The following is a 288,358-nucleotide window of genomic DNA, read 5'->3' as shown; positions in this document are numbered from 1 at the left end:
AGTTTTCTTTTGAGATATTAAACCTGAAGAGAATGTGCTATCTCCAAGAAGTAAGATCCAGCAGGCATGAGAAAAACAAGAATGGTGTCAGGGGAGAGGTCCTATTAGTTCTATAGATTCCAAAGAGAGGGTGACCAACGCATGAAAGAAAGGTCCCACAGAGGAAAGAGAGTCAAAGGCTCAGTGTTGTGCCTCAAAGCACTGGGACACAGGTGGGGCATACATACAGAGGCCAAGAGTAGGAAAATGACTTTTCAAGGCCAGCTCAGAGTTCAGGCTATAACTCTAACTGTTGAATTCTTGGTAAGCTTACCACAGGGCTCACGAGTCGTTTAGCAATGAATTGGACATTGGTTCCCCGAAGGGCAACCAATCAAGATGGCACCCTAATTGAAGTCATGTTACGTGAAGAACAGTTAGAAAGAGCCAGAATCATCGAACTTGGGATGAGGAAAATGGGCCTGTGGGAGATGAGAATGGCTGAAAGTAGCCTTTGGAGATTGTAACAGCTTTTACGTGTGGAAAACTGAGCAGGAATATTTGCTGTTGCTCAGAGAATAACCTGGGGAAGTTGTGGCCCCTTTCCCTGGGAACAGACAAGCAGAAATGGAGTGGCCTCTGCCGCGGCTGTGAAGGAGGCTCGTGAACAGAGAGAGAGAGAGAGTTAGATTGTCCCCAGTCGGCTATCCTCTGATCTACAAACAGATAGTCTCCTTTTCTCATTTTGATGAGTGGCAATAAGCTGATCTTCTACTTTATATCACCAAGAAGGTAAAAAGGGACTTTCAGATTTGCTCACCATGACTGGAATCCATGAGAGGTGAGTTCTCGAGAAACTCACAGAAGCGGCTCTATCCCGTCTCCGTCTCTCACAGCTAATAGTGACAAGCACACAGTAGGCATCTGTGTATCATCTAACCCTCTGGAGCAGGGCAAGGGCCCCCCGAATGGCTTCACCTCGAAGTTATGACTAGATGATTCCCTACCACTCTCGATAAAGAACATTTCACTTAACTCTCCCATCTCTAAACTTCAGCAACATCTTCCAAGAGGAAGATGAAAATTTCCAACGAGATTCATTTCTCCTTTGGCCTCTTTCTCGATGTCTTCACGTATTTGATAGAACTCAGCAAAGGCTTTATTATAAGATCCAGATGAAGCCACCTGGGTTTTAGGATATAATTGGAAACTTGGCTGCTGCATGCATGCAAAGGAGAAGAAATAAAATCAACCATAAGAGCACAGACCCTAATATATGAAAAATGTTCAAACTTTATAATTACATTCAGATAGAGGACTGCAGGTTTTCCAAGAATAACAACTGGTGCCTCTAAGAGTTTAGAGTGTCTTTCACAAGTAATCTGTATTCATCTCGAATGTAATGGATGCGAAGGAAAATATATGGTGCATGAATCTTCTCTGCATTTGGTGTGGAGATTGTGTTTTAACCAGCATTTAACAGCTCAGGTACTGGAAGAACCAGACAACCTACATTCAAATCCCAGCTTGGCTACTTACTGACTGTGTGACCTTGCGCTAGTCACTTAACCTCTCTGTGCTCATGTGTAAATTGAGGATAATGTTAGTATCTATTTTATAGGATTGTTGAAAGGATTAAATGAGCTTATACACTTAGAGAGCACATGAACCAGTGTCTCGCGCATCGTTAATGCTCGACAAATGTTTGCAATTTTGCCACTATTGTTTAAAACGGTAGAAAAGAAAAGGGTCTGACCCTTTTACAAGCGTGCGTGGAATGAAAAAAGCCACACTTCTAGTGGGAAGAGCTCAAAATACTTGAGTTAGAAACAAAATGTATGGGGGTGCCTGGGTGGCTCAGTCGGTTAAGCGGCCAACTTTGGCCCAGGTCACGAATTTGCTTTCGTGAGTTCGAGCCCCGCGCCGGGCTCTGTGCTGACAGCTCAGAACCTGGAGCCTGCTTCGGATTCTGTGTCTCCCTCTCTCTCTGCTCCTCCCCTGCTCATGCTCTGTGTGTCTGTCTCTCTCTCTCAAAAATAAATAAAGATTAAAAAAAGTTAAAAAAAAAAAACAAAATGTATGAACTAGGACTTTCTGTACCTACATTTAGAGCAGTTCAAAGCCAACAACACATGGCCTGAGTAGAGGGCAGCTTTTAGGGATATTAGCTTTCAACTAGCATTAATAAGCTGTTTAGCCCATTTTGACTGAGGGGCAGCCTGGAACAGTCAATGTCAGGATGATGGCCTTGTTCTGTACACACAGTAAAATAAATGTTTGGGTAAGTGGAGTTTATACTAGTTAAATGCTAAACACAGTATTTAACTTGTAACTTGGAGTTTATAACTTCCTTTATCCCTTGCTTTGAAGGTTGCTCGTGAAATCTGACAGTGATTTAGTGGACAATTTTCTTAATAAACGCAAGCATTTTTAAAGATGGGGAATAAATGTTGTTTTCAGCATCTATTTCTGTCACTAATCTTTCTACGGTTTCCAATTTACTTAGCCCGATGGCACACAATTTTTAAACCTTCACTTTATCGTGTTCCCAACTGACATTTAGCTAGATTAGTTTTGCAAGAGATAGGAAGCGGGGATTTACGTTTACTATAAAAATACCCATCATTTGTCGAGCACTTTTTATAGTGTCAGGCCCTGCTCTGCATTTTTTGCATATATTGCCTCATTTAATCTTCTAAGAATCTTTCAAGGCAGCTATCTGTGTTAGAGTATTTGACATTAGCCGACTCTGACAAGCCCCCAAACTCAGTGGGGAGACACAGCATAGGTTTATACATTTTCCCACAATGTCTGATGCCGTCATGTGGTTCCCCCAGGCAGCATCTTCTAAGGGATGCCTCAGGGTTTGGGTGCCCTCTACTCTGCAGCTCCAGCACTTTCGCTTCCTGCCAAATGGAGAGAGAAGAGGGGAAAATGTGCCCTAGGTACACCACCGCTAACTACCTGAGCCCCAAATGAACCCTCCCTTAGCCATGCTCACGTCCCATTGGCCAGAAATCAGTCACATGGTCCACCCAACCTCAGAGGCGGCTAGGAAGCGGGAGGAATACTTGACATCACTAAATTTTAAACCTACCTGCCATAATTTACCCTTCTGGTCACTAAATACCTATTTTCTCCCCTCTTTCCTTATATATGAGGAAGAGAACGCAAACACAGAATCCGTGACTCTTCGGATTCCATCTGGTCATTGCACCCAGCTCAAAGTGCAGACTTCCGAGTTATGTGAGGCGCTTGTCAAAAGTCCGGATCTGCCATTTCTCGATCCAGTGGTCTATAAATTCAAAGGAAAGGGATCTCTATCACCTAAAAAGACAAATTAAAAGGAAAGTGATCTCTATCACCCAAAAAGACAGGTTTCCTCCATCAGGCTCACCCTCTCTCTCTCTCTCTCTCTGTCTCTCTCTCTCTCTTTCTCTCTCTCTCTCTCTCACACACACACACACACACACGTGCACACACGCACACACACTCTACAAATGGAGTAATAGTGATGATAGAACTACAACAAAAAATGTCCCTTCAGAGAGATACCCAACAGCCATTGATGCCACATCTCGCCAGGCAGACATAGGAAGAGGTTCAGGCTATGGGCCTAGCTCCCTTTTCTGGGGAGAGCTCCCTTGTCCGTTTTTCTCTGTGGCCATCAGCTCCCCCTTCTGGGAGTCTCCCCTTGCTAACCCCGAGCTGTGTATTGGGGAGCCAGCCCTCCGTACAGCCAACAGTTCACCTGCTGGAGGGAGCGGTTGTTTTTTTCAGTCTTGAAAGATACTCTGAGTACCGGCTTATAGTTATGTCAGCGACAGAAAGTCCTCAAAAAAAATTCGTAGGTTCCTAAAAACCATGAAGTTTAGGTACTGTGTCTCTATTCCCTTTTATTTCTGCGTAGAGTTTAGCCATTTCCTTCCGGGGCTCATCTCATTCTCGAAATACCTTGCAAAATGCAGTCAATAGCAGCCAACACACACGGCGGATGCTTTCCCCCCAGCCTCGCGTCCTAGAGCTGCGGGGTGACTCGCACAGATGGCTGTGCGCGTTATCACAGATGTCGGTTTCACCACACGTGTCTGTTGGGGCAAAACCTGGCACTTTACTCGTCCAGCCTCCGGTATCCATTTCCTTGCCACTCAGCTCCTGACGACCCGGCCAGTGACACCGAGTGTAGGTTTTTATTACGGCAGCACCCTACGTCCATTACCAATTTTGGTATTGATCAGGGAGACAACACTAGCCACTGTGGTCAATTGCAGTGACTCACAATAGGTCCTGCTGAGTGACCCATACGTAGTGAGGTGCTTAGTTAACGGTCATTGAATAAATGCAGCATTATGTGTCTCTATACAATTAGGTTATTTAGCATATTTGTATTTAATCTTTCACAATTAAGCAAACAAATTCCTAAGGAAATTAAGTGCATATTCAAGGTCACAAAACTGGAAAATCATAGATCAAGGTCCGGGACACTACCTGTACTCGTGCCTATAGACATCTCTTCAGTAGTAGCCAGAGCAAAAATAGACTCAACCTTTTTCTCTGCTTTCATAGGAAAGAAAATCTGAAACCTGACCGCTTCCCTGCAGTTGTAGATCCTTTCTGTCTTTGCGCTATTTCAGTCAGAGGTATCATCCTCTGTCTATGGCATAACAGTTCCTTTAGGTGAGTCAAAAAACAGTGGAAAATAATCTATAGTTTTAAAATAACGAGTGAGGTTTCTGTCCTGTAATTTGTTCATGTAAGTTTACATACTTAATTGCATACTTAATAGACTGCACCTGTGTCCATATCTCTATTCTCCACCAAATGGTTTACTTATTTAACTAATGTTTTCTATATTCATCGAGGAGATTTTACTATACAATAACCATTCATTAAGTCTGGCAAGGGCACACATTGTCCTGTTTACTCTCTGCATAAGCTTTGACATATCCCTCCCCAGTGCAAACCCAAATTGTCAAAACTGTCGAATGATGTGAACCCAAATGATACTTTATTCATGCAGCATGTATTTATTGAGGACTTATTATCTCTCGGGAACTGAGCGAGACCTGCTTTAAGATATACTATAGATATTTTTTAAATCATCATTTTCACTTTAAGTTGGCTATAATTTGAAATCACAAATGCTCAGGGTGTGTGTGTGTGTGTGTGTGTGTGCGCGCGCGCGCGTGCGCGCACGGTCGCGTGGGTGTTTCATGGCAGGTGGGGAAGGGTGGTGGCACGAGTTAAATCGGTAACACTGTATGCCACAAGACTTATATCCCGCTGCATGGACACACTCTGAAAAGTAAATATCCCTCCTGGAGTTTATGATTCACATTCAGGATGCAGGTTAAAATAAGCCCGATGCGAATGACGTCATTTTAGGTATGTTCTCCCTTTTATGAAAACATCTCATACACTAATTTTACATTTTCAAGCAGACAAATTAGGGAAGAATTGCGTGGAAATAATTGTGTTAGCAAACCTGACGTCTAAACCTAATTTCACCAGGAGTAACCGTTCTATAAGTTGAGACAGAAACTTCCTATGTGCTTTTATGCATCCAGTGAAGTGATGCCATTTGGTCTCAAGGCACCGCTTGAAAAGGCAAAGCAGCTTCAAGCACCACAGCGAGAAGAGCTACGGATAAAAGAGAGAAACAGAATTGCTCAGATACCTGAAACCTTTGCCTCTCGTTTGCCTCAGTCTGGAGCTTGCGGAAGAAATTCACCCACTCCCACTCCTGCCTAACGAGCGTATATATTAAGCTCTTTGAAATGTGAGTATTATGGGAAGGATCGCAGTTGCTTTAAATTATAGACGTTGGCAAGTGGCGGGGAGGAGCAGGAGGTTGTTTAAACTGAGAAAGACAGTTGCAAAACTTCATGCAACAGCATGAGCTCCAAGCTTCAAACACATTCTCGTGCTCAGAAGAGCACTTTATTTTTCACCGAGTTACTTTTTGTATTGTTTCGAAGCGGCTTCGAATAATATACACATATTCCTGCTTTCAATTTTTTAATGGTTTCTAAATTCATGGGACAACCAAAGCAAGAAAGCCTCATGTCTTGGGGGAAATGTTGATAGCGGCAACGCCTAGAAAAGGTAAGCTCCTATTTTCATTGCACTTTTTCTCTTTTTCCCTCCTGTTTGGCCTTTGTCAAAAATATATACTGGAAGAACTTAAGACAGCTACTTGTAAAGAAGGGGGGAACTTGTAGAAAGTACGTCAACAAATGATAAATCAGAGGTTGGAAAACCTCAGCGATCATGCCTTCTCCTGCCTTCTATTCCGCTTGACCCAAACCTCTGTGAAATAGCTTTGACTATTTGAAAAAATGTCATTTCTCTCAGAAAATGTGCGCAGGTCCTCCGAATTTCCAGCCTGATACACCCCACATTCACTAGTGGGGTGATGGGCTCATTTATTGCCCGGGTCAGAGGATCCGTGTTTTCTTGTCCGGTTGTATGTAAGTCAACTTCCGGAGCTGTGATCTTTCTATTAACTCAGAAACCATTCCCAGGGAAGATTTTAATATCTTTCCAAAAATTCTCTTAAGTGTGGTTACTATGACTTCTTATAAACTTGTTTTGCAGAATATGGTTTTAAAAGTTAAATAAATCACTTGGCTTTTCCTTTGTAACGACGCGAGAGGATGTTACAGCTATTATGTCCTGGGAGAAAAAAAGTCCAATTCCAAGTTTGTGCATTCCGGTTGTCGTTGACTGACAATGCTAGTGTCTGGGTAGGGTGGCTGTGCCTTCTCGACTGTGCCTCAGATACAGGTAGGGAGCAGAGAGACTCAGATATTCCTCGGTTTTCTATTGCATTGGTCCTATGGGAAGTATGCTGTGGTTTGAGGTAGAAAGGTGCAAAAATGTGTTGTGTGTTATTCCTATTTCCCTGGGAAAGTCTCTGTTATCAGATTTCCCATCTTTCTGAGGCAGAATTCCAGGTGCAAAGAACTAGCTATCCACAGAGATCTAACTCCAAATTCTTCCAGCAGGCTGTGATTTGAACAGAGCTGTGCGTTCGTTCCTCCACACACACATATGTACTCACAGGCAGAGGTTACAGAGCCCCGTGGGTTGGACCGAGATGGAGGGGTCTGGGGCCTCTAGGCAAGCTCAGTCTACGCAACCCACTGGTACAGAAGCAGGACGGACATCCCCTCAGGCCTGGGTGAGAAGGCGAGGCTCTGCCCCGGGAAGCGTGCTTGGGTTGGGAAGGGCTCTACCTGCTTTGCCGGACCAGCTGCTGCCCTGTTTCTGGAATATTTTTTTTTTTTTTTACTTCTGTGTCAAATTCTGATTATGTAAAGTGGATTATGGTGGCCTCCCCTACCTTTTGTGGTCTCAGTGAAAAGAAAGAGGTTAAGATCAAAAGAAAGACATTGTGAGCAGAGAGACGGCAGCTAGATCATTGCAAGGTGGTCAAGGGAAACTGCCAGCTCCTTTCTCCATCCCCAGCTGTCAGTGGAGGGAGGGATCCGTGCCTGCCACCCTGCTGTCCTTCTCCCCGTGTCTTCCCGGCTCTCTCTTCCTCCTTCCATTTCTGTCCACACCGGCCATGCAATCTCAAGAGAGGGAGCAGCGGGTTGGACAAACAAGATTATTACCATCTCCTCCTCTCCACCAGTCCCAGGCCAGTTGGGGAAGCCCCCACCCTATTTGGAGGGGGGGGGTCTCCAGGACCCCACCCCATGACCTCATCACAGGCAGCCGGGGAGCTGGGATGGCCAGCAGTTGCATGGCGCCTGAGTGCACCCTGGGGAAGGGTGCGGCCCAGAAATGCGCAGTGTGGCATGACGTGGCTGCTGGGGAGTGGGGCGCGGACTTCCTATCATGGGCTCTCGTGGAGGCTGGCGGCATTTCTGGAAGCCAGGCCCGCCAGGCCCCACCTCTGAGCCTGAGAAGGCCCAAAGAAGACAAAAACAAAAAGGCAATTAGCGTTGCTAATGAAGCCCCAGGCCAGCTGACTCATCTGAGGCACAGCCACTGGGGGGCTTTGTAATGAAACCTGGACAACACCCTGGAAAGGACAGGTCAGGGTTGTCCCCAGAAGGACACTGATGAGAGGCCGAGGTGACCTAATCGTGCTCCTCACCTCGGAGACGCTGGGGAGAGGCAACATCTGCGAGGCACAGAGGGAGGACGGTGTTAACCAGTGAACTGCCAAGCAGCTCAGGAACCATGCTGTCCGAACCCGGGAAGGTTCGGAGCCAGACTCAGCCCAGGTTGGCAGCTACAATCACACCCCCAAGTCTGAAGAGCCCCAGGCTGAGGAATCAACCCCCCAGAGCAGCTGGGAAGATCATGATTCACTAAGCTCTGAGTGTCCACTCTGTGCCAGAAACTTTACCAAGGCTCTTTGAACATGGCCCTAGACAGACAGACCACACTTGGAGAACACAGAAGGGCTTTGCACATCAACCCGCTGACATCAAAGAAAGCTCCTCACAGAGTTGCATTGGAACTAGACCTTGGAGGAGGAGTAAAAGATCAGGAGACAAGGGGGTCAAGCATGCAGGCAGAGGTCAGTGAGCAAAGGTGCAGAAGTGCAAAGTTCGTGGCTCCTCCCGTGAACCAAGTAGCTTGGGAAGGCAAGGCTCTGTTTCCCAAAGTTCATCCCAAGGAACGACACTTTGATGGGATGTTCATAAGAGGATTTCGTGATCAGGCAAATCCAAGGATGTGGAAAGCCGTGCACCACAGTGGACCAGAACTCGGGTGCTGGGGTGACAAAGGTCTGATTCAAATCCCAGCCCTAACTCTTAACTGCCGTGAGAACTTGGACCATTCGAGCATCAGTTTCTTCATCTGTTAAGTGAGGATCATAATTACATCCATTCTTAAAGGGGCTAAGGCATTTGGAAGATTAAGTTAAAGAATTCAAAGGAATTCTCCTCATATAGGAGCTCAGTGAATGTTAGCTACTCTTGTTAGCTGTTAAGAGCTGGTTTCTTTACTGCAGGACTTCACATACATTTCAGTTTCCTACTGCCCCCTCTGTCTTTCCCTGAGCGGGTCATTAGAATCTAATGTTTTCCATAAGAGACTCTTAAGGACTGAGAATAAACTGAGGGTTGATGGGGGGTGGGAGGGAGGGGAAGTGGGTGATGGGCATGGGGGAGGGCACCTGTTGGGATGAGCACTGGGTGTTGTATGGAAACCAATTTGACAATAAATTTCATATTAAAAAAAATAAAAAATAAAAAAATCAAGTTAAAAAAAAAGAATCTAATGTTTTCATTAGAACTGAAAACCATGTCCCCCCACCCCCACCCCGCAAGGCGTATTGCACAAAACATGGAATACGGAATGCCTGCTGGAAAATGGCGAGGCTGAGTTGATCCAGTTGGTTGAGGCCACCGGGCCTTCAAGAGCATGCGTTTCCCGAGATTACTCTACTGGCCTCTTCACACACTGTCTTCCATATTTGTGTGAAACAAAAGCCCCACAACTGGGATTCTCATATCTAAAGAAATCAACTTTTTTTTTTAATATGGTCACCTTTTAGAGGGAAGAGAAAAGGGACAGCCAAGAAAATTGTTGTCATACCCAAATGTTACACCTAAAAGGTCAGCTTTTGCCTGTGGTTTGAGGGTATACCTCACAGGGGGCAATGCACAGGACACAAGCTAACCGAAACATGATCCCACCTTCAAGGAGTTACCGATCCCATGGGGACAATAACACGTGGGTTCCAATATCGAAAATGCAAAAGTATGGGGCGCCTAGGTGGCTCAGTCAGTTAAGCAGCTGACTTTGGCTCCGGTCATGATCTCACAGTTTGTGAGTTTGAGTCCCTAGTCGGGCTCTCTACTGACAGCTCAAAGCCTGGAGCCAGCTTCGGATTCTGTGTGTGTCTCTCTCTCTGCCCCTCTCCCATTCACCTCTGTCCTTCTCTCTCTCTCGAAAATAAATAAACATAAAAAATTTTGTAAACGCAAAACTAGATTTACAAGAAGGACTATGGGAGCTCAAAGGGAGTGGGAGCTCACAGCAAAGGAGCCTTCAGCTCCCTGGAATAATCAAAGTAATGCGTAACATTCTTTGATGTTTACCATGTACAAGTGACTAGGCCTAGTACTCCACAGTATGACCGGCCCATGTGCCCTTCGTAAGGCTTCACGGTGGGTGTGGGCTTGTGCATCTCACAGATGAGAAAACGGAGCCATAGAGAAATTCGGTAGCCTGCCTGAGATGTCCTAGGAAGTAAGGAGCAGAATACACTCTCAAACTCAGCCCCATCGAGGGCTCTGTATCCCTCACCCAGCGAAGACTCCTCAGAGGAGCTGTATGTAATTTGGCCTTGAAGGATGCATAGGGATTGGTAGGAGGGGTATTCCAGGCAGCAAGAATATTAGTAAAAGCATGAAACAGGAAAGCATGGGGAGTAGCAGGAAAGCCACCTTAGCAGAATAAAGTGTATGAATAGAGAGCTGGGGGAGATGAGCTCAAAAAAAGAAAAAAAAGAAAAGAAAAGAAGGGCAAGACTTTGTTGGAACGAGATCATAGAAAGCCTCGAACGCCAAACCACAAAGTTTAGATTTTTTTAATGGAATAATCATTAGAAGTTTGTAAACAAGAAAGTAACTCCCTGGGAGTTCATTCGGATTATGATTTAAGACGATTAATCAGGGTCCAGAAGGGGCAGAGACTAAATCTCCAATTAGGAAGCGGAGATTTGTCCAGACAAGAGATAAGAGCAGCAGGGGGGTCACACGGCAGTTAAAGGGCGGAGATGCTCCTTGGACCCAGTCCCCTTAAACTGTTTACACCACGGCCTTGACCATCCTAGTGGACTTTCTGAATAGCAGCCTCAAGGACTTCTTAAATCCGGATTCAAGCCTGTAAAATGTGAGGGAGTGGACGATGGAAGGGACAAGAGGAGCTGATTGACCTCCGAGGGCCTTCTGATATCTCAAACTCGATGGAGGTAGCCTGCCAAGCACTTTATGAAAACCACTAACTGTATAGTTCCCTATTCAATCACCTTTCCGGACTGCTCTTTCATATCAAGCAGGCACATTTCCAAGAGAACTTGAGGGTGTGCAAAAGTTTGGTGAGTTCACAGCCGTGGCAATTACATAGTAGTGGTGTTGGCACGCAGTGATTGGGGGAGGGTGTATTTCAACGTATCCCTTTGGGAGGAACATTTATCCATCATCCTGGCCGTGTGCCTTCTGCAACATTCAGCTGCCTACCTCCGGTGACCGCGGAGTCCTGCATTTCATACAACGTCAGGACCTTTCGGGGCTCCAAATGGTAGTTACTCCTATAGGTGTCGTGTGACCTCCAGCTCCCAAAGAGGTGGTCAGCTTCCAGACAGTAGGAATTAATTCATCTTTGACTATCTGCTGCCTTACGGCCATGGCAGGTCTGACTCAGTTTACAAACGCAGGTCTCCAAGAAGTGTCACATTTCCTTATTTTCTGATTTTCTTATTTTCAACTTATTATTTCAACTTATTTTCAACTTACTTTCTTATTTTCAACTTGAACCTGATCCCGAGCCCATGCCAGCAGGAACTTCAGTTTCTAAAGTTATCTGGCTCCTGTCCCCACAACCTCCAATACCAGGGTGGGCTTCCTTCACAGCAGTCATGCCCACTCTTATAAATTGCCTGTCTCTTAGATGTCTGTGGATTCTGCTTTCCAACTGGGGATCACCATCCAGTCCAGGGACCTGGTGTCTGAGCAATCCTGGGCCACCCAGAGCGAGCGTTTCCGCTTCTCACACATGCACCCATCCCCGGGCTCCCAGTCTCCAGGTCAGGGTGAGGATCCCGTCTCAAAGGTGCCCCAACTCCCCCTCTCCCAGCATATTCTCTTGGATTTGGACTTTCAGAAAATAAAGGAGCAGGCATTGTTGTCAAGAAATTTCCACCTCCTGCTCTGCACAATCTTGAAACAAGGACACACAAAGGACCAGGCCACATTCTTGGAGTAAGCTGGGGATGGAGAACACAAATAAAGTTATTTTGTCACTCACCCTATAGGTGTTTAACAATCATCAGTGAAATGCACGCCCCAGTAACTGACGAAGTGGTTCCTTCAAAGTTTGTCACCAGAGGAGGTATTATTATGATCCGCTTAAGAGAGCCTTTTTGTGAAGCACCTACCATGCGCCAATGCTTTACATATACTGTGTCCATATCTCCATTTTTCAGATGAGGAGAAGTGAGCAGCTTACCTAAGATCCCACAAGCACACGGAGGTACAGCAGGTATTTAAACTCAATTTGTGCCCGTCTCCAAAACCCATACCCTGTCCACTCAGCCACATGGACTCCTGGAAAGGATTCCTATTTTCTTTCTGGCAGTCTAGAGGCCTGCTCTGGACAGGTGCCTTTTCTCACTAAAATTTGTTTTAAATGAAGATTATTTTTTCACCATGAACATAGTATGACTCCGCTCACTATAGTAATAATCCCATAGAACGATTTACTGCCCCAGCTTGTCATACACCTGTAGGCAGCGTGGAGTCAGACGTACTCCTGTCGGAAAGACGAGACCAGGGTAAGGTGGCTCGTCCAGGACCACAGAGGCAGAAGAAGGGTTAAACCCATGTTCGTCCATCTCTACCTCCAAGTCAAGGAGAGGGAATTAGTCCTAATTAATGAAGGGCTAATTATAAAATAGCATTAAATATTTGCAGTTTAACAGACTTTTCATCTGCCAATAGCCATAGTTTATGCAGCCTCAGAACACATCCTACAGATGTAACCTAATGATATCTGAGAGCCATCAGTAAGACACCAGTTGGTGGCCTTGCCAATCGCTAACATCCTCAAAGCAGCTCATCCTCTGAAGGTGGCAAATAATTTTTTTCAGTTTTTTTTGCACCATTAATCTTATTTTTTTTTAAGAAAAGACTCTTGATGAAGTGATTTTTATCCCATTTCGCTCTAAAATCTAATTGGACATCACTGGAATCTTTGTCAAGGGATCCCTTGAACTTATTACCACCCTTTTATGTCAGGTGAATTTCTATCAGTTTCTCGGATCATTAGCGTCTCCTCTTTTCCTTCACAACAGAGACCATATCCGTCGGGATGGTCTTGGAGAGCCTTTGAAAATTTGTCTTTGGACCACCCTCCTTGTGCACATTCATCCCACCTGCCCCCCATATACCCAAGTTTACCAAATACTACAGACTGGTGGCTTAAACAGCAGGAATTTTTGTCTCACAGAGGCTGGAAGCCTGAGATCAAGGTATCAGTAGGTTTGGTTTTTTCTGAGACCTCTCTGCTTGACTTGCAGAGGGCTGTTTTCTCCCTGTGTCCTCACCTGGTCTTTGTGCGGCCCTGGTATCTCTTTGTGTGCCTAAATTTGCTCCTCTTAGGAGGATACCAGTCGAATTAGATTAGGACCCCCTTCCCGGGCCTCCTTTTACCCTTATCACAGCCTTCATGGCCTTACCTCCGAATACAGTCACATTCTGAGGTACTTCACCATGGAATTTTGGGGAGCCTCCGTTGAACCCAGAGCAACCCAATGCCTGCACAGTGAAGTCCACAGTTTATCAGGCACCCCTTTTCTCTATGTGTCATATAGGTCTAAAGAATCTAGTCCAGGGGCACCTGGGGGGCTCAGTCGGTTGAGCATCTGACTTCGGCTCAGGTCATGGTCTCGCGGTCTGTGAGTTTGAGCCCCGTGTAGGGCTCTGTGCTGACAGCTCAGAGCCTGCAGCCTGCTTCAGATTCTGTGTCTCCCTCGCTTTCTGCCCCTCCCCCACTCACACTCTGTCTGCGTCTTTCTCACAAATAAATAAACAAACGAAGAATCTAGTCCATTCCCTTGCCTTTGTGTGAATTACGCTGAATCCTATAAAATTGCTGACCTTCAACCCTTCCATACCTACCAAAGTGGCACTTTTATATGATTCCAATATAATCTGGAAACTTAACAAAAACTTTCATTTCTTTTTTTTTTTTAATTTTTTTTTAACGTTTTTATTTATTTTTGAGACAGAGAGAGACACAGCATGAACGGGGGAGGGGCAGAGAGAGAGGGAGACACAGAATCGGAAGCAGGCTCCAGGCTCTGAGCCATCAGCCCAGAGCCCGACGCGGGGCTTGAACTCGCGGACGGCGAGATCGTGACCTGAGCTGAAGTCGGACGCTTTAACCGACTGAGCCACCCAGGCGCCCCAAAACTTTCATTTCTTGATGATGGTTTTATGTGCCAGGCCCTTAAAATATCACACCAACTGTTGCTCGTGCCCCTGTTTGTCCCTGAGGCTGAGACAGAATGATATTCAGACTTTGAGAATTTATTCACAATACAGATCTCACCTCCAGCTTCAATGCCACTGGTAACAAAAATCTCACACTTAATAAGGCCGCCCCTTCCAGCAAAACACCATTGGTCAGCAGGAAGTTCTTCTTTTTTCTGCCTAGAATCTGGCCCTTATTAACGTCTCTCCATTAGTCCTTGTTCTGCATTTTAGCAGTAGCAAGGAAACGTCCAGCTCTTTCTCTAGCATTTTAAATACTCAGACGTGTCCCTGTGTGCCTTCCCACCCTCTCCCGGGTCTCCCTGCACTTACAGGGAGGGCTTTCCCCCTGGACACCATGGGGTTCACAGAGGATACCCGTGACCCTCTGGAAACAGACCTCCAGACCTGAACACCAGATTCCAGATAAGTTTCACGTCTTGGGCTAACTCCATGTCAACTTCCTGGGATGCAAGGTGACTACTTGCAGTCCTGCACTGAGAAAGGATCTGAACTCACTCTAGGGTTAGCAGGAAAGACTGTAGAAAGAAATCAGTGAATTCTAAGGGAGAATCAGGGGCTTTCTAGAGTTGGTCCAACTACTACTCTGCATATTGCCTGACGGCCCCAATTGCAGGGAGACTAATTTACGCTCTCTGATTTAAACACTCTGTTTTCCTCAATGCTAAATTTTGCATCAGCTTTGCTAGTGAACCCATCTCATAAAAAGACCATCTAAAACGCTCAGATTATTTTTCACACTTACTTGTCGCAAGGGCTATTTTGACCCGTGTTATGGTCTTGCTTCTCTTCATGGTTAACTAGAAAAAAAAAAAAATGAAGAATCAGGAACTATGATCTCTGTGTGCCATTTTTAGCCCTAACCCTTCCCGGTTGTGCATGTTATTTGAACTCTGAGTCTCTGTTTGTTCATCGTGGAAGATGGGAATAATATATTCCTATCCCACCGGACTCACTGGAAATATTCTAGTGAGATGTTAGAAAAGGTACGCATGCTGGAAGGCAATGCAAATTTTTGTTACTGTTAGGCACCTGGTATTTCTGGCCAGTCATTCAATGTTTCCCTCGTCCTCCTTGTCTTACGGAACTCCTTCTCACCAAACTGACAACTAATAGGGAATTAAAACAAAAGTCCAAGCAAGAGAAACTAATTCACACCCCCAACTCAGTAAATAGACTTGTATGTGAATGAAAGGTGTCAAGGGAAAGGACTTCAGCCGAGACGAAAGTGTTGCCATGACGCTGTCAAAACAGAGTGACAAATAAAATCCAGATTGGCTCTCTTGGGCTTGATGTGACGGGTCGAGGCCTCGGGTGTGTGGCTTGTGATGGTTTGTGCTCACCATTGGCTCACCTGGTTCTACACTGTGGCTCTAACACTTTTGCCTGCGAAAGAGACTACACCCGCTTCTCAGTGTTCTCAGCAATACCTTAGCAGAGCTCGAATCAATACATTAAGCCAAGGGCTACAGCTACCTATTGGACCTCACGGGAAGTGTGCATGACTGAATAAGCGTGTGGCAGAGACCCTGGCGACCTAGGACATCATGCTCCCCCTGAAGTGGGCAGACACCCTCCACTCTAGTGGGCTGTGTCCGTGGGACAACGTGGCCTCACGGTGTCAGATCTTCAGATTTTTCAAAAAAAATCCATACATTTGGATTTATATGTGAGATGTTCCTTTTTGAGAAACACTTGCCGGGGTGCCGGGGTGGCTCGGTCAGTTAAGCATCAGACTTCAGCTCAGATCGTGATCTCACAGTTTGTGAGTTCGAGCCCCGCGTCCGGCTCTGAGCTGTCAGCTCAGAGCCTGGAGCCTGCCTCGGATTCTGTGTCTGCCTCTGTCTCTGCCCTCCCCTGATCACACTCTCTCTCTCTCACTCTCTTTCTCTCAAAAATAAACATTTAAAAAACAAACACACACTTGCTAGGTTTTTGACCCTTAGAAATGGCAATTTCATATGGTGCAACTCACTGTAATCTAGAGACAGAAACAAAGTTCCCATTTTCTTGTTGTGTGGGAAATCTCAAGAGCCTTCGCTATTCCAAGAAATTTCCTAAATAAACATGTACACAGACATGCGCAACACTAACGGCAATACTTAAACGAGGGCACCTGCTGCCCAGAAGGTTCTCGTGTGGTAGGGCTTTCTGGAATCCTTTCCGCATCCCTAATAAGGCTGATACTGCTTACCATTTCTTACAAATGAGACCAAAGCCTCCCCATCGGTTAGCAGTGACACATCCGTACATGAGCATATAATCCCCTGGCCAACAAAGCTTGGACCCTTGTGTCTTTTGGATCAGAAGAGGAAGTGTAAAACACAGGTCACCCCAGAAGTGGGCAGGTTGAGGTGAATGCTAATTCTCCTGGACTGTTGTGGTAACCGCCAATCTCCTACCCCTTGTATTCGTGCACTTGGGCCACTGTAACAGAATGATGCCACAGGCTGGGGATTGGACAACAGAAATCTCTCTTCTCATAGTTCTGGAGGCTGGAAGTCCAAGAGCCAGGTCCCAGCAGGGCTGGTTTCTAGCAAAAACCCTCTTTCTGCCTCACAGACACCAGCTTTCATGCTGCGTCCTCACAAGACAGAGAGAGAGAGAGAGAGAGAGAGAGAGAGAGAGAGAGAGAGATCTCTTATAAGGACACCAGTCCTATTGGGTTAGGCGCCCATCCCCATAACCTTGTTTACCTTAATTACCTCCCTAAAGGTCTTGTCTCCAGGTACAGTCACATTGAAGGTTAGGGCTTCAACATATGAATGGCGGCAGACATCATTAAGGCCCTAACACCCCAAACCCTTTCCATGGACACTCCTCCTCTTCTGCCAGCCCTCATTGCCAGCCCACACCCTCTGACCCCCACCCGCCTGCCTGCCTCACCCGGCCAGCTCCCTTTCCATCACACACTTCTTTCAGACCACACTGTCTCTCTTTTCTCCCTTTCCCAACCTCCTTCCCCTTCCCTGTTCTCTGCCTATTTCTCCCTTCTTCTGCTTTTCTTGCCATCTTTTGCTGCCTTCTTGCCTTCTCTTTCTGCTTTTCTTGCCTTCTCTTTCGCTGCGGCCATCACCTTCTCCAAAATCCCATTCTCACCCCATTTTCTCCTCGCCCTCTTCACACATCCCCTTCAAGCCTACATTCCATGTTTGTGTGTGCGCCCTCCATAACCAGGGTGCCTAGCCCAGTGCCTGCTAAACAACAGAAACCCCATAAATGTCAGTGTACCCCCCACACACACAGGATTTGAGGCACATTCAAAGAGAAGGGCGAATGAAGCAGTTTACGTGGAAATAGAAAATCAAAGCCATGAGAGGAAGGAGGGACAAAATGTGCGAACCACAAGGACTGATCTGGAGACTGTGATTGAGAGTGAAATTTCACTTCCTGGCAGCCGAACCCAATCTTTCCAGACTTCGAGCGACTCGTGCGTTCTCTGGTGTGCTCAGGGTGCGGACTGCAGAAATGGGGGCCACCTCCCTTTCCGTTGCCCTGAGCCCGTCAGGCCTTGGAACAACTGTCTTTCCCCACATGTCAGCTCACTTCTCAGGACTGGCTCTCCACAGCTGTGTTGTGTTAAAATCTCACTCACATCCTATTTAAATGTTGTTTTGTGCTGTAACACATGAAAATCTTATCCTTAAGGCAATGGGTAGTTGAGGTTGCAGCTATGGTGTTGCTGGAGGGAATGTGCAATCTGTGGTGAATCAGAAAGCTTGCCAAGTGCAGGTTCAAAGGACACCTGGGTGGTTTGGGGAGAAAAGCATCAGAGAAAGCGGGGGGGGGGGGGGGGAGAAAGGAGGAGGAAGAAAGAGAAAGGTTTCTCTGAGTCCTTCCAACATTCCCCTGAAAACACTCATTTTCCTCATCTTTCTGATCCTGTGCTCTTTCCTCTCACCGTTACCTTCCCTCTGAGATCCGCAGAGAGACCCTATCTCCACCTCAGGCCGCTCCCTCCCACTGAAAACCTAGTCCTTCATTTCCAACATGTTCTGCGGAACATAGAAAATGAACCATCAGGGGAGCCTGGGTGGCTCAGTCGGTTGAGCGTCCGACTTCGGCTCAGGTCCTGATCTCACATTTTGTGAGTTCGAGCCCCGCGTCGGGCTCTGTGCTGACAACTCAGAGCCTGGAGCCTGCTTCGGATTCTGTGTCTCCCTCTCTCTGCCATTCCCCCACTCATGCTCTCTCTCTCTCTCTGTCAAAAATAAATAAACAAGAAAGAAAGAAAGAAAGAAAGAAAGAAAGAAAGAAAGAAAGAAAGAAAGAAAGAAAGAAAGAAAACGAACCATCATCAATGAACTTTCTGTGTTGTTAGCGGCCCGGCCATTCTCCCAAACGGATTAGTGTCTGAGGCTATCACTGCTCTATTAGATTCTGGACACACGTGTCAACAGGGCCATTGTCAAGCTGAAGAGAGGTGGCTTGGGTGACTGGAAGAGGAGTGTGAAAAACAAAGAACACAGAGAAGGATTGTGGGGTCCCACCGTGCAGAAGGGCAAACCGGCAGGAGACACAAGACTGATTTCAGGTATTTGAATATCTCCCTCAGGAAGGATGTCTGAAGCAGTTCTTCAAGACTGGGCATCAATTACTTAGGATTCTTAATCCATAGAGGATTTGATCCGAGTTAAAATAGCAGCTCTATCATTTTCTAGGCTTGTGTTCTGGGGCAACTAACTCTTCCCGTGGCCATTTCCCTGCTGTAAAAAATGAGGAAAATAGTATCTTTCTCATCAAAGTTTCTGTGAGGATATAATATGGTGCTCAATCGATCAGAGCTAAGATTAATATTCCTGGTATCTCTGTTGAAATGCAATAGAAGAGAAAACATTAGATATACAGGGTTATTAAGTTGTTTGGATCATAAAGTATAAGATTTTCCTCCCTCCCTTCCTTCCTTCCTTCCTCCCTCCCTCTCTCCCTCCCTCCTTTCCTCCTGCCCTCCCTCCCTTTCCTTCCTTCCTTCCTTCCTTCCTTCCTTCCTTCCTTCCTTCCTCCCTCCTTCTCTCCCTCCCTCCTTTCCTCCTGCCCTCCCTCCCTTTCCTTCCTTCCTTCCTTCCTCCCTCCCTCTCTCCCTCCCTCCTTTCCTCCTGCCCTCCCTCCCTCCCTTTCCTTCCTCCCTCCCTCTCTCCCTCCCTCCTTTCCTCCTGCCCTCCCTCCCTTTCCTTCCTTCCTTCCTTCCTTCCTTCCTTCCTTCCTTCCTTCCTTCCTTCTTTCCCCTTTCCTTCCTTCCTTCCTTCCTTGCTTCCTTCCTTCCTTCCCTATCTCTTTCAGAGATAGCTTTCTGACTAACCAAGAATTGCAGGTTTCCTTTAGCAACACTATAGCAACAATTCCAGCTATAAATTGCCTTACTCAAAAGACTGCATTGTAAACAGGATTCGAAAGAGACCCTGAAAGAGACTCAGAGGAAGTGTCTGGCAAGCAGGGGGGAAAGAGAGCTTTGCAATATTATATAAATAAAGGAAAGGGAGAGTGGAAATATAATATTGCAATATTATATAAATAAAGGAAAGGGAGAGGAAAGCTGTGGTTCTCAACCTTACCTGCACCTTAATCATCGACAAGGGAGCTTTGAAAGATCCCGGCGCCCTGACTGGACCCCAAACCATTACTTAAGAACCTCTGGGGCTAAGATCCAGAAGTAAATAATTTTTAAAGCCCCCCTCCCCCCGCTCCAGGGTGATTCTAATGTGCAGCCAAGATTCAGAACCGCTGTGTTAGAGGAAGCGGTGTCCAACAGACGGGGAAGCTGCAGAGTTGACAAGGCTATATGCTGTCCGTGCAGTGTCAGCACACTGGGAACTCTCTAAACTCTGGAGAGACTTTTCAGGAGAACTGCAGAAACAGAAAGCCTGCTGTACACACAAGGAGGAAGAGCCTATTACAGGGGAGGCTCGGTCCTTCAACACATGTGCTGGAACAGAGAAGGGAAGGGTGAGGACCAGAGCTTGAGGAGTTAGCAAAAGCAAAATACTTCCTTTTCGGCACATGGGAGACCCGAACATACTTGAGCCAGAGATGAGCCTACCATATCGTGTGTGCTTGCAATTTAAATTTTGGAACATAGCGGAAAAAAATATGTGCACCGATCCGGTCAATTTCATCTGGAGGATTTCAGGTTCATCGCAGACCAAGTGTGCCCGGCAGCTTTACACCTCACTACGACCTGTTTTGTTTTAACTGTCACTTGTTACATTTTCTGCTGTGGGTCAAACATGTCACTGGAGGCTCACAGCCTCCCTGAAGCCTCACAACCCTGTAGAGTGCTGCCATTTTACCGATGAGGAAATGCCTCAGGTGAGGAAATGAGATCCAGAGAGGGTGGGTGGTTTGCCCAGAGTCGGTGGGTGGCAAAACCAGGCTTCAAACCTGGATCTGTAGGACCCCCCAAGTCCCCTGGGTCTTCTCGCCCTGCTGTGGCACCACCGGATAAAACACAGGTTCAATCCTTGGAGAGCTAGCTGCGTGCTTCCGTCGAAATCCACACAATGGCAACGACGATCTGAAAGGTAACGTCCCGGCACTGGGGCCTCTGAAAGAAAAGAATTTTTTAAGAGTGAAAAACGTACCAGAGGCTGCAGCACCTAGTCTATAGGTTGCGGAGGGCCTGGGCGAGAGAGGGGCGGGGACGAGGTCTGTGGCATCATGGACGTGGGTGCCCAGGGAGGTAGTGGGGGAGCAGCCAGAATGGGGATCGCCCACAACTGACACTGATCTGCAAATGCAGCGTCTTGAGCTCAGGTGCGGCGGCATTCAGACAAAAACAGCCACGCTCAACATGGCTCCTCTCTGCCATCTGCCCAATTCCCCAGACGTGCAGTGCTTGCTGGCCTCTGCCTGCCGGATCATGCGACACATGTCGGCTCACTTGGCTGCCTTCGCTTGCGGAAACTAAATCTCCGCATCCCTCGATTACCCCTGAAAACTGACTAGTGTGTATTTGCAAGCAGTACTTTCCTTCAGTACGTCCAGGTGTATGTGGTCCAGAGGGCTGCTTTGATTTCCGGAATATTAGCATAGAGGAGAATGAAATCTAATAACATATATAAAATTATCTCCAAATAGCTGCGTAATCTGTGTCAAAGAGATGATTTCCACTTGGGCCAGCATCTGTACATATTATTATTAGCTATCCCTTGCGCCCCGACAGAGGACTGAGCAAGACATTGCTTTCCCTTCCAATCAAAAAGCCTGGAAACTGCTGATGCAGTGTCTGCATGAAAGAGCCAGTGACATTTTGTGTTGCCTTTTTAAAAAATGTTTTAATATAACCGTATTTTAAGAGAAACTGGCCAGCAAGTTCATTCCAGGACAAGTTTTGGATTCTTTGCGAATCAAGTTGGGTAAGACCATAACAGAGACTGTTTGGTTTGGACAGAAAAACTGCCAACATGCCCATAAAAGGGAGAACTGGCTGGGCATTTTTCTTTCGGCTCTCATTTTCAGATTTTCTTCAAAAGTGAGTCTAAGAAAAATTTGGGAGAAGCCGTGTGATATACCCATAAAACACAAAACACCTCAAATAGAGCTTGTGTCTCAGACCGAACCAGTTTAGGGATTTTGTGGTGATTGAGAACAACATTCCTGTCTCTGATATCCCTAACTGATTATAGAAGTCATCAGAATAAAGGAAAGATGGGCATTGGCTGAGTGCCCACTGTGTGTCTGATATGTGCCCTATGTCCTAACTGTTAGACAAGCATGATCTCATTCAGTCTTCCCGGTCAGCTCCTCAGTATTATTTCCATTTACCAAGAAGAAAAAGAAGCTGAGTTATGAGCTCCAGAATGAAACTACTATTTGTCCAAAATGTGTTTGAACCAACAAATGTATGAATCTTAGAAGATGAATATATATGTATATATTCATCTTCTAAGATTCATACATTCATTGGTATATGAATCTCTTAGAAGATTCATATATATATAGTGAATATATATGGTGTATATATATGTATATATGGTGACTTTATATATATATGTGTGTGTGTATATATATATATATATAGAGAGAGAGAGAGAGAGAGAATACACACACATATTATATAATGAATCTATAGGTCCTGTATCAATTCTAATCCTTGGAAATAAGAAGTTCATGTTTTGTGTGTCTAAAGCTTCAGTCGAGGTACATCCCAGTATTTGTGGATCTCCTTGAAGAAGCACCACGAGCCCCTCCACCTCCACAGCTGTTTTCTGGAAGGCTAGTTGTGTGCACTTAACCCTCATTAAAACCCACTTTCCAACTGGGGAAAATGAGGCTCAGAAGTCCCAAACTGCAAAGGAGAGAAGCCTGGACAGGGTCTTGAAGGAATGATGGGACCCACGTGTCCAGTGGAAAAACGGCAGAAAAGGCTTGCATATGGAATCCATGGGGAAGGCCAAGGAGCCCTACACAGATCAGAGAAAAAATGTTCTGGAAAGAAAAGTAGTGAGATAAAAGTTGGATAAGATTTGGACGGGATCAAACCAGGAAAAACTCAGTACAGGAGAGTTAATGCTGACTTTGTTCTCAACGAACTGGGGAACCCATCGGAGGCTTTTGAGTGAGGGGGGCATGTGGGATGCAGAATTTTAGGATTAGCCTGGCCCTGGTGTGAAGAGGGACGGAAAGTGGAGAGGCCAGAGGGAGAACTTTCCTCAGAAGGATTCCATGACACTCTCAAGGCCAAGGGTCTGAATAGCATTTGGGCTCTGATGTGTCCTATTCCGGATGAAGAAGACATCCTTATGGACTCCTGTCCAATGGGCTCAACCCTGTGGCCTTTGATATGGCAATGCCATCCTGACAGTGCAGGAATTCCAGGAACTCTTCCAGCCCCACCCGCTAATGGAGGAGGCCCCATACACTCATGTTGACCTTAGAAAGCGGGAAGACAAGATAAGCTTGTCTCCTAAAGAATTTGGGGGGGGGGGGTGGAAATGTGGTTGTCTCCTAAAGAATTTTTCCCAACGCTCTAGAACCCAAATTTAAAGTATGGGCCCCAAAGCAAAAATGTCAGAATGCGAAGAGCTCACTTGAACTTTGTTAATACTTAGAGGACTGTGTCCCAGAGAGACACTGCTTCCTCACTCCACCCCAGCTCACGTATGCAGGCACGACACCGCTAGATTCTTGCTTTTGTCGGAGCAATGTCCAGAGACTGATGCATTAGGAATATCCAGGCGAGGCCTCGCTTTGGGGCAGGTGATGGGACCATGCTGTTTACAGGTTGTAAAAATTCAGGAAGACTGAGTGGGGAAAGGGGCTGGAAAGCTAGGATTGAACATCTAGTCCGCTTTGCCAGAAGACCTTGGGCAAATTCATTCAGCTGCAGAATAGCAATAAACACATGAGGATGAGATTAAGGAATGTAAGTGACGGCATCATAGCAGAAGGAAGGAGCTAACACAGCAGTGAGCCGGGTCCTAAATAAACACCTGTGGGGCCAGGCAGATCGAATGAACGTTGCAACCCTGTGAATACCTGAGAAACTAGAATCTACTGCCCCACCCAAAGAAGGCAGCCCTGGGGACCACTCGATTTACTTTCTGATTTTGAAATAATAGCAGCTGATTCACATCATCAGTTAAACCCCAGACAAAACAGCAGATTGGGGAGCCTGGGTGGCTTAGTCGGTTGAGCGTCTTACTTAGGCTCAGGTCATGATCTCCCAGTTCATGAGTTCAAGCCCCGCATTGGGCTCTCGCTGCTGTCAGCCCAGAGCCTGCTTAGGATCCTCTGTCCCTCTCTCTCTGCCTCTTGCCCCCCACTCTCAAAATAAATAAAGAAACACTTAAAAAAATAATCCATCAGTCTTTTAAAACACATACAGTCGAGGGGTGCCTGGATGGCTCAGTCAGTTAAGCATCCAACTCTTGGTTTCAGTTCAGGTCATGACCTTACGGTTTGTGGGTTCAAGCCCCACATTGGGCTCTTCATGGTCAGTGCAGAGCCTGCTTGGGATTCTCTCTCTCTCCCTCTCTCTGCCCCTCCCTCATTCACGCTGTCTCTGTGTCTCTCAAAATAAATATAAACTTTAAAAAAAAAAGTCAAAATAAAACACATACAGTCAATTATTGCAATTTGCAGTAGTTACGTTCTATGCAAAGTCATTCCAAAGACTGAATTAGCAAGTCCTGAACCCCTGCTCCTGGGGAAAACACAGGGGTAGGGTCTTGCCAGCTTCTAGTCACAGTGTTTTCAGCAGTAGATCAATATACAACTTTGTTTTACATGTGTTTCTGTTTAAAGGCACTTTATTTAATGCATATTGTTGGTTCATTAACGTTGAACCCATGGCCAGCAGCACCGTAACTCATGACTGAATGAAGCTTATCTTACTTTCTCCATAAGGCATCTCACAGCCCTCTTGTGCTGAGGAACATGAGAAGGAACTTTTATGTTTGGGGCCCATTTGAACAGCAAAATCACCACCAAAAAAAAAAAAAACAAAAACAAAAAAAACAGAAAAACCTAAAAGTGTCCAAAATGTGGCACTAAACAGACAGCTGAAAGGATACTTGTTTATAGCCTGAGGGACTAAAAGAGGAAGGTAATACATCGCCTTGTTTGACCCCAGCTGGAAACACGCCCACCAAGGCACTCAAATCTTTGCTGCTCTGTGCATATCTGCAAATGACCATGAAAGCATCGTTGAGTATTGATTTGCAGTCACCAATAAATTTCAGCAAGTAGGCGAATTTACCAACACAAAGCCTGAGACCGTATCTAAAACTCGATTCATACACATACGATACGTAACATTTACACTTCAAGTTAGCCTATCAGAGCTCTGGTCAATTCCTACCAACTCAGTGTATATCTAAGACCCACAAGAATGTAGCCCAGAGGACATGATGGTTGTCCAAAAACAAAAAGTTCCATTGTGAAGTCGGATTTTTTTTTTTTCTGGAAAGGGCAGAGGCCCAAAATGGAATTATGCCTGAGACAGCTTTCCAAGATACTACAACAGCCTCTTGCACATTTTAGCATTAAATGATAGAAAATCTTCTTCCTATTGAATCAGACTCTCTTTCTGGAATTTTTCTGAATTGATGCTAGTTCTGTCATTGGGAACTGCTCAGAATAAGGCCAGTCCTCCTTCCACGCGGTGGTCTCTCAAATATTTGAAGACTCTACCAGTTCCGTCTTCCAAGACAGCGATTTCCCATGTTAGACACCCTCATCCTTCATAATTTCCTCATTTCCGCTGTCTTTGTGATTTTCTTGCTCTAATCTGTCAGCAATAAACTGCTATCACCCACTTACTTAGGCGCTAGAATAAAATGAGTAGCCTCGAATTCTGCCTAAAGGACAGTTAACTTCAGCAACCTTACTGGGGGGTAATTTGGCGATGTGTACCGAATTCCTTAAAATAAGCATATCCTTCTATGTCTTAAAATTCATTCTAAGGAAATACTGAGATTTACTCATGAGGATGTTTATTACAGGTGATTTACAATCCCACCATGTGGAAACAATCTAAACACCCAAGAATAAAACAACATTAAAGAAATTAGGGTACATCCATATAGCCACTAAATACTACGTAGCCATGAAGGAGACACTGAGCAAATCTACATAGACTCACACAGGTATTTATATAATCGTAATAGTAAAAAAGATTATAAAAGAGTGGGCATGGTTTGATTACATTTTTATTAAAGCATTCATCTACATTCCCAGGGGTAAAGAAAAACACTCCCTAGAGGTTAACACAGGCTCTTGAAGGTTTAATTTCAAGTGTTTCCCTCCTTCCTTATCTATTTTTTCTACAATAAGCTACGGCATTCATAATAAAGGAAAGCAGCTCTGATTAGTGTATAAAAAGATTAAAATTAAAACAACTCTGGTGTTCCCTATTGCTTTCAGGAGAAAGTCCGACCACCCTGGCTTGCGACATGGGGCCTTTTATGATCTCAACTCTTGGGGTTCATCCCCTAACAAGCCGCACACACAACATATTCCACTTTGGCCAATATGAACCATCTAAAATTCACCCAATTTGTTAAGACTCTTTTCCACCTTACACCTTCTGTTCGAGACATCCTCTAGGTTTCAAAACTGGTTTGGGGAGATTGTCCAAAATTATACTACTCATGAATGGCAAAACCAGTCCAGGCTGCCTGCCTCTGGAACCCATGGTGTCTCCCCATGATCCAAATGAAAAACTGGGACAAGTCAAGGTGATATTTTTCTAACTATCTCTGTGCCATATTTAACGTCAGCATAGGCAAACGCTTAACACCGTTTATGACCTTATCTGAGGGAGAGGAAAAAGCCATGAAATCTAGTTCTTTCCATTGTCATATAGACAGAAAGTCAAAATGATTCCAGAAATGTGTTTTTACCTTCTGAGAAGAATGATCCAGGGTATTTGGAGCAATATTTTAGCCAGACATTAAAGCCCAGTTTGCAAACATATGCCCTATGTAGTCAGATTTCACTAATATGGTCTACTTTGACTTCTTTGTCTGTTTCATTATAAGAATTTAATATTGAGTTTCAAAATCCAAATGGCATAAATAAATTCCAGATGTCTTCCCAAATCCCTAAATCTCGCACTAGAATGAGGAGAGACACAGCTACATATGAGTAGGTGGCTCCATTTTAATTCACTGAAAAAATGAAGAGAGCAGTTGGTCAGAGTTTCTTTCATGAAAAAACACATGAACTCTTTTGAGTTTCTTGAGGAGCTGAGCCTTCAAGATTTACAGCCCAGCTGTTTGACATATGTTCTGCCTTATTTCTCCCCGTCGACGGGTGAAACAGCATCATCGCAACCTAGGGCTCCAGGACCGGGCTGTCTCAATTCCAATCCAACTGGGTGACTTTGAGCGACTCATGTAACCACTGTATTCCTAAGTGTACTCGTCTGCAAAATGGGGATAACCACGGTACCTACCTTGTAGGCTTGTTGTGAAGACGAGTGAGTTTATAATCGGGCATGTTTAGCACAGCGCCAGCCATACAGCAAAACGTTGGCACTCACTGTCCCCTAACAGGTGTGTGTATGAGAAGCTGAGTGACGTCTTCAGTGGCTAGAAAATTCCTTTCTCTTCTTCCCGTCTTGACAAATAGGGCTAAGTCTCCTGAACCTCGGGTTAGGAAGACTCCCATCTTTTCCTCTGTGAGTGACCACCAAGCAAACTTCAGATCCCAGACCCCTCCCTGAAGCCTGGCCCCGGGCCCACACGTGCACTACCTGAGTCCACGTTCCCGATCTCAGTGCCCAGGTCATACCATCCCACCAATTTTGCATCCGGGCAACTCACTCACAAAAACGTAAAAGCTCTGACCTCAGAGGATTTGTGGAGGGAAATTCACGCACGTCTCCAGTGAATTAAAGGTCATATGTGTAAAACACTGAAGGATCATAATTAGTGCTCCAAAATGCTAGTTTTCTTCCCTCATTTTCCCTCCGCCATTAATGATTGGTACTGATGTGTGCAAGAAACAATCACACCCATAAAAGACCTTCACCGCTAACCTTCAAGAGACCGTTTACAGTCCGTATATCCCTCGGCATCTCCGTTTCCACACTTGCCATATCTTTTCACCTCTCAATAGCGACGAAAGCCTGTGTGACATTTTGATGTTTACAGGTCCCATACGTACGTCACCTCACTTACTCCTCCTATCAACTCTCTAAGTAGGTTGTATTATTACTGTTGTTGCTATTGCTGCTGCTGTTGTCATAATTCTGCATGCTGGGGAACGAAAGCCTCAGCAAACGGAAAGACTTGCCCCAAATTATGCAACTGATCAGTGACTCCATAAGGATTTGAACCTGGATTCTCTGCCCTACCATTCTGCGCTTTTTTTCCTACCAAACTCCACTGCTAGAGTTACAGGATTCAAGAGTGAAAACCTCATTAATTCTGTGCTATATCTCTTCCACTGGATGTCCTTTATTTAGGGGACGCTTTTGATTTTTCTGTTTTCTCTGATGTTGCTATGGCTTGGCAAGCTCGATCTCGGCAGTCTCGTGGCTAGGTCGGAGTTGTTTCTGCAGGCTATCATGGCTGTGTGCTAGATGGTTGGTTTAAAAAAACAAAAAGACATGTTTAATTGGTGTTTTCTTTCGGGCAGCACTGTGTTATACTGTGGCCAAACAATGCCTCATCTAGAAAGAAAAAATGAATGATTCCAGAAAGTTTGTTCAGAAAGAAGCCAAATCTTTTGCAACAACGAGGCATTATACACAAATCTGAAAGTATTTCAGATTGAGAAGATGATGGAAATGTGGTGTAGAGCTGTATCAGTTAGGGAATGTGCTTGACGTCATGCAACAGAAACCCAGCTTCTGTGACCCGGCCCAACGGGGGTTATGTCTCTCATCTACAATGAAGTTAGTTTGGAGCTACGCAGTCAAGGGTTTGTATGATGGCTTCAATGTCATCAGACCCAGGTTCCTTTCTGCTCTTATGTTCTGATATGTGACTGTGTTTGCCATGATCACAAGATGTCTATATTAATGTCATGACTGCATTCTTGGTGAATGGCAAAATACAAAAAACAAGAACTGAACAGGTGACACCTGTCTTTCTCCTTCAAGAGGCTTTCCCAGCAACCTCTTCCATCAATCTCTGCTCACATATTCTGGCCCCGACTGGGGGTGCCACATGGCCTTCCCTAGCCACAGAGAGTCTGGGAAGGGGGGCATTACGTGGTCACATTGCCTCCTCAAACAAAAAATCTGTTAGTACAAACAAAGGGCAAGATCGACATTCGGAAGCAACTAACAGAGACTTTCAAGACAACTACCATTCACTGAAGGCCTGCAGTGTGTCAGGCACAAACTAAGACAAAGCTAAGAAAGAAATAACCCTAGGCGAGCCTGGGTGGCTCAGCCAGTTAAGCGTCCGACCTCAGGTCAGGTCATGATCTCACAGATCATGAGTTCGAGCCCCATTTCAGGCTCTGTGCTGACAGCTCAGAGCCTGGAGCCTGCTTTGGATTCTGTGCCTCCCTCTCTCTGCCCTTCCCCTGCTCACACTCTCTATCTCTCTCTCAAAAATAAAGAAACATTAAAAAAAATTTAAAAAGAAAGAAAGAAAGAACACTATCCTTGGGGTACCTGGATGGCTCAGTCGGTTAAGCATCCAACTTCGACTCACATCATGACCTCATGGTTCATGGATTCTAGCCCCGCATCGCTGGAGCCTGCTTCAGGTTCTGTGTCTCCCTCTCTCTCTGCCCCTCCCTCTCTCTCTCTCTCCCTCTCTCTCTTTCTCAAAAATGAATAAACATTAAACAGTTTTTTAAAAACAAATAACACTATCCTTGCCTTAGACATACAGAAAATGATATCCACAGAGATATAAAATGTGAAATGAGAGGCACTGTTCTCAGAAGATTGCTATGTGAATTTTTCTCATGTAACAATGCCTGGCACTGAGTAGACACTCAAAAATGGTTTCAAATGTTTCGCTTCTCTCTGTCCTCTCTCTCCGTTGAAATTAGAGATGCAGTGCCAGCTTTCACTTGGAATGCCTTTATATTTGCATTGTCTAATTAATCTTATTATGATCTAACTATGGCTACCGTTCTGGCCTATGCACCCATATACCCCAACCTTTGGCAAACATAGCATTGCTGACTCTATTAGATCACGTCAAATCTTTCCTACTTGATATGTTCTCTCTTTTTGATTGACTCTCCAGAACTGTGATGACACTGTTTTTACTTGTCATTTCATCAGCTAAGGCATAAACAGTCTTTGGCTTGGTGCCTTATCAGTCTCTTCGTGTAGGGACTCAGTGATATCCATTGAATGAATGAATCTAGGCTTCATCAATTACCAGTTGCATGGTCTTGGGCGTGTTTCATAACCTGCCATGAGCGAGAAAAAAAAAAAATCAATGTTTTTTGTTGTTACAAACCACTGAGATTTGGGAGTAGTATTATAGCTGCAATAATTGATTATTAGATTCCTCTACAGGGGGAAGGGAATTCGTGGAAAAGAAATGATCAGTAGATAATACCAACGGGATTTACTACAGAATAGTATCCACACGGTAAGAAGACACATTGTTTTTCTAGCATTCATTACAATCAATGGGCAGTCTTGAATGATAATAATTTCACACATAATAAAGGCTAAAAAAAATGACACACAAACTTCCCCAAATCATACTGAGGTTTTTAGAGCATATATAGATTACCAACGGGGAAAAGAAATGTTTTCTGGGCAAGCACCATTCTGCTGCCTCACTGGGCAAGCACATGAGATGCCAGAGATTAAGAAAACACTCTGAATGCTTATCTCGCTGACACAGCCGCGTTTTCAGGGTGTTAGGTTTGAGTTACGGGAAACAAATTAAACAATCTCTCTGTACAGAGTAGAACGGGTAAAGGATTTCTCTTTCATAGAGGCAAAAATTGCATCTCTTGATTGTCAGTGAAAACCAAAGCTGGAGTAAATTTGGAAATCTGACATATGATCGCCTGGAGCTTTATCCCTGCTAAAATGTAAATACACACCAGGGTACAATGGGGTTTTCCATCTCATTTGGCATTCTCCTGTATTTGACTTCTTTTCATGAAACAGCCAGTGACACAGGGATTTGGGGAGCAATAAGCAGGTGTTTGGCACCATATATAAGTTCATACGTAGGGTGTGAGTCACAATTCAGTACTTTTCAAGGCATTTGTCAAATAGCAAAGGATAGCTCTCAAGAGATTGCTTTTTATTTTTCAAGAAGCATGAAGAACTGGAAATGTATTTGTGTACCTTGGAATCAAACCGACCTGGATCTGATTTCCAGGTCTCCTATCTAATAAATGTACAACATTAGGCACACTACTTATCACCACTGAGGTGTTTTTTTTTTTCCTCATCTGTAAAATGGGGGAAATAATACTTAGTTGACGCAAGTGATCCTGCCATATTTGCAGTCAACAGAAGTGGAATGTTAGCAGTTTCATACGGGTCTACTGTCTCACGGGACTGAGTTCAGAAAAGAAGACCAAGCCCATATATGTCTGCTAGTCACAACTCCTTTGTTTCATGTGACAGACACCCTACTCAAGATAGCTTAAGAAAAAAGGGAATACATTAGCTTATGTATTTGGTCAGTTTAGGAATGGTGTTGGCTTCATGCATGGCACAATCCAGGGGTTCAGATGATGTTTTGGATCCCTTTATCTCTCTCTCTCTCTCTCTCTCTCTCTCTCTCCCTTTCTCTCCCTCTCTCCCTCTTCTTCTCTCTCTCCTTCTCTTCCTCTCTCCTTCTTTCTCTCCCATCCCACTTTCTGCTGTGTCTGTTGACTTTGTTATACACAGTGGACAGGATGGCCAGTGATAGTCTTTAGGAGAAGCAAAAGGGACTTCTCTCTCCCAAGGGCTGTCTCTCTTCAGTTACACTCTCACCTCTACCAGTCATTGTTTTCAGATGTTTCAGGTGGCTTGCCATGCTTGACCCAGCCTAGTTAACTTTTTCACTCCAAGGGAGGTAGTGCTAGCCCAATTAGAACCACATAAGATAAGGAAGGAGTTAACCAAAGAATATTGGGGCACCAGGTAGGCAGGGAAAAAGAGATATCCATTACATTGTGTGCAACACTTAACAGATGCACCGAAACTAGCTAAAGCATTTTCTACACAATATCCAAAGGACATGAGAGGTAATATTTACCCAAAGATGAGGTTTCACCCAAAGACACAGTGACCAACTTTTTTCAATTTGCCCAGGACTTTTCTGGTTTAACACTGTAAGCCTCATCCCCTGGAAAACTCCTTGCCCCCAAGCAAACCATCTTAGTTTGTCTGGACTATCAGGTTTTACACTGAAAGTCCCACATCTGGGGAACCCCCTAAGTCCCAGGCAAACCAAGATAGCTGGTCACCCTGTCCAAACATGGCACTTGTAAGTGTAAATGTTAGCTGCATTTGAACTCTTAGTAAGTGAGCTTATAAGGTGCTGCATCTGTAGAAGAATGATGTAGTATAGTACATCCAAAACAGCAGCTGGTCTTATTGGAAAAATGCTTATCATGCCTGTTTGATCTAGAGTTGTAGGCTCTGCCCCTTTGCTTTTCTTCCCCCTCTGCCTTCTTTGTTTTCCTTTCATTGTGTCTTTCTTTCTCCCTTTTTTTCTACCCCCCACCCCCCCACCTTTCTTTCCTTCCTTCTTGCCTTCCTACTGACCTTCCTTCCTTCCCTCTCTTATTTTCCTCTTTCTCTTTTACTTTCTTTTCTGGTGACATAATTGACCTTTCAAATTGCATATGGCTTAGATTATGTTTCAAATCTTCAAAGGAGCTCTTATGCGTTGTTTGACTGAGATAAACTGACCACCGTACATTCATTTATCCCAGATAATGCCCCAAATAAGTGGAAAGATCATTGCTGATTAAGATGAGCAGCATATGGGTGATTACTAGGAGTTTGCTGAGAAAGCACAGTCACGATGTTGAGCATGAAAAATGAAATAATTAGGATGGGGAGCAGAAAAGACAGTGATGGTTGTGAAATGAGGAAGTGGGAGACTGGAAGAATTTGAGATTGAGTTCCTTCAAGGGACATTTTGGTTTAAGTGTTTAAGTAGAGGTTACATCTACTACCAATGGAAATTGCTAAGATTTGGGAGCTCTTTCTTCCTTTGAATCAATATTATCATTAATTAAGCAATGTAAACCAGGAAATCCTTCCTGGTTACAAACTATGCTTTGAAGCCAGCCTTGCATTTGAGTGTTTTCAATCAAAATCTTAGAATAAAATTGGAAAGAAAGCAATTTCTCATCTTCAAAGGAGAGCTATCCGTGGGGAAAACAGTCTTCTGAATTATACTTCAGAGAATGATGAGAATTTTGTTGCCCTTATTGAAGTGCTGTAGTTCTAAAGAAATAACTACACTTTGGAGACAAATCCAAATGCTCGCTTATAGCAAGGTTCCACCCACAAGTCAAGGTCATTGACTTAGGACTTCCACGAAATGTGGGTTTTTCACATATTAGTACTCACATTATTTTCATAATTTTTGTCATTGCATGGTACCACCTGTGCCATTTATTTACCTAACATCTTGCTGCAAATATATTTTTTAATTAGATAGACTAAGCCAATGCACCCAATGCAGCCAATGCAGCTTATTAGGGCTCATTAATACCCTTTGTGGGAAGAATAGTATTGTCACTCAGAAGAAAAGCAGTATACTATGGATGCATTGAGTAAAGGCTGGGAGACTCACCACCTGGTTCTCAGCTTGGTTCTACCTTCTGGTAGCCTTGAAACTTGGGATTAATTTCAATTTTCTACTCATATAGTTGTAAGGATTAATTGGTTGTAAAAATTGAGGAACAATGTTAGCACATAACAAATGTTAGCTAAGATTCTCTTCTTAGTCCATTAGTGAAGAGAGAGATTTGCATAGTCCTGTAGTGCAGAAGAGACACTTTTGGGAGGAAATGTGTCATAGCTAGGAAGGGACAAAGGACACATCATCATCTTTGTTTCTAAACTGGTTTCCCCCAGACCAGGTTTTTATCACTTGTGGCTTGAATAATCAAGAAGGGAAAACAAGATTTTGTGAATCTGTCCACACAAGTTGCGCCTATTAAGGGCCCAAGTGAGAAAAAAAGCCCAGAGTTAGGGAGAGGATAGGATGCCCTTCCTCTAAAGAAAAACCAACATCATTTTGCTGTTAACAAGGATTTTAGCTGATTTTTTTTAACATTCTATCCTCTGATTATTTTTAGTGTTTAGGTTATTTTTCATGTGTTTATTTTTTGTCTGGCAACCATATTGAATGTATATTCTTTCTAATAGGCTTTTAAAATTTGCATGCATTGTTTGGGTGTGCAACTGTGGTATCTTTCAATAATGATACATTTGCTTCTTCTAATCCAATTCCTGTACCTCTTATTTTTTGTTTCTTGTCTTATCACATATAAATTATTTTACCACTATTTAGGAATGATTAAACTAGTATTGCATTCTTGGATACACTATGGTAAGGATGATCTTGAGAATGTAACAACTAAAGCCCAAGAAATAGCTAAAAATATGTTGCAATAATTTGAATGTATTGTGACAATGCCATGGACAAAGACAATGGGTAAAAGAGCATACAGGAAAAAAAATCACTGAGTCATATGTTAATTGAATAAATGAATGAACATAATGGAATGTAAGAATCAAAGCCTGACTGTAAGGCTTCAAGTGTGTAATGACACCAGAAGATTAGCATTCATATCAGTCAGGAATCAGAAAAATAAAAATCACTCTAGGTAGGGATTGAACATGAGAAATCAAAGCCTTAAACAACCATCAAAAGAACTGTAGAGAATCTACACATAAGATTAAATTGCACTGAAATTTACAACATACAAATGAACCCATGCAAACCTGGTGAAATCTGAATATGTTCTACAATCTACTTAATAGTGTTGTACTGATGCCAACTTCTAGTTTTGATATATTACAGTGATAAAAGATGTCATTATTGAGGGGAGCTAGTTTTTGTATTATTTGGTTTTTATGCAACTTTTTTTTTTGCAACCTCCTAAGAGTATGCCATTATTTCTAAATTTAAAAAAAAGGCTGTGGAACCAATATTTGAAGAAGAGACCATGATGTTTTTCTGGAAACTCAGAAGTGCAGGGTTGCTGGAAAACCACACTAGATTATGTGATTCCGGGATCTCACCCAGAAGCTCCTACAAACTTTGCATCATTTGAGTGTCCTCACTCTGACTGCGACTGCCACCAAAGGGTGTCCCCTCATTCATTTCTGCCTTTGACATCCCTGTGGTGCCCTCATTGGCTGGTTCTAAGCAGGGAAACTGACTGAAAAAGTTTTGAGGAAATTTAGTTTCAGGTGTCGAGTCCCTGAAATATAAGAGAGAGTAGAAAGATCCAGGGATAATGCTGAGTTAAAAACCTGTATCCCAGCTCACTGACGTTTAATAAATACTAGAAATTTATAATCTAGTCTTTGAAAGGGGGATTTGAAGAAGGAAATTAGTTAAATTTTTCAGTTTGTGAATGAAGAAAATTCATAAATAATTTCATTTCCCAGCATAGTTTCTCGGTCTCTCTGCCAAGCTATCTTCATCCAAAAGAATTTCTAATAAGCAAATTTTTATAACATTTTTACAGTTTATAAAACAATTTCACATGGACTCTGTCATTGGCCCACCAAACACAGATGAGAAACAGATAATAATGAAAACACTTAATACCTATCTGGAACTTTCACTAATGTTACCACATTTCCTTGCAACACACTGACAAAAGCGTCTTCCTTGTAATTCTCTAACACAGCACGTTGTCTTTCCATATCTTTGCACATGTGGCTTCTGTCACTGAGAATGTCTTTCCTGGTACAAACTCCTGCTTGGCAAGTCCTATACCGCCTCATGCCTTGTTGCATCGGGATCTCTCTTTCGTCTCTTTCCTGAAAGAGACCAAGGCTAGAGGAGTATGAATAGGCAGCCCCCACCGTGCAGAGGGCCAGGCTGTGCTGCCCTTACAGGAATCTGAGGGTTGACCAGAAGGCTGGCAGGTGTGACCCAAGGTCCACTCCTCAGCTATTGTTTCCTATTCCTCACTCTTGATGAGCCAAATCTAGTTTCCTTGTGCAAAACAGCAAGGAGAAAAATTAATTTGGTGAAAACAGCGGGCTTAACATTAGTGGTCTAATGGTTGGAGATATTTCAGTGAACCAGACATCCCTGCCCACAGTGAAACTTACAAACCAGTGAGGAAGACAAGCATTATGCAATTATCTTAAAAATATACAGCTCCTCAACTACTATAGCTATGAAGTAACATTTGTAAAGGTGTACAAAAAGGAAACAATAATGAAGGGGAAGGATAGGAGAGTATAAGGGAGAGCTAGAGCAGGCACAGGGCAAGTCAAAGAAAGCTTCCCTGAGGTAAGGACACTGGTTGAGTTCAAACTGATGAGAAGGATTTATCAACACAGAGGAGTCTGGGAGGAAAGCAGGAAGAGAAAAAGAACGTTCTGGGCAGACTCCCGACAGCTGTCATCCTAAATTCAGTGGGGAGTCCCTAAAGAAAACCACAGAGTTCCCCTTCACCCCCTCCCCTTCTCACCGGGTAACACCTCCCTGACGTGAGGCAGCTGAGCTCAGTGTTAGCAGGAAAGAAACGTAGAGCTTGATGGCTCAGAGCCCAGGAGAAAAGAGGGGATGGAGGTAGATTGTGTCATGAAAAGAACACGGTGCTGGTCATCACAATTTACATGTGGACACTGCCACTTACTAGATTTGTGACCTTGGAAAAGTCACTACCAGCCTCTGAAAATTGTTATGAGGATTCAATGAGAAAAGAAACAAGTGGGGCCTTATACCCAGTGAGTGCTCCGTAATATTAGCTTAATGTTCTCACTTTCTCCAGGTCTGCTCTGGACTCAACTGTGTCCCTTCAAAGTTCGTAGGTTGAAGCCCTGACATATAGGGTAATGAGACTATATCTGCAGATAAGAGTCTTTAGGAGGTAATTGAGGTTAAATAAGCTATAGGGTCGGGGCCCTGCTCCACATGGACCATGGCCTTATAAGAAGAGGGAGAGAGGAAGAGAGGGAGAGAGGGAGAGAGGGAGAGAGGGAGAGATGGAGGGAGGGAGGGAGGGAGGGAGGGAGAGCCTTCCCACTCTCCATCATGTGGGGATACAGTGAGAGGCAGCTGTCCACAAGCCAGGGAAAGGGCTCTCACCAGAACCCGACCATGCTGACACCTCATCTCAGACTTCCAGCCTCCAAAACCATGAGAAAGTTAATTTCTGTTGCTTAAGCCCCCTGTCTATGGTGGTTCGTTATGGCGGCCCAAAAACTGCTCTTAGAGATGATGGAGTGCAAATCTTAACTGCAATGACATTCGAAGAATGAATTTATGAAAGGGCAAAGGAAGGGAATGGGATAACTAAACAGGACTGGGGGTTTGAGCATTTTCATCAGTGAGGCTGGTCTCGATCCATTTGCTGTCTGGCCGTGAATACTTGGATGTACAAGTACATCCTGTGTCCAGGATGCACACAGCCTCGCATGTGTCAAAACTCTACAAATGGTTTTCTGTGTGGTTGAGGAAAACATTTTCTCCTTCTTTTCATTCTTACTGTTGCATGAGAGATGGAAGGACACATAAACTCTAAGAAAGAAAGAAGATCAGTAGTGGCCAGACCGGGGATAAAGGGGCCAAGAGATGGCATAATAAGGAAAGAAAGGCAAAGTATACTCCTTAAAAGGAGAAGGGAACAAGTCCAAGAACCCAGGATAGAAGACGTGGCACCATCCCATCAACAGAGCTTTCTGTGTGAGATGCTATTCGGGATGCTGGAAAATACTTCCTCACAATTTCAAAGCCTGCAAGTGTTGATAAGCACGACCTCCATGCAGAATGCATTTGATCTTCCCACCGCAAAATGAGGCAAGCCCGGCAGGACAGGGATTATGTCTCCAGGGAGGAAATTGTGGTTTGTAATGCTTCAATGAAGTTCCCTTGGCTGATGAGTGTTAGAGGCAGTAGCCAAGCCTTGATTTTCTGATTCCAGACCCAGTGTCCTTTCTGTGGCAAATGTCCAAACATGCTCTACCTTTGCATCTGATCTTGACCTGGTTTTCCAAGGTCAAAAGTTTTCTCCATGTCCTGTCTTCTTCCTTGACCCAAGGAAATTCTCTGCCCCAACAAGTCAGATGGCTTGTTGGATGGCTTCTTCCAGAACAGAAAATAACCCTGAATGGACTATGAGAACAGAAAGGGACAAGAGAAGCATGTAGATTGGGCCCTACTGACAAAATCCCATCGTGGGGTATAATTGGTCTCCGCCTTGATGAAGTTCTCCCTCAGCGATCCCGATACTGTGAGACCACACAAACACAGCCGTTATTCTGACTCCCACTTTGCAGCCCTGAGAACTGAGATTTATGACACGCCTTCTAAAGATCAAGAGCCAGATGCCAAATCTTTGTCTCGACCTCCCTATAGGGGACGGAGCTCTGGTGTGACAGTCAGGAGGCTCTTGGGATCCAGTCCTTCCACTCATACCCCGTGTGCTCCTGGTCAAGGCTTGTAAACCCTGGGTTTCATTTCCTTCCACTGTGAAATGAAGGGACCGGAGGGCACGGTCTCTGAGAACGTTCTCTGAAGTGGCTGGTAAGAAAGCAATCACAAATATTGAAACAAAATATGGTCCAGATTCTTCATGCTGGTTCCCAGATATGATTCAGGGAGGGAGCCAACAGATAGAGGAGGCTACTTATTTTTGCTGGTGAGGTCAACAGATACTTCTTTCGAGCTCGATCAAACAAGAGGTCTGTGCAGGCCACAGCGTCATTGCACGTCATGGGGCTTGCGTGCTCCCTCTCTCCCAGCCACTGCTCGAAGCCCGGGAGAACGCTTTTGAAACCAATCAGGAAATTACTTATCAATCTGCAGCCCCGCAGAGCTATCAGGCTCCTCGCTGCCAAAGAGAAGGGGATTTCGAGTTAAAGCTCCACATCTGCGTGCACTAGAATTCAAAGACTCCAGCTGTTGGAAGGTCTTGCGAGCAACGTAAGTAAACAGCCCTCTCTCCCGATCGAAGTGAACTTCTTCAGGCTTTTCTTCTCCCACAGATGAGTCTTTTGGCTCGCGCTGGTGTTGAGCTGTTCTCTCTCTGTCCATCTATGAGGTTTGGGGGTGTTTACTGACTGGGGCTTACTCAATGAACCGTCTCCTCTGGGGGTTGCTTCTGCTGAACAGAGGAGAGAAAGCGAAAGTCGTCAGAATCGGCTTGGCTTGGGAAGGGTTAGTTCTGAAAAGAGCCTTTGACTTGGCAGTTACGCTCCTTAGTGGCTATAGATCCATAGTCAAGAGGAGCAAGAGGCTGACACTTGCGGGAGCCTCACCCGGAAACACGGAATTTTCATCGAGTGCCTACATCTGTCATCCGTGCCTACATAATTCAAATTGAAGGGCTTTCCTTCATTCTGATACACCGCAGGAGTTTGCTCGAGGAAAGGGAAACATACAAGCTAATAGTGTCTGGTGGAGATTTCCCTGTAGTAGTATAAACCTTGTGCTAGATGTCGTTTGGGTTGAGGGTGCTGATTTATTTACTGTTTATTTTATTAAACAAATGTGCTCGACATTTTACATTGCTGTGGGGAGGATAAGGCGTTCGTTGCAATACACGAGCGCGAACTGTGTTGGTAAAACCATGGGCTTGCGTTAAGAGTAATTATGAGACGGGATTGCCTAGTGTCGTACATAACACACTGTACTAGAGCATATTTCTTTCAAAGCTTTTTTGAAATGTTTATTTTTGAGAGAGGGAGAGAGCGCTGGGGAGGGGCAGAGAGAGAGGAGGACAGAGGATCCAAAGTGGGCTCTGCACCGACAGCAGACAGCCTGATGCAGGGCTCAAACTCATGAACCGTGAGATCGTGAGATCACTATTAGGAGATCATGACCTGAGCCGAAGTTAGACGCTTAACCGACTGAGCCACCCAGGCGCCCCTCTTTTAAAGATTTTTTAAATCAGATTGTGGTTAAGGACTGGGAAGTAATTACTAGAGGACAGCTCATGTAAAGGAAATAGCTCTGTTTTGATCAACATTCGCTCTCTGACACCCTGCAGCTTCCCCAGGACCTTGTCCTTTTCCAGGGTCTCTCATCAAGAACCCTACGGCTGCAGGGAACTCGCGTCCCAAGGTCTCGGACTCTGTCCCCCCATCAGACTACACATCTCTCAATATGTCTTGATTCCTACTTTGCATAATAAAGCCTGGCATCGCATCTTGGTTCTCCCACTCCCTGGAAAGCTCTCCTAAGCACAAGAACAACTGGCCTTAACTCTCCTCGATATCTGACTCGCTTTCTTTCCCTTTGAATACCTTTGCTTCACAGTTTGATGTCCTGTAAGGACGAGACCGGCTTGTTCCTCATATGCTAATGTTCCTCATATGCTAATTAACTCCTCTGTGCCTTGATGGCAGTGCATGCGTAAGGCATGTCAGAGGGCCAGGAGGCTCCAGATGGAAAGGGATGTATAACAGCCTATTTCCTGTGTAGACACCCCCTGGAGCAACTTTTAGTCTGAGGTGATCTCTAACCTTTCACTTTTACTTAGTACATATTACGTGCTTGATGTGCTAAAAGCAATAAAAACAAAAGCTGAGACGATGCTCCCCTTCTAGAACGAATGTGTTTGTAGTCTGTGGAGCCCAAGCCAGCTTTTGTTTTCATGGCAATAATTAAATAAATCTGGGCACTAGCTGTTGGACATGTGGGGTGCAATGGATCATAAAATGGAGGGATACGTGTTTGGAATGTGAAAGGAAATTATCCAAATATTGGGAAACATTTACTGGGCATTTGCCATGCATTTGGCCCTCTGCTCACCGTGTCGCGTGATGTCTTTGGAGCAGGCAACTCGCTGGTTAGGAGTAGCGGCTCTGCAACCACAGCACCCAGGGACACGTCCCAGAGTGGTCTCTGCGTGGTCACTTCACTCCTCTGTGCCTCAGTTTCCTGAGTACGAAATATGGGTAAAAACCTTGGGAGCTCATGGGAGGGTTGAGAGTTAATGTAAGCAAAGCGTTATTTGGGTTTCTCTGTAGGAGAAACTGAGGCTAAGGCTAGCTAAGTAACTCGCCCATGGCGGTGATGGCCGGCAGGGTTGGAATTTGGAGGTAAATGATCTGGCTGCATCGTAGTGGAGAAAGTCCACGTTTAGAACCAGCATCTGCTTTCCTTGCTTCCCTCATGCTGTTGGGTTCTTTGGGGTGTCTCCTTGCCAGGCCCTCACAATGCCTCCTGGGGGCATGTGACTGACCACCGCCCGCGAAGATTTCAGACCAGGAAACAAGCTCAAGATGCGAGACAACTCGCCCCTAGGTCACGCACTGAGAAATTACCAGAGCTAGGAGCTAAGCACGGTCTTTCAAATCCCCACTCCCACTTTCAAATCCCCTCTCCCACTCTTTTCAGGACCCCACACTCTTGATGAGGCCAAGTCCATACTGCCCCCTGCAGGGGAGAGAGAGCTAGTGGAAGAAGCCAGTGCTGCATGCATATCAGTGAAGGCCTTGTGGGTAACTGGCCCGCGGGCCTCATTAATTAAGGGCCCCTTGGTCAGTAACTCTCCAGAGGATTTGGATGTGCATCAGAGTCAGACAATCACATTCCTCAGCCTGTTTTGTAATCTGGGAAAGAATGCATATTGCCATATCCACCTGAAGAAGGTGAAAACTTGTGCTAAGTACAAGAGATTGGGCCTTTTCCCCATTCAAATTTTTTGGATTACCCTGTGGTCAGAATCAACCTTATTCCACAGTTAGTTACTGTCTTGTTTATATCCCGGTGCTTTCTTCAACTTCTGGCACGCGTCACCTGCTTCCAAGCCCTGTGACCACCTGAACTTGTTGTCATCAACACTTTTGGTTGCATCAGCAGAGGGGCAGTTTTCCTTCCTTTGTAGGCCTTTTATTATAAATCCGTACAGCTCCGTGGAATTCATCACCACTTAGTACAAAGTGAGCTGCTGTCTGTATAGCATGAGAAATTTGCTCAATAAACTTAACACAGAGAAATCAGCGACTTGGAGCATTTACTGTGCTGAATAAAATACAATGAGATCGATTTCTCTGAAGACTACTTCAGCACAGATAAATGCAAGCCAAACGTGTTCTCAAAACATGTGCTAGGATCTTTAGCTGCCTCAGAAAGAGGTCACAGAGGGCGTGGTGGAACAGGAACCACTGATGCTGGGAATAATTTCTGGTGGTGGCAAATGTCAGAATTGGAAGGGAAACGGCCGTGGTTTTGAACTCTGGCTTGATCACCTTCTAACTGCAAGACTCCAAGTATGTCACTTACCTCTCAGGTGTATGTAACAGACATAACCAAGCCCGCATGGCACCTAGCATAATAGGTGCCCGACCAACAGGGGTGTTCCTTTTCTCCTTAGCTCTGGTCCATTCAGTCTCCAGATATTTACTGAGCACCTACAATGTGCTATGCACTATTCTAGATATACCTGTGAAGCGAGAGCCAAAGTCTGTACCTTCCTACCTCTAGAGGGGGCAAAAATAGAATCATAAACCAGAATGTAACTTCAGAGACCGGAAAATGCTATGGAGAGAAAAGAAAGTACAGTAATGAGATAGTGTGACTAGCAGTAAATCCATGGAGCTTCTTTTAGGCCTGAAAATCTGTTTTGTCATTTCCTTTCCTCATCGTAACATCATATGCCGTGAGTAATTGCATGAAAAGAAGGAGAGAAAAATCTCTGAACCAAACTATACTACATTCATTCTTTCATTCCATCTTCTGCACTTTTTTTCAAACTGCTCTTTGTCATCAATGATAAATGAGTAGGTCTTAAGTGAATGAAGATTAATTAATTATTCTTCTTAAAAAGTTCAAATCATCACAATTCCTAGGGATTACATTGTTGGAGAGGAGAAGAACCACCGCATGGCAGATTTTAGGGATGATTTGTGCCTCTTCACCATGACTTCATGTGTGGCTGCGAGTCTGAAATTGTACATATGTTAGTGCAGCCAACATGCAGAGCTGCCAGACGTCGGCCGATCCAACGTTCTATTAGCCAAGAGTCATGTGTATGGCTTTGAAAAACAATCCACGGTCTGAAATGTTTCCTTTCTTAAAATGGTGCAGCAAACCTCACTTGGGTCTGAGACAGCGTCTCTCCATAGCGAAGGTCACAGTGTAGATAACTTGTACCGGAGGAGTCTTTGTCTTTCAATCAGCCAACTATTTGTGGCCAGAGTATACTTGGCCGTAACAATCTGGATGATTGTCTCATTACTCCATTATGCCTTTATCACCATCGTGTAAACCCCAATTAAGGGTCCACAACTTAGAACGAAAATCTTGTGTTCATGGCAACACAAACCGTGCAGGCCAAGGTTTCCGATTTTCAAATATAGCACTGATATTTTTTTTTTTTTGCTTAATTTATAGAAATGTGATCTCTCCAAATTGCAAACACATTTTTAGCAATTGTTTTGGGAAAACCAGGTCCAAAGTTAAAATCCAAGGACTGAAAACTAAGAGCGAAGAAGAAGGGACTAGGACATTGACAAGTTAATTAACCGGTCATGGGGAGTGTTGTGGGGATGCTTCTCAGGACTCCAAAGCAATCTCACCCAGAGAGTGGTGGTGAGCTGCTGTCCAGAGGCAAGAGTAGGAGAAAGAGGCTACTGTTACATGTGCACTTTTATGACAGATACCATTTTCAGCTTTTTATGTATATTAACTCCTCATCAAGACCCTAGTGTGGCTACTATTTGCTTATTCTACAGATGGGGGGCTGAAGCTTGGTGCAGTTAAGTAACAAGAAAGTTCAGCACCAGCTAGGAAATGGCAGGACAACCTTAATCCAGGACTGCCCAGCCGCACACCCCACTCTACCGCCCTGCTGGAGAGAGATAAAGTGTTCTCCCATCCCATGCGATACACAGTCTATGTAAGTAAAGGAAGGATGTACTGCACGTTTTTAAATGTTGAAATGGCCTTCTGAGGGAAGAGGCTGAGGAATCGTCTCTTCTTTGGAGGTCTATTAAACCCAGATTGCTTATCATACACGTCTGGTAGGACTTCAGTGTGGTCCTTTCCCAAGGTGAAAAGAAAGACAAAATGATTGCTCAAGGTCCTTTCTAGTTTTCCTGACCAAAGGCCAAGTCTACACCCATGCAAGGCAAAATGGTGGTGACATGTCAAGCCTGGTCACCCCGCTCTCCCTGCCCGACTCCATGCCGAGTGCTTTGGCTGAAGTGATGTCCAGGCTTCCTGGAAAAACCACAGTCAGTCAGATCACAGGCTCTGCTGGCCATTTTCCCACAACCAGGGAGGAGACCCAACGCTGTTCCAGTTCGTGCCCAACCAAAGGAACACCATTCCAGGGAATCTATTATCTGATTTGGTGGTTGTACTTCCAGTGTTTCGGAAATGCAAATTGGGACCAAACCGGCATAAAAATGGAACACAGTTAGAAAATAGGAATGTCTTCTAAAATTCTGGTTACCAAGTGCATCAGTTTGGATTGCATGTATCTGTGAGCATCAGAAAATCTGGGTCCTTTCACATGTAAGGGCTTTATTTTTCTCACATAACAAGAAGCCGAAAGGTAGATGATCCAAGGACGATGTGGCTATTTAAAGGTGCCATCAGGAAGCCACATTCCTTCTGTCTCCCTGCTTCACTAGTGTTGGTTAGCAAATGGTTTTCATCCTCATGGTGGCAAGACAGCTGCTGTACCGCTAGGTATTGAGTTCATATTCTGGGCAGGAAGGGAAAAACCTTCTTGTCAAACTTTGCCCCTTTAATTGGAAAAGGAAACCCTCTTCCAGGACTTCCCATGTACTTGTGCACCCCTCACAGCGAGACGATCTGGAAATTTGTGTATTGTTTGTGTATTCTGTCTTTCATGTAGAAAAAGTCGGGGGGAAACGGATTGGGGTGGGTTTTGCGAGAGTCAAACCTATAGTATTTGTCAAAATATTCCACAAATTCCTGTTTATGAAAGCCATGAATTTGGAATTTGATACATAAATAAGAACTATATTACATAAACATTTGCTAGTTGCATCTATTTTGATACTTAATTGTGAACATAAAAGTATTTTTAAAACAAGGGGCAGGTAGAGACAGGATAAGGGGGCAGGTAGGGACAGGATTCTATCCAAAGTACCACAGAGGAGGAGGAAGAGATGGGTTTGGGTGTCAGATCAAGGTCTGCATTCTGCCTCATACCTAACTAGGTGTGGGATATCTGCAGGCCGTCATTTATTTATATTTAAACTAGGGGTAATAGTAACTACCCACAGAATTACTTTAGGATTTAATAAGATATATAAGTTTATAAAGAATATACCTTATAAAGAGTCTGGCACATAATAAGCATTCAAGAAATGATAGTTCTAAGGGTGCCCGGGTGGCTCAGTTGGTTAAGCGTCCGACTTTGACTCAGGTCACGATCTCACAGTCCCTGAGTTCGAGTCCCACGTCGGGCTCTGTGCTGACAGCTCAGAGCCTGGAGTCTGCTTCAGGTTCTATGTCTCCCTCATTCTCTGCCCCTCCCCCGCTCATGTTCTGTCTCTCTCTGTCTCTCTGTCTGTCTCTCTCTCTTTCTGTCTCTCAAAACTTAAAAAAAAAAGATAAAACGTCTAGAAATGATAGTTTTCTCTTGCTTTGCACCTTTTATTCAGCAAGCGCGTAAACTTTCATGAGCTGCCAGTTGAAAAATCAACTCTTTGATTGCAAGAAACGAGGACAAATCCACCGAATGGTGTGTAGCCTTGTTCTATCCGTACACGCCAAGATTCTTTCATTTTGGGTTTCATCACATTATCTTAGCAAACCAGACAAAAATGTCCAAGTGATTGTGTTTTCTAAACTGCATCATACACTTCAAAGTGCCATCTGCTTGTAACTTGTTACAAAACAGAGTCAACAGAGCCATTTGTTGACATCTGAAAAAGTGACCAGTGTTTGTTATCAAGGGACATCATTCCTAGAATTTGTGCAATTTGTTCTGTGGTGTTGGGATGTGAAGGAAAGCCTGCACAGAAACTCTCAGCTGTTTCAATACATTTTCCTCATTTTAATCCACGGACCCAGGTCTTAAATCGTGTTGCTTTCCGTTTTAATTATCTCTCCATGTCACTCCAAACTTTGCAGTCAAAGGTGGAGATTTAAGGCTTATCACCTCACAGTCGTCATTGCAAAATTAAAAAGAGGAAATGAAACAAACCAAAAAATGTCCACAGCTTTGCCAAGTTTAAATCTATCCATCAGCCAAAATCTCATTTCTGCACTACGATCAGGTTAAAAAAAAAAAAAAAATGATAGAAAGCAATTCAAAGTCATTGGCTCCTGTTCACACATGAGCGGACCATTTAAAGTGACCTTTAGCAAGCCATTTATTGTCTCTGTCCTTACCCAGAAAAGTTAATGAACATACCCGTCCCTCCCATCCCACTCGTTTGCTATGAAGACCACTGAGCTAATACATTAGCAGTGGCATTCAAAATAAAATGATGCACTCAAGCCCGTTTTGGTGTTTTCTGTCCCTTGCATCACCGTTTGTAGCACACTGTCGTGCGTGAATTGCATGACCTTCTCGGGCTCTCCTCTGATTTCTCACCATATTTTTGCAGCCACGCCCTCTTAACAAAAGGCCACTGCTCCTCTGTCATTCTCTCTTCCATACCTAAGTCTGAATTTAGCCAATTCAACCCTTTTTCCTGACCCGAAGGAAGCCAAATTCATTTCATGCTCCTTGAATGTATACTTATTTATTGGACCGAAAGTGATCCAAACAGGCAAAAATCCCTGCCCTCCTTGAGATTGCATTTCCGTCCTCTGGCCTCACCAGCCTAGATATACTGATAAGGACACCTCAGAGTCAACCATCCAATGTCATGCTCTCTCCTCTCGCTGAGATCCTTCCCCAAGTTGTTTCTACGCTGTGCTCACATGTGCTCATGAATTTCTGTGCAGCAGTCACCATAAATCATGGTCCAAATCATAGTCCTCTATGCAAATCACAGTCTTTAATGGGGTCCATCTTGAGAATGGCAACATTCAAATGATAGATGCAATCTCTTGTTTTCCCAAAGTTGATGATCCTCATGCAGCCAGAGCGTTGCTAAGTTCTGGGCAGAGATGGAGAGAAAGCCTCTTTCCCATAGTGAGTCACCTGGCTCCAAAATAGTTTTGCTTGTACCCAAAGACTCAAGTTTTTACTGGAAATGTCTTCCTGAAAAGTTTCCCTGGAAACATTTCTTTCAACATCTGACATTAACAACTCTCTCCATAAAGCCTTAAAACTAGTCACTGGGCAGGGCAGAGAAACAATTTATACTCTCTACTGTCTGTATCTATCCCCCACCATTCAGATACGCGTGCATACACATCCCCACACCTCTCACCCTTAATGGCCAATATCTAACTTCTAGTCGGCCTTAGGTAGAATACTTTAAAAACCAATGAAATCTAGGCAGTCTAACTAAACAGTTGCCCCTTCAAATGAGTATAGTTTGGAAATAGTTATTCCCAACTGCTATGAAGCACAGAATGGCCAGGCATGCCTGAATGCCTTCAGATAGTGGCTTGTGAAGCACCCTTGGAAAAAGCTGATTTGCTTTCTTCACTCTTTATTGGTCCTGTAAGTTGCCTTTAACCTACCACCTCTACTTTCCTTGGAAGAACAGAGAAGTAGAGTGGTTAGAAATAGAGCTAAGTTCAAATTATTTCAGGGTGAGAAAGACGAACGTTTGTACAGACTGAGAGCAGTCGGCCAGTGGTGAAGTCGAAGATACCGGAAAATGACAGAAGGTTACTGAGCCAGGTAATCTAGGAGAGACAAGAGGTAGGTTGAAACAGTCCCCAGGGGGAGGGCTTGGTTTTGAATAAGCATGGGTCCTGCCTCACACCAGTGTCCATTAAGACCAGCAGGAAGCTGGCTGGCTCAGTCAGGTAAGCGTCCGATTTCAGCCCAAGCCATGATCTCGCGGTTTGTGAGTTCGAGCCCCACGTTGGGCTCTGTGCTGACAGCTCAGAGACTGGAGCCTGCTTCAGATTCTGTGTCTCCCTCTTTCTCTGCCCCTCCCCCACTTGCACTCTGTTTCTCTCTCTCTCACACAAATAAATACACACACACACACACACACACACACACACACAAAAAGACCATCGGGAAGCAAATGAGAATGGATGGGAATGTGGATAAATTAGGTATGGTAGAAACATTGAGAGGATCCAGATCATGCTCTCTGTTTTTCGCTAGGATGTTGGAAATAAGATCATTGCTTAAGATAAAGACAGCAAACTGATTAAATGTGTACTGCAAGTACCCAGCCCAGTTCTTGTCATGGGGAAGCACTAGAAACAAATTATATTTACTTCTTTCCCCCTTGACAGATTGAAATCTATAGCAAATGTTTATCTCCAAAAGACATCATATAAAAATAGCCACCATGACACCAGTCATATATTTTGCATTTTAACTGAAACACATGAGCCTTCCTGAAACTTTTATTTTAAACTCTGAACTATAATGACCTCTCTAAACTCATCTCAGCTTTGAAAATAACTTGGCTCAAGTGCAGACTGTCAGAGAAGGCCTCTGACCACACATATTCTCTTTCTGTGACCCATGAGCCTGGAGAATGTTCTGGAACCTTGCCAGCAAAGAGGTGTGTGGAGGAAGAAAGCTGAACTCTTGGAGCTTTTGATTTCAGTGCTGTAAAAATGGTTCCAGACATGACAAATGAGAGGGAGATAATCTAAAACATGGACCATTTTCATGTTTGCCCTTTGAAGATTTTAATAAGCATCAGCTTTCTTGGGGCAAATCGGGTTCTCAGCTTCCAAATGTTTCAGATTTAGACTGTCTTCCTTTGATTACTTGAAATCCTAAGGGTCATTTTGGGGAGGTTTCATGCTCAGACTCTAGGGCAGCTGGCAGACAGACACACAGGTAGTGGCCTCTCAGAGGAGAAGATGTTCTTCTTCCCCTCGATACCACCCTCGCCGGCAATGGGGTGGGGAGAAGCATGGATGTGGATGGACCAGGTCCAGATTTAGCCAGGTTTCAAGGTTCCCAAGGGAAGAACTCTCTTATGAGAACAAGGGCTAGGAGTTTGAGATTTCTAGAACACTGGTTTTCTCAATCTCTCTCTCTCTCTCTCTTTCTCTCCTCTCTTGTAAGTAAGTACGGGTTTCTTTGGCTTGTCCATTAAGAATCCTTGTTACCTACAAGACTGGTAGAGTCATAGGGAGCCAGGATTAAGTATCCACAGAGTGTCTGGAACTATTCTAGACACTCAGGGCAGGGCTGCTATCAAAACAAATGAACTCTCTCCTCTAGGTCTTACAGGCCACTTGAGGAGTATACAGACAAAAACAACAAAAGATGTGAAAACAATGAAGAGGGAAGTGGCTAAGAGAGAGATGTGCTGCTTTAGAAAGGTGGGTCAGGCAATAGCCAAAATAGGGAAAGAGCCCAAATGTCCATCGACAGATGAATGGATAAAGAAGATGTGGTGTGTGTGTGTGTGTGTGTGTATGTGTGTGTGTAATGGAATATTACTCAGTGATCAAGAATGAAATCTTTGAGCACTGGGTGTTGTATGGAAACCAATTTGACAGTAAATTTCACATATTAAAAAATAAATTAAAAAAAAAAGAATGAAATCTTGCCATTTGCAACAATGTGCATGGAAGTATAATGTACCATGCTAAGCGAAATTAGTCAGAGAAAGACAAATATCATACGACTTCACTCATGTAGAATTTAAGATACAAAACAGATGAATATAAGGGAAAGGAAGCAAAAAAAAAATGGAGGGGGGGACATAAGAGACTCTTAAATATAGAGACAAACTGAGGGTTGCTGGAGGCATTGTAGGTAGGAGGATGCACTAAATGGGAGAGGTTCATTAAGGAAGACACTTGTTGGGATGAACACTGGGGGTTAGGTGTCAGGGACGAATCACTGGAATCTACTCCTGAAATCATTATTGCACTATATGCTAATGGCTTGGATGTAAATTAAAAATAAATAATAAATAAATAAATAAATAAATAAAATGAACCTGCAGAAAGAAAGAAAGAAAGAAAGAAAGAAAGAAAGAAAGGTGGGTCGGGAAAGGCTGGGGCCACAGAAAGCCAACATTTGAGCAGAGACTGGAAGGTAGCAGAATGAGCCACGCCAGCATCTGGGTGACGATCATTGTGAGCTGAGGAGTAACAAGTTGGAGGGAAAGTATGATTGATGGTGCTTGGTTCCTTCCAGACATAGGAGGATGCCAGGTAGCTGGAATGAAGTGCATGAGGAGGGATGTGAGGTCAGAAGGGAATGAGGATCGAGCCCATCTAAGACCTCGCAAGGGCCTTGAGATTTACCTCCAGGGATGCAGGAAGCTATGGCAGGGCTTTGAGCACGAGAGTGACTGACAGGCTCTGATTTAAGTTCTAAGACCAATCTAAGGCTGCTGCTTGGAAAATGGACCGTTGGGTAGATCGTAGCATCCCTGCTCCAGCTCTCAGCAGCCTCGCCAGGCTTATTGTTATTTCAACAATAGCAGGCTCACTTGATAAAGAATTCACAGACCAAAATAAAACAGACGTGCATGAAAAGCCTGACAACGGTCCACCTCACAGCTTCTATTTTACGTTGCCTTGTTCTGTTTGAGGGTAGACCAACCCCATCAAAGCACAGTAAAACAATGCAATTAATTTGATTAAGGACATTTCTATTTGTGACATTTTACTTTACCAGCCAGAAAGCTCAAATGCCAGACTGCTTTGTTCAAAACTAGACCCAAAAGCCAAATAAAAACTGTCTGTTGCCTTTGTTTTCCCTGGACCTGTCTTCCCTGGCAATCAGAGTGATATCTCCCAGAACGCAAGAAGGATGTTTGCATCCCAGCCCCGCTCACCAGGGTCCTGGGGTCCTACTTGAGCACGTGTGACCAAAGCTCTAGCTGTAACCAGATGTTCCTTTGATGGGCCTTATCTCTTGTGCACAGGACTTTTTAGGGGGCTGGGAGTGGGGGACCGGGCTGATACAGAAACTAGCTAATTGAAGACTTAGATATGAGGAGACATGGATCCCAATCAAATACTGTTTATCATCATTCGTGGCCTTTATTTCATTGTCTCATCAAAAATTCATGTCCCTAATATGCAGCAGCTGCTGTTCCAGATGCTCAGGGCTCAGCGACAAAAGGACAAACAAGAATACCTGCCTTCGTGGAGCTTACATTTCATGGGGGTAGATAGATGATACCAAAATAAATCAAAAGCATGGTATGTTCTAGAATAATACATGCAATGGGCTTTAAAAAGAACACACAAAGAAGAGGGTATGGAATGGCTGGATTTGTAGTTTTGAGAAGAGCGGTCGGAGAGGCCTCAGTGGGAAAATGAAATGTGAGTATAGCCCTGAAGTGGTGATACAGCAAGATGATGACAGATACAGATACAGGTACAGATACAGGTGTAGTTATAGGTATAAATAGACGCAGGTGTAGGTGTAGATATCATACATGTGTACATACACAGATACACAAACACATGTAGATGTACATTACCTACACATATACAGACACCTAGGTGTTGAGGATATAGAAACAGGTATAGATATGGACAAACCTCTGAGGGAAAGTTTTCTGGGTGGGAAGAACAGTGCGTGCAAATATTTTACCTTGCGTTGTTCTGTCTGGGGGCAGACTCACCCCATCAATGCACAGTGGCAGGAATATGTTGAGGAGCAGCTCAGAGACAGTGTGGCTGGAGCAAAGGAGAGAAAGGTAGACTATAAGGTCACACGGTGGGGAGGGGCAGGCCATCAAAGGCTTGTGACTTATTCTAAGCCTTTACTTTTTAGTCTGACTAAGAAGGGAAGCCATGAGAGGGGTTGCACGGGAGTGCTCTGCCTGTTGAGCGCCTTCTCCAAGGGCGGGAGCAAAAGACCGGGTGGAAATGGTTGCAATGACTCAGGCAGGAGATAATGGTGAAAAAGGGACAAGAGTGACAGCAGTGGAGACGGTGAGGAAGGGTGAGATGCTTGAGACAGCGCTCAAGGAGAAGCACAATGAGTTGTCTCTAATGTCGGATTCATGGAAAAGAGGAGCATCAAGGGGAATCCAAGGTATTTGGTCCGAGGATCAAAAAAAAGAAAAAAATTGTTACTGATTGGAGCTCGAGGCTGGCGATACTGGGTTCATGTTTCTCTGAGACACCATGTGTAGATGTCTAGTCAGTGAGTCTGGAGTTCAGGAGGAAGGTCTGAGCTGCAAGTAGATGTTTCAAGCCATGTGATTGGATTGGATAACTAAGGGGAAGAGGATCAGTACAGATAAAAAAGGGATCCGAGGATTGAGCCTGGGCTTCCAACATTTACAGATTAGGAAGAGGATAGGAATCCAGGAAAGGAGGCAGTGAAAAGGAAAAGGAATAAGAGGGGAACCAAGAGACAGTGGTTTCTCGTGGACACGCGAAGGGAAGAAGTAGGAGTGATAGTTCAGGTACTGAGAGGACTAGGAAGTGACCGCCACCGTAGACTCGTGGGAGTGGTTGATGGCTTTGAACAGGTTACTTGCACTGGAGGAGTGGGAAGGAAGATGGAAGCCGGGTGGGGCATGTTTGAGAGACAGTGTTGGGGGCTGGGGATGAAACTCTAGGGAGGGAGTAGAGAGACTTCATTCAAGGACTTTGCTATAAAAGGGAGCAGCAAGGTGCATAGGGGCACTTGTACCCCAATGTTTATAGCAGCACTCTCAACAATAGCCAAATTATGGAAAGAGCCTAAATGTCCATCAACTGATGAATGGATACAGAAATTGTGGTTTATATACGCAATGGAATACTACGCGGCAATGAGAAAGAATGAAATGTGGCCCTTTGTAGCAACGTGGATGGAACTGGAGAGTGTTATTCTTTTTTTTTTTTTTTTTTTTTAATTTTTATTTTTGGGACAGAGAGAGACAGAGCATGAACGGGGGAGGGGCAGAGAGAGAGGGAGACACAGAATCGGAAACAGGCTCCAGGCTCCGAGCCATCAGCCCAGAGCCTGACGCGGGGCTCGAACTCACGGACCGCGAGATCGTGACCTGGCTGAAGTCGGACGCTTAACCGACTGCGCCACCCAGGCGCCCCTGGAGAGTGTTATTCTAAGTGAAATAAGTCATACAGAGAAAGACAGATACCATATGTTTTCACTCTTATGTGGATCCTGAGAAACTTAACAGAAGTCCATGGGGGAGGGGAAGAAAAAAAAAAGGTTAGAGAGAGAGAGAGAGCCAAAGCATAAGAGACTCTTAAAAACTGAGAACAAGCTGAGGGTCGATGGGGGGTGGGAGGGAGGGGAGGGTGGGTGAGGGGTATTGAGGAGGGCACCTTTTGGGATGAGCACTGGGTGTTGTATGGAAACCAATGTGACAATAAATTTCATATTAAAAAATAAATAAATAAATAAATAAATAAATAAATAAATAAAAGGGAGCAGCGAAATGAGGCACTGTCTTGAGAGAGAAGCGTTTGGAAAATGTAACATATTAGTGCTGTATATAGTATATGTAGCAATACAGATCAGTACCCAAACATAATTTACTTTATATGCATTGTTTCTATACATTATTTCATTACTATATATGTATATGCAGCTACATATATAACTTCTACATTTACATATATAATATGTATATATGTAATCTCTAGATATACATTATTACACAACTAGAGAGAGAGAGAGTGAGTGATAGATAGAAGGGAAGAAATGACCTTCAGAGTGTGCAGGACACAGAAGAGACTTGCTGGGGTGATGTCATTGAGAAGACAAGAGGGGGAAGGGAGAATGGATGAGATCCAAGGCACAGGAGGTAGGTTGACCTGGGATAGAGGCACAAACAACAATAAGGGAGTGGCAGAGCATACCCGCTTGATACAATACAAAAGGGGGTATCAGTGTGGTGGTGGGAACTTCTAGGTCTTCTCCTCTATTTTCTGAATAAAATGGGAAATAAGGTCATTCATTGAGGATAACCACAGAGGAAGAGGTGTCAAAGATTTAAAAAGAGAAGACAGGTATGAAATAGTTATAAAGGAGAGTGGGATGGTTAATGAAATGAGAAAATTGAGTATCACTGATGGGCAGCATTAATCAAGGATGCTTCTGAGGTGAGCAATCACATTTGGAGACTCAGGGCAGTCAGCCTGGTGGTGCGTTTTTCTCTAGTGCTTCTAGCCAAAGTGGTGGTTTAGCTAAATAAGGTTCAATAAAGCAAAAGAGAGGCCAAGGAGTCAAAGGTTTATTGCTGAGAGTAATTGTCATAGAATCTAAACAGGGTAAGGAAGGAGGTGAGGACTTGAATAGGGTAAAGAATAAAAATGGCAGCATCCAAGTAAAATTAAGCAGTGGTTGAATTTGGGATACTGACTGGAGTCCCAGAAAAGAAGCGTCAGTAGGACAATGGGAAGCATGAAGCTTGGTTTATGAAGATTCCGCAGTTATAGGTAGTTACAAGCTCTCCATACCAGCATGTCAGTAAGAGGCTGAGATTGGGTGGGAGACGAGACCACTGGAAGGAAAGAAGTCAAGGAACTGTTAACCAGAGTATGTGGCAGGTTTTCTAAGGAAACACTGAAATCACCTAGAATCAGGACAATAGTGTCAAAGAGAGTGACGGACAGAGGCCAGGAACTGAGACCTCCCAGATATGATGGCAGTGAAGTGAATTAGGAGATGATGTCAACCCGGAAGACCGGTGAACGTCATGGACTGATGACGTGAGACTCAACCCTGGAGGGACAGAAGGATGCAGGGAGATGAACCATCTAGAAATGGCAAGAAGGAACAGGTAGGTCCTATGCACATCAAGATCCAGCAGAATGACAACGGAGGGGTAAAGAACAGCCACTGCCTGAGTGTGCTACAGGGACAGAGATGTCTCTCAGGGGACAGCCAAGCTGCAGTCAGAACAAGAAGATGCGATAACATTCAGAAAGGAGGGTGAGGATACAGAGCACTTCACTGATGAGCAACCTTGCGTTCTGAGAGGCACCAGGGAAGGGAAGGAAGGGGTGGGAGATGGGTCAGGAAGGGGTATATGGTGATGAGAACCCACAAGATGAGTGATGGCCTGGGGGTCCAGAAGGACATGAACTGGGATAAAGGGGGTGATAAGACTCCCCTGTGTCTCAAGGCAGAGAGTGGTGATCAGTCTGTAAGTGGCAGGGAGGACCAAGGTGGGGTCTACAGGAACCATGACAGGTTTATGGAGCTTTGAAGATGGGAGAGTGAGGAGCCTTGTCTGAAGCACCCAGAAAGCTCTGGTGTGTTTTCCCTGCTCCCCGTAGAGATTTTCATGAACTCTCTTGTGGAGCCCGGGTGCATTGTTAATCCCGGATTCTAAAAAGTGAGAAGGTGGGAGGCCAGAAATGAGGTTGAGGTGGTCAGCGGGGACAGGTTATGGAGCACTGTGCACCATTTTAAAGACTTGGGCCTTTATCCAGCAGACCAGGGTTCTTAATCTTTGTGATGTGAAAGGAGCTCCTTGGAACTCTAAAGACTGTGGTCTTACCTCCACTCCTACATAGCCCTGCACACCCACTCTGCCTACCATTTCAGGGAGTTAAAGATTTGTCACTTGTGTATGTCAGTGTTCAACCAGAGAACCAGAACCAGGAGGAGATAATATATAAAAATTGATGTATGGGAAGCAACTGGATTATGCAATTGTGAAGATTATCTGGAGAGTCTGAAATCTGCAGGGGAGACCTCTAGTTAGGACACAATAGGACTTTTAGGCATGAGCAGATGCTGTAGTGTGTAGGTAGAATGTCTTCTTTATCAGGGAAGCCTCAAAGACCTTTTAATTAACTAAATCATGCCCACCAGATTACTTAGAAAAATCTCCTTTACTTAAAGTCAACTGGTAATGGATTTTAATCACCTCTACAAGATACTTTCACACCAAAACCCAGATGAATGTTTAATGAAGAACTGGGGACTGAAGCCTAGCCAAGTTGATGCATAGAACTGACCATGACTTTAGTGTATTCCCTAAAATCTACAGATCCATGGCTGGGGGCTCCTTTTGTGAGCAATCAGGAATCTGTGAAGCAAGAGGAAGAAGGTGGTCCACCTTGCAGTTCAGAAAGATCAGATCTCTGTGCTTAAGCGGTAAAAATTCTTAGTAAAGAATTTGAGTAAACAGTACTAAAAATAAAATATGACTTTCTCCAGTGCAAATCCATGTGAACTACAGTTGGTCTCAGTGGGAAATCAAGCAAGTTGGAAACAACCCCAAAGAAAAGTTATTTCAAATTTCCCTGGATATCTCAAGAAAGGGAGTAAATGAGTCCAGTATGCAAGGATTTTTAAGTAATCGTTCAAAATTCTTAATAACTACCCCATCCTCCACTGAATTTGTGCTTAATGAATCAATAAATATTTATGGGAACCTAATCAGTGCCCAGCATTCCAATGAAAAAGGAAAAAAATAATTAGTCACAGTCCCCCTTTCCCCCTGCCAAGAAGTGGTCTACTTGGGGGGGGGGGGGCGGTCTGTCAGTTAATACCCTTTCAACTGAAACTGACAGAACACCCAACTCAAGACACCTCGAAGCAAGAAATAGGGAGGGGATTTCTTAATGCATAGAACTAAAATCTGGAGTAGATTTTCTGGCTTCAGGTTCTGTTAGATCCAGTTACTCTAAGGAGATGCCCTGAACTCTGCCCACATCTCTTGGTTCTGCTTTTCCCCAAGTTGACTTCACGGTTGATCAAGTCTCTCCTTGCCATGGTAGATGGGGTCACCAACAGCTATAGGCCTCTATCCTTGTAGCTCAGCAATCCCAGCAGAACAGTCCCAACATTGAATGGATGGATGAATGGTTGTGACCAGACTAACATCACACCCTGGAGAGGCTGGAGCATTGGGTAGGAAGAACTCATGTGAGCCACAAGTTCTGAGGTGAGGAGTGGAAAAAAAAAAAAAAGTCCTCAGATGAAAATCAAGAGTCTATTCCTGAAGATATAAGAGATGTTAGATAAACAACCAAGTCAAGGGCCTCTACAGGAACATCATCACAACTCAAGATCCAGAAACCAGTGCAAGTCAGAACAGAGCTGAGAATTCCGACGGGCTCGCTGTCCTAACCACGAGGCTGTTTCCTTATCTCTAAAAGGCAGCTAATAACAATGCACGTACTATGTGAGACAAATACAAGCGTTATTAAAAGCCAAATGAGATATGTGCAAATACGCCTCATAAATAATAAACATCATACATTTAAAAAGACATGATGAGAGCTTGACTGCTGAGGTGAGGCTTGGTTTGTGCTGAAAAGGGGAAGCAGGAAGAAAGAGAACAAGCAAAAAGAAGTACCACTCTTGGGGCAAAGTTACTCACAGGTAAAGAGATTTGTTCTGTTTTGCTGATGTATAGTTAGTCGACGTAGTTAACATAGTCTTAGTTTGTATTCAGAAGTCCCATCTGCGAGAATGATGTAAAATAATAGTAGTGAAAGATACGGACTTGTTCCTTACTGGCTATGTGACTTTGGAAAAGTTTTTTAACTTCTCACTGTTTCCTGATTTGTAAAATGGCATAATAACAGTACCTACCTCCTAGGATAATTGTGAGGATTACATGTGTTAATATTGGTAAAGTGTTGGGTGTAGACTAAGTGTTCTACAAATATTAACTCTTGTTACTGGTCCTCAGAACCACCTGGATTGCTAGGGTATTCGTATCCCCATTTTTCTAAGTTAAAAAACTGATGCATAAAGGGCGCCTGCGTGGCTCAGTCGGTTGAGCATCGGACTTCGGCTCAGGTCATGATCTCGCAGTCTGTGAGTTCGAGCCCCGCATCGGGATCTGTGCTGATAGCTCGGAGCCTGGAGCCTGCTTCGGATTCTGTGTCTCCCTCTCTCTCTGCCCCTCCCCTGCTCATGCTCTGTTTCTCTCTCTGTCAAAAGTAAACATTTTAAAAAATTAAAAAAAAAAAAACTGATGCATAAAACAATTCAGTAGATAAGGTAAGATCTGAACCCAGGTCTGACTGACTCTGAATTTCGTGCTCTTCCTGTTGCAACAAAGACTTCAGTCGTGGAGAAACACGACTACATGTCCTGCCAGGGGGCTGAGATGGCGCATTCATCCACCTCGTGGTCCACACCTGTGCCCATCTATAACGCTCTCCCACACAGTGGCAGAGTGGACACAGCCATCATCACAGCCCCGCCGTACAGACAAGGAGAGACTGGCAGAGACATTTGCGAAGCAAACCTCAATCCAAGCGCTCTGCTCCTTCAGCTCCGTACCTGGCATCTTTCCAGGGAAAGCGGCCCCCGCCCCAAGGCCTTGGCCCTGCTCCCCCTGCACAGCCCCGAGGCACAGCCTGGTCCATCCACGGCCTCTCCGGGAAACCCAGTCTCAGCCCTTCCTCAGATGACAGTGTTGAGTGATGCCAGAAGGTTCCCAGGAGCCTGCAGGCAGAGCACAGGGTTTACGGAAAGAGGCTTTAGAGCCAGAAATTCCTTGGGGGTCCTCTTTGCTCTCTGTGGGCTTATTTCCTTCCCCCATCACCTAACAGTAAACAGCATAATTACCATCTAAAAAGAGCACCAACAGGTTTTGCAAGAGGGATTTGAGTGATAGGTAAGTGTAGGAGCGAGAATAATCAGGAAAAGAGGTGCATGCCTAAACCTGGGAGTTTGGTATCCTCCCCTCCTCCCCCAAGAAGGAAGTAATCGTGACAATTGCAATAGAAGCCCAGAGAGAGACTGTGAGTTTGCCTGGAAAACACAGTCCCCTGACTGAAAAACATCCGACACTCATCCCTCAGGGCGGTCTGCACAACCCTTCCTTGCGGTCAGAACCTAAGGTGCCTGGGCTGCGGGAGCTTAGAGAGCAGGCAGGAGCAGACCCTCCAGGGAGGCAAAAACACATTCTAGGACAGTGGCTCCCAGCCCTGGTCTTTCTCAGAACTGCCTAAGAGCAGGTTAGATTCCCTGGAAATTTTGGGTTTCAAAGCCACCACTCCAGGGGCACCTGGGTGTCTCAGTCACTTAAGCATCCTACTTCAGCTTAGGTCATGACCTCGCGGTCTGTGAGTTCAAGCCCTGAGTAGGGCCCTACGCTGACAGCTCAGAGCCTGGAGCCTGCTTCAGAATCTGTGACTCCCTCTCGCTCTGCCCTTCCTCTCTCCTGCTCATTCTCTGTCTCTCTCTGTCTCTTAAAATATAAATAAATGTTTTTTAAAAATTAAAAAAAAAAACAAAAGCCACCACTCCAGTTAACTTCCTTGCTGTGTGATTTGGGCCAAGAGAGTTTACCTCCTGGAGCCTGTTTCCCTCCTCTTCCAGATGGTGGCTATGAACAGCCAGGCAATGTGAGAGCACTGGCAACCCTCAGGGCTGTTCACAGTAAACACACACCTGTTGAGGACATGCTCCGTCCTAAACATGGGGGACACAGTGAATGAACAACACAGAAACTCAGTATGCACTTGGACCTTCCAAACAATAAACCAAAACCACTCACTATCTCAAAGAATGACACAGCACTCAGGGAGAAAATAGAGCAGGGGTGGGGGCACAGGGCCACAGTGGGGAGAGTTATATAGTGGGTAAGGAAAGGTCAGATGTGTGATGTTTGAGCAGGGCCCTGAAGGAGGTGAGGGCACGAGCCTAAGAAAGTCTAAAATATAAGCATTCCAGGCAGACAAACAGTCCTATGCAAAGGCCCCAGAGTCAGAATATGTTCGGAATATTTGAGGAACAGTGAGGTACGTAAGACAGTGTGGCTGAGGAAGAGGTAATGACAGGAACTGAGATCAGAGAGAAACCCAAGGATAGATAGCAGAGGGCCTCACCAGTGGCTGTAGTGAGCTCTCTAGAAATAGCAGTTAAGTCAGCACAAAATTAAAGACAGCCTAGATGTACATCAAGAGGAAAAGGCCTAAGTAAGTCATAGTCTACTCATACTACAGAACTCTGGCCGGAGGTGGGCATTCACCAAATATTGTTGAGTGAGGAAGCATGTTGCAGAAAAGAGATCTATTTGCATCTCATTTTTGAAAGAAATTTACCTCGATAGGTGTACCTGTCCACGCAGAATAAAGCAAGTGTGGAAAATGTGCACACAAATCGTTAGTAGGCATCTTTGAGGGTCAGGATTGAAAGATTTATGGAGAGGGACCCTCACATTTACCTTCATATCCTTCCATATCATGTTCATTTTTTTGCAAAAAATATATTTATTTTATAATTTTCAAAAAATATGCAATATGTATCTGATCCAAATGGAATTGGCATCGACCCTTCATATTTCAGGGCTCACAGGTGAGATAGTGAGGAGTCTTATAGGTCGTGAGCCAAAAGCCTTGGCTCTGGCACTTTCTTACCCAAGGAACCAGACATCTGTCCCCAAGGGATTCTAATTACTAACAACAATTTGAACACTTCATTTGTTTCCCAAAAGGATTTGAGCAGGACTACCTCAAAATGCACCTGTGGGATTTTAACCCAGGGAGGTGACTGATAACACGGAGAGGCTGAGACAGTGCAGGATCTTTATTACTTCCATTTCCTGAAAGGAGAGGTGTACCGGGACACCCCAGACCACAGGGGGAATCACCTAGCTTGGTTATAAGACAGAGCGAGAGAAAGAAAACCCTACACCCGAATCTAGGTTGTGTTTTCTACAAGAAAAGTAAGGCAGGTCAGGGTACACAAGATTGGCTAGTTTGAATAATTCCGGCAGGCTCTGGGGCATAGGAACTCTCCCCAGCTGTCAGAAAGCTAGCCCTGGGGTGATTTAGGGCAGGAGAAATATAGGCTTGGTATGTGAGAGTTTGATAAAGGATTTGTTTTGGGGGTCTGGGCTCTGGACTGGATTTTGCTTATAAAAGTCACACCCTCCCCCCAAGTGAGCCTTTTGCCATCTCTAAAAATTGGCTAGCCCTAGAAGGAAGCAGTCTCTCCCCGGGCAGTGAGGCCATAAGTGTCAGAGCATCGTGAATATCGAATTTAAGACAGCTAGTGAATTTATTACTTGGTCCTGTTATGAATTAATGTCAAATAGATTCACAATCTAAGAAAACACAGAACAATGACCCACTGAAAAGAGGCCGGTGTCCTGGAACATAACTCAAGACATTCTCTGCCAGGAGGCATAGCTGGCTGTGGGTTGAGGGGGCCAAGTTAGGGGGAGGCAGGGCCAAGACTGGGGAATCAAGAGCAGGGCTAATAATTTAAATGACACTGAAAAGAGCAGCAGAAAATCCTAGAGCCTCCAATGTGCCGAGCAAATACACAGCACTCTTAATATATTACCTCTCATAACCCTTTGAAACAGGTGTGACTAGGGGTGCCTGGGTGGCTCAGTCGGTTAAGCGGCCGACTTCGGCTCAGGTCACGATCTCACAGTCTGTGAGTTCGAGCCCCACATCGGGCTCTGTGCTGACAGCTCAGAGCCCGGAGCCCGTTTAAGATTCTGTGTCTCCCTCTCTCTCTGACCCTCCCCTGTTCATGCTCTGTCTCTCTCTGTCTCAAAAATAAATAAACGTTAAAAAAAAAAAAATTAAAAAAAAAAAAAAGAAACAGGTGTGACTATCACATTTTACAGACAAGAAAACCAAGGCTCAGAGAGGCTAAGCGTCTCCCCCAAAGTCATCTGGCCAGTAAGTGGTAGAGGTGGGATTTCCTCCTCAGTCCATATGATTCCAGATTTAAAGCCTGATTCCTCATGAATTTGGGCCTAAACCTGGGTAGATGCTGACCTTTAAGGAGATGAACTCTGGTGAGCCAGGAGGAAGGAGGAAGCAATGGCGGCTGTCAACGCTAGTGTTCCCCAGTCAGGGCGCGGCCGCAGGACAATTCCAAGAAGAGCTGCCAAGCAAGAAATTTAGCATAACCGAAACTTTCACAAGGATCCCAGGGCAGATGTCATTCCGAGCGCAGCCAGGCGGCAGGAAAGGGTGTGGACGACCGCTTGAGGGCACCTGGCTGTGAAGACTCGGCCGCCTGTCCCTCGTCCTGGGCCCTCTTAGTCCAGATCCCCACAGAGGTGGCCTGAGCCAGTGCCAGTCAGGTTTGACAATAAGACTGGACAGAGGGACCGACTGTGGATGGGAGGGGAGCAGTGCCTCTAAGTGGGAGGGCCAGGGGGCAGACAGTGACTGGCACAGAGGACCATGCATGCAGCAAGGCAGGAGAGGTCCCATCCAAGGTCAAGTGAATCAACACAGGTGCAACTGATGCTTCTGCGAGCTTCCCATGTTGTGATCTGGGAAGAGTTGAGCACATCTCTCTCTTTTTTTTAATGTGTATTACTTTTATTTTTGAGAGAAAGAGAGAGAGAGAGTGCACAGGCCAAAGTGGGGGAAGGCCAGAAAGAGAGGGGCACAGAAGCAGGTTCCAGGCTCCAAGCTGTCAGCACAGAGCCCTGTGCAGGGCTGGAACTCACAAACCGTGAGATCACGACCCAAGCTGAAGTCAGACGCTTAATCTACTGAGCCACCCGGGCACCCCTGAGCAGATCTCTTATACTGAATCTGTATTTACGGAGCGCCAACCATGTGTGTGACACGGGGAATCATACTTGGTTTTCCCAAAAGTGAACCCTAAGACAAAGACTTGGGGGCAGGTTGGGTTTTTTTGTGCATAAAGCAAAAAAGTGGAAGAAGGAAGAAAAGCGACAGTAAAGCAAAAAGGAGGGGTATTATCGAAAGGATCAGCGCTGGAGGCAGCTGCAACTCCGTCCCTCTGGGGATCCCGAGGAGCTGTGTAAAACACACTTCACCTTCATCTCATCAAAGATAGGGAAGCTGAGCTTTTATCCACCAACCCACGTCCCTCACGGGTTGAGGGTCACCCCTGGGGCTTTCCATCTCCAGCACTTCCTGGCAGGTCACAGGCTCCAGTAGCTCCAGAGAAATCCCCCAGACTGGGAAGCAAAGGGCCAGGAGAGGCAGCTGTCCGCGTGGATGGGGACTTCCCACCGCAGATGCATGCAAGCAGGCTCAGAGGTGAGTCGAGGCCACGGAGCAGGATCACAACAGTTTCTGATCCCGCAGAGCCCTCACAGACTCTGTACTTCCATCCTGAACTGTGTGCCGTAACAGCCACCCCAGCTCGGCAGCCATCCAGGCCTATGCTCAGGAATCCTCCATCTGATTGGGAACCCCCGAACCAAGCTCCCGAGCTGAAGGCAGACATTCCTTTCCCCAAACGTCCTTTGTGAGCCTCCCTCCCTAGGCGACGATCGGCTTCTTCTGGCAGCTGAGTATCACCAGCAGATCCGTAGACAGTGGTTAAGCTCACGCGCTCCGACTCACACTGGGCTTGAAGACAGTAAGTCATGGCCCTTATCTTCAAGGGGCTCGCGGTTCAAAGCCCAAGAACATCGCAAAATCTTCTAGGCTGTAAACGCTCCCGAGTCTTTAAGGCTTCACTTAGAAACGTGCTTTCTGAGAAATGAAAACAAGCAATGTTCTTTGGAATCAGCCTCACTCTAGCTCCTAAATTAAACAGACGACACCTAATATCCCACCTAAGACTGCCCCACCCACAGCCATGGAAATCCCCCTCCTGGTGCTGATAACTACTGAGTTCTACTTCCAAGAATCCCCAAACCATCCAAACGCTTTTGAAGGTGCCAGACACACAGTGGGGTAACCACCCCACCCCAGCTCCTACCCCCATGCAGAACACATCCTCAACCAACACAGGAGCTCTTCTACAAATCTGGTCTTTATTGCTTTTTTCCTCCACCTTGGCTACTGTCAGTAATCTACGTATTCATTCGTTAATTCACCCACTCAGCCAACAATTTCTTGGGTACCAGTCATGGGTCAGATGCTATATTCTGTTCCAGCAATGCCAATAAAAATGAGGCATGGCCATAGGTAACAAGGAGCTTAATAGACCATAAAGAGGATAACTATTTTACACTTCCTTACCCAGCTGAAAACTTAGAGCACTTGGGGTACCCAAGAGTTCTAATGAACCCCAGCTAGAATCCATTTCCCAAAACCTACCAGCAAAGCCAGTGATATTAGACTTGTGCTCAACATCCAGTACTGGTCTGCCGTCAGGGGCCCAGCTCTTTCATTTGACGTCTAAATATCTTGATCAGATCCAAGCCTGTCCTCCGATACTGACCCACACAGCTCTGGGCTTCTAACGCTTGCCCAGGCTCAGGTTTCCTCTGAGTGGTCACCCCCTCCTCAGGCTTCAGGGCTGAGCTCAGGCACCCTTTTCTCCAAAGGCCTTCCATGACCATCCATCCTGAGGTAGCTGTCTGCTTCCAGTGCCCATCTCCTGAGGCGCTGGAGGCGATGGTTAAACACGTGCACCTGAGGTCACACTGCCTTCAGTGTCTGCTCAAACTCTGCTGCTCGGTGACGTGGGCCTATTCCTTCATACCTCTGTGCCTCAGTTTCCTTGTCTCTAGAGTGGGGATAGTGATGCGGCTATATCTAGAGCTGATGCACAGATTTCATGAGACGGACCATGTACGGCCGTAGCCTTGTGCCTGAGCACATGGTGAGCACTCGGTGCTAGCTACTGTAATCTCAGAATACACGCAACATCTGATTTTAGTCGTTACCTTAATTTGACTGTCACCTCCTGATGTATGTCTCGCGTAACAGCAAGCAACTGTGTATGCGTTAAGTACATGAATAAACGCACCGATAGGCCACTTGCAAAATTAGCAAAGTACTTTCGAGTAAGAGGTACTGAGTGCCCACTGGGGACCAGGCACTGCTCCAGGGGTTTTCCCGCACATGAGCTCATCAGCTCTCCCAGTATTCCTGTGGGATTAAAAAATCCACTGCTATTATAGCATTTTTGCCGATGAGAAAATAAGCTCAGAAATTGGATGCCATTTCTCTGGGGCCATGCCATTAAAGAATGACCAGGCCGGGATGTAAGCCTGGATGGTCTGGTTCTGGAGAAGAGACGTCACTATAGAACTAATGTGCAGGCAACAGACAAAACCAGAGCCAAGATATCTTCAGTTGTCTCTTGGTCCCAGTGGTAATTCAGAGATGCAAGGTTTTATTTTTCGGAAATATCTAGGGTTGTACGTACATCTTTTAATTACAGAGAGAACAAATAACTTGATCGAAAAAAAAAAGAGAGAGAAACATTTACAGATTATAAATTGCAAACAGACCTGAAGGCAGCAGCTCCCGTGGTTCTCTGGCTCTTTAGGGGATACACGGTCAGTATAACCAATCAGAAATCAACCCGGTTTGTTCAGAGGTAGTAATTGAGGCTGTTAACAGCAATACGTCTGGGCAAAAGAAGGTGTAGAAAAGGAAGCAAAGAGAAACAAAGCCAAACAAGGTTAGGGTCCACTGTTGCATTTCCCCGTGAAGGCAAGCAATCTGAAACCTTCTGCAATAAGAGGCCTTAACTTCGCAGATTCTACAAAATTTCCCCTCCAACGTACAAGGAAGTCATTGAAGCTAGCCAGTGCCCTGGACAGGTGATGGATGGTCTGCTCTGATGTACACCTTGCAGCCTGCCCTCTCCCCACCTCCTCAATGCCCAGGCTCCCTAATGGTTGATACAGAAACTGTTGGCTTTTCTTGTCCTGTATTGGTCAAAGACCATGCGGGAGAAACAAAAAAATCCCAAACTTCAGTGACTTAAAACAGCAAAAGCTTCTGTATTCTCTATTGTTATTTTTGCCCCCTACTGTTGCTGCTACAACACGGTTATTGCCACATGCTCAATGTGAGATAACCGGGTAGGCACTTAGAGAACTCACCAACCTTACGGTCTTCCTATATCACTATCATGGCACAGAGCTTCACAGTCCATCTTGGAAAGGGAAGAAAGAAGGTAGGTGGTTCATGTTACTTCCACTCGCATTTTGCTGTTCAAGCAATTCATCTGGCCACGACTAGCTTTGAGGGATGATGAAGGGTACATCTCAAAAGAGGATAGAACTAGAAATTCTGGTGGGCATCAGTGCTGTGCACCTCACACAGGGTAAGTCAGAATAGCCCTACAAATATCTACCTTCACATTGCTGATAGCTAGAGGGAAGGGAGTGGCAAATAAATGAGGAGGAAGCAGGAAGGCCCACCATGTTTATTGTCTAGGATGCCTCTGGTTGGGAGAGCCTGCTTGGAATCAAATGGGATGAATTGGACTGGGTGGGACAACTCTGGAGTCACAACGTTCCCTGCTTCCTAAGCCACACTGATCCCCTGGTGACCAGTCTGAGGGACACATTTCACTGAAGCACTTTGAATAGGAAGGCAGAGACCACAAAGTAATTTGGTTAACCACACCCCCAGACCCCCTCCACACTGTGTTGTTGATCAACATTTGCATGCACCTACTCATGTTTGAGTGATACCAAGAAAGACACCAGGCAGCAAGGACCCCAGTATGAGTATCGCAAGAGGGGGAAAAATAGGAAGAAAAAACTAAATGCTGAAGGCAGATTTAAAAAATACACAGCATAAATGATCTATGCCAGAGAACAGAAACATTAGTTCTCTTCAGTATTAAATGACTCTCAACATAGTTTTTCAAAGAAAAAAAAAAGTTCAAAGAAGGACTAGAAGTCATCAAAAAAGAAATAAGAAGAAAACCAGTTGCAAAGTGACCCGGCAGCACTCAGGAAATAAATGGAAGCTAAAAATAAAGCAATTATAGAGATGAAAGTCAACTTAGAAGAAACCGAAAATAGATAAATACCGTGGAAAGCATAGGCCATGCTTAAGAAATCACATGAAATGAAATAGAAAGGAACAGAGATCAAAATGATTGCAGACAAGACCATTCAAATTGAAGAAAAAGCCAGGCTCTCATCCTCAAACTGGTATTCTGAACAGAAAAAAAGCAAGGGAACAGAAAAAAAAAAAAAAAAACTTAAAGACAATTCAGAAAAGCTTCTTGAAGTTAAATAAAGCTAGGCATCTCTAGATTTAAAGGACATACCGTATCCCAGGAAAAATAAGCAAAATTAGAAGCATCAGGACAGTAGTGTGAGATACTGAAATTTAGGGGACGTGCAGAGAACAGAATCACGTGATTCCTTCCAACAGCCACTGCCAACATGCAACAGGGAAACATCAACAAGTTCGAAGGGACAAAAGGGGGACCCGAGAGTTTTCTACTCAGCCAAACAATGCCGTTACTATAAAAGAAACCAACGTTCCCAAACATGCAAGAATTCAAGGACTACAGTAACAAAGCATTTCCTAAAAAATATTTGAGGATGGGGGCATCCGGGTGGCTCAGTCGGTTAAGCATCTGAGTTTACTTCAGGTCACGATCCCATGGTTCGTGAGTTCGAGCCCAGCATCGAGCTCCATGCTGACAGCTGGAAGCCTGGAACCTACTTTGGATTCTGTGTCTCCCTCTCTCTTTGCCCCTCCCCCGCTCATGCTCTATCTCTCTCAAAAATAAAAAATAAACGTTAAAAAAATTTTTTTTAAATATTTAATGATGAAATCCAGCATCCAAAGGCCCGAATCAAAATTAAACACCCAGCAATGGAGAAGCCACCCTAAAGCACAACAGTGAGCTCCAGATGGATTTAAATACAGAACCAAAGCTAAGCAACCCTAGGAGTGAGCTGACAGAACAGAACACAAATGTTGCAATTCCAGGCAATCCAAAAATAATAATGTAACTAACAAAAATCAGGGAGGCCAGGGGTGGAAAGGAAAAGGAAGTGCATAAAATCCCCTTTTCATGGCACAAAGTAATGACCTATCATGTAAAGTTGATAGAAACTTTCAGTTTTTAGAAAGTGAAATCATGCCAAACTCTTCATACCTTTTTAAAATAATTGTCTCTTAACCTTAGAAATGTCTTTTAGGAGTTAATATCTCCTGTTATGAACAAATATTTATGGGGAGTTCAACAATTCCTTCAGTTTGATTCTACTTTATTTTCCTCCTGGTAAATTCCAGTGGACTCAGGTTTAATCTTTTTTTATAAAAATAGCATGCGTAGTATGAATCTACTTTTGTAAAACTGTATCTACCAAGGCTTCTGGCTAAATATGTGCCTAGAGAGAAGTTCGGGACAATGTTTGATAATGTTGGCAAAATGGTTTCTAAGAGGTGTAAGTTTTGCTTCACTCTTTTTTTCTTCGTCTTTTCTCTAAATCTTAGATTTGTGTGTGTGTGTGTGTGTGTGTGTGTGTGTGTTTTAAGTTAACGTATATATTTTTGAGAAAGAGGGAGAGTGGGAGAGAGAATCCCAAGTAGGCTCTGCCCTCTCAACACACAGCCCGACACAGAGCTCGAGCCCCTGAACCATGAGATCGTGACCTGAGCCGAAACCAAGAGTCGGACGCTTAACCAACTGAGTCACCCGGGTGCCCCGGAAATTCTTAGATTATTTGTAATAAGCAGCCACACGTCCACAAACAGTACCACTGTCTCAGGCAAGTAAGTGGCCCTGCCACCTCCCTGGATGGTCGCTGAGCACCGTGCTTCCCCCCTGCCCCCCCAGACCCTGCACAAGCCCAGCCAAGCCGGGTGCTCTCTCTGCCCAGGGAGAATGTGTCTGGCCTGCGTAGCTCTTCTGTCCCCACCGTCATAGGCAATGCATGTAGCCTGTGCTTCTCATTCAGACACCGAGTGTTAGTCTCATCCTGTCCCATCCTCTTACCCTAGTGCTGTGCTGGTTTCCTAGATCGCATAACAAGTGACCACAGATGTGGTGCTTAAAGCAACAGAAATGGATTCTCTCTCTGTTCTGGAGGCCGGAAGTGCAAAATCAAGGTTTGGGCTTGATTTGGTTCCTCTTGGAGACCCTGAGGTAGAATCCCTTCTATGCTTCTGTCCCACCTGCTGGTGGCTGCCCCGACCTCTGGGCTCTGTGGCTTGCAGACGCATCGCGGCAGCCTCTGCCTTCACGTCAGCTTTGCTGTGTCTTCTCCCCTAGTCTCCTCTTCTAAGGACATGTTAGATTTCGGGCCCACCCTAATCCAGACAATCTCATCCCCTCAAAATCCTTAACTTAATTACATCTGCAAAAAAATATATATTTTTTCCAAATAAAGTCACCCTCACAGATTTTGGGTGAACCTGTCTTTTGGGGGTCAGCATTCAATCTTCTGTTAATGCTTTCCGACTGGTGTTAAAACCAAAACTGTGTGTTTCCTCCCCCGGGTGGTTCAGGGAAGCCACCAGCGGCCCTCTAGACAGGGCCCAAGGATCCCTAGAAATCACAGGTTTTAGAACCAGGTAAATATCCAAGAACAAGTTCTTTTTGTCCATTTACTGAGCTTTAGGACTTTGGGGAAATGACTTGACTTTTCTGGGGCTTGATTTTCATCAGGAAAATCATGTGTAGTCTGCAAAGCCTGGTGAAGATTAATTTTGGATTAGAGATCATTTTTTATAAAATGCTTCATAATATGCCTAGAGTAGAGTAGACGCTTATCATGCTCCTGTTATAAATTAATGGTATTTTAAAAGGATTATGCCAGGGAGACCACACCCCTCAGTAATTTCATCAGGGAACAGGAATGTCTCAAACTCAGAGGCGTTTGCATGCATCAGTGACCAGCATCACTGAAATAGCTTGCTTCCTGATCTCAGATGTGCACTTAGGACTTTAAAATGTCAGTCAGATGGGGCGCCTGGGTGGCTCAGTCGGTTAAGCGTCCGGTCACGATCTCGCGGTCGGTCGGTGAGTTCCAGCCCCGCGTCGGGCTCTGTGCTGACTGCTCAGAGCCTGGAGCCTGTTTCAGATTCTGTGTCTCCCTCTCTCTCTGCCCCTCCCCCGTTCATGCTCTGTCTCTCTCTGTCTCAAAAATAAATAAACGTTAAAAAAAAAAAAATTAAAATGGCAGTCAGAACCAGACTGGCTGGAGTAAGGGTGTCGTGTGACCCTTAATGAGGACTAAATAGTCTGAGAGAGAAAGAAAGCCTCCAGCGTGGCTCCTCTCTCAGGTAAAGGATGTCTGCACAGCACGGTAGAAAGCGTCTTTACATCACGTCGCAATTTATTTATTTTTTTTTTTTTTCGTTTTTTTTTTTTTTTTTTTTTTTTTATTTTTAGGACAGAGAGAGACAGAGCATGAACGGGGGAGGGGCAGAGAGAGAGGGAGACACAGAATCGGAAACAGGCTCCAGGCTCCGAGCCATCAGCCCAGAGCCTGACGCGGGGCTCGAACTCACGGACCGCGAGATCGTGACCTGGCTGAAGTCGGACGCTTAACCGACTGCGCCATCCAGGCGCCCCAATCACGTCGCAATTTAATAGCACGTCTGTAACGTCGAGATCATGAGCTTGAATCCAAAGCACAAGTTTCCCAAGTTAGGTTTGGCGATTGTTTCAATTTTAACACACCATGACTTATTCAAAACTTTAACGATTTGCGTAAGATTCTGTGGAATTACTAATGCAGTTGGTTTTACTTTGCCAAGGTGATAAATGTATCAGTTAGGAAGGCTTTGGCTACAATCAACAGGATACCTAAGGAACAGCAGCTTCAACGGGTGGGGGAGTTTCCTCTTTCCCATAAACAAAAAAGTCAGGGGGTTGCTGGCATTCGTGGTTTAGCCGCTCATTCAAGCCGTCAGAGACCCAGGCTGTTTCTCTCTTCCCACCTTGTCCTCCTTAACGTGTTATCTTTCCTTCTCATGCTTGTCGTCAAATGAGAACAAGATGGCTCTGTGCTTGAGACATCACCTCTGTTCTAGTCACGGGCAGAGGAGGAGGTGGGGATGTGCCAATTGCGTCGTCTCGTGGGGAAAGCAGAAGCCTTTCCAGAATTCTCCAGGCAGTGTTTTCTTATACCTGATTGGCTAGAATTGTGTCATATGCTTCCCAAGGCTACCTGCAAAGGAGGCTGGGAGGGAGCCCTATATTGGCACCTGACAAAAATCAGAATTCTGGTAGCAAAGATAGAGGGGGTTGCATTTTGGATGTACCTTATTTGATAATTTTTAAAAAGTATTTCCATTTAAGGTATCTGTTTGCAGGTCAGAAAATGAGAAAATGTAATTGTGTAATGCTCTGAAATATTTCTTAAAAAGCTATAAATAAAATCGACTAAATAAAAAGATAGAGGGGGAATGGATATCGATTTTTTTTAAATTATAATTACTGAAGTAGAGTTGACATGCAATCTTACATTAGTTTCAGGTGCACAGCATAGTGATCCCACAAATCCTGGATATTGATTTAATAACAGAATCTGCCACAAGGAGAAACCTGGAAGGCTCAGGCAATGAAAACTCAGAAAACCATGTTCCTTCCTCCTGGCCAATATCTGTTCAGGAGTCATCACTCTCCCTCCTGAGCGTTTATCATCTGGATAAAAATTGTGGTTTAGGATAAAATTTGAGCCGAGTGATCTTTTTAAAATGAAAACCAGGGACACCCGGGTGGCTCAGTCAGTTAAGTGTCTGACTCTTTTTTTGTTGTTGTTAATTTTTTTTTTTTAACATTTATTTATTTTTGAGACAGAGAGAGACAGAGCGTGAACGGGGGAGGGTCAGAGAGAGGGAGACACAGAATCTGAAACAGGTTCCAGGCTCTGAGCTGTCAGCACAGAGCCCGACATGGGGCTCAAACTCACAGACTGCGAGATCATGACCTGAGCTGAAGTCGGCCGCTTAACCGACTGAGCCACCCAGGCGCCCCAAGTGTCTGACTCTTAATTTCAGCTCAGGTCATGATCTCATGGTTTGTGAGTTCGAGCCCCACGTAGGGCTCTGCACTGATGATGCAGAGCCTGCTTGGGATTCTCTCTCTCTCTCTCTCTCTCTCTCGCGCGCGCGCGCGTGCTCTCTGCCCCTCCCTCACTCAGCCTCTCTCTCAAAATAAATAAATAAACTTAAAAAAATAAAATTCTAAAGAAAAAAAAAAGAAAACCAGATCATGCTCCTCTCCCACTGCCTTCAAATAAACTGAACATCAAATAAAATTTAACCTCCTCCCCATGGCCTCTAAGACCAGCAGTGTAGGCTCTGTCCTGCCCCTCAGGGCTTGTCTCCCAAGCCCTCACCCTCTGTGTCTCCTCCTGTCCTGGGAACAGCCCGATTGTTCCTGCGCTGGCCTCCTTAGCGTGGCTACTCCCCTACGAGGGGCTGCTGGTCCCCTGCCCCAGTCACAGGCCACACCTTTGCCCCATCCAGATCTCTGCCCATGAGTGGTTTCCCCAGAGAAACTTCCTCTGAGCCCCTCCCAGAGACTCCCCATCCTCCTACCTGCTTTCTTGTCCTCCTACCAGGCATGGCTATTTGAAACCACCCCTGCCTGTGTTCCCTGGCCTGAGGTCTGCCTACCCCTCTCCAATGCTGCTCCCCGAGGGCACGGCCACTTTCTGTCTCATTTGCCCTCTTTCCCAGCTGCTGGATCAACACTTGGCACATCGGAAGGTCTCAGTCGGTCTCTCTTGAATCAGCGAGGATATGGACCAGAGTTAAGAACACAAACATCAAATATCCAAGCACAACAAGCAATGGCGAAGCAAGTTCGGGGTAAAGGGCTGAGAGTAGAAATGCACGGAGGGCTACAGGGCTATATACTGGAGAGGAGGGAAGGAAGAGAGCATACGCTCACTGCCCTCAAAGGAGCACACAGTCTCTCCCAGGAACCCACGCATGCCCAGACAGTGCACCCACGTGCACGGACAGTACCCACAGATGCCCAGATGGTAACCACGCGTGCCCAGACCGTACCCACACGTGCACAGCAGGGCACATGCGTGCACAGACAGTACAGGGGAATCCGCAAAGGGAAGTAAGAGAAAAAGAGGGTGTGGACCCTGTGTGACAGCTGCCAGCTTCAGACTTCCAAATTGGAGAATGGTGCACACAGATTTTGCTAGAGGGATGTGTATAATTGCAATGTTATTGGCAAAAGCAGAAATTGAAACCACTAAGCCATTCAACAATAGGGAATTAGTTAAGACAGTTTCAATACATCCATATAATGCAGTTTAAAAATTACAATCCAGAATTAGATTTTATAATATGGAAATGTGAGTACATATAGAGTACATGACAATATGATTCCAAAGAAATTAATGTATAGAATGGTTTTAGAAAGAAGAGAGGAAGAGAATGTGTATCTTTCCAGATGCAGATCCCAAAATGATAACAAGGTTATTTCTGGGTGGTCTGATGATTACAGCTGATTTCTATTTTCTTCCTTTTGTTTATCCATATAACCTAATTTTTCTATGATTAACGTGTACTAATTATGTAATCTTTTTCCACTTTGGAACAACTGAATTAGGAATCATGTTTTAAATCCCATCTCAACAGTACGATCAAAACATTAGATATCAGATGGGTTTTTTTTTTCTTGAGCAGGGGAATAGGCTGTTGTTAAATATTATTCCAGGCACACGGAAATGTTTGAGAGGTTCAGCAGGGCATGGGGACAAGCCCCTGGATGGCCACACCAATGGTACACCATGAGGAGGCATAGGTGTCTTTTAACTTGACAGCCAGTGACACCATATGAACCCAGGGAAGGGCCACCACCGGCAGAATGCCTCTTATGGTTGTGCCTCACCAAACTCACTTTAACTTCAGAACGTGCAAACTAGGCATTACTCTCCCATTTTACAGATGAGGATCCTGAAGTTCAAGGAGGCTCAGTGAACCGTCCAATATCCTCCAAAGAGCAAAAGTTAGACCCACTTGGCCTGTCCCCAAAGACCGTGTTTGTTTCCTTACATCACAGTCAATCCTCATACGTACTGTCAGCCTCAAGTCATACAAGTGGAAGACAACTAGCCAGCAGTTAACCCGGTGGACAGCAAACATTTCTTTCTGTTGTTATTCAAGAACCATTGATTTGAATAAAATTTTAATCAGAGGCAGAATCAGATAGGACACTAAATGCAACATGGTGTCTTGGATTGGATCCTGGAAAAGACAAAGAGCATTATGGGAAAAGCTGGCGAAATCTAAACAGTCTGGAGTTTAATCCTGAAAAGATAGATAGATAGATAGATAGATAGATAGATAGATAGACAGATAGATAGATATTAGATAGATAAATAGATAGATAGATGTCAGATTGATTGATAGATGTTAGATAGATAGATGTCAGATAGATAGATAGATAGATAGATAGATAGATAGATAGATAGATGTCAGATAGATAGATACATGTCAGATAGATGTTAGATAGAAGATAGATAGATAGATACATAGATACATAGATAGATGATAGATAGATAGATAGATAGATAGATAGATAGATAGATGTCAGATAGATAGATACATGTCAGATAGATGTTAGAAGATAGATAGATACATAGATACATAGATAGATAGATGTTAGATAGATAGACAGATAGATAGATGTCAGATAGATACATGTCAGATAGATGTTAGATAGAAGATAGATAGATAGATAGATAGATGACAGATAGATGTCAGATAGATAGATAGATAGATAGATAGATAGATAGATAAGAGAGAGTTGCTCTTACTGAATAATGAGCTGTGGCAGGTAGGGGAGGGCTAGCCTACTGAGATAGAAACCTGCCTACTCAGTCCTCCACCTCAGCCCCAAAGAATGCTCTAGGTTTCCCGGGGGAGACTTTGGATACCCTTGAGCTGGTCCAATCAGCTTACCTTATAGATGAATAAATTAAAGGCTGACAATCATAATAACTTGACAAGACCTTTCAGCTCGACATGGCAGAGCAGACTAGACCCAAAGTTATAGACTAAACGTTGTATCCCCACTAAAATCCACCTGTTGAAGCTTTTACCTGCCAATATGAAGGTATTAGAGGTGGGTCTTTTGGAGGTAAGAAGGTTGAGATGAGGTCATGAGAGTGAGGCTCCCATGATGGGACTAGTGTCATTATAAGGAGAGGAAGAGAGACCGGAGCTCTCTCCCCATCATGTGAAGTTGTGACAAGAAGTGGCCGTCTGTAAGCCAGGAAGAGGTTCTCACCAGGAACTGAACTGGCCTGCACCTCGGTCTTGGACTTTCCTGCCTCCAGAATGTGAAAAATAAAAGTCTGTAAAACCAAGAAAAGTTGCACCTGTTTTCTCAAACACCTATATTCCCGCGAGGCTGTATGAACTGAAATAGTTGACATATGCAGCGTGAATTTGCTATTTTTTATTGAATTGTATAACTGTATCACTGGAGCAGTGGTCCTCGGCCCCAGACCCTGCATCCAAATTATCTGGGATGCTTGTTAAAAGTCCAGCCTCTGGGGCAAACTTAGGAGATTCTAGATCATCAAAACTTGAGAATGGGTCCCCAAGACCTATGTTTATTAGTGTTCTCCCTTTACAATGGTCTTCTCAAGGAAGACAAACTGGGGAATGACAGGTGGATATAGAAGACTTATTTTCACTGTATATGCTTTTTATTATATGGACTTTTCAAACACCGTGGTGTCCTGCCTATTTAAAACTAAACTACACTTAACAACTCCCCGTGCACAGCCATGGTAGGGAGTGATTAATCTAGGGAGAGACACTGTTGGGTCCCTGAAAAACAGAGCATTATACCAAATCAGCTGGAGGGTCTCTGGGCAGCCTCGTAAGCTAGCGTCCTGTCTGAGGTAACGAGTTGTGGCACCCGACAGCCCAAAGTCTGAACCTGCTTCTGCCCCAACCAATTAGCGTTCACTTTTCTGAGCATCTTTTCTGTTAAGTCCCTACAATCGAACCTACTTCACAGACACGTGAGGATGAATGGAGACGATAAACTTAAAGCACCCAGCACAGAGCCTGGCACATAGCAGGCCTCTGTAAATGATAGATTTTCTTTCTTTTCTCCAGAGCCCCTGAGCTGGAATGGAGGTTACTTATCTAATCAGAACTGAATTGTTTTGGAGAGCAAAACTTTTCTTTGTTTCCTGAAACCCAATCAGCCGACTTAGAGCAAGAAAGCTGATGTGTTAGAATGGTCTCCGCATGCCCTGCTAAGTGCTAATAGCCAAGATTTCTCACCACGGGGTTCCTGCAATCAGCCCTAATCTAGGAAATGAGAACCCCTTGTGCATTTTCATTTGACTTGAAAATGTGTGCATTCATGATTTTCTTGCACATCTTCCACGCTGTCGTGAAGCTCTGGTTTATTGCTTTATGGTTTTTTAGCTAATTTTTTTCCTTAAATATGTAAATAGCTATATTACTAAATGTTTGGAAAATAGGAGAAAAAAGTTCACAATTCCATTGCGTGAACACAAGAGATGTTGGCGTTTTGTTATATTTTCTGCTAGGCTATTGATGTGTGAGTTAGAATCATCATAAGCATTTTATTACACCAAACACCATTTTGTCTCAATTTTTCTCCTATCAGTACATTGCAGATATTTTCCCTATAATGACAAGGTCATTATAGCCACACTTTCAACTAGCTACAAAATATTCCACTGAGTGACTAGACCACAATATATTTAACAGTCCCCCTATTGTCTAACATTTCCATTTATTCCATTTTTTTGCCGTTTTTAATAATGCTGCAATGAGAATTTTTGTATGTAGATATTTCTACTGAATTAAAAACTATTTCCTTAAGCTAAATTCACATAAGTGGTAAGTCTTCTGTTTTTCAGATATGAAATCACTTAGAGAACAGTATTATCCTAACTGGATAAACTCAGAAAAATAACGATTTCATGTGAACAAACTCCTTCTCTGGTCTTCAGAATTATCAGGGGAGTGACTTTTTTGCATAGCAGAAACAAGCAGCCCGTGATCTACCAGAGACGAACAGAAATGCAAAAAGTTCACAGGGCCACATTTTATTTGGCTGTTACAGATGCAACATGAATTTTGAATTTCAAGCAGGAAACAACACAGAGCTTTGAGGAGCATAAGTGCTGTCACCCCATTTGAATCTCACTGTCCGCATGTGAGCAGAAAGGGAAAGAAACTGCCCTTGGCCTCACTGAAAAAAAAAAAAAAGGCCGTGGAAATGAACACATACACTAACTAAAACAATCCTTGGACACTGCTCAACAGCTATCTGGTGAGCTGCTACCAACACCTGGATGCCAGCGCTCTAATCATTCTCCACTATTCCGGAAAAACAGGAATTCATTTCAGTAAGAACTTGCTTCTATTAATAACAACTTCTATTTATTGAGCACTTACCACGGGCCAATGTACTAATTATATCCATAATGTATGTTAGCTTTCATCCCATTTTATAGAAGGCGCACTGAGGCACAGAGACTGGAGTTTTCTCAAGATCACAGTTAGATGGTGGAGTGGGCTGCAAGCCTAGGTATGCTGGTTTTAGAAATCATTATGTTGAGCAGTCCCAGAGATCCCTACTCTCATGTTCCCTGGGGCTCAGGCAGGGTCTCCCGGTTTCACCTGTATTTGTTTCCTAGTGCTACTCAGATGACCACAAATTTGGTGGCTTTAATCAGCATAGTTCTTACCCTACAGCTCTGGAGATGAGAAGTCTGAAAGGGTTCACAGGGGGGTGCCTTGGTGGCTCAGTCTGTTAAGCATCTGACTTTGGCTCAGGTCATGATCTCGTAGTTCATGGGTTCAAGCCCCACGTCAGGCTCTGTGCTGAGAGCTCAGAGCCTGGAGCCTGCTTCGGATTCTGTGTCTTCCTCTGTCTCCCTGCCCCACCCCCACTCGTTCTCTCTTGCTCTCTCTCTCTCTCTCTCTCTCAAAAATAACTAAAAAAATTTTTTTTAATTTTAATTAAAAATAAAATAAAAGGGTTCACTGGGCTGTGTTCCTCTCAGAGGCTCTAGGGGAGAAGCGGTTCCCTTGCCTTTTCTTTTCTAGAGGCTATGTTCCTTGTTGATTTCCCCACCTTCAGAGCCATCAGATGGCAGCTCTTTCTCTCACTGTTTCCCTCCAGTTCCATCCTTACATCACCTTCTCTCTATAACACCGACCCTCCTGCTTCCCTCTAGTAAGGACCCTTGGTTTGTCGTCAGGGGTTGCACCCGGATAATGCAGGATGCTCTCCCTCTCGCAAGACTCATAACTTCATCACATCTGCGAGGCCCCTTTGCCAAGTAACGTAGCATATTAACAGGTGCTGGGGGTTAGGATGTGGACATCTTTGGGTGGCCATTACTCAGTTTACCACACCTGAGAAGTGACTAAAGCTAAAAGACAGCTCGGAAAACCACAAGTGTACCTGCAGAGCTATTTTCTTGGAGACGATACAAGAAGGAAAAGCTGCCAGGCTTAGAATCCCAGGGATCCTGGCAGAACCGGCCATCAAGATGGAGACAGCATTAAAAGAATGTGTGTCAACCCTTCTGTTTCTGAGCAGCTGATATGATCCACATCCTTCACTTAATCCATTTCATCATCATAACACAACTGACAGGGAGTTTCTTTGTCCCCAACACAGAGCTGAGGGGCTCAGATTAGTTATGTAACCATCCCAACGTCACACAGCTAGCAACACTGGTGGGCACCAGGCTTATGGTTAGGACCCAGGTGACTGTGACGCCAAAGCCCAGGTGTACCCACCCTGCCCAGGCAACTGGTGACAACACTTATCAAAACGAACCACACCAGCCATGTGCACAGAACCCCTCCACTACCACCCCCTGAATAGCATTCAGCACTGATTTCCTTATTCATTTGCTTGTCCACATGTTTGTTATCTATCTGTCCTCATAGGTAAGAATCCTGCCTGTTGCTGACTGGGGTCACCCCAGCTCTGAGAACAGGCCAGGCACATAGTAGACACTAAATAACTGTTTATGTAACAAATGAATAACACTTTTTTGACCTGGAGATAACCAATGTGAGCAAACTCAACCACTTGCAACGAGGATGAGATACTGAGAAGTAACAAACACCCCAAAAAGTCTTTGGAACAGCCAAAGCAAACATCTCTGAAGTCCAAGTTAATACACTATCTCTTTAGAAAACCCCTTGAGACCCAATCCGAAGCCCGTGTTCTCTTTCTGGAAAGTGATTTCTACCTAATTTGTTGAGCTCTTTATTACTCTACTTCCTGCTAAAAAGGATATGCTTCAGTGACTGTTAAAATTAAAAAGGAAGATGGTCCATCTAAAGTATATGGTCCGAGGGGGCAAGGTAACCACACATTAATATGATAGAGTTCAAGAGCCACATCAGTGAAGTTACAACCTCTGCTGGTGGAGACAAGGATTCAGAGGAACAGATTCATGCCATTTCCCAAAATGACCAGTTGCAAAGCTCCAATCCCAACACTGCTATGCCCCTCTGTCAGCCCCTCTGTCTAAATATACATAACTAAACGGAACAACCTAGACAGAGAGAGATCACGTTCTTTCATGCAGACAGGACCCTGACATTATGGTCATACGCACTTAATCATTTTTAAATTTTGATCCTGCGTGTAAATATAATACCATTACTTTTTTGATTCACACTTTGGCCTCAAATATACCTCCTTCATGGCAACGGTTCACCTCTTAACTAGTTCTCTCTCTTCCTCAGAGTGCTATAAGCTTCTTTGTGGCAGATAATTGGCTAAATAATCTTTGAATCTCTAACCTTGGTGATTGGCACCTGCATGTTGGATGAATGAGTCTTTTATCATAAAAATATTTCATGATCATTAAGAATTTCAGAAAATAGAGAAGGGTGGAGAACAACCAACATAGTCCATGATTGTGAAAAAGCAGGAAACATTTTGTGATATTTTTCTGTTTCTTTTTTAATGTAGACTGGTTTTTCTTTATTTATATTTTTCTCTTTACAAAATCCTATACATGCTTTTCTAAGTTGGGACTTTTTCACTGAACATTACAACATAAGCATTGCCCAGTGCCATCTCAAAGTTCTGAAGCTTGATGAAAGATATAGAATGCTCTAACACAGCTCTTGAGGGCACTAATTTTATGCCATTGGGCACATTATCAACTTCAACTCTGGTGTAATACAAAGAGAATTCATCCCATGTCACAGCTACTATAATTCAGGCTTCATTTCCCCAACTCAACCAGAAACTCCTTTTGTTACCTTTTACCATCTGTGACCTAAATGGAGGTGCACCCATTTCTTCCCAGCTTGGTAAGCATCAACAGCCATCTGAATCTATCCCTAAAACCATCCAGCAGGAGCCTTTTGGCAAAACCCGGTGTAGGGCACTCTCGTTCTAGTCCCGTTCTATTGGGATTTTTTCTATTAAAATAAATGTTTTCATGAACTCACAAATGTGTTAGTCATAACCATCACAGAGTTCCAGTTGATGATTAAAAAACAAACTAGGTTTGGGAAAAAATTCAAGATGCCTTCCATACTCCAAATTTGTTCCCAGTCAACAGAGAACAGGGGCCAATGCCTTGAAACCAACACATTTTTATGAAACCAAACATCATAAAACATGAGTGAGCGTACCCTTACATCACTCAGACCACTAAGATTAATAGACACGCTGAAAGCATTTGCTTCACACTTGCTCAACTGAACAAATACATCTTCTCACAAAACCAATCCAAAATCTTGGCCATTCCCAGATGTCTAAAATCCAAGACGCTTTGCTCTCAAATTCCTCAATGAGAAAGTGTAGAAGAAGAGAATTTGGGACTTTAATCAAATGTTTAAATCTAGCACCAGGAAGAGAAGGAACTAAAATTGTACATTGAAGAAGGAAGGGAAAGGGAAGGGAAGGGAAGGGAAGGGAAGGGAAGGGAAGGGAAGGGAAGGGAAGGGAAGGGAAGGGAAAGGAAGGGAAGGGAAGGGAAGGAAACAAAAGGAAAGGAAAGGAAAGAAGAAAGGAGGGAGGGAGGGAGAGGGAAAATAGAGGAGGAAAAGAAAACACACTGAGATAAATATCCACAAATAATCTCTTACGTTATCAATGTTTTATTTCTATGAGAGAAAAGACATTTCTTCTATCTGTACATGATCCTGTCCATTGGGTGGGTAGACTCAGTTTGTTTTGTTTTGATGTAGCATTCATTTGTTCACTTTTTAAAACCAGAAGGGATATGCTTATTGGCTCTCATGGAAATGTGGAAACCACAACAGGAATGAAAGTTGAAACTAGAAATCACTCATAACCCCTCCACAAAGCAATAAAGCCACATTAGCATTTTGGTATTGAGGCTTCTCATCTTCGTGATACATATGTTATTTTTTTTTAACTTTTTTTTTAACGTTTATTTATTTTTGAGACAGAGAGAGACGGAGCATGAACGGGGGAGGGGCAGAGAGAGAGGGAGACACAGAATCAGAAGCAGGCTCCAGGCTCTGAGCCATCAGCCCAGAGCCCGACGCGGGGCTCGAACTCACGAACCGCGAAATCGTGTCCTGGGCCGAAGTCGGACGTCTAACCGACTGAGCCACCCAGGCTCCCCCATATGTTATTTTTTTAAGCCAAAATGAATGTTCCAACACTGGAAACACTATTTGGCAGACTATTTTTTCCCGTTAATTAACATATAATAAATATTTGCCTTTGTCATTAAATGTTCCTGTAGAACATACATTTTAGTGGCTGAAAAATCGTCCTTTTGTTGATGTCCCATTGACTTAACTAATCTATAACTGTAGAAGAAATAATTTATAACCAAAAAAGACCATCATTATACATATAGCTTTGCCTACATTCTTAAAATTTTCTTCAAATTAAACCATAAAAGTGTCGAGACAAAGGGTGGCGTAATTTTCAGACTCTTCGTATGTATTTGTCAATATGAATTTGCAGCCCTAAAAGGTTGTACCACTTTGTATTTGTACAGCCTAAGAACATGCCTGCCCCCGAGCTGGTTTGAATTCTGTGCATCTTTGCCAAACCATCTGGCCATTAAAAATTATTTTGTTTTGCTACCATTTGTTTATTTATTAAACAAGTGCTTATCCAGCAACTTCTATGTACAGGCTCTGTTCTTGGGTGGGAGGCATTGCAATGAACACAGGCTCTGGCACAGACAGGGTTGGAATTCCAGCTGTCTCGTTCCCTCTGTGACCTTGGGCAGGTTCCTCACCTGAGCCTCCATTTTCTCAGCTACAAAATGGAGGCAAACACAACCCATCCAAGTGGTGATTCTAGAAGTTAGACACATGGACATGTGCACAGTGGTGCAGCCCAGGCGGAGTCCTGGGGCCTCTCAGTAAGTATTAATGCTTGGACTCCATCGCCCTGCAAGCCTGTGCAGCTACTCTGTTAATGCACCCACTTTTCCCAAGACATTTGATGGAGCCTCCACTGGGAAGCTCCAGCCCTCCACCCACTGTGCTCTTGTGTCTCAGACAACTTCTCCATCTGAGGGAAGAGAGACTAATTATGGGAAGCTGATACTTGTAGTTTGTCAGATCTCACACTGACATCGCATTCATTTTAAGATGGGAACTGTGGCCACACACACACGGCATCTGAATCTAATGACCTTGAAGTCTCTCCTTTTATGTTAAAGTCAGAGGCTTTAGTGGATGGAGAATTAGGCTGAAACTTGGCCAACTCTGCCTTCATGCTGAGCTACGACACTCTGATTTGCCTTAGCTCCCCTTCTCTATATGGAAGCATTCCACCATTAATACAAATAATGCTAGGGTTTTACATTTCAGATCTTTTATAAGGAAATAAAAAATGTATTTATCTTTACAGAAAATAAAAAGTTGTACGTTTAGCTAAGGCTCCATTCTGACCCTTTCCTTACTCTTCAGTTAACCACTAGCCTGGAGCTAGTACATTGCATTTCTATGCATTATTTTTTATGGAGGTGAAACAACCCGGTATAAAATTCACCATCTTAAAGTAAACAATTCATGGCATTCAGCGCATTACACTAACACAGCCACCAGCTCTAGCAAGCTCCAAAACGTTTTCTTCTTGCCAAAAGAAAGCCCCTGTAACCGTTAAGCAGTCACTTTCCATTTCTTACGCCCCCACCTCCAACCCTTGGCAACTACCAATCTGTTCCTGTCACTACAGACTTACCTATTCTAGATCTTTCATACAAAGGGACACATATAAAACGTGGCTTTTTGTGTCTGGTTTCCCTCACTTAGAATAATGTTGTCAAGGTTCTTCCATGTTGTGACACATACCCATACTTCATTCCTTTTTCGTAGCTCAACAATATTCTGTTGTATGTCTACACTGTCTAAGCCGGGTTGAGTTCCATGTACACCTACTTTCTGCCTGCTGCATTGGGCCAGCATTTCTTCCTTGGTGATGATCCGAGCAAGAGCCCCGCTTCCCTAATGTGTAAGCCTGGTGGATGGTGTGGGCAGGAAGGCCGCTGGGTGATCTTGCGCATGGTCTTTGGCACCAAAAAACGTGGATTCAAGCCACGCTTTAACGCATCATAGTTACGTGAGTGTGATAAAGGCAACCGGCCCTTCATGCCTTTGTTTCCTCTTCTATAAAATGGGGGTGAAATATTAACCACTTCATTTGGGGTTGCTGAGTGTAGCACACGAAACAGTGCACAGTGACTCTGTGCGGTGCCTGGCACACAGGGAAGTGACCAATTCAACACATTTTCAAATCATTTATCAAGTACCTGCCATGTGGCAGGTACCGTTCTAAGTGGTAGGAGTGCAACAGTGGACACAACAATGAACAATAGGTAACTCGCCGTCCAGAGAAAGCAGACAAGATAAAGTGAAAACCATCACCAGTGTGATAACAGGCTGGGGGGCTATAGGCCAGAGAGAGGGTGCTCCAGAGCTAGCTAGTGTTGACAAGGTCAGAGGGGCTCCCACAGGACACGATGTCTGATCCATCAAGACTTAAACAAAAGTACGTTTAAAATTTCTCCCTTCCTCGGGGGGGCGCCTGGGTGGCGCAGTCGGTTAAGCGTCCGACTTCAGCCAGGTCACGATCTCGCGGTCCGTGAGTTCGAGCCCCGCGTCAGGCTCTGGGCTGATGGCTCGGAGCCTGGAGCCTGTTTCCGATTCTGTGTCTCCCTCTCTCTCTGCCCCTCCCCCGTTCATGCTCTGTCTCTCTCTGTCCCAAAAATAAATTTAAAAAAACGTTGAAAAAAAAATTTTTTTTTTAAATTTCTCCCTTCCTCTCTGTATCCCCTGCCCCCACGGTGCCCAACTGGCTGCATCAGTCTCCCGGTTGGTCATTCATCTCCCCTCCCTAGCCCTCTCTCATCCACTGCCCACACCACAGCCAGAGAATCATTATAAGAATAAGAAAGATGATAGTTTCCCCCACTCGGGGGCTCCTATGATACAATCTAAACTCTTCAAGCCCTGAAGTCATTTGATCTCATCTATTTCTCTGACTGCCTCTGTTATAGGCCACTTTGCCCTTTTTAAGCCCCAACCCACTCTCCTTTCATTGCTAGAATTCCCAATGCCCTCTCCTGCCTCAGAACCTTCACGTAGGCTTTTCTCCCTTCCTGGAGGACTCCACTCCTGTCTTCACCAAGCTAAGTCATCCTCAGGAATCTCTTTAAATGTCCCGTCCTTAGTGTGGCCTTCCTTGACCCCTAGAACTAAAGTAGTCTCTGAAGCCCTCAAGACCTGGCCAGACCAGGGGCAACTCTGGTGTCCTGATAGAGCTGTCCTCTCAGGGGGACAACAAGATGACTTCAACCCAGGCATTGTGTCTCATCACCTATATCCCATCTGCCAAGGTCGGCTGAGCACCCACTATGCACCCAGCATGGCTCTAGTTCTGTGACATTACAAATGACCAGGGCTTAACCCCTGGCAGGAGCTGTGTAGGGAATTTGGGACCACCCAGCCCAGAGACAGTACAATTGTCAATACCACTGAGGAACAAGGTTCAATGTCCTCTCCACAAAACATACTGCTATGATCAAGCATCAGTAGAGGTCAGCTTTGCTGGCCTTTAAAGTTACTTCCAAATCAAAGATTCTGTGACCCTGTCTGTGTTCCAGGGACTGAGGATGCCTAACTGTTGGGGAGTTCACATTCCCCTAGATTTTGTTTTCATACAGGAATAGGGTAGTGTAAATTCACACAACCTTTTGGAAAGCAGTTTGGCAGCATGTACCAAGAGAGACATAAAACATCCAAATCTTTTGACCCAGTAATTCCATTTCTGGGAATCTATCCCAAGGAAATAATCCTAAATAGGGGTAAAGGCTTATGCACAAAAGTTTTCAATGTAATCTCATTTATAACAGGAAAAAATGGAAATAGCTTAATTGTCCAATCACAAGGGGAAAGAGATTAAATAAATTATGGTACAACTACTTGATGAATATTGTTTGGCCATTAATGGTTCCAAAGAATAACAGAGGAGAAATGCTTATTATATAATATTAGGTTAAAGAAAAAGTAAGCTGGTGATCTAGCAAGCCCACTTCTGGGTATATACCCAAAGGAAAAGAAAACAGGATGTAGAAGAGATTTCTGCACTACACTATTTATTGCTATATTATTCACCATAACCATGATATGGAAACTGCCTAAGTGCCCAATACCAGTTGAATGGATAAAGATGTGGTATATATCATAGAATATTATTCAGCCATGAGAAAGAAGGAAATCCTGTCATTTGTGACATTATAGTAAGTGAGATAAGTCAGGCAGAGAAAAACAAATACTATATGTTATCACTTATATGTAGGTTCTTAAAAAGCTAACTATGGCTACAATGGCAATCATATTATAATACAAACATATTTCAAATCAACGTGTTTTACACCTCAAATTTGCACAATGTTGGATGCCAGATATATTTCAATTACAAAGAAAGAAAGAAAAAGCAAGTAGCAACAGTGACAGATATTACACATCTCTGCACAAAAGATCTATGCACATGCACGCACACACACACACAGAACAAAAGATAACAGAAGAATAAACTAAAATGGTAACAGTGGTTATTTGAAAAATAGAACTGAAGTTTCATTACTTTTATTTTTCCACCTTTTCCTCTTCTACAAGTTTTTTTTAAGTTTTTAAGTTTTTTATTTATTTATTTATTTATTTATTTATTTATTTATTTTTGAGAGAGAAAGAGACAGAGTGCAAATGGGGGAGGGGGTAGAGAGAGAGAGAGAGGGAGACACAGAATCCGAAGCAGGCTCCAAGCTCTGAGCTGTCAGCACAGAGCCCGATGCAGGGCTCGAACTCACAAACCGCGAGATCATGACCTGAGCTGAAGTCGGACGCTTAACCGACTGAGCCACCCAGGAGCCCCTACAAGTTTTCTTTAATGAGCACATATGTAAAATAAAATATGAGTAATTCTGCATGACAGTTACACTCAGCATCCAGGACATAGAAAATAAATTCTGAGGTTAAATAGAGTACATGTATTTTGATGAAAACTTTCCAAATTATGAATAGGAAAACCTATTAGAAGGAAATCACACACACACGCAAACACACACTCACACGGCCAAACAAAAAATGAAAAAACCAAGCCTGTCACCGGTTCTATTACAAGCATGATCTGTCGTTGGATGGTTTTCTTACCTTTTTCCTTGCTCAAGGGTGCTGTCTACCATAGCCCTTCATTCTTGCTTTCCTCAATCCTTCTTGACATGGCAGTCCAAGAGACCTTTTCTTCTTTAAATGTTTATTTTTGAGGGAGGGGGGGCGGTAGTAGAGAGAGGGAGGGGCAGAGAGAGGGAGACAGAGAATCTCAAGCAGGCTTCATGCTGGCAGTGCAGAACCCGTCACAGGGCTTGAACTGATGAACTATGAGATCATGACCTGAGCCAAAGTCTGACGCTTAACTGACTTAGGCTCCCAGGCGCCCCTAAGAGACCTTTGTAAACTGTATGTATGGTCCTGTCACTCCCAATCCTACTCCTCACTAGATCCACAATGGCCTTTCCATTCCTGTGATCAGCCTCTGCTCCCTCTCCACCTGTATTTCTCACCGGTGTCTTTTCACACTCTTCTGCTCCCCGCCAACTTTCTCCTAGTTTCTCCAAGGTATCCTGTCCTGTCCCGATGCCAGGCTTTTCCTCAAGCTGTTAGCTCTGCTTTGAAAGCTTACTCTACCCCAGCTCACACCTATTTTTCCAGATACCTGACATCAGCTTTCGAGTCTTAAGAAATTGCTTAGAAGTTATTTCTTTGGGCAGTTTTTCTAACCACATACATGAGGTTATTCCAAAAACACAGATCTAGAGCCCAGAAGGGGTGCCACCAAAGAAATGCATTTCCCAGCACCAGCAAGAAGGTAAATTCTAAATATTTTAAAAGAATATTGAAAAAATATTTTTTAAAAAAATTTTAAAAAAAGAAGGAAGGTCTCTGACTTAAAATTGCTTCTCCTTTCATCAACAGAAACCAACATTTATTGCGTAGCACGAATGCCCGTCAATGAGATGCATTACTTCATTAATCTTAACGAGCATCCCTGGTTTGAGCAGTTTTCGATTTTTAATTTATGGAAGAGAAAAGTAAGGTTTAGACAGGTGATGCAGATTGCCCAAGGGCACATGGTGGGGCAAAGAAGACTTTAACTTTCAAAGCCAGTGGTCTTACTCTGCCTGCTGCCACAAGGAAATGTCAGTGGGAAGAGAAAAGATGGGGAGAGTCCTGCTAATTTAGACTGTGGTAACATTCCATTTATTTTGTCTTTTCCTTGCCAAAACCACTCTCCTCAGCTTTCTTCCCAAGCACACTATGAGTCACTATTGGATTTCCATCCACTGGGATGGAGTCAGTGAGAATGTTGTTTTGGCTGGCAGGGTCTGTATTTGCAAGTGTTACCACCTGCTGCTAAATCTTTGTCTCTGTTGGGTCTATTGTCACTCTGGACTCTGAGACTGGCTCATGTCCACTGGTCTCCTCCAAGAATGCCCCAAATGTTTTCAGCAAGAAGAAAAGCAGAGAACAAGGGTCTTCCTTATCTGGGTAGACATTTAGTGACACCCGGGAGTTGGAATACAACTGAGATGCCCCAAAAGAAGCGAGTTTAGGGGTTTTCAATAAATGTGAGCTATTGTATTATTATCACCACCATCATCACTCTTTTTCTGCCTAGATAATGTCACACAGAGACTCTCAATGGCCTCAGGATAGAGAGGCTTCATCAGTAAATGGCCATGTTGCCTCTGGCCTCCCTGCAACCAACATGGGCCTTTGGATGCTTTTCAGGTGCAAACAAAGTGGACACAGAGAACAGAGGACAGATAGTTCATCAAAGAACACAGCCCAAGCTGCAAGAGTCAGAGCAGTGGGGCTAATGCCAGCAATATTAACAAATGTCCATTGTTTGGGTTCACTTTTGTAGCACGCAAGAGCTTGGACGTGAAGGCACAAAACTGCAAGGCCAGAGAGAGCAGGTCAGAGACTGTTGCAAGAGTCAGGGGAGAGACAGGGAACAGGAGAGCTACTCACATGGCTGTTGAAACATACTGGTCAGTGGTTACCTCCAGAAGCCAATCAGCATTGAATACTCTGACATCTAATTAGCATTAGTCATTAACCCATCAGTATATGCTGCACCTCTACATTCTAGCCCTTGGCTGCGTGGGGGTAGCGCAGAGATGAGTAAGACAGGGCTCTTGCCCCATATGAGCACATTGTAAGGTGTGTATTCTTATACTTGAGTCTGTATCAGTCATAACTCATGTACAGAAGCCTGAATTCCCCTCGGAGATTGCAAACCCGTTAAAAGGAGGCATTGGCTTCTCACATTTACTGGAGTCCCTCTTCCCTTCCAGAACTCCAGACAAATTGAGAAATAAAGCAAAAGATGATGGGCATCCACATTGTGGAAATTAGTGAAGATTAACCAGATGAGAGCAAGGAAAGACTATGTACTCTGAACTTGCTATAGCAAGGGAGTCGGCCACCATCATTTGCTTTTTGGCAGAGATTCAAAGAAAGGCAGAGGGGCAGGAAAGCTTTCTAGTAGAAAAAAATGGGAGGCTTCAGGCATTGCCTGACTGGAGGCTGTCGGTGTAGGGGACAGGAGGGTTTTGGAGTCCAGCTCTGCCCCTTACCAGCAAGGCTAGTGAGCCATGGCCATCGCCACGGCTGCAAAGACAATCTTCCCCTAACCTCGGTCCCCTTGTCCACCATGAGGAAGTCCAAGCAGCTACCTCACTGGCTCGTGGTAAAGAATAAACAAGAAGTAAATGTAAAGTGCTTAGGACAGTGCCTCACCATGATAAACACTTGATGAATGGTAACTATTTTTTTATTTTTCATCATTCAAAGATGCGGCATCTCAGAAACAACCTTAAGTGTCCATCGATGGACGAATGGATAGAGAAAATGTGGTATGTATATACAATGGAAAATTATTCAGCCATAAAAAAGAAGGAAATCCTGCCCTTTGCCACAACATGGATGGGCATGATGTCAAGTGAAATAAGTCAGACGGAGAGAGACAAGTGCCGTATGATCTCACTTACATGTGGAATCTAAAATCAAAAACAAAACCTGGGGCACCCAGTGGCTCAGTTGGTGGAGCTGGACTTCGGCTCAGGTCATGATCTTGCTGTTGGTGAGTTCGAGCCCTACATCAGGCTCTGTGCTGTCAGCCTATCCGCACAGAGCCCGCTTTGGATCTTCTGTCCCCTCTCGCTGCCCCTCCCTCACTTCTGCTCTTCCAAAATTAAATAAATATTAAAAAAAAAAAAAAAAAAACAACTCCTACTGTAGACATCAGATTGGTGGTTTCCCAGGCTGGGAGTAGGGTTGGGTGGGTGGCATGGGTGTAGGAGGCCGAGGGGTGCAAACTTTCAGTTATAAAATAAATAAGTCCCAGGGGTGTCATGTACAGCATGGTGACTAGAGCGCACACTGTCTCGCAGACCTGAAAGTTGCGAAGAGAATAAATCTTTTAGCTCTCAGCACGCGAAAAAAATCATTTGTAACTAAGGGTGGTAAGGGATGCCAACTAGACTGCGTGACCACTTCACAATACGTACATCTACTGAATCACTATGCTATGCACCTGAAACTAACATAATGTCATACGTGGACCATATCTCTATGTTGTTTTTAAAAAGAACACACACACACATACACACACACAAAGATACAGCGTCTCTCACATGCCTGATAGGTCTCAAGAAAGTGTGCAAATGGAAGTCCACCTAGCCCAGAGGCATAGAGGTAGTGAAGCAAACACACTGAGATGGGCTGTCCACCTGGAGGTCATGCCCAAGTTCCCCCCTGGCCCCTCTGGTCCGACTGCCCCACGGTGGGGATAGAAGCCACTGTGCCCAGCCTTGCAGAGAACTGCTCCAGGGCAGACACACCCCATTCTACGCCGGTCGGTTGACTCTTAAGTCTCCAAAGCAACTCATCACCCCGTTGGCCTTCACATTCCAACATTCTTAGATTACCTTTTAAAAACAGCACCGGCTCTCTAGTGTCTCTTCAACAATCTCAGGACGGTTTGACAGGTTGTGTTAGTGACAGCCGAACACTGGAGCACCCAGCACCAGCACCACTCATCCTGGACGTGCTGTGTGTGGTCTTCCGTCCCAGGGTTCCCCACCCCCCAACCATCATAGGGTCAGGCCTTCCATGAACCCGCCTCTTCTTGGAATTTTTGTAACAAGTCATGGGAGAGCTTCCCGTGCACTTTGAAAACTTCGCTGAAGAAGCTTGACAGCCCCATAAAATTATATTTCAGAACTTCAGGGCACAATATGGCAGTCTGTGAGTAAAGTGCTTTCCAGACATTTTTGACTTATCTAAAGTATGCTCGTTTTTTGCTTAAAGAGGCCTCAAGGGATGATGGAGCTGCAGGGTGTCAATCGCTCTGTCACTTATTATCCAAGATGATAAAAATTGCTAGGTTTTCTGAACTAGTTATGGAATAAATGATATGATGGGTGGAGTTTGCTTCACAACACACAAAATGCAGGGAATGGGGGAGAGGGGGAAGGGACCTTAAGTGAACGGGGGCACGGGGGACACAATATTATTCCCCTTGCGTAACTTGCTGCCAGATGCTGGGTGCAGGGGACCTCATTGTATATGAAATTTTCTGCAATTTTTAAACATTTTCTTATGATTTACAATACAAGAAGTGATATTTTGAACATAAGGGGGGATCAAGTATTATAGCCTGGGATAGTACTGTTTGTTAATTCTCAATTTATCCACAATGACAGATATTTATATATATAAAGAATTTTGCAGTGTCTCCTCCATGTGAAGTCAGGAATGAGGGCTTGATGACAGGCCATGCTGTGTGAGGAGTGACTCCTGGAAGTGATACAGGAATGCAAGTTCTAACATCGTGTGTTATTGTGACCTTTGGGCAAGTCACTTCTCCCTGCATCTGTTTTCTGGTCTATAAAATGGGAAAATCAGGCTGTTGCCCTCTGGGGGTTCTTCCTTCCCTGATGGCATGAAATTCTTGCTGGAATGTGAGCTCCGTGCACATCAGGATCCTGTCTTCCTCTTTCAACTCCTATCCCCCCGGGGCCAGGGACACCACCTGGCACACAGAAGGAGTCAATAACATTTGTTCGTTCAATGAGTGAGTGAATTGCCTTATTTTTAAACATGCAAACTACTTTTCTCACAAGAGCACATTTCTTTCCCTACAGCGAAAGCAGACTGAGTTCATAAATCACACTGAACTGGCAGTTGGGTGGCTCAGTCGGTTGAGCATCTGACTTGATTTCGGCTCAGGCCATGATCTTACAGTTTGTGAGTTCAAGCCCTGCATCAGGCTCTGCGCTGACAATGTGGAGCCTGCTTGGGATTCTCTCTCTCTCTCTCTCTCTCTCTCTCTTTCTCTCTCTCAATAAATAAATAAATAAATAAGCTTTAAAAAAAGAAAAGAAAGAAAGAAACTACACTGAGTCTTTATGGCTTGTTGAACTCACCTTGAAAAGCCCAGAAAGTGCCAATAGGCATCTCCTTAATGTATACCATCCCCATTGTTCTAACCTATCAGGGCTAAAGGAAAGTTGACAGCCTGACCCAGAAAACCTTGCCCATAGTCCTTCAAGGGTTCCTACCACTCCCCAGGACAAAGCCCAGAACCTTCCATGGGCAGCAGAGCCATCCCCCTTCTAGGTTCATGCTCTCCTTTGTTCTTTCTCAGTGGCCTTCTTCTACCCCAGGACCTTTGCACATGGCAACCCCTGCACATGGAAGTGTTTTCTCACCCCTCTTCCTGGCTATTGTCTGCTCCTGTTTCATATTTCAGGTCAGATGCCCTCCCTGATCCGTACTCTCGGCTATGTCTCCTGCTAAACACACCCGTAACACCCTTCACCTTTCCTTCAGAATGGTTTCCAGAGTTTACTGAACTTATCAAATTACCTCATCTGTCCTTAATATGATATAATTCCAAAACAACTTCATACTTCTCCCATCACTTCTTCCAATCAAATGTGTTTGGATCTTTCTTCCCCGTCCTTTCATGTCACTGCAGGCAAATTCATTAACTTTCTGGTCACTTTCAGTTACATGACCCAGTTTCATTATTTAATTGTGACTCATTTTCAGATATTAAAAAGACCAATCTAAAGAATAACTTTCATCTCACATCCAAAACACAGTTTGTTCCCTTTCTGTAATTCAGGATATACTACGGGTTTTCCGCTTTTCCTCCATCTCCTACCCCTACTTCTGCTTCACACATGCCTAGAGTCAGACCACAGGGTAAGAGAATTAGAAAAACATGATCAAAGTATTTTGAGATATCACCTCATGCCAGTCAGTCTGCCTAAAATGAACAAATAGGAAACTATAGATGCTGGCAGGGATGTGGAGAAACGGGAACGCTTTTGCACTGTTGGTGGGAATGCAAACTGGTGCAGCCGTTCTGTAAAACAGTGTGGAGGTTCCTCAAAAAACTAAAAATAGATCTCCCCCATGACCCAGCAATAGCACTGCTAAGAATTTACCCAAGGGATACAGGAGTGCTGATGCAGAGGGGCACTTGTACTCCAATGTTTATAGCAGCACTTTCAACAATAGCCAAACTATGGAAAGAGCCTAAATGTCCATCAGCTGATGAATGGATAAAGAAATTGTGGTTTATATTCACAATAGAATACTACTTGGCAATGAGAAAGAATGAAGTATGGCCTTTTGTAGCAACATGGATGGAACTGGAGAGTGTTATGCTAAGTGAAATAAGTCATATAGAGAAAGACAGATACCATATGTTTTCACTCTTATGTGGATCCTGAGAAACTTAACAGAAGACCATGGGGAGGGGAAGGGAAAAAAAAGTTAGAGAAGCGGGGAGCCAAAGCATAAGAGACTCTTAAAAACTGAGAACAAACTGAGGGTTGTTGGGGGGTGGGAGGGAGGGGAGGGTGGGTGATGGGTATTGAGCAGGGCACTTGTTGGGATGAGCACTGGGTGTTGTGTAGAAACCAATTTGACAATAAATTTCATATTTAAAAAAAAAACAAAGTATTTTTACTCAATACGTGCTATTTGCATGGTTCTCTCCTCGCACACATGGCCGTACCCCAAGTCTTCAAATGCCAGCTCTCTCTAGTTGAACATATTCCCAGGGCCGGTAGAAGCTTTCTGAAAGACCTCCATAGTATAGAGTTCCCTGAATGGATGAGTCACTCCTTGGTTGGTATTTTGCATTGCCCTGAGCCAGCCTCAGGTTCTGTATGTAGCTGCTGGCTTCTTACTGGCTTCCTCACCCTAGGAGGACTCTATCCGGGCTTAAGGTCCCATCTAATGGCCAACCCCACCTGCATCCTCCACACCATCTGCCTCTTGAGAAGGCAAGGAGAGGCTCTTTGCCTCTCCAATGGCTACCCCTCTACTGGCTCTCTTCTCTGATGGCCTTCTGCCTTTACAGAACTAGAATTCTCTGGTTTCTATGATCACATAAGACATCAAGCTCCAGGGGTGGGTCAAACTCCCCCACAACTTGTTTATCACATGTCTCTGATCCCACGAAAGCTGCAAAGCTTTCAGTTTCACAGTTTAGCTAAACATCCAACTGGAGAATAAATAGCTTCTTTCTTGCAGGCACCTTTCACATTATCAGTGATCCTTTGGGATCCTCGCCACTTGGTTGGAAAGTTGGTGTCACTCTTCTCTTACCTCCCTTATCGGAATGGAGGGGAGAGCTCCTCAGCACTTCCTTATCAGCTATTATCTCCCTACCTTGAAGCCTCTCTTCAACCATTAATCATTTTTGAACTTCTAGTTTTCTCTTATGTGCACTGAAAGTGGATGCTGGTCCAGCTATTTTTGGCAAGTCTTAAGTGGATGTGTGGGAACCGATTGCCCATTTATTCCCTACTTTGGGTCCTCATCTGAAACTCCAAGATGATAAGTCATCTTGTTAAACATAGTTCTGTGAGTATTTGATGAATGTCTGTCTTTTCCAGGAGACTTTTCCTCTATAAGGGCTCTGTGTTTACTCTCCCTTGAATACCAAGACCAAGCATTCAATGTCTAGCATATAGTAACAGCTCAATAAATATGTGATGAGGTAATCAGGGGCACCTGGGTGGCTCAGTCGGTTGAGCATCCGACCTTAGCTGAGGTCATGATCTCACTGTTTGTGAGTTTGAGCTCTGTGTTGGGCTCTGTGCTGACAGCTCAGAGCCTGGAGCCTGCTTCGGATTCTGTACCTCCCTCTCTCTCTCTGCCCCTCCCTCACTCATTCTGTGTCTCTCTTTCTGCCTCTCAAAAATAAACGTTTTAAAAAAAATTTTAAATAAATATGTGATGAGGTAATGAATAGAAAAACAATATGAAAGAGGGAGAAGACCAGATTTGTATCATTAAAACACCCTGGTTTAGAAGAACTAACAGACAGAGCATCATTCGAACAATAGAAGATCAGGCAAAGATTCCCAAAACCTGGCTATCCATCAGAATTACTCATGGAGCTGCTGAAAAATATAAATGCTTAGATCTGATCTGCTGGTATGCTGATTCAATAGATCTCATTGAGAATCCATGAGCTAAGATGCATAAGAGAGATCTAAATACTGTGCCAGGAGAGCTCCCGGGAAGGAGAAGCTGTACCTGATGGGGAGAATCAGGGAAACTTTCTGGACAAAGCAATGCATAAGGATGAAAAATGTGAGCAGGTAAAGAAAGAGGCATGGGGGGGCGCCTGGGTGGCGCAGTCGGTTAAGCGTCCGACTTCAGCCAGGTCACGATCTCGCGGTCCGTGAGTTCGAGCCCCGCATCAGGCTCTGGGCTGATGGCTCGGAGCCTGGAGCCTGTTTCCGATTCTGTGTCTCCCTCTCTCTCTGCCCCTCCCCCGTTCATGCTCTGTCTCTGTCTGTCCCAAAAATAAATAAAAAACATTAAAAAAAAATTTTTTTTTAAAAAGAAAGAGGCATGGGGAAGACATGGTTATCAGGAACTTGTAAGCCAGAGAAGATGAAGTAAGCAAGGCACTGTGACTAGAAAGAGATTAGATTCTGGACAGAATCTAGTGCTTTGGGGAGGAGGAGTCAGATGGGCATTCCACCTGACTGAAAGCTCTTTGGATGCAGAAACCTGACCTAAAGTTAGCAACACCCAGGGAGGTATATGGTGTAATGTGGTTGGGTGAGCCAACTGTGGATTAGACTGCCTATATTCTTCATCTATAAAAGGAGGAGGATTAAATTATTCACCTCAAGAGGTTATCATGAAGATTAAAAGAAGTATTGATGTAATGTCTTAGTCTGTGAGTGCTTGTTATATATCAGCTAGAACTTTTTTTTTAATAATTCTAGTACCTAACAAAATAGCCAGTTCTGCAAATACCTTCCCAACGTTGCATTTAGTCAAGGTCAGGTTGGTGGCTTGAAATAAGCCATGATGGGAAGTTTGTTTTGCTGTTGTTGTTGTTGTTGTTGTTGTTGTTGTTGTTGTTTTAAATCATTAATCATTAAGGAAATGCAAATCAAAACCATAATGAGATACCACCTTGTACCTGTCAGAATGGCTAACATCAAAAAGACAGGAAGTAACCAGTGTTGGCAAGGATTTGGAGAAAAAGGAACGCTCGTTCGTTGTTGGTAAAAATGTGAATTGGTTCAGCCACTGTGGAAAACAGTATGGAGGTTCTTAAAAAAATTAAAAATACCACATGATCCCATCATTCCACCACTGGGTATCTAACCAAAGAATATGAAAATGCTAATTCAGAAAAATATATGCACCCTCACCGTGGGAGTGTTTATACACCGAGGAAATTGGCAAAACTACAAACTTGAACCCTTTCTTTGAGATCTGAACCAACGCATTGTTAGATGCTCTGTGGATATTGATTGAATTGATCTAGATTGAACAGACTTCAGTTGAAAAGTGAGTCAAGGATACAGGAAAACAAAAGCACAAGCTGAGAGGAAAAACTTCTCTGCATAGGCAAGGCAGAGGAAGACCTTGGCCTTGGAATGACTGACAGGAAAAAACAGAATATGATTTTTTTACTCTAAGCTAATGAAATAAGCTTCAGCATATTATTTTACCCATCACTTTCACCATTGTCTCTAAAATAAGCATCAGAAAAGCTGAGTGAAATAGTCACTAACAAGCTGTAGCCCCATCAGAGCTCTGAATGCTCTAGGAGAAAATTTCAAAGGCTAGTTCTCTCTGGAAAGAAGATGTCCGAGAAGATACAGTTAATAAGGAGTTATCTGAGATGAAAAATAATTTTAAAAATCTAATATTGCAAAACAGAAAAATGCATGATACCTCAATAATACAAGAAACTTTATCATCAAATATTAAAGAGAAATTAAGGAAGTTGCAAATGACACAGGAAAGAGAATATAAATGCCCGTAAATTGTATCAACACTTGGCCAAGGGAAGGCAGTAACACAAAAATACATCTGTCTGTTTTGGAAGTCAACAAACCACTTCTAAGTTCTTTAATAGAGATTGTGCTATTTCATAGAATGAGTGAGAAAAGCCCTTTAAGAAGTCATTACTTTATATAAATAAATTAACACATCAAACGGCTAAAACACCTGAAATTAAGCTTGTAAGGACTGATATTCTAGTTCAGCTTCTTACAACACTTCAGTGTCAGAAGTGGGGAGATTCCTTCAAGTCAGATAGTCAAGGCCATCTTACACATGAAAGTGTTATGGTGTGACATTATATTGGTACTGAGCTAATGGAAGCATTTAGCCCCAGGGACCTGCTTTGCCTGTTCACGTTCAATACAGTCGTGCGGTTTTTCAATACGGTCATACGGTTTTATTTCAATGAATTGCTAGGATCCCATTTACTTTTATTAGCACATGGACTACTCAAGACCTAAATACTCCCCTCCATGAACAACCCAAGAATTCTAGGGGCTTGCTTGCTTCAAAAGTGGTCATCCCAACTTCCAACCTACTTCCAAGGAAGATGTACAAAACAAAACCTTTAATTGTCCGCCCCATCCCCCCACCGTTGATTTAGCTGTCACCAATTTGTGACATTGTTGAACCCTAGTCACGCACATTCCAGTAGATGCTTGTCCGTTTGTGGGAGATACTGTTGCTGACCCCAATAGTACCCCCTTCCTAAGTTTCAGTGTAATGATCCTTTTAATTCGCCACTATGTGTTTAACCACTATCCCCCAAATGATATCTGCTCTGACAGAATGACTGAAAGCAGACCAATTCGCAGCCTCATTCATACACTGTACCAAACCCGCCACCCCAAAATCCTTTAGACCTTTTGGCCCAGATTCCCACTTACCTCCTGGTCAATTCCATTCTGTAATCCACCGTGTCCTTTCTTGGGGTGTCCTTTCTGGATGACAGGATTTGGACCAGGCCAACCCTGTAGTCCATGACTAACTTCCCTGAAGTTGCATCATGGAGAGGAATTGGACCCTTGGTTCTTTCCTTCCAGAAGACCATGGATGCTTTAAGCAAATAATCTCAACACCTCTCCAGCCAAAAATTCCTAAGAGGAAAAAGCCTTCATCAAGCTACTATCAAGTACCTCCTTGTATGCACAGCACTAAAAGAGTCACTTGAGTGACTTCTGTCAGTAACTGTCTCCTTAACTGTACTTGTATCTCTACCCATATGTATAGAAGTGGCATTTTTTTATAAATTCCATCTCATCAGCCACAACACATTGTTAGGGGATATTAAGAACTGTGAGAAAGCTTAGAAATAATGAAGGATGCCATTTTATTTTGAGGAAGAGAAGACAAACCCAGGGACTCCATCTGATTAAGACCATACTCGATAAAATGATGGTAATCAGGGAAGGAAGGGGATAAAATCTGATGGTGTTAAGGGCACTAACTTGTAACGAGTGGTTAATAAACCTTAGAGCGCTAAGGCACAATTTGATGAATATAGATAATATTATTGTACTATAATTATATAATTTGATAACAACCACATTACAATATTTAAGTATACCAAAGAACACCATACACCTTAAACTTACACAATGCTGTATGTAAAATTGACCAATTTTTAAAAACCCTACTCTAACTAGGCAGAAAATAACTGTCTCACTTCTGTGCCCAAAGCATGGTTTTTACTACCCTATGATAGCATTCATATTTTGGACAGCCAACAAATCCAAAAGACCATTTTCCTCCAGATGGGAGGGTGGACAGCTAGGGTAAAATGAAGATCATCAAGATGGGGATCCCATCCATCTTCTTGGTCAAACTTAGCATCAGTGTTCACTTCGATAACTTTGAAAATACTTCTTCCAATTAGCGTTCTCAATGGCTTGAGAGGAATGGTGGGGAAAGCAGGATAAAAACAAGATTTTTCAGACACTGAATTTCCATAAATGACATCATGAATTATATATTGCTGTTGCTAAGGAGATGTAAGAAGTATGTATCAGAAGGAAACAAAGAAACTGATTACACCAAAGATGAGCAGTCACAGGCTTTGGAGAACCATTCTGCTTTTTGAGTTGTTATGATCAATTCTCTATAGTAACAAAGACATATCAGTCTTCTAAAAATACCCAATCATTTATCCATTCAGCAGAAAACAAAGAAAAGATCAGTGCAGTACTCATAACCCTCTTCCATTTCGGAGCACATAGGATGCGGGGCCCTTTTCCTGCCATGTTGACCAAGAATATTTACCACCTCTCCCTGTTTAGTCCACGAGACACCACCCAATTTCCAGAATTTGAAGATTCTACCTTGAAAATTCTCAACTAGGAAATGACTCTCTTCTCTAAGTTAACAACTAATTTCCAGTCAGTGAGTAATTTTTTTTCCTGAAACTTCCACTCAGTGGAAAACAAATTAAGAGGGAAAAACTTAAGTAAACAAATCTGCAAAAGAGGCCACGACATACAGAGGTGGAGACACCTCTAAACTCACCAGTCAAAGAAAGCAGGAGCTTCAGGTTTATCTCAAACAAAACCGTAATTTTGACCAGCCCCTGATTGAGCCTCACCCCATGAATGACTTCCAGGACCTCTGGCTTTTTGGGACTAAAGGAGAAAATTATTTTTAGCACAACTATTTGGAAACCTCTGAGAACTTGGATCTCTTTTTCTGTCTGGTACCAAAGCAAGTTTTTCGCTGAAGCTCTCATGAAAGATCCTCAGTCTCTTGTGGATTTAGAATCCTGGAGCAAGCCACCAACCCAGAGAAAGGTATGGTGTTTCCTTTTTTTTTTTTTTTTTAGAACTTTGGCAAATGTAGATGCAGTGGCCCATTTCATGATGGTAGCTTTGGAGTTTATTAAACAGACAGCTCTGTAAGAAAAATCCATGAAACTGAAGACCTGAGTTCAAATCTCTGGTCTGACAGTAGTTTTGTGGCCATAGACAAGTTACCTGACTTCTTGAGACATCAGTTCCCTGTCCAATCGACCACAGGGGGTCCTTTGGAAAGATGATACGGACTTAACGTTGCTCTGTAGGCTACAAAATCTTTGCCAGCTCTCAGAATATTTTACTCTTATGCCATCATAGCACTTTACATAAAGCAGTCAAAGCTTTATCAGTCATGAGCTGTTGATATAACTAAATGTTGAGGAATACATGCTTTCTTCATTCAGCCTTCACTGAGCCTCTCCAGTCTTGGTCCTAAATGTTAGCGATACAGAGTTTATATTTCGGTGGAGAAAAAGCAAGGAGATAGACAGTCCTAACACAGCGTAGTTGTGAGGTGCTGCACGCCACGTAGTGATGGGAGAAGGGAAGGTTTTCCATGGCTAACAGGAGAGGCACTTCTGAGGAGGAAAACTGGAGCCCCAAAGACAGAGATGAGGAACCAACCAGAAGCTTCTGGTATATGAACACCTAAGTTCTCTACCCTGTCTTGCTCACTCCTAGGGTCACTCCTAGGGCAGCTAGGGAAGGATAAAACCTACTATTGTGAAATGTCTTCCTTTGGGGGCCAAGGATATGTCACGTTTTGGCCACGCCTGGTTACCTATCTTTTCCCTAATGATTTCCAGGCAAAAGACATTCTCAAGTCAAACTAGTAATCGAGTCAGCCCTTTGTCATGAAGTGATGTGACAGTTTCCCTCCCATGATATGGGGGAAAACTCAAGTGTCTGGAGACAGGAAGAGCTCAGTTCAAATCCTGCCTGTGCCATTTTTATGGCTGTGTGGACTTGGGCCCTAAGAGTCTCAATTATCTTGTTTGTAAAATCGAGATAATATCACCTACTGCATACGAGTGGTTTAGGGATGAAGTAAATGCTGTTTTAAAACACCCAGCACAGGGGGCCTGGGTGGCTCGGTTGATCAAGTGTCTGACTCTTGATTTTGGCTCGAGTCATGATCTCACAGTTCATGAGCTCAAGCCCCACGTCAGGCTTTGCACTAATGGCATGGAGCCTGCTTGGGTTCTCTCTCTCCTTTCTCTCTGCCCCTCTCCTCTTCATGCTCTCTTTCTCTCTCTCTCTCAAAATAAAAAATTAAAAAAAACATAAATAAATAAATAAATAAATAAATAAAGCACAGTAATAAAAATGCTAGTATGTTCCCTGCATTCCAACTCATCTGGTTTGTTTTTTTTTTCACTTAGTGTTTTTTCTGTTATGGTAAAATATACATAACATAAAACTTACAATTTTTAAGTATTCAGCTCTGTGGCAGCAAGGATACTTACACTGTTGTACAACCATCACACCATCATCTATCTCCAGAACTTTTTGAGACTTTGAACTCATTAAATATTAACCCCCACCCCACTCTCCAGCTGCTGGCAAGCACCATTTGAACTTCCATGTCTACAATTTTGACTATTCCAGATACATCATGTAGGTAAAATCATGCAATGTTTGTCCTTTTGTGACTGGCTTATTTCACTTAACATAAAGTTTTCAAGATTCCTCCATGTTGTAGAATGGGTCAAAATTCCCTTTTAATGGTCGAATAAGATTCCATTGTATGTAGGTACTATACTGTGTCTATCCATTCATCCGCTAATTCACCTTTTTGCTGTTATGAATAATGCTATGATGAGAATGGGTGTGCAAATATCTGAGTCTCTGCTTTCAGTGCCTTTACGTATATACCCAGAAGTGGAATTGCTGGATCATATGATAATTCTAGGTTAAGTTTTTTGAGGAATTAACTTACCATTTTGCACAGCTGTTGCACCATTTTATATTCTACCAAGTATGTTTTTTCCAGGTTTACTGAGATATAATTGACATATAACATTGTGTAAGTTTAAGGTATGCAATGTAAAAGTTTGATACATATATGTATTGTGAAATGATTATGGCAATAAGTTAGTTAACACATCCATCACCATACATAATTATTATTTTTCGTGTGCACTAAGAACATGCAGTAACATCTCTTCTCTTAGCGACTTTCAAGCATGCAAGAGAGTATTAATTACAGACACCATGCTGCACATTAGATCCCCAAAACTTATTCAGCTTGTAACTGAAAGTTTGTATTTTTTGACCACCATCTCCCCATTTTCCCCACCCTCCAGCCCTGGGCAACCACCATTCCACTCTCTGTTTCTATGAGTTCAGTGTTTTAGATTCCACATATAAGTTAGATCGTACAGTGTTTGTCTTTCTCTGACTTCTTTCACCTAGTATATTGCTTTCAAAGTTCATCCGTGATGTCACAAGTGACAGGATTTCCTTCTCTTTATGGCTGAATAATATTTCATTGTATATATACCACATTTTCTTTATCATTCATTTGCCAGTGGATATTTAGGTTGCTTCCATGTCTGGATTATTGTGAATAATGCTGCAATGAGCGTGGGAATATAGATAGCTCTTTGATATCCTGTTTTCTTTTCTTTTGGATATATACGCAGGGGTGGGAGACCACTGCCAAGGATCTTTTTCTCTGTGTTCTCTTCTAGAGGTTTTCCAGTTTCAAGTCTTATATTTAAATTTTTAATCCATTTTTAGTTGATTTTTTGAGTGGTATAAACTAGTGATCCAATTTCATTCTTCTGCATACAAATATACAGCTGCCCAACACCATTTTATTGAAGAGACTATTATTTCCCCAGAAAGTATTCTTGGCTTCCTTTTCAAATATTAGTTGACTGTATATACATGGGTTTTTTTAATAAGTAAAAACATGCTATTTACAAAGAGATCTCAACCAGTGGACACATTTTCTAAAAGTTCAATTTTTGCAGTGATTTATTCAGTATTTCTCCAAGTACTTTCATGATGAGTTTAGCAAGAACAAAGGGTTCTATCACTAAAAATCTTAGAAAACACTACATGCTACATTCCTGCCTTACACATTCAAAACACATTTTTGACATAAAGAGTGTGAAATCTATAGTACCATAAAGTAAATATAAGTTTCAAAAACTGAAAACCTGTTACTTTATAATCCCTACAGAAAAATAGGATACATTAGCATCCCAAGACAGATCTGCACAAGATTAACAATATTTCCAGAGCTTTGATTTTCTCACTCCAAAGGAGCGTGATGTGGGAAAAAATACATTTTAGCACATATTCTACATAAATTTGCATATTCAATGTAATTCTTCAAAATACTTTGTATGAGGCATGACTGCAAATGTGTATGAGGTTTCTTTTTGTAGTTTTGAAAATGATCTAAAATTGGAGTATAGTATACATTGAGTTGTGTACTTTAAATTGGTCCAATTTATGGTGTGTAAATTAAATCTCAATAAATCTGTTAAAACATATTATAATGTTTATAAAACCATGACCCACATAGTGCAGTCCCAGCCAGAATAACCAAATCCACTGCAACCCAGTGGGACAGTGGGCAAAAGATAGATTATTCAATATAAGGTGCTGAAAATATACAGCTGGATCCCTACCTCACACTTTTTATCAGAAACATTCTAATGGGTCAAAGATTAAATGTGAGCAAATGAAACAACAAAGAAACTGAAAGTGGGAGATTTTTTTTTTAGTATCGTGGAGTGAGGAAAGCCCTTTAAATGGAATAAATTGAACTTCAAAAATGTTTTTATAATAAATTTTTTTTAAAATTCATGAACAAAATACAAAGGCAAACTGGGGGAAGCTATTTTCTGCTCATATCATAAACTATGTATACACACACACACACACACACACACACACACAAAGCGGCTTATTGTACTGTTGCTTATACAAGAATGAAAATATCCCAAATATCCATCAGTAGGAGACAGGTTAAATGTAACACAACCATATAGTGGATATTCTATAGTCACTAAAAAAAGGATGAGGCAACTCTACCTACTGATAACAGAAAATCTCTTAGGTACCTGAAAAAGCAAGATACAGAAAGTTGCATATTTTTTGCCAAAGTGGAGAAGAAGACACACAAGAAACTAGCAACAGTGATTGCCTCTAGAGAGGAGGACTGCATGTCTGGAAGACTGGGAGGAAGGGAGAGATTTACTTCTCATTGCATACCCTTTTTTAATTTTATAAATGTGCATGTTCTATCTGTACCAAAAAAAGGTAATTATTTAAAATATTTCTAAATACTTAGACTATGCAAAATTGAAACAACTGAAGTCTTTTGTTTGTATTTTTAAACACTGTGAGAGGGACCCACAGACCCCTTGAATATTTAAGTTCTTTTTTCTCTTTCCCTTATAATATTCTCATATTCCATTCTCCCATGTTTTTCATTTAGTTTTTCATAAAACACATACCTCACCCTGCCAAAAAAAACCCAAAAAAACAAAACAAAAAAACTTCTCTGTCCACAGCGTGAGTTTTTTATGCCAAACACTGTTCTAGATGGCTGTAGAAATCAATGACTAAGACAAAGATCCCTGCTGTATGCCCTCATCCCTTACGTTCCATCAGATGGAGATATACCATATTTTTAAATCATAATAAAGGTAATAATAATATAGTGAGTTAGAAGATGGTGGGTACAAAGAATAGAAAACAATAGAGCAGAAGGAGGGGGTGAAGGTATGAGATGGCAGATGGCAGATGGCAATGTTAAATACAGTGTAAGAATTGGCTTCAGGGAGAGGTTGGCATTTGAGCAAAGATTCAAAGAGGGAGATGAGTGAGTGAGACATGTAGACAACTTGGGGAAGAGAAGACAGAGGGAAGAGACAGCATGAAGGCCCTAAGGCAGAACATTCCTGGTGTCTTTGGGAGACACCAAGGCATCCTGAGAGACTGGAGCTGAAGAGAGGGAGAGAGAGTAGCGGAGGATGAAGTTAGGGAAGTAAGGAGGGTGGGTGCCCAATCCAGTAGACCCTTGAACCATGTACCATGAGACTTTTGGCTTTTAAGTAAAGTGAGGAAACATGGCAGGGTGATGCCACTGTAGTTTTCTATTATAACCCACACTCCTTTGTCATCCTAATAAACTGAGTCCTGAGACTCAAGTGGCCAGTTACCACCACTCTGTCATTATGTGTCAGGCAGCACAACACATTGTTCCTCGATTCTGATGAGGACTCTTAATGGATAATCATTTTGAGAGCCTTTCAAAACTTCTAATTGGGGATGCTTCCAGTATTTAGACTACCATACAGACAATATTCTAATGCATTTGTCAATGAAAGGCAAACCATTTGTTCAATGAATGCATCTGTTTCTTTCTTTTTTTTTTTTTTTTGGCTCTTTCATTATTTTCTTTTTTTTTTTCAATATATGAAATTTATTGTAAAATTGGTTTCCATACAACATGAATGCATCTGTTTCAATTGTATTAAGTTTTTACCTCCTTTGAGCACCTTTTTGCCTGGCTATTGGAAATATTAATATCCTTTCTTCCAAGCACATGTTTAGAATTTCTGCTTTTTCTATTCACCATAACCTGGAGCCTTACCCCAAGCTTCTTTGTAGACTGATCCCTGACTATTGGCGTGTTTGTGTTTTCAGCTTCTCCATCATAATGTCTGAGAAGCCACTGCCCACAGCACCTTCTCTCCAAGTAATTCCAAGTTCATCTTAGAATCAAGTCCCGGTCTCAGCTATAGGATGCCATCCCATGTCTCTTTAAACATTTAAACATTTAAACTTTTATGAGTATCTCCTATGAACATGTTCTATTCTTTCAAATTCTTTCTCAAAGCCTCCTCTCATCCATTTTTTACACAAAAAAAGCTAGCAATTTCATCATCACAGTTTTGTTTTAACTGTGGCAGGGGTATGGATAGAATGTTCTTTCATTTTCTATCATCTGGGACACCTTTGAAAAGGCTGGTATCTTTATCAGATCCCCCGGGCTTTTCAGAAAGTGCCTTCATCCCAGTTGAGCAATGGAATCAGTAATGTTGAATTTGTGCTCTATTATAAGCAGACAGTGCACAGCAAAAATGTTCTCCTGGATGTGGGGGAGGGAGAACGGTGGGGAGAGACACTGGTGATGTGGAGATTTGGTGAAGGATACAGGGCCTATATCTGGGTAAGTTGCTTCAGTTTCTCACTAATAAGATTTCTAGGAATAGACTTATTTTGAATCACATGTGCACACTGTGTTTTTCTCAATTTGTCATTCCTATGCTCTGGCAAATTTCTAGGTCTAATTCCAAGATGTTGCAATTTCCCCATGGGTATCATAAAACTGGTACAGCGCGCCTGGTTAATTTTCTGATGTGGCTGTAAGAAAGCAAGGAAGCCCCATCCGATTGCTCTTTTTACATTTCATGATTATTTCCTTTGGGCGGGTACATGCCAGGCATATACATCAAGCGATGTTGAGATTTCTTATTAAAGCACAGGTCCAACTACCCCAAAACTATTCATTTGCACTGCCCTAAAACCACGTGCATACATTCTCCCATCCAAGAAGCTGCTAATTCTAGGGACCATTTAGCCTAGAAAGTCAGGTGTCCCAGCCCATATGGCCCACCGATCAGTTTATATGCCAAACGTCATGCTAATAAACGATCCGTCATTCTCAGGATCCTGTTTGTGGAGGGAAAAACCAAGTCCTATTAGAGCACAACTAAAGAGACCTGTTGTCTGCCTCCCTAGGCACATGTGACACCATGCATGGTTTAATTTCACTCAGCTCTTTAATTGAGCCCTGGTGCTAACAGCTTAATGGTTCACTAGGGCATTGTATTCTGTGGATTTTAAATTAAAGTTTGAGCCCCCCCCCCTCCTTAGGACATACACAGTACTCAAATTAACACTAATTGGTTTTACACATGATTATCAAGTGAAAAACATGGTTTTCCTGAAAATGCCACTTCTTTTCTCCTGCTTAAAAAAACCCACAAATTCTAAGAAAATGACCATGGATGCATGCCAAGACTAGATATAAGGATGCCTAGCATAGTGTTTATATTGGCAGAAAACTGGAAGGAAATATCTACAATGGAGAATTGTTTACACAAAGAATAGTACAGAAAATGCAACATTTTTTTAATGTTAAGAATAATTTTTGACATGGGAGGATGTTCATGATGTATTGTAAAGGGAAAAAAAAGTTGGAGACATACAGGAGGGGCATAATATCATTTTCCTCCACAGCATAGACAGAAAGACCGGAAGGATGTCTGTATCAAAATGTAAAGAATAATTATTTCTAGTGGTGGGAATATTGTTGATGTTTACCTCATTCGTTTGCATTTCTAATTTTCTAAAAATAATGCATTATTTCTGCAAGAAGAAACCATCATTTTTCAAAGTCCATCATCGAGCCTACAGGAAAAAAAAATGCAACAAGTGGCTTTATTTTGAATTTTTTTTAACCCTTCATCTCCACCAACCCTTGTGTGGGACACTGAGAACCCTCTATCAGTAATGTGTTAATAGTTTGCAATGGAATTACGGGACGTAACTGAGGTTTTATACATGCGTGGAGACGCGAGCGCTGAAGTACGCGGTTGCCAATGCCCGCCCTCATGTTCATTTATGCCAAAACTACCACCTGAGAGGGTGGATTTATGTCCCTGTGTTTCTTTTCCAGAGCCAAAGATGTTTATCTTGCTCTATGTTACAAGTTTTGCCATTTGTGCCAGTGGACAGCCTCGGGGTAATCAGTTCAAAGGAGAGAGCTACTCCCCAAGATATATCTGTAGCATCCCTGGCTTACCTGGACCTCCGGGACCCCCTGGAGCGAATGGTTCCCCGGGGCCCCATGGTCGGATCGGCCTTCCAGGACGAGATGGTAGAGACGGCAGGAAAGGAGAGAAAGGTGAAAAGGGGGCTGCAGGTAATGAACGATGAAGTGCCATGAAACACCCCTCGTTCACCCACCCACCCTCCCCTGCCTTAAACCGCTTCCTTTCTCTGTTGCCTTTTCTAATGGGAATTGCTCCTGAAATCCCTTCTCTATTTCACCTTCCTTAATCATAACAATGTGTTGAGCCCTTACTATGCTTTAGATACCGCTCTGAACTCTTTACCTACACCTTATTTGATGGCAATGACAACTCTTTTGGTTATCCCATTTTACAGATGAGAACACAGAGCAATAACATGGTTAAATTAATTACTGAAGACGGAAGTTCACTGCTAGTGACCGGCAGAGCTGGACTCAAACACTGATGCCCGTGGCCACGGGGCTGTTATAGCTAGCAGGCAATGGCTGGATGTGCGAGGGCATGGATGGATAGACAGACAGATGGACAAGGAAGAGAAATGGACAGACGAAGCAGAGGCAGGAATTAGGAGCCAAAAACACAGATGCCATCCTGACCTGTACTAAATATCCTGAGCAAAGCTGCATAAAGGACTTCTAGGTTTTATTTTTCACAGATGAAATGGCAATAGCACTGTTTAGCCCACCTTTCGTAGCTCATCTCTTTCCCTCCTGTCTTGTCCCAGCTAGAAAAGTACATTCGTATCACCCTTAACAGCAACACAATTGCTCCCTACTACTTCAGGAATGTTTACTTCCCCCCCCCCAAATAAATTGGCCCAGGAAGATTGCCAGACTCTGCAATCCTTCAGAGTAAACCGAATTGAAATTCTAGAGAAGCTGGGTTAACTCTAAAAGAGGAAGCGATTTGGCATCAATCTTTAAAAACAAGTTTCCGAGTGTAAAGGCTAAGACAAAAGACAGGAAGAGAAAAGTCAATTAGCCTAAGAAACATGTCTCTATCTAGTCATTGCCCCTGATTTACTGGTGTTACGTGAAATAGCAGCATAATATACATGCAAGTTACTGGATAATAATTCATTTCTGAATTTGTCCTGCAGAAAATACTTGGAAAATCAGTAGCTACCGAATGTGTGAATATTGTTCAATATTAGATTAAAAACCTTTAGGTAAAGGTTCAACATCAGATAAAGAACCTTTAATTTGGAGCTTACATCTTAATCTATGGTCACACCTATGACTACAACTTACCGCTGTGTCATGATCACGAATAGCCTTGAAATCCTGTAATAATAACAGGACCGTCGCTACATATGACCAACCCTTTTAGTTTCTTTACTGTGTCTGGAAGCAATAATGTAGTGCTTCCACAAGCATGTATTGGAGTCAGTCTGATTGAGGCTTAGATCTCGGCTCCTTCAATTACTAACTTAGTATCCTTGGACCAATAACCGCTTGAAGCCTCAGTTTCCTCATTTGTAGATTGGGAGTAGTAAGGGTGATTGTGACAGTTAATAATACATTAATACACGGAAAACACTCAGTAGGGTAACTGCCATCTGGTAAACACTCAGTAAATGTTAGTTCTTATTACATATCACACAGTGATCTGCAAACATGAGTCATAGCTAACTTGCTGAATATCCAAACTCATGTAATAAACTCGAAATGGGCGCTCAGTTTCATTAAGTAGCTCTGATATCATTTAAAAATACACATGTGGAGAGGTGCCTGGCTGGCTCACTTGGTGGAGCGTGAGACTCTTGATCTCAGGGTTGTGAGTTTGAGCCCCACATTGGGTGTAAAGATTACTTAAAAAATAAAATCTTTAAAAATATAAGTATGTAGAGGGGCGCCTGGGTGGCTCAGTCAGTTGGGCATCCGACTTCGGCTCAGGTCATGATATCACGGTTCGTGAGTTTGAGCCCCGAGTCGGGCTCGGTGCTGACCACTCAGAGCCTGGAGTCTGCTTCCGATTCTGTGTCTCCTTCTCTCTCTGACCCTCCCCCACTTGTGCTCTGTCTCTCAAAAATAAATAAATGTAAAAAAACATTTTTTAAATATAAAAGTATGTGGATATGCATTCAGATTAAATTGAATGTTCATAATTATTACAAGGTTAACCATATGAGGTCAGCTACACCTCCATATTCATGGGTACACCCAGGCATTGTCCTTCAACAAGCTTCTTGTGTACCTGTTGTTATCCAGTATTATTCCAGACCAGTGTTTTTCAACCTCTATCCTAATGATATTTCAGGCCAAATAATTATTTACTGTGGGATGGATACCCTATGCATTAGAGGACATTTAGCAGCATCCGACTAGCTGCCAGTGGCACCCCCACCAACTATGACAACAAAAATGTCTCCAGACATTGCCAATTATTCCTTGGTGGGCAGTGTAAAATTGTCCCTGGTTGATATTACTGTTCTAGACAAGAAGAACACAAACATGAATAAGACATTGCCTTGATAAACATTTGGGTGTGGAAGGCCAATATAGAAACATATAATTACAATATTCATCATCATCATCATCATCATCATTATCATAGCCATTTATTAAGAACTTACTACATCGGGAATTTTACATTTAATACTTAATGTTTATCATAAGCCTATTAGAAAACATTATAATCAGCAATAATTGTGTTACAATGGAAAAATTGAGATTTGGAAATAAAATGACTTTGCGAACCTGAGATTATTTAAGTCCAATATGCACACATACACACATAAGGATTTAGAACATCTAAGAAAGGTAGGAATGCCTTTGTGATCAATGAAGAAAAACACACCTTATTTACAAACAACAGTAACAGAGCCCTGGTGTTTTGGGGATAAGCTGTTAATGCATCTGAAACTGGGCACAACATGGCTAGTAGTCTTTGATTCTTCTTTCCCCTTTAATGACACCACAAATGTCTTCTCCTTCATGTGCCCTTGGTAAACATCCCCACCACATCCATCCCAACCAAGCACAAGCAGAATCAAGCATATTTTTGCTCAACTTCCCTATCTTAAATTACAAATACAGAGCTTATCATACTGAATTAGAAACTTTCTATTAAAAATATGTCTCCTTCACTGGTCTGTCATAATTACTGTTGTAGCAGAATAGTACCATTTAATTTAATCTGAATGCACATCCATATAAATATCTTCAGATAGCACTGGAATCACCTCATGAAACCAATCACTCTAGTTTCTTATATGGCTTTGGATATTCATGAACTTAGCTATGACCCATATTTGCAGATCACAGTGTAATATGTAGTAACAGCTAACTTGAGGGTGAAATAGGTGTCATTCATATCAATGTCCCACTCAGTCCCTAGCATAGTGCCTAGCATGTAGTAGATGATCAATCAATATTACACAGTTTAGATGTATGTATGCATGCACACACAAACCCTGGGATGGATGGATGGATGGATGGATGGATGGATGGGAGAAAAAAATAACACTGAAGAAGAAATCTTTGTAAGCCTATTTCATGGAGAACTAAGAAATCCTTTCTCTCCAAGTGTTAGTACCTAAACATAGACTAACCAGTACTCCATAATTCTCCCTCTACGTAATCATATGTCTAACTAAATAGGAAGAGGGAGAGTGATTTATCCCTTCTTTCCATTATTCATTAATTGGCCATTAGCACAGGTGAAAACCCTTCATGCAAATAGGAAGAATTACTTCAAGTTACTACAGCTCATCTCTGATTATCTAATTCAATAACTGTAGAAACCCAAACACTGAGATGGTAAAGATCTTTCCATGGCTAGCATTGTAAATTGCATTTGTGGTTTTGTCTCAAAGAATTTTCAATAGGATGAGGCCTTAAGCAACCTAGTCCAACACCTTCATTTCAAGGACTGAGAAACAAGTCAGAGAGATGAAGCCCCTTCTTCAAATTCACATAATGAATCCATGGATGAACTAAAGTTTGCCGGTCTGCTGAGCCACTGTTGACTGCTTTTCTCACTAGGTTTGGAGTGGATTTAAATCCAGTTCTTCATATTGAAGCATTTGAAACACAGACAAGTGACTTGCCCAAAGTCATAGAGACAGGAGGATTGGAGTACATAATGAAATTTAATAGTCAAAATTGTTGCTGATGCCAAAAAGTTTTTCTATTATACATCCAAGGTCACTCATGACCTTCATCCATGAAGACAGCAAAAGTTAAGCTCCTATTGAAGATAAAAATAACAATTTAGAATTTGTGGTCCTTGATTCAAAAGTAAATTTAACATAAAATTGTATTCATATTTTATTTCTACCAGAAAGAAGCAAACATTGAAAGATCACACTATTATGGCCTTATTTCAAGAAATCAATACCAGAGTATATTCTGGCCGGGACCAGGGGAATTTCAACTTCACAACAAAAGCCATCCAGAGCTTTAGGACAGTTCTGTGATCAGTAACGATACTGATCCCAGTCACCAAAAAAAGGGGTTTCGTTCATTATTAAAATCTTTGGTGCATCATAAATTGTTAAACAACCTCTTTCCAAAACTATTAAAACAAAATACTGGATGTTTTAAGAGTAAAGCATTCATTCTAAAATTTTCATTATCCAGAACATTTTGTGCCTAAATTTGCCAAACTGAAAATTAATTAAACTCATATACTGGTGTGCATGTAATTTTCAAATAAAAGGTACCAAAGCACTATCAAGATAAAAATGTTCAACTTAATAAAGTTCCTGAAAGCAAATACATAGTTAAGAGTGAAAGTACACAGTATATCCATAATATATTTTCCCTGACTACAAAAGTCCTTCATGAATTTCCTATAATTTGGATATTTTTGAGGGTGTATCATTATACAAGCACTATCTATGGAATGGATTTGACCATAAAAATTAAAGGACATTTTTATGCTATTAAGTCACTGTTATTATATATATGGTTTAAAAATTAAATAGATGTTGCTTATCCCTTTCAACCGACGATCACAAGTTCTCTGCATTTAGCCTTTGGTTGATCTGTAGATGTAAAGATTTGGACAAACAGAAAATATTTCACTGTGGTGATTTTGAATTTGTTGAAATCCTTTCACAGATATTATGTCTTTTCTATATATAAGGAGACCCAGAGAAATTAAGGGACTTGCCTAAAATGATACAACCATTTAGCTGCAGAGCCAAACAGAATTTAGGATTCTTGATTCCAGCCCCAAAGGTAAGAGGCACTTTGATGGAGGGGAAGCATCATTACACTAAGACTTGGATTCCAGTCCTAGCTTGCTACAGAAGCCAGTTTCTCCACCTCTCTGGGATTCGATTTTCTCCTCCAAAAAAGAGCTACTGCATAGCGGTGGCATCACTATTTTTCAGTTATTGTAGCATATTGAACCCTCACTATGTGGCAGGTGCTCTTTATACTCGAGCTGCTGCCCTGGGGAGATGCTCAGGCTCCAGAGTCAGGCAGGCATGAGTTCAGATCACAGATCCATCACGTACTAGCTTTGTTCCCTTGAGCAAACCAACTTCTCTGTAGCTCAGTCTCCCCATCTGCAATGGAAGTAATAATTCCTAACTCATAAAGTTGTTGCAAGTCCTAAAGAAGCCAATGCCTGTCAATAAAATGCTGTCCCTGGTACATAGTAAATGTTGAATAAATATGAGCTCATCTAATTTTGATTAATTATTTTATTATTAAAACTAATAGAAGTAGGGTGGGACATGAGACTAAATAACCTCTAAGGATTCATCTGGCTCTGTCTGCTCCCATGACCCCACTCTGGAAAATATCATTATGCTCAATTGAATTTCTCCTGTGGTGACAAATACTGTATGTGACTGATTTAGTTGCAGATGATCCATCACCAAAATAGCACTTAAATGATTTTTCATATACTCAGGAAAATTCACCTGAAATTCTGATGAAAATCTTCTATTTGTATTTTAATGCATCAGTGATGGTTTTTAAGAGATGCATCAGTATTTAGTAGTGTCCCATTGAAAGTTGGCTGGAGAGACAAATTTAGGGTGTGCTGGCACTGTGTGGACATGCTGTTTGTGACTGTATATCTAGAGGAACTATTAAATAAACTGTAAACTCTTTTTAAAGGTTTGAGAGGTAAGACTGGACCACTGGGCCTTGCTGGAGAGAAGGGGGACCAAGGAGAGACTGGGAAGAAAGGACCCATTGGACCAGAGGGAGAAAAAGGAGAAGTAGGTCCAGCTGGGCCTCCTGGAGCAAAGGGGGACAGAGGAGAGCAAGGGGATCCAGGGTTGCCTGGAGTTTGCAGATGTGGAAGCATCGTGCTCAAATCCGCCTTTTCTGTTGGCATCACAACCAGCTACCCAGAAGAAAGGCTACCGATTATATTTAACAAGGTCCTCTTCAATGAGGGAGAGCACTACAATCCTGCAACAGGCAAGTTCATCTGTGCCTTCCCAGGGATCTATTACTTTTCTTATGATATCACATTGGCAAATAAGCATCTGGCAATCGGGCTGGTGCACAACGGGCAGTACCGGATAAAGACCTTTGACGCCAACACTGGGAACCATGATGTGGCTTCGGGGTCCACGGTCATCTATCTGCAGCCAGAAGATGAAGTCTGGCTGGAGATCTTCTTCACCGACCAGAACGGCCTCTTCTCAGACCCGGGTTGGGCAGACAGCTTGTTCTCCGGATTTCTCCTGTATGTTGACACAGATTATCTAGATTCCATATCAGAAGACGACGAGCTGTGATCAGGACTGCCGTCCTGAATGTTCCAAGATTTTTGTGGCAGACACTTTGACTTAATCTGGGGCCTTGGAAGGTGGAGGAAGCAGCAATGAGATCCAAAGAGACTCCCACTCAGATTCCAAAGCATTTACAGAAAATTCTAGCAGAATCTATTAAAACAAGATGAACCACCAAATGGTTGAAACCACACACCAAGATGAATTATATGAAACAATAACCCCAGATAAGAATCCTCCTGAAAGCAATGTTCATAAATATTTAAGCAAATTAAAGACAATGTTAACAAATTTTCTGTTAAACTCCCTGAGTGATAAAATCAGCTGGCAATGATATTGTCTCATTAAATCTTCATAAAATTACACTTTTGCTTGTTATTTAAGAGAATCATCACACCCCAGAGTCTTTAACAGTTCTCAAAAGTCAAAAACTAAAGGTAAGAGATACTAAGTGATTGATTGCAAGTAAGCGAAAGTGATAACTTTCCTTTTTTTGTTGTTATGCGTTCCTTCGTGCTCGTATCTGTATTCACTCAACAGCTCTTAAATACGCCTGTGTGAGCCAGACACTGAGGTGCCAGGTCAGATCTGATCATGAGTTTGGACAAAAGCTGTGCCTTCATACGGCTGGTGTGTGAGGAACATGCTGTCACAATTCAGGGAGATGAGCACCTGACCAACAGACTGACTCCAAGCTGGACATACATGGGAGCCGCTCTTCCTGGGAACGGGGGCCAGAGAAGGTTTCACACGTGGAAAAACACTAACCATGCTAAGTTGTGTGTGTTTAAGGAAGTGGGAGGGATACAAAGGAAACAAGGAATTCTGCAGCTGCATTTACCCCATCCCATCCTCGAAACACCACTGGTATTCGCAATCAGAAAAGGGTGGAAAACCCAGAGATAAAGGGGACCTGGGAAGGGTAATGGAAATGAAGAGAAACAAGTTACTGAGATCAGCCAAGAGGTCATTCTCCTAAATTTGTTTAGCTTGATGGTTTCCAAGACAATTATTATTCCTCTTAGCTTGCACACGAATGAGGACACTACCTTACATTGGTGGGAAGCATTATTTCTCATGGATTTCCGAGGTATTGAATCCAAATAAAAGTGAAGCGTATGTGCACTGATTTATAGTGAAATGGTGGCAGTGAACAGGAGGAAGAGGGAAAGAGACCAGACGTCTGAGAAGATAACTGTCGCTTCCAAGCCTCATGGCCCCTGCAGTCCCGCTGTCCCTGGGGGACATGATTCCACATGATTTTTCATGATTTGTACTGACAGTGATAGGATTCCCTTACTCTCTTTTTGGTGGCTTCTTTTTTTAATGTTTATTTATTTATTTTTGAGAGAGAGCAAGGGGGGAGGGGCAGAGAGAGAGGGAGAGAGAGAATCCCAAGCAGACTCTGTGCTATCAGCACAGAGTCTGACGAGGGATTCAAACCCACAAACCATGAGATCTTGACCTGAGCCAAAATCAAGAGCCAATGCTTAACTGACTGAGTCACCCAGGCTTTTTGGTGGCTTCTAATTTTTCTTCCATGCTTTCTCTCTTTGCTCACTCACTTAGTAAACGTTTGTAATGCCTCCTATGTGTGAGTCACTGAACTGGGTTCTGTGAAGGTAGAGGAATACCAAGGTAAATATGTCACAGCCCCCTGCCACTACATGTCTAAGGATACAAGAAAGGAAATGACATGTGTACACATACACAAAATACCAAGAATTCTAGAAACGAACAGGCTAAAATATGCTAAGTTCTAAACTGGACATAGAGACCAATGGTCTGAAAGAAAAACTGAGGGGGGCAGGTGTAAAATTGAGCGGTGAGAGAGGAGGCTTGGGGAAAATCTCCTCCACCCTCTGGTCCTTCAGTGGTAGGTGGGACTTGGAATAGCCAAAGTGGGGACAGCGGTGACAATGGGGACAAAGCACGAAAGTGAGAACAGAGACCCAGAAGAGCCTCAAATGCCAGTGTGACGATTGGGGACTTCATTTATGAGGAACCCTGGAGCCCCTGTGTGCCCCAGAGCCGGGCGCTGCCCTTATCAGCAAGGACATTTGCCGTGATCAAGCAGCTGTGCACAAGGAAATGCTCGCTTCTGTCATCTCCAGACCTATCTCCCATCATCCTCTTCCGCCTGCCTTGCTCTGCCCACTTGTTGGTCTCCGAGTCAGGACACAGGTCTGGAAGGCTAAGGGCAATGAAAGTATACAAAGAAGAGAAAGCAAAGGTCGTTTGAGATAGTCACCTGCCTCTAGATAACAGCTTAACCTGGAAGGCCAGGCTACAGAGGGTAAACACAGCCAAGAGCAGAAGCTGATCTGGGGATCATGAAACTACGGGCCCTTTGAAGACAGTGGGATGTGCTGGAAAAACTGGCGATGGAGGAGTTATTGCAGACAGTCGTGAGCTACAAGGTTGTTGTGTAATTGAGAACTTTTTCTGATCGTGATCCATTAATGCATTCATTTTTTTTCTGGACGTTGTTTACTTATCTTTTAAATGTTTCTTTCATTACAAAGCCTATTTTGAGTAGCTTTCTTAAACGCATGTTTCTTCAGCTGGTTCTAGGCCCAGAGATGAACTTTATTTTGAAATATCTGGTGGGATGGTGATGGGGATCAGAGAGCTTAAGTAGGAAGCCAAAGGGTATTTTGGTTTTAAAAGGAAAAACTCCTTAAGCAAACATGGCTGTCTTCTATTCCGTTAAAAAAAAAAAAAAAAAACGACAGATACAACATATCCACATTTGTGGGTATTTGTCTAAAGAAAATAGAAGACAGATTTTGGTTTAAAAACTTCTGATTTTTTAGATTCCAATCATTCTTCGTAAGGGCTGACTTGTGATGAATTTGTGTTAAGAGAGATTTATTGACTATATAACATCTTGTTTCAGAAGGATTTAGAGTCACTTGCAAAGATGGATACAACACAGAAAGAATGCATTAGTCAGAATCAGGTGAGAGGAAAGGAGCAAAACAAACAAACAAACAAACAAAAAAAACGAAAACAGCAACAACAAGTGAGACCTACACAAACGTGCGTAGTGAGCTTGAGTGTGCCTGTGTAACACGCTTTCGGGACACGTGTGTTTCTTTGTACCTGTGCCTGCTAAAGGGCATTCCCAGGTCACTTATCATTGTGAATGATGTTGTTTGTGGTGAAAAACGAAAGATTCTATAAACTCTAAATATACTTCTTCCCTGCCACTCTGTGAAAAAAAGATCATGGACATAAAAATATTTCGGAAACTGCCTAACATGTTGTTTCATACCTTCTTCCCTCTTGCCTTCTGTACCTCCATTTCCAGCCAGTGACATCCATACCCACCCTGTCACCAGTGTCACACCGAAGGACATTCCAGATGTCATTCTTCCCCACCCCCCCACTGAATTTTTTCAGTATGAAATTCTTGATGGTTCTAACTCTTACATGTACATTTCTGAATCCTTGAATCTTTCCATCTCCAAAGCCAAGGTTTCCTTCATATGCTATCATGACTTCCCTAGACTAGTAAAAAAAAAATTTCTAACTGACCCTTTGCCTCCAGCCGCAACCCTTCAATCCATTCTCCACAAATACAAATATGGTCACGTCAATCCACAGCTTACAGACCAACAATGGCCCTCCAATCCCCGCAGTATGAAAGGGGCCTTGAACTTTTGGAGGCTTTGCTATCTGGTACACATTCCATACCACTTTTCTGACATTCATACATAATTTCCTTCTGAAGGACCATCCTTTACATGCTAAGTCTTTGAGCTTCTAAATGGAATTGACTCCTGCACCATGTTAAATCACTGGTCTGATCAATCAGAGCATAGCATTCCACTCACCAAAATAATTGGCCCTGGTGACTCAATCAGAGACTATGAGACTTTTCTGGGACTTCTTTCCTGTTGGACTTGAGTCTGTGAGCCTCTATGAGCCATCTTACCATTACAGAGTATAATACCATTTGAGACAGAATCACCCACAGATGAAGTCGAGTTGGAGATAAAAGGAGTCACCATTGAAATACTAGGCATGCCTATAGCCCATCTTCTTTTGGACTTTTCAGTTATGGTAGCCATTAAATGCCATTTTTACCAAGCACTTTTGAGGTGGGTACTTAATCACTTGCAAAAGGTATCTTACCTAATATTAATACAAACACCCTTTAGCAAGGCACATTAGACCCTTTGGGATTCAGCCTCTGCTTGCTTTTGTGGTCACATCGCCAAAAGTCACCACATGCAACCTATAATCCAAGCAAATACAAGATACCTGCCGTTCTAGGACACCTTGTTCTTATGTGCCTCAGGGCCTTTACACACACTGTTTCATTTGCTCATAATGCCATTGCTGTCCTTGTCTGCCTGCTTAGCTCACCTTTCAAGACTCAGCTAGAAAAGTTGCTTCCTTTTCTCTAGTATGCCTCTTCCCCTATGCCCAAGGGGAATCATCGTGGACCTCACACATCTTCCTTATGATCTGGGAACTAGTGCAGAGTTACGATAGCCACAGTGAACGTTTAGCACTATTCAAATGCTTTACATATATCAGCTCACTTGCTCCTCACAGCAGTTATTCTCTCATTTTACAGATGAGGAAACTGAGAGGCAGAAAAGATAAGAAATGTGTTAAGTAAATAGCATCACAGTAGACCCAGGCAGTGGAGCACCAGAATCCACTCTTAATCACCATGCTGGATCCTTCTCCTATTACACGCTCATTCCGTAATCATGCCATCATTGCACTGCCCATATTTTTCTACATTTGGCTATCTCTCCTATTCATCTTTATACTCAAGGACGGCACACAATGCTGGCCTTAATATGTACTCGATTAAAAAAAATGTGATGGACTGATCAGTGCCAAGTTCTTTTTAGCCTCAATTTCTACATAGATCATTGCACTGGGGGAGGAGTGACCCGTTCCTCCCCCCTCTCTCATTGATGCTTGTAAACATCACCTTCCTCCTATTTCAGCTGGAAACTAAGCCCATCATAGTCAAGACTGGCTCCCCCATGATCAAAATATGCAGTGTGGCTAGAGCAGACAGCTCTGCAAACTCTAGGGAGACAAAGCTATTCTAACTTCCTTTGTTCTGCACAAGGAGCAAAGATGGACCCCAGGACAGGTGCCGAGTCAGTGGGTCTGGTTTAGTTCTCCCAAGGAGAACTGAGGCAATCTTTTCCAACACCATGTTCATTGTTAAGCTTACAAAAGTCAGGCAGCCTGAACTCCTCTCGGTTTTCCTCACAAGACAGTCCTCATAGTAAACGCACACACACACACACACACACACACACACAAAGATTAATCCTCACAGAAGCCAGGAACAAGCAAGCAAGACTACACTTTGCACACACCTCATGTGCCCCTCAATACAGTTTGTACTCAAGACTGAGACATGCCAGATACATTGGGAAACTGACGAGTCCTTTGGAGAAAAACATTTAGCCCACACACAATTTTCAATGAGGAGTGTTTCAGTGCTATACCAGGGTTTCCAGAGATACACTGATAGTTCCTTCTCCTTTCGTTCTACAACAGGATTTCTAGCCTTAGCAATAGTGACATCTAGAACCAGATCATTCTTTGTTCCACAGGTCTTTCTTGTGCATAGTAGGACACATAGCAGCATCCTCGGCCTCTACCCAGTAGGTGCCAATAGCACGCCCTCCAGTCACGGCAACCAATGGTTTCTACAGACACTACCAGATGCTCCCTAAGTGGCAAAACTGTCCCCAGCTGCGAACCACTTCTGTACAATCTGGTCACGGTGACAGATTCTCCTCGGTCCCCACAATCCACCTGTTTGCCAACAGCCATTTTCCAGTTGATCCTTTCTTTTTACAGACACAAAACCACATGGCCAGTTGTCAAGTAAGATATTTTTTTCCTTTCCAAGGGATCTACCAGTTGAAGAGTACCCTGTCCTCAAAGGCACACAAAAAGCAGCAAGAAACTATGCCCTCATCCCAGTTCCATCTTGCTGTGACCAGAATATTTCTTTTGTGTTTTGTCTAAGATACAAAAATCACAAAGTCTCCAATTTCCGGGAATATATCCCAAGAAAATAATTAATAATGAGTGCAAGGGTCTAATTACAGAGAAAGCCTTACAGCAAAGTTTATAACACAGAAAACCGGGAAATAGCCTAAGTGATAATAGAATATTAATACATCGATCCAACAGAATATATAAAGTGCAATTAAAAGTGATGAGAATGGAATTTCATCAGCACCAGATTCTTGAAATATAAACAGAACGAAGAGATTACTGACAAGTATTTCGGTGCTTATCCTACTTTTAAAATGTTTTTGTATATATGCATAGAAAAACTGGATAAAAATAAGTAATTAATGGGGATTTTTTAATTTCTATCCTTTGATCTTTATTTTTCCCTTTTATAATAAACATATTTTACTTATTTTACATAAAACATTTTAAAACTACTTTTTTCATTAATTTATTTTGAGAAATAGAGAGTGCGTGGGGGAGGGGGGAGGGAGAGAGAGAGAGAGAGAGAGAGAGAGAGAATCCCAAGCAGGCTTCACGCTGTCATTGCAGAGCCCAACATGGGGCTCAGTCTCACGAACTGTGAGGTCATGACCCAAGCCAAAACCAAGAGCTGGATGTTTAACTGACTGAGCCACCCAGGCGCCCTACATTTTTATGTAATTTCTAAGATAGGGTAGTTGCACACTATTATGCTCCCAAAGGATTGCAGAGAAAAGTCTAAGGAGAGAGAGAATAAATAAATAACCCTAAAACTGTAGGTGAAGTTTGAAACAAATTCACCCTTTAAGTTTTCTGGTTGCATACCTGGATGTCTATTCCAGAGGATTCTTTAAAGCAGGAATAAAACTAAATAATCCTAGTTTATATATTTTTTTAAATGATCCCACCCTAACTTGAACAGGGAAGGAAATGAGTCTTGAATTGACATCATTTTATTGAGTTTTTATTAGTCCGGAACTGTAAACCCAATGGATTAGCCACAGCATGAAGTCATTCCGAATCAATGCGTCTGTCGGATGGCAAAGGCATTTATGAGCAGCAAGATGAAGAAGACCAAGCCCATGGCTTCACTCCGGTGCCATCATGGAGGTGGCAGAACGTATTGACATTTTTATCGCCTTGCCCGATCTAGTCAAAATTCCAAGAAATGATCTCAAAGCACTGGAAGTAGAAAAAATCATAAACTCTACGGGGTTGCATGGATGCCCTTACATTACAAAAGTGCTATTTTTTACAAGATTGTTTGTGAGATGCTGCCTTGGCTAAAATAAGCAACAGGAAGAAGCAGCCTCTGTAATCTATCCCTACCACAGCTTCAGATAACATTCCTGGCACTGCACCGCATCCCTGTTGTTACTGAAATGACTCCAGAACAATGAAAGGGAGTTGCAAGGATTTTCTACAGAAAACACCCAGGTCTCACTATATTCACGACGAAAAATCAAAGCACAGTTGCCTGAGGTGTTCCAGGTGGTCAGCCTATTGGCAAAAAATAATTAGATAGTTGATAGGTGAGATGGTCAGGATCCAGAATACATATTCATCGCTATACCAAGATACATAAACACACATACACACACGCGCGCACAAAGTCCTTACCCACTTGACTCCCCCTAGGCATAAGATTAAATTTAAGATGTCCAATCAAATTTGAATTTCAGGTAACCCAACAAATCATTATAGAGTGTAAAGATGTCCCCAATATTTAACTGGGTGCCTTGTATTTTTATTTGCTAAGTCTGGCAACTCTATTCCCCTAGAATTCACCTGCAAAGGCATAATGTGAATCCAAATGACCTTCAGAAGAGCTCTGTACATAGTTTTTGATAATAAGAAGAAGCAGCTTTTCTTATGAGGAGGGATTCTTAGCTTCTCAAAAGGGCCTCAAAACTAAATGTGGCTGAATCAGAAAGATACAAGAAGAGCTAGCCGGAAAGTCAGAAGATGTAAGTTCTAGCCCTAGCAATAATGGTAAGCAGCCTTGTGTGACTTCTACCTAAATCCAATAAGTTTATTTCCACATTAGATCCACGGTGTACAATATGTGGCTGCCTTTCTTTCTCTGAACTCATGCAGACATTGCTAATCGATCTCAGCATTCCTTCCCACTGTGCACATGGGCAGCCTCAGGACCCTCCTCAACCAAATCTGCCAGCAGCCATCATTCATCATCCACTGACTAGAGTCTACCCTTGAGGTGAAATTGCTCGTCTTTCTGAACTAAGTGAGCCTTAGGTTTCCCTTCCGGCTCTAATGAAAGTTGAGAATTCTCTGCAATTCCAATTCAACGCTAAAAAGCAAGACCCTACCTAGTTTCACGCCCTCAATTAAAAGCAAAACATGACAATTGTTGTTTTTGAAGTAGAATTCTTTCAAGTTCAGAGTGGGAGTAATGGACACAGGAGTCCTGCTTTGATTGGACCTTAGGGGAGCTGGATGGCTCCAATGGTCCTTCAGAAGCTCAGTGGAAGACATGGCAGGTCCTGACTCCCACCTTCAGTAATGCCTTTGATGCCTCTTCACGTTTTCATATCTTTCTGCACACCACGGGCTTTTCATACTGCTCACTGGCTTCCTCTCCCTGTATATATCTTTTCTACCTCGTGAGTTCTGCCTTCTCACAATTCCAACCTCTCCTAGCCTCTTGTAGTACCATGCTAGTTCATGACATTTTTTTTTTGTTTCAGCTCCAATAGCTCAATCTGCCTGATTCTCTCTTACTTGCCCCAGACTGCGGGTCTCAAGGCTTAGCTGGTTCCTGTCTGCCAAGGGGCCAGTCTAGAGATTGGCTGCTAGCGCAGTCAGCACCCATTATTCCTGTCAGCTAGGACTGTAAATACCTGTTATAAAACATGGTTGCCTGGGTGAAAGTTCATCAGCAGGGGATGTTGGGGGGTCAGGGAGTTTGTTCCGTTATTTTTTTTTCAAAAGGCGGTGATGGGTACCAAGATGTCTAGTTCATAATTTTACAGGGTCTTTTCAAGGACCAAATATGATACTGTATGTGAAAAGTGACTGTTTTAGCTGGTTTCCCCCCAAAGCAGAACCTGAGGCAAAAATTGGAGTGTAAGTAGCTCATTTCAGAGGTGCAGGAAACACCGACAGGAAGGTGGGGACACAGAAGCAAGTGATGTGTGTGTTACTAAGCCAACTGCCACAGTAGTTGTCTGAAGCTTATCTCAAGGGGACGCTGGGGGAAATGGGATAAAACACACATCCCAGAGTGAGCTCATCCTAAAAGTGAAGAAGCTCGAGCATTTAAAGACCAACTCCCAAGAGTTGTTGGTTGAGGACTACTCCCCAGCACTTGGGGCATGCACTGGTGCTTCAGCAGAGTGACTTTCCAGCGTTCTGGAAAAGGGCTTCCAGCACAGACATGCAGGTAAGACATTCAGAAATCTACCAGAGCATCCTGAATCTGCTAAAGTCCAAGGAATATGGGAGAGGCATGGACATCCATTTGCTATAGCACTTTGTCAACTCTCAAATAAATGTCAACTCTATGAGGGCAGGGATATAGTGCCTGGCACATAGCAGATGCTCAAATTTGTGGGATAAATGAGTAAATGGATGAATAAATGAATGGTAGAAAGTTCTATAGAAATGAATGGGGTTTTTTAATGTTTAGTTATATTGGAGAGAGCGAAAGAGAGAGAGAGTCTCTGTGTGTGCATGAGCGGGAGAGGCAGAGAGCGACTGCGACAGAATCAGAGCAGGCTCCAGGCTCTGAGCTGTCAGCACAGAGCCTGACACAGGGCTCGAACCCATGGGCCATGAGATCATGACCTAAGCCAAAGTCTGACGTTCAACCGACTGAGCCACCCAGGCACCCCAAATGGAGTTACCAAAGTCCGACGTTCAACCAACTGAGCTACCCAGGCATCCCAAGTGGAATTATTATTACTGGGGTAATGTCACAGATCTTTCGTATTTGTTTTTTTCTTTATGCCAGTGAAGTGGAGATATAATGGGGAAAGACAAAGAGGAGCAGTTAGTGGGACAAAGGACCACTAGCTAGGACCAAACAAAGCCTGGGTTTTAATAACAACTTTTTTTGTACCACCACCATGACTTGAACAAAGCAGAAGAAACATTTTTCTCTGACATACTCCTCAATTGTACCTTAAGGACTTCTACTATTTGTCCTTGTACTCATGTTAGTTTGCTTTCAGCTTTATGAAACGACGATGAATGGAAGAGGACTATATTTGTCTTCTTTCCCTACTCCTATGTCCCCAAGAACAACCCTGAGCCCTGCTCTTGCTTAAACCCCACAACAGCCACTTCACAAACAAGACAGCCATAATACGCATTGTGAGGAGACAATACAAACCCACCTCCATTGATAGGACTTGAAACCAGCATCTGTTCAATCCTGCTTTTCTGTGACAGAGCTGAACCAACCAAGAGACACTCTCAAAAGCCACAAAAGAACCAAAACACTGGTTTTCCTACCAATAGCATAAAACCAAAGAGTACAATTTGGATATGAGGCTGAAACAAACTTCCCAATGGTTGCCTCTAGGTCGAGACATTGGGGACCATTTGCTCTGAAGATCAGAAACTTATCCATTCAGCTTCAGTGAGGACCAAGGTCTACCTTGCTCCAAGTCAAGTTCATAGAACCCCAGATGGGCCACACCTGCAAGTGGCCCTTTGCACACAGTCTGCTTCGAGGAGTCCCACAAAGGCCAGTGAGTTCTAGACTCTTGCCATCTCCACTCAGAGAAACTACCCCTCTTCCCTCCCTCCATGGGAAGGAGTCATTGAAAGATAGAGATAAGTCGCTGGCAGTTCTAAGCCAATAAGTGAGTAGAAGTTCCTATTTTTCAGGGTGGCAGAAACTCAGGAAGAGGAAAACAATGATGCCTCCCCATGCCACATCTAAGAGAGAAGAGCTGATCTGAAAACCTATTTCCCTTTCAATTCTCAGTGACCAAACAGGACCAAGCCCACCATTGGACAAGCTGAGGGGCCTGCTCTACAGAAGAATCACTTTCAATTATTCTTTCATTCTATCACACAAATAGCAATGCCTTTGGGTCTGTGCAGAAACCATGCTTCAGTAACTAGAGCTGTACTTTCTGTTCATCTCAACTCTCACTCTGAGATTGTTAGTAAACTCAGCGGTGAGTACTTAGCAAAAGGAGTCAAGACCGCGGCTCCAATATGTCAAAAGGAAAACTGCTTCTTTGGGGATATTTCTTCCTTCTCAAAGCAAGGTAAGAAAATAGTAATTTTGCTTCTCCTTCGAGGTTTACTTTGATGGCTGAATGGAATGAGGCCAGTTTGCTTTTTAACGTACTGACCTCTAGTGGCCAGAAATGATAACTACGCTGCTAGAGAACAAACTAAGATTTGACAAAGCCAACTGTGAGCATGGAGGGGCTTTGAAGATCATCTTTCTCTGCCCACTTCATGTTATGGAAGAGGAAACAGAGATCCACAAGAGATGAAGAACTTGTCAGTGGTCACTAAGATGGAACTGAAGCCAACGTCTGTCTCATTCTGTTCATCTCTTCCCACTGCTTCGCACACCTTTCAAAGCTACTCTTCCACATGTGCTGCACTTAACAAATAGAGTGACAGTGACAAGACTTCAGTTCCAGACACTCCTCTGTGACTGACCACAAGCCTGGCTAGATGCCTGTGTATGGAGGCTTCAACCCCCACAAGATGGCAAACACCTAGAAGGTAAGGATTTTTCCCTAATCATTTTTGAATGTCCAGCCCGTTTCACTACACCTGCCACATGGCAAATACGTAATAAATGTCGGATGGATGGATGGATGGATGGACAGGTGGAAAGACACATGTTAACTTGAAATTGTGAATCAACTAATACCATAAGCTACTGTCCTTTTATCCTATTAGCAAATGGCAGACCCAAAGTTTGAGGCCAAAAGTTCAGTCTGACGCTAAAAGCCACCGTCTCAACCACTTGCCCCAAGGACCCCTGCCACTAATAATGATGGCCTTCCTGAATTTCACATAAGCAGCCTTACTGGCTCTTGAGTCAAGACAGTGGATTCAAGATGAGATGGTGTTTTTCAGACTCTCAGTCATACGTTTTTGTCCTCAAATAATGACCCAGGGAAAACTTCCTTTCATGTGTTAGTTTGTTCCTAAGATCGTTCAGCATATATTTATTGAGTGTCTCCTGTGTCCTGAGAATTTCCTTGACTAATGAGATCCCAGTAGGAAAGAGAAGCACTATGCTAGTGGTAAGATTTGGGAGGACAAAGAAAGACGGAAGGCTTGTAAATGATAGCAAATCCTTCTCCAGTGTCAGTGGAGATGTGAGTTAGGAGACAGGACTGAAGAATTCTAGCCTATAGCAGTACCTCAAAGAATGTGTAAGTAAACCTCAGGATCCTTCTGTACAATAACTCAGTCAGTAGTGAAGGGTAGAATATTCATACAGTAAGTGGCAAACCCAAGACTCCCTCCCCCAACTGTTGTTCCTAAAATTTACTCGCCTTTTGAGGATTCTAGGATTCTCCACTGATACCATCCTTCGGGCTCCCACAATTCTTCTTCCTTTCCCTACCCTTCTGTCCCAAGCATGGATATAAACCCTTTCTGTAAAGTCCCACAGCATAGATGAGACTATGTTGGAACATATAAAAGATTTTAATAGTCTCACTGTCGCGACCGGCGCGACAAACACCGAGGTCAGGGTCCTGAGGGTAGGGGAATGCAAGAAAAAAGAGAGAAGAGAAAGTTTGGGAACAGGAGGGTCCCCTGGGCTGATGGCCCAAGTGACGGCTTTATTGTTGCTGTACACAATCTTTTATAACCAGAGTCTTATGGGTTAGGGCATTCTAAGAATAAACAGGTTTCACATAATCGCTGCCCACCAAAACATTTAGTTCTGTGTTTCTTGTGCATTTTCTAGACGGGTCACAAGACCTTGTTGATAAGATTGCTAGCAAAACACAATTCCCATGTTTGTTTCTATCTGACTCGGGGTAGAAAAAGGGAGGTAGCATTACTGCCAACACCTGCAGACCACAGGCTTCAGGAATTACCTTTCTCAGCCTTGACAAGGTTTTCGTATGCCCTTGAGAGTGGGGGAATGGGAGGGGGAACCACCGGGTTGGCTTGAGTCAACAGGGAACATTGCTCGACCCAGTCTCAGCCTGGCACTGGGGCCCGGCCCCCCACATCTCCCCAAAAGAGAGAGGAGTTATAGCAGAGTTACTGAAAGCTGGCAACTAGATATGATGGCACTTGGGACCCTGAGGCCACCCTCATGAGGCTGGCCAGGCTCCCATTGGATCGCTCCACTGTCCAGCCCTGTTGGGAGACATATGGCAGTGTCCATCTTTCCCAGCTGCCTTGTAAAATTCCTCAAGTATGTCAAAGCTCCTTAGAGGCCAAGCCCAAGAGAGCGGAATGGTGCCCAGTGACAAGTGTTCTTTTGCCCTGAGCTCCAAATTCCATCCTTCTAATAGTGAGAACACAGGCAGCTACCAATTTACAGATGGCTCTTACTCCAGAAATCTATTTGCTAGACAGTTATTTGGAATCTGCCATGCATTTCCCACAGCATCAACAGTGATCAAAATCAGAGGCAAGTACAAGAAAATTCTATTTATACCCTGGTCCATTTAAGGATGTTAGAAACAAAGCTTCCCAGTTTGACAGAAGTGAGGAAGTGAGTTTAGATGCTCCTGGATACCCATTATATCAGTGTATCATCTGCACCAGCGCAAGAACTCAAATCCTCCCCCTGTCCCCGGCCCTCAAGAAATCTGCACCAAAGGGGAGAGCACAGTTGTCTATACAGAGAGCTATGGCTGCAGACAGCAAAAACATGAAAATTCTTGACCTAGAATCAATAGAAATGTCATTCCTAAATTAAGTCTAGCAAACTGTCTACGCTTCCTAAGTATATTTAGCATTTGGTGCATTTGAAGGAAATACATTGCAATTTGTGGCATCACAGGACATGAGAAAATAATAGATGGATGGGTGCCCAGAGAATATTTTTATTGAGATATTGTCAGCAGTTCCTCTGTCTAGTGAGCCCAGAAGGTGTCCTTGGATAAGATCTCGTTGCAGTGAAGGGTCTTCGAAGCAACTCTTCTGGATTTTGCAAATGTAAGACACTACCCCCTGGGAAATGGGGGTACAACGGGATTTTCTACTACCTGAAGGACTCTTCCCTTTCTCAATGCCCCTTGTAGTCCTTGAACAAATTTGCAAAGCGGCAAGGAACTCCACGGGGACAAAAGGGATTTAGGCACTCGACTCTTTCCTTCTGAATTTCAACAGCATGAAAACCTTTCTGATCAACGTGGATGGTCCTAATTGAGTTGATCAGTTAGAAGGGATACTTGGCACCCTGGAGGGCAATTCAACAAGAAGAAAAGGGGTTTGGGGAGTGAAGACAGTGGTTCAAATCAGAACTCAGGTGACTGGGGGGAGGGGAGGAAGGAGTGCGTGTAATTGCTGGTTTAGGCTTGTGACTGAGGTCTTAAACCTCTCGAGATGCTGGGAACAGTGGAAAGTTAATTGATATAACCATATTGGAGAAACCAGGGTCCTATTGGCGTTTGGGGCCAATGTTTTTATGGAGAAGGGGGCTGTCCTGTGCTTTGAAAGATGCTTAGCAAGATCCCTGGCCTCTACCCACTAGATGCTGGAGGTAGGTTCCCTATATTGTGACAACCAAACATGTCCCCAAACTTTGCCAAATGTCCCCTAGAAGGACAAATTCAACAGTGGTTGAAAAGCAATGGTATAAACTAAAAAGTAAAACCATGAACTCTTTTTTAAATTTTTTTTTAATGTTTTTATTTATTTTTGAGACAGAGACAGAATATGAATGGGGGAGGGTCAGAGAGAGAGGGAGACACAGAATCTGAAACAGGACCAGACTCTGAGCTGTCGGCACAGAGTCTGACGCTGGGCTCGAACTCACAGACTATGAGATCATGACCGGAGCTGAAGTCGGATGCCTAACCGACTGAGCCACCCAGGCGCCCCGTAAAACCATGAACTCTTAAATGTAAGGAATCTGGCATGACTATTTGGACTAGTGGACACATCAATGCATCTGAGGGCAAAAGCGTTCAGCCCTCTTGGAGCCATTTACTGCAATAACCAGCTGGACTCCTTTATTTTCTCTCCTTTGGCATTTGGATACAGGACTACCCCTTGAATGGAGTAAGCCATTGTTCAAGATTTATGAACACTTCTAAGTGAAAATGAGGCTTCCAGGGGAGGCACTAGTCTTTGAGCAACTAGTTGGAAAATGAAAGCATTGTGATAATATTTATACCCTAAGCTGGTGAAGCAGGTTGTAGCAGTGAGATGCTTTTAAAGGAAGTAGCTGAAGAGAAGAGAATATAAAAATTGTAACAAAATAACCTTTTCAACAAGAAAAACATCAGAATATGAGAATTCACAATTCCTACTAAGAGTAGCAGTTTCCTCTGATATGTAAGAGAGTATCCAATTATTTCAAATTATGACATGAGTCTCCAGATAAAATGAATCTTCTAGCATTTTATTCTTGATAGCTTAGACAGCTCTCTTAGGAAGGGAGAATGTTTTGGAAAGAAGCAAATGAGAAGAAAACCATTGCAATTCGAAACAGGCTGAAAATCATAGCCCTGGAGGAAGAAAATTAAATGCTTTAATATCTACAATATAAAAATAAGCTACAGAACCAATATATCTGAGTCAATAAGTGTTTCTCTCCACTTACTATAGAAACAAGAGGTTCAGATTTGCTGGAGTTTAAGCCATATTTCAAGGGGAGATGTATATAATTCAGTGAATTGGAAAATATAAATCAAATGTTGAAGAGCATGGTTTTGTGTAATTTATGATTCAAAGGTGATTCTTCAGCTTCCAAGTTGAGCTTTGTTTTAGCAATGTGTTTTCCCTTGTGACAGATTTTTTTTTTTCCTGGAGAAAGTATCAACTACAATCAAAAATATTGTAAAATTCCCAGAACCGAGTAAGAATGACTCATTCATCTAAAGGCTGAACTTGTGTTCCACCTGTTCAGGTCTGAAAAGCACAGTTTAACCCTTACTGACCTAAATAATGGGCCATGGCAGCTCTCCTCCAGAAAGAATATAGCATGATAGTCTCATCTCAGGTTCTATGACTTTTCCATTTTGATTTTAGTGTCCTAATCTCCCAAAGAGGGTTCCAATGCGCCATGCTTTAGTGGTATACCCTTTCAGGCATTGAATACATTTGCTTATTATTTGTGTTTTAGGTATATAAGTAAAAATTATACGCCTCAGAGTCCTAAGTAAAAAAAATAATGACCATATTTCATTTGTTCATTCATTCATTTCTTCATCTATTTAAAGATGTGGCTGCTACAATTACTTGTGCTGCATAACAAATGACCCCAACTGCAGTGGCTTAAAACAATCATTTTATTATGCACGTGGATTCTGAAGGTCAGCACTTTGAACAGAGCACAGGTGATTGATTCATTGATCTCTAATCTGCTGCCTCCACTGAAAAAAAGCCGAACCCTAGAGGTGACTTGATGTCTAGGGGTTGGAAACATCCAAAGGCTTGTGACACACATGTCTGGGGCCTTGGCCAGGCTGATGCAAAGACTAAAACTTCCAAATAGAGTGTGTACCTTTCCATGTGGCCTGGCTCCCTCACAGTGTGGCGGCTTCAGGGTAGTCAAACTTATATGGCAGCTCAAGGCCAGAAGCATGAAAGGTCTAGCAAGCAACATAGAAACCTCATTGTTTCTGTGACTCAGCCTCAGGAATCAGCCAGCAAGTCAGTATCACCTCCATAATACTTGATCGTCAATGAGGTTATAAGTCCGCTCAGATACAAAGGAAAGGAAAATAAACTTCATCTCTCAATGGGAAGAATGTCAAAGAATTTGAAGGTTTTGTTTTATTTTTTTTTTTAAGGTTTATTCGTTTTTCTGACACAGAGACAGAGCATGAGGTGGGAGGGGCAGAGAGAGAGGGAGACACAGAATCCGAAGCAGGCTCCAGGCTCCGAGCTGTCAGCACAGAGCCCTACAAGGGGCTTGAACTCACGAACTTCGAGATCATGACCTGAGCTTAAGTTGGATGCTTAACTGACTGAGCCACCCAGGCACCCCTTGGAAGTGTTGTTTTAAAACAACCAGGAAGAGGTGCCTGGGTGACTCAGTCGGTTAAGTGTCCAACTTCGGCTCAGGTGGTGATCTCACAGTTCATGGGTTTGAACGCTGAGTCAGGCTCTGTGCTGACAGCTCAGAGGCCGGAGACTACTTTGGATTCTGTGTCTCCCTTTCTCTCTGCCCCTCCCCCACTTGAGCTCTGTGCCCCTCTCTCTCTCTCAAAAATAAACATTAAAAACAATTTTTTAAACAACCACAAGGGCATACCAACATAGAGCATGGGGTTTTTATTATTCAAAATAATTTTTAAAAAGATACAACTACAGATAAGTCACAGCTTAAAAATAATTAGGAATATTTTGAAAATCCTTATGCTAATCAATTTAAAAACAAAGAAAAGCGGGGCGCCTGGGTGGTTCCCTCGGTTAAGCGTCCGACTTTGGCTCAGGTCATGATCTCACGGTTCGTGAGTTCGAGCCCCGCATCGGGCTCTGTGCTGAAAGCTTGGAGCCTGAAGCCTGCTTCAGATTCTGTGACTCCCTCTCTCTACCCCTCCCCCGGTCGCACTGTCTCTGTCTCTCTCAAAAATAAATAAAACGTTAAAAAAAATTAAAAAAAGAAAAGAACAATTTCCTAAAAGTATACAGTTCTAAAACTGAAAGAAGAAGAAATTTAAAGCTTGAATAGGCTTATAAGCAACAAAGAAGTAGAATCAGCAGTCACAAACTGAGCTACAACCACCCCCTACCCTCCACAAATAACGTTATTCTCCAAAGAAGATCCATGATTAGCCAACAAACCCGATGGATTACAGAGCTCAACATCACTACTCATAGGGAAATGCAAATTAAAACCACAGTAGGATGCCACTTCATACCTACTGGAATGACTGTCAATCAAAAACGTGGAAGATGACAAGTGTTGGCAAGGATGTGCAGAAATTAGAACCCTTGCACATGAGTGGTGGAATGCAAAATGGCTCAGCCACTGCGGAAAACAGTGGCAGTCCCTTAAAAAGGTAAACCTAGAATTACCCAACAATTCCACTCCTAGGAATCTACCTAAAAGAATTGAAAGCAGCAGACACTTGTATGTGACTGTTCGTTGCAACATTATGCACTCTCATGGAAAGATGGAAACAACCCAAGTGCCCATCAGCAGATGAATGCAGAAGTTAACCGCGAGTAGCTCTGCAAAGGAATATTAATTCAGCTTGAAAAAGAAACCATGTGCTGGCACATGCTATGACACGAATAAACCTCGAAATCCTTACGCTAAGTGAAGTGAGCCAAACACAAAAGGACAATTGTTGTATGATTCCATTCATATGAAATAACTAGACTAGGCAAATTTATCAAGACAGAGAGTGGAGATTATACATTACCAGGGGCTAGGTTAGGTCTCGAGAGGGAGAAATACAGAGTTATTGTTTAATGGTTACAGAGTTTCTATTTTGGGGTGGTGAAAATATTTTGGAAACAGATAACGGTGGGTGACGGGACGGTTGCACTATGCTGTGAATATAATACACTAATTGTACTATATTAATTGTACATATTACTATATGTACTATATTAATTGTACACTAAAATATGTATTTGAAAGTTACTAAGAGAGTAGATCGTAAAAGTTCTCATTGCAAGAGGAGGCTCTTGGGTGGCTCAGTTGGTTGAGCATTGGACTCCTGATTTCGGCTCAGGTCATGAACCCAGGGTCGTGGGATCGAGCCCAGCATGGGCTCTGCCCTGAGTGTGGAACCTGCTTAGGATTCTCTCTCTCTCCTTCTGCCCTTCCCCCGTTCTCTCTCACACTCTCTCTCTCTCAAAAAAAAAATTCTCATTGCGGGGTGGGGGGGTGGGGGGAATTGTAACTATGTGAGGTGATGGATGGTAACTAGATTTATTATGATCATTTTGCAATATATACAGTATCGAATTATTATGTTGCACATCTAAAACTAATACAATGTCATATGTGAAATATATCTGAACAAAACTGGGGGAAATGGTTAGAACCACAAATTTGATGTTGTATGTATTTTAACACAACAAAAAAATCTCATCAGATCCAAACAGTTTTAGAGTCAAGTTTACAACAGATCATGTGTGCATGTGTGCGTGTGTGTGTGTGTGTGTGTGTGTGTGTGTGAGAGAGAGAGAGAGAGAGAGAGAGAGAGAGAGAGAGAGAGAGGGAGAGAAACAGAGACAGAGAGGCAGAGGGAGAGAGAGAGAGAGAGGGACACAGAGATTAGTTTGCTTTTTTGAGATTCATATATCCCTTTATCTAAATTAAAGCAAGGACAATACAAGAAAGGAAAAACAGAAGTACAATTTCACTGATGAGCCCAAAGGCAAAAATAAAATCCCAATAGTGGTAACTAAATCCAAGAATTAATTTTTCAACACAAAGGCAAAAATAAGACCCAAATAAGCGGTAACTAAATCCAAGAATTAATTTTTTAATTATCTTGGCCCAGTTTTGCGTATCCCAGAAATGCAAGAAAAACTTGGCATTAAAAAGCTTGTTAATGAGGGGCGCCTAAGTGGCTTAGTCGGTTGGGCATCCAACTTTGGCTCCGGTCATGAGCTCACAGCTCATAAGTTCGAGCCCCATGTTGGGTTCTGGGCTGACAGCTCAGAGCCTGCAGCCTGCTTCAGATTCTGTGTCCTCCTCTCTCTCTGCCCCTCCCCTGCTTGTTTGCTCTCTCCCTCTTGCTCCCTCAGAAATAAACATTAAAAAATTTTTCTTCAGAAAAAAGAAGCCTGTTAATGTAATTCACATCAAAAAAAGGAAAGAAGAAAAATCATATTTGATTACCTCAAAAGTTGCAGGAATAAAAGCTTATGATATGTGATTCAACATTTGTTCTTGATTAAAAACTCTAGCTAGCTCAGAACACTTTACCTAAAAGAGATTTTTGCATTTTGATTTAAAACAAATTGCTATATGCATTTATTTTGCTTCTATAAGAAACTTTGTAAAAAATGATGTTTTTGAATTATGCTTTTTAATAATTTCAGCACATCCTGACATATATAATTCTTATGCACTGGTTTAGTTTAGTCAAATATTAAAATATCAGAGAAGTCACAATCAGAAGGTAAATTGGCTCAGGGGTGGTGAACAGATCCTATCTCTTATCATAGTTGATCACTTCAAATAGATGATCTCGTACAATAAACATCTCGTACAATAAACATGGACTGAACTGTGTCTGCCCCCAGATCTCACATGTTGGTGCCCTAATCCTTGATGTGACAGTATTTGGAGATAGGGATTTGAGGAGGTCACTGGGGTTAAATGAGGTCATAAAGATGGGGTCCTAATCTAGTAGGATCAGTGGTCTTACAAGAAGAGGAAGAGAGTTATCTCTCTCTCAATCTGAATGCACCAAGGAAAAGCCATGTGAAGATACAGATACATGGTGCGCATCGACAAGCCAGGAAGAGAGCTCTCACCAGAAATTAATCCACTGGCACTTTGGTCTTGGGTTTCCCAGATTATAGACTGAGAAAATAAGTCTCTGTTGTGTCAGTCATCCAGTCTATGGTGTTTTGTGAAAACAGTCAGCCTGAGCTAATTAAAACAACATTCACATTTTTTCTGTGTGTTTAGTAAGATGTACAGAATTTACTATATGCCAAGATTTGACAAATAGTAACTTATTAAAGCCTCATAACAACCCTCCGGAGTGGTTACTATCATTAACCTCATTTTACAGAGGAGGAAACTGAAACCTAGAAAAGTTAAAGAAATTGACCAAGATCCCTCTTTTCAGATCCAGCACTTACCTCTGTCCTCCCTGCTTTCCCCCGGGGCTTGCGGGACACGGGGGCCTCTTCAGTGCCCCTCCGTGTCTCCCAACTACTCTTTTAATTTCCATCTCGCATGCCACATTTTAATTTTCTAAATCTCTCTTTTACACCATTAATTCTGTTTCCAGCTCTGTCACAGTTAGTTTGACCCATCCTTTGCTTTAAAAAAAAAAAAAAATCATGACTTTCAGGGCACCTGGGTGGCTCAGGTGGTTAAGTGTCCAACTTCGGCCCAGGTCATGATCTCACGGTTCGTGAGTTCGAGCCCGTCCAGCTCTGTGCTGACAGCTCAGAGCCTGGAGCCTGCTTCGGATTGTGTCTCCCTCTCTCTCTGAACCTCCCCTGCTTGCACTCTCTGTCTCTCTCTGTCTCTCAAAAATAAATATTAAAAAATAATATTAAAAATAAATAAATAAAATGAGGGGCACCTGGGTGGCTCAGTTGGTTGAGCATCCGACTTCAGCTCAGGTCATGATCTCACTGTTTGTGAGTTTGAGCCCCACATCTGGCTCTCTGCTGACAGCCCAGAGCCTGGAGCCTGCTTCAGATTCTGTGTCTCCCTCACTCTCTCTGTTCCTCCCCTGCTCATGCTCTGTCTCTCTCTCACAAATAAATAAACATTAAAAAAATTAAAATTGGGGCGTCTGGGTGGCCCAGTCGGTTAAGCGTCCGACTTCAGCTCAGGTCATGATCTCGCGGTTTGTGAGTTTGAGTCCTGCGTTGGGCTCTGTGCTGACAGCTCAGAGCCTGGAGACTGTTTCAGATTCTGTGTCTCCCTCTCTCTCTGCCCCTCCCTTGCTCACGTTCTGACTCTCTCTGTCTTTCAATTATAAATAAGCATTAAAAAAATGTTTTAATTAAAATAAATAATAAATACATAAAACGAAATTAAAAAATCATGACTTTATCAATCATTTCTAAAAGCTCTAGCTGATTCTTTTTCACATTTGCCTCATCTGTTTGATAGTATCTCACTCTTCTTTCATAATTTCAAAGCATCCCTATAAATTCTTCTATGATCATTGCTTTTTTAATATTCTCCATCTGATTATTGTATGATCAGAAGCTCTTGCATATCTAATTGTGCCCTCTGATTGTCTTCAGACTTGTGATTATTTCCTGTTGTGTTGGCTAACTTCGGATTGTGAGCTCATCTTCAACAAGGTTTATCCACAGCTTTCCTGAACTAAGTACTTGAAGATATAATCCTCCAGGAAAGTTCTGTATCTGCCTTTGTCCAGCACCCCATGGGATACAGTAGCTTGAGATTACCTTTTAAAATTTGTGGCTTAGGGGGTGCCTAGGTGGCTCAGTAGATTAAGCGTCCAACTCTCGGTTTCAGCTCAGGTCATGCTCTGCAGTGTCATCAGTTTGAGCCCCACGTCAGGTTCTGTGCTCACGGTACAGAGCCTACTTGGGGTTCTTTCTCTTCTCCCTCTCTTTCTGTCTCTCCCTGACTCATGCTGTCTCTGTCTCTCTCTAAACAAATAAATCAACTTAAAAAATTCTTTTAAAATTTTTCACCTAGGAGACTCCTAAACAATATAGATAGCACAAATAAATCAAACGGTATAGTACAAGCCAATAGTTATGAATTCTCTGAAGAATATTTTTCCCACCACAACTGAAGCACAAACTGAGGAGTTTTGTTGTCTCCTTGTGTCATTATTAGATACTAAATAGTATATTTTAACCTAAAGATTTACTCTTTCACCTCTGAGACTTTTTCTTATATTATTTCTTTGTTAACTCTATCTTCTCATTTTCTCGGTTCTCTCTTTCTATGACTACAAGTGTGTTATTTCTTAACCTCAGATCCCCTCATTTTCTCCATAATGCTTTTTGGCAAGGGCAATATGCTAGTTTTTCACTGGAGGACCCAGAAATGTCAGTATCTGGGGTCTGTTCTTTGTGACCAGAAAATAATTTTCTATGTTCTCTAGATTGGTGCTGCTGGAGGTGACACAAGGAGAGCCAAAGGTTACTTCAGTTCTGTGAGAAGGAAAGGACCTTGCCTCCTCTCCATTTCCTGCCCAGTTTTCAGCCCTGAGACACACCCACCTTCTGCTGTACCTGGGAACTTGTGGCCAGAGTGTCTCTGGCTCAACTTCCCTTGAGGAGTAGCTTCCAATCCCCTTTGGAGGTGGGGGGGGGGGGGGGGGGAGGGGGAAACAGAAAAGGGGGAGTAAGGAGGATGAGCATATTTCCAGGCTGCCAGGAGTAAGGGAGGGTCCTGAGGATCTAACTCCTCTATGCATAGCTGTTCACATCTTCGTGAATTTTCAGCCCCACTTGCCTTGGTATCTGACTAGACTCGTTTGCAGGGGAGGCCATAACAAAGTACCACATACACGGTGAGAAATGCATTGTCTCACTATTGTGGAGACTAGAGGTAAGAAATCAGGTGTTACAAAATAAACAGGGGTGCCCGGGTGGCTCACTTGGCTGAGCATCTGACTCTTGGTTTTGGCTCAGGTTGTGATCTCACGATTCATAACATCGAGCCCCATGGCACCCTCAGCACCCTGACAGTGTGGTGCCTGCTTGGAATTCTCTCTGTCCCTCACTCTGCCCTTCTCCCACTCATGTTTGCTCTTTCTCTCTCTCAAAGAAGTAAATCAACAAAAATAAATAAATAAGTAAATGTTAAAAAAATAAACAAAATAATATAATATAAAATATAAAGGAAATCAGGTATTGGCAGGATCTGTTTCTTCTGAGGGCTGTGAGGGAGAGTCTGTTCCGGTCCTCTCTCCCAGCTTCTGGGGGCTGCAGTCCTCCCTTAGCTTGTAGATGTTGCTCTCCCTGGGTCTTCACATCATCTTTCCCGTGTGCATGTCTGTCTCTGTCCCCAAATATCCCCTTTTTATAAGGACACAGTCATATTGGATTAGGGCCCACCCTAATGACCTCTTTTTAAATTGATTGCGTCTGTAAGGACCTCTCTCCAAATAAGGTCACATTCAGAGGCCCTGGGGGCTAGGGCTCCAACATACCTTCTTTTGTAGGGACAGGATTCAACCCCCACCCTCCTGAACCTAGTCCTGACCCTCTCTGGAATTCTGTAGAATGGATGGCTCATTTCTCCTCCCCCCACACACAGATACACATGCAAAGACACACACACACACACACACACACACACACACACACACAGGGTACACAGATGGATACATTTATACACACACACACACCAGAAAGGTTGGAGTGTGGCTTTTCTTGGTCTATCCATTCCATTTCTCTTCCATGTGCTTTGCCACTTCTCCCATGACCTTTGCTTTTTTTTAAGCCAATACCATTTATATCCTCTTTGAGCAATCTCAGTGGGATTCCGAAAATACGCAGATTAATCCTGGACATCCAGCCTCCACATTTAACTAGAAAACACTCACCGCTGCCCAGCAGCACCGCCCAGAACCTTGGCTGCAAATAAGTCAGGTGCACCGCCCACTCATGGTGACCTTTCGTGATTCTAAACCTCCCGCATCTGAGCATCGCCTGTCTCTTGCCAGAAATGCCCAGTGACCCTGATGACATAAGGGAGGGCGTGCTTCCTAAAGCCCCCCCACCTGACTTCTGATCAGCTGCCCCCAGCTGGTTCCTGTCTGTGCTGGGCTCCTCTGTTCCCCCAGCATGCTCCGCTACTGGAAGTCACCTGTCACTTTAAAAGAAAAAAAAAAAAAAAAAGCCGGAGTGACCTCCCTTAGGAACGTGTTGCTAAGCGGGTGTTTTTGCTCCCAGAGCTTCAGCCTCCCAGGGAGCAGCCCTGGGTCCGCCCCAACGTTCAGCCTTTCCCTTTGGACTCTTTCAGAAGATTCGACAGCAAGACTCCGTCTCTCCCCACTTTCCTTTCATCCCAGGAAGCGGAATCTGCAAAGCGCTTTGTAAAGTTGCTTAAGGTAACCAGTTCTTTCCGGGGAGCAGGGCTGCAGCAAGGGCGTCCTGCCCTCGTGACCCCGGCTTGGAGCTCAACCCCTCAGTCCCCCCTTAGCCGATTTCATGAATTGTGAGTGTAGGGGTTCTCACCACTAAGATTTACGTTTTACTTTCTGGAATTGAAATCATAGAGCGTCAGTTGGGCTGCTTTGATTTGAGCGGCTGTCTGATGTCTGGCTCTCAGGGCCGCTGGGTGGAATCCCTCCCACAGGGTTGCTCGGCTTCCGTCTTGGGACTTTCCTGCCATCCTGTCGCATTCCTGTCTCCCAGAAACATTTGCTGCGGGTTGCGTCTCTGAGTGTCTCAGTTCACGTTGGTCCAAGGGGCAAAGTGCAACTCATTTCAGGCTTCGTTTTTCTTGGCATTAGGCAGAGGAAGAGTCATTACAGACAAAGGGATGAGGATCACTGCTCCAAGAGACCACAAGAAAATCTGCGGGCTGGTATTTACACTTACAGTTTGCCTCCATTGCAAAGAGGTGCTATGGAAAGCTAACAAGGTCTCGTGGGAAGTGCACGCCTGTTATTGGATTTTCATATAACCTCTTCTGCAAATAAATTCGGCTCCAGAATGAAATCTGTCTCTTAGAGCTCGTGTAGAGTCATTCGCTCACACGTTTATCGAGCATGAACAAGGTGCCAAGCAACGGGCTGAAGTTCAGAGCAAGCAGAAATGCATTAGACCAGCTCAGTAGCTCAGAGTCTGTGCAGAAGACAGCCCTATAAACGGAGGCTAGCAGTACAAGGAGCTAAGTACCGTAAGATATTTGTAAAAGTGTCGAGCGTGCTTGAAACACAACAGATGACTCCCAGAAAGGGCCTGGGATCACTTAGTTCATCACGTGAAAGCACTGGGCATATACCACAGAGCGCAGCTCAAGAGTGGCATTTATATGCACTCTGCCAGGGTGACATGTGTTACATCGAGCCGATTGAATGATTCCATAAAGCTATCTGTCACCAACCTCAGACAAAGGGAAGCTGTGGCTGGAATGCTTTGTAGACTCAGATAATGAATTTAGAAGCAGTGTGTGGCACCTGCCAGGGGTCCAGTCTCCAACCCTAATAGGGTAGGGCAGAAAAAGCTAAGCACCATACACAGGGAGGAAATACCCATGGGCGTGAGGGCAGGGGAGGGCTTCAGAAGCACCACAAATGGAAACAGAAAGGAAACTCCCCTGGGCCCAGCTGGGGGAAGGGAAAGAGGGGACCTTGGGTTTTGGAGCCAGGAGGTTGAAGGTGGGAACCACAAATGGTAATGGGGGACTTGAATGTCACCTCAGGTCTTTCTTGTGATTCCCCCTCTGTCCCCTAAGCTCTTTTTCCATCCCTACTCCTTTTTCTACTTTCCTTCTCTAACATCACCTTTTCTTAAAAACCATACCGATATAGGGGCGCCTGGGTGGCTCAGTCGGTTAAGCGGCCGACTTCGGCTCATGTCACGATCTCGCGGTCCATGAGTTCGAGCCCGGCGTTGGGCTCTGTGCTGACAGCACAGAGCCTGGAGCCTGTTTCGGATTCTGTGTCTCCCTCTCTCTGACCCTCCCCCGTTCATGCTCTGTCTCTCTCTGTCTCAAAAATAAATAAACATTTAAAAAAAAAATTTTAATAAATAAATAAATAAAACCATACCAATATTGAGAGCCTGGTCCATGCTAGGCATTTTACCATATAGTCTATCATTTAGCCCTTATACGATAATCTTGGAGGTAGGAATTTTGCAAATTTACAGGCGAAGAAATGTATCTCAGAGAGGCGAAGGCATTTGCCCAAGATCACACAGCTGAGAAGTAGAGCTGGAATTGGGACCCAGGTTCATTTAATTTTTCACAAAGGTCTCACTATTTCTATACACCCGTGTTTGCACTGTTTTGGAATAGGACATTCACATTGTGTTAATTTTTTTTAAGCAGCCCAAGGTCAGATGCAGTGCATCTCTTATAACACACCTTCATCCTTTTGCCTATATCCTGTAGAACTTGTCACAGGGTCCTCTGGGTAGGGCTCTGATGCACTCAGCACCCTCAGAGACAGTCCATTTGTTTGGACAAAGGTCTCAGCAGTACCTTCCTAGAAAACTGTCTTTGGCTTTCTGCACGAAGTTAAATACATCATTGACCTCAAGTAACCACAGCCCTTTCTCACTGGGGCAATACTCCACAGCTTTCAATTGTACATATTTCCAGAAGACTGAACTAGCATAGATTGGTTCCTGATATGATCACAAAACAGGGATCAATGGCGAGACAGAGAGGTAGAGGGGCATGGGGAAGACTGTGGAATCACCAAGTCTTGGGGTCAAATTCTGAATGTGACATTTAATAACTATAACCTTGGACAAATCGTGTATCCTACCGGAGGTTAACCTCAGAGGAATTGGTCCCTCAGAGGTGAATTGAGGCATGAGGAACTGAACTAGAAGTCTTGTTGTAAGGTCTGGTGGTACCTTGCATCTAGACATAGCACAAAATAAGTCTGCAGTAAATTATGGCTCTTATTTGGATGTTGCCAATAGGAATATATTAACAAGTGCTCAATGCATTTGGTGATGACAAGCTACATATTAAAGTCGAACAGTATTGATTTATCTTCTCTTAGGAACTATGCTCATGAAAAAATAAATTTTGATGTCATTTGATTTCCTTAGAAACTCATTCAAAGGTAATGATCAGGAAAGAATGAGGAGAAAAAAAATCAACTCTGTTACATTTTTCATTCTTACTTCTATTTACTTCATATATGACTTTTTTTTTTTTTACTTATTGAGGAAGAATCTTTCTTTCCTAAAATACATCAGTTCTTTTTTTTTTTTTCCCAGCTCATAATTACTGGGGTTGTTTACTAGAGAGTTTTTGTGTCCTTGGGCATTTCATTCTTATTCTCTGCCCCTCATTCCTTCTAGATCACCTCCTCGTCCTTTTATTTTCTGAACTGCTGACATCAGTTTCCTTCCTCCATTTCTAGTAGCCTGTGAGGAGGTCTGGAGAGGAGACAACAGATTTCCAGATGCTTTGTTTCCCTTTAATATGCTAATTACCCATCAGGGTCACTGCAACCTTGAACACCTCAGATGAGCTGCTTAAATGACAAGGCCTAGCTGAGATTCAGATTCCAGGATATTAGGAAGGGCTTACAACTTGTCAGCCCTGGTGTTTCTCCCCACACCCTCTCTCCTTTGATCTTCTCAGCAGCCCAGAGAGGACAATGAAGATTTAAAGGGCTCCAGAATGGGGACATGGAAGACACAGCCAATAAGTAGTGATTTAGTCATTCATTTAAAACACATTTTTTGAATGTCTCCTAGGCTCTGGAGGTAAACAATGAGCAAATGTCCCTGCCCTCTTATAGCTTATATTCTAACAGGGATGGGCAGACAATAGCAAATAAGTATATATGTTGGCTGGTGACAAGTACTATGGAAAAAAGAAATCATCATGAGATAGTTAGAGAATTCCAGGAAGGTGAGGGAAGCAGATTACCATTGTATTATGAGTGTTCTGGGAAGACTTCTCTGAAGGGTCTCTGTAGGGCCTTCAAGGAATTAAAAGAAGCAGAGAGCCTTGCAGTTATCTTGGGCAAGAGAAGTCCCGGCAGAGGGAACAGCAAGTGCAAAGGCCCTGAGGCCAGAGGATTTAAGTGCAGATCATGGAGCGCCTTGTAAGCAATGGAAAGGGTTTTGGATTTTACTCTGTTGGGAAAAAGAAGTCATTGGATTTTGAGTGCAGAAATGACATGACTGCACTTAAATTTTAAACAATTCACTCTCTTCAGTGTAAAGAACAACCTGTGGGTGAGCAAGGTGAGAAGCAGAGAAGTTAGGAGGGTCTTGCAAGAAGCCATGCGAGAGACAATGGTGCCTGACCAGGTGATAACAGTGGAGGTGGATAGAGGAGGTTGGATTCTCCATATAATTTGAAGGCAAAGCCGGCAGGATTTCCATGGATTGCACGTCGTGTGTCATTTGAAAGTCAGAGCGGAGTCAGGAATGACACAATATGGCGTATGTCTGAGGTTTCTGGCCTCAGACAAATGAGTTCTGTTTATTGCCACAAGGAAGGTTGCAGGACAAGCAGATGAGGGGGCGATGACAAGGAGCTTCATCTGGGGCATGTTAAGCCAAGTGAAGGTATCCATCAAGCACCTGGATATTTGAGTCTGGAGCTCTGGGGAGGTGTGCAGGCACTGAGGGCAAGTCTGGGGGGCACCAGTAGACGGATGGCATTTAAAGGCAAGAGACGGGGTAAGACCACCGATGGGATGGGTACGGGTAATGCAGACCCCACCGTGTGGTGATTAAGAAGGTGGAGACAGACCAGCTTAGGAGTCTGAGAGGGGGTAGAAATGATAAACCAAGAAAGAACATATCACAGAAGCCGAGTGAAGAAACCGTTTCAGGAAAAATCAGGTGATGGGTCACTTTCCTTACTGACCCACTGAGAGTCAAATAAGATGAGCACTGAAGAATGATCATTCGATGTGGTGACGCAGAGTCACTGGGACCCTGACAGGAGCAGGTTCAGGGGCTGCTGGGCCCAGCAAACCTATCCAGGAAGAGAAGGTGTGAGGAACTTTCCTGTAGAAGGTTGAAAAATTGAACACTAGCTAGAAAGAGAAGTGGAGTCCAGAGACAGCCCTTTTAAAGAAGGGGCCAATCACAGCACTTTGTTCATGGAAGGAAATGAGCCAATAGAGCAGGAAGAAGTGATTATCCAGGGGAAAGGGGAAATTGTCAGGCCAAGGTCGTGGAGGAGGAATGTGCTGGGGCCTAGTGCACAGGCTGAGGTCCCAGCCTAGATGGGAGCAGAGGCAGGTAGGGTACAAGTGGAGGCAGAAGATGTAACCTGACTCCGCGGGTGGGGGAGGGGCAGGGGATGGACCTCCCCCCCTCCCCGCCCCCGTCATCTCTCTGTTCAGTGAAATGAGAACCAAGGCCAAGGGGAGAGAGTGAGGAGGGGGTGGGAAGGTGGAGGTTTGAAGGGAGAGGAGAGGCTATGAACTGGACTCCTCTGACTCCGAGGGCAGAATTTCCTCACTCCCACCCGCTGCCCAGTGGCACCAGGTTCATTGCTGGGCTCATTGCCAGGCCCACGGGGCCAGAAGGGTCTGGCATCCTTCCTTTTCCTCTGGGGCTCATTTCCACCAATCTGGGTCTGCAAGCACATATTCCTTGGGAATGGACCGTCTGCTCTAACACGGAGGTCAGCCTCATAGACATCAGTAGTAAGAACGATGTTTCACTGATTTTCAAAGGCCTGACTTCTTTGTTTTGTTTTGTTTTGATTCCCTGTCCAGGAGCAGACACTGCAGCCAAAATGAATCCCAAGGAAGAAAAAGTGAAAATAATCACAGAGGTAAGCGGTTGCTTAGATGTCCCCTGAAGGTGTGGCTGTGTGTGCATTGCACACGTCTTTGTGAGGGAGGAAGTTAGGCCAGCAACAGGCCTTTATTGCACGCCTACTGAATGCAGAGAGCACTATGTCAGGCACGCGGTGGAGACGGGGCCTGATGGCGTAAGAAACGCGTCCCTGAAGACATTCCAGGGGCTCACCTCTACACGAATGCTCTGAAGCTGCCCGGTCACCATTTCGTGACACACAGCTGTTCGGAGTGACCACCTGCTACTGAGTCAGCTCTGCGGCAGCACATTGATTTGTAGAAAACTTTAGGCTGAAGGAACCAGTTGTAGATTATAACCACCAGTAAAATCCTGTCTCGTGGAGTCCTGCCATTTCTAACTCATCGTGTACAAACCATCATTAAACACTATCTACACCAGAGAAGGGAGCTCGTCTCCTACTTGGAGACCGCAGACCTCAGTACGGAGGAGAAAGTCTCTCAACCCCAGCTTCTCTCCTGTCTGCAGGGCCCGCTGACTTGAGACCATAGAGGCCGAAACAGAGAAGACACGCTGTTTTCTAAAGCCTAAAGGAACCACATTACCCAGCTACAACCACACAGGTTAACTTTAAGCAAGATATCAAGTACCTTCAAACCACATAAATCTACATCCTCTTATTCACGCAATGAATATTTATTGTGTCGCTGGTCCCTGGGCATACCGCAGCAAAACAAAAACCCTGTGCCCTCAGGGAGTTTCCGTTCTAATTTGAGGTCCTACTGGACAGTTTTCCACTGATAGAGAATCAAAACATTATTGGAAAGCAAAATAAACTAAAACAAAATAAAGCAATTAAAAAGGCCTAGATTTCCTCACAAATCCATTCTAGCCAGTGAGAACTTAGACATGAACTAAGGACCACACTTGCACACCTCAATGTTAGCAACATTTTATAATCTAAGTTGGTGAACCCCTAAGCTAAGAATACTCCCTACCTGGGGACCCTGATTCAGGAAGCCCAGTGAGGATGGGGCTTTCACCCAGAGGATGAATCAGAGATCTCAGGTCCCTTGGACAAAAGACAAGCCCAAGCTATGCCCATTGGCCGGTCAGGACGTGGGTTCCCTCCACCAACCAAAGTTCTCATCTTCTCTAACCTCCACGGCCAAGGGCAGGATGTGCAGTTGGAGGCTGACTCAGCAACCTGCTTGACATTTCTTTGAAATCTTAAATCTTATCATTAAAATCCACCCTTTGTGTTCCAAGTTTACTTCAGTATTAAAAAAAAGTCCCATTTTCACTTTGAACACCTTTCTAATGAACTCGGTGTAACAGGGAGAGGTTCCAGGTTTACCTTGCAATTCTTCTACGCCCAGAGGTGGTGCCCCAGTTTGCAGAGGTCTAGGACCAGAGAAGTTTGCAGCTTGAACACTTCAGAGCAGTCAGCTCTAACATCTTCTCAGTAAAACTTTAGAAAGCGTCATGAGGAAAAAGAAAAAGAAAAAGTTTGCACTGTGAAAGAATTTCCGTTTTCAAGAAAACCCACGAACTTTGTCTTTGAATTGAGACTTCGTGACGATTTAACATATATCCTTATTATTCTGTACCTGAGACTGAGGCTGGGGGCAGAGGAACCCGGCCCTTGAAACCCCTGGTTTGATTCCCATGTCATCCTGTGCTGGGGTCCTCTGTCTGGCCAGACCAGCTGTCCTGGCAGGGTCCCTTGTTTTTGGCCTTCGTTAGATTGTGAGTTTTGAGGGCAGCAAGAATCTGTGTGTCCCCAGGGCCAGAAGCACTGCGGATGTTGTAGGGGTGAACGATGGAGGCTCCAAGATCATCTCATGTTTCCATTTGGATACAACTTTTCAAGACCATGTCTGCTTTGAGAAGAGTAAAGGCTGGTAGCTGCTTAGACCATGTCAACTGTCCCTTCGCCCATACTCAACTTTAGGGGTGGGGGCAGGATGGTGATTTTAATTTTAATATGTAAAATGCACCCCTCTTCCTCTCTTACCGCCATTCCCCAACTTACACACAGACTCAGTGACCACTCTTCCATTTACATTTTTACAAAGGAGTTCGATGAAAATGATGAGGATACAGGTGTGGGAAGCCAGAAGAAGACCTCAAAGATGGCAAGACAGAAAAGGAAGAAACGGGTATGTGGTGCTGGGGGCCCTGTGTCTGCCTGTGCGATCGGCCTGCCAATTGACAAGGTGTGGGCACCCTCAGGGGACCACACATCCTCCCCGGGGCACCCTGGAAAAGACAAGCGTGCAGGGGGAAGGTGCAGGGTGTGGGACCTGTGTGGGGCCTTAAGGGTGACCCTCACAGGGACGCTGTGGTCAGTACCCCGGGCATTTTCCCTCTGAGGTTTCTCCCATCTCCTGAGAGAAGCCCAGAGAAGAGGGACGGAGGCTTTTTACTGTTGTCCTCAAAGGCCATGAACTGAGGCCGGCGATAGATGGCAGTGCAGGATTACTAATCATGGGGCGCTCCCCCTTTCTCCAATTCCAAGCCCGAGCTCAGCTTCGGTCTAAACCAGAGCGCCCGCCCCCCCCCACCCCCCTCCAGCTCTCCTCAGAAGTGACCCTCCTCGGCTGAGAGCATCCCCCTACAAGGCCAGCCTTCTCAAGGTAAATAACGCCCCCCCCCCCCACCAGCCAGGAGCCCCTGTCCTCTGAGGAGGGGAGGCAGGGAAGATCTCTTTGGAGGGGCAACTTGCTTGGAAGCATCGAGATGCCAGCAGGGGAGGGAAGGAAGGGAGCGCCATTTTGAGCCAGCACCCACGTGATGGGGCTGCCTGGAGAGGGTGGCTGGGACGTGAGGAGGTGTGGACGCGGGGAAGGCACCGAGGTAGCCGCAGTCGGGGGACAAGCCCCCTCTCTGTGCCCCCACCACACTCCGGTGGGGCCAGCTGGGCCGAGGGGTGGCCTCTGCTTGCACAGCTCGGGTGGAGCAGCCGGGGGAGGAGGGGGGCGGCCAGCCACGTGGCCAGTCTCTCTGGCCACTCGGGGAGGTTTGACCCCTTCCTGCAGGGTCCCCCAGAGGCTCTGCAGCCAGGGCAGGCGACCCAGAGTACCGCCGGGACGGGTGCACGTCCTTAGCTACTGGGCCACAGGCACAGGAGAGAGAGGCAGGGACGGGGAGGGGGGAGCATGGTACCTGGCACTGCCCTCCTAGGCACCGGCTCCTGGGCGTAACCCGTGCAGGAGCCCAGACTGCAGACCTCGGAGCAGGAGAGGTTTGGGGGGTGTTGGAAGAAATCCAGAGTACCGTAGCTTAACCCCAGCGGCACCTCAGAATGGAATTTGGGAGATTTTTTTTTTTTTCCAGTCGGTGCCTGGGGTCCACCCCAGGCCATGTATTTGAATCACAATGCCCCGTGCTTTGCACCGTGGCCGATACAAAGTAGCATCTCGGTGCACCGGCTGTCTTCAACTCCCTTGTTCTACAGATGAAGAAGGAAGGAAGCGAGGAAGTTGAATAACTTGCCCCGAGTCCCTCAGTTCATCTGAGTTCAGAGGCAAGCCTTTGTCTGGCCCCAAAGGCCATCGCTCAGCCTTGGCCTCCACTGTCATCTCTGCTCACCGGCCTCTCCTCCGACAGCCTGGGGAAGGAGCCACATGCTGTCCTTTGCCCTGAATTCCCCGAGGACGCTTTGGCAGCTGTTTCCAAAAGATTTGGAGTTGGGATCACATAGTTCTGGCCGTGGCTTTCCTGCTTCCCCTTTCCACCCAATTTCTGCAAAGGTCTGCACATTATTCATAGAAATAGTGGAAGTATTTATTTTATTTGGGGATGCCTCAGTAATTTAACGAGAACCCTCTTAGACGAACTCAAGGTTGGCACCCCTTTTCTGACAGGTGACAGCACCACGGTTATCTAGATATGAATAGTACTAAGGCCTGTCCCCTCACTGAGTGACCCACCTCATCCCCAGATGAGATCTGTGTCAACCCAAGCCCTGGGGGTAACAACCTCTGCCCCTCTGCCCACAGCTGCCCGCCGCTGGCCCCGAGGAAATGGTGTCTGAAAATCCCCACCTAGGCAACCAGCCGGAGCCCCTGCAGGAAGATTCTGACACTCGCCCTCTGAGCATGACCACCCGTCGAGGCCCCCGGAGTAAGTGTCCCCCGGTTCAGTTCAGCCAGTGTTTATTGCCTATTGTAATCAGCACAGAGCAATATGGGATTTTTAATGGGTAATGTTTTTCATACATGGCTACCACCCCTCCCCCACTGCACCCCAACTCAGTGGGTACTCTTCTAGGTTAGCATCTGTCTAGGAGACAGGACACATAGTTTCAGGACGTACTTCTCTAAGCATATATGTTTGGAAGTGTTACTTGAAATAAAAATGGCACAGGTGAGGGCACCTCGGTGGCTCAGTCGGTTAAGCGCCGGCTCTTGATTTCGGCTCAGGTCATGATCTCGCTTGTGGTTCATGAGATCGAGCCCCGCATCGGGCTCTGTGCTGATAGCAGGGAAGCTGCTTGGGATTCTCTCTCTCCCTCTCTCTACCTGTCCCCTGCATTTTCTCTCTTTCTTTCTCTCTCTCTCAAAATCAATAAAGAAACATTTTTAAAAAATAGTACAGGTGATCAAATTCGTAGAAATCCAAGGTAGGGTGAAATGGTTAGGAAGCCATCCAAATCCAAAAAGTGTGGCTTGAATTCCCCCTTCCAAGAACCTCCACTATCATGGTCAATCATTAGTTATCTGCTCATTGTAGGAAAAAGGATCACCCTTTACTTGTTGCTTTTCAGGAAAAGTGGATTAGACAAGAGAAAAAGGTATGTTACACTTTTCAGTTGTTAAGCAATCATTACACAATTGTCACCCCGTTTCCCTACAGCAGGGCTGGGGCATAAAGTAACTATTGGAAACCAGAAGGCTTTGGAAGCAAGCTCATCCCAAGTCCAACCTTAAGAAAAATGTGGTTCCCATCGAAGAGCGATGATATCATAGGACTGTTACAAATTAGTAAAACAGAACCAAACTTTACCCCATATAGTTACTTCTTTATGTGACTGCTCAAAAGTACTCTTTATGAAAGATTACAACTTGTCTTAGCTCTGGCTGCCATAACAAAATACCATAGACCGGGCGGTTCAAACAAGAGACATCCATGTTCTCATAATTCTGGAAGCTGGAAGTTGAAGATCAAGGTGACAGAGCCGTGGGTTTCCAGTGAGACCTCTCTGCCTGACTGATAGGTGGCTGCCATCTCCCTGTGTGCTCACTCGGGTGTCCCTGCTTGTAAGGATGTCAATCCTATCATATCAGGGTCCCACTGTGTGACTTTGTCTAACTTTTATTACCTCCTCAGAGGCCCTCTCCCCAAATAGTCACAGTGGGCGTTAGGGCTTCAACATACGAATTGTGTGGAGACACAGTTCAGTCCATAGCACAACTATTGAATATTTAAATAGTTATTTTTTTAAGATTATGTATTTATTTGGGGAGAGAAAGAGAGAAAGAGAGCACACACGGTCAAGTGGGAGAGGGGCAGAGAGACAGAGAGAGAGAGAGAGAATCCCAAGCAGGCTTGGGGCTGTCATGGCAGAGCCTGACATGGGCTCAGTCCCCTGAACTGTGAGGTCATGGCCTGACCAAAATCAAGAGTCAGAAGCATAACCGACTGAGCCACTCAAGTCCCCCTTAAATAGTTATTTTTAAATCAAGGGAAAAAGTGTCAGAGGGGTTGGCCAATAATAAGACTCTAACCAAAAAGTCAATTCTTTCCTTATTCCTAAAATGAGGAAAATAGTATGTACTGTTATAGATATTCAAATAGTAGGCACTAGTACATTACATAGATAAACACACAGTGACGAAGGGGTTTTTTACAAGGCGAGAAAAGACTTTGGGAGTTTGCACTGGTCCAAAGTGAAATATAAACAAAACCCAGGATTTCTGATTTGGAGAAGAGGAGAACAACAGAACAATAGAAAGCTAGGATCCACCTGCCTCAACGAGGTCATGGCTAGCGGGTAGCTGGATGTCCCTGGATAGAGCTACAACTATTGCTAAGTTCGCAGCACTGGTGGGCCAAGGGGCAAAGGAAACACCCCTAGGACTGAGGTGGGGGCACCTGGTGGATAAGAAGCCTGTGGGGCCAGGCATCAGTCAGAAATGAGAGGTCAAGACCAGCAGAAAGCTAGCCATGTGGTCAAGAGAGCCGAATGGATTTCATCCATGATGCCGATGCACAGTAGGGTGAAAGATGAGGGACAGGGGAAGACGAAGAGCTCTGAGAAACACGGCAAGGGGTCTAGGCTGAGACAGAGCAATGGAGGAGCTCAGGCTAAAGGCTTGTGTGGGAGTCTTGAGGTAGCACTGCTGAAAGACGATTCCGGACAGACGGCTTGGAAACCCATAAATGTGGGCAGAAAACGGTGTGTCCTGAGCAAGGTGGAGGCAGCCGTGCCTGGGAAGTTGCACACCTTTGCCATTTGTTAGAAGTATGGCCCTAGGGGCTGCCTGGGAGGCTCAGTTGGTTAAGTGTCCAACTCCTGATTCTGGCTCAGGTCATGATCTCACAGTGCTAGGGTTCGTGGGTTCAAGCCCCGTGTCGGGCTCTGTGCTGACAGTGCAAAGCCTGCTTAGGATTCTCTCTCTCTCCTTTTCCCTCTACCCTTCCTCTGCTCACACACTCTCTCTCCCTCTCTCCCTCAAAATAAATACACATTTAAAAAAAAAAAAAACTTCTGTTTATCACTATCCCACTCAGAAATCTGTGATAAGCATCGCATAAAATCCACACTCTTTCTTTGTTCTGGGTTCCAAGACCCTATGCACTCTGGCCCCTTCCCGTTGTTTCTCCTTTTCTCCCATCTCCCCACCTGGGTGACTGCTTACTGACCCCTGAAAGCCTCGTGACCACCTGAGCACTCCCAGGCTCTGGTGCCCACCCGAGGAAAACTCCCCAACCATGTCTTCAACAAGCTTGTGGCAGAGAGGCAGGAGACTTGTCACCATAAAGACCATGGTCTTAGGGGCGCCCAGGTGGCTCAGTCGGTTAAGCGTCTGTCTCTTGGTTTCAGCTCAGGTCAGGATCTTATAGTTCATGAGTTCGAGCCCCACTGACAACGTGGAGCCTCCTTAGGATTCTGTCTCTCTCCCTCTCTCTCTGCTCCTCCTCTGCTTGTTCTCTTTCTCAAAATAACTAAATAAACTTTAAACAAACAAAAAGCCCATGTTCTTTGGGGTCAGACGAGTGTGGGTACCAGTCTCTCTACCTGTCCCTTTCCTACCCTCTTGGGCAATTTCCTCCATCTCCCTAAACTTCAGTTTCTTTATTTGCAAAACGGGAACAAGAAGAGAATGCCTTAATACCTCCCCAGAGTTTATATTCCAGTTGGGGGTGAAAGGGAAAAGGAGAAAATGAAATAGACATGATGGATATGCAGTATGGCCAGGGGTGGGGGTGCTACAAAGATAAAGAATAAGCTGGATGGGACGCCTCAGGCATGAGAGGGAGGGTTGCTATTTTATCATCATGGGAAGGCCTCTCCAGCAAGACCATCTTTGAGCCTGGAGCAAATGGGAGACCCCTGAGAAAAGTGCTCTTAATGCAAGAGTGTGTTCGGTATGTTTTAGGACCAGCAAGGAGGCCAGAGTGGCTGACAGAGTGAGCAGGGAGGACAAATGGGAAATGAGAGGAGAAGGGAGGTGCCTCGGGGCCCCTACACTTTCAGTCTGAGTGAAATGAGGGCCAGGGGAGGGTGTGCTCAGACTTAAGGGTGCAGGCTGCTGTACTAAGGAATTGAGTCTGGAAGGTGCAAGAACAGAACAGAGAACCAGGTGAAGAGCAAAGAAGCAAAGACAACATCCAAGTGGGCAGTGGGGGGGTACTGGGACCAAGTAGTGGAAGAGGTGGAAACAAAGTGGGACTTGGGGCATCTGGAGGGTAGAGACATTGGGGTTTATGGCTGGACTGAACAGGAGTTTTGAAAGCAGGAAGGACGATGTCAGCTTTTTAACTTGAGCAAGTGGGAAAATGCAGTTGCCATTTTCAGAGAGAGGAAGATGGCAGAAAGAATGGGTTTGAGGTAAAATGAGGAAAAGACAGAGTTTGCCGGATGTCCAGGTGGATGGAGGTGGATGTAGGGGTCTGGAGGTCAGGGGAGGCTTGGGGGCAGGAGAGGCCTTTGCTGACCATCTGTCTAAAAGACCACTTTCCTGAGGCCCCGGGGGGCTCAGACGGTTGAGTATCCGACTGTTGGTATCGGCTCAGGTCATGATCTCACAGTTCATGGGTTCGAGCCCCACGTCTGGCTCTGAGCTGGCATCGTGAAGCCTGCTTGGGATTCTCTCTCTCTCCCTCTCTCCCTCTCTCCCTGCCACTCTCCTGCTCGAGCTGTCTCTGTCTTTCTCTAAATAGATAGATGATAGATAGATAGATAGATAGATAGATAGATAGATAGATAGACAGATAGATAAAACTTTAAAAAAATTTTTTTTAAAAAGAGCACTTTCTGGGGTACCTGGGTGGCTCAGTCAGTTAAGCATCCGACTTCAGCTCAGGTCATGATCTCACGGTTTATGGGTTCAAGCCCTGCGTTGGGCTTTGTGCTGACAGCTCAAAGCCTGGAGCCTGCTTCAGATTCTGTGTCTCCATCTCTCTATCCCTCCCCGCCTCAAAAAATAAATAAAACATTAAAAATTGAAAAAAAATAGCACTTTCTCACCTCGTCACCTATTCTGTCCTTCCCAGGGTTCTGTTTTCCCCTAGAGCACGCACCCGCCCCCAGCATGTTCCAAGCAACTGTTTGCAAACTGCCCCTGAGAGCAGGACTTCGTCTTCTTCATTCACGACTGAACCCAACCCCAGTGCCCAGAGCGATACCTGGGGCAGGGTTGGGGCCCGGTGACATTTATGGAACAACTGTGCCCAGCAGCGTAAGAACGAGCACCTCAGACAGGGTCCTACCCTCTCAGGTGTTGTCGGCTTGTGGGAGAACTAGCTGATTAAGGACATGAGAGTAAAACTACAGAGGCCTGATGGTAAGAGAGCACCTTCCCCACCACCCCGTCGTCCTTGCTGGGCGAGGCTGGAGGCACAGGGATGGGGTGCTCTCGGCTCTACAGTGAGACCGGGTAGGCCGACTGCTCTTTGGAGACAGGAGTGTTTATCACCCAGGCACATTTCTTCCTTGACCCCTTTTATGATTTTTTTCCCAGCAAAGCACGAAGTACAAATGTATTCCCTCTGCTCACAACTCTTTAGCCCATCTATTCGGGCTTTATGTGTCTGGTTATCAAAATAGCTTTTTGATATTCTCAAGGTAAATCAAATATCACCAAGGCAAGCGCCACATCTTTAAGATCCTAAACATAATACCCTTGGGGGCCTGTATTTTTCATTAGGAAAATTCAAATGTGCACAGAATTAAATAACATTCAGTGAAATAGGGGGCCTGGCTGGTTCAGAGGAGCATGTGACTCCAGATCTCCGGGTTGAGTCTGAGCCCCACGTTGGATGTACAGCTTACTTAAAAATAATAATAATAATAATAATAATAATCATCCAGTGAACCTCATATGCCCAGCACCATATTCAAGAATTAACAAGATTTTGCCACATTTAAGGATCCTTTAAGGATCCTTAAATAATCCTTTTTCTTGTTTTGTTTTGGGTTTTTTTGCCCTTGAGATATCTATATGTGTGTGTGTGTGTGTGTGTGTGTGTGTGTGTGTGTGTGTGTGTGTGTTTAATTGTGGCAAAAATACACATAACACAAAATTTGCCATCTTAATCATTTTTTTAATGTTTATTCATTTTTTTTTTTGAGAGAAGGAGCGGGAGCAGGGGAGGGGCAGAAAGAGAGGGAGACACAGAATCTGAAGCAGGCTCCAGGCTCTGAGCAGTCAGCACAGAGACCCACGCAGGGCTCGAACCCATGAACCGCGAGATCATGACCTGAGACGAAGTCTGACGTTCAGCGGACTGAACCACCCAGGCACCCACCATCTTAATCATTTTTAAATGCACACTTCAGTAGAGCTAACTGTATTCACATAGCTGTGCAACAGATCCCTGGAACTATTTCATCTTGCAAAACTGAACCTCTGCGCCTAATTTTTTAAAGTTTATTTTTTTATTTTGAGTAGGGGCGCAGAGGGAGGACAGAGAGAATCCCAAGCAGGCTCTGCGCTTCGGGGCTTGAACTCATGAACCATGAAATGATTGGCTGAGCTGAAGTCAAGAGTTGGATGCTTAACCAACTGAGGCACCCAGGGCCCCCAAAGCTCTTTACCTATTAAACAGTAACTCCCCACTTCCCCTGCCTTCGTCCCTTGGCACCCTCCATTCTTCTTTCTATTACAATGAATTTGATGATTTTAGGTTACCTCAGATCAGTAAAATCATACAGTATTTGTGTTTGTGACTGGCTTATTTCACTTAGCGTTTATGTCTTTAAGGTCCATCCATAGTATAGCATGTGACAGGAATTTGTTCCTTTTTAAGGCTGAATAATATCTCAGTGCATGTATATGTTGCATTTTGCTGATACATTCATCCTTCATGGACATTTGGATTGCTTCTACCTCTTCTTGGCTGTTGTGAATAATGTTGCTGTCAACACGAATGTGCAACTATATCTTCAAGATTCTGCTTTCAATTCTTTTGAAAGAAGCACGAAGCACGAAGTGAAAATGCCACTTCAGATGGTAGGTCTATGCTTAATTTTTGAGGAACAGGCATACGTTTCGCGTAGCGGGTGCATCATTTTATATTCCCACCCACACTGCACAGAGTTTCCAGTTTCTCCACATCCTTGTCAACATTCATTATCTGCCGCTTGCATTGTTTCTACACTGGCCATCTTCATGGATGGGAGCTGACACCTCACTGTGATTGTGATTTGCATTATTCTGATGATTAGTGACGTTGAGCATCTTTTCATGTGCTTGTTGACCATGTGTATATCATGCTTGGAGAAATGTCTATCCTTTTCCACTTTCAAATCAAGTTGTTTTGGGTGCTGTTGAGTTATGGGTGTTCTTCACGTATTCTGTATAATAAACCCTTTATTGGATACACGGTTTGCCAATATTTTCTCCCATTGATTGTGACCTTTGACACACAAGAGTTTTTCAGTGTGAGGTAGTCCTATTTTTCTGCTTTTGCCTTTATTGGTTGTGCTTTTAGTGACATATCTAACAAATGAACGCCAAATTCAATGTCATGAATTATTTCTTCTATGTTTTCTTCTAGGAGTTTTAGAATTCTGGGTCTTATAATGTAGGTCTTTAATCCATTGGATTGCGTTTTTATATGATGTAAGGTAAGGGTCCAAGTTCATTCTTTTGCCTATGAATTGCCAGTTTCCCAACACCATTTGTTGAAGAGACTATTCTTTCCCTATTAAGTGACTTCCACACCCCTGTTGAAGACCATATGCGGAAAGGTTTATTTCTGGGTTCTCTATCTATTCCATTGGTCTGTATGTCTTGTTTATGCAACACCATGCTGTTTTGATCATTGTAGCTTTGCGATATGTTTTGAAATCAGGAAGTGTGAGAATGCCAACTCTTTTTCAAAATCATTTTGGGCATTTCAGGGTCCTTTAATATTCCATACGCATTAAGGATGAATTTCTCTCTTTCTGTGAAAAATGCCAGTCAGATTTTGATAGGGATTGCATTAAATCTCTAGATCACCTTGGGTGGTACTGACATTTTAACAGTGTTAAGTTTTCCAATACATGAACGTGAGATGTCTTTCCACTTATTTGTGTCTTTAATTTCTTTCAGCAATGTTTGGCAGCTCTCGGTGCACAAGTCTTTTGCCTACTTGGTGAAGCTTCTTCCTAAATATTTTATTCTTTGTCATGGTATTCTAAATGGAATTGTTCTCTTAATTTCCTTTTTAAATTTTTTTGTTGTTAGTGGATGGAAACACAGTTGAGTTTTTCATGTCGATTTTATATCCTGCAACTTGGCTGAACAGTTCTTTTGTGTATAATCTGTAGAGTTTTCTGAGTGTAAGACCACGTCATCTGCAAACGCAGATAGTTTTCTATTTTCCTTTCCAATTTAGGATGGCTTTGTAGCTTTTTTCTTGCACTATTAATGTGTCTGGGCTGCCGTAACAGATGCCACAGACTGGGTGGCTCATAAAGAACAGAAATTTATTTCCCACAGTTCTGGAGGCTGAGAAGTTCAAGATCAATGACCTGGCAGATTTAGTACGTGGTAAGGAGGGCCCACTTCCTGATTCACAGATGGCTGTCCTCTTGCCCTGAGGAATGGTAGAAGGCACAAGGGAGCTCTCTGGGATCTCTTTTGTAAGGGCACTAATCCCATTCATGAGAGTGGAACCCTCATGACCTAATTGCCTCCCAAAGGCCCCAATTCCAAATGTCATCGCACTGGGGATTAAGTTATAATATCAGAATTTGGGGAGGACACAAACGTTCAGTCTGTGGCACTTGCCTTACTGCTCTGGCTGGGGCTTCTACATTGAATCAGAGCAGTGAAAGGAGGCATCCTTGTCTCGCTCCCGATCTTAGAGGAAAAGTTTTCAGTTGTTCACCACTGAGCACGATGTTAGTTGTGGGCTTTCATATATGCCCTTTACTATGTTGAAGTAGTTCCCTTCTATCTCTATTCTGTTGAATGTTTTTATCATAAAATGATGTTGAATTTTGTCAAATGCTTTTTCTGCATCAGTTGAGAGGATCATGTGTTTTTTTGTCCGTGGTTCTGTTACCAAGGTGTATCCCATTGACTGATTTTTATATGTCGAAACATCCTGGCAACACCCCCAAACTGGGCTGGGCTAATACTCTGTGTAAATGGATCATCAAAGCTATCTCTCATGACCCATTTATAAATACTGTTTACATTTCCCTAGGTGAAACCTCAGATTCAGTGGGTTCCCTAGCCCCAACAGGGCAGTTTATGTTAGCACTATGGGACTTTTCAAGCTCACATGATTCCATTTTACTTTCTTCCCTTAGCACTTAGTGGTTTACCTGAGGCATCCCCACACCAAGATAGATAGGTAGGTGATAGGAAGGTAGGTAGGTAAGTAGGTAGGTAGATAGACAGATAGATAGGCAGGCAGACAGATGATACATTTGACAGTCTTGAACTCTGAGAGCTTAAGCTCATGTTCTGAGCCACTTAGCAAGCTTTCTGATAAGATTTCTACCAAGATTCCTCATTCTTCTTCCTTACCCACATCCCAGTATGTCGCCAAGATATTAAGAGAGATAAATGTTTCCATTCAGCACACCTTCCTTGAAACCTACAGGAGCTGAAATCAGACTCACTACTACTCATCACGACTTTCAACCACGGGACCTTGAGTGATAACCTCATCTTCCCAAACCAAGGGAACCTCATTTATAAAGTGGGGATAATCAAAGTCTTGACATTATGCAGCAGTTACAACAGTGAAATCAAGTGATTTCACTATGGAGGGTCTGGTGCACACGTAGTTGTCTCCTCCAGCTGAAAGAAGAACTCGTTGCCAAATAACTAACAAAAATAATTACCTTTCTTGAGTGTGAGGACAGGGCAGGCACGGTGGCATTATTTCTCAGAACAGCACTACCATCAGACATTGTTTTATTGGCGAGGAAACTGAGTTCGGAGAGAAGCACCAGCTAGAGGGTAAGAGGAGCCAGGACTTCAAGTCCAGTCCATAGACTTGTGTGCTCTTCGTGGCCACACTACAGCATCACTTGACAACCCAAATCCCAAGCCTGACTGGTCTTTAAGGCTAAGGGTTTCCAGCTGCCCACGGAAGGTGCAGTAGCAATCCTGCAATCGGCACTGTCAGCCGTGGCCCCCAGGCCCCCAGGGGACTCTTCATACGGGGCATAGAGCCAGCATGGAGCCTTCACAACACTGCCACTCTGGCTGTGCCTCTCCACCCCCCCCCCCCCCCCACCAAAGAGTGTCATTCGGGTGAATCACCTACATTACTCTCCCTACCTAAACTAACCCCTTCTCTCTTCGGGGTTTTTGTTTCTTTGTTTCTCTTACCCTGGCTGCTTACCTTTCAAAACTCAATATACACACCGCCTCCTTTAGAAAGTTTCCCCTACGCCCCAGTGTGGGCTGAGTAGAGCTTCTCTGTACTTCATGGCTCCTGCCCCCATGTGAGTGTCTGAGGTCATCTTTCTTTTGTTTGTTTGTTTTTTAACATTTATTTATCTATTTTGAGGGAGAGGGAGAGAGCACTGGGAAGGGGCAGAGAGAGAGAATCCCAAGCAGGCTCTGCCCTGTCAGCACAGAGCCCGACGTGGAGCTCGATCTCACAAACCATGGAATCATGACCTGAACTGAAGTCAGGAGTCAGATGCTTACCCGACCGAGCCATCCGGGTGCGCCTGAGGTCATCTTTTTATTACTTCCCCTCTCCACTGGACTAGAAATTCTTGAAGGTAGGGACTGACTTTCAGCTCTGCTTAGCACAAGGCCCGTATCCAGATGGCACTCAACAATGCTTACTGAGTGAACAGATGTCTCAACCTGGCCTGTCTGCTTTTTGCTCAAGGCCATGCTCGGGGCTCACGCGTGCTGACTTACCACCCCTGCCACGCCCACCACATCCTCCGTAACCAGGTCTGCTCTCCTGGATCCAGATCTTTGACTCCTTTGGCCATTTACTTCCCAAACCTCTCTTGGGTCTGGCCTCCCCCTTGGTGGTAGCAGCCCAGCTCCTCACCTTGAACGGCAACCCTCTCTACACTATAGCACTCCTACAGGGCTCCAGGTATTGCGAAAGTCAGACTGTATTCGGATACTCAGATACCAGCCCACGGATTATATGGCCTCTCCAGGGCACCAAGCACATGCTCAGAGGTGCCCCTGATTAACAGCAGTATAAATCATGCAGTGAAAGCTTTGGCTCCTAATCTGCTATTCAAACATACATATAGTCATGACATTCCAAATAAAGAAAGCATTTCACTGAGCAGGCACTAGTTCCAAATCAAATAAACATCTAGAAAAAAAGGACACACATTTCCCCCAAGATTCCAACTTATACCATCTCTTAAGGGACTAACTATCAAATGTTAAGTAGTGTCTTACGAACATAAATTTCTTCATTACTGACATCTGTTTTCCATTCATTCGTGTTAGTTTCTCTGATTAAAGCATCATTTCGGAGCCAACTTCTCAGTACTGGTTGAAAAGAAAGTAGGGAATCTGGCGAAATCTGATGCAAACTTAAGGAAATAGATCATTCATTTTAGGCATACTTTTTAAAAGCCATCCAGTCCTGGAGAGACTGACCCAGGAAAGAAATGTTACAAAGTACAGTATGGGGCACAGAGGAGACCCGCCCAAAAGATCTGGGTCTTGGCAGCTACCTTGGAGTCTAGCAGCTGGAGAAGCAAAAGAACATTCTACTCAGAGCAGGCACGCTGGGGAATGTTCCGGCCGAAAGGTTCACCAACGCTGGCATTTGCTACCTCACCCAGTACGGAGGGGACTAAACTAACATATTAAAACAAGAATGAATAAATAATACATTGTTTCCATAATTTTTTCCTGGATATTATGATGTATGAGATCTTTAAAAAAAAACTTTCTGGGTTGAGGAGACTGTAGCCAATTCTTAGAGGTGGCAAAGGGCTCAGAGTGGAGTGTGCCTTTGATGTGTTCACTAACCAACCCAGAGCCCACCATTTTCTGGTGGGTACAACCCCAGGAAGCAATATTCCTCTGCCTGCATCATCCCAGGGCCAGGCACCGGGCAACTAACTAGAGATAGTAGCTGAGAGCCCCCCAGAATAATTCAATCTAGCCAGCTCTAAACTGCTAACACCACCTTGCCTTTTTCCCTCAGAAATTCCAGTAAAGACCGTAGCCTAAGGTCTCGCATTGCTCCTGTCTTCACCTCCTGACCACCCTGCTGTCATTCCATGTGGCCCTGCATGGAGTGCCATGCCTCCTGATTCTAGAACTCGGGGGGTGTGATGAACTTTGTTTCCTGAGCCTCTCCTCGGTCTCCCGTGGCCACACCTCACTGACCATCTCAAGGAAGAGTACAACAGATACCAAAAAAAACCCACACAGAATCATCACTATTAGCTGTCAGGAAAGGCATTTTCCAAAAGACTCCTTGAGAGCGACACTGCTCCAAAGTCATCTACCCCTATTTTTGTCTCCAGTCTTGAACCTACTCCAATCTGACTCACATCCCCACTCGCCACCGGCATTGCTCTTGTTGAGGTGGCCAGTGAATTGCCCATTTGCCCAATTCACTGGTCAGTTCCCAGTCTTCATCTTCCTGACCTTCAGCGGCATTCGGTGGAGTTCACTGCTGCCTCCTCCTTTTGCTCTTTGCTGCCAGCAACCTGCTCTTCTGATCTTACTTCTCCCTCACCGGCTCTACCTCTCGTCTCCTTGCTGGTTCTTCCACCCCCAACCTCTAAATGTTGGAGCACCCAGGCTCAGTGCCTGGCCCTTTTTCCTGCATCAACACTCATCCTCTTGTTCACCTCAAGACTTCAAATTCTAACATATACATATCACGTGTGTAACTGACCACTCCCAAATGTATATCCCCAGCCTAGGGCTCTTTCAGACTACATGGGCAGACTTCTACCCAATGTCCACGTGCACCTGTCCAATGAGACAACTCACATTTCTAATAGCTTTATTGAATTTTAATGTGCATATCGTCACATTTACCCGCTGTCAGGATACCATTCAATGATTTTCAGGAAATGTATAGATTTGGACAACCATCACCACATCCAGTTTTAGAATGTATCATCACCCCAGGAAGTTCCTGTGTGCCTATTTACAGTTAATCCTGACTCCCACCCCAGCCCTAGGCAAACACTGGTTTGTTTTATCTCCCTATAAATACGGCTTTTCCAGACATTTCCTGTAAACAGAATCATACAGTTTGCAGTGTTTTGTGTCTGGCGTCTTTCACTTAGCACAATGTTTTTTGAGATTCATAAATGTTGTAGCATCTATCCATGTTTCATCCCTTTTTCATGCTGAGTTCTATTCCATCACACAGATACACCACATTTTACTTACTCAACCACCTGTTGGTGGACGTTTGGATTATTTCCAGTTTGGGGCTCTTATGAATAATGTTGCTAAGAACATTTGCAACATGTCTTTGCATGGATGGATGTTTTCATTCCTTTTGATAAGTAGTAGAATTTCTGGGTCATATGATACATTTCTATTTAACTTTTAAGAAACTACCAATCTGTTTTACAAAACGGCTTTGTCAATTTACTCTCCCACCGACAGTTTATGAGAGTTGCCAACACATGGTATCATCAGTCTTTAATTATAGTCTTTATAAGGTGTATAAAGGCATTGCATTGTGCTTTTAACTTGTATTTCCGCAGTGATTAATGATAGTATTTTTTCATTAGTAGCCATTTTTGTATCATCTTAGTAAAATGTTTATTTAAATTTTTGCTCATTATTAACCAGATTCTTTGTCTCACTGTAAAGTTGTAAGAGTTCTCTGTATATTCTGGGATACAAGTACTTTATCAATACATAATCCACAGATATTTTCTCCAAGTAACTATCTTATCTTTTTATTTTTATTTTCTTCTTTTTTTGAGAGAGACAGAGAGAGCATGCCTAGCAGAGGAGAAGGGCAGAGGGAGGGAGAGAATCTTAAGCAGGCCCCATGCTCAGCATGGAGCCAGATGCAGGGCTCGATCCCACAACCCTGGGATCACGACCTGAGCCAAAATCAAGAGTCGGACACTCAACCGACAGAGCCACCCAAGCACCTCTCTTTTCATTTTCTTCATCATGTCTTTCGAAGTCAAGTGTATCACTTTTTTTCTCTCATGGATTGTGCATTGGGGATTATATCTAAAAGTTCTTTGCCTAACCCAAGTTCATGACATTTTTCCTCCTATATTTTCTTCTAGAAGTTTTATGCTTTTAGCTCTTACCTTTAGCGAGGTCTGTGATCTCTCCCGAGACAACTCAGATTTTACTCCACTGAAGCTGAGCTCCTAATCTCCTCCTCCAAACCCTTTGTCCTATGGTCTTCCCCATCTCACTAAACACACATTTCATTCTTCCATGGCTTGGGTCACCCTTAACCCCTGTCTTCATCTGCCCCCATCGATATGTCCCCATGAGTCCTGTTTCCTCTACCTTCAGAATAGACCAAAAACACCTAAAGTACGCCTATTTCCCACCATATCCACCACTCCAATGCGGATCCAGGCCGCCTCCAACTCCCAATTGGAGTATCGCACGGCATCTCAGCCGACGCCCTGGCTTCTGTTCTCACCCCAGCAGCCAGAATGGTCTTGGGAAAATAAGGTCATGCCACTCCTCTGCTCCAGCCCCCCAGTGGTTCTTACCTGACTCAGAGTTTAAGCCAAAGTTTGTAGGATGACCTATAGAGTTTGTTTCCACCTTATCTCTACGACCTGATACCCTGGGATTCCATCTTCCCCCCTTACGTTTCCCCTTTCGGCTCTGGTCCTACATCAGGCATGGCCCTGTCTCAGAGTGTTTGTACCAGATATGACTTATAACTAAAATGCCCATCCCCCCGGTCATCCACGTGACTTGATCCCTCATCTTTACCTGCTCCAATGTCACCGTGAAGCCCGTTAGGGGCACCTGGGTGGCTCAGTCAGTTAAGAAGCCCTTGCTCGGCCACTCCACTTAAAACTGCACTACACCCCTCCCTTCTAGCCCTCTTTCGCCCTGATCAGTTTTACTTGTTTTCATACCACCTATTACCATCAGACATACTAGATATACGGCCTGTTTGTGGTCTCCCTTCCCTGCCAGAAAATTCACTCCATGAAGATGAGGATTTGTTTGTTCTCTTCACCGTTCTATCCTTCATGTCCCATACACATAATAGGTGCCCAGTGCATATTTGTCAGCTGAATGCTTGAAAACTGGAGGAGATTCTCCAGTCTAGCGTGTCCAAAATTGGGTTTTGTAGAATACTAGTATCCTGACAGAGATTAATGCCTGCAAAAATATGCCAAGTTCAGAAGCTTTACATGTTATTTTCCCTCTTGGAAGTTCACAAAGCTTGTTCTGAGGCCACTCAGTTGCCCTGGCACCTCTCACACAGTCCCTGACCCCCCTGAATGAGGTTTACATTTTTTCTGCTCTGCCCAAGGCAATGTGGAAGTCTCATCCGTAGGCAGAATTTTCATGGCAAACCATATCTATGAAGTCACGTTTCAGAATCTCAGCCCTGTCTGAAGCCCCCTTGCCTTATCCCACCACCATGATGATGTTGGAGCACAGGGACAGAAGGCAGGGCTGGCCAGGCTCAGTCCTGCCCACGCTGATGATCCCCGTCTCAGTCAGCTCCAGCTGCTCTAATGAAATAGCACAGACTGGTGACTCAACCAACAGACATTTATTTCTCACAGTTCTGGAGGCTGGGAAGCCCAAGATCAAAGCTCAGGATCATTCAGTTCCTGGTAAGAGCTCCCTTCCTGGCTAGCAGATGGCCGTCTTCTCACTGTGTCCTCACATGGTGGAGACACAGAGAGCCATAGTTCTGGGCTTTCTTTTCTTAGAAGGACACTAATCCCATCTTGGGAGACCTACCCTCATGACCTCACCTAATCCTAATTACCGCCCACAGGCTTCACCTCCGGATACCATCACATGGGGGTGAGGGCTTCAACATAGGAATTCTGGGGAGACAAAAGCATTCAGTCCAAAACAATCCCCAAGCCTGGGAAGTGTGCTGACACACAGAGATGTGGGAGGGAGCAAGGGGCAGAGCCGCAATCCTGGGGTCCCCGCACCCCAGAGTCAGAAGGAGACATACACCAGGATAAAGGCCCCACGTTTTCAGTTAACATGAAACGGAAATGTTAAGGAGGCTGTGAAATAAAGAAGCAGAAAAGAAGAAAGTGACTGCAGAAATCCCTCCAGACCCCTCAGCCAATGTGAACTATCAGCAGCGCTGAGGCTCAAAACACAGGGCACAGCCCGCTGTTCTCAGCCTGTTTTGACTTTCATTGTATGTAGTTAAATTTTCACAACCGGTACTCCTTTGTTTGATAAAAATTAGAAAATCGGGAGAAGGAAATAGAAGAAAATAATCGCCCACATTCTTTCACCCTAGTGACAACCACCATTAACCTGAGGCCCTTTCTTTGTGCTGGGTTTCTTCTGTGTGACAGCTGAAGACACACTATGTTCACAGAGGGCTGACAGTGGCTGGAAAGACACTCCATTTTCCTACATCCATATGAAGGTGGTTAGAGTTGATGACAGTCCAAATGATTGTCCAACTCATCACGTTTTTTCCTCTCAAGCCTTGGGGATATTACCTCTGCTCCCCTCCAATTTTTCCTGCCAAGGTCAGCTGGCTTCTGTGCCGATGCTCTCCCAACCCCCCAGCTCCATATTTACATTCTATCCAGGAATAGTATAACAGCGGGGGGAGATTATTTGGGGGAGAGGTAAGGCAGGCCAGTGGCGCGTCGGTGGCTCAGTTGGTTAAGCGTCTGATCTCGGCTCAGGTCATGATCTCGGGGTTCATGAGTTCTAGCCCCGGTTCAGGCTCTGTGCTGACAGCTCAGAGCCTGGACCCTGATTCAGATTCTGTGTCTTCGCCTCTCTCTGACCCTCCCCCCCTTGCTCTCTCTTTCTCTCCCTCTCAAAAATAAATGAACATTAAAAAAAAAAAAAAAAGGGCAGGGCAGGCCATGTTTTCCCAACCCTTTTGTCCACTGTCCCAATAAAAATTATGCTATATGTAAGTTGTCATTAAAAAGAATTCTGTCATATTTTAAATACTTTATTGATGACACAGATATATAAATAGTAATAAAATATAAATATAATAATATAAATATTAATGTCTTAAAATAAAAATGTTATATCACTGTTAAAGAATCTATATGGCACAGTGATTTGATGACCACTGTAATCTCCTTCAAAAACCAAAAACAAGCCCTGAACAGTTGGAAATCTGACACCATTCCCCTTTCTTCTTAAGCTCCTTCATTCCAACCCCCCCCCCAAGAATTTTAAGTAACCTATTTCTATACTGAATTTTTTTAAATTTTTTAATGCTTATTCATTTTTGAGAGAGACAGAGACAGAGCACAAGTGGGAGAGAGCCAGAGAGAGAGGGAGACACAGAATCTGAAGCAGGCTCCAGGCTCTGAGCTGTCAGCACAGAGCCTGATGCGGGGCTCGAACCCACAAGCTGTGAGATCACCTGAGCCTAAGTCAGACGCTCCACCAACTGAGCCACCCAGGCGCCCCCTAACAAACTGAATTTTTTATTGTGCTATTATTACAATTATCAATGGTACACAACTGACGAAAGCATAAAAATACTATAAGATTTGATAAATCTTTATTAATCATAACAAGTGAAACAAATCAATAAAAACCTTTAGAAAGCATATTCTTTAACTAGAGAGGGAAGTTGGAAGAGGGAGGTCACAAAACAGGCATCATCACCATGCTCACATATTCTACATAATCCATGTGAGTCCAGATAATAGCAATTCAAATCCAAACCAAAAACACCCCATTTCTGATTTTATGTCCTCAGAAAGTCCTGGGGTACCCCATGGTAGAGAGTTCAGGTGTCAGCAGTGAGATTCACAGAGCAATGTTTTGCAAGAAGTATGGGAATCTCTCAGCACAAGTAGGGGGAAATGGAGAAGACTTCAGGTGGTGGAGAAGGAGCTATAGAAACTTCTCCGTAAAGACAAGATCACATCAACCTGGGACAGAAGATGACAAGACTAGAACACTACTTCAAAATGAAGTGCTTATCTTCTTACAAAGTAGTTGTTTCCCGAGGGGTCAGGTTTATAGAAGTGGTTAAGAGAAAAGTGGAAAGTGTCCACCATTTCGCAAAGCCTATCCAGAGAGAGAAATGGGTATAGTGAGTATGGCGATAGGACAAAGGAGACGGAGCAGAGAAGATCTGGAAGCATCTGCAGACGGGAAGCTGATGAAGCCTCCAGATGAACAGGTGTCCTGGGAAGCTAGAGCAGCCTTGTGAGGACATCATCCTGCTGCTTCTGCGAGAAATAACACCTTGTTGGCTCAGTTGGTTAAGAGTCCGACTTCGGCTCAGGTCATGATCTCACAGTTCATGAGTTCAAGCCCCGCGTTGGGCTCTGTGCTGACAGCTAAGAGTCTGGATCCTGCTTTGGATTCTCTGTATCCCTCCCTCTCTGCCCCTCCCCATTTGTGCTCTCTCTCTCTCTCTCTCTCTCTCTCTCTCAAAAATAAACATTAAAGAAAAAAAGAAAGAAATAGCACCTTATAGAGGAAATCTGTATTTCACACTCATTGACATTATGTGTAGAGGTTTAACAGGATGCTTATTCTCATTATTCGTGAGCTCTTGCCTCCAAATCAAGTCTTTAATGATTTTTTAAAACTTATTTTCATCATCCTCTTCTTATTCCATGCCATGGAGACTTTATTTACGCCAGGTTTGCTCGTCTGTGTCAAAGAGCCTCTGTACGTATGTGTGAGATCACACCCTTCCTCAGCCTTGGCAAGTCTGTTCTTCTCCCCCGGGCAGGAAAAATAGACACTTGGGACCACGTAGCAGATCAGTAATGTAGTGGAGTAACTGACAATAAATTAGGGGGAAAAAAATGTCTTACGAGGGTTATTGGACTTCTAGTTGCTTAAAGAAACACTGCTTCATTCTACCACGATGAAAATGAAAGCACCAAATCGCTACCAGTTCTTAAGTCAAAGGGGGTGGATGAGTCCACATGGTTTTCCATGCATATCACATTCTTCGTGTTATCTGGAACAAACGGTTATCACATCAGGTTTCATCCAAATGAGGATTACGTTCATTTTGTTTGTATAATCTCCCTCATGCCCCCGTGCTTCCTTTATATGTTTTTCCTCACTGATTTAGTGCTGCACGGTGCGGGTACAAAGGTCCTCAACTCCATCCTTGCCCTCAAGTGGGGCACATTCTAGCTGGGAAAAAGACACCTCCCCAGCTAGTTGTGCAGATCAGACTCGAGAATCTCTATACCCTTGAAATGTCTTTCACTCTCGCGAACTTTAAAATATCCAGCAAGAACTGCTTTTTACCATTTTAAAATCTTTCACAGTTTTTGAAAGTAATCGTAGAGGGGTGCCTGAGTGGCTCAGTCGGTTAAGCCTCTGGCTCTTGATTTTTGGCTCAGGTCATGATCTAGAGGTTTGTGAGTTCGAGCTGCACATCAGGCTCCACGCTGACAATGGGTGGAATCTGCTTGGGATTCTCTCTCTCTCTCAAAATAAAGAAATAAACTTAAAAAATTATTTAAAAAAGGTAATCCTAGAGAAGCCATTTCATTTGTTTTATTCAGATGAGATAATGTTTAATAAAATATATTGTCTCTCTTTTAAACACTAATTCATAAAATTATTCTAGTGAATTAGGTGGTAGCTATTTTAAGTAAACTTGAAAAACTGGATTTTTTTAAGGAGGGGAAGTAAATAAATAAGGTGCGTTTTCATGCTTTTCTTTAAATTTTTTTTAACGTTTATTTTTGACAGAGAGAGAGATTGAGAGAGAGAGAGAAAGAGCATGAACGGGGGAGGGTCAGAGAGAGAGAGGGAGACACAGAATCCAAAGCAGGCTCCAAGCTCTGAGCTGTCAGCACAGAGCCCGACCTGAGGCTCAAACTCACAGACTGCGAGATCATGATCTGAGCCGAAGTCAGACGCTCAACCGACTGAGCCACCCAAGCGCCCCCATTTTCATGTTTAAAAACACTTATTATTGACTATTAAAGGACTTCTCTCTGGAGCAGAAGCCAGGTGGGTGGCCAGGCAGAGAACAGGACTGGCAAGAGCCAGTCAGGAAGCCCGCCTTTGTCCCATCAGGGAACCACACACACACTCTGTGACACGTGCCATGTGCCTGCCCTGCGTGGCTGGGGACCATGGAACCTGAGGAGGAAACGGGTATTAACCAAATAATCACACAAATGTGTAAGTTCACAGTGTGGCCAATGCCATACAGGAAAAGTCTTGGAACCCTCAGTACATGTAACAGTGCATGTGATCTGCCATGGTTACGTGACCTTCAACATGGAAAATAGTGGCTTGATGATTTTTTAAGCGAGTGAAAAAAGAACGTCAAGGGCCATCTCTTTTTTTAGTATCATTATTTTTAAATTTTTATTTATTTTTGAGAGACAGAGAGACAGAGTGAGAGGTGGGGAGGAGCAGAGAGAGAGGGAGACACAGACTCTGAAGCAGGCCCCAGGCTCTGAGCTGTCTGTCAGCACAGAGTCCGACGCGGGGCTTGAACCCAGGAACCGCGAGACCATGACCTGAGCCAAAGTCAGACACTTAACGGACTGAATCACCCAGGTGCCCCTACATATATCTAATAATATGTTTGAAATACATGCTGTGTCTATGATTTAGCCTAGGGCCATGGCTTGGGTCTCTAGAAGGGTTTCTCCGATTGAAGTGATCAGCGCTGTTGGAAAGCTGAACCCCGAACTCATTGGCCATCCATTCACCTACGAGCCTGTTTCTCATTCAACAGATTGGAAAGGCTCTTCCCAATGGTAACTGAATTGGTGTGCCTGTGCCTGGAATAGTTGAGTGTCATTCCTTTTATTCTTAGTTAAGTCGATGTGGCATTGCTGGCAGGACCAAGGTTTTCCATCTCAGTCACAAAGAAGCCAAGACATGTACTTATTACGTCAAATGGACGGCTGTCAGCATTATCTCATCTTTGCTTATGTGAAGTTCTAAATGTGCAAAATAAAATTACATTCTCCTGTTATTTTTTTAATCTAATCTTCCCGTTGGAAAAAAAAGGAAAAAAAAATGTTGTTTAAAGTAATTTTTCTGTATTTTTTTAGGCTTACCTCCAATTCCTTCAGCTTCCAGAACGGGCTTTGCAGAATTTTCCATGAGGGAACGCATGAGGGAGAAATTGCAGGCTGCCAGGGTGAGAAAAACCACATGAATATTTTGTTCCGTGCTGATTGCCGTTCTCCAGGTCTTGTCTAGAATGCTGCGTTTGCTCAAAACTGCGTGCGTTTGAATGCCGTTAAATTTGTTTTTCATGTTTTAAATATTAATGTAGTAGTTAACATTGGCACAGGTGGAAAATTATGCTTAAGAAGAATTTAATGTCCTTTTTCTTAACCCTTTCATTCGCTCCTATCTCTTAAAGAAGCGCAGCGTGTAGTTTTTAGTGACTGTCTGCCATCGAGATGGCGTCGGTGACACCACGCAGCAGTAATTTTCTGTCTGCCTTTTTAGTCCAAAGCAGAAAGCACGCTGCTGCAGGAAATCCCCACCCCTCGGCCCAGGCGCTTCCAGAGTGCCGGTGAAAAAGAACTGGAGACCGAATTTGGCGCGGAGGTGAGAAACGGGACTTCTCTACTTTGTGATCAAAGACAGTGAGGCGGAGGATGACATTGCCAGCAAAAGTTTCTAGAACAGAGCTATGCACAGAGGAGGCATTCAGTGCTGATTAGTAGTCATCGTAGCTACTGTTTGTAGAGTCCTACTCAATGCCAAGTGTTTTGCCAGGTCTTTTTCTCATGTTACCATGTCATGATCCCAGCTCCCCTAGGGGAGTGGGTTCTGTTCTCTTCATTCACATGTGACCGATGAGCGCACTGAGGTTCGAAGCACCTGCCATCCCCAGGTAGCAGGGCAGACGTGTGGAGGAGTCGGGATTGGATTCCGGTTCTTTCTCATTCCCAGGCTGTCTCGTGGGTCAGCATTGCTGGATCTGGGGATTTTCTGGGAAGCAGAGAGAGATGGGGGGGCAGGAGGAAAGTAGGGTGGATTGGTGGCGGCCTTGAATGCCACACTGAAGAGCTTCGATCGTTTTCTACAAGCCATGGCAAGCAGTCGGCCATAGGATGGGGAGGTGGTTTGAATGCACAGGAGTGATTTTTGTTTGAATCTGAGGGGCTGAGGGGCATCTCCATGTGTGCTCCTGTGATGTCTAGATACATCTAGAGATACATACAGAGGAAAGGACCGGGCCTGGAGAAACAGGTTTAGGACACATTTCTACTGCAGTGAGTTTTGAAGTTTGGAGAGGCCTTTGTTTCCTGACAGAAGACTGAATGAGGGGGGTTTTGACCTTTGGCCCATGAGGAGGACAGAAAGCAGTACAAGATAGAAAGTCTTGTCAGAAGGAGATAAAGGATTGGGGCGCCTGGGTGGCTCAGTCGGTTGGGCCTCTGACTTCAGCTCAGGCCATGATCTTGCAGTTCGTGGGTTCGAGCCTCGTGTCAGGCTCTGTGCTGACAGCTCAGAGCCTGGAGCCCGCTTCAGAGTCTTCTTTTGTCTCTGCCCCTCCCCTGCTTGCATTCTGTCTCTCTCTCTCTCTCTCTTCTCTCAAAAATAAATAAACATAAAAAAATAAAAGAAAAGAAGTAGATGAAAGAAAGGCCTGTAAGAGGGTGGAAGAAGGAAGGAAAGAGCAGAGCCAATGGCTCAGTGAAGTGTTTGCAGATCTAGTCCAACTGTTTGTTGTTGATGATGACGATTTGGGTTGTTTTTCACTATTGAGACAACGCAGGCATGAAGGAATGAATTTCTGTGGAAAGGTCACTGATTGCTTAGAGGATGGCTTCTCTTTTTCTGTAATGAGATGCAATAAAATTTTGTCACATTCATCCCAAACAAGCCAAAGATCGCATGACTACAAGGAAAGTTACAGCTGTGCACATGCGACGTGGCCCATGGTTCCTCAGTGGGAATACTCCGTGGGTCCGATGAAATGGCTTTATGATAGTTTATTACTCCACTCTGCTGAGAAGACATTTATTTTTCTTTGATTCCAATTATTTTCTTCATTGTAAGAGCCATAATTCTGAAATATTGGAAAATAAAGAAAAACTACCTAAAATCCCATCAGCTTGACACAAGCACTTTAGTTATGTGGGTAGGTGTGTGGATCCCAGCGTCTGGTCAGATGGGCTAAATGATAGCAGGGTCTGGTCTCTTATATCTGAGCTTACCTACACTTCCTGATTGATAGTCATTTCACAAAATCATGGCAGTTCTCACTTGTGCATGGGCCATGAATATGATATCCCAAATAAAGCTTCAAGTTGTAGAAGTAAAAATATACTCCCTTGGCTTATAGAGTATTTATTGCTTTTTGTGAGCAGGACCTTGACTTATATCCATTATATTCTATATCCCCTAAGAGCCACTGTATGGATTTGAGGTGTTGGAAGAGGTCATCAAAAAGACGTGACCGCTGGTTGACCCGCGAGCTGGACCCAGGCAATTGGAGGCTTCTCATTCCCTCCCCAGTCATGGAAATGTGTGTTCCACCTGCCTTCCCCACTCCCAGAAGCTGTCCCCGGGGTACAGCCTTGAGACAGAAATGTGGTGTTGGCCATCTGTCTGGTATACTTGACTGAATCCAGTTAGGACCTCTGTACAGACTTCTAAGATTTGGCAGGCAGGCGTGGGGGTCTCCTTCTCTTGCAGGCATGCCTCATAATTTCCCTTGCTGATTAAAACTGCCACCTACCAATCTAGAATGGTTTGCTCCTGTCTTTAGTCTCTCCCTCTGCCCACATGGCCAATTTGCAAAGCAACATACAAGGCAAATATCAACTGCCTTCTCTTTTAATTTTTTTTTTCAGAAAAGTTATCTTTTTAAAACATTTTAAGAAGTAAATATTTCTGAAATGGAAATGATAGGCAAGGAAAGGAGAAATTGAGCAGGAAAGAGAAAAGATGTTGTAACTTCAGGGGCGCCTGGGAGGCTCAGTCAGTTGGGCATCCGACTTCAGCTCAGGTCATGATCTCATGGTCCATGGGTTCAAGCTCCATGTCGGGCTCTGTGCTGACAGCTCAGAGCTTGGAGCCTGCTTCGGATTCTGTGTCTCCCTCGCTCTCTGCCCCTCCCCCGCTCACGCTCTGTCTCTCCCTCAAAAATAAATAAACATTAAAAAAAAAAAAAGATGTTGTAACTTCAGACACAACGTGGCCTTGAGGGCCTAGAGGTCACTTCCAAGAGTGGGACAGGGTTAACCCTCTTAGTCTTCACTTAGCTGATCCAGGGGCTCCCAGATCTTGGCTGTAACTCATCTTCCAGTCCATTGGCTTTAAAAAAAAAAAAAAATACCTCCCTTTGTTTTTTCCTCCTTGATGATCCCGAGTTGTCAAAGTGAATTTGGGTGAATGAGGTGGAAATGGCATGTAAAATTGCTTTTAGCACAGCCCTGGAACCTTAACGATACTGGATGATTTTAGCGCTCCACAAAAAAAAAAAAAAAAAAAAAAGTCTTGGTAAAGAAAAATCAGTTCTCAGGCACATTGAATGAGATAAACACGCATGTTTACCTTAGCCAACTACAAAGAAGAAGGAAAGGCATCAGCTTTGTAAATTTTGGCCTAGAAAATGAAATCGCTTCAATATTCAGTTTCATTTTTACATTTCTTTAGATTCAGGTTACTCACGATGGTGCCTTTTGAAAGTCTGATTCGGCCAGCAGAGACGGTATAACTTTCCAAAGAGAAGAGTAAGCCTAGGTGGGCAGTAACTGGGGGTGGGTACAGGGTTCAGCTCATGGCTCAGAGACCTCCACGCATGGCAGCTCTCCCTGATGGGACCTGCTGACCTGGCAGGAAGGAGTAACTCCTTTTCCTGTGAAACTGCGACACACAGGCCGGACTCCACAGTTTTTTGGGTTGTTGTTTTTTTTTTTTCTGACTCTTCCAATGTTGGACTTCAATACCATGGATGAGGGTTCGAAACAGCCAAGTTACATTAACAGTTGATTCAGCGGCCTTTTTTTCAGACCTGATCTCAGGTTTTTAACAGAACATCTCTCAGGCATATTTCTTGATGTGTATGTACCTCAACCCAGAAGGAATATCCAAAAGTGGTCCATTTATATCCTATTGAGCAAAGGAGAGAGCCCAGATGCTGGACCTTAGCTGCCCAGCATTAAAATGTTGGCAACCTCACTCACCAGCTGTGTGACCTTGGACATGTAATTTACTTACCCTCTGGACCCCACTTCCCACCTCTGTAAAAGGTGATACTACTAGAACCTAACTCTTGGTATTGTTTTGAGAATTCAATGGACTCAGGCATGTTAACGCTGTTTTCAACACTGTCTGGCACATGGGGAGCCTTTTCTATGTAAGAGTTACCTATCGTTAGAGACTGTAGAGTAAGAGGGAAAAGGAGAAAACGGTTGGGAATACTTTGGTCGGTAATCCGAATTCACCAACACCAACCTCTGTTTATTCTCTTTAGCGTTTCTTTTTATTTTGTATGAGAACAAAGCAAAACACAAATGTCTAAAAACACGTGAATACTAAAGTGAAAATAGCAGAACATTTGAATATTTGGCCTCCGCTAGAGATGACCAGAATTATTCCTTCATTTGTGGGCCTGGTTCACTGTCCCAAGACCTGTTTCTTTGATGTAGTCTATGTGTTGCCCAGCCAGCATCTACAACAGACGCCTTCCCGGCCGGTGTCCAATTGGCTCTGACAACACAACGTTACCATGGATGGCAATAGCCCAACCTAGAAGAGCCCAGTGGGGATCGCAGACATTAACGGACAATGTGGAGACAAGGTGGTTAAATTCCGTGCTGGAAAACATTTGGAGCCCACAGAAAGGGCACTTAACTCCAGCCATGAGGTTAGGTTATATAAAATTTGAGTTATCTCAATTTAAGCAGTGGTTTCTTACCCATGACTCCAAAAGCACCTGCAGCAAAAGAATAAATAGACACACTGGGCTTCACCAAAATTAAAAACATTTGTGCTTCAAAGGGCATCATCAAGAAAGAGAAAAGACAACACAGAGTGGGAGAAATTATTTGCAAATCAGGTATCGCGTTTAGTATCTTGACTAGTATGAAGCATATACAAAAATTTCAGGTGTCTACAAGACAATACAGATTAGGATGTCTCTTAGGGAATCAAAAATGTTGAATGGTAGTTTAGAAGAGAAGATTAGGGCTTGAACTACTATATTTTGTATTTGTGCTATGGTAAAAGTAATGGGACTTAAGATTGTCGTGTTCAAATTACAAGAGGCCTATAGAGCCTTCGTAGAGGACACAATAAATCCAAAGGTGACAAAAAATGCCAGCTGGATGCATGGACTATGTAGTGATCGGCACTCAGTATTTGCTGCCTTGAAGTTGAATGTACTTTAGTACTTTAAGATTATACAAATGTGTTATAGGTAACAGTTCTTTAAAATTTAATTCCACCCACTCAGTCATTTTAAGTACATTTAATGACCTTAAATGTACTAATAGAATTTTTTATTTTTTTACCGTACCAATATAAATATCATTTTAGATTTGATAAAAGTTACATAACAGACTTTTATATCAAGTGTATATACACTGTGATAAAACCACCACTCTGGCAAATGAAGCACGCCAATGAAATTATATTGTGTGAATGTAATATCCTCTGAGCCAGGAAAGTACAGGAAGAGATGGGAAGGAACAAAACGCATAAAACACTAAACTGTCGGTATGCACATATTGGGCTACCTGGAATTTAACCTACTGATTTTATTTTCTAAACTACCAGTGTTAGACTTTCTGTCGGGTCTCATGTTTTATTCACACCATTTCTCACAGATCTCTGAAAGCTAAGGCTTGCCTGTTCAGAACCAATCTGCCCCCTCTCCCAGCGGTTGACCTCTTGGCTTATTTTCCATGTTTTCAAACCCACCAGTCTGTCCCATGAGCTGTAGAAGGTGGCAGATTCTGAGGCAGACAGGGGCAGAAAGGCATCTTCAACAGCACATGAGAAAGGCTTAGCCCCATTTCGGGAGAGGATCAGACTTGACAGAGCTTTGGCAATCCCCCTGACCAAGCCCCGGAATCGGCTCTTTATTCTACCCTAATATTTTAAAATCATTTGTCCTTACACTGAATAACATTCATCTGCTTCTTTCCTCATCAAAACAACATTTCAAATTCTGGAATTTACCAAGACCAACAACTCCATACTTTGCATTGCACCGTGGGATTTACTCTCCAGTGCAGCTTCAACTTTTATATGGTTGAGTTGGTACATAACTATTGAATCTAACTTAATACTGCGAAATGAGAAAACAAAGGAAAAACGTAGAATTTTACACAAATGGGAATGGCATATATTCTCTTGATACTATGGTAAATTATACCCAACTGATATCTCGTTGTTTTTTTAAAGCTTTTTATTTTTTTAATTATTTTTTTAATGTTTGTTTATTTTGGGGAGAGGCAGAGATAGAAGGAGACACAGGATCCCAAGCAGGCTCCAGGCTCTGCGCTGTCAGCACAGAGGCCAACACGGGGCTCGAACCCACGAACAGCGAGATCATGGCCTGAGCCAAAGTCAGACGCTCAACCAACTGAGCCACCCAGGTGCCCCGACCGACACCTCGTTTTTACTCTGGTCATGCTGGACATCTAGCTGTACCTGGGTGAAATTTCATAGCACCCTGTTTTATTGCACTCAAGGATCTCAAGCTCTCACCGGCCTGTGGAGACCCGCCCAGCCACTCTGAGACTTTCACAACAACTGGAAGGGCCAGGAGCCTGGGGCAACTCTTGCACACTGGGAACAGAAGCCATGAGACAAGGATCCACTCTTCCATGTCCTAGGCAGGCAATTCTGAGAAGCACTGTCCTCAGCGGAGCTCCAGTGGGATAGAGCCCTGGTCGCCACCGCATTAGCCAGCTCAGTAACATTCGCCAGAATTGGCTTTTCCTCCTGCTTCATTCTCCCCAGTTCCCAACTCCTGTTCTTTGGTACCACTTTTCAAAATAAGCCACAAAAATCAGGCACAAAAGACCCTTGCATCAGGCTCTAATTTCTGGAAGACTAAAATAAAACTTTTATAGCCACACGATGTACATACAAGCTAGGAAGATAAAAGACATGTAAGAAGAAAATTAAGAATGTAGGGGCGCCTGGGTGGCTTGGTCGGTTAAGCGTCCGACTTCGGCTCAGGTCATGATCTCACAGTCCGTGAGTTCGAGCCCCGCGTCGGGCTCTGTGCTGACAGCTCAGAGCCTGGAGCCTGTTTCAGATTCTGTGTCTCCCTCTCTCTCTGCTCCTCACCTGTTCATGCTCTGTCTCTCTCTGTCTCAAAAATAAATAAACGTTAAAAAAAATTAAAAAAAAAAAAAAAAAAAAAAGAATGTGACACTAAGACCCACCGTTATTGAGCCGTAACTAGGGGCATATTTTAGGTGCATGGCCTTATTTGATGCTCAAAGCAGGTGGCCTAAGCTGTTAAGTGATGGAGTTGGGATTCAGGGCTAGGCAGTCAGACTCCAGAGTCCATGGTTTGATTACTAAGCTATACAAAGCAGCACCTGATGTGCCTCAGACAATAAGATTCTAGAAAAGAGTAGTCTGAGAAAGGAAGTAGCTTTGCATGGTCTGGAAAAACAGGCAGGACTTGAGAAGCATAGGTGGAGGGGCCCCAGTATGGGTGTACTATATTCCGCTCGCCCTAACTAAAGTCATTCCAGGCTGTGACACAAGTCTCAGCACAGATAATAATCTGCACGTAGAATAAGTGTGTCCCTTCTTACTATGAATGTCTAGATATGCTACTAGAATGGCTTAGAGTCGTTCCAAAGGAAGGGTTGGCATTTGGATTGTGCTGGGTGGGAAAGAAGGAATCCTCAGGTTCTAGGAGGAGTGGATTAGAAGCAGAAATGAGGACAAAGTGAGGACAGCCCCTGGTGGATTGGCCTGATCAGAGGACAAAGGGAGCCCCCATAATGAGAATTAGCACATTGAGCTATCAGAGGCAGAACTCGTTTCCAGTGGGAAGGGCCCCTCCAGGGGTTTGCAAGGACAGGCCTCGTGTCCTGGAGGCTGTTGGTCAGATACAGTCACTTTCAGACATTATTGATGCTTTCCGTCATAGACTGTTTGGAAATGGTCCTCTATGAACTACGTTATCTATTGATCTGCAGAAGAAATAGCATTTGTCATGTTAAGGCCTAGTGAGTATAAAATTCTATCTTTGTCGAGTCTTGAGAGAGACAGAAGTAAGAAAATATTCAGCAACCTTAACCTTCAAATATATTTGACATTTGTAAGCATTTCATACCTTGGGAATGGTGGTCTACACCAATGGTCTGAGGTTTCCCCTTTGAGAGTTCATGTTTATTTTAGAACATGTTTAGTTTCTTGATTTAAGTGTTCTGTCTATCCTATTTTCCACTCCTATAGCCAGGGGAGGAGGCACAAAAGACTGAACAAGAAGATGATTCCCAAAGTCGCTCGAGAGTAAAGTTCCGTGATTCTGTACGAAAAATCAAGACTAAACCCCCGGTGAGAAAGCCTGTCTTTTTAAATCATGCCTGCTTTAAATCATGTGTTTTGTTGGCCTGTTTGTGTTTTTCAAATATATCCAGTGAGAGATGCCCATATATATAGCCCGACTCTTATTGCCGTGGAGTATGCAAGAGAAAAGCATGAGAACTGATTCTTACTTTTAAAATGCTTAAATCTAGGGGCGCTTGGGGGGCTCAGTCAGTGAAGCATCTGACTCCTGATCTTGGCTCAGGCCATGATCTCACGGTTCGTGAGTTCAAGCCCCAAGTCGGGCTCTGTGCTGACACCGCAGAGCCGGCTTGGGATTTCTCTCTCTCTCTCTCTCTCTCTCCCCCTCTCTCTGCCCCTCCCCTGCTCACATGCATATTCTCTCTCTCTCTCTCTCTCTCTCAAAAACAAATAAACTGTAAAAAATAATAAAAAATAAATAAATAAATAAATGCTTGAATCTACTAGGAGAGATTAGAATACTGTCTGACTGGATGAAGAGGAGTACAGGGCAGGGCAGGAAATGTTAGCAGGAAGATTATTTGTTCAGCTCTGCAGTTGTACCAGCTTTCACTATGGGGAAAAAACGGGGTAGGAACTCAGGAGGAATCAAAACCGAAAAAGCACATTAAAAAAAAAAAAAAAAGTTAACAAACCCCTGAATTGCTCCTAATTAAACAAAACTATCTCAACAGTGGCCTATAAAATAATGAATCTACTTTTTTCTTTTTTTTTCTTTTTTTTGGCATCTTAATCATCTTTTCAAAAGCTTTTCCTGCTGTACATAAGATATTGATATGCTTATTAGAATGTTGGCTAGTTTGTTAAAGAAAAGTAACTCGTGAAAGTATTAGAGGAAGCCCCCAACTGCCTGCTGCACTTTGTTAAAGTTTGTGATGGGTCATCTCGGACCTTCGACAAAGGTAACACGTGTGGGATGCCTCCAATGTGCCCGGTACCATTAGCACCCGGCACTCACCTCAGCTTACGCAACCTGAAGTTCTATTACTCGCTGTTTCTCCGTAGGTCCCACCTGGCTTCCCTTCTGCCGAAGAAGCCTATAACTTCTTCACTTTCAACTTTGATCCTGAACCGGAGGAATCAGAGGAAAAACCGAAAGCAAAAAATAGAGATGGAACTACCCAAGAGGAGGAGGAAGGAGAGGAAGAAGAGCCACCTGTGCAGGGAATCCACAAAACGGTATTTAATATTACGACGGTTATGAGGAGAGGGATGATGATGATGTTACTGACCACAATGGTGACACTGGTGATGGTGATGACATCTTCGCCAGGGAGTGGCTGAGGACAGACTTGTCACCACCACGCAGCTCCTCCATGTCTTCATTGAAAGCAATGGGGATACGACATTGCCATTACTTTCTGTAGCCGCTGATTTTACCCCATGGTTTGGGTAATAAGGACCTTGATTAAATCTGTCCATTTCTCTCTGGTGGAAAAAGAGAAAAGCTCAACGATGTGGCTTGCAGGTTCTTGTTGCTAGACCCACACAGTGTTAGCATTCATTTCATGTGCAAATTGTTCACCTCTCCAAGGCACATGACGCCTGCTCTCTCTTCCCACAACCTTACAGGTGATCAGTTTTTTATGCCCCGTTCCACACCCGAGCTACAACTCAGACTCTATCATCGTGGGAGGTATATGTGAGGCGAAAGAAAACACACCATTAAAAAAAAAATGGACAAAGGACTTGAATAGACATCTCTCCAAAGAAGATCTACAGATGGGCAATAAGTACATGAAAATATGTTTAACGTCACTAATCATTAGAGAACTGCAAATATAAACCACAATGAGATACCATTTTACACAAATTAGAATGGCTATTATTTTTAAAAAATGAAAAGAACAAGTGTGGACAAGGATTTTAAGAAACTAGACCCTTGTGCATTGCTGATGGTGACGTGAAATGGAGGAGCTGCTGTGAAAACAGCCTGGTTATTCCTCAAAAATTTAAACATGGGGGGCACCTGGGTGGCGCAGTCGGTTAAGCGTCCGACTTCAGCCAGGTCACGATCTCGCGGTCCGTGAGTTCGAGCCCCGCGTCAGGCTCTGGGCTGATGGCTCAGAGCCTGGAGCCTGTTTCCGCTTCTGTGTCTCCCTCTCTCTCTGCCCCTCCCCCGTTCATGCTCTGTCTCTCTCTGTCCCAAAAATAAAAAATAAAAAACGTTGAAAAAAAAATTAAAAAAAAAAAAAATTTAAACATGGAATTATTATGGTCCCACAGTTCCACTTCTGGGTTTAGACCCAAAAGAATAGGAAGCAGGCACTCAAACAGATACTTGGACACTTATGCTGATAGAAGCATTGTTCACAATAGCCAAAAGGTGAAGGCAACCCAAGTGTCCATCAGCAGATGAATGGATGAACAAACTGGTGTAGACATACGATGGAAAAGTATTCAGCATTAAAAGGGAAAGAAATTCAGGATACCTGGTTGGCTCAGTCAGTAGAATGTGTGACTCTTAATCTCACAGTCGTGAGTTTGAGCATCATGTTGGACATAAGGAAGGAAGGAAGGAAGGAAGGAAGGAAGGAAGGAAGGAAGGAAGGAAGGAAGAAAAGGGAGGGAGGGAGGGAAGAAGGAAGGAAGGAAGCAGGGAAGGAAGGGAAGGAAGGAAGGAAGGAAGGAAGGAAGGAAGGAAGGAAGGAAAGGGAGAAAGAAAGAAAGAAAGAAAGAAAGAAAGAAAGAAAGAAAGAAAGAAAGAAAGAAAGAGAAAGAAAGAAAGAAAGAAAAGGAAGAAAAGAAAGAGGAAGGAAGGAAGGAAGGAAGGAAGGAAGGAAGGAAGGAAGGAAGGAAGGAAGGAAGGAAGGAAGAAAAAGATTTGGAGGCACCGGGGTGGCTTCATGATTTAAGTGTTTGACTTCAGCCCAGGTCATGATCTCACAGTTCATGAGTTTGAGCCCCGCGTTGGGCTCTGTGCTAACAAAGCAGAGCCTGCTTCAGATCCTCTGTCTCCCTCGCTCTCTGCTCCTCCCTGCCCCCTCTCATAAATAAACATTTAAAAAAAAGATTTATTTTTTTAACAAAAAGATTTGGATATGCCAATTATATCTCAATAAAACTAAAAACAGGGGCGCCTGGGTGGCGCAGTCGGTTGAGCGTCCGACTTCAGCCAGGTCACGATCTCGCGGTCCGTGAGTTCGAGCCCCGCGTCAGGCTCTGGGCTGATGGCTCGGAGCCTGGAGCCTGTTTCCGATTCTGTGTCTCCCTCTCTCTCTGCCCCTCCCCCGTTCATGCTCTGTCTCTCTCTGTCCCAAAAATAAATTAAAAATGTTGAAAAAAAAAAAAAAAAAAAAACTAAAAACAAATTTTTAATATGAAATTTATTGCTAAATTGGTTTCCATACAACACCCAGTGCTAATCCCAACAAGTGCCCTCCTCAATACCCCTCACCCACCCTCCCGTCCCTCCCATCCCCCATCAACCCTCAGTTTGTTCTCAGTTTTTAAGAGTCTCTTATGGTTTGGCTCACTCCCTCTCTAACCTCTTTTTTTCTTTTCCTTCCCCTCCCTCATGGTCTTCTGTTAAGTTTCTCAGGATCCACATAAGACAGAAAACGTATCTGTCTTTCTCTGTATGACTTATTTCACTTAGCATAACACTCTCCAGTTCCATCCACGTTGCTACAAAAAGCCATATTTCATTCTTTCTCATTGCCACGTAGTATTCCATTGTGTATATAAACCACAATCTCTTTATCCATTCATCAGCTGATGGACACTTAGACTCTTTCCATAATTTGCCTATTGTTGAAAGTGTTGCTATAAACATTGGAGTACAAGTGCCCCTATGCATCAGCACTCCTGTATCCCTTGGGTAAATTCCTAGCAGTGCTATCGCTGGGTCATAGGGTAGATCTATTTTTAATTTTTTGAGGCACCTCCACACTGTTTTCCAGAGTGGCTGCACCAGTTTGCATTCCCACCAACAGTGCAAGAGGGTTCCCGTTTCTCCACATCCCCGCCAGCATCTATAGTCTCCTGATTTGTTCATTTTAGCCACTCTGACTGGCATGAGGTGATATCTCACTGTGGTTTTGATTTGTATTTCCCTGATGAGGAGCGACGTTGAGCATCTTTTCATGTTCCTGTTGGCCATCTGGATGTCTTCTTTGGGCAAGTGTCTATTCATGTTTTCTGCCCGTTTCTTCACTGGATTATTTGTTTTTTGGTTGTGGAGTTTGGTGAGCTCTTTATAGATTTTGGATACTAGCCCTTTGTCTGATATGTCTTTTGCAAATATCTTTTCCCATTCCGTTGGTTGCCTTTTAGTTTTGTTTTAAAAAGGAAATTCTAGTTTTAAAAAGGAAATCCTAATAGATACAGAAAAAAACATTTGACAAAACTCCAATTTTTTTTGGGTGGGGAGGGGAGACATTATAAAGCCTTTTTTAATAAATAAATAAATAAATACATACATACATACATACATACATACACACATACATACATACATAAAAAGTTTTAAAAAGGAAATCCTAACAGATACAGGAAAAACATTTGACAAAATTCCTTTGGGGTAGGGGGACATTCTAAAACCTTTATTTAGCATCAGGTAGATTATTTCATTATAACACTTGTTAACTTCAAGACAGCAATTAAAATAATTTAGTGGCAGCTATCTAAAGCCCCTTGGAGCAAGATGTCTGCCTACCGTTGGGTGGAGAAGTACCGTAAGATTAACATCCTCCAATAAAGCAGCAAAGCCATACAGTAAGTCTCCATACACATTTTAAGTACATGGGTGCCTTGCAAACTTGAAATGCACATATAGTTTGGTACTTATATCTGATACATGAGTGCAACTTAATGTCTCTGGTGGCATTTGCTGCAAAAGTTGAAGCGTTTAGAAATGTTTGTCATTATGTAATGATGGTGATTAGAATCTATTTCTAGGGCATTTTGATGAATTGCTAGATTTTATACAAATTTTTAATTCAAACACCTTTTAATTCTAAGGACCTTGATTACAGAAAATTGTAAGAGCAAATTTAGAGCATGAAGGTACCTTTTCCAGTTGAATTATTTGGAATTTCCAAATCAGGAGCACCTATTCTGATTATTCTGGTGTGTTTTTTGTTTTTGTTTTTGTTTCTTTTTGGAAGTGGGAAGGAGTAAAATTGAGAGGATTAATATGAAGGAAAGCTGTCTTTTTTTTTTTTGGAGGCAAATAGCTTTTATTTAGAATAATTTTGTATTTCCAAAAGAATTACAGAAATGTTACTCAGTTTCCATACACCCTTCACCCAGCTTCCCCAAATATAAACAAATTACTGTCATAAACTATTAAAACCAGGAGATTAATATTGATAAAAATACCTTAATCTACAAACCTGATTCAAATTTTGACAATTGTCTTTTTGTGGTCCAGGATCCTATGTTGCTTTGAGGCTTCATATCTCCTTGGTCTCCACCCATCTGGGAAAGTTCCTCAGTCTGTCTTTATCCTTCTTGACGTTGACAAGTTTCAAGAATACTAGCTAGTTATTTTAAATAAGTCTCTCAACTTGAGTTTGTCTGATATTTTCTCATGATTTAGATTCAAATTACACGTTAAGAAAAATATTTATTTATTTATTTATTTATTTATTTATTTATTTATTATTTTATTTACTTTTATTTTTTAGATTTACATCCAAATTAGTTAGCATATAGTGCAGCAATGATTTCAGGAGTAGATTCCTTACTACCCCTTACCCATTTAGCCCATCCCCCCTCCCACAACCCCTCCAGTAACCCTTAGCTTGTTCTCCATATTTATGAATCTTTTCTGTTTTGTCCCCCTCCCTGTTTTTATATTATTTTTGTTTCCCTTCCCTTATGTTCATCTGCTTTGTCTCTTAAAGTCCTCATATAATTTTTGTCTTTCTCTGACTAATTTCACTTAGCATAATACCCTCCAATTCCATCCACGTAGTTGCAAATGGCAAGATTTCATTCTTATTGATTGCTGAGTAATACTCCGTTGTATATATATACCACATCTTCTTTATCCATTCATCCATCGATGGACAGTTGGGCTCTAGGAAAGCTGTCTTTTTAACATAGTCTTTGCAAAATGGCATAATCCTCTCTACATTTGAGTGCATAAACATTGTATAGAAGAGGTCTAAACACTTCAAAGTTACATCTAAAACATTCATGATAAAAACTCATAAATTAGGCATAGAAGGAATGTACCTCAATGTAATAAAGGCCATCTATGACAAGCCCACAGCTAACATCATACTCAATGGTGAAAAGTTGAAAGCTTTTCCTCTAAGATCAGGAGCAAGATGATGCTGCCCACGCTTACCTTTCCTATTCGACATAGTACTAGAAGGCTAGCTAGAGCCATCAGGCAAGAAAAAGAAATAAAAAGTATCCAAATTGGAAAAAAAAAAAGTAAAATTGTCTCTACTTGCAGATGCTATGATTTTTTTTCTTAATTTTTTTAATGTTTATTTATTTTTGAAGAAAAGAGAGATAGAGCATGAGCAGGGGAGGGGCAGACAGAGAGAGGGAGACACAGAATCCAAAATGGGCTCCAGGCTCTGAGCTGTCAGCACAAAGCCCAATGTGGGGCTTGAACTCACGAACCGCAAGATCATGACCTGAACTGAAGTTGGAAGCTTAACCGACTGAGCCACCCAGGTGCCCTACAGACGTAATCCTGACGACTCAACTAAAAAATTGGGAGACCTAATCAATGAATTTAGTAAAGTTGCAACATACAAAGTTAACATACAAAAATCGGTAGTGTTTCTTTACAGTAGCCATAAGTTTCCTGAAAAAGAAATAAAGAAATTGATCCCATTTACAATAGTATCAAGAACACTAAAATACTCAGGAATAAATTTAACTAAGCAAATGAAAGACCTGTACTCTGAAAAGTATGACAGTAATGAAAGGAATCAAAGATACAAACAAATGTAAAGCTATCACATGTTCATGGATTGGGAGAGTTAATATTATTAAAATGTGACTACTTGGGGCGCCTGGGTGGCGCAGTCGGTTAAGCGGCCGACTTCAGCCAGGTCACGATCTCGCGTCTGTGAGTTCGAGCCCCGCGTCGGGCTCTGTGCTGACAGCTCGGAGCCTGGAGCCTGTTTCCAATTCTGTGTCTCCCTCTCTCTCTGCCCCTCCCCTGTTCATGCTCTGTGTCTCTCTGTCCCAAAAATAAATAAAAAACATTGAAAAAAAAAAAAAATTTAAAAAATGTGACTACTACCAAAAGCCATCTGTAGATTCAATACAATCTCTATAAAGGTTTCAATGACACTTGCTACAGAAGTAGAAAAAAACACTCCTAAAATTTATGTGGAACCACAAAAGATGCAAAAAGCCAAAGTAATCCTGAGAAAGAAGAACAAAACAGGAGGCATCACTCTTTGATTTCAAGCCATATTATAAAGCTTATAGTCATCAAAACAGCATGGTACTGGCATTAAAAACAGACAAATAGGTCAATGGAATAGAATGGGCAGTCCAGAAATAAACCCAAGCATATATGGTCAACTAATATTTGACAAGGGAGGGACGCCTGGGTGGCTCAGTCTGTTGAGCATCAGACTTTAAGCCAGGTCATGATCTCACAGTTTGTGGGATCGAGCCCCATGTCAGGCTGTGTGCTGACAGCTCGAAGCCTGGAGCCTGCTTTAGATTCTGTGACTCCCTCTTTCTCTCCCTTCCCCCGCTCATGCTGTCTTTCTCTCTCTCAAAAATAAACAAACATTCAAAACAAACTTTTTTTTAATTTGACAAGGGAGCCAAGAATACTCAGTGAAGAAAAGACAGTCTCTTCAATAAATGGTGCTAGGATAATTAGATATTCACATGTAAAAGAATGAAAGTGGACCCATATCTCAAAATGGATTAAAGGCTTAAATGTAAGACCCGAAACCACGAAACTCCTAGGAAAAAAAAAAAATACAAAAAAAGCCCCTTGACATGGGGGCTGGTAGTGAGTTTTTGGAGATGATACCAAAACACAAGCAACAGAATCAAAATGGAATTTTTTACCTAGGCTTACAGAAGCTTGTTCCATACTAATTGGTTTACAAATCAGTATTCAGCTTGTTCTGACTCTGGATGTCTCTGGAGGTTGCAGACGAGGCCAAGAACGCAATCATTTGGAAACTTGACTAAGCAGGAGGGTTTGCTCCCAAGGTGGTTTATTCTTCTGCCCGGCGAGAGCTGCTGGCGGGAAGCCTCAGTTCAGAGGCTCCCCACAAAGCTGCTTGAGTGTCCTCATGACATGACAGCGGATTTCCCCCAAAGCACGTATCCGGGAGGAAACAAGGAGGAAGCCACGGTGCCCTTTCCTGACCTAGAGCCAGAAGCTACATACCTGTACTCGTAATCCTGCTCTTGGAAGGAATTCATTGAGTGCAGCGCCCCCAGAACGGGAGGAGAACCAGGGTCCGCTTCTGGAAGCAGGACTGGCAACAGATTTGTAGGCTTCTGAAATCATGACACTTGTCTCCAAAAGCCACCTCTCCTCTCTTTTGCGTGTTTCTCCCCTGGAAGCGACGTGTTCCTAAAACTGCCCTTTGAAATCGTGTGCAAGGTGAGGCCCCGTCCTCGTACTCCATGCGCGCTCTTGTCTGCTCAGACCCTTCCTCAGTATTTTTATGCTCAAGGTGGATTTAGTCTTTCTGGCAGAGGTTGTGGATTATTTGTAGCTCTTCTTTTCTGTCTTCTCTGCCGTATTTCTCAGTCTGTCTCTGCTCACCGCGAAGCAGAAGAGGGGCACAAGCGAGAAACGTCACACACTGAAATTAGGGCACTTTTTTCTTTTTTTTACTTTTTTGACGATTTTGGAATTCTCTGTCTTCAAGTTGCGCTGAGAGCTTGGTCACCACGTAGATTCACTTCCCCTTCTCATTGTTGTGTATATTTGGGAAGAAATATTAAGAGGCAGGTAACCAGGCAACCACCTGTGCAAATCTCCACGGGATTTTAAAAGATGTTGCTTAGGGGGCGCCTGGGTGGCTCAGTCAGTTAAGCATCTGACTTCAGCTCAGGTCATGATCTCACGGCTTGGGGGTTCAAGCCCCATGTCGGGCTCTGTGCTGACAGTTGGAACCTGCTTTAGATTCTGTGTCTCCCTCTCTGTCTGCCTCTCTGCCCCTCCCTTGCATTATCTTTAAATTATTTATCTTTAAATAAACATTTTTAAAGATATTGTTCATTAATGGGCACCGGGCTTCAATTTAAAAAAAGAAAAGTGGGGGAGGAGAAAGAGAAGAAGGAGAAAAGTAAGGTGGAGAAAGAGAGGAGGAAGAAAGAAAAGGAGAAAAAATTTGGAAACTACACAAACAAAATTAATATGCTTCAGCGAACATTTGTGATTACAGACCCAGTACTTAGAATTTTTACGAATTCTAAGTCCGATAATTCTCACAAAACCCTATGAGGTAAGCTCTGTTAAATATCGCCATCTGATGGGTGAGAAAAACAAGGATTAGAACAGTAGATAAGGTCGGGTGTCTGAGTGGCTCAGTCGGTTAAGCTTCAGCTCAGGCCATGATCTCATGGTTCATGGGTTCGAGCCCCGCGTGGGGCTCTGTGCTGACAGCCCAGAGCCTGGAGCCTGCTTTGGATTCTGTGTCTCTGTCTTTCCCTGCCCCTCCCCCACTCGTGCTCTGTCTCTCTTTTTTTGTCCCTCTCTCTCTCTAAAATAAATAAACATTAAAAAAATTTTTTAAAAAAAGAACGATAGGTAAGCTCCCCGAAGGCAGGCAGGCAATGCAGGGAGCTGGGAGGCAAGACCCAGTAGCCTGAGCAGAGTGTGGACACAGCTGTCCATGTTGTGTCCTGGGGTCCGTGCCGGTTGGAAGGTTAACATACTACATAACTTCTGGGCCCAAGTACTTAAGTAAATGTGGAAGAATGCATGCCATCAGAGGAGGCCAGAATTGTTGAGACTTCAGTAGCTTTGCCCAGCACACGCCTTCTGTCTTCAGCCCGTTCTGATTTTGACATTTCCCAAGTACGTGGAGTAGTGAAAGACAAAAAACCCACCTGTTAAATATGAAAGGCCAGACAGCTTTAGGCCTTCATTTAAAAAAAAAGATAAACAGGGCGCCTGGGTGGCTCAGTGGATTGAGCGTCCGACCTCAGCTCAGGTCATGATCTCACAGTTCTTGGGTTCAAGCCCCACATCGGACTCTGTGCTGTCAGTGCAGAGCCTGCTTCAGATCCTCTGTTCCCCTCTCTCTGCCTCTCCCCAACTCACGCGTGCTGTCTCTCTCTCTCTCAAAAATAAATTAACATTTAAAAAACAAATTTTAAAAAAGGTACACAAAAAAATTTCTTAATTTAAAAAAGATAAACGGGGGTGCCTGGGTGGCTCAGTCGGTTGAGCATCCGACTTCGGGTCAGGTCATGATCTCGCAGTTCATGAGTTCAAGCCCTGTGTCAGACTCTGTGCTGACAGCTCAGAGCCTGGAGCCTACTTCCGATTCTGTGTCTTCCTCCCTCTCTGCTCCTCCCCCTTGCTTGTGCTCGTTCTCTCCCTCGCTCTCTGTCTCTCAAAAATAAATAAATAGACATTTAAAAAGATAAACAAAAGGATGGGGCCCCTGAGTGGCTCCGTCGTTTAGGCAGCTGAATTTGGCTCAGGTCATGATCTCACGGTTGGTGAGTTCGAGCCCTGCATAGGGCTCTGTGCTGACAACTTGGAGCCTAGACCCTGTTTTGGAATCTGTGACTCCCCCTCCCTCTCTGTCCCCTCCCCAGCTCATTCTCTGTCTCTGTCTCTCAAAAAATAAATAAACGTTAAAAAATTTTTTTTTTACAGATAAACAAAAGGAAAAGGTAACTTTATTATAAGATACATTGTTTGATGAGTTTAATGTCATTATTATTTTTCTAAGTAAACTAGTAATCAGCGGATCTTTTTCCATCTGTTTAATCCGCTGCAGGATGAACAATTGCTGATTAGTGCTACAGAGGCCGAGGCTTTTCTGTGGGGCTTAGATCACACAGCTGCGGATTTTGTGGCAGTCAGACCTGCAGATTATGAAAGTGCCCACGTCCGACTACAGATGGAAAAAGAACTCCTGTTCGTGCCCAGCAGGCTGACAGGTACCTGCCTTTTTTTGCCTTCTTGCTCAGCGTGGACATCTTCGTTTTCCTTCAGATGAAATATGGCTGGTGTCTGAGGATGCCCAATTTCTAATCTGAGTTAGTAATCAAGAAATACCTTTTTGGGCCCCTGGGTGGCTTGGTCAGTTAAGCATCCGACCCTTGGTTTCGGCTCAGGTCATGATCTCACAGTTTCGTAGCTTGGAGCCCCACATTGGGCTCCAAGCTGACAGCACAGAGCCTGCCTGGGATTCTCTGTCTCCCTCTCTCTCTTCCTCTCTCTCTCCCTCTCTCTCTCTCTCTCTGCCCCTCCCCCACTTGCACTGTCTCTGTCTCTCTCAAAATAAAAAAATAAACTTTAAAAACAAAAAGAAGAAATGCCTTCAGGTGAAACTAAAATAAAGAACATGAGAAAATGCCCAGTATGTTGTGGGGGTCCCCGCATCAAATCAGCAACCTGTGCTGGGGACGGAGAACATGTGAGACTCCGAGATTCTGAGATTCGGGCTGTGAGAAGGAAACCCTCTCTGCTTCGTCCTCTACCCACTCAACCTTTCTAGAACACTTCTGTGACCAGACATGTATGGGTTTCTTCCCACACCGACCAACTCTCCAACACCAGCCAGATATCCTATAGCTTACTACCTGCCTGGGGCTAACGCAGACCCCACAAATAAGGGCTTGGCCCCACAAGACTACTGTCTACCTCAGACACCAGCCTCAAGTAGTGGGTCCCCACGTTACCCACACTTGTGCTCGATTTTGCCACAAACTGGGGGCTCCGTGACCCCCTCCTCAGCTTTGATCATTTGCTGTAACAGGTGCATAGTAGTCAGAGAAATACTTCTACTTGCTGGTTGATCATGTAAGAAAGGATATGAGAGAGCACACACGTGAAGAGATTCACAGGGCAAGGCACAAGGTGGGGGACACGGAGCTTCCATGCACCTCCGCACATTCGCCAACCAGGCAGCTCTTCAGACCCCTTCACTTAGGACGTCTATGGAGGCTTCTTACATAGACACGATCATTGTAGACCAAATCACTGCCATTAATGAAATCTGTAGTCCCTCTCCTCTCCCAGAGGTGGGATGGAGGGCACGGCTGTTGAAAGTCCCAACCTTCTACTCACAAGCCTGCCCGCCAGACCAGCCTGAGACTCTCCAGGAGCCCCCAGCCACCAGGCATGTCACTGTCATGCAAAAGGATGTTATCACGTGAGCGTTCTGAGGGAGCTGCAAAGCAGGTTGGCTGAGGTTCCTCACCTCAGGGAGGTGGAGGTCGGGAATGGTTAAGGGTATTGGAGCCAGGACCACTGGATTAACTCCTAGTGACTGCCCCTTGCTGAGTTTCTGGCCTGGGCTTCCCTTTGCTCTTTTCTCACCTGGAATTTTATTTCCTCCTGAGAGTGCCTGAGGGACCTCCCCAGTTACTTAACTGGTAGTTCACACTTAAAATGGCAGGGCGGGGGTGCCTAGGTGGCGCAGTCATTTGAGCGTCCCACTGCGGTTCAGATCATGATTTCGCAGTTCGTGAGTTCAAGCCTCACATCGGGCTCTGTGCTGACAGCTCGGAGCCTGAAACCTGCTTCGGATTCTGTCTGTCTGTCTGTCTGTCTGTCTCTCTCTCTCTCTGCCCCTCCACTGCTTGTGCTTTCCCCCTCTCTCACAAAAATAAGTAAATAAATATTTTTTAAAAATTAAAATGGCATGGCACAAAAACAGACACTCAGATCAATGGAACAGAATAAAGAACCCAGAAATGGACCCACAAACATATGACCAACTAATCTTTGACAAAGCAGGAAAGAATATCCAATGGAATAAAGACAGTCTCTTTAGCAAGTGATGCTGGGAAAACTGGACAGTGACATGCAGAAGAATGAACTGGGACCACTTTTTTACACCTTACACAAAAATAAACTCAAAATTGATAAAAGACCTCAATGTAAGACAGGAAGCCATCAAAATCCTCGAGAAGAAAGCAGGAAAAAAACCTCTTTGACCTGGGCCACAGCAACTCTTTACTCACTCAACACGTCTCCAGAGGCAAGGGGAAAAAAAGTAAAAATGAACTACAGGGATCTCATCCCCAAAATAAAAGGCTTCTACACAGCAAAGGAAACAATCAGCAAAACTAAAAGGCAACTGACAGAATGGGAGAATATATTTGCAAATGACGTATCAGATAAAGGATTAGTATCCAAAATCTACAAAGAACTTATCAAACTCATCACCCAGAAAACAATCCAGTGAAGAAATGGGCAAAAGACATGAATAGACACTTCTCCCAAGAAGACATCCAGATGGCCAACCAACACATGAAAAAATGCTCAACATCACTCATCATCAGGGAAATACAAATCAAAACCACAATGAGATACCACCTCATACCTGTCAGAATGGCTAACATTAACAACTCAGGCAACAATAGATGTTGGTGAGGATGCGGAGAAAGAGGATCTCTTTTGCATTGTTGGTGGGAACGCAAGCTAGTGTAGCCAGTCTGGAAAACAGTAGGGAGGTTCCTCAAAAAACTAAAAATAGAACTACCCTATGACCCAGCAATAGCACTACTAGGCATTTGTGCAAGGGATACTGGTGTGCTGTTTCGAAGGGGCACGTGCACCCCCATGTTTATAGCAGCACTATCGACAGTAGCCAAAGTATGGAAAGAGCCCAAATGTCCATCAATGGATGAGTGGATAAAGAAGATGTGGTATATATGTACAATGGAGTATTACTCAGCAATCAAAAAGGATGAAATCTTGCCATTTGCAACTACATGGATGGAACTGGAGGGTATTATGTTAAGCGAAATTAGTCAGAGAAAGACAAATATATGACTTCACTCATATGATGACTTTAAGAGACAAAACAGATGAACATAAGGGAAGGGAAGCAAAAATATAAAAACAGAGAGGGGGACAAAACAGAATAGACTCATAAATATGGAGAACAAACAGAGGGTTACTAGAGGGTTGTGGGAGGAGGAATGGGCTAAATGGGTAAGAGGCATTAAGGAATCTACTCCTGAAAACGTTGTTGCACTATATGCTAACTAACTTGGATGTAAATTTTAAAAATAAAAAATTAATTTAATTTAATTTAATTTAAATAAAATAAAATAAATTAATTAAAATAAAGAAAAGAAAAGAGAAAAGAAAAGGCCGGGTGGTTTGAGAACCTCTTGAGACTGAAAAGGGGGTCCTGCCCTTACCTTACCTGGAAGCTAGATTTCTTTTCAGTTGTCATGTCCTGAGTTCTAATCAAAAGCCCAGCCGAAGATAAATTGTTGTTTAATTTTGATAGTTAATTTTGAATCACGTGTGTTCAATGTATTTGTTGGACATGGCGCAGGGTGGGGGTGGGGGGGTGTGCTGCCTGGGTGGCTCAGTCAGTTAAGCCATCGACTTTGGCTTGGGTCATGATCTCACGGTTCGTGAGTTTGAGCCTGGTGTCTAGCTCTGTGCTGACAGCTTAGAGCCTGGATCCTGCTTCGGGTTCTGTGTCTCTGTCTCTGTCTGTTCCTCCTCTGCCTGCACTGTCTCTCTCGCACTGTCTCTCTCTCTCTCTCTCTCTCTCTCTCTCTCTCTCAAATAAAGATTTAAAAAAATAATAATAATAAGCAGCTGGGAAACATGCCCAAAGCTGACACCTTTGCCATAATAGTAACAGTGAACGCATCCTGTGCTCTCCCGCCAACAGGCACCTTTCTAAGCACTTGCTATGTTTCCACAAATCTGCTCTCACACCAGGGCTAGAGAAGTCGTCTCTTTCATTTTACAGATGAAAAAGCAGAAGCCCAGAGAAGTTAGGGAACTAGTCCAAGACCTTGAATCTAGTGACGTGAGGGAGGCACGTTTCTGAGCGGGGTGGCCAGCTGCAGAGGCCACACGTCTGGCACAATGCATCCTGATGCCCTTTGGGGGAGTGGAGAAACGCATTTGCAGCAACCTCAGCCAAGGAGGAACTTCCTCACCTGCGTCTGTGTGCAGAGGACTCTCACTTCCAGGCCTGTCGCTGGAGCCCCCTGGGTTGGGAGTGGAGGTTTCACCCCAGGGGCCCGCTCAGACAAGGGGTGGGGGGGGGGGGGTTGCTCGTGGAAGAGGCCTAAACTGTCCCGGCTGCACGGGGGTCCTGCTCTGAGCGGGGATCCAATCACAGATCCTTCTCCCACTCGCACTGGCCCACGGGGGGGCCCTGTGAGGAGGTGACCCTGGCCTAGCCGACAGGAGTCGGGGAGCCACACAGCCCCAGCTCCTCCTCCGCAAGGTATGACCTTGAGCGAGCTCCTCTATTCCGGGGTGCCTCGCCTGAAGTCAGCAGGAAATGAGACGCTCCTATGACGTGACCCTGGACGTTTAGTTTTCCTTTGAGCACTGAGGAAATGACATGAGTGAATTACCTGTGCTGTGACCAGCACATAGCAGGAGATCAGAAATAATAGTAATTTCTGTTACTGGTGCTGTCGTTCTTGTCACTGTTTGGAGAACGGTTGCCAAAGTCGAGTGTGTTAGCCAATGTCAAGGCTTCTACTTACACGTATTTTTAATCTCTTCCTTCCCTGATCTAATTCTGTAAGTATGATCATGCGTACACAACGTATAGGCATATGCAGGGTGGGCGAGTGCTCAAAAACGTTCCCTTGAAAAGAGTTGAAGACCCCTGGGATTAGTGATGGGCCCCCGTCTAGCCATGCGAGGGGTGGGGAACAGAAAAAAAGGTTACAACAGTGGTTTGTCCCAGGTTTTCTAAGAACTCCAAGGTAGGTTCTTCCAGAACTACTGGCATTGGTTGCTTTTTTGCGGGGGAGTTTGGGAAGCAGAGTATCCAAATGGCCACACACAGGAGAATTGGCAGATTCGAGGATTTGGCGAGGTTTAGAGTGAGGTAATTATAAGCAAAAGTGATTCTCCACCTTTCCTCTTAGCTCCCAAATTGGCTCCGGGCCCTCACAAATGCACCATCTTTTCTCACTTCTCCTCTGGCCTACTCTGCCCAAGCAGGCCCGGGGATCTTTCCAGAACTGAGAATCTGCTCGGTCACTCCCCAGGTAGAGCCTTCGGTGACCCACCCCCCTGGCCAGAACCCACTGCTGCTGGTGGCCTGAGAGGCCCTCCCTCCACCCTACTGCCCGGCACTGCTCACCACCCACTCAGTGTCCGCCCTGTGTTCCTCCCCCTCCCCTGTTCCCTGGGACACTCACACTCCCAGGTCCCCATCCCCAGCTCCTTCCTTCTCAACCCTCAAGTGCAAATGCATCGCCTCCGGAGAAAATCCTCCCTTGCTGCTCTGTTTCAAGTTTGTCTCCTTTTTTAAACTTCTTAACTTACAAAGCATTTTCTCATACTTTAGCTCATTTCATTCTCCCAAGAACCTTGTGAGTAGATACTCTCATCCCTTTTGTACGGAAGGAAAGAGTTCAAAGGAGGGCCCGGCCCTGGTTCTCTCCACCAGTGAGCCATGAAGGAGGTCCTCTGATTTGAACACTGCCGTCCCGTGCTTTGCCACACTGGTGAGTTAGGTGTGGACTTATTTCATGATTCTGCAACATGATATTACGGGTGAACACATTCCTCTTTTCCCTGGTTCTGCTTCTAGAAGTTAACATGGAGCATTTGAGGCTTCCAAGAATCTAAATGAAATCTCCAGTGGTTGTTTGAAGTCACCAAATTGCAGCTGCAAATGTTTAGGCTGGCACTAATGTTGCTTTTATTTGCTTCTGACCTATCTAGTGCCTACGTATAAAAAGCTTCCCGAGAACGTACAGCCCAGATATCTGGAAGACGAAGGCCTGTACATCGGCACAAGACCAGACGTGCCTCGCACCTGTCAGAACATCATGGAGAACCGGTTGCTGACACAGGAACCTGTAAGCACGCAGCCAGTGTCCCCCCATCCCCCCGTCCTCCCTGTCCCCCAGCCGGCAACTCTTGGAGCTGCTTCTTCCTGTGGGGACAGTCACATCATGCTCATTTCCTCCTGCCTGTAGACAGTGGTTCAATATTTTTATTTGTCTCTCAGTACGTTTGGTGATCCTCAAACCGCACAACCTCTCCCCCCCCTTAAAACCCATCTTCCGTTGGCTGGGCTTGGGATTCTCCTGCTGAGTCAGATGTCCACAACCTTCATGCAATTCACAGAAATGTTTAATCATCCACGGATAGAAGGTTCTCCATTATTTTGCTCCTATGGTTTTTTTCCTTCAATTTTTCATGCATAGAAAATACATTTTTTCTGAAGCACCCCTGTAAGCTTTTTGTTAATGCTTTTTTGGAAGGGAGTGAGGACTATATCTTAATTGTGGGGGGTGTTAGTGACGACTCAGTTGCTAATGGAAATGAGGCTTTTATTTTTTTTTATTTAAAATTTTTTTTATGTTTATTTTTGAGAGAGACAGAGAAAGAGAGAGTGTGTGAGCAGGGGAGGGGCAGAGAGAGAGGAAGACACAGAATCCGAAGCAGGCTCCAGGCTCTGAGGTGTCAGCACAGAATCTGACGCAGGGCTTGAACCCACGAACCACAGGATCGTGACCTGAGCCAAAGCTGACACTGAACCAACTGAGCCACCCAGGTGCCCCAGAAACGAGGCTTTTAAAGATCTATTGGGACAGGGGAAAGTGCATGAAATGTGTGTGTCGACCCAGAATTTTCTTGCAAGTGTTGTTTCTTTTGTAAACCATTTTCTGTCCAGTTAGAAGAAGACGTTGGGACGTCTGGGTGGCTCAGTCAGGTAGGCATCTGACTTTGGCTCAGGTCATGATCTCACAGTCCGTGGGTTTGAGCCCCGTGTTGGGTTCTGTGCTGACAGCTCAGAGCCTGGAACCTGCTTCGGATTCTGTGTCCCCCTCTCTCTGCCCCTCCTCCGTTCTCTCTTTCTCTTTCTCTCTCAAAAATAAATTAACATTTTTTTAAAAATTAAAAAAAAAAAAAGAAGAAAATGTTGTCCATCCCTCTGCTTGACCTGCAGGGAAGAAGGTGGTTCGGAGACGATGGGCGAATCGTAGCACTGCCAAACCCCATCAAGCCATTTCCTTCAAGACCACCGGTATTGACACAGGAGCAAGACTTCAGGGCAGAACTTGAAACATTGTATAAAAAGGTAAGCCCACCTTCCCTTTTTTAAAAAAGTTTATTTGGAGAGAGAGAGAGAGGGCAAGCCCACGCGGGGGAGGGGCAAAGAGAGGGAGAGACAGAACCCCAAGCAGGCTCCGCACTGTCAGCTCAGAGCCCAACGCGGGACTCGATCTCACGAATCCGTGAGATCACAACCTGAGTCGAGATAAGACTCGGACTCTTAACCGACTGAGCCACCCAGGTGCCTCCACCTCCCCATTTTTAATGCATGAATGTGCCTGAAAGTGCTTTGTTCTTTGGATATCCTGGAGTGCTAAGTTCATAACATTGTACTTTGGTTGTTTAAGTTTCTCTACGTCACACATAAAGAACAAACAGCAAGCGTGTTATATAAGAACAAGCCTACTATGCTCACCTACTTGCTTCTCAAACAAGGAATGAGCTCCCAGGTAGGAATGGCTAAGTCAGTGACTTTATCTGCGTATCCAGGTTAGCTGGCTTTATTTTTCTTCCTTTTTCTCTGCCATCTCACATATGCTGCAGGATTATTTCCCATTCATTGTCTCTTTATTATATAACTGGAGATTTTCTATCCTTGCAAATCCTTTCTACTGTGTTTTCTTAAGGCCAGGTAGCAAACAGCTTGACTTGAGTCCTGGCACTGACATTCACAGGGCAAACTTGGCCCTTAATTTCTCTGGGTCACAATCTCTTCATCTGTAGGATGGACATAATAATAGTATCTGCCTCTATGATGATTGTGCAGATTCGTTGAGACAGTACATTCGAGTGCTTAGATCAGAGTTCAGTAAGTGCTGGCTAGTGTTAAACAGACAGAGTTGCCTGCCTACATGTTTAATTATATTACTCTTGCTTTCCTGAACTGCTGAGCAAAGATCACCACCCTCAGAAACCCATGTAGTTTTGGGGCACCTGGTGGCTCGGTTGGTTGGGCGTCCGACTTTGGCTCGGGTCATGATCTCGCAGTCCATGAGTTCAAGCCCCACATCAGGCCCTGCACTGACAGTTCAGAGCCCGGAGCCTGCTTCAGAGTCTGTCTCCCTCTTTCTCTGCCCCTCCCCTGCTCGCACTCTGTCTCTCTCTCAAAATAAAATAAAAACATAAAAAAATTAAAAAAAAAAAAGAAACCCATGTAATTTTATGTTTGTAATATTTCACCATGGATACAGTGAAACAGAATGAGGAGATTTAATGATCATTCCGTAAAGCAAAGACATGGATGCAAGTCAGGGCATCTGAACTGCCCTACTAACAACTACTTCATGACTTTGGGAGGGTCCCATTTCCTTAATTAAAAAATAGGAACAATAATAGTCCTCTCTACCTCAGAGGATCATTGTGAGTGTTAAGATAATGTAACTGTATGCCGTTTTAAAATTTTTTTAACATTTATTTATTTTTGAGAGAGCATGAGTGGGGGAAGGGCAGAGAGGGAGACACAGAATCTGAAGCAGGCTCCAGGTTCTGACCTGTCAGCAAAGAGCCCAATGCAGGGCTCAAACCCACAAACTACAGGATCATAACTTGCCCCGAAGTCGGACGCTCAACAGACTGAGCCATCCAGGCACCCCTGCCCTTTATTTAAAATTACGAATTTCTGGGGCACCTGGGTGGCTCATTCAGTTAAGCGTCTGACTTTTGATTTTGGCTCAGGTCATGATCTCAGTTTGTGAGTTTGAGCCCTGCGTTGAGCTCTGCACCGACAGCTCTGAGCCTGCTTGGGATTCTCTCTCTCCCGCTTTCTCTGCCCCGCTCCTCCTCTCTCTCTCGCTAAAAAAATAAATAAATCAACATTTTCTAAAAACAAAAACAAAATGTGAACTTCTATAAAATATTGTTGTTATTACAGACAAGTTTTAATGAGTGGCTACTTCGTGCACAAATGTGATCATGGGAGTAGATTTGCAAAACAAGCACAAACCCAAGTCACTGTCCATGAGGGATTTGTCATCTGTTTGTTTCCACGCCAGATCTTTGACCTAATTAGTGATCGAGATAGTCTTCCCCTTGGGCACATATCCAGCAATATGTCAGTCTCCCTTCACTGTTCCATCCATTTCAGCAGGGCACACTGATATAATGAGACTCTATGGGTTACAATGAGAAAATAGAAGAGTAAATACGGAGGGTGGGGTATTAGGGGAGCCAATTAATCTTACCTGTCTGCTTTAGAAATTGTCAGCTAGCTGGGAAGCTGGGAATGGCACAGGGTCAGAGAGGGATGCAGGCATCAGTCGCACTATGGGAACAACCGGACAGCAGAATGCCACGGGAACCCAAGACAGGACGGGCTTCCTGTTCCGTCTCCCATGAATTAAGTCCTCGCCTGGACACAAGCCTGGTGAGTTCACCATGGGGACCGCTGAGGAGAACACGTGAGGCCAGTAAGCAGGCTTTCAGAAAAGAGCTAAGAAGGGGCAGCAGAGAACCCAGACCAATGGCTCTTGAGCTCCAGCTGGCTCTCTAGTCACATTCTTCCTTCTCTCTGGGGAAGAAGCCATGAGGATGGACAGTGGGGAGAAGCAAGGTGGCTTCTTCCCAATGCCTGTGAGACGGGAGATCTTCCCATCTTGCGTGCAGAAATGGGGAAGTCGGGAAAGAGAATAGTTCCACTAAGAAGGGGTTGATCATCCAGCATCACAGGAGCCAAAGAAGTTAGAGAAGGGAGAGATCCAAAGGGACTGGAGGTTCCCAAGGTCATTTCTTAGAGGGTCAGTCTCCCTTTACTGTTCCATCCATTTCAGCAAAGTTACATGGCAAAGTATGAAGGATATGTTGGAGTGTGTGAGAAGGTGGCAGAAGGCTTTAAATTAGAGGGAGGAGATATTATACCCCCTCTCTGATCCCCCATTACACGTTACCTGCTAAGTTCGCTGTTGAATTGTATACCTCGTTCTTTTTTTGGAGTGTCATTGTGGAAACTTCCAGTGATTCAAAACATCATGCATTTCTTTCTGGATTGGTACTTTCACAATTTTATTTACTTCCTAACTTTTGCCTTTTCCTACATTTATTCAGATCTGTCCAATGCCAAAACCCGTTCTTCCACTGTTCCATGTCACAGGGTTGCCTTTAAGAACAAACGTTAAATGCGTATGGTCTATATTTTTAGCCCTCTATCCAAACATACCTTCCATCTGGGAGTTTTGACATGATGCGCGAGCAGAGAAGGAGATGAACGGGCAGAAATGGCTTCATTGACAGGTTATTAATGCATCTTCTCTCTCCTTCCCCCACTCCCCTGAAAGTGACTCAAGGGCAAAGACGGGGTTTTCTTCTTCTCTTAACCCTAGCACTGAGCAGGAGGCTGGCACGCAAGGACACCCCAATCAAAGTACAAATTGAATATTATTAAAATTATTCAGCTGAGCTGAATGTGTCTAGAAGAGACCCCCCTCCTTATTCCTCTCCTCAGCTGTCTCTCCTGCAGAACAGTGGCTTTCCTGGGGTCTGGCTTAACCCTGGCATCCAAGTGATGGAAAACCAAGTCAGTGTGCCAACTGGGAATTGGCAATTCTTGGGGCCATTAATGGAGCCTTGGTGAATTTATGCCTCAGAGCTCTTAGGCTCGATGCTGACCCAGAAGGACTGACCAAATTCATCCCCCATTAGTATTTGGTAAAAATGTAATATTCTACTGTTCCTAATTTAAGACCTCTGTTAGAGACCATTAAATATAGATTAATACTAGTGGTGCCTGAGTGGCTCAGTCTGTTGAGCATCTGACCCTGGATTTCAGCTCAGGTCAGGAGCTCACAGTTTGTGAGATTGAGCCCTGTGTCAGGCTGTGCGCTGACAATGTGGAGCCTGCCTGGGATTCTCTCCTCTCTCTCCCCCTCCCCTGCTTGCGTGCACTTGTGTGTGCAAGTTCGGACTCTCTCCCCCTTTCTCTCAAAATAAATAAGTAAATGTAAAAAATAGATTAATAATAAATAAATAAAATAGAGAAATACAAAAAGAGATCCGATATTGTGCAAAGAACAAAATTAAACTTCAAATGAGAAAGAATGCAATCGAATACCTCTTAAGAAGGAACTGTTCCAAAACTTCAAAAATAAAAATGCCAAGAGTGCATTGCACATATGGCATAAACAATATAAAATGCAGTTTGCCTAATCCTGATAGCAAAGTAGGGTTCGTGTTGTTGAAAGCATCCCAACAGCCTCCCTCCTTCCTCCCTCCTTCCTCCCTCCTTCCTCCCTCCTTCCTCCCTTCCTCACTTCCTCCCTCCCTCCCTTCCTCCCTTCCATCTTTGCTTCCTTCCCTCCTACCTTCCCTCTTTTATTTTTAATATTTCCATCCTTAAGTGAAAGTGCACTATATTCTCAGTTGTCCTAAAGTCAGGGAGTACAGAGGTAGCAACATTCAAACAAGGCCTTAGCGAGACCGCCCCTAGCATGGGGTATGGGTAAACAGAAATGTCACGTGTTAGAGATTCTGTGAGGGGTGCCTGGCTGGCTCAGTTGGAGGAGTATGCGACTCTTGACCTCAGGGTTGTGAGTTTGAGCCCCGTGTTGGCCACAGAGTTTACTTAAAAAAAATAAATAAGTACAAGGTTCTGGGATTTGAAGTTGGCATGACATTCCTGAGGGACATTTGTGTAGGAGCCTCCCCTTTGCAAAACTGCTTACCATTTTGAGGCCTTCACCGTGATTCCAACCTCCTTGTTAATTACCACTTGAGAAGATTAGCACTTTCCCCTCTACCATACTCTCCAATGTTTCCCAGAGCATTGGTCACCTACTAGGCTCTAAACTCTGCATTCACCAGCACTCTTTGGTTGCAAATGACAGAAGCTAATGCAAAACTAACTTAAGCAAAGGGAGAGCTTGGTGGCCCACATAACTGGGAAGGATCTGGAGATAAATCAGAAAATGAAAGGAGGGGATTTAGGAACCAGGACCTCAGGGGCTGAGACCAGGGGCTCCATGATGGCAGTCTCACTCTCCACCTCTCTTTTCTCTGGTTCTCCCTGAATGTTGACTGGTTTCACTCCCTCCTATTGTAGGCAGGCCAGAATTCTCCATGTGTTAGGAGGCATGACCCTTGATGATCTAAGCGTAACAACTCTAAGGGAAAGGATCTTATCTTTTCTCCAAGATTCATATTATCAATACTAAGGACAAACTGGTCAGTTGTAAGTGGGACCTGTGACCCCCACCTCATGCCCAGAAGATGGGGATGAGAAAGCTTTCCAGGAAGACCAGAACAATGGCTACAGAATCTCCTGCAGGCTCTGGGCTGGATTCAGACTCTGTTCCTATTATTTCTCAGGGCAAATATAGAAACTTGTATGTTAATCCCACCAATGATTATTGTTTTTCCATACAACTTCTAAATTTCTTTCTCTGTTGGCATTTGTCTCCGCACACACTGAGAACATTGGCAGATAATCCATTTGCATCACCTTGATAGTTTTGGTTTTTGGTTTTCAAATGAAAAGGAAAGAATCAAATCAATTTCAAAATTAAAATACTATGCCCTACAAATATTGTTTATTCTTAGAAGAAATTGTTTCTGCTGTTTTCAGATAGTTCTCAGTATGTGGGAAAAGAAAAATATAGCAAAAAGGAAGACGTGGAACCAGGAGTCTTTCCCCTTAATAGGAAGAGAGTTGGGGTCTTTTGAGCAGTTAGCTCAGTGACTACCAGTAGTCTTAGAAGTTTGTTTTTTTTTTTTTTTTTTTTTATGTGGTTGAGCTGAGCCTAAGGTAGAGACCATCAGCAATCATTTGAACACGGGCTAATGGAGATTTGGGGAAGGACAAATGAAGTACAATAACTTAGGTCACACTTCAAGCAATGCTACCCACATACCAAGAAAAGTACAAGATGGAACCTGAAAGCCACACCTGAGTGATCTCATAACTCTGGAACCCTTTGGCAAGGGGAAAGACAAAACAAGAACCAGCAAGAGCAAAGCAATTAGAGATGAATTTTCTATTAGGTCTGTGGAATGATGTTTACTTGTACATGTCTTTGTGAAACAGAATTTTTTTTAATTAATCCCGGTGATCATAAGACACATATTGGCCACATGCAGATTAAAAACTTCTAAGACAAATGCAAGTTATAATTGAATACTTTCACCTGAACGAAAGAGAAAAGAATTATGCCTCTATTGGTGCAGTCTAAAGTGTAAGGACATTAATGATCAGAACCAGGGCTTTTATAAGGCACAAAATATGAACCCAACAGGCATGGTCTCCCCTCCCTATAAACCCAAATGGAGACTCAACTCAGCATATTCTGGAAGGTACTGAGATATAGTCAATCCATTCCTACTTACGCCTACCATTTGTAAACACATCCTAATTTTATAAGAACATTTTTTTAAGTAAACTTCACTCCCAGTTTGGAGCCCAACATGGGGTTTGAACTCATGACCCTGAGATCAAGAGCTTAACCACCCAAGTGGCCCAAAAGGACACTTTTTTTTAAGCAAAAAAAAAAATCTGTCGATCTTCTCATCAGAGACAGACTAAATGTTATTTTATAGGAGAAAACTTGTTGTTTTATTAAAATAAATAAGGATACAAAACATGAGTAGTCTACTAATCTGGGGAGGGGTGGGAAATATGAAATTGAATGGCTGAAAAGAAACAAACTCATATATTCTTATTTGTGGATCTTGGTACACCTGTTGTCCCACTGCACATCACAGCATCATTATCCAATAAGTGCTTTAACTGTGGTCCCCCCACACTCTGCTCTCTTTGACAGGCGGTAAAATATGTCCACAGAAGTCAGCACATGATTGGGTCTGGAGACTCCCCGGGAAATTTCCAACTGGACATTGATATTTCAGGGTTAATCTTCACTCATCATCCCTGTTTCAGCCGCGAGCATGTTTTGGCAGCCAAGCTGGCCCAGTTATATGACCAGTACCTGGCAAGACACCAGAGAAACAAGGCAAAATTTCTTACTGACAAGGTACACTCTTCCATTCTTACTGTCGAATTGGTTCTTCTGATGAGCCCAAGCAACAAAGACACTTTCCTGCAGCAAACTTTCTTGCACCTCTTTCACATGCTCCCTTGGCCTAGGATGTATGATAGAATGTTCTACCTACAGGCAAAAGGAGGGATTTGGCAATGTACATTTAATGTGTGAAAATTCGGTGGCACACAGTTGGCTTAAAGAGAAAAGTTTGTGCAAACAGTGCAAGTAACCTGACCTCCCAGGAGCGGGCATTAAATGGAAGATATGTGGCTGTGTCTTGCTTGTGTGACCTCAGATGCTGAGACCGTTCATGGCTTGGGCACCTCTCTGTCCTTAGAGACATTCTCATTTTCACATGTACTTTCCCATAACATGGTACCCAAACACAAGTCAGTTGTTTCAAATGATGCTCGAAGATATGGATCTCTGGCATTGACATGGGCTTTTCTGGCTTAATTTTGACCATGGGCAACTTTCCTCCCATGCCTTGGCTTCAAACCTACTGCCCAAATAAGAGGTAACTCCACCATACCTCCTTTTATGAGTCTATGATTTTATGATCGGTTCACAAAAATATCACTGTATGTCCAGGACCCAGAAAGGTCCACTTTTAGCCTTGAAAGAAACCTTATTTTTGAGACACACACATAAAAGTGACACTTGTCATGAGCAATTTGATTATCTGGGCTACAGAACAGGGATGGACATACACTGTTCTTTATTATTCCTTTTCTTTTTTAAGAATAGAAGAAATAGGGGCACCTGGGTGGCTCAGTTGGTTGAACATCTGACTTCGGCTCAGGTCATGATCTCACCGTTAGTGGGTTCAAGCCCCACATCGGGTTCTTTGCTGACAGCTCAGAGCCTGGAGCTTGCTTCGGATTCTGTGTCTCCGTCTCTCTCTGCCCCTCTGTTCACGCACTGTCTCTGTCTCTCTCAAATATAAATAAATATTAAAAATTTTTTAAAAAGAATAGAATAAATAGCTCTCTGTCAGAGTTCATTTTGGTGAAAGTGTGGGAACAGCTGGATGCCTGAACACCCATTCACAGACTTGTTGGCATCATTTTGCCCTGGAGAAGTGGGTGTTTGGGGCATGTAATTTGCAGTAGGCAATAGAGTTTCTAACTCAAAACTTTTATCCATTTTTTTAAGCTCCAAGCTCTAAGAAATGCTGTTCAGACAGGACTTAACCCAGAAAAAACTCATAAGTCTCTTGATACGACCCAAAAAACTATCAATGAGTATAAGTCTGAAATTCGGTGAGTATAAGTCTGTCGTTATAACTTCTACTTTTTCTTCCCTTGTTAGATGTATACTTGTTGAAAGCTTTTTTTTTTTCGATTTTTCTGAATGCACTGAATACATGAGACATTGAGCCAAATGAAATAATGAGATATATCCGTCATATTAACACCAAATTTGAAATCCAGTAAAAGAATGAGGATGTGGATATTGTGACTCACACACTCCACTGATGTAAATGAACATTGTTACAGCCACCACTTTAGAGAGGAGCCCAACCACACGCTAGCAAAGTGTGGAAAGTGTCCACAAGCTGGGATGCAGAAATTCGGGATTTCATAGCATCATTTACAAAAGTAAGGAACTAAGAATAACCCTATCCCAGAACGAACACGTCTGGTATAGTCTTACACTGAACATCTACACCACAGTTAAACTGACTTAGATCTCTGTGTACCAATATGGATAAAACAACGTTGAATGAAAACATCCAGGTGTTAAGAGGAGACTCGCCGTGTGATATGGCTCATGAACCCTAAAGAATACCCAACACAACGCTCGTCTGTTGTAGGCACACCCGTGTGTGGTACACTCGGACAGAAAAGACACAGGTGCCGGCTGCTTCCTCTAGGGAGGGAGAGAAGGGAATGAAACTCAAGAGCTCTTCACCTGTAACTATGACATTTTGGCCAAAAACAAATGGCCCTGAGTAAATATATCAAAATGTGAACAAGTGTCCCAATTATATATGACATATATTTTTCTATTTGGGGGCATTTTTCATAATTAAAATTCAAAAATTAAAGCCTGATTGTTGCCAAACAAGAAGGAAATACAGAATGTAGCAGGTGACTATCTTTTGGAGTCCCATCCCTCGGGGAAAATCACAATAACAGATTCCTGCTAGTTCTTCCACCTGTACATACACGTGTATATACTCACGCACACATACACAGATGTGTTTATGTGTTTGTATTTTGTTTAAGGAACCATTGCATTTACCATCTCACAACTTGTTTTCTATGCGAAATGCATCTCAGACCTTTTCTTATTGCAGGACATCTAGGTCCGTATCATTACTTAAAGGCTGACATTATATAGATGCTATGTCCCCTATTGAGAGGCATTTGTACTGGTCCTATTTTTTATGCTGAAACTGTGCTCTAATTGACATTCCTGTGTGTATATATATTTATGTACCTGTACATTTCCACAGGATAAATTCTTAGGACAGGAATTAATAAATCCTGGACTTTAAATGCATACTTTTCTTTTTACAACCGAGCCTTCAGTTAGTTCTTCCAGCAAAGTGGAAATTAGTGACATTGAGATATTGTCATTGTAAATGCATGAAGAGTATATTTTAAAATAAAAATTCTTGGGGCACCTGGGTGGCTCGGTCAGTTAAGCATTCGACTCTTGATTTCAGCTCAGCTCAGGTCATGATTTCACGGTTAATGAGTTCTGCTTTGTCAGAGCCTACTTGAGATTCTCTCTCTCTCTCTCTCTCTCTCTCTCTGCCCCTCCCCTGCTCGCACTCTCTCTCCCTCTCAAAGTAAATAAACTTTAAAAAAATAAAATGAAATGAAAATTCTTATTTATGCTAAAACAAAAAAAACCCAGCTGGCAGCCTCTTTGTGAAGATAATTTTTGTTTTCGCATACATTGGGTAAGAAAGGGACAAAAAGCTGTTCTGAACACAGAAGTGGTTTTCTATCGACTTGTATTTATTAATCAGCATTTGGAAGCTGGCAGAACGGTGTGTAAGGTGCACAGACCGTGCCGGGGGCCCGTGGGTGGCAGAGCCAGTGTGGTCTTTCTGCTGCCCGTGGGGATGAACAGCTCTGCGGCTCAGCATTTCTGGCCCCGTGAAAGAGTGGGTTTTAGTCTTTTACTGATGTTTAACTATTGCTGAAACCAGTTCAAAGCAGACGGCCTGTTCCCACATGTCCCCTCAAGTGGGCCCGTGTGCGGCTGCTGACCTGACCAGAGGCCGGGTGAGCCCCCGCCGGGCATCGGCCGAGTCAACAGCCAGCACAGCTCCACAGCGAGCATTTTCCATCATTTTCCATCTTCTTTTCTGTAAATGGCATCACAACCGCGTTGCTGGCCCTCTGAGCTGCAACCAGCTGGACAAGGAAGGAAGCACCTTGTGGGTGCAAGACAGGGAGACATTGTATTTCACTCTCCCTACTGGCTCTTAACCCTCAGACCTACTCAGACTTGAACATGTAAAAATCCTGCCACCCTAGAGCCCCATCTGGCTACGGCTTTCTCTCTGTGTTTCCCTTCACAGCCAAACTTGTGGCAAACATGAACCAATCTTTCTGCTCGGCTCCCTCCCATCCCGTTCACTGGAACCCATCCTCATTCACCCACCCGCTTTTCCTCTGAAGTGATCTGGCCACGGTCCCTAGGGACCTCCGTCTTGCCAAGCCCCTCCTGCTACCTGGCCTCTTGACAGCGAGGGGCCTTGTCACCAGAGGGGACTTTTGTGATGTATTTCTTCCCCTCCCCTCCCTAGGCCACCCTCTCTTGGATGTCCACACCCCTCTCCTTCTACCTGTCCTTCCCACCATCCTGCCTCTATCATCCTTCTCTGCCCAGCTTCTAAATGTTCTAAGTCCCTCACAGGGTTTTTCTTTTTCTTTTCTTTATTAATCTGCATTTCCTCCTGAGAGGAATCCAGTCCCATGGTTGGAAAGATATCCAGAGAGGCCAGTGAACTCCCAGAGTTTCACCTCAGGGCTGACACCCTCATCCACACTCCGGACCCCATCTGCACCAAGTTTCAGAAAAGTGTTACCTGACTCCCCGGGCAAAACTGCCTTTGCCTTTTTCTCCAGAGCCCTGACCACAACTGGCCGTTAAATATTCTTTTGTGATGCTTTGCTTCTGTAGCTCAGATGTCAAATTTTTTTTGCTAAGAGTTCATTTTTAGCATTTCTGAGAAACTATTTTGTCAGGTACTAAAAAAGGAAATAGGAAATATGTCAGAAAGCCTCAACGTGTCCTAGAATTCAGTAAGATAATTTTATACTGCAGTTTTTAAAAAGGAGGCCGGGGAGGTAGCAGCTAAGGGCACAAGAACACAGACCACTTGATAGTGACAGGTAACACTTGGCGGACCACTTACCAGATGTCGGGCACAGTTCTAGCATTAACACTCCTCTCAACAACCCTGTGAAGTAGATTCTGTGAGCACCCCTAGCTTACAGATGAGGCAGGGAGAAGTTAAGTTGTTTGCTAGGCCAGCTCACAGATGAGAGACCCAGGGTCTCAACCTACAGAGTCAGGTTCCAACATCTGTGCCCTTAACCACATGCTTCACTGCTTCCCAAGAAGAATGTTTCTTAGTTCATTGCTTTCTTGTTTCTGTGAGGTCTTCAGAGAATCCCGAATCTTGGCCACCCAACCACTAATTGGCTGTCGTCTTCCGCCATCTTCTTTTTCCGGAGCCAGCAGTTGAATGACTGGGAACCTAGACCTCTGTGCTTCTCTGTACCATCTCCACAGACTGGGTCATCACAAGTGCAACCTCCAGACTCAGGTTTCCTTCTGGAGGTCAGGAGGTGCTAATTCATGGGGCCCTGCCTCCGTGGTTTTCTACGGCACTATCTTAGGCGAATCTCACCTTGTATATTGTAGTCATTTATCTATGTATCTGATTCCTGAGCTAAGTTGTAAATTCCTTGAGGACAGAGACACTTCCAGTCTTAGACATTCTGAATCACCTGGAATGACACCTGCTACTTGCTCAAGAAAAGAAAAATTGTCTAGTTAACTAATTGATTAATAGCATAATAGAGTACATTTGGGTTCTGGATTTGACTATCATTCATAGAGAGGGCTTAAAGTAAGGGATTGAATAATTCCCAAGCACTTTAAATAATGGGAATAAAAATGAAAACATTTCCAACTGATGCCTCTTCAAATCAAGCTAAAAATATTTTTAATCTAGTTAGCACTGAAAACTCACCAAGGCAGGCAGCGAGCAACATTAGAACTTGTGATTTGTGTTAACAAAGACAGATTTTAATGTTTGTTGTTAACGGGGACAGTAACATTTTCCTATGTCTACAATAATTTAGTCCATGAGAACTGAGTTTACTGGGCCTCTTATTTTTATAACTTCAAAGGTGGCTGTTTGTTTAAGGGAACATAGTATTATTAATAACAAGTTCAGAAGGTGATTTAGTTTAACTGACTTCAAGTTCACCTAGAGAAAACAAAATCAAATAACCTCTTGAAACAGATTGGCATCCTATGGTCTTCAAATTTCCACTCATATTTTTGGATTTCTAGTACTTAAGAAGTATTATAGGTATCAGATTAAATATCCAGTCCCTACAGCATTATTAATTTCCTTTTTAATTTACACACCTACCTGAATAACTTTTTAACATATATCAACATGTTCAATCTTCTAGGCAAACAAGAAAACTGCGTGACGCTGAACAAGAAAAAGATCGAATGTTGCTTAAAACCATCATAAAAGTTTGGAAGGAGATGAAATCCCTTCGAGAATTTCAGAGGTTTACAAATACACCCTTGAAACTTGTTTTGAGAAAGTAAGCTTTTTTCAAAGATTGTTTTATTGAGAAAATGTGTAAAACATGGGTACAGTTTGAAAAATAATTACAAATAGGAACGCCTGGGTGGCTCAGTCAGTGGAGTGTCCAACTCTTAATTTCAGCTCAGGTCATGGTCTCACCATCATGGGATCGAGCCCCGCGTTGGACTCTGTGCTGAGCGCTGTGGAGCCTGCTTAAGATTCTCTTTCTCCCTCTCCTTCTGCCCCTCTGCTGCTCACACCCTCATGCTCTCTCTCTTAAAAAAATTTTTTTGAATAAGAAATGACAAGTAAATAACAATATGACCACTCCCCAGGGAAAGAAATAGGACATTACATGCACCTGAGCAGCCCCTATGTTCTTAACCCCGCCTCCTTCCCCCTTCATCCCAGAAGTTACCATTTTCCAGACTTTTATGATTTCCTTGTTTTTATTTCTAGGTTTTCCATCTACCTGTAATTCCTAAAAATATGTAGTTTAATATCACCTGTATTTGATGTATCCACAAATGAGATTAGGTTGTATGTACTCTTTGTAATGTGTTCTTTAATACTGCATGAGATTCAGCTACTTTATAGCTATAGTTGATTTACTATATGTATTCATTATATGAATACAACAGAACTTGTTCACTTTGCTGTTGATGGACATTTGAGTTGATTCCGTTTCTCGTCTATTACAAGACAGCACTTCTATAAGTACTTTATATGTGTCTTTTAAGGTACACGTGCCTAAGCTCTCCTGAAACATACCCAGAAGTGAAATTGTTGAGTCTTAGGAGATGCGCCTCTCTAATACTCACGTGCTGATTACACTTTTCCAGAGTGGTTGTGCCGATTTGTACTTTGAGCCGTGTTCCTGTAGGTCCATATCACTCGTGCCATCGAGGTCACCTGGTTTATTGATCACGAGGTCCGATAGCATGGTTTAATTTCTAACTTCCCATTCATAAATTGTCCACTTTGATTTCCTCTGTCTGTTCAAGGCTTTTGTAGATTTTTGAACTGAACTGTTTGCCTTTGTATCTTTTTCATAATTGGTAGGAGTTTGGCATCTATCCTGGACATGGGCCCTTTGTTGATGTGCATTGCAGATCCCCTCTCCTACTCTGTACTTGTCTCCTTATTCCCTTCTGCTGCTTTTTCATGATAGAAATTCCTCATTTTACACAGATACAATACGTTCATCTTTTCTTTCATGATTGGTGCTTTTTGTATGCTGCTTTAGAAATTGTTCCCCTGAGTCAAGTAGATGTTCTATTATATGGTCTCTATAATCTTTGTAGTTTTATGTTTCTCATTCATCTTTAGTCCGTTTGGAATAGATCTTTGTATATGGTGCGGAGAAAGTATGCTTTGATATCAGGTATGCTACCTAATCCACTAGACTTTGATACATGATTAAAAGTAGAGTCATCGCAACAAAACCATATTCTGTATATTAATTAAAGAGTGTCTCTGCTGCTGGTTTTGGTCCCTTCCTGACTGTTTGTTGAAAGTAAGTGTTGTGCTATACATCGACATGAAAAGTAAAAAATATGGGCAATTATCTGATACTTTACTTTGAAGAGAGTCATGCTTTAGCCAAAGATAGCTGCAAATTGTGATTTTTAGGGTTTCATAAATTTTATAAATTTCATAATTTTCATCAGACTCAGAAACCATCCTACAGTTCCTGGGACAAAGACAAGACCGTGCTTCATGAGGGCAGGGATCTGGTCGCCATTGGGTATCTGGTGCCAAACAGAGAAGCTGCCACTTGGTATTTGCTGAGTTAATATTAGCTGATGAAAGACAGATCCAAGTAGTCTGTCCCATAGAAACCACGGATGTCTCCCAGAAATTCCAGAGTTTCAGCTTCCGAATTCCATCTTCCAGGCTGCCCCTCCCACCCAGAAGCAGAACATATTTACCTAATTGTTTTCTCCTTCTTTCCTTCAGTTTAAGATAAACTAAAATTTGTCAGAAATTTACCCTTAAGGTCCCCTCTAGGTGACACTTTTTGTGATACCTAACACCCCTTCCTCCTATAAGTAGCTGCCTCCTAAACTTTTTTGGAGTGCCCCTTTTTACACCCTTGATTCACCTAGCCACCTTATGATACGGCATAATTTTTTTTCCTGCAAAAGTCATTGGATTTCAGCTAGTTTATTTATGCCTCTACAGAACAGAGAGCAAGGCAAATGGTTCTCTATATGCCAGAGATGGAACATAATTTATGAGCCAGATTTTCTCCGATGTTTATAAATTTCCAGTGCCATTGTGTTTCCTGAGTGACTTCTTCAGCAGGATCCTAGAGCTTTAAGAACCTGTGCCTTAGGGGACTGCTAATTGCTAACCCACCAGGCCCCACGTGTAAGTAAGCAAGCACGTGTACATAAGCAAACCTGAGTCAGCCTTAGGCACCTGAGTAAGTTTATCTGAAAAGGACAGGATCTTTAGGAGTAGAACCCACAGGCCAGACTGCATTGATCGCTAAGCCTAGGCAATTTGCTGCAACAAGTCCAAAGTGCTGGGCGGGAGTGTTTGGGTGACATGTCTATCACCTCCTTCCGGGACAATCACACTGCTCGGTAACATACCACACTTGTTTAATCCCAGGTTGACTCAGCCACAGCGCCTTTTTGGCAGGGGATCTCACAGAACTAATGTTACACCAAGCACACTATGGGGAACGCTGCTTTGGGCTGGGCAGAGCTCCTGATAAAGTATCAGCAGAATCGTCAAAGAAAAACTCAAATTGTCAATCTAAAATCAGAACAGCAGTTTTGGGGGCTCGGCAGTAACATAATGAAATGGTTTCTCAGAGATTTGAAGCATGAATAAAATAAGTACAATGAAACTCTACCATTACCGGTCGGGAGTCTACAGGCACTGACTGTGTCATATTGCTATCTGGATCACTTAGCTCAGAGTGGCATTGTTGCTTGGCGGCAAATAGATTGGGCCCATATTCCAGCTCTTCCACTCACCAAATGTGTGTTCTTGGGCACGTTACTTAATCTCTCCGTGCCTCAGTCTCCTTGTGGGTAAAATGCAAATGATAGTAGTATCGGCCTCGCAGGGTGGTGAGCTAACATGCACAAAGCTTTCAGAGGAGGATCTGCCCCCCATATGGGTATTTGCTGTTATTATTACTCTCTTACTGAATTTCAAGAAATAACCAAGGTCCTGTAAATTATTTTAAAGGGAAAAGGTTGACCAGAAAGCAGACGAAGAAGCATACGAAGCAGAAATTCAAGCCGAAATAAGCGAGTTGTTGGAAGAACACATGGAAGAGCATGAGCAGAAGATGGAAGCGTACAGAGCCGCGTACCAGCAGTGGAAAGCCTGGAAGAAAGCCCAGGTTTGTCGAGTCACTTAGCCTTGAGCAGGGCTGACCTTGGGGACTGGAGGCGTCTGGGAGGCCACCACTTGAGGCCCGAGGAGGGAAACTGGACAGGAAGACTGGGGTCCCTTCTGGCTCTACCCATTGAATGTAGGGCAGTGATGCTTCTAGGCTTCCCCGGAAAATCATATAACTTTGCACACATAATCCTGCAACGTTGAAGCCAAGGCAGCAAGTTATAGATCAGGTGAATTGCAATGCCGGCCCACAAGACTTACTTTAATTTCCAGATGTGTTCTTGGCCTTTAGCCCCAATATTAATGATCCCATGAATAGCTAACGTTTTTCAGCTCTTTCTGGGTCCCAGGCCCTGTGCTAAGTGCTTTCCAAGCATTACCTCATTTCAGAAGCCCTGGAAAGAGTTTCCTATGATTGTCCCCATTTTGGAGATGAGAAAACTGAGACACAGAGAGGTCAAGAGGTTTAGTAACCTGCCTGAGTGCCCACCACTGCTTGAGGTGGGGCTAGGTTTGCAGCCAAGTCTATCTATCTGGTTCTGAAGACTGTGGTCTTGAGTGAAATTCCAAAATTACTATTTGACATTAGATTGCCTTTTGCCCAACAGAGGGCCAAGAAGAAGAAAAAGAAGCAAGCAGTCGAAGAGCATCCTGAAGAGGAGATGGGGGAGCCGTATCCTGAGGAGGATCCGGTGAAACCGGTCCCGCCGGAGCCCACCGATCGGGCCCTGATGGAGCACCAGGTGAGGGAGAGGGCAGCCCGGAGCAGGAGAAGGCCTGGGGAGCCGCTGCTGGTCCCGGAGCTGAGCCTGGCAGGGAGCGTCACGCCCAACGAGCAGTGTCCCAGGTGAGCAGACGCTCAGTGTGTAAGTGGGGGTGACCTGTGATAGGCGCTCGTGGGTGGGCAGGCATGCGCTACATGGAGGGTATATCTCCTGACTTACACATTTTGATCAGGAGAGCCGTGAACTCTGTAAGCAAGTATCATATAGATTGAACTCTATGAAACTGAAGATGTGTGTCCGTATTTTGGTGATGTCAAATGGTTCCCCTACGTCAGGTATCCCCACTGGTCACTCAGGAGTACACCAAGAGAGGCTGCCTGTAGGAGGCACACTTCATAGCCACTGCCTTTGTGGCTTTTGATGTAGAGCCTTTATGTGTAACAGCAATGGGCCCTCTGTCCACTGACCTGGCACAGACACGCAGGTCTGTCACTGACCCTCGTTTTCACCTGCCCCAGAGGCCAGCTTCTCTCTTAGAAGGCCCCAGAAAGCCTCCCAGAGGAATTGTGGGTATCCCCTGTAGCCATCTGATGCCTGTTCTCCAGATTTACATAGAAATACATTTCTAGTCATTCATATGATGCCCAAGAGGGAACCAGTCAGAAGCCCCACTTTCTGCACATACATCTATACATACAATAAATTCAGTCACCCTCAGACATAATTAGGATGTAGGGATTCATTAGGATGTCCGTTTAAGACTTTCTGCAGCCTCCTTAGTTTCAAACTTCTGTTAACATACCAATAATGTCTTTTTTTAATTGTGGCTTTTTTCCTCCCAATTTCATAGCATTCAGATACTACATATAAATAAACTATTCCCCAGCAATGAATTTGCTATTTTCAAGCCACAAATTGTATAACATATAATTTTATAATAAACATCCAAAATATGTGATTCCATGGGGTTTTTTTATTACATGTTTTTAAGAAAACATGTAATCGTGTTTGGGGGAAATTGGGGCTTGATTTGGCAATCTTTTGTCATGAGTCTCATTTTGACTGAGAATATACACCTCTGTCTTGAATTTCTCTGTTTTCACTGGGATTTGGGACTGTGACCCAAGTTACCCCAAGCCAATGACTATGATTGACCTTCTCTCATCAGGCCTTCACATGAGGGTGGCCATGCAGAAGAAGGTGCCTTAGGTCTGCTCGTAGCAGGAGGTTACTGGAATAAGCCATAAAACAACTCTGAGTAAAGTCTTTGGGTGTCTTGAATACTTCCTGAAATTTGGTGTTAAATTCCTTTATAGAAAAAACAACAACAACAACATTGAAGTCATTTGAACAATTCCATATCTGGGATGGGCCTAAATTACAGAGATGTAAAAAGTTAAAACTACCACCCTCCAGTTGAATGGATACAGGATTTCTATTTGGGATGCTGAAATGTTCTGGAGAAGGATCATGCCAATGGTTGCACGTCAGGAATATATTTAATGCCACTGAGCTGATCACTCAAAAATAGTTAAAATGATAAGTGTTATGTTGTGTATGTCTCACTGAAATTATTTTTTAAGTTTATTTATTTGGGGAGAGAGAGAGCACAAGAGGGTGAGGGGCAGAGAGAAGGAGAGACAGAATCCCAAGCAGACTCCGCACCATCAATGCAGAGCCTGATGCGGGGATCTAACCCGCAAACTGCGAGATCATGACCTGAGCCGAGATCCAGAGTCAGAGGCTTAACTGACCACGTCACCCAGGCACCCCTCACTGCAATTTAAAAAAAGACTTTACCACCCAAAAACCCCTGAGTGCATTTCGATTTTATTTTATTTTTCTAAGCTTTCCCTGTTCTTACCAAACTTGAGTAGCTATTGACTTAACCAATAACTGGAGCTGTGGGTGGGCATCTCTACAAATATGCACAGTAAAATTAAAGACTGTTCTTGGAGGTTTTGACTTGTTTTTTAACTTCCTGGCTATAAAGATGATATGCTTGCCGGGATACCTTTTTTTTGGGAATTCAAAAAGCCTTTTTAAAAAAGGAACAGTTCTTAATTCCCTACATCCAGTGAGTACTCACTGTCAGAAAGTGTTAAGAAAAGCATGAATCCGGGAGAAGCGGATTTCACCTGTTACAATATGCTATTACATGTTTGTTTGTTTTTTTACTCTGAGTCAGTCTTTATTTTATTTTTTATTGTTTATTTTTTTACTTGATCCAGCAATATAACTTTATTTTCGTTTTTATTTAAATTCTAGTTAGTTAATATATAGTATAATATTGGTTTCAGGAGTAGAATTCAGTGATTCGTCACTTATATATAACACCCAGTGCTCATCACAACAAGTGCCCTCCTTAGTGCCCATCACCCATTTGGCCCATCCCCCCACCTCCGGTCATCAACCCTCAGTTTGTTCTCTATCGCTAAGAATCTCTTATGGCTTGTTTCCTTCTTTTTGTTTTCCTTCCCATATGTTCATCTGTTTTTTTCTTAAATTTCACATACGAATGAGATCATATGGTATTTGCCTTTCTCTGACTGATTTATTTTGCTTAGCATAATACACTCCAGCTCCATCCACGTCATTGCAGATGGCAAGACTTCATTTTTTTTTTTATTTTTTTAATGTTTATTTTTAAGAGAGAGAGAGAAAGAGACAGAGTGAGAATGGGGGAGGGGCAGAGAGAGAATGGGAGACACACGATCTGAATCAGGCTCCAGGCTCTGAGCTGTCAGCACAGAGCCCCATACGGGGCTGAAACTCACAAACCGTGAGATCATGACCTGAGCCTAAGTCGGCCGCTTAACCGACTGAGCTACCCAGGCACCCCAAGATTTCATTTTTTTGATGGCTGGGCTGAGTAATATTCCATGGTATATATATGTACCACATCTACTTTATCCGTTCATCAGTCAATGGACATATGGGCTTTTTCCATAATTTGGCTATTATTGAAAAAGCTGCTATAAACATTGGGGTGCATGTACCCCTTTGAATCTGTATTTTTGTATCCTTTGAATAAACAACTAGTAATGCAATTGCTGGGTCATAGAGTAGTTCTATTTTTAACTTTTTTAGGAATTTCCACACTGTTTTCCACAGTGGCTGCACCAGTTTGCATTCCCACCAATAGCGTAAGAGGGTTCCCCTTTCTCCACATCGCGCCAACATCTGTTGTTTCCTGTGTTGTTGATTTTTATGCTATTACATTTTTAGGATAAAACATCCCGCCCAAATATAAATCACTACTATTCCTTATGGATTGAATTCACTCCAACTGAAAGGACTATGTTTCTGTTTAGTTAAAACTTCGGGGTGCAGGGGCGCCTGGGTGGCTCAGTCAGTTGAGTGTCCAACTTCGGCTCAGGTCATGATCTCACGGTTCATGAGTTCGAGCCCCGCCTCAGGCTCTGTGCTGACAGCTCGGAGCCTGGAGCCTGCTTTGGATTCTGTGTCTCCCATTCTCTCTCTGCCCCTCCCCCACACGTGCTCTGTCTCTCTCTCTGCCTCTCAAAAAATAAAGAAAACTAATAAAAAAAAATTAAAAACTAAAACAAAAACTTTGGGGTGCAAACATAGGGCTTCTTTGAAAACAATTAAAGACACTGTAATATGGTGGATGATGCTTGGACCACCGTTCTTCTGTACCCTGTGGCCTTTTGAGTGCCCGTTTCTTAGTCCGTATCAAATTTGTTATATGATGCTCCTTGAGACTTGTGGCTGATTTGGTGCAACGAGAGGTAACATGAGCGGCAGGGTCACCTCCAGGTGTCTTGTTCTGTTCAGTGCCCATTTGTCAGACACTCCAGTTTCCCCTGGTCAATGACTAACCCATCTGCGATCGGTCTCCTCTGGCAGGGTGGAGGTCTTGCGAAGGGAGGACGTCAAGAGACGCTCAATATATCTAAAGGTGATCTTCAACGACAAAGAAGTGTCCAGGACCGACAGTCGGCCCCTCGGGGCAGACTTCCGAGTTCACTTTGGACAGATTTTCAATTTGCAAATATTCAACTGGCCGGAGAGTTTGACACTGCAGGTATGCATTTTAATTACAGGCACTGTCCCAAGCATTTTTTTGGTGATCACAGGTACCAGATGGTTTTAAATCATCCATGGGCTACACTGGTGTCCTGATAGATTTTCAAGGTGAACAGAAGGTCAGCCTCCCCTGGGGCGCGTCTGTCCTTCCGTCTGGGCAGAAGGAGATCTGTTTCCCTGCTCACCTCCTGAAAATGCTGGCCACGGTGCCTCAGTGTGTACCTCAAGATGGAGAAGGGGGATGAGAGGTAGGGGCTCCCTGGCTTTTTCATCAGAGTACTTTAGTATCACTGTCTGCCTGGGTCCTAGCATGATATACCTCAGAAATCAATATTGCCATAATCAGGGGCGCCTGGGTGGCTCAGTCGGTTAAGCGGCCGACTTCGGCTCAGGTCATGATCTCGCAGTCTGTGAGTTCGAGCCCCGTGTTGGGCTCTGTGCTGACAGCTCAGATCCTGGAGCCTGTTTCAGATTCTGTGTCTCCCTCTCTCTGACCCTCCCCCGTTCATGCTTTGTCTCTCTCTGTCTCAAAAATAAATAAACGTTAAAAAAAATATATTGCCATAATCACAGGTGGCTATAGGCTGTAAGATCCCCCCAAAATAAATTGCACCGCTAGCCTAAAACCCCACCATTAGCAATGTATTTATTTGGGTCTGTTTTACTTTCCTAGGGCTGCCCCACCTAAGCCACATAAACTTGGTGGCTTAAAACAACAGACGCTTATTTTTTCACAGCTCTGGAGGCCCTGAGATCTGAAATCTAGGCTTCAGTAGGACCATGCTCCCCGCAAAAGTTCTAAAGGTGAATCCTTCCTTGCCTCTTCCACTTCTGGTGGCCCTTGGAGTCCCTTGGTTTGTGGTAGCGTCACTACAGTCTCCATCTTCACGTGGTCATCTCATTGTCTCAACCTGTCCTTTTTTTTTTTTTGTCTCTTACAAGGACATTCTCATTGGATTTAGGGCCAACGATAATCCAGTATGAGCTCATCTAGATGTTTAACTAATTAATTATATCTGTAAGAACCCTATTTCCAAATAAGGTCACATTCTGTGGTTCCAGGTAGACAGCCGTTTTTAGAGGACACTATTTAATCCACTGCAGTGTCCAAACTTGCTATTCTCATGGTGAATCCTTTCCTGTGATGCTAACAGAATTCTCTTTTATGACAGTAATAAGCCTGTGAACTACAGTTGCAAATATGTGGCACACGTGCCTTTGCTTGCCATCCGCCACCCACACAGAAATCACTAGTCCTCACCCGCCATTTATGCAGAAATTTCTCATTCCCATCCACCACCCTGGCAAGAAATAACTACATGACCGGGTCCTTTTCCCCCACTGAGCCTGGATATAACTCCAGAATCCTTCTCAACACTGTACTCCAGGCAGTTACTACCTATTGGTTGTAATTGACATTGTCTATAATTACAATTATAGCTGTATCATTATTAAAATATTTAAATACTTCTGTACTGGATTCCCAAAATGCCACCCTGGCCACCTAGACCCTACTTCTAAGATCCCCTGGACCTTGCCACAGCAGACTAATTAAAGGGTGTGTGAATGAGGCTAATGCCTCCGGGACCTTGTTCTCCTGGATGGCTGACATCTCTTCTGATTGGTTAACACTTGGCCATGAATATTCTTTGGGATTTGGAATATCAACCACTAGCAGATCTCAGTCATTAAAAACCTATTAAAACTGGCAGAGGAAGGGGAACCTGGGTGATTCAGTCGGTGGAGTGCACAACTTCAGCTCAGGTTGTGGTCTTACGGTTCGTGAGGTTGAGCTCCACATCTGTCTTTGTGCCGACGGTGAGAGCCTGCTTGGGATTCTCTCTCCCTCTCTCTCTGCCCCTTCCCCACTCACACTCTGTCTCTCAAAAAATAAATAAATGTTAAAAAAATTTTAAAAAAAAGAATAAAACTTGATGGAGAAAGTAAATAAACACAATCTCCAGAAGCCAACTTGATGCTTTGTGGTCACCTGCCTTCAGTAATGAAGGGATGCCAGAGGCCCCTATGTGAGTCCACAGAATAGGAAAAAGTTCATTTATTCAGAGTTTGCCTGCTCAGTTGAGATCCATGTGACTCATCCCCTACCCCTTCCTCCCTGCAGAGGAAAAGCTGACATGAGGAAGACCAAGATTAACGGGAGAAAGCAGATAGAGGGGCAGAGTGAAGCAAGGGAGGGCAGCATATGATAACGTGGCCAGTAGGAAGGAGAGGGAGCCCTGGAAGGGGACACCCCTCTTGAAAAGAGCACAGAAGACAGAGAGAAGGCCCTCCCCTTCCTGCAGGTGCCCATGAGAGATCAGATCCCCCACCTCTGCCCTGGCAGCCTATGGAGGCTTTTCTGCTGGGCAGTCCTCCATTTTCAGAATTACCCTAGAAGGAAAGACCCTTTCCTTCTTCCACCTCCATGAGTACCAGTGTCTCATTTCACATATATTCTGAAATGGGAGGGAAGCTTTCTATCCTCTCTCCTCTTTGCCATCTTAGGACATTAGCTGGCTCGGATGTTGCAATCAAAACAATTTTTTTCAAGTACTGTGAAAAAAGTAATTCTCTAAAATGTTATGAAATGGATTTTCTATGTAAACAAGCAAAATTTTATCCTGGGGACACCAAGAATATATTCATAGGCAGTTAGCTTGGCCCTAAGAGCTGAATCGTGTAATCTTTAAAAAATCACAAATTGGGGCCCTGGGTGGCTCAGTTGGTTAAGCGACTGACTTCGGTTCAGGTCATGATCTCACTGCTTGTGAGTCTGAGACCCACGTTGGACTCTGTGTTGACAGCTCAGAGCCTGGAGACTGCTTCGGATTCTGTGTCTCCCTCTCTCTCTGCCCCTCCCCCGCTCATGCTCTGTCTCTCAGTCTCTCAGAAATAAGTAAACGTTAAAAAAAATCACAAATTAAAAAAACTTTGGCTAAATTCCTAAGCTATCCTCAGAGATTTGATAACTGATCAAATCACATATCATAATGGCTCAATGGCATGATTTTTATGATTGAGTAGTGGTTCCAGATGAAATGAATCTAAGGACTATTGTATTTCAACTCTCTAGGAATAGAACAATGCCATTTGGAAATTTTCCACATAATTGCTATAAGTTTGAGATTAGAGAAGGTTCATGAATTACTGGCGGTTTTAAGAGGGTGAGAAAAAATTGCCTTGAATACATCTGTTTATGCCAGTGTTCTCAAATCCCTGACTTGAGAGCCCAACGTATTTCAGAAAGAGTTCCGAGATTCTCAAAACTTTAATGCATTCGTTGGTGACCCAACAAACAAGCCATAAATGTTCCCTGCTTGAGTGAGAGTCAACTGAGTGTCTAATCCCACGCCAAGAGTGTGGTACAGAACTCGAAGCCCTGGGCCGGAGGGGTGCCCATGGAGCTGCCTTAGGGAGCTTTATTATTTTTTTTTAATGTTCATTTATTTTTGAGAGAGAGACAGAGACAGAGCACGAGCTGGGGGCCGGGTGGGGGAAGGCAGAGAGAGAGAGGGAGACACAGAATCCGAAGCAGGCTCCAGGCTCTGAGCTGTCAGCACAGAGCCCCAAGTGGGGCTCGAACTCACTAGCTGTGAGATCATGACCTGAGCTAAAGTCAGATGCCCAACTGACTGAGCCACCCAGGTGTCCCAAGGGGAGCTTTAAATCCAGCTGGGAGATGGAGGGAGAGAGCTACAGAGAAACAGGACCGGTTTAGTGCCCGTGTCAAGGACGCTTGGCAGGATTTGATTGCAGGGTTTGATTTCGGGGAAGGAATTAATTAGAGCAACACAGCTGGACCTGGGACAGTACAAAGGAGTCGAGCCACAGCTGTCCCCAAGGGGTGGGTGAGGCTGGACTTCTCAGGACAGGGGAGAAGGCCCAGAGTCCCTCCAGAAAGGTCCTAAAAATCTCCGCAACTGAGATCTTTCCACAACAAATGTTTGGCCTTCCAAAAACATGAAATCCAATTTCAAAATAAAATAGTTTTGCAACGATCACCTTCATTTCTTTATCATTCACATCTGTATCTGTCGCTGTCCCCCCACCTGCCCAAACCAACAACTATCATGTGGTTCTGCTGGGTGATGCTTACGTCTTTTAGCATTATTATTTTTCCTTATGAATCAATCCTCTCGAGCTTTCATATTCTTGGCATGTGGACTGATTCAGGGGATTTTCCCTTTTAACTGAGCTGGCAGTTACTTGAGTTCCTTCCTACGTCCACTCCTGATTTCCGTGGCCCGTCCACAGAACCGCACTATCCGAGTGGGGAACACAGTCCTATTTGGAGAAGTGTCTTCGTTAGCCCTTAGCCAGCTCACTTCTGTGGTTGTTATTGGTCCTTTGTAGACGTAAGTCCAAAACAGATATTTTTTTTTTTACGCACACATATTTATCTACTCAATTACATGGAGCCAGGCCGCCGAGAGCAGGTAGAAAGGACAGTGACGTCTGTGGTGGGACAGCGTGCATGGGGCAAGCAAGATAAGGTCATCTACATGTAAGAGGATGTGGGTTTGGATGGGACAGGGGCCCGCAAACATGGAGAAGATCTCTGGGAAATAACACCTACTGATTATCTACCCCAAGACCAGCTTCTTCACATACGCCATCTGATGTTACCCGAAAGAAAACCACAGGTACTATTATTCTCCCCATGAGCTCCCGAGATCCTGAGTAACTACATCACCAAGCAGGTCAGGAGGCAGAAGAGAATTCAAACCCGGGACTGTTTGACTCTAAATTGTACTCTCATTTCACCATTTTAATTGGGGATAATGGTAACAAAGAGCCAAGTCTCAAATCTGACCTATCTCCGCGCTCTGAGAGCCACTTCCGGGGGGAGAAGTCTCAGAAAACAGCCTCAGGCATCACTGCATATTGAGTTGTGTGGATATTTAGTAATATCTAGTATAATGGTTACTGAGCAATTACAATATGCCAGGCACCTTCTGTGTCTAGACTCAGTCCTCACGACAGTCGCACAGGAGCTGTATCATTGTCCCCGCCATCCCGAAATGCGGAGAACTTAAGTATACCTGCTCTAAGGTCACGCAGCCAGAAAGCGGCAGGGCCCGGGCCCAGTGCCCAGACCCGCTCTCATGTCGACCTCAGCAGGCCGCACGCACCAGCAGCTTGTACGTTCCATCCACCAAGCGTCTTGTTGCAGAGACATTGCACGAGGCTTGGCGGAAAACAGGAGTCCCTGGTCCCTGGCACGGCAATTAGACTGCAGTGGGGAAATGGCAAGAGGAGCTGGTGACTAAGGTCCAGTGGGGCAGGAGGAGAAAAAAATGAAGTTACCAAAAGAGGGCTTCCCTCCCAGAGGCTTGGCAGAGAAGGGGAGGAGGGAAACGAATCAGGGATTGGAGAGGGATGGTGGTTTACTTTAGGGTGTAGTCGGTTTCAGCATGTTTGTTAGTCGTGAGAAAAGCAACCAGTGCGGAAAAGACTGGTGACTTTGAAAATAAAAAAGAAAGTGGTGGGGAGGGGGACCAGACCTGAATCTGGGTCAAGACTTGACAGGAAGTTCTTTTGGGGTGGGCATGATGACACAGGGGAGGTGGGTGGGGGGCAGAGCTGTGAAGGGGCCCACGTCAGATGCCCCCAACCTTTTCAGCGAAGGAAGGGAGTCTGTGGGCACAAGACTAGGAAGGGTTTGATGCGACCCTGAGGGAAATGGGGACATCGACCATGAGGTGACTAACACGTGAACATCACAAGCAGCCAAGCTTGAAAGGCAGCCACTTGTACCAGATCCAGCACTACCAAGTGCAAGATGGGAAGCTGCTCTGCTTTGTTCTGTTCTGTTTTAAAAGCAGAGAATCATGATTTAAAATCATGCAATATAAATGGAATGTTGGGGGTTTTTTTATCTATATGAATGTCCCTACATTTGTAAGGTTCATCTTCTCTGTACAATTCTAAATACCATTAGCAGGTAAATCTTCCCCAGATTGTTGAGTTAAAGCAAACAGTATTCCAAATAGAAGTAATAATAATTGCATACATCATCCCGAGTTGGACAAACATATGAACAAAACAAAACAGAGAGAACAGAAACAAACCCTTAAATACAGAGAACAAAATGGTGGTTTCCAGAAGGGAGAAGAATGAGGAGATAGAAGAAATAGGCGGAGGGCATTAACATGTATAAACCTCCAGGGGCGCCTGGGTGGCTCAATTGGTTAAGCATCTGACTTCAGCTCAGGTCATGATCTCACAGTTTCATGAGTTCAGGCTCTGCATCAGGCTCTATGCTGACAGCGTAGTGCCTGCTTGGGATAATCTCTCTCCCTCCCTCTCTCTGCCCCCTCCTCACTCATACACTCTTTCTCTCTCTCTCTCTCTCTCAAAAATAAATAATAAATAAATTAAAAAAAAAAAAGAATTGCAAGGAAAAATACTTTAAAAAATGTACAAACCTCATTTATAAAATAAATAAGTCATGGGAATGAAAAATACAACATAGTCAATAATATTGTAATAACATTGTGTGATGGCAGATGGTGACTCCTGCTACCACGGTGAGCATTATGTAATGTATAGAATTGTCAGATCACTGGGAATGCAAACTGGTGCAGCCACTCTGGAAAACAGTGTGGAGGTTCCTCAAAAAACTAAAAATAGAACTACCCTACGACCCAGCAATTGCACTACTAGGCATTTATCCAAGGGATACAGGTGTGCTATTTTGAAGGGGCACATGCACCCCAATGTTTATAGCAGCACTTTCAACAATAGCCAAAGTATGGAAAGAGCCCAAATGTCCATCGACAGGTGAATAGATAAAGAAGATGTGGTATATATATATACAATGGAGTATTCCTTGCCAATCAAAAAGAATGAAATCTTGCCATTTGCAACTACGTGGATGGAACTGGAGGGTATTATGCTAAGTGAAACTAATCAGTCAGAGAAAGACAAAAATCATATGACTTCACTCATATGAGGACTTTAAGAGACAAAACAGATGAACATAAGGGAAGGGAAGCAAAAATATAAAAACAGGAGGGGGACAAAACAGAAGAGACTCTTAAATATGGAGAACAAACAGAGTTACTGAAGGGGTTGTGGGAGGGGGGCTGGGCTATATGGGTATATGGGTAAGGGGCATTAAGGAATCTACTCCTGAAAACATTGTTGCACTACATGCTAACTTGGATGTAAATTTTTTTAAAAATTAATTTAAAAAAAAGAATTGTCAGATCACTAGGTTATATACCCACCTGCAGCTAATATAGCATTGTATGTTAATTAAAGTTCAGTAATACATTTTTTAAAGTTTATTTATCTTAAGAGAGAGAGAGGGGCGCCTGGGTGGCTCAGTCGGTTGAGTGTCCGACTTCAGATCAGGTCATGATCTCACAGCCCATGATTTTGAGCCCCACGTCAGGCTCTGTGCTGACAGCTCAGAGCCTAGAGCCTGCTTCAGATTCTGTGTCTCCTTCTCTCTCTGCCCCTAACCTACTCGCATTCTGTCTCTGTCTCTCTCAAAAATAAATAAACATTAAAAAAAAAATTTTAAGAGAGAGAGAGAGAGAGCATGTGTGAATGGGGGAGGGGCAGAGAGTGAAGGAGAGAGAGAGAATCCCAAGCAGGCTCTGGGCGGACAGCACATTAGCGGGGCTCAATCTGACAACCCTGGGATCATGACCTGAGCGGGAATCAAGAGTTGGACATGTAACCAACTGAGCCACCCCCAATAATACATTTTTTAAAAAACATAATCTTGAGTTGGTAGCCGTGGATGTAATTGCTATTTTGAATTCATTGCTGCCCTGCATTAGACAACAGAAAAATTTTTGAACACTTGAATGTAAGTCAATTATATTTCCTGTCATGTTTTCCATAACATTCCACTTTCAGACACACACACACAAGCACTCATTTTGCTCATAGCAGTGTTTGTCAAACAGAGGTGACTTTGGCACCCCAGGGACACGTGGCCGTGTCTGGAGACATTTTAATTCTACCAAGCGGGGAGCTGGTGGCACCTCTAACGGGAGGAGGCCAGGGATTCTGGGGAACATCCCACACTGTACGGGACAGCTCACCACAGTGAGGAATTGTCAGCAATGCCGAGGTTGGCACCCTGACTTAGGAAAAAACAACCAGGGTGCCCATTTTCTGATTTTTTGAAAATAGCATTGCACCCGAGCATTAAGTATAACTGATGCCATCTGGAAAGAGCAGGGTGAAAAGTGTGGAAAGATTGTGGGTGTTTTTTTGGCTTGGTCAGATGGAATCCATTTTTCCTTATTTAAAAAAAAAGAGGGGGGGGCCCCTGGGTGGCTCATTCAGTTGAGCGTCCAGCTTCAGCTCAGGTCATGATCTCACGGTTTGTGAGTTCGAGCCCTGCATCGGGCTCTGTGCTAACAGCTCAGAGCCTGGAGCCTGTTTCAGATTCTGTGTCTCCCTCTCTCTCTGCTCCTCCCCTGCTCGTGCTCTGTCTCTCTCTCAAAAATAAATAAAACATTAGGGGCGCCTGGGTGGCTCAGTCGGTTGAGCAGCCGACTTCGGCTAGGGTCATGATCTCGCGGTCCGTGAGTTCGAGCCCTGCGTCGGGCTCTGTGCTGACGGCTTAGAGCCTGGAGCCTGTTTCAGATTCTGTGTCTCCCTCTCTCTGACCCTCTCCCGTTCATGCTCTGTCTCTCTCTGTCTCAAAAATAAATAAACGTTAAAAAAAAAATTAAAAAATAAATAAATAAATAAATAAATAAATAAATAAATAAATAAATAAAACATTTTAAAAAATTAAAAAAAAAAAAAAAAAAACGTTCAGGGGCACCTGGGTGGCTCAGTCAGTTAAGTGCCTGTTGATTTTGGCTCAAGTCATGATCTCACGGTTCATGAGTTCGAGCCCCACATCAGGCTCCACTCTGACGGTGCAGAGTCTAGTTGGAATTCTCTGTCTCCCTCCCTCCCTGCCCCTCCCTCTTTTGTGTGCATGCATGTGAGCACTCTCTCTCAAAATAAACAAATTTTTTTTAAAAGTTGATAATTACATTCTGAAACGGTAGTCCTGGGTAGCAAAGCCTCTATTTCCCCTAGAGTTCATAATTGCCTCTGTCCTACAGACTCAACACCAAGAGTCCCCATTTACTTCCTGTCCTGACATTAAACAGGAAAGTGTTTCCAGAGACCGGGAATAAGGACGCTTCTGCTGTCATCCACAGAAATGCCCTTTCTACAATAACTGCATGTTTTATGGGTCATTACGAAACAGGGTGGCCAGCACAGGGCACACCCACAAGGGATAAAAACCAAAACAACTCTTGTGGTCCTTCCATAATAAACTATTTGATGAATTATGAAAGTCTTACAGGGATGTTTTTGTAAAGCCATTGGAGCCACATAATATAGAAACTTTCCCTTAGCTGTGCCAGCAAATCACACACTTACTTAACTGCACTGAGTGTTGGAGCATTTGGAATTCTGAAGAAGTGGAAAGTAAGAGAGTCGCAAGGTCAGAGACACAGGTTGAATCAAATATTAAACTAAATACTGCTGTCCTGTCACTTTCTGAAGCGTTTTACTGTCGTAAATGGTATTTTCTGACTACTGGTATCCTTTCTACCCCCTCAACTTGGAGTAATATCAGGACTTCGTTAACTCCTGATTTTTTAAAAACATTTTAGCCTTAATGTATTTCACTTTTCACCTCCTTGCCTTTGGGGATATAGATGATTTCATTACAAATATGGAATATGCCATAAAATTCCTATAAATCCCCAGCAACTGATTGTCTCCTTTGAAAAACATTAAAGTATCTTGAAGAGACAGATCTTACCAGTTTAAGTTTAAGTAAGAAATTCTTATGTCATAAACTTTACTAAAATCAGTTGACCAGCGAGATTTAACAAGATGCTTGAGAAGTGTAATTATGTTTCTGAAAGAGCTTTGTAAACCATGAAGTACTATAAAAATTCAGGTGCTCATTGTCAATCGTATGCCCAGAGGAAGAAGAATAAATACTCATTGAGCTCATAAGTAGGGAAGAGACTTTTCATCCGTGTCAGCTAAACTTCAGCACCGCCTTTCTAGGGAGGCTTAAATAACATCTTTGTTTTACAATGAAAGCAAAAAGCGGGGAAGGCCATGCTCAAGGTCAGGAAGCTACTGTCAATGTCAGGATTCAGACCCAGATCTGTTGGAACACAACGCTACCCTGTCCTGTCTACCACACTGCCCTCTGCAGGCTGCGAGAGGAGTGACAGTCAGGTGTGGAGTAAATTAAGACTGAGAAAATCTGAGAGCCATACTACACCCAGGTCTACCAGCTGTTCAGAGAAGAAAACCATTTCATTCCATGGATTTATCATGTCATGCTTTGTTTCTGGGGGCTCCTGGCTGGCTCCATCAGGGAAGCATGCAACTCTTGATCTCGAGGTCCTGAGTTTGAACCCCACATTGGGCAGAGAGTTTACTTAATAATAATAATAACAATAACAATAATAATAAGGGCACCTGGATGGCTCAGTCGGTTTAGCGTCCGACTTTAGCTTGGTCATGATCTCATGGTTCATGAGTTTGGGCCCTGGATCAGGCTCTGTGCTGACAGCTCAGAGCCTGTAGCCTGCTTTGGATTCTGTGTCTCCCTCTCTCTGCCCCTCTCCCACTCATGCTCTGTCTCTCTCTGTCTCTCAAAAATAAATGAAATGTTAAAATAATAATAATAATAATGCCTTACTTCTATTTAGAGTTAGCATGCTCCCTTCTAAATACATTAACTCCCAAATGGAAAGTACTGGACATTCCAAGAGAAATCAGGCAAGACCCCTATCCTCAGGAATCTCCACATCCAGTAAGACATATAATGCCTAAACAAGGAATTTCAATAGAGTGGATAAGTGTTTCTGTAGGCAAAACACAGGGTAGGGCGGCGGCACATAAGTGGGTATCAGTGGGCCGGTGGCCACTCCCCACATGTCTCACTTGGTGCCCAGTACACATGGGCAACTTACAGAGAGTTAAAGCACCCGCACTGAAGTGAGCGGGGCATACCTTTCTTGCGGAGACAGCCAACCTCTTGAGAGTTCCGAGCAACCAAGAATTCTGAGACAGGAATAGTTCAGTCTTGTGATCACAGTTGCACACGCTGAGGTGATGCTTTAAGCTCTGATTATAGACATTGTTTTTATGATACTTCATTTTGTGTTTGATTTTTTTCATTCAGATTTAAGATTTTTTTTTTAATATTTATTCATTTTTGAGAGAGAGAGAGAGAGAGAAACAAAGTACAAGTGGGGAAGGGTATGAGAGACAGGGAGAACACCAAAGCAGGCCCAGTCTCTGAGCTGTCAGCACAGAGCCCGACGCGGGGCTCGAACCCACAGACCATGAGATCATGACCTGAGCCAAAGCCGGACGCTCACCCGACTAAGCCACCCAGGCATCCCCTCATTCAGATTTTAAATACTCTTTCAATCATTGTTTCTCACCAATTTGTCTAAACTTTAATATATATAACATATTTTATATAATTATAATATATAATAAATATATATAAATATATACAATTATAATAATATAATATTATATATCATATAATATATATAATAATATATTAATATAATAATATATATATTAATATATATAATATAAACTTTAATATAGTTTCTGGTTCATCGTTTTGGCTGTAAAAGAATTCTTAATTACTTGATCACCTTTCTGACTGTCCCTGGCCCATAAGGAAGATATAGCAAAACAAGGTATGAGTTTTGCAGTGAAACAGTTGTGGATTCAAATTCCAGCTTTTTGAATTACTACATGAGTGGCTAGGGGAGTTTCTCCTCTTGGAGCTTCAAATCCATCATCCAGAATTGTTGGGTCTGTTGGCTTGCTTAATCTTCACCACAAACCGTCCTTCATAGGAATGTGCTAAAGATTGAAGAAAATACCAGGTCCAAAGTCCATACCGGGCTTCGTACAAACAGATGTCTCAAAGTTTTGGCAAAGAACAAAAAATTTCTAAAAGGAAAGAAAACCTAACATTTTCTCAAGCTGAAACTTTATTCTAGTGAGTCCATAATTTAATAGGTCAACCAAGGTCTCCTGTGCAAGAAAAAACAATCTGTTCGAGGGTCTTTGAGCTCTGTAAGATTACAAATCCACAGGCTCTTATGCAAGGTTGAGACAAGCAATAAATGGCACCCCTTTTCCCATTAGACCTCTAAGCCAATAAAAATACAGAGAAAAAGTGGTTTTTTGGAATGTATAAAAAGGGAGAAGGGTCATCTATAAGTTAATAGAGCCTTGAGGGACTTATCACTCAGTTGCACTGTATAGAATATATTTTGATCCTGATTCAAATGAAGTTTTACAGTAATTTTTGGAAACTCTGAAGGAAATTTGAAACTTACTGATATTTGACATTACTAAGAAACTATTGTGATAATAGTATTATAACTATGCTTTTTAATATCATTATCTTTTAGAGACACATTGAAATATTTACAGATGAAATGATGTCTGGGTTCCAAATATTGGTGGAGACGGAAGGCATGAGAGTATAGATGAAACCAGATTAGTCAGTCATAAGCTAATGGTATTTGAAGCCAGGTGATGGTTTCGGTTCATGGTATATTATTCCTCTGGGTTTTATGTTTGACATTTTCCATAAAAGATTTTTTTTTATTTTTTTATGTTTATTTATTTTTGAGAGAGACAGACAGAATGTGATCAGGGGAGGGGGAGAGAGAGAGGGAGACACAGGACCCAAAGCAGGCTCCAGGCTCTGAGCTATCAGCACAGAGCCCGATGCAGGGCTCAAATGCGAAATCATGACCTGAGCCGAAGTCAGACACCCAAGCGACTGACCCACCCAGGCGCCCCTATAAAAGATATTTTTAAAAGAGACCAAAACGTCATCTTTTTACTAATAAAGATGAATTTGGAGAATGTGGCTTACTCATGGGCTTCCTGCTTGCCCTGAATTAGGTGAACTTGGCCACTCCACACAGGTAAGTTCTGACTATCACAGGTCTCTTAGGGCACCCAGCCTGCTAGAAGAGCTCACAGCAGGGACGCCTGGGTGGCTCAGGTGGTTAAGCTTCCAACTTTGGCTCAGGTCATGATCTCACGGTGTGTGAGTTCAAGCCCTGAATCAGGCTGTCTGTTGTTAGCACAGAGCCAGCTTCAGATCTTCTGTCTCCCTCTCTCTCTCTCTGCCCCTCCCTTGCTTTCTCCTCTCTCTCTCTCTCTCTCTCTCTCTCTCTCAAAAGTAAATAAACATTTTTTTTATTTTAATGAAAAAAAAAAAAAAGAATAGCTCACAGTGGTATTAAGTCTGGGGTCCTGAGTTCAGTTCTTATGTAGTGTTTGTCTTTGTCTTTGCCCCAGTAGACCCTCCAAGCTCAGTCAGCCATGTGGCAAATGCAAGCTGGTGGATACCAGGGAGATGGGGCCAGGATGGCGGCCTGGCACAAAATCATCCTCATCTTCATCCTCGAAAAGAATTCGTATCATACGCCTTGTAAGGGGAGGGGGTGAGTGGAGGGGGTCCAGAGGGTCCGTAGTGTCATCTTTGTGCATTCCATCGGTAAGTGGGAAGTCTATTGCACAAGTCTATTGCAACAGCGGGGCTCTATTGCACAAGTAGAAAAATATGAAGATCTGATCAGTAAAAGTGAAAGGAGTGGAATCGGCATTTTAGAGAAACGTGTACCAGCCACAGGGACCTCTTGGAAGGAAAGAATAAAACAGGAAAGAAGCCAGCAGAACTGTGGGTATCTTGTCATCTTCTTCCACAAAAGAGAAATAACCCAAGGATACAGGAGAAATTTGATCCAATGGCACAAAGGCTCCTCTTGAAGCTGCATTGTACATTCATAATCAATGGTTGCCTTGACATTGGATTCTTAGTCTCATAGTGACGGCATTACAATAAGACACGCCACAGTGACTAGAGCCACTGTTGGTCTAGTTTGCTCCTGCTTGGGAGAAGGTCTGAGAAGGAGCTGGTACGGTTTCAGCAGCTAACAAATAAAATGAGCTCTTGAAGGGAAGAATCTGAAAGATGTACTGAATAGTAGATTTGAACCTGATACTCTAGAGTATATCTAGGTATGATACTTCTGTTGACCTTGAAGGTGGTGTAAATAAAAAATCATCTGGTGGCATGTCCGCTTTATCTCACCCAATCCACCTGAGGGCATCACTTTCTGAAATAACATAAGCCAGGAAAAGGAAGGATCCCATTCCCCCAGATAACCTGAGTATCAGTTTGAAATGGAAACAATTGTGGTAGACTGCTACTTTGATTAACCCCTCTCTCTACCCCTCTCTCTCTCTACTTTCTTGTCTGGAAAGTAGGCCAGACAAGAGGACAGGATGTCAACAACTTGGCCACAAATACAGTGCAATTTAGTCTCCATGGGAACCATAACACAACTCAGCTTTTCCACTCGGAAATGGGTGTTCTGGGCTAGAACAGTGATTAACATAGATAAATGCACTAAACTCTGGGAGTGGGCACACTCTTACTATTTTTATTTGTCTGTTTCTCTTCCTCGATTTCAGGTATACGAAACAGTTGGACACAGTGGCACCACTTTGCTGGCAGAAGTGTTTCTGCCTATTCCTGAAACGACCATTGTCACTGGAAGGGCTCCCATTGAAGAAGTGGAGTTTAGCAGTAACCAGCATGTGACCCTGGACCACGAGGGTGTTGGAAGTGGTACGGAAAGCTCATTATCCTCAGTGGCTCACAGTTTTACTGTCAGATTTGAACATAACTTTTTTTTTTTTTCGTTTTCAAACAACCAGGTTATTATAAAACTGCTTTCAGAAATTCAAATTAAAATAATGATATACAATTTTTTGCAGTCATTTTTTATACCGTTGGTGGCCAATAAATTCATAAAACTATGCAAGTATAAAGTAGTTCGACAATGTGAATCAGGACCTTTAAAATGCCTTTGATACCTTAGTTTCTTCTTCCAGGAATCTTTTCTTAGAAAATAATTTGAAATGAGGACAAAGTTTTGTGTATATAAGATATATATCTGGGGATCATTTATAAGGCTGAAAAGGTTTTAAAAACTTAAATATTATAATAGGGAGATTATTAGTTAATATTCTATTATCCCCTATAATTGTAATTACATATACAATGGACCTTCTCACTCTGTCTACCATGTTTCTTAACCTCTATAATGCATTTGCTTATCCTTTTCTTTCACTGCTGTATTCTGTGACACTTCTTTAAATCTGTCTTCCAAGTCATGAATTCACTCTTTGGCTGTGTCTAATCATTGAAACTCATCTCTGAGTTTTTCATTTTAATTATTGGATTGTTCACCTCCAGAAATTCTATTTTGTTCTTTTCCAATCTGTCTGGTCAGTTCTGATAATGTTTGTCCTTTCCTCGGACTCTCAACCATTTCATTGTTTTATTCCTTCACTACTTCATTTATTTTTAAGAACATATCACAAATATTGTTTTAACGTTCTGTAGCTGATCATTTCAGTACCTATCTGCTTATTGGTCTGATCCTGTTGCTTCTTATTCATGGTCGCTTGTTTCTTCGTGTGTCTCGTGATTTTTTATTGTGAGCACATATTTGGAAATTTATCTGCAAGAATTCTTTGGGGCTCAAATCCAATCATCAACCTAAAAGTCTGGAGACCTAGGGGTGTCTGGGTGGCTCAGCTGGTTAAGCGTCTGACTTCGGCTCAGGTCACAAACTCACAGTTCGTGAGTTCAAGTCCAGCGTCAGGCTCTGTGCTGACAGCTCAGAGCCTGCAGACTGCTGCGGATTCTGTGTCTCCCTCTCTCTCTCTGCGCTCTGTCTTTCTGTCTCACTCTCAAAAATAAATAAACATTAAAAAAAAATTTTTAAATAAAATAAAAGTCTGGGACCTAGGCTTTAGTTCCCATTCTCACACTGATAAGCTCTGTGACCCTAGTAATTATGTAATCTCTTTAAATATCTTCTTCATTCATAAAATGAATCTAAGGATACCCCCTTTAATGTCTTTTGGGGTTATTTTGAAGATTAAAGTGGATGTTCAATATAGAGGAAAGATCTCTGAAAAAAACACAAAGGTGCTATTACAGTGTAATAGTGGTATTATTTTTGGGCTAATAATATTAACTGTAAGTCCAGGACATGAAGGCACTATTTTTTTTAATGTTTATTTATTTATTGTTGAGAAAGAGAGCGAGAAAGAGAAGGAGCACAAGTGAAGGAGGGGCAGAGAGAGAGAGAGAGAGAGAGAGAGAGAGAGAATCTGAAGCAGGCTCCAGGCTCTGAGCTGTCAGCACAGAGCCTGATGTGGGGTTCAAACCCACGAACTGTGAGATCATGGCCTGAGCCAAAGTTGGACGCTCAACTGACTGAGCCACCCAGGCACCCCTAAGTCACTATTTTTAGTGCTTGAAAATCTTTTCTTCTTTTATTTGATTAAACAAACTGCCCCGAGGCTTTTTATCATTAATTTCCAATGGCTAGAAGCCAAATCAGTAAGTGAGGCTTACTGTTGCCGCAGTAGCTTAGGAATAGCTAACGTTTGTTGAGTGGTCCAAGCACTAAGTGATCTGCATGTAAGACCCCACTTAACACAAGGCTCCTTATTCGGGTGCACTCCCTCCCTAGGGCACTTGCCTTGTTCCTCCTGCCACAAATGCTCTTTCCCAAGAAATCGTCTCACTTCCTTACTTTCTTCTGGCGTTTACTCAAAAGTCCCCTCTTGTGGAGGCCCTCCCTACCACCCCATCTAAAAGTTCAGCCCTTTCCCACCCACCCCCAAATACACATTGTCTGTATACACTCCCTAATTTATGGTTTCTCTTCACACTTCTCACTCTCTAACAAACCATACATTCCTCCCATTTCTCTTATTTACTGCCTGTCTCCCCTGCTGGAATAGCAACTCCTTGAGAACAGGGATTCTCATCAGTTTTGTGTCTTTACTGCCACCTGCCGCGCCTAGAATAGTCCCTGGAGCCCAGCAGAAGCTCAAATTAGTATCCACTGGATGAGTGAATAAATGGGTGTCTTCACAGGAATCTCTTTTAGGAGGTATTATCATTATCCCTATTTTATGTATAAAGAAACTAAGGCTCCGAGAAGTTAGGTCATCTGTTTGTGGTCACACAGCTGTTAAGCGGCAGAACCAGAATATGCACCCAATGGTCCCACTCCAAAGTGCCTCATTCATTGTCACCTCTACACCCTGCTGTCAGAGAGGGAACCAAGAGGCCTATTCTGCACATCATTGCCTGAAGAATTTCAGTGCCGCTGCTGTGAATTATGTGTTCTGTCCTGCCAGCCCTATCCTCTCTTCCATTTGTATAGTGTCTGCTTTCTCACCAAGACTGGGTTCGCTCCCTTTTTCTAAACAGCGTCTGTGTAATCTGGTGTCTCCCTAGGAATGCCCTTCTCATTTGAAGCTGATGGGAGCAACCAACTGATTCTCATGACCTCGGGGAAAGTGTCCAACAGCGTGGCATGGGCCATTGGAGAAAACGGGATCCCTTTGATTCCTCCACTGTCACAGCAGAACATTGGATTTAGAAGGTGATGTGTCTATAATAAATTGATGAGTAATGTGTTTGCATTAATGATATCCGGGGGGCGGGTGGGAAGCTTGCAATATCACATTCTTTCCCTTTTTTCTCATGTGCTAGTAATTTCCTGGTTTTTTATGGTACTTGCGGTAAAGATTAAAATATTAATAGCCTAATAAATATTAGATGTTTAGCAGTGCCAGAAACAGCAAAAAGCATTTTGCCTTGTTTAATCTCTCTGGTAACTCTGTGAAGTATTCTTTTCTTCATTCTTCATTCTTCATTCTTCATTCTTCAAGTATTCTTTTTCTTCATTTTATAGACGGGGGGGAAATGCAGAGCCTCTGATTGCGTATAGGTGGTCCTCAGTGTGAATGATGATTGTCATAGAACCTTCTGGTTATATAAAGGTCCCTATTGTCAGTTCTTTCCCTTGATTGCTAGATCCTTAGGCACTCTGTACCTCACCTATTTACCCCTAGGCAGGCCCCACCTCCTTGTGGTTGGTCCCTGTCCAGGCAGCCTGGACTATGGGGGCCAGGTGGCCTGGGTTCGAGTCTGGCTTCTGTCCTGCCCCAACAGATGGGTCTTGAGTTCATCTTTAACCATTCTGGGCCTCCGTTGCCTCCACCATAAAATACAAGGACTTGGGGCACCTGGGTGGCTCAGTTGGTCGAGTATGAGACTTGGACTCAGGTCATGATCTCGAGGTTTGTGAGTTCAAGCCCTGCATCAGCTCTCTGCCCTCAGTGTGGAGCCCACTTTCAGATCTTCTGACCCCCTCTCTCTCTGCCCCTCACCTGCTGTGCTTCCGCTCTCAAAAATAATAAGCACTTAAAAATAATAATAATAATAAATAAAAGGACTTATCCTGATCATCAAGAAGACAGTTTGTAAGTCACAGACTGTCATTTTCGACATGAGGGGAAACAGAGCGGGCCAGGCTCCGCTCCCTTTCTGCCTTCTCCGTCCCGATTCCGATGTCCCTGTGACGAGAACAAGGAACATCTGGTCAGCACCTCCTCAGTCAGGAGATGGGCGGTCACGTACAGAGGAGGCCTCGAGCCTCGGCATTCTGTCCTCATTCCACTGAGTTTCACACCCAGGACGAAAGCTCCCACTCTTCAGGAGAGGAGGTAGAACACAATGTGAGCGGCAAGAGACACAGCTCCATTAACAAAGCCCTGACGCAAAGGTGCTGAGAGCACTGGCCTCCTGGGAATTCAGTCGTGTCCCAATCCGTTGTGCGTCCGTTTTTTCCTCTTGTATTTTGGCCTCAGCTACGAGGGGTCCCCAGGTGAGTGGGAAGTGAGGCTCTCAGGGCACCCTGAACCGAATGCGCAGGCTCCTTCTCACTGGCCCCGATCCAGGGACTCGGGACACTTCTACGCCCTGGGCAGGGTTGTAGGGATACTCCTTTTTCTTTTTTTGGTTTTATTGAGATATAACTGACACATGGCATGAGTTTAAGGTGTACCATGTAATGATTTGATAAGTGGATATATTGTGAAATAATCACAGTAAGTCTACCTTACATCGATCACCACACGTAGCTGCAAGTTGTGCTTTCCTTGCCGTGAGAACTTTTAAGATCTGCTCTCTCAGCAGTTTGTAAATGTGCAGTGAAGTACTGTCAACTGTGCATTAGATCTCTGGACCGTCTTTATCGTATAACTAGAACTTTGGACTTTTTGACCGCCTTTGGCCACCGCCTCTCCCGCCCCACCTCTGGCCACCACCGACCCGTTCTCTGTTTCTACAAGTTTTGTTTTGGTTTTGGGTTTTGGTTTTGATTCCAGATATAAGTGAGATCCCACCTTATTTGCCTCGCTCTGTGTGACTTATCTCACCCAGCACAACGCCCTCGAGCTCCGTCCATGTTGTTGCAAATGGCCGGATTCCTCCTTTTTTATGGTGAGTGACATCCCACGTTTTCTTTATCCACTCACCCACTGAGGGGCACTTCAGTTGTTTTCATGTCTTGGCTCTCATAAATCATGTTGTAATAATCATGGGGGCGCAGACACCCCTTTAGGACAGCGATTTTGTGTCCTTCAGGTGTATGCTCAGAAGCGGAATTGCTGAATCACATGGCACTTCTGCTTTTAATTTCTTGCGGAGCCTCCGGACTGTTTTCCGGTGTTCGCACCAATTTACATTCCCACCAACAGTGCACGGGGGTTCCCTTTTCTCCACATCCTCGCCAACACTTACTATTTCTTGTGTTCTTTATTGTAGCCATTCTGACAGGTGCGAGGTGATATCTCACTGTGGTTTTGATTTGCATTTCCCTGATGACAAGTGCGGTTGAGCATCTTTTCACGTGTCTATTGGCCATCTGGATGTCCTCTTTGGAGAAACGTCTATTTGTGGTCCTCTGCCCGTGTTTTAATTAGATTATTTGTGTTATTGCTATTGAGTTATGAGTTCCATATATACTTGGAACATTAATCCCTTATCAGATGTGTGGTGTGCAAGTATTTTCTTCTACCATTCACTCTTCTCTATGGTCCCTGAAACATGTATTTTTTAATGTTTATTTATTTATTTTTTTGAGACAGAGACAGAGTGAGCAGGGGGAGGGGAAGAGAGAGAGAATCCCAAGCAGGCTCCACACTGTCAGCACAGAGCCCGATGTGGGGCTTCAACTCTTGAGTCATGAGATCGTGACCTGAGCCAAAATCAAGAGTCAGACGCTTAACCGACCGAGCCACCCAGGCACCCCCCAAAACGTATTTAATAGCAGTCATCGAGCAAAGAAAAACGGCAAAACTCCTTCCTTATGATCAGATTTTCTCCCTTAGACATAACAGCCTCCTTAGGCAGTGCCGTCCCTGGGATTTTGCAGGCCTGAGGCAAAGTGCTCTGTGAAAAAGCCCATCTCACGGCATTAACTTCTTTTCCAGTGCTTTGAAGAGAGCAGATGCCATCTCGTCCATCGGCACATCGGGACTGACAGACTTGAAAAAGTTGGCCAAGTGGGCAGCAGAGTCCAAGCTCGACCCGAATGACCCCAACAATGCCCCTTTGATGCAGCTAATCTCGGTAACGTGGCACCATCGTGCACACACTGCATTTCTCCACTTGCTGTGCTAATAATAGACACAGCTCGACCCTTTACACGCGTTTTCTTTCGCATTGTGTTCTCCAGTGCGATAGTGTTTAAGAACACGCGTGCCGGGTTGAATGACAGGTTTCAAGGCCGGCTTTGCCCCTGCCTGGCTGTGTGATCAGGGCGAGCACTCACGCTTCTAAGCACTGTGACACCCTCGCAGTGTGGCCATGACGACGTGCAACGCCTCATCTCAACAGTTAGCGGGGCACACAATCGGTGTGCAGCAAATATTAGCTGTTGTTACGGTGTTGCTGTTCCTCTTACCGCTAACCTCTGTAAAACCCTAACGAAAGGCCTTGTTTGGCCCCTCCCCTGGAAAGGAACCTGAGTATGGGTGCTCAGAGTCACCTGCTCGAGGTCACACGGCCGGTAAGGACGCGGATCCAAGACCATTTCAGAGCACGTGCCCGTTCATCACACCTGGTGGGGCCTTTTAAGAAACGGTGGTTTTGTTCGTTTATTTTCCCGTTTGAAGATTAATTAGATTATCGTTTAGATTTAAGTATGTATGAGATAAATTGCTTGCATCTATCATAACATTCGAAATTCTTTCTTCAGTGAGTTTATAAATAAAATGGAACATTAGTCAGTAAATGATTCTCCTTGGTAGCAGATACAATTGTTTTTGCTCCCAAGGTCATAATTCCCACAAAAATATAATAAACAAGTAGATGATCCGGAAAGTGACCACAGCAACACGTTCTGTAATCATGTTCACTAGTGGGAGTTCATGAATCACCAGTTCATCACCTGGTAACTGCAACCAGGATAACATTTTCATTTCTGTCCTAGACTTTCCAAGGTAAGTCGCAAATCAAGCTTGGGTTTATTCTGACGTTTGCCTTTATAAGTTTTCCTTCCAACTCAATGATACTTCTTAGTGTGACTAAGAGAAGTATTAGGAAGAATAGACCACATTACCTAGAGCGTAGTCTGTTCCATAAAGAGGTTTCAAATCACGTTTCGATTACCATTTTAAATCAGCAACAATATAGTATAAATGTCACCTTCGTTTTTTTTTTTCTTTTTAACTATTTGTCTTCGTGTAGAAGGACAAAACACAGGGATGGCCTTCCAGACCTGTCTCTTTCTTGTTTCAATTTTTTTTTTCAATATTTGTTTATATTTGAGAGAGAGTGCAAGCCAGGGAGGGGCAGAGAGAGAGGGGAGAGGGGGGACAAAGGACCTGAAGCAGGCTCCAGGCTCCACACTGACAGCAGTGAGCCCAATGTGGGGCTCGAACTCAGAAACCGCAAGATCATGACTTGATGATCTGGCATCAGCCACAGTCCGATGCTCGACCAACTGAGCCACCCGGGTGCCCCAGGACCTCTTTTTATGGATTTTCACAGCAGGATCACCTCACCCACTGCAAAGCCCTGGCGAATCTCTGCTCCCTGGCTTTCCTTCTGCGAGGAGGAGGTTCCCACTGGCAGAGCACCCAGCAGAGGGGCAAGCAGACGCCCGGGAGAGTGTAGCCTCACCCGCTCAGCCTCCCAGCGGTACCCTGAGACCATCCTTTCCGAGCCAGTGTACGGGGCAGCGGGGACTGGCGCCCAGATCTGTCTTTACTCGGTGACCAGGGCCACGAGGTGCTGTTTGGAGACAGCATGACCGTGGAGCCGGTGATCAGCCAACTGATTTGAACTGACCAGCCAATTCTGGGGCCTTTATCTACATGTGTGCCTACGTATATTTGAAAAATCACATTTTGTTAAATATATCTTTAAAGTTATATTAAGTTACATATAGCATATATTAAATTCATGTATTAGATTTTATGGTAACACTGTGTATATACGCAACCTTATTTCCTGCAGGCATCTAGTAATACACTGATATAACTCTCCCATTTTTCACTCTGTATATTTACATAACACCTATGGGGGGAGCATGCGTACCCAAAAAAATGAACTTTATGATTTTTTTTTTTTTTTGGAAAAATGAGTTGCGGTACTTTTTATAGCCAGGACATGAATATAATGGCACCTGCCTCGTTACTATTAGATTTCAACATATGTTGTCCTTAAATGCGGGATGTTTCAAGTCTCCCCATCTAAGACTCTTAAGCTTCCGTTCCCAAACCGAGAGCCCGGTGCTGGGTTTCTTGAGATGCAATCTGCCTGCCATCCAAAGCTGTGCCTCTTCTGTTTTCCATAGGTTGCTACTAGCGGTGAATCCTACGTCCCTGATTTCTTTCGACTGGAACAGCTGCAGCAAGAATTTAACTTTGTTTCAGATGAGGAGTTAAATAGATCCAAACGATTCCGGCTTCTTTGTCTTAGAAGCCAAGAGGTGCCAGAATTCCGAAATTATAAGCAAATTCCAGCATATGATCGGGAAATTATGGAAAAGGTATTCCAGGTAAGAAATTGCCATGGAGGAGTTAATACAGTAATTAATATGTCTGTGCCATTTGGCTTGTACCATGATGAGTGTATCTTCTTGCTGTCGTGTTCTCTGTAGCGATGTTGGTTTCTCGTTTCGAACGCTTCACATAACTTTTCCATTATTTTTTTTTACACTTAATGTTTAAGTAGTCTCTTTGCCCAATATAATGACATATAAACTAAGAGACATTAGAATCGTAAGTCTGAAAAGTATCTTACGTGTTAATATGGGAAATTATCCTGCCACGTTATAACTAACTGTCAGTAATTCAATGCCATTTTAATCCATTAAATATTTAGGAAGCCCGGTAAACACTGCGGGGGGGGGGGGGAGCCCCTGGGGTCTCAGGTGGGTGGGGTGGCACGGAGGCGGGGCTGGGCACAGGCTTGGCTGTGGAGGGGTCCCTGGCAGGTGGGGAGCCTTTGAGGAACTACAGGTGAAAGGCCAGTGTAGGCCGGACAGGCCAGTGAAAGCCTGACGGGCAAGTTAGTGTTTGCTGAGGTAAATGGGGAGTCATTAGAAATGGAGCCCAGTATGATTTTTTATGCAGAAACTATTGGAGAATATTTTTGATGACTTGGTTCTTCTTTGTATTAGTTGGGACTCGTGATGGTAAGTGATAAAAAGCCAAATGAAGCTACCTCGGGCACCGAGAAAGTTTATTGGATGATGAAATGCCAGAATGGGTTAAATATCTAAGGGGGTGTGAATGGCAGGAGTTCACATGTGCCTCAGGGACACCCGATCCAGAACCTGAACACGCACCAGGACGCAGTTCCGTCCTGCCTGGGCTTCCCTTGGTCCTCGTCGTGGGCAGATTCTCTACTTGGCTGCATGGTCACCGGCATCATCCAAGCTCACATCTAGTGGCTTCAGCCAGCAGAGAGAGAGGTGTCCTCTTGTCCCCAGCTTAAAAATCTTGGGAACAGCTTGCTTGAGTTGCCCAGGCTGGGTTAGGAGCGACCCTGGATATTGAGCTGTGGCCAGAGGACTAAAGCAGAACATGGCAGCTCCCCGGCCCCCCGGAAATTTTATTGACAGAGCAAAGCACGGCAGCCTAAGACAGAGCTAACCCACCCACCACTCTCCTCCAGGGAGGCAACCCAAATCAGCTGCAGCCAGAGGCTACTTACTATTTTTGCCATTGCTCTACTTAAAATAGAAAAGACAAAAATGTAAGCAGACGCTTCGGCTAAGTTGCTTGGGTGAGCTGAGCTTCTGGAGTCTCTCTGTTATCTCTGTATCTCTGTGTCTTCCTACATGAACATCCTGAGTTGAAATTGCTCTACAGAATTATCTTCTACTTCTAAGGCAGTTCAACCAACTGATTCCAAAACCGGCATACTGCGTCAAAGATCAATTTTGAAACCAATTGTGAAGAGGAAGGTGGAAGACACATTTAGAACCATAATTTATTACTTGAACCACATGGGATAAATTCTGTCGTCTCAAGAAGGGCATGGGGGGGAGGGGTACTAGTACTTTAAAATCATAAAATTATTCCTTTTTCATCTTAGGACTATGAGAAACGGTTACGAGACAGAAATGTAATTGAAACCAAGGACCACATAGATCCCCATAGGGCCATGGTAGCCAAGTACCTCCAACAGGTAAGGAAAATCATTTTACAGAGTCCCCACCGGGGGAACATAGCCAGCACCCTAAGACTGGGGGGAGAGTGGTCTTTATTCTTCCGAGTTATCTATGGGATACTTAACTGTCACTTATTTGCTCGTAATTACAGATAAGAAATTAATTTGAACATGTGAAACACTAGGATGTATCTCAGCTTATTATCAGTGGTTATCTTACGTGGAGTATGAGTACAGGGGACACAATTTCTAAGTCGTGATTTTTCTCATATTTGAATGTTTGCATCATATCACCTTTGTAATGAAAAAGTTTTATGAGCCACGTACTAACTGCCCTAATGCACTAAAAACTTGAAATACCCGTTTGCCCTTCCTTCGTTTAGTAAATGTAACTTGTAGGAAATGCTACAGCCACTACACTACGTTTTTCCCATCCAGTTGATCTACCCTGCAGCTCCTTATAAAAAACAACTTATGACATTTCAGAGTCCCTGTATTTGAAGAATAATTAGAGGGGCGTCTGGGTGGCTCGGTTGAGCGTATGACTCTTGATTTCGGTTCGGGTCATGATCTCATGGTTCGTGGGTTCCAGCCCTGCTTTGGGCTCTGCGCTGACAGCACAGAGCCTGCTTGGGATTCTCTCCCCCTCTCTCTGCCCCGTTTGCACTCTCTCTCTCTCTTTCAAAATAAATAAACTTTAAAAAAAAATAAAGAATAATTAGAAAGTAAACCAGTCTAAGGGTGCCTGAGTGGCTCAGTCAGTTAAGCATCCGACTCCTGGTTTCAGCTCAGGTCACGATCCCAAGGCCGTGGAATCAAGCCCCACGTCTGGCTCCGTGCTGAGTGTGGAGCCTGCTTGGGATTCTCCCTCTCTGTCTCCCTCACTCTCACTCTCTCTCTCCCCTCGGCTGCCCCTCCCCCTGCTTGCACTCTTTCTCTAAAAACAAATTTAAAAAAAAAAAAAAAAAGTAAATCAATCTGAATAGAGGAAGAACTCCAGAATCTGAAATGTGTGTGCTTCAAGATCGGTCCTATTTTTTGCAATTATTCATTCATTCTGAAAAATTCCACTGTCATCCACCAGGAAATTTCCCAGGTCCCAAGAACAGAGCAGTGAACAAAACAGAAACCCCTGTGCCTTAGGGAGCTTACACTAACAAACAAAGCAGGGTGATTTATAGGGGAAGAGATCAGCGCTGGGGAGGAAAGTGCAAGTGTGCTGGGACAACTGAGGTGACATCGGGTGAACACTCAAAGGGGTTTAGGGAGTGACCTGTGAAGTCTATGTGACAGGAACATTTTAAATAAAATACACATTTGTCCTCAGGTTAGAGAATCAGTGATCAATCGTTTCCTAATTGCAAAACACCATTTTCTTCTTTCGGATTTGATAGTAGAAGAAGAAGTTCCCAATATCAGGTAAAAGCAAACAAATCTTTTGTTTCTTATAAAAATTATTTTTATTGTATTATATGAAAATTTTCACGTAAATAGAGAATTCTTATCCTTGCATGGTATGCGCTTGGGCCCCCAGTATTGCTGGGAACCAGTAAAACGTGATCGATGCCTAATGGTTACCTTAGTTGGGGGGGGTTTGTTAAGTCGCATGAGATGCTCTCCATCATATGCCCAGTAGACACCATCTCACCTCCCAAGTCCACTTCACAGCCTTTGCCAGTTCCTTGCTGCCATCAGACCACGTCTGATGGCATTGCCCTCCCGCCCACGCTCCTGCCCTCCACCTCCCCTCGTCACACTGCCCTTCACTCCCCCACACTAGACAGAGGGGGTGGCTGGGAACGAGCACTGCGGCCCCAGGTCAGGGGCTGGGGGGAGGCAGAGAGCTGCTGTGTGTTTGGTGAGGGGACAGGGGCAACAGGGAAAATGGAGATTTACATAGAAGTTGGGGATTGACTGCATTTGCTTGATTGATTTCCCTATTACTTAGAATAATCCTTACATGTTCTCAACTCAAAGTGGAAGCATAAAAGATGAAAAATAACTTTCTATACTGGTGGTCTTGTGTACCCCACTAACTTCCTGACCCTTTCTGTGATTAAATCTCTTGGTCTCCTAAAAAGGTGATTTCCTATCATGCACTTCGTCTCCACCACCAAGCTGGGAAGGAGACAAAAAATGTCTATGCATGGCAGTCCCTTTCTTGGACTTGGCCTCCGTCCATGTACAGAAGGAAGGGCTGTACCCACACAAATTCATACAAACCCTCCCTCTTCGTTCCAGGCCCAGAGTCCAGTCACTGTATTTTTTCAGTCATGAAACTTACACTTTAGAATAGATGATGATATTTCTTGCTGTTTTTCCATTTCATTTCTTTCTTTTTTCTTTTTCTGCTTTACTTTCTGCATTAAGTTCTGAAGGCTCAGGGTATGTTCTTTCTTCTTTTAATTTTGGTTTGTTCTTAGTGTTAAACTAAGATGTTTCTATATTTAATGGTCCCAGCCACCAAGATGTTCCCATGCTGACTCCTGGGAGGGCAGCCAAGTGTCCTGAGAAAAGGGGAGAAGTTTCGACAAAGGGAAAGGATGTGCCACGTTAAGACCCCCTGGCAAAGGTGTCCCTCTGAGGTCCCCAAGTTTGGGTTAGGTGGGTGTCCTGGCAGAGTGATTAATAAGACAGGTTTCAGTGGCAAGAACATGAACCTTGAGGGCATTATGCTAAGTGAGATAAATCAGACAGAGAAAGACAAATACTGTATGATCTCACTTCTATGTGGAATCTAAAGAAGCCAAACTCCTAAACACAGAGTAGAACGGTGGTTACCAGTGGCTAGGGGTTGGGAGAATCGGGGAGATGTTGCCGGAGGTTTACAGACTTGCAGCTGGTAGATAAAAAAGCTCCAGAGATCTCAGGCACAGCAGGTGAATATAGTCAGTACTGTATCATAAACTTCAAAGTTACTAAGTGTCTAGATCTTAATTGTTCTCCCCACAAAAAAGAAATGATAATTATGTGACGTTCTAGAGGTGTTAGCTAACACCACGGTGGCAGTCATATCCCAGTATCTAAATGTATCTATGCCTGAAATTTAGTCGTTCATTCTATGTCAACTATATCTCAGTAAAAATAAATTAACAACACTAAAATGTAGATAACAAGTCACACACAGAAAAAGTTTTACAGTATCACTGTCCTCACACTCTCTCTTTTTTTTTTTCTTTTGTGGGGGAAAGATAGCTATTTTTCATACCTTTACATTATGTTAACATGTGATGGGTCTGCTCTTGTTTTAAGTGAGTTAGAGATAAATATATGTAAGTATTTTTAAAAGAGGAAGAAGCTGGCTGTTTAGTCAGAGTGACCAGAGTTGGAACCCCAGCTCTCCCCCTGGGAGCCTTCAGCAAATCCTGTCACCTCCCAGACACCTGTCACCTGTCACCTCCCAGAAGCCTCCGGTTACTTCATATGAGAACTGGGGTAAAGGTTCCACTTGTCAGGATTAGAAATACTCTGCGTATGGCACCTCGCACTCTGCTTGATCATAGAAGGTGCTGGTAAACAGCAGTTGCTCTGTGAGACAGAAGACCCTGGGAACAAACAGGAGCCCCTCGGGAGCCATCCCCCCACCCAACTCCAAGGCTGGCATGTGTCCCTTGGAAAGAGGCCGCTGGTCAAGCAGGGGAAGCAGAGAAGCGAGAGCCGGCTCTGTGCAGCTGGCCTTGTCCCCTGGCGCTGGGCACGGTAATGTCAGCTTGCGGATACAAAGTCACCTCTGTGCTTCTGTTCAGGCTCCGGGCCGGCATAGAATTACCTGCTCCATGGCCCTTTCTCCCACCACGATTCCCCGACAGTGCTTGTGTCCTCCCGGAAGTGTTTACAGGATTCTGCCTCAGTGAGAGGGAAGGGATGAGGGGGCTCCTCCTGCCCTTCCCCTTCCACTGCCATCGTGTCACGGTCATCTTCCCAGCAGCCACCATTTTAGGGCATCCAGCAAGTGCTAGACCAGGGCAGGGGTGCTCTGCATATACCCCCTCACTTTATCCTCTCTGCAACCCCAGAAGGGAGGTATGATTATCCCCATTTTCCATGACGAAACAGAGACGTAAAGAGGTGAGGAAATTTGCCCAAGGTCAAAGAGCAGACCCAGGAGTCCCCCCGGGAAGTGCCCTGGGGCTCAGGAGAGGGAGCACCCCTTCCTACCGTGTGGCTGGGCCCCTGGGGCAAGGAGAGCAGGAGAGCATCTGCACAGTTGAGGGGGAGGGACCCGGGATGAGCAAGGCAGAGCCCGAGGCGGAGGGGCCCGAGCACACTTTTCTTCCTCTGTTCTGTAGCAGCTGAAATCCGTCTTAGTGATCCACCCCAGAGGCTCTCCCCAGTCTCGGGAGAATTCCTTGGCGATTTCCACCCTCCTTGAACAGACAAAAGAGTTTTTCAGGGGCCTTTGAGGGACCTAGGGGGAGAGTTTGGGAAGCTGTCTCACAACTTTCCAGATCTTTCTTTTCCTTAGAGTCCTAATCCTGTTCTGTAATCATTAGCATTTTGGGGCTAAGCCTTTTCAAGCTGGCAGAACAAAAGCGACCACTGAGGCCAAGGAGAAAAGGCCGGAAGAAGGTGACGGCCCAGAACCTGTCCGACGGAGACATAAAGGTGCTGGTGAACATTATCCGGGCTTATGACATTCCTGTGAGGAAGGCGACAGCAAGGTGAGAGCCGTCCAGACAGCCCTGGGATGGAGAGGACAGGGGCCCCGCCGAGTGGTTCACTTCTCTATAGCACGTCCGCTCCCACCTTTAACGCAGTCGCTGTTCTGTCCAGGGATGGGGGGAGGTCTTCCGGAAGCCAAAGCCCTGTCGGTTGCAGGTCATAGACCAACTCAGTCAATTTAGGCTCAAGAGGGGATTTATTGTGTCTCAAAGAACTCAAGGTTAAGAGGCACAGCTGGGGGCGCCTGGGTGGCTCAGTCCATTAAGCGTCCGACTTCAGCTCAGGTCATGATCTCAGTCTGTAAGTTCAAGCCCCGCATCAGACTCTGTGCTGACAGCTCAGAGCCTGGAGCCTGCTTTCAGATTCTGTGCCTCCCTCTCTCTGCCCCTCCCCTGATCATACTCTGTCTCCCTCTGTCTCAAAAATAAATAAAAAACATTAAAAAAAAAATTTCTTTTAAAAAGAGGCACAGCTGAACTACACAGTGGACTGTAAAGATTGGGGTGGCTCTTCTGAGGCCCCGTGGTCTCTGTTGCTCACTTCCTTCTGTGGGTTTGCTTTATTCTTCTCCCTGTGAGGGAAGCCATCCATTCAGCCAGGGTACCATCCACAAGCATTAGCTTCTCAGGAGAGAAGCTGAGGGTTCTAACTTGGGTCAGGTGTTGACCCATGGTCTAATCACCTATATAACCAGAGAGGCAGGGTCCCCAGGCCCAGCCCTGAAGGTGGGGAACAGTTCTCAGAGAAGCGGGTGTGAGCAGGGCAGATACCCGAAAGGTGTTATGTCCTAGGTTCTGAACATACACCCTCTGAGCATAAAAATGTGACTTCCCCTTAATCTGCTCTGAGAAATGAGGGATGCCTGCTGTGTTCCACGACACTGGGGCACAGGGCGACCTCTCAACCAGAGTAAGGTGAGCCTGAGTTTCTTATCCCCTTAGAGAACAGAGATGAGCAAGAATTAAAGAAAGAAAGAGTGGCTCCGGAGCTCGGGGGGGTTAGAGCACTGGTCTCGTGAAGTAAGAAGGAGCCAGAATTAAAACTTGGATCTGCCGATGCACCTACCAGTGTAAGGAGGGAGGCTGCGCTTTCTCACCCATTCGTCGGGTTCCAGACATTACACTAAGCCTCTTTCGTGTGTATTATGTCACTTGCTTCTCGCTACGATTGCTGTCTCCATTTTAAGACAGGGCAAATGTCTGGGTGGCTTGTCCAGGGTCATCGAGCTCAGTCTGATCCACAGAAAAACACCGTTCTGGCCTGTGGCACTTTCTTTCCTCCCCAGGGTCTTCCCGTGAAATTGATCCCCCATCCAGTCTTTTGCCCTATTGTTTTACTAAGTCTTCCACCCGTCACAGAACATCTGACGTCACCCACTGTTCCCAGCATTTGGTCACTAGTAAGTGTACATTCAAGCTCTTGAATCTCTGAGGAGCCACAGCCCAACCCCTTCACCTTGATTACGTCACGGCTCAACCATGGGGAGTAAAGCTGTCTTTTAAAATAACGTACAGGTGTTTCTCTTATCTTTGTCTCCATAGAATTTTTTTTTTTAATTTTCTTAAGTTTCTTTATCTGAGAGAAAGAGAGAGAGGGCAGGGGAGGGGCAGCGCAGAGCCTGACACGGGGGCTTGAACTCAGAAACCGTGAGATCGTGACCCGAGCCGGAACCAAGATTCAGACGCATAACTGACTGAGCCACCCAGGCGCCCCTCTACAGAATACCTTTTAAGTGTTAAACCATTTCATTCAAATTACAAGGAAGCTTAGTTGATCCTCTGTGCTCTACATTTCAGTGTAGGCTCATCCAGACAGCTCAGATATCAACTCGTGCATTAAGCCCGCCTGAATCTTGACCCTCTACCCTTGCATCCAACTGAATAGGATTTTTTCTTCTTCATCCCCCTCTCTGTACTCTGATGGCTCGCGCCCATCCCGATGGGCTAATGAGTATCCCACTGTATTGTGATTATTTCTTTACGTGTCTACCGGCCATTTTAGCTGGAGCTGCAGTGTGTCTGATTTGTCTTTGCAGCTCCAGAGTCCAACACAGGGCCTAAAATACAGTGGGCACTTCACAGATGTTTCTGTAATGCTGTAATCGATGGCGTTCCAGAAAGAAAAAGGGTTTCTCTGGCAGCTGTTGTGTTAAATAATCTACTCTTATTGTCTCATGGTTTGTCCGAAACTCTTATCTGGGAAAAGGTTAGACAGTTTGGTAGAAAGAGAGAATTTCTACTTTGCCTGGTAATGAATATGAAATACTTGGTAAGTCATAAACTTCAGTACAAATATGCAGGTGCGTTGTTAGGATGAGGGGAGTGGTGGCTGGGAGAGACCCTCCGGAGGTGACCTTCGTTTCTTTTTGTTAAGGATCCCAAAAGGGATGGGGCGTCTGGGTGGCTCAGTCGGTTAAGCGCCAGACTTCGGCTCAGGTCACAACCTCACAGTTCGTGGGTTCGAACCCTGTGTCGGGCTCTGTGCTGACAACTCGGAGCCTGGAGCCTGCTTCAGATTCTGTGTCCTCCTCTCTCTCTGCCCCTTCTTGGCTCACACTCTGTCTCTGTCTCTCAAAAGTAAATAAACATTAAAAAAAAAATAAAAAAAAGAATCCCCAAAGGGAAAGAGGGCAAGACCCATAGATCCTAACTCTAGCTAGGAATCTCTGAGCGCCTCTTTCCCAGAGAGGCATGGCAGGGCCTGGAGAGAGGGTCTTACTGAGGATAGGTAGCTCGAGGTTACTGGAGAGCGCAGGGTCACAGAGAATGCAGTGGGAGGGGAACTGGACGAGATGGGGCAGACTGGCCAGGGAGCTGAAGATTCGGCCACTCAGTTCCCAGAGGAACTGAGGCTCTCTCTTGTTGGGGGAACAGATTCCTCACTAGGGCACCCCCTGGGAGAGGAGTGGGTGGAGAGGACCCTTTTCTCCATTCCGGCCAAACATGCAGGCCTAGCGGTGGAAGAAGCTTTCTGAGGTGTCAACAAACTTAAGAAAATGTCTGTCACCAGAGCCATATGTCTTCGGAGAAGCCACCTTGCTGAGTATCTCATTCGACCTTTCTTGTCATTAATTTCTGTCATACATTTTCCCTCCTAGCAAATTCCAGCAGCCATCAAGGTCTTCAAGGACTTTCAGCGAAAAGCATGCTGCCTCCCCAACCACACACAGCCCAACCCACAGTGCTGACTACCCCCTCGGCCAGGTGAAATACCTCAATTCTGGGTTTCTGCTTAGAAGCTTGCCCCTTAATAACTGCCTACAAACTTTATCATCTCTTTTCCGCTTCATTTTCTTTGGAAACATACTGTTTGGTAAACATATTCTACCTCTGCTAAGAACAAAATAATTCAGCTAATTGTTCTAGACTCTCATGATCCGCTCTTGTGTTTAAGGTTTTAGTGCGTCCTTTTGTAGAAGTTTCTTTTCAACGAACGATTTGCCACACAACTACAGCTGAAGGACCAAACCCCAGCTGGAATGAAGAACTTGAACTTCCATTTAGGTGAGCATATTTTCTTCTTTAGGGAACTATAGGATATTTTGAAGAAATGTGAGTAAAATGGAGCCCCGGGGGGGAAAAGGCCACAGTGAAAGGTTCTACAGGAGCCTGACACTGAGTCCCATTCTGTTGCTCTTGTACCACAGGGGACTCCGACCAAGACTAAAATGGGAAAATGTCCAACTTTTGAAACTCGGGTTCATTGTTGGGACACGCCCATGCCTCTCCAGGCTCTGGCTTTTTGTAGCCCTAAGTTTCCCATTCCCTTGACCCCATGGCCCCTACACTGCTTTTCCTTTGTTCCTCGTCTCCCTGACTCTGGAAGCTTCAAATAACCTCTCTAGTCTGGCACTCCCTATTTTCCATAATTATGCTTTCTTCCTCGCCAGAAATAACACATAGGGATTTAAAACTTTAATTAAATGATTTTAGATATTTAAAAGACTCCTTATTTCAGACCTTGATGCTTCCTTAGAAATTACCATTCTACTTTTACAGCAATCAAAACCCACAGGTGGAAGTACCTTAGAGACAGAGCAAGGCTTAGAGCCAGTTCGGTCAGAAGAGAGGGACACGCGGGGCGCCTGGGTGGCTCAGTTGGTTAAGCGGCCGACTTCGGCTCAGGTCATGATCTCGCGGTCCGTGAGTTCAAGCCCCGCGTCAGGCTCTGTGCTGACAGCTCAGAGCCTGGAGCCTGTTTCAGATTCTGTGTCTCCCTCTCTCTGGCCATCCCCTGTTCACGCTCTCTCTCTGTCTCAAAAATAAATAAACATTAAAAAAAAATAATAATAAATTAAAAAAAAAAAAAAAGAGAGAGGGACACACACCACTATTATGCATAGAAGAAGCATAAAGAATGAGAAAACGTAAAGGCAAAATGCTTGACAAAATACACACAGTGGCCCGGTCTTGGGCCGTGCCACAGAGCAGCCAGCTTGGGCCAGGCCCGGACTCAGAGCAGCGACAGTACAGGAGAGGAACCTCGTGCCTGCACTGCGTTTGGTTATCTGTGGGGAAAGTGAGTGGGAGGCAGGGACCATTCAACCAGCCATATGACACTAGGAGGTCTATGACTGGGGAATGGTCTGCCGGAGAAGCATCTTCTACAGCCCAGTTGCTTAGGAAATCTGCATTCCGGCACGGGTGCCAGCTGGAGACTTTGAACGTAGCCTGTCCCCCGAGCCAACCCAGCTATGGCCAGCTGGCTCCTGGCAGGGCTCACCACGCAGGTTGGGGGGATGACGGGAGACTCGATGGGACAAGCCAGCAGATGGAGGGGCAGGGGGCGGTATCTCTCTGCGCGGGGCCTCTAGTCTAGTGCCCCTTCCACTCGAGTATAGGGATTATGTTATCGCATCCCAGGATAAAGATAAATATTCGAGGTGAAATCACGGCTTTTAATCCTCATATCTATGCTCATATTTGGGTATTTTTCACACTGTGAGATCTGAGTGCTCATTGCTTCCGTTTTGCCCATGTTCATAGTCCCGGGTCACGTGTCCCCATTTGCAGGGCCCCCAATGGAGACTACAGCACAAGCAGTTTGCAGTCAGTGAAAGATGACGTGTTCATTAACATTTTTGATGAAGTGCTCTATGATGTCCTCGAGGTGAGTTCACAGTGTTGAGGAGGACGTCTGCACTCATTTTCATGCCCTCCACTCATTGTAAGTCCCTAACTCATTTCCCATCTCTGTGGCGTTTGAAATGTTTGAAACTTGACATGTATAAACGGGAAAAGGAAAAGGGAGGGAGGGAACCAGCTTTCTTATTTTCAGCTGAGTGTCTGCTACCTTCCAGAAATTGCACTGGGTGCCTGGCATACATGGTCTTAATCCTAGAATAACTTTGTGAAGTAGACTGTTAAATCTCCAATATAGCGGGGCGCCTGGGTGGCTCAGTCGGTTAAGTTATCGATTCTTGATCTCAGCTCCGGTCTTGATCTCAGGGTCTTGAGTTCAAGCCCCACAGTGGGCTCTGTGCTGGGCGTGAAGCCTACTTTTAAAAAAAAATTAGTAATGGGGAAACTGAGGTTCAGAAGGGCTAAGTGACATCGTTAGGGTCACTAAACGATTAAGTCACTGAAGCAGAATGTGACTTAGGGCTGCCTAACCTAGCTCACGTAGTTTCAGCTAAACCCCCGCTACCTTCCTGTGGCCACGTGAATCAAATGTGAGGCTGAAGTTCTTAAACAATTACTGCCTCCCACCTTCCTTCAGGATGACCGTGAAAGAGGAAGTGGAATCCACACCCGTATTGAGAGACACTGGTTGGGATGCGTGAAGATTCCATTTAGCACGATATATTTCCAAGCCAAGGTAAGCACCTAAAGCCAGAATTCCATGGGAGTGGGGAATGGCTGTGTCCGTTTTTCCTATTACAGCTTTCTTGGCAGGTCTGTGCCCTCCACACTGAGGGAGCCTATATGCAAGTCGTTGTCAGAAAGATAAAAAGCCGTCGATCTTCTGTCATATTTGCGTGGCTTATTAAACATCGATCTCCCTTGGAGGTAGTAGTTAATGTAGGGCCGTTCCAATCTGAGGATTTTTCTGTCATTTAAATAGAAGTGAGGCAGAAGGTGGGACAAAGTGGAAACTTGTCAAAATGACAAAAGTGGAGTGGATGGACGCCAGAAACGAACTGGAAGGGAACAAGCAGGACAGTGATAGTCCATTGAATCAAGTGCATTCTATTAATGTTTCTAGAGTCCTCGCTATTTCAAACATGAAAAATGGTTAGCACGATCTCATTCAGCTGAGACGCTCTTCTTCAGAGTCTAATGATTTTGCTTAAGGGGACCCATTAGGTTAACAACTCTGGGACAGTGAAAGATTCTGAAATGGCTTTAATATCCTGGTATTAAATCCATGGCAACAGGAGGCTTTGAGCCGCAAGACTGTAGCTAATCTCACACAGCGACAGAGGGAACGGTTTAATTCCACACGTGGCGACCACACAGAGCAAGTGTCGCCTGGGCCACACAGTCTCCAGCAAGCCTGGGGCTTGGATGGGTTGGAATCTCCAAGATAATTGGAATTGCAGTTCTCCCCCTAGACAAAGGGACAGTCTACAGGTGACGCTTCAGTGATGTGCTGGCCAAAACATTTTCGTGTCCCTCTTTGAATAGATTTTAAATGAAAACAAATAGATTTTAAATGGAATAGATTTTAAATGGAAAATTAAGAGCTCATCAGTTTGTAAACGAAAGTGCCATGTTATCCGGCAATGCTGAATTTCACACCTGGAAGGGTACTCGAAGGTAACTGCTCCAAATCCCTTCTGGATAAATGAATCTCCTTTACTGCATTCTGGTAATATCTATACTCTGTTTGAGTGCCCCTAGAAACGGGGAACTCACGACTTCATGAGGCAACTTGCTCTCTTTGCCATAGCTCTCTGCTACAGATTTCTTCCCTGAACTGTGCCATAATCTGTGCATCCCTATCCGTAGGTCCTGGTTTGGAGCTACACATAACAAGTAGAATCCTGACCCACTAATAATAGTAGGAATGACTATACTTGTCACATATTACATGCCATTACCTGCTAGTCTGTATGTCACCTCATTTAATCTCACAACAACCCAATAGGCTTTACTGTCGCCATTTTACAGATGACGAAACAAGCCTCGCGAGGTGAAGTCACTACTCAAATCCCAAAGCTTACAGGATTCACTTTTACCAACTTCCCACAATGCTCACATTGCTGATCCCTGGGGAATGAGATTGCTAGAGGGAGAGAGAACGATTCAATGTTTGGGTTTATCCATTTCAATGTTACTTCTGAGAGTGATGTTATTACATTTGTCATTTAAGTTTTCTCTGACTCCAAAGCTCGTACCCTTACGTGTACCTGCAGGGGACATTTGGCAGGATCTGGAGACATGACTGGTTGTCACAGCTAGCGGGGGAGCCATTGCCATCTTGTCCGTGGAGGTCAGGGATGCTGCCAACCCCCCACGATGCAAGGACAGCCCCCCCCCCCCACAGACAGGCCCCAAATATCAACTGTGCCCAGGTTGAGAAACCCTGTCTGAAGTCCTTGCACCAATTATTTGGAGACAGTGCCCATTGCTTCCTGGGTCATCAGATGTGCTCCGTTCTTTCAGGTGCACTTTGTATGGCTTGTTTTTGTATCCTTGTCCCTGTACTCTCTCACCTGCCCGGGTGCAGGCTTCAGGGGAAAGTGCCGACATAAGGAGGAAAATAAACAGCAGCTCACTTAATTCCTCGCTGGAAGGCATAGTCACTGAAAGTTGAACTTCTTTCTCTATTTCTTCTGAGACATAAATGCCGCTGAAGACTGAAATGAAAACCGGATTCTCCATAAGTCAGTGAATTTCAAGTTCCAGCCCTGAATAGTTGTGTAGCCCTAGACAATCTTTAATAAACTTATTGTTGGACTGGCTAGGCCAAAATGAAAAGTCCTGTCTTTTGGAACTTCCACAGAAGCCAGGTCAATTTACGTGAGTGGCTTGTAATGCATTAAGCCCACATGTATCGAGCACCTGCTGGGTACACAAAGCGCTGCTCTACGTTGGGAAAGGGTGATAGAATCGTGGGTGAACTATAATCCTATTCATGGAGAGAAATCTGGTATCTGGAACAAAGTGACAGATGTGCATACAACTGTAAGGTCTGCAGAATGTGCCATGGTAATAGCAGAAGAAACAAACTCGATGTGGGGCTGCTAGTGATTACAAAATAATTCACAAAGGAGATAACACCTGGCCTGAGCCTAGAAAATAGAATTAATACTCTGAAAGGGGGGATGAAAATCTGGGGCATTCCAGAAAAAGGGGATGGCTTCTGGCCAACGCTTACTGAGCACTGAGCATATGCCAGGCATTTTTCTTAGTATTTTACATCTACTCATTCAGCACACGTAACCACCCTACAAATGGGTACTATTATTGTCTCTATAAATGCACAAGCTGGGACACTTGGAGTGTAATCCAGGATTGGAACCCAGGTGACATACTGTCACATCAACCTGAGTAGCTGGTACGTGCTCTGCTGAACTGGGAAGAGGCAGGGATGTAGAGAGAGCTCAGGGCAACATGCCCAGAAGGATGGGGTGAGCCTCGAATGCCAGTCTGAGCAGTCTTTGTTGGATTCATCGGACAGCGAGGAGTTGACACTTGCCTTTGAACTTGGGTTGGAAAACCACCAGGGTGTTTACCAAGTCATATGTTGTTCACAGATTGATGGGACATTTAAAATAGACATTCCCCCCGTTCTCCTGGGCTACAGTAAGGAACGGAGCATGATTATCGAGCGGGGTTTTGACTCCGTGCGAAGCCTGAGTGAAGGCTCCTACATCACCCTGTTCATCACCATGGAGCCTCAGCTGGTTCCCGGGGAGTTGGTTCGAGAAAAGGTAACCCTGTTTCCACTTTAGAATCGCGTGTCTGATGTTCATGAGACACGAGGAATGCTTGCTATGCTTTTATAAACGCAGAAGCCGTGGCCCAAGCAGAGGTCTCCTTGCCAAAGCTTCCATTCACTACCCTTTCGGTCTGGACAAAATGAGGGGAGACTGTGGATTTGTGTTTCCATTGAGCTGATCATTAGATTGATCAACAACTTAAAATTTCAGGCAACTGTAACACATGCTCCAGGTGTAGAAGAATTTTCTTAAAGGAAGAAAAAAAGCAGACTACTCTTTTATCTTGACATTTATTGGCAAGCGTGCTGAAATACATTTCCACATCTGACCTCACATCCCTGGTTGTCCTGTGTGTTGAATCAATTTATAGCATCGTAAGGCTAGGCGACCTTCAGGGGTCACCTCATTTCAGTGCCTTCAGATACTGTAGAGCACAAATACTCTAATTCTGGATGGCTCTAGAACAAAGAGTTTCCAGAACTTCCATTGGTTAGCAACTATTTACCAACCCTCATAGCTGGGAGACACTTTCTTAATATAACTTGCTTCTGCAGCACTGATGTGCGCTGTCCTCATTGGTTTGGGGAGAAAGTTACTGATCATGACCTCTTAATACCATAATACAATAACCACCACCACCACCATCATGTACTGAGTTTTTACTCTGTCCTCGGCCCCATGTCGGATAGTTGACGCACATTCTCTCTTAATACTCACAACTGTAGTGTATGGTGGGGTTTCGGATTGAGACATGAGGAAAGTGAGGCTCAACCCTCCAGATTCACCCAGGCAGGAAATGCATTTATCAATTAAATGTCTGTCTGACTCAAAATCGTATATATTCAACAAATATTTACTGCTGATGTGACAAGCATTTTTCAGGTACTGGGAATACAACAGCCTAGAAAAGCAGATAAAAATTCCACAGAGCTCACGTTCATGTGTAAGCCCAGCATGTTCCCTCCTAAACTAACCTGCATGGATTCTCATGATGATTCTTTCATTTATCCGTTGTAATCAACAGATGGAGAATGGGGAAATGAGCACATTCCTCTGTTTCTTTTTCAGCACTACAGTCTGGTTCACAGAGACACATACTATTACTATTCCCCTTTGCAAGGATTATTGGAAAAATAAATCTACGGAAATTCAAATTAATCTTACATGCTAGCCTCTGTCACTAAAGCTGTGACAAATATGGTCTCTAGAAAACATGCCAGATAGGAATGCAAGCTGGTGCAGCCACTCTGGAAAACAGTGTGGAGGTTCCTCAAAAAACTAAAAGTAGAACTACCCTACGACCCAGCAATTGCACTACTAGGTATTCATCCATGGGGTACAGGTGTGCTGTTTCGAAGGGACACATGCACCCCCATGTTTATAGCAGCACAATCAACAATAGCCAAAGTATGGAAAGAGCCCAAATGTCCATCGATGGATGAATGGATAAAGATGTATATATGTACAATGGAGTATTACTCAGCAATCGAAAAGGATGAAATCTTGCCATTTGCAACTACATGGATGGAACCGGAGGGTATTATGCTAAGCGAAATTAGTCAGAGAAAGACAAATATCATATGACTTCACTCATATGAGGACTTTAACAGACAAAACAGATGAACATAAGGGAAGGGAAATAAAAATAATATAAAAACAGGGAGGGGGACAATGCATAAGAGACTCATAAATATGGAGAACAAACAGAGGGTTACTGGAGGGGTTGTGGGAAGGGGGATGGGCTAAATGGGTAAGGGGCACTAAGGAATCTACTCCTGAAATCATTGCACTAGATGCTAATTTGGATATAATTTTTTTAAATTAAATTTAAAAAAAAGAAAGAAAACATGCCAGAATATATGCATTTCAAAATATTTCTAGGAAGTGAAACGTGTATTCTGGATGGTTTTCTTTATGTGTAAACTCAAGATAAAAGCCAACAAGCATGTTTACACAAAAAAAATGCTCCCAGACAAAAGATGATTTTGCTATTTCCACGTATTCTTAACAGAGGAAAAAGCACCCCATCTGGAGGTGAGCTTCCAAAACCCGGGAAAGCAGTCTGTCTGTGACTGTGGCTGAGAGGCTGAAAACCAGAGGCTTCTTAGCACCCGACGCCCTTCGGGGCACTAACCCCCTATCACGGTTCTGAGCTCCGAGACATGATGCCCTCCCTGAGTCCTGCAACCTTCCCGCCTCCGGCCAGGTAACGAGGCTGTTTGCTGCTGCCTTCAGTGGCATTTCACTGCCCCTCTGTGGCTGTGCGGAGCATTTCTCTTATGCCTCTGAAATGAGGGCTTAAGAATCCCCGTTGGAGGACAGGTTCTTTGCTGCTATTTGATAAGGAAGGCATGTGGACTGATGCCCCCTGATGTCCTGGGGAAAACACTACTCAGTGATTTCCCCTGCAGATTATTCGGGAAAGAGAAGCTCTCACCTGAAGATAATAGAGGCCAGAACCTTGAATTGTTTTTCCACTTGCCAGCAACTTCCAGGATTAGGAGACTGGAGTCTCCCCTCCATCATCCCATAGGGAACCGTTCCATAGGACTTCTTAAAGGGATTTACTCACGGAATTTTCTTAAGATGCGGTAGCAACTCCTCAAACTCCTACTGTAACTACTTTACATTGTCTTCATAGAAGTTAAGTTTTTAAAAGTAGATTTTTTTCTGTTAATAAAGTCTTCCTCTCATTTCTTTCTCCTTTCTTGCCTCTGATAGATGAGTGACGTACTTAAAAAGGTATACCAAGCGTTTTGTTTTACATTTGTTGGTCAGTAGTTCTAAGGCTTCTAATTAGCTGCTTTTTGTCTGCTGACACTTTGTGGAAGCTGCTGGATGCTAGTGTATGTGTGGTCCCTTGGCAATGAACCACAGATGTCTGAAGTTCCATGAAGAATGTCCAGCCTTGTCTTTCGGCCCGTTTCGTTTGGTCAGAAAGATTCTTATTTAGCCTGGAATGTAGGAAAAGTCATGGGTGTGAATGTCACCTCCATGCTGGGCACTATCTCCAGTTTCCAAGCCTATGAAATCCATGAGATGCTTCTTGCCGAGACAGCTGCAGCCCTGACGGTGATTTGTCATGGGTGGAGCTGTCTCAGTGTGGCTATTCAAGAGGATAACCACGCTTAAGTTTCAGTAAACACTGACACGAACCTACAGGTCAAAAAAATAGAGCCAGTCAAGAAACTTCCAGGTTTCATTTTGAATCAAATAGTGAATTTGTCAGTTAGTCCTTGATTTGTTTCATAATAAACCAACCCAAATTCTTTTGGCACTAAGCTTTCCCTTGGTACTTCTTAGATCACTAATAAAATGGCATACTCCTCCTTAAATCATTGTTTCGCTCCATTAAATGGCATCCTGGTGGCCGAAGCAAGTAGCAATGACCATTAAGAGATACTTATTTAAATGCTTACCTCGTGTATGCTCTGTGCAGAGAGGAACACAAAATGATTCAAACATGGGCCCTGCTCTCACAAAGCACTAGTTACATAGTCAAAACACACAACAGCACGTCCAGCTCCAAGTGGTAGAAAAAGGTTTCGGGGCACCTGGATGTCTCTGTCGGTTAAGCGTCCTACTTTGGCTCAGGTCATGATCTCGAGGTCCGTGGGTTCGAGCCCCACGTCTGACAGCTGCCTGCGCTGACAGCTCAGAGCCCGGAGCCTGCTTCGGATTCTGTGTCTCCCTCTCTCTCTGCCCCTCCCCCGCTCACACTGTCTGTCTGTCTGTCTCTCTCAAAAACAAACATTAAAAAATTTTTTTTCAAAGAAAAGAAAAAGGTTTCGACACAGTTTTTTAAACTGGGAAGGCCAATAATCAGCACTGATTCCAGGTTTCTGTTGCTCTTTCTGGGCAATGCTTATTTGGCCTCTTAAGTATTCCTCTAGCACCTGTGTATTTAGAATCTCTGGGCAAGTATCTTAAGTACGGGATTGCTTATTAATACATTCCTCTAGACTAGAAGTTGTTTGAGGGTACTGGTTCATATTCATTTATCCACAGTGCCTGGAACCTTTTAGATTCTCAGCAAATATTTTCCAAATGTTGGGTGAGTAAGTAAATGAATGAGTTTAAAGCAAATCGAGTTGAATTCCACTGGGTGCTTTGTTTCATACCACCCTTGTTTCGTAATTTTTCATCTTTGTAAAGTTACAATGATTTCTGGCATGACAATTCTGTCCTAGGAGTCTGTGACACGCCCATGCCAAAGTCTCAGAAGCTCGCCTTTTTCATTTGTTTATATATCCATCATAACCATACATTGGGCAGCTCCCACTATGCTCAGTGGTAGGTGGTACCAGATCAATCTGAGTCAGATGTTCGGATTCGGATGTCGGGGACACCCCGTGAGAGTATATAGGAGGCATCTGGAAACGTCTCCATCCTACATCCTACCTAACGCCCACAACCACTACCCCAATTTTTCGGGATACAGAAATCAAATTAGAAATTGGAGCCACAGTCTAGCTCCAGTGTAACAGAAATCAAGAATAATTAGGATAGCCTAGATTCTATCCCAAGTCAGAAAAAAGTCACAGGTTCTCTTCCCATTCATTCACTCAACAATATTTGTTACACGCCTCCTTTAGGTATTATGTGCCAGGTAGTATCCTTGGTACTGGAGATAAAATAAGATCGAGGGGCACCTAGGTGGCTCAGTCGGTTAAGCGTCCGACTTCAGCTCAGGTCACAATCTCGCAGTTTGTGGGTTCGAGCTGCACGTTGGGTTCTGTGCAGACATCTCAGAACCTGGAGCCTGCTTCGGATTGTGTGTCTCCCTCTCTCTCTGCCCTCCCATGCTCATGCTCTGCCTCTGTCTCTCATTAATAAATAAACGTTAAAAAATTAAAAAAAATAATAAGATAGAAACAAAATCTTTGACTTCAAGAATCTTATTCTCTGGGGGAGACAGAGTAAACATATCAGTGGTTTTGAATGCTAATAATAATAATAATAATAATAATAAAGTAGAGTATGAGAAGGATAGCTGGGTGCATTTCCATTCTCAAAACAAACAGATTTTCAAGCACTGCCTAGAATCTAAATCCTACTTAAAAATTAACTTTCCCAATAAAATTTTATTTGAGTTTGTCCTGAAACACTGCAGAATATAAGCAACCATGCATATGTTATTATACTAAGCAACAGAAATCTTGTAAAAACATTTAAATATCTGCTTTTGGCAAGCTATTCTTTAGTAATCGCTTTAGGGGAAAAATTACAACATGTGTCTAAGGCAACTAGAATTTGTTCTGTGTCATCTGCTTTAAGTTACTACTAAAAGTCTGGGAATTGGGGCACCCGGCTGCCTCAGCCTAAGGAGTATGCAACTCCAGACCTCAGGGTTGTGAGTCTGAGCCCCACGTTGGGTGCAGAGATTACTTAAAAATAAAATCTTTAAAAGTCTGGGAATTGGTAGCTCATCTTGGATCAGAGAACCACTTAAGATAAATATGATACACTTGATGCTAGTTCTGCTTCTTTTTTTCCCTGAGACCCATCACTATTCTGTATTACATCCATTGTGGATTTAACATTTTTTAACACCTCAGTATATATCTGTCGATTTGTTGTGCATTTAACATGAGTTGCTCGAGCTTTGCATTTGAGACGTTAGATTACTGAGCCCCTCTCCCCTCTAAAACCAATGTCAAAATACATATAAAGCTATTGCTTGTTCTCATCAATCAGAATTAGTACATCAGTTTACATTTTATAGGCTGTTCTAGTTTTCGTAGGGCTGCTTGCCTGTTGACTACTTTCTTTCAGTCCTGTTCAATATATTTTAAGTATTTAATGAATCCACCTAATATTTAGATTGTAAATATAATTAAATAAAGCCCTAGGGACACCAGGGCATGACGATATTGTAAGGGGTCACGTAATCGTAGTTCCTGAAGCATACATGTAGTTCCTGTTAACCGTAAGATCTCAACAAATCCTACTGTTGTCTCCCGTAATCATATGTAAACTCCATGGAGTCTTTGTTTGTGAAGTTTGATTCTCAGGAAGATGAGAAATTGCTACAAGCAACAGAGAAGTTTCAAGCTGAATGTGCCTTAAAGTTTCCACATCGTCAATGCCTCACAACAGTGACTGACATAAGTGGAAAAACCGTCTTTATCACTCGTTACCTCAAGCCATTAAACCCTCCACAGGAGCTCTTGGAGGCCTGCCCCAACAACCCACAAGCAACGGCAGTGAGTATTCCATGGCCAATTAGGGCTGCTGCTAAAAATATGTTAAATTTTCAATATATTGCCCTATAACGACCATATTTTATAATACTTAAGATAGTCACTCTATCGAGATCATCAGTGGTGAAAGAAATGATTAACACTTTTTTTATCACTGTGAAGCTCACTTTCTGTAGAAAAGTCTGAAGGTACCAGAGAGGGTAATAATCCTTAGTTCATTCTTTCAGTGAACAGTTGTGGGTGCCTCCTGTGTCCCGGGCACTATACTGAGTGCCGGAAATTAACCTTTGGAAGATGCTTTACACTTTAGCAACGTCTTCATTACGTGTCCTCCGTCACTTTGTTGGGATTTGAACCTAGGCCTCTGACTTCCGAACTCATGCACTTTCTACTATAGCAAGATAACTATTCAGTGTTATACTTAATATTATAGGCATCATTGAATTCAAATTAAGCAAACGTTATCTCCAAGATTTGAGGATGTACAGCATGTAAGCCGGGACCACAGAGCACATCCATGCTGGGCCACTAAGTACACACGCGCATCTCTGCCTGTTAAACATTCTTTTTTTTTTTTTCCCAAATTTTTATTTAAATTCTAGTTAGTTAACATATAGTGCAGTATTGGTTTCAGGAGTAGAATTTAGTGATTCATCACTTATATACAACACCCAGGGCTCATCCCAACCAGTGCCCCCCTTAGTGCCCATCACCCATCTAGCCCATCCTCCATGCACCTCCCCTCCAGCAACCCTCAGTTTGTTCTCTGTAGTTAAGAGTCTCTTACGGTTTATTTCCCTCTCTGTTTTTATCTTGTTTTTCCTTCTCTTCCCCTATGTTCGTCTGTTTTGTTTCTTAAATTCCACATATGAATGAAATCACATGGTATTTATCTCTGACTTCTTTCGTTTAGCATAATACACTCTAGCTCCAGCCACAGCATTGCAAGTGGCAAGATTTCATTCTGTTTGATGGCTGAGTAATATTCCATTGTGTACATTTACCACACCTTCTTTATCCATTCATCGGTCGATAGACATTTGGGCTCTTTCCACAGTCTGGCTATTGTTAATAGTGCTGCTATTAAAATCAGGGTGCATGTACCCCTTCGATTCTGTACTTTTGTGTATCCTTTGGGTAAATACTAATAGTGCAACCGCTGGGTTGTAGGGTAGTTCTATTTTTAACTTTTTAAGAAACCAACTATATGGTTTTCCAGAGGGCACCAATTTGCATTCCCACCGACAGTGAGAACGTTCCCCTTTCTCCACATCCTCACCAACATCTGTTGTTTCCTGAGTTGTTAATTTTAGCCATTCTGACAGGTGTGGGGTGGTATCTGTATTTCCCTGATGATGAGTGATGTTGAGCATCTTTTCGTGTGCCTGTTGGCCGTCTGGATGTCTTCTTTGGAAAAATGTCTATTCATGCCTTCTGCCTATTTCTTAATTGGATTATTTTCAACAGGCATTTTAACAGAATGATTATTCACCATTCTTAAGTGAATACTGTAACCCAGAACTATCTTTAGAGAGTAGATAGTATAGGGAGTAGTTGCTGCTAATAAGTCATTAACATGATAATTTAGCAACAGGTGATGGTGTATCTTTTTGCAGATATAGATATATCAAAAAAAAAAAAAAAACCACCTGTGTTCCACATTTCCTTTACTTTTTTTATTAATCAATTTGTATTAAAAACCATAATAGGGACTTCCTTCTATTCCTTCTAGTAAAGGGAAAAAAATTCCTCCCAGGAGAGAACATAGAGGAGTGATGAAGAAAATATTTAAACCATTTTTAAAATCATGGCTGACATAGAAATAAGGTGAGGGGGAAAGTCAGAGCCAGGAAACAACAAAGCAGATTCCACACGGGTGAGAGCCTGGAATAGCGTTTGCTCTGAGGTTGTCAGATAATTCCTAATGCCTGGACCTGGGCTTTAGCAAGCCACAGGGCGATCGGGGAAGGAGGTAGTGCCAGGTATGATGCCAGGGCAGGGAGGAGGGTCAAACTAGACACTCGGGTGCAGAGCTGGGACTCTTGACAGGTAATGTCAATGATGAGTAAGCCAGGAAATACCCTGCTTTGCAGAAGGAATCCTGCCTGTTTCAGCCTTGACTCTGGATGGAAGAGAAACAAGATAAGTCTCCCCAAGGAATTCCCAATAACCAAGTTGTATTTTTTCACACCAGCAACTAAAACTCACACTACCTGTATGACCAAACAAAACTTCAGCTGAAAATATAATTGAAAGTATTTCCCTGTTGGTAATGCCCCTAAATCCCTGTCAGAAGGAAACACAAATCTTTCTAGAAGAATGCTCTTTAAACTCAGCCTTAAAGAGAAAAAAAAAAAAGTTCCAAAGTTCCAAACAACACAAACATATAAAAGATCATTGAAGAAGAAATAAGTCACCATGAAGAGGGTAAGAGTTAGCAAACACAACAAACTACAGAATTGGGCCACAAAGACTGCAGATATTAGAATTATTAGACTCGGCCTATAAAATAGATACGTCTAATAAGTTTAAGAAATGTAAGCAATTGAGGGGCACCTGGGTGGCTCAGTCAATTGGACGTCCGACTTCAGCTCAGGTCATGATCTTGTGGTTCATAGGTTCGAGCTCTGTGTTGGGCTCTGTGCTGACAGCTTGGAGCCTGGAGCCTGCTTCGGATTCTGTGTGTGTCTCTCTCTCTGTGTCTGCCCCTCCCCCTCTCATGCTCTGTCTCTCTCAAAAATAAATAGTAATCATTAAAAAAAAATGTTTAATAAATCTAGGGAATTGAAAATGAAATAAAAGAAAAATAGGCAGATTGCAAAAATATTGCATAGTACTTACAGAAATATAAAATAATTAAAAATAGAAAGTGAACAAACAGCTTAAGCAGAACATTAAGTACAGTTAAATACAGACTTAAGTTACATACAGGTAAGTACAGAGAGTTAGTGAGCTGGAATTTACATGCAAAGAAATTACTTGGAATATAGCACAGATAGCCAAAAAAACAGAAGATGAAAAGGAAAGGTTAAGAGACATGGAGGACAGAGGGAGGAAGACCAAATCACATATGAAAGGAGAAAAGCAATGTTCAAAGAGAGCTGAGAATGTGTTAAGATTTGACGAAAGACAACGATCCTCTGATGCAGGAAGCCCAATATACCCTACACAGGATAAAATGAAATTAAAATCTAGGCATATTGCAGGGAACTACAAAGATGATCTTAAAGCAGCTGGAGAGAAAACAGATTTTCTACAAAAGAACAATGATCCGACCAATCAACTTCTCAGCTGCACAAATGAAGTCAGAGAAGGAATAATATCTTCAAAAGGCTGAAAGAAAATAGCCATCGAACTAGTAATTTATATCCAGTGAAACTGTCTTTCACACAAACATTGGGAGAATTTACAACCAAAAGAGTCTCACTTAAGGAATTTCTAAAAAATAGCCTTCAAAGAGAAGGAAGGCTCTCAGAAAATCCTAGGTACAACACTAAACAGTAGATAAAGAAAATGGGAAACTTGTGAGGAAATGGAGACAGGCATTGTCTTCATATCAGTAATAACAGAAGTGAGGGTGAAAAGTAGTGACAAAACAAAAATCCTGGAAAAAACTGCATATATGTCAGGACAGAATTGATGAGGATATTTTAATGCACTTGTATTTCCCAAGAGGAGAGTCAAGGTATTTATTAACTTTTAGAGTTTAAGTTAAATATTCACATTGAAATTCCTAGATTAATCACTTAAAAGAATAAAAGAAAGTATGTATAACTTGCAAAATTAACAGGAGATAAAATAATGAAATGGGGGTGAAGAAAGTGGGGAGGGAGAAAAAAAAGAAACATAGAAAAAAGTATGAGAAATAAAAAGCACAGAATAAGGTGGTTAAAATGGCCGAAATGTTTACCAGTAATCACAATCAGAGCAAAGAGATTAAACTTTCTGATTAAAAGACAAACAAAGACTGTCCGGGTGCCTGGGTGGCTCAGTCAGTTCAGGTCTGACTTTGGCTCAGGTCATGATCTCACGGTTCGTGGGTCTGAGCCCCACATCGGGCCCACCACTGTCCGCTCAGAGCCTGGGGCCTTCTTCCGATTCTGTGTGTCCCCCTCTCTCTGCCCCTCCCCTGCTTACAGTATGTCTCTCTGTCTCTCAAAAGTAAATAAAACCTTTAAAAAGATTAAAAAAAAAAAAAAAAGACAAAGACTTGTCAAACTAGATGTTTAAAACCATTTATAGTGGAACTTGACAAACTGATTCTAATATTTATATGGCAGTGCAAAGGGTCAAAGTAGCTTAGACATCTGGAGGAGTAAGAAGGTGTCGGTAGGAAGATTTGCCACACCATATACCCAGACTACTTACAAGACCATAGTAATTAAAGGAAAATGGTATTGACACACAGATAACAGAAAAATGGAAAAGAATAAAAAGTCCACTCAAATATGACCCACTCAAACCTGACACATGACAAAGCTGGCATTGGAAATTACTAAGGAAAAGACTGACTATTACATAAATTTCACTGGGATCATTGATTTTTACATATGGGGAAAATAAAAATAGACTCCTACTTCACAGCATTCAAGGGCAGATAGATTGAGTACTTAAATATGGAAGCATTTTTTTTTTTTAAGTTGATTTATTTACTTTGAGAGAAGGCAGGGGAGGAGCAGACAGAGAGGGAGAGAGAATCCCAAGTAGGCTCCCCACTGTCAGCCTAGAGTCCGATGTGGGGCTCAATCTCATGAACTGTGGGATCATGACCTGAGCCTAGACCAAGAGTTGGAGGCTTAACCAACTGAGGCACCCAGGTGTCCCTAAATACGAAGGCATTTTTTATCTGTATGACTTGAGGTAGTATTTCTTAAATAAGATAGAAAAAGGCACAAGCTATAAAGAAAAAGAAAAATACATTTGGCCATATTGAAAGTGCGAACTTAGGGGCACAAGGGTGGCTCAGTGGGTTGGGAGTCTGACTCTTGGTTTCGGCTCAGGTCATCATCTCACGGTTCTTAAAACTGAGTCCCTCCACCGGCTCTGAGATGACAACAAGCAGCCTGCTTGGGATTCTCTCTCTCCCTGTCTCTCTGCCCCTCTCCTGCTTGCTCTCTCTCTCTCTCTCTCTCTCTCAAAACTGAGTAAATAAACTTAAAAAAAAAAAAAAAGGTGAGAACTTGGGTTTATCAAAAGACACCACAAAGGAAATGAAAAGCCACAAATAAGGTGTTTACAACATATATAATAGCCAAAGGAATACCAACTAGAACATATTTTTAAAAACACCTGCAAATCAGTAACAAAACGTACAGAATACCGAAATAGAAACTCACGGTGGGACTTGTCCTGCCAGCCAGGGGCCGTTTCCCCTAGTTATAGCCAGTTGGGCTGGTGATGAGATGGAGGGTAGGAATGTCTTTTATTCTTTGAGTTCAGAGAAGACACAAGAGGCTTCAGACGGGGCCTGAAGGATTGGGCCAAACCTCGCGTCTACCACCAGAGCCCTCTTCCAAGCAGACACGTCCAAGGCCCGGCTACCTCCCAGCCCGTTCAGTGGACTGCTGTCACAGTGCACACTGGGGCCGTGCCGGCCACCGCCACCAGCAGAGCGAGCCCTTCCCCCAAAGACTGGTGCCTGGTGCGGGGCCCGAGGCCAGCAGCACCGCCTCACCCCTCCCCCACCCGTGCGTACCGGGAGCGAAGACAGAGACCTGGAGGTTCGTAGGTTTTCCAAAGGAAAAGAGAGCGGCGTTCCTAACCAGGCAAACCCTCACCAAGCAGGTAGCTTGCTGGGTTTGGAACAGGCTGAGAAGAAAAGTAGTGGGACAGCCCTTTGGAGAAAGCCATTCTTCCAGGGCCATTCTCCCAGGGCCCCTGCATCTCTTGAGCTCGGCAGGGTTGCTCACCCTCTCTGGTCTCGTTCTTGGCAGGATTCCTTGTTAGAAGTTTTATTTATGTTTTGTGCACCTCAGCTGAGCACGTGAATGAAAGAGTAGCAATTGGAAAAGCTGCGCTTTCTTCATAGCCTGTGGGTCTCCTTACAACGAAACTAGGGGGTTGTGACCCGACCGGCCTACCAACCTACTACGGTGAGATTCATTTGGGAGAAACCAGCTGTAACTGTTTAAAAATCACTGTTTCACTCTGTTAATTCAACAAGGATAGGAATGGCTGTGCCAATACAAGTTTTCTCCTTTAAAACAAACAAAAAAGAGGGGCATCTGGGTGGCTCAGTCGGTTGAATGTCCGACTTCAGCTCAGGTCATGATCTGGAAGTTCCTGAGTTCGAGCCCGAGGCTGCCTCAGATTCTGTGTCTCACTCTCTCTCCGCCCCTCCCCCACTCGCACTCTGTCTCTCCCTCTCTCAAAAATAAAGATTAATTTTTTTTTTTAAATTCAGAGAAGTGTAAACTTGAAAGGCCAAGTAAGCATATGAAAAAGATGTTCAACCTCCTTAGAAGTTGCATGAATAGGAGCTATAACTACAATGATGCCCTGATCTTTGTTTCTAAATACGATTACCCTCTAAAAAGCTCCTTGGAGAAGTGGCTGCTTTTTGGACTGGGCTAGAGAAAATACAAGATGATTGTAGAAAGTCTTTCCAGGGGTGCCTGGGTGGCTCAGTTGGTTGAGCCTCCAACTTCGGCTCGGTCATGATCTCGAGGTCTGTGAGTTCAAGCCCTGCGTCAGGCTCTGTGCTGACAGCTCAGAGCCTGGAGCCTGTTTCGGATTCTGTGTCTCCCTCTCTCTTGCCCCTCCCCCGCTCACGCTGTCTCTCTCTCTCTCTCTCTCTCTCTCTCTCTCTCTTTCTCTCTCTGTCAAAAATAAATAAACATAGGGCGCCTGGGTGGCGCAGTCGGTTAAGCGTCCGACTTCAGCCAGGTCACGATCTCGCGGTCCGTGAGTTCGAGCCCCGCGTCAGGCTCTGGGCTGATGGCTCGGAGCCTGGAGCCTGTTTCCGATTCTGTGTCTCCCTCTTTCTCTGCCCCTCCCCCGTTCATGCTCTGTCTCTCTCTGTCCCAAAAATAAAAAAAAAATAAAAAATAAATAAATAAATAAATAAACATAAAAAAAAATTAAAAAAAAAAAAAGAAAGTCTTCCTATACCATCAAGTAAGGTAGTGCAGGAAAAAAAAAAGAGAACATTTCAAAGAGACCTAGGAGCCAGTGTCTTCATCTGTAAAAGGATATTAACAGTGACCTCCTTCCTAGGATGCTTGGAGAGGGTGAAATGAGTGTTAACACAACACCTAGCTTGGTAAGCACTTAGCCCTCACTTCATTCCGCACACATCAATTTTGTGATATATAGAACTCTTACAAGAAAATGAGGTCGAATATCTAGGTATCTATTTTATCAGAAATTAATTTTTTCAAACAGGAACTGTTTAATTATTTTTTTGCTTAAACAGGAACTGGTGGCCCGATATGTGTCATTGATTCCTTTCTTGCCTGACACTGTTTCATTTGCTGGCATCTGTGACCTGTGGAGCACATCTGACGTAAGTAGTTCTCCCTCACAGATTTACCAGTTTGAGCTGACTTCACTGAATATTGGCCAAAGGCTCGTATAATTTTAAATTGCAACATTCGTTAGTCCTTAGAAAAATCCGTTTGGTCATCTGTTTGGCAGGATGAGCTAAATTCTGAAGTATTTTGTCTTTCTGGTTCAATTTGCCCAAGTTCAGAAATTAAGAAAAACTTTTGTTATTTGTACAAATAATAATAAAAAGTACTTCAGATATCTTAATACTGATTTAGCCTCCCAGTATTACCTCAGCAATATCCCAGCTTTATTCATTGAGAGAAAAAAAATCAAAACGACACTCTATATTACATTTGGAAATTACATACTCCACAACTGATGGGCTTTTTATGGCAAACCGTGTCATTATTGATTCAGTATGTATTTCCTGGTCACACACCACATATCACACACTGTACTGAACTGTGGCTATGAGCAAAATAAACATGGCCTCTGCCCTCCTGGAATTTACACTCCATGTATGTTACATTACATCCAAATGGCTCCTAGGTAGTAGGACACGAACACATACCTTATCACAGGTATTCTGCTTCTGGATCTCATGTGGTGCTGTGTTTGCATAAAATTAAACTATGTTATACAACTCCTGTTAAGGATAGCTCTAAACCAAAGAAATTTAAGCACATCTTATTATTTTTGTTGAAATTTAAGTACACTTTAAATTTTTGCTCCCCAGTCTATTTTGGCAACATAATGTTGACAATATTAGAGGTAACATTTCCGTAACCTCAAGACATCTAAAGAAAATACGCAAAGGACAGAATAATTCGTGTGCTGTAGAGCCAGACTGGCTTTACCGCTTCCTAAGTATTACCTCGCCTGTGTTTCCATTTCCTCATCTACAAAACTGGAAGATGAGTACTTCCCTCAAGGGTTTATTCTAGGATGGAATGAGGTAATGCATGCAATATGCTTAAAATAATTTGGGGGCAGGGAAAGGGGAGATATGGGTAAGCAGAGCACAAATGATTCTTAGGGCAGTGAAAATTCTGGGGTACTCTAATGATGGGTACATGTCATTACACATTTGTCAAAACCCATAGAATGTACCACACCAAGAGTGAACCCTACTGTAAGCTGTGGACTTTGGGCAATTAATTATGACATGTCACTGTAGGTTCCTCCATTATTAACACTCAGACCACTCTGTAGGTAGATGTTGATAGTGTGTGGAAACAGAGGTAGATGGAACATTTCTTCTTCCCGACTTTGCCGTGAACCTAAAACTGCTCTAAAAATAGTATTTAAAAACATATTCAACACACAGGGAGCTATTATCTATAAATTCAAAATGAAGAGTAAAACTTTGAAATTTGTCTCCCCTACTCATAGTGTTGATTCTAGGAATCCATGGAATCGATGTCAGAGAAAATACCATGTCCGATAGAAGTGTTCTGTTTTTCTTTAATTTTTTTTTTAATGTGTATTCATTTTTGAGAGAGACAGAGCATGAGCAGGGGAGGGGCAGAGAGAGAGGGAGACACAGAACCCGAAGCACGCTCCAGGCTCCGAGCTGTCAGCACAGAGCCGGACGCGGGGCTCGAACTCACAAACCGCAAGATCATGACCTGAGCTGAAGTTGGACGCTCAACCGACTGAGCCACCCAGTCGCCACTGTGTTTTTCTTTTTTAATGATTTAAAACATAGTATCAAAATCTGGAAACAGATTTTTAAAATAGGTCTATTTATACTTTAAGGCACTAATTTTAACAGTGACTTTTGAAAAATCCTGTATGTCCAATCCAGAATGAAGCAGTCAATCTACACAGTGTAATTTTTCTTTTCTTCCTGTCAGCAATTTCTTGATCTCCTGGCAGGAGACGAAGAAGAGCATGCGGTTTTACTATGTAATTATTTTCTCTCCCTGGGTAAAAAGGCCTGGCTGGTGATGGGCAGTGCTATTCCTGAGGTAAGACCACACAGGCTGGCTCCTACAGAGGAGTGTAGTTGTCTAACATGGCTGTTATGTTCCAGAAAATGAACAGTACTAATTTGCCTAGCGATCCTTCGAGTTGCAAGGCAAGTGGCCCAGAGATTCCATTATGGCAGAGAGAACCAGTGATTAGACATGAAATCGTTTTTTCAGTGGCACTTGGACTCTGATCGGTGCTTCAGATCAGGGGCTTTTTTTCGGCAAATCTGAACCGCTGACCACTCAAAGGCCCCACCTGACTCTGTCCTTGTAGTATGAGCCGACACCTGCCCATGTTGCTAAGAATTGATTCCCTTAGTGATCTAGTGTTAGATCACTAGTGGCAAGGTGAGAGATCTCCCTTCTCATGCCCACTGCTTCCTCAGGCACCTGCTACTAAGCAGCAGGTACAGCAGAACAGAGCAGACAACCTCAGCAGCAAAGAAAAGAATGTTAGCAGCTATCTTCTGATATCATTATTGTTCATTTTATTAGACTGGAGACAGCAAGCGATTAAAATTTGTTTCCCCAGCCCACAGCAAATATGCCTCAATTTGGGGTGCGTTTGGGGTAGTTGGGGGTACGAGTTTAGAAAATTCACGTGAATTGAAGCAGTGTATCCAAAGAGTGTATCGAAAAGAGGCCACAGGGCTCTAGGACTCCTCGGGAATTAAGTAGCGCGAGTTGCCACTAGGCAGGTAGGATCACATCCGAAAAATGGACGCATTCTCCACCGTCATCTTCCAGAGAGCCTGGTAAAAGGAAGAGAACACTAGGCTAGGAAGTCACAAGACCCGAGTTCCAGGCTCTGCCTATTCCTCATGAGCTGTGTGGCTCTAAGTGAGTCAGTTCACAACTCTGAGCTTTTAAGGAAACTAGGATATAATTTTTACCTGCCTTCCCCAGAAGGCTGTTGTGAGCAGTAAAGCAAATGAATACAGGAGCAGTAAATGAATAAATGTTCGCTATGAGAATTAAAAAAAAAAAAAAAAATCCAGTAAGACTCAAGTATTCTGAGTAAAAACTTAAAGTACTTCTTCAGACTCAACCCCCAAACCCACCCACCCCCTAGGTGTGTTCACTGTTAACAGTTTGGTATGTTTTTCAAAACATCTTCTATGCATTTACATAATTATAAAAGTGTATCAAGTACTAGTTAATGTAGTACTCAGGCATAATCGTTCGCCTTCTCAATACTTAATCAGTTATCCCTGTTTGGTCTATTACAAGGCAGTAGCAGATACGTGCATTTTGCAAAAAGGAACATTTGATTTCATTTCTTAAATCCAGTGCAACCTAGAACTTCAAACTAGTTTCCACCATTAGCCATTAATTTTAGAAATTAGGGGTCCAACTAAAATAACGAATTGTGTGTGCAAACTAATCTTGACTTCAATTGCATAATTAGTTGGAAGTTGTTTTAATGACTGTTTTCCTTCAGGGTCCAACTGCCTATGTTCTAACTCGGGAGCAAAGTCACTATTTAATATGGAATCCCTGCAGTGGACATTTTTATGGACAATTCGATACATTCTGTCCCTTAAAAAGTGTGGGCTGTTTAATAGGTCCCGATAATGTAAGTATTACCATTGGATGGCTTTTTAATTGACCTGATTTACTATTTTATGTATCAAAAAATGTATATAATCATATACATATACCAGTTAAATGTAGTATCAAGCACAGTGGCAACAGTAATAACTTTTAGTTGAATTAGTCGCCTGATCAGCTGAGAAGAATGAGGGTAAGGAAAATATATAGAACTTAGATGCAGAGGACCTGAGTTTGTGTCCTGGCTCTGTCCTCAGTGTGTTTTGAGAGCTAAGTGAGGCAAATCTACCACCTGGGAAAACTGGGTCCCTCCCTTCCATCCTTCTTCCTTTTTCTTCCCCCGCCCCTCTCCTCCTTCCCTTCCCCTTTTAAAGACAGACTCCCAGGACCACCAGGTGATTCTGGTTACACCCAGTTTTGGAGGCACACTTAATTATGAAGGGTACTGTAGAAGACTGGTTAAAAACAGGAGTTACGAGGTCCGAGTACCGGAGTTTAAACTTCAGTGTCATCACTTACTAGCTGTGTGAGCTTGGGAAAGTTTCTTATGTCATACAGCCTCAGCTCCTTCACTGGAGGTAACAATGGTAGCAATTATGTTGTAGAGTGTTGTAAGCTGCAGACGAGATGATCAATGCAAAGCAGCTAACAAACAGGGACAACTCTTTACTAGCTGCTGTCATTCTTTTTATCATCATTCTCTACCTTAGTGGTCTCTGAACTTTAGGCATCTGTCAGAAAAATCATTTGAGCATGCATCCCCAATGTGTATTTTGTACTGAAGTACCATTAACATAGTGTTATATTAGCTTCCGGTGTACAATACGATGATTCAATAATTTTATAGATTACTCAGTACTCACCTTAAGAAATGTGCTCTTGATCGCCTTTATCTATTTCACCCATTCCCCCAACCCACCTCCCTCCAGCAATCACCAGTTAGTTCTCTGTGTTTAAGAGTCTGGGTTTTTTTTGTTTTGTTTTGGTTTGGTTTGTTTGTCTGACTTATCTTAAATTCCACATATGCTTAAAGTCGTATGTTATTTTTCTCTGTTTGACTTATCTCACTTAGCATTATACCCTCTAGGTCCATCCAAATTATCACAAATGACAAGATCTCATTCTTTTCTATGGCTCAGTAATATTCCATTGTATATATATGTACCATATCTTCTTTATCCATTCAGTCTATCAGTGGACACTTGGGTTCTTTCCTTATCTTGGCTATTGTAAATAGCGCTACAATAAATAAAAGAGGTGAATATATCTTTTCAAATTGTTTTCGTTTTCTTTGGGGAAATACCCAGTACCGGAATTACTAGATAATACGGTAATTCCTTTTCCTCCACATCCTTGTCAACACTTGTTCTGTTTTTTTGATTTAGTCATTCTGACAGGGGTAAGGTGATATCCGTTTTGTTTTTTTTTTTAATGTTCAAATAGCGTATCATGAAACACAAATGTACTATATTTATAGAAGATATTTTTTACTTTAGAAACATTTTTATTATTTCAAGTATTTAATTAGTTAACATACAGTGTGATATTAGTTTCTTGTGTACAATATAGTGATTCAACACTTCCATACATCACCTTGTGTTCATCACAAGTGCACTCCTTAATGCCTATCACCTATTGCACCCATCCCCCACCTACCTACCCTCTGGTAATCATCAGTTTGTTCTCTACAATTAAGAATTTGTCTCTCGATCTCTTATTTTTTTTTTCCCTTTGCTTGTTTTGTTTCTTAAACTCCACATGAGTGAAACCATGTGGTATTTGTCTTTCTCTGACCATATATACTCTCTAGCTCCACTCATGTCATAGCAAATGGCAAGGTTTATGGCTGAGTAATATTCTATTGTACATAAATACTTCTTTATCCATTCATCTATCGATGGACACTTGGGCTGCTTCCATAATTTGGCTATTGTAAATAATGCTATAATAAACTTAGGGGTACATATATCTTTTTGAATTAGTGTTTTCATATTCTTTGGGTTAATACCCTGTAGTGGAATTACTGGATATGGCGATTCTTTTTAATTTCTTGAGAAGTCTCCATACAGTCATACAGTGGTTGCACCACTTTGCCTTCCCACCAAGAGTGCACAAGGATTCCTTTTGCTCCACATCTTTGTCAACGCTTGTTTCTTAGATTTTTGATTTGAGTCATTCTGACAGGTGTGAGGTGCTATCTCATCGTGGTTTTGATTTGCATTTCCCTGATGACTAGTGATACTGGAAGTCCTTCCAAATGTTTGTTGGCCATCTGTAGATCTTCTTTGGAAAAATGTTCATGTCTTCTGTCCATTTTTTAATTGGATTACTTGGGGTTTTGTTTTGTTCTCTGGTGCTGAGTCATATAAGTTCTTTCTTTATGTATTTTGGATACTTACCCTTTATCGGATATGTCATTTGCAAATATCTTCTCTCATTCTATAGGTTGTCCTTTAGTTTTGTTGTTTCCTATGCTGCACAGGTTTTGTTTTTTGTTTTTGTTTTTGTTTTTTTTTATGTAGTCTCAGTATTTTATTTTTGCCTTTGTTTCCCTTCTCTCGGGAGACTTATCTAGAAAAATGTGGCTACAGCCAATTTCAGAGAAATTACTACTGGTTCTCTCTTGTAGGATTCTTGTGGTTTCAGGTCTCATATTAGACCTCTAACCTATTTTGAGTTTTTTTTCTGTGTGTGTGGTGTAAGAAAGTGGGCCAGTTCATTCTTTGCATGTCTTCCCAACACCATTTGTTTTTCCCCTTGCATATTCTTGCCTCCTTTTAGAAGATTGACTATATAAGCATGGGTTTATTTCTGGGCTCTCTATTCTGTTCTATTGATCTATGTGTCCATTTTTGTGCCAATACCATACTGCTTTACTACAACTTTGTAGTATTTCTTGATATCTGGGATTGTGATACCTCCAGTTTTGTTCTTCTTTTTCAAGATTGCTTTGTCTATTCGGGGTCTTTTGTGGTCCCATACAAATTTGGGATTTGTTCTAGTTCTATGAAAAATGCTTTTTGGTATTTTGATAGGGATTGCATTAAATCTGTAGATTGCTTTGGCCAGTATGAACATTTTAACAATATTTGTTCCTCCCTCTATGACCAGGGAATATTTTTCCATTTGTTTGTGTCAATTTCTTTTGTCAATGTTTAATAGTTTTCAGAGTACAGGTCTTTCACCTCCTTAGTGAAGTTTATTCCTACATATTTTATTATTTTTAGTACAATTGTAAATAGGATTATTTTCTTAATTTCTTTCTGCTATTTCATTATTAGTGTATAGAACTGTAACAGATTTCTTTATATTAATTTTCTATCCTGCAACTTTACTGAATTCATTTATCAGTTCTAGGAGTTTTTTGGTAGAATCTTTAGGGTTTTCTTTATATAGCATTATGTCATCTGCAAATAGTGGAAGTTTTATTTCTTCCTTACCAATTTGGATGCCTTTTCTTTTTGTCTGATCGCTATGGCTAGGACTTCCAGTACTATGTTGAATAAAAGTGGTGAAAGTGAACATCTTTTCCTTGTTCCTGATGTTAGAAGAAAAGCTCTCAGTTTTTTCACCATTGAGTATCATGTGGGTTTTGGGTTTTTCATATATGGCCTTTATTATGTTGAGGCATGTGCCGTCTAAATCTTTGTTGAGAATTTTTATCATGAATGGATGTTGTACTTTGCCAAATGCTTTTTTTTTCATCTGTTGAGATGATCATATGGTTTTTATCCTTTTTCTTGTTAATGTGATGTATTATGTTGATTAATTTGTGAATATTGAGCCACCCTTGCATCCTTAGAATAAATCCCACCTGATCATGGTGAATGACTTTCTAAATATATTTTTTATTTGGTTTGAGGATATTTTGCTGAGGATTTTTTGCATCTATGTTCATCAGAGATACTGGCCTGTAGTTTTCTCTTTTTGTGGTGTCTTTGTCTGATTTTGGTATCAGGTTAATGCTGGCCTTGTAGAATGAATTTGGAAGCTTTCTTTCCTCTTCTATTTTTTGGAATAGTTTGAAAAGAGTAGGTATTAACTCTTCTTTAAATGTTTGGTAGAATTCACCTGTGAAGCCATCTGGTCCTAAACTTTTGTTAGTTTTTTGACTACTAATTCAATTTCATTGCTAGCAATTGGTACGTTCAAATTTTATATTTCTTCCTGACTTAGTTTTAAGTTACATATTTCTAGGAATTTTTCCATTTCTTCTCCATTTCTTCTAAGTTGTCCAGTTTGTTGGTATATAATTTTTCATAATATTCTCTTAAAATAATTTCTATGGTCAGTTGTTCTTTCTCTTCCTTCATTTCTGATTTTGAGTCTTTTTTTTTTTTTTTTTTTTTTTTCCCTTGATGGGTCTGGCTAAAGGTTTATCAATTGTTTACCTTTTCAAAGAACCACCTCCTGGTTTCTTTTTTCTTTTTTTTTTTTTTTTATCTTTTTCATTTATTTCTGCTCTGATCTTTATTATTTCCTTTCTACTGGCTTTGGACTTTTTTGTTCTTCTCTTTCTAGCTTCTTTAGAAGCTAGCATAAAAATAACATACCATGGGGAAGCATGCTCAAATGATTTTTTCTGACAGATGCGTGAAGACTGAAAGGAAGGGATGGAAAAACATTTACCATACAAATGGAAATTAAAAGAAAGCTGGGGTAGTAGTATTTATATTGGACAAAATAGACTTTAAAGACTATAACAAGAGACAAAGAATGCTATATAATAATAAAGGGAATGGTCTAAGAAGAGGATATAACAGTTGTAAATATCTATGCAACCAAGATAGGAGCACCTTAATACATAAAGCAACTATTAACAGACATAAGGGGAAAAAAATTGACAGTAATACAATAATGGTAGGGGACTTTAACACCCCACTTATATCAATGGACAGATTATCCAAGCAGAAAATCAGCAAGGAAACAGTGGCTTTGAATGACACGTTAAACCAAGTGGACCTAACATATATACAGAGCATTCCATCCAAAAACAACAGGATACACATTCTTTTTAGGTACACATGGAACTTTCTCCAGGATAGATGTGTTAGGCCACAAAACAAGTCTTAATGAATTCAAAAAGACTGAGATCATATGATACATCTTTTCTGACCACAGTGGTTATGCAATTAGAAATCAATCACAAGAAAAAAAATCTGGAAAAAACACAAATACATAGAGGTTAAATAAAATGTTACTAAACAAAGAATGGTTGAACCATGACATCAAAGAAGAAATTAAAGGGGCACCTGGGTGGCTCAGTTGGTTAAGTGTCCGACTTCAGCTCAGGTCATGATCTCGCAGTTTGTGAGTTCAAGCCCCATGATGGGCTCTGAGCCCATCATGTCAGCTGTGCTGACAGCTCAATGCCTGGAACCTGCTTCAGAATCTGATTCCCTCTCTCTTTGCCCCTCCCCCACTCATGCTCTGTCTCAAAAAATAAATACACACTAAAAATATTTTTTTAAAGGAAATTAAAAAATACATGGAGACATATGAAAATGACAAACAAAATCTTTGGGATGCAGTAAGAGCTATTCTAAGAGGCAAGTTTATAGCAATACAGGCCTACCTCAAGAAACAAGAAGTTCCATTACATTCACAGTACTATGTTTTTTACAAATTGAGGGTTTGTGGCAACTCTCTGCCAGGCAAGTCAGTCAGTGCCATTTTCCAACAACATTTGCTCACTTTGTGTCTCTGTATCATGTTTTGGTAATTCTTGAAATATTTCAAACTTTTTCATTATTATTATATTTGTTATGATGATCTGTGATCGATGATTATAATTTGCTGAAAGCCCAGATGATGGTTAGCATTTTTTAGCAATATTTTTAATTAAGATATATACATTGTTTCTTTAGGCATGATGCTATTGCACACTTAATAGACTACAGTGTAGTGTAAACATAACATTCATATGCACTGGGAAACGAAAATACTCATTTGACTTGCTTTATTGTGACATTTACTTTATCACAGTGGTCTGGAGCCAAACCCACAGTATCTCAGAGGTGTGCTTGTACCATTGAGCCTCTTTCCTTTGCTTCCAAAATGATTCAATTACTAATTATATCCCCTGCTTCTACATTCTCAGTACATTCAGACTTTAACCCTTTTAATAATCTAGCTCCTCTTCCCCTGACTCTGAGCAGCACCATTGTTTTGCTAATGGATAAATAAATCCAATGGTTTATTCTCATTCCTCATTCTCCTCTCCTTTTCTATGGCACATGACATGACTAATACCCTTTTCATGAAAAGAATACTTCCCCCTCCTTGGTTTACAGATAAAAGACTGTTTGGTTTTCATTTTCTCTGCAAGTTTCTTAGTTTTCTTTCACTAGCTCTTCTTACCCCTTAAAAGTAGATGTTCCTGAAGATTCTATATTTAGATTTCTTACAGTACCATACCTATCATTATTAATTGTAGCTCTATCTAGGTTACCCTGGCAGAGAAGTTATAATCCTGTCACTAGCCCCAAAATCTTTGGATCCTGAATTTTCAACTGACTTCCAGACTCCTAACTGCTTTATCAAAATCTCAAACTTGGCACACCCAAAACTCCAATCTTTTCCCCCTTGTCTCCAAAACCAGTTCCTCCTCCTGGCTTCCCGTTTCTATGGATGTCAATTACCCAGATTCACACTTCAGAATGGTCCTTGATTTTCTCATTCCCTTACTTCCTCCTATTTCAATCCTATTAACAGATACCAAGTCATATAAGTTCTACCTGTTCTGTTTCCCAGGCCATGCTGTTATTGCTTCACCCTGCATTACTATAAATAAATAATCTCTCCAATTCAATCCATTATTTGGTACACTAATATCTGATTAAGTTTCTGAACATTCAGCTTCATCATTCTATGGCTTAAAAAGTACTTATCGGAAGTACCTCACTACATACAGATTTAAGAATAAAATTTTCTCCTTGTATTTCAAAGTCCTATATAATCTGACTTCAACTTTTCCAACACTATTTCCCACTACTCTTCTGCACATTCCCTACTCAACAGCCAAACTGTAATTCTTAAAGACCCTGCCTTCTTAAAACAATTTCTTGGATTTCAAGTATCAAAGCCTCCTACATCACAGACTGCCACTTCTATCCTTTCCTGTTTTTTTTTTTTTTTAATTTCTCCAAATTTGAAAGAGCAGAAGCTCAAAGCAAGTTCGTCAAACATCTTTGCTATCTATACCTTCTCCCTAGGAACATATATATGCTAATGATCTCTAAATGTATCTCTAGCTCACCTAGCTCCCAGAACTTCAGACTGAAATATCCAACTGTCTCTTCAACATCTTCATACAGATGTCAGATATCTCAAACTTGATGTGCCCAAACTTGAACTCCAATTTCCTTCTGACCTCAATAAATAGCAATTCCTTTAGTGCAGTTACTTAGGCCAAAATCCTTGGAGTCACCTTTGGTTCCTCTTTCTCCCACAACCAATTCATTAGCAAATCCTATTGGCTTCATAGTATATCCAGAGTCTGACCATAGCTCACCAATTTCACTGCTTCTATTTTGGTCCACACTACTGTAGCTCTTACCTGGATTATTTGAAATAGCTTCCTAGTGGGAAACTTCACTACTTGCCCTTATCCCCTTCAGTATAGTCTCAAAGCAACAGAGAATATTAGTGTTAGAATGGAAGGCAGACTACGTCACCCCCTCTGCTTAAAATACTCCAGGGGCTTCCTTGCTCACTCTCAAAGCAAATACCTAACCCTTTAAACTAATCCACAAGGCTTGACTTGACTGGCATCCCATCCCACCAGCCTCCGTCCTCCACAGATCTCCTCTTACTTGCTCTAACTTGCTCACTCTTCCAAAGCTGCCATCTTCCTTGCTGTTCCTCAACACATCAAGCAGGTTTTGCATCTGCTATTTCCTCTGCATAGATGACCTTCCCCCTTACTGGGTATCATCAGAATATTGTCCCTCAATTCTTGCATTTCTGATCACATGTCATCTTTCCAGGGAGAATTTCCCTGCCCACCCTGAAACTCCACATCTCTTCCCGTGTCGTTTTCTCCACAGCCCTTGCACGGTTAGCTGTTGCCACAGTAAAAATAGTAAAAGCCCATCCCCAAACTAAATGGCTTCAGACAGCTATTCTCATGAATCTGTGGGTCAGCTGGGACAGCTGTGCTTCGTGTGTGTTTATTCTGGGACTCGGCAGTGACAATGACGGAAGCACAAGAAGGCAAGCAGGAACACACGGAACCCCTTAAGCTTAGATTCAGAAGTTACACAAGGGCACTTCTGTCCCATTCTGCTGGCCAAAAGTCAAGGAGCAGGAACATCTCAACAACCCTTTCAGTGGGAGGAGATGCAGACGAAGTAACATGGCAAAGAGTGTGAGTATAGGACGGGATGAAGAACTGAGCTCAATGCAACAAGCTGCTACATCATGCAACATCATCTGACAATCCCATATGTTTACTTATTCGTTCACACTATGTTCTCACTAGCTACTGCAAAAGGGTAGAAACTCCGATTCATTCACTACTTTGTTCCGAGTGACTGAAACTGAGCCTACACATGTAAGATACTTGATAAATATGTTGAATGGACAAATTTACCACTCATGCAGTCATGCAATATGCCTACTATATACCAGAAGCTATGCTATATGCTAAAGATAGTGAATAAAGCACATGGCAACTGTCCTTAAGACAAGGTAATATCTAGTGAGGAGGCAGGTGTAGGCAATTATTAACAATGATACACACTAATAATAAAAAATTAGCAATTATTGAGCACCTATGTAACAGGCATTGTTCTAAGAGGTATAGATAAATTAATTTAATCTCAACAATTTTATGAGGTGGGTACTATTACCCAGTTTTATAAAGGAGGAAAGACAGGTACACAGAACTTAAGTAAATCATCCAAGGTCGCACAGTTAGTAAATGTTGGGGCCAGAATTCAAATACAAATGGCCTGGTTCAGAACCAATATGCTGCATGCCTCAACAAGACAGGTGCTAGTCAGAGATGCTGTGGAAGCAAAGAGGTACACACCTAACTCAATTAGGAAGCTAGAAAAGCCAGCCTCTCCCAAAAAGTTTAAATTTTCTTATCAGGAACTATCTTATTTTATCAACCTACAATCAACGTAAGGCGCACCTCAAGTTCAGATATAAAAAAATGTGAAAAAATGGCCAATGACAATTTTATGTCTGATTATAAAATGCACGCTGGTTTTACAAATCAAAATGTGCAAAAAATGTGTGTGTTCTCTTGCTGTCAGCTTCCTCTCTACACATGCGCACACACTCACACACGTATGTATTTCTGCTGCCATATATGCTAAGTTAGTCTTGTCTTTTTAGATTTGGTTTAATATTCAACGACATGACTCTCCACTACGGATAAATTTTGATGTCACCAAGCCCAAGCTATGGAAGTCTTTCTTTTCAAGAAGTCTTCTATATCCTGGCCTTTCCAGTGTTCAGGTATAATTCTTCTATTAACAATGTAGACTAAGAAAAGTGGGGGGGTTTTAAATCATTATACTGGGTAGCCAGGTATTTTTTGACGTTTAGTTCTATTTCTAGATATGCAGTTAAAAATAATGTTTCTCAAACTTATTTGAGCCCACTCACAATAAGAAATTACCACCATTATCATGAACCAGTATATACAAATGTGAAAAAACAAATTTTGATATAATGAGCCCCAGGCCATTAAAGTACCACAAAATATATTCTACTTAATTTTTTAAATGCTGGACTCAATTCACTAAATTAATCATCAGATTTCATGACTGCTATTAAAACATGAAGTCATACCACAGGGCATGAGCCACTAGAGGCTCGTAAAGTTAATTTAGAGGGTCCTGGCTGTAGTAAGATTGTTACGTAGTAAGCATGAAAATTGTTTACTAATACTTTTGTTAGCTACATGTTTATATGTGTGTGTGTATACTGCGTGTGCAGTATAAAATCTTTTTACTGTGATCCAGACCTTTCCAAAAAGTTTAAAAAACGGTGCTCTAGAGAAATTCTTCCATGTGTACAAGGTGACATATACAAGACTGTTTTCATAGAAAGATTCTAGCCTAAAAACTGGAGTTAGATGAGATAAAATACATATAGTACCATAATGGAATCTTTTTTTTTTTTTTAATTTTTTAACGTTTACTTATTTTTGAGACAGAGAGAGACAGAGCATGAACGGGGGAGGGGCAGAGAGAGAGGGAGACACAGAGCCGGAAGCAGGCTCCAGGCTCCGAGCCATCAGCCCAGAACCTGACGCGGGGCTCGAACTCACGGAACGTGAGATCGTGACCTGAGCTGAAGTCGGACGCTTAACTGACTGAGCCACCCAGGCGCCCCCATAATGGAATCTTTTATAGTAGTTACACGAATGAATCAATGTCAATAAATCTTATTAGCACTCTAAAAATATGTGTTATTATCTCTAAAGGTAATGTTAAGGGAGGAAAGGCAAGCTGCATATTCACAGTATAAAACTATTGCATAAATAGACTTGTCCAATCACTATGTTGTACATCTAAAACTCATGAACATTGTGTGTCAACTATACTTTAAAAAAAAAAAAAAAACTATTACATAAAGTTTAGAAAATACCCAAACTAAAACAACACATTGTTTGGGGATACATAGATCTGTGATAAAATCATAAATACATTTTATTAACTTGCCTGTTTCTACCAGGTGTGATGTAAACACCAGGAGAGCAGGGATTTTTATTCATGGCTATATACCCATCACTTGAAAAAAATGCCTGGCTCACAGTAGTTGTATGTTGAACCAAAGTGCTAAAAAACAAATTCAGGTCCTCTGAATTTCTCTCTGTGATGAGAAAGGAGATGAAAGTGAGAAAGAACCAAACCTCCATAATTTATTTGTGTTATTGTAATTCAGGTGGGTCATGGGTACATTGGCATCCATTATACTATATCTGAAAGTCTGAGATTTCGTAACTTTTTTAAAAAGATTTAGAAAAGGATGTATAGCTATTCAAATTCAAGTTAAGTGTTTTTCTGGAATTTCTGAACTATTTCCTCTTTTATAGCCAGAAGAACTAATTTACCAGCGCACAGACAAAGCGGCCGCAGCTGAGCTACAAGACAGGTCATACAATACCCATAAATCCACATGCAATCAGTCACTAGGAGTGTAATCCCAAATTAAACAATTCTCAGCCTGGATCCATAATCTGAGCAGTTAAACTTTAGTTCATGTTTATAGACAGATACCAAATACAGATGTGATCTCTAAATGCCACAGCCCAAAGGGCGGATGGAACAAACAGAAGTGAGCTCCAGCAATGACAGGTAGTTTTCCAAAACTTTACCTCAGATTAGAGTTCAGCATCATGTTGTTATGGTTCCTGTTCAGACATGTCATAATCCTCAACTTAAAATATGCCTCTTTTGTCCAATAGTGGCTTACTGAACTGCAGCTAGTTTATAAACCGAACACATGGGGAAGGCTGGTCTCTATGAGATTTAAGTATGTTAAGTCCCCATAATCCTCATAACCCTGTAAAACAAAACGTACTCTTCCAGTTTTGCAAATGTGGAAACTGAGGTTCAGAGAGGTCAGCATACTTGTTAAGTGTTAGTGGGGGCTTCTGTGCCCAGCCAGGTCTTTCTGATTTCAAAGCCTGTGTGCTCTTTCTACTGTATCAAGCTGTGTAAAGAGCAGCATGTCAAACACACAAGAATAACTGTGACCCTTTTCAAGTTATTACGACTAGAAGACACCAATTTATTCTCAATTTCAAATCTATATAAAGCCTTACTGGAGACCCCCACCTAGAGCAACTAACTCCCCCCAAAAGTCTTTTTTGTTTCTTCTGATGGTTTCAGGATACTGTATTAATTAGACCCACATCATTTATTCTTCCAATACTGATGAAGTGTGTGGCAATTCACCCATACTCTCTTGCTCGGGCCATCTTGAAACCCAGAATGAAAATATGTATAATGTGCCAAACAAAAAGTGGATCCTACAGCTACTGAGCAGTGGGGAGCTGGCTGATTCCCTAAATCTGTGTTTGGTTAGGGATACACAGGAGGCTTTAGAATTGACAGGGTTTTGACTCAAACCCCAGCTCCCTTGCCATTGTCAAGTCACTTATCCTACTTCAAACTGTCCCCAGGTAAGTAAAATTCACCCATAGAGTCACTGTTAGGATTAATGTTTATTAACTTTTGAGAGAGAGACAGAGCATGAGTGGGACAGGGGCAGAGAGAGAGGGAGACACAGAATCCCAAGGAGGTACCAGGCTCCAGCTGTCAGCACAGAGCCCGACGTGGGTTTCGAACTCACGGACTGTGAAATCACAACCTGAACCGAAGTCAGATGCTTAACCAAGCCACCAAGGTGCCCCCAAGTCACTGTTAGGATTAAATAAAAATTAAAAAAAAAAAAAAAGCATTTTGCACAGTACCTGGTTAAAAAAAAAAAAAAAGGCTCAATAAATGGTAGCTATTTTCCTTTATTCTGTGTTTGAAACTTAATTTTTGGTATCCTGCTTTATAGCTAATATGACAGGTACTGGATCCATAGGATATAAAGCTTAGTGAGGATGGCTTTTCTGAAAACAGTTTCGAGGCAATCTAGGAAAACAATACTCATCAACAGAAATCACAGCACAGGGTAAAGAATCAACATGCGGCATTAACAGCCCTACAGAGTTAAGGCTTTCAACATAAATGTGCCTAGTGAATGACCCTGTCACCTGAATCCCCACCGTATACAAGCTGTACCTTTGCTGACAGAATCCAATCAGCAAAAGATGGAGCTTCTTTTTTATAAACAGGATTGAAAAAATACTCAAAGAGAAAATCATGGACTGGCGGCCACGGCATCTGACCAGGTGGAACAGGTACTGCACCTCCGCGCTACGACACTTCCTGCCTCTGTTAGAGAGAAGCCGAGGAGAGGACGTGGAAGACGACCACAGAGGAGAGCTGCTCAAGCAGCTGGGAGACTACCGGGTAAGTGCAATGGCTCTAAACTGAGCCTGTGGACTGCATTTCAAATTGGAAATTGCTTGGTAATGGATTTTTGGAATCAAAATGCTGACTCTGCTCTCCAAAGCACATAGATGTAGCAGCATAGGCTAAAGGATGTAATTAAAAGTTCACAACTTAGTAATTAAGCTATTATTAAACAGCAAAATGCCTCTAGACACTGAAAATGCTAAGAGAGTAATGCAATGAAAAATACCTTAAATAAAATGCATTCAAAAGTCTTGAATACAATTAAAATACCTGGCTAAATCCTATTAGGCTCAACTGTGCATAAAAGTGAAACCAACCAGGGGCGCCTGGGTGGCTCAGTCGATTAAATGTCCGACTTCGGCTCAGGTCATGATCTCACGGTCCATGAGTTCAAGCCCCGCATCGGGCTCTGTGCTGACAGCTCAGAGCCTGCAGCCTGCTTCAGATTCTGTGTCTCCCTCTCTGCCCCTCCCCCACTTGTGCTCTGTCTCTCTCAAAATTAAATTTAAAAAAATTTTAAAAAAAGGAAAATTCTCATTATACGTGTGCCTTCCTGCCTGTCAGTAGTGCTGTGTTCACATCCTACAGCCAGATAATAAAACCTAGAAAGCAGTCTCAAACTAAGACAGTAAGCCTTGTTGGCTGAACAGCGTGACGTCAAGTTGGACATTTAATTCTATTCACGGACTACAACTAGGTTTTCAGCGAGGCTGTCTTCAAGGAACAAAACACGTAATTCAGTCTTGGGCAATGAAAAGAATTCATTGGCTTATTTAAGTCACAGTATCAGAGTGCACCAGTCTTCTTGAAGTCTTTCCACCCTGCCCTCCACCGCACAGCAGTGTTGGGCTCGCTGTTTTCATGGTATCCAATAGCGGAACAGCTCCAGGGCAGGACTCACGTCTGCACACACACTGTGCAGAGCAGGCGAGAGCATCTGTGTGCCATTATTCCTATCCAGTTTCCTGAGACTCACTTTGACAGATCAGTCGGCGTGGCCACAGGGAAAGAGTGTTGATTAGCTGAATCCAGGTCCCTGGAAATACATGGGTTACCACACAAACTCGGGGCTATCAGGCAGAGGGAAAGGAAGTGGAGGGTGGCTGGGTGCTAACAGCTGTCTTATACACCAATATACTAGCAACTAAACAAAAGAGCCATCTGGCCCCTCTCCATTTTCTGTATTGCTAATATATAGTTGAATAGAACAGCAGAACTAAACAAGTGACTTTGAGATGCAGAAGAAGACAAGAGAATTAAGAATTGCGTATGTTTACATGAAGAAAAAATACAATGAAATCTTCAAGCTTCACTAATGACTACAAATCTTGGTTGTGTTTTTTTTTCCTTCAGTTCTCTGGATTTCCACTTCACATGCCCTATTCTGAACTGAAGCCTTTAATTGAAGCAGTATATAGCACTGGAGTACATAATATTGATGTTCCTAATGTTGAATTTGCTTTAGCTGTATATATCCACCCATACCCCAAAAACGTTTTGTCTGTTTGGATCTATGTTGCCTCTCTCATACGCAACAGGTAACTTTTTTCATCGTATACTTTTTATATCATGTAGAAACTATTTCATAGCACAATAATCTTAAGTGATACTCATCACATCAGAAGGAAGAAATTATTTGTAAATAATGAAATAAAATGATCGTTTTCAAAATAAGTGTTTTTATTTAGTAGTCTGTCTTGCCTTCTGCCACCCTGACCCTCAATTCAATTCAGGCTACCCACAGTTCCCCTCACACTAATAGGCTTCCTACCTATGCCACTGTGCTTACCTTCCACTTGGAAAGCCCTTCCTCTTTGCCTGTCCAGCAGAATACCATTACACTTTTAAGATCCAGCAAAACAACACAACTTTTCTGGGGGAAAGAGGAACAACTTTGCAATACGGGGTTTTTATGTTTAATGCCAAATACCTTACGACCTTATCCTACAGAAATACTGAGCAAACATGCACAAGTACACAAATGTGCAAACACGCACACGCACACACACACTCCTACTGAAGCAATATAGTATTTTAGGGGGGAAAAAAGAAATATACTTAAACATGCACCAAAAGGGAAGCCATTTAAGAAATTAAGACATGGCTATGGACCTAACGTTTGTGATCCCAATTCCTGTCTTGAAACCCAAATCCCCTATGTAATGGTATTTGGAGATAGGTCCTCTGGGAGGTTACGAGAGTGGAGGCCCTGTGTTGGGATGAACACCATCATGAGAGAGGAGAGAGTCTGCTTCCTTTCTTTAGACCATGTGTGGATACAATGAGAAGAGGGCGGTCTGCACATCAGAAAAACAGCCCTTACCAGAAACCAGATCTGCCAGCACCTTAACTAAGCCTGGACTTCCCAGCCTCCATATATATGAGAAATAAATGTTGTTTAAGCCACCCACCACTGTTATAACAACCCAAACAGACTAAGACAGACACAGACACTACTATAGTAAGCCATTAAAAGGATTAAAGGTAGGGGTGCCTGGGTGGCTTAGTCTGTGAAGCATCAGACTTCAGCTCAGGTCATGATCTCCCAGTTCACGAGTTGAAGCTCTGCATCAGGCTCTCTGCTGTCAGCACAGAGCGCGCTTCAGATCCTTGGTCTCCCTCTCTCTCTGCCCCGGCCCTGCTTGCACTCTCTCTCTCTCAAAAATAAACATTAAGGGGCAACGGGGTGGCTCAGTTGGTTGAGCACCTGACTTCGGCTATCTGACTTTGGCTCAGGTCGGGATCTCGCATTCTGGGAGTTCGAGCCCCATGTGGGGTCTGCGCTGACAGCTCAGAGCCTGCAGACTGCTTCGGGTTCTGTCTCCCTCTCTCTGTCCCTCCCCAGCTTGTGCACATGCACTCTCTCTCTAAAACTAAACAAACTTTAAAAAATTTTTAACACAAATTAAAAACATTTAAAAAAATTTTTTAAAGGTATTAAATGTATGTGCTAACATGGAAAGATGTACACAAAACAGAAATACATAAAGCAGGATTTCTCAGCAGAAGCACTACTGACATTCTGGGCCAAGTAGTGTGTGGCTGCGGAGGGCGGACCTGTTCATCAGAGGATGTTTAGCAGCACCCCTGAGCCCTCCCCACTAGATGCCAGTTGTATCCCTTCCTGCCAACTCTGCCAAGATGTGACAACCAAACATGTTTCCAGATGTTGTGTAATGTCCTCTGTGGGATCAACTGCCTCCAGTTGAGAACCAGTGATTAGCTGGAATCACTTAAAAAAAAATAAAAATAAAAATAAAGAGGGACCAATTAAGGAAAAACTTTCACCTTTTGCTTTACTCCCTTATGCCTTCCTCTATCAAATTATATCACAATTATGTATTTACAGGCCCCTGATAACTCAACTATGAACTCTTAAGGGAGAGTTCAAAGACTGACCCGTAACAGTCATTACCAGGGTAATCCACGGACAAGTTAACCTCTCTGCTACTTATTTTCCCCATAAGATCAAAATGATCACATGACTTACTTCGTCGCACTGTTTAAACAAGTCAGTATATGTAAGTATAGGTACTTAGAACACCACCCAGCACTGACTGAGCACCTGATGTCAGGCACCCCAAGGCATTTTACATTAACTTGTATTTTATTCTAAGAATGAACAGTCCCAATAATTCATGAAATCAATTACAAAACCCAAGGTAAATGTAAAACAAGTATATATAGTGTTTCATCAAATACTAAATAAGTATCCCCTGAAGTTAATGTATAAAAATTAGATATAACGTATGTTGTCTATCTCCCCATGCAACTAAAGGAGAGGTAGAGTAGGAAAACAGTGAGTCTCCATATAATAACGTGCTGATA

The 288,358-nt window shown here is 43.5% G+C and overlaps 2 protein-coding genes across 14 annotated transcripts; both read left to right on the top strand.

Moving 5' to 3' along the window:
- The first annotated feature begins 5,580 nt into the window (after positions 1-5,580).
- C1QTNF7 (C1q and TNF related 7) lies at positions 5,581-116,867 on the top strand. 4 transcript variants are annotated; one of them, XM_058723064.1, is made up of 3 exons: positions 5,581-5,758; positions 106,772-107,017; positions 112,985-116,867. In XM_058723064.1, the coding sequence occupies exons 2-3, from the start codon at positions 106,780-106,782 to the stop codon at positions 113,614-113,616; spliced, it is 870 nt and encodes a 289-aa protein (XP_058579047.1). In that variant the 5' UTR covers positions 5,581-5,758; positions 106,772-106,779; the 3' UTR covers positions 113,617-116,867. The 4 variants fall into 4 exon arrangements, with proteins under 4 accessions (XP_058579047.1, XP_058579043.1, XP_058579044.1 ...); XM_058723060.1 differs by lacking the exon at positions 5,581-5,758 and adding an exon at positions 5,806-6,084; XM_058723061.1 differs by lacking the exon at positions 5,581-5,758 and adding an exon at positions 38,159-38,731.
- Positions 116,868-138,243: 21,376 nt separating this feature from the next.
- On the top strand, positions 138,244-286,220 carry CC2D2A (coiled-coil and C2 domain containing 2A). 10 transcript variants are annotated; one of them, XM_058723047.1, is made up of 39 exons: positions 138,246-138,443; positions 143,772-143,830; positions 145,893-145,976; positions 147,819-147,942; positions 168,647-168,735; positions 169,053-169,154; positions 176,994-177,095; positions 178,113-178,286; positions 188,018-188,180; positions 193,918-194,054; positions 195,152-195,283; positions 202,002-202,211; positions 203,376-203,482; positions 207,896-208,036; positions 211,228-211,384; positions 211,992-212,230; positions 215,979-216,156; positions 230,685-230,841; positions 233,539-233,686; positions 235,531-235,590; positions 236,583-236,721; positions 238,952-239,155; positions 240,700-240,792; positions 242,102-242,193; positions 245,268-245,435; positions 248,534-248,639; positions 248,830-248,939; positions 250,449-250,545; positions 251,155-251,253; positions 254,138-254,314; positions 257,045-257,065; positions 260,326-260,529; positions 267,941-268,030; positions 269,871-269,984; positions 271,429-271,563; positions 280,884-281,006; positions 282,592-282,650; positions 284,347-284,524; positions 285,884-286,220. In XM_058723047.1, the coding sequence occupies exons 2-39, from the start codon at positions 143,792-143,794 to the stop codon at positions 286,070-286,072; spliced, it is 4,941 nt and encodes a 1,646-aa protein (XP_058579030.1). In that variant the 5' UTR covers positions 138,246-138,443; positions 143,772-143,791; the 3' UTR covers positions 286,073-286,220. The 10 variants fall into 10 exon arrangements, with proteins under 10 accessions (XP_058579040.1, XP_058579039.1, XP_058579038.1 ...); XM_058723049.1 differs by lacking the exon at positions 235,531-235,590 and having other exon boundaries at positions 138,247-138,443; XM_058723048.1 differs by lacking the exon at positions 257,045-257,065 and having other exon boundaries at positions 138,247-138,443.
- The last annotated feature ends 2,138 nt before the right edge of the window (positions 286,221-288,358 follow it).

Source organism: Neofelis nebulosa, chromosome 3 (genome assembly GCF_028018385.1).
Source record: "Neofelis nebulosa isolate mNeoNeb1 chromosome 3, mNeoNeb1.pri, whole genome shotgun sequence".
NCBI classification, from domain to species: Eukaryota; Metazoa; Chordata; class Mammalia; order Carnivora; family Felidae; genus Neofelis; species Neofelis nebulosa.
Note: the sequence above shows the minus strand (reverse complement) of the source record. Positions and strands in the feature narration are given on the sequence as shown.

Bases quoted from the DNA above. Each gene is read 5' to 3' on its own strand.
- CC2D2A (XM_058723047.1), top strand. From the start codon at position 143,792: ATGAATCCCAAGGAAGAAAAAGTGAAAATAATCACAGAG. The intron at 236,722-238,951 runs GTAACGTGGCAC...TGTTTTCCATAG, and splicing joins CTTTGATGCAGCTAATCTCG to GTTGCTACTAGCGGTGAATC. The intron at 281,007-282,591 runs GTATAATTCTTC...CCTCTTTTATAG, and splicing joins CTGGCCTTTCCAGTGTTCAG to CCAGAAGAACTAATTTACCA.
- C1QTNF7 (XM_058723060.1), top strand. From the start codon at position 6,057: ATGTTGATAGCGGCAACGCCTAGAAAAG. The intron at 6,085-106,771 runs GTAAGCTCCTAT...TTTCTTTTCCAG, and splicing joins AGCGGCAACGCCTAGAAAAG to AGCCAAAGATGTTTATCTTG. The intron at 107,018-112,984 runs GTAATGAACGAT...CTCTTTTTAAAG, and splicing joins AGGTGAAAAGGGGGCTGCAG to GTTTGAGAGGTAAGACTGGA.